The sequence below is a fragment of the Rattus rattus genome, chromosome 13 (assembly GCF_011064425.1).
Source record: "Rattus rattus isolate New Zealand chromosome 13, Rrattus_CSIRO_v1, whole genome shotgun sequence".
Lineage (NCBI taxonomy): Eukaryota > Metazoa > Chordata > Mammalia > Rodentia > Muridae > Rattus > Rattus rattus.
Window position 1 is genome coordinate 2,182,727 of NC_046166.1, and position 288,358 is coordinate 2,471,084.

The 288,358-nt window shown below is 41.8% G+C and overlaps 4 protein-coding genes and 1 non-coding gene across 29 annotated transcripts; 3 read left to right on the forward strand and 2 right to left on the reverse strand.

The window, feature by feature from the left end:
• Positions 1 to 35,883: 35,883 nt before the first annotated feature.
• Positions 35,884 to 150,569, reverse strand: Slmap (sarcolemma associated protein). 25 transcript variants are annotated; one of them, XM_032918990.1, is made up of 24 exons: positions 148,958 to 149,184; positions 103,863 to 104,010; positions 96,358 to 96,430; positions 92,986 to 93,022; positions 91,077 to 91,139; positions 88,200 to 88,295; positions 87,812 to 87,883; positions 86,223 to 86,363; positions 84,873 to 85,010; positions 82,556 to 82,724; positions 82,417 to 82,467; positions 81,967 to 82,017; positions 76,289 to 76,351; positions 66,040 to 66,099; positions 62,264 to 62,344; positions 61,982 to 62,041; positions 51,932 to 52,054; positions 50,225 to 50,299; positions 49,189 to 49,509; positions 48,520 to 48,637; positions 45,017 to 45,188; positions 40,730 to 40,864; positions 38,853 to 38,942; positions 37,557 to 37,658 (listed from the first exon to the last, which is right to left on the reverse strand). In XM_032918990.1, exons 1-23 carry the CDS (start codon positions 149,153 to 149,155, stop codon positions 38,859 to 38,861), a joined length of 2,529 nt encoding a protein of 842 aa, XP_032774881.1. In that variant the 5' UTR covers positions 149,156 to 149,184; the 3' UTR covers positions 37,557 to 37,658; positions 38,853 to 38,858. The 25 variants fall into 25 exon arrangements, with proteins under 25 accessions (XP_032774904.1, XP_032774880.1, XP_032774882.1 ...); XM_032918989.1 differs by lacking the exon at positions 38,853 to 38,942 and having other exon boundaries at positions 35,885 to 37,658; positions 148,958 to 149,255; XM_032918993.1 differs by lacking the exon at positions 82,417 to 82,467.
• Positions 117,584 to 117,714, forward strand: LOC116915180. Its single transcript, XR_004389839.1, has one exon. It is a non-coding gene; the product is annotated as a small nucleolar RNA SNORA71 (small nucleolar RNA).
• Positions 150,570 to 201,637: 51,068 nt separating the features above from the next.
• On the forward strand, positions 201,638 to 246,431 carry Dennd6a (DENN domain containing 6A). The gene is made up of 20 exons (XM_032919264.1): positions 201,638 to 201,950; positions 212,230 to 212,268; positions 212,366 to 212,408; positions 220,629 to 220,741; positions 221,460 to 221,540; positions 223,894 to 223,999; positions 225,260 to 225,339; positions 226,405 to 226,458; positions 227,429 to 227,484; positions 228,793 to 228,915; positions 229,274 to 229,369; positions 232,716 to 232,810; positions 235,547 to 235,612; positions 235,863 to 235,927; positions 237,255 to 237,344; positions 242,886 to 242,939; positions 243,045 to 243,154; positions 243,488 to 243,590; positions 244,847 to 244,921; positions 245,745 to 246,431. Exons 1-20 carry the CDS (start codon positions 201,723 to 201,725, stop codon positions 245,874 to 245,876), a joined length of 1,809 nt encoding a protein of 602 aa, XP_032775155.1. The 5' UTR covers positions 201,638 to 201,722; the 3' UTR covers positions 245,877 to 246,431.
• A 12,456-nt stretch (positions 246,432 to 258,887) lies between these two features.
• Positions 258,888 to 275,558, forward strand: Arf4 (ADP ribosylation factor 4). Its single transcript, XM_032919262.1, has 6 exons — positions 258,888 to 259,247; positions 266,478 to 266,558; positions 266,733 to 266,842; positions 271,487 to 271,558; positions 272,329 to 272,454; positions 274,628 to 275,558. The coding sequence occupies exons 1-6, from the start codon at positions 259,181 to 259,183 to the stop codon at positions 274,712 to 274,714; spliced, it is 543 nt and encodes a 180-aa protein (XP_032775153.1). The 5' UTR covers positions 258,888 to 259,180; the 3' UTR covers positions 274,715 to 275,558.
• A 6,246-nt stretch (positions 275,559 to 281,804) lies between these two features.
• On the reverse strand, positions 281,805 to 288,004 carry Pde12 (phosphodiesterase 12). Its single transcript, XM_032918757.1, has 3 exons — positions 286,482 to 288,004; positions 285,030 to 285,108; positions 281,805 to 284,594 (listed from the first exon to the last, which is right to left on the reverse strand). Exons 1-3 carry the CDS (start codon positions 287,925 to 287,927, stop codon positions 284,152 to 284,154), a joined length of 1,968 nt encoding a protein of 655 aa, XP_032774648.1. The 5' UTR covers positions 287,928 to 288,004; the 3' UTR covers positions 281,805 to 284,151.
• Between the last annotated feature and the right edge of the window lie 354 nt (positions 288,005 to 288,358).

The following is a 288,358-nucleotide window of genomic DNA, read 5'->3' on the forward strand; positions in this document are numbered from 1 at the left end:
TCTATGGAATCAGTAGAATCCATTCTGAGAAATTTTCACACATATACACACATGCACACACACACAAATCCAACAAAATCCCCCAACCTGTTGCACACTTAATAGCATTCTGCACATCTGTATCTGAGCTCCAGAGTCAGAGGCAGTTGGGTATTTGCAGGAGCTAGGTGTGCAAAAGGAGCTTATGCTGTGGGCTCTTGGAGATTTCTAACCAAAGTGCTTGTCTCCTCTATGTCACCCCAATATTATAGCAAATCACGCAGTAACCTTATTTCCCATAATGACTTCAGAGCAATCTACCTTCTCTGACAGCCCTCTGCACAACTGCTCACCTGAGAAGACTGCACACTTCTGCATTGCAACCACAGACTTGCTTGCTAATACAGGCCAAGAGCTCTTTCTATGTCACTGTCACCAAGACAAAGGCATCTCAGATGTCCTTCTTCTTGATAGAAACCATGTTTGTTACTAGGAAACAAACTCTGAATAGTGATTGGAACAAGAGGACCAGACTTTACCAAGCCTTCAATTGTTCTGGGCCTCAAATGATGTTCAGGTGGAAGAGGACCAACTACCTTTGCTCATCAGGTACTTTCTCAGAAAAAAAAGGGGGTGGGAAGAGCATCAGACCACGGGTTCTCAGCTGTGGCTTCAGGAGCAAGTTCAGCAGGGTCGGTGCAGCGCTGAAGCAATCTCAACATTATTGTGAACACGTGTTTTCTGGGCTGGGCCTGATAGCCTTGTCAATTTCTTATCACTCATTTTTATTTTATGTGCATTGGTGTTTTGCCTGCATGTATGTCTGTGTGAGGGTGTCAGATCCCCTGGAACTGGAGTTTCAGACAATTGGTGCTGGGAATTAAACCTGGGTCCTCTGGGAAAGCAGTCAGTGCTCGTAACTGCTGAGCCATCTCCCCACCACCACCCTACTTTACCAATTTCTTAAGGAACATGGATTCCAATATGGTGGAGCAAAACTATTTGAAGATCCCTCTCTGTTCAGATAGCCCAGGCTTCTGGGACTCAACGAGATGCCCTCGTTTTATTCTATTGCTTAGACACATACATAACCAAAGCAAGTTAGGGAAAGAAAGAGTATATTTAATCTTATACTCCAGGTTACAGTTCCTTAGCTGAGAGAAGTCAGGGAAGGACTGACTGCCTTCCTGCCCTGGGCCTGGAACACTCCAGCGTGAGCTGAAACTGACAGTCTGTGGTGTGAGTTTTCTATTAGGAAGCTGGGAGTGAGGGCACCCAGTGAGAACAAACTGAGTGTTGGGGGGGATAAGGAAGTCTTTATTTTCACTGTGCTCTGCTGTCCCTTTCTAAACTTGTTCCTTTTGAAGGTCTTGCTAATTATATTTTAGAGTCAATAGCAGATGGTACAGAAATCAAGTCACCTTGGAACTAACCTTATTGACAGGGCTGGTGAGATGGCCCAGCTGGTAAAAGTGTGTGTGGCCAAGCCTGATGACCTGAGAGAAAGGAGAGAACCAACCCCTACAAGCTGTCCTCTGACTTTACTTCCAGAGCTGTGGCATGTGTGGGTGTGCACACACAGACAAACGTAAACAAATACATGGACAGTACGGGTAAAAAAGTGAGAAAGTTCTTGTGTGTTTTGCTCTGAAAAGTGTTGTCCTTTCTGGAGACAGCAGGAGAAAGCAAATAGACACCAATCCTCAGGTTGCAAGATAAATTTCTAGTTGACACATCCCTAAATACATAAAGATTTTGGGTTTGTTTTGGTTTCGTTTTTGGTATTCATTCCCCCCCCGGCAAATTGTCCCTGCAGGGTCAGGGTCAGTGGCTCAGCGATAGAGCACAGACCAAGCATGCACAGGCCTTGGGGTCCACATCTCACACACACACACACACACACACACACACACACACACACACACACACACACACACACAGCCCCATGGATCTTCCCCAGTGTGCTTGTTGACATAAGGAAACTCATCTTTTCTCCTCCCCACCACCCTGATCTAATTTCTCAGTATATTTTTATTTCCCATTTTATTGCCTAGGGATTTTTAGGGAGAGGAAGAGTCATTCCTGAGTTGTGTTTGGAATTTGAGTCTTCAATTCCCAACAAATTAAAAAGGGCCTAAGGGAGTGTAGAGAGGAGACCTCCAGCTTTTTTTTTTTTTTTTTTTTTTTTTTTTTTTTTTTTTCTTTTTCTTAGGAGCTGGGACCAACCCAGGGCCTTGGGCTAGGCAAGGGCTCTACCACTGAGCTAAATCCCCAACCGACCTCCAGCTTTGTAAGGAGGAAGTGCCAAAGGGCTTCCCTCCTGTCCTAGGAGAGGCTCCTGAAAAGGGAACCTTGCCTTTTTGTGAACTGGCAGGAAAACTAAGTTTCCTGACATCAGCAGTCCCTTCTCTGGACATTCTATTGTATCCTGGTGAGCTCCTGACATCCCCTGTGATGTCATCAGTGGTGTAGTGACACCAGCTGCTCTCCTTTAGTACCTATTGGGTCCACCCATAGACATGCTGGCCAGACTGAGCAGGTTACTTGGGAGAGAGAATGGAGAACACAGAGAGACCAGAGAGAAAGAGGCAGAGAGGGCTGGCCTTCGGCTTCAGTGTAAAATGGCAAGAAATAAATGTCCTTGAGAAAGTGAATCCTGGGCAGGGATGGGCTCCTTGGAGGAGCTCTTCTTGGAGGCTTGAGCTGGGCCTTTCAGTTAATGGGGTACAGAAACTGGAGCCTCTGGGAAGCGACTAGACATTCCTGCTGGAAAGTCAAGGATTCCAGAACATTAGTTTGTCCACCTCAAAATCCATTAGCTGGCAAGGCCAAAGCTATTGTGTCAAAAAGGTCTAGCTTTTACTCTTACCGGGGGATGGCAGTGTCATGGCAGGATACAGGGAGGTGTCCCCAGCATAGACAGAATGTCACTGCATTTAACACCCCCATGTATTCCTTTAGGTACTGTGACTGTCTGACACTAGTAACAGGGCAAGAAAAGTACTTCTGGCCACGACCTTATGGTCTTAGGCTGTACAGAACTACTCTGATTACCTCTCCCTGGCAGTGGCCCCCTTAGCTTCCTGAATCAGCTGTTGTGGGTGTCAGGCAGCTGAATAACTGTCAGAGGCAGTGGACCAAGACAGAGACTGGATCCTTCGTGCCAGCCCTGGGTGCTCTGGGCTGTCAATGGGGAGATGTGGCAAGTCTCATGACCGTGTTCTGCTCCTACATGACTTTACCATCCACAGTCATGGGCCTGGAGTGCGCAGGCAGGAGATCTGATCATATCCACAGCACCTGAGTTCTTGAGGACCGTGCCATTTTTCTTCTTGTTTCTGAATCCTCCAAAGCTTACTTGCATCCTGCGCAGCTGTAAGTAAGCTGAAAGAGGCCATCTCTGTGTTCGCCTGAGGCATCTGTAGGGAGGCAGAGGCCATCCCTGTGTTCACCTGAGGCATCTGTAGGGAGGCAAAGGAAACGCCTGACTCTTTTTACTCCCCTCTCTACAGAGTGATGGGAGAGAGCTGAGATCCATACAGGAGGCATCGAAAGCCTGGGCCAAAATCTTTGGGGTGTCACTGGGTTCCAGACATGCTCTGTTTCTGTTGGAAATCAGAGTGGTCTGCCCATCCTTTACACGTGGTCACTGTGCAAACTCATTTGTGTTCATCTATCTACAGGGAACGTTGGGTAGTTCCTACCCCTGCCCCTATCCTCCTCACCAGGAAGCAGGTGAAAGTGAGGGTGGAGAGGCTGGCCACACAGCTTCAGCTGATGACCAGTGAGAGGAATGAGCCGTGAGTCTTGGACAAATAGGTATTCATTGTCTCAAACTCCATGGTGACTGTCTTGGGTCCAGAGTTTCACACTTACCTTCTAAAGTCTTAGATTCTAGGAGGCTGCACCCCCCAGGGTGTCCCCTTGTCCGACATCATCTCTCTAGATGTTTCCCAGAGGCAGAACCCAAAACCTGGGCAGGACTGAGATGGGAACAGAGATTATTCTGCTTCTTCCAAGTGAACACCAGAACCTGTGGTCTAAGTCACACAATTCAGGGAGTGAGGCAGTACTGTGTGGGTTCCTGGCAAGCATTCGGAAAGGCCTTGACGGGTAGTGGCTTGTGCGAGATACAAGCTGCTGTGAGTTTGTGGTGAGTCTTTGTACTGCCCAGCAGGTGACTGTGTGCTAGAAGCTCCTGGTAGCAGCTGGAGGGGTCTGGTTCTACTTGGTCCATCTCATGAAGGCCTAGGGCTAGCTGATCGTTGCTCTTCTCTGGTCCTGTGCCTTAGATCCTGAGGAAATATTGCTCTCTTCAGCATCCCATTGCTTGCCCTCTCTGTCTCTGTTTGTCTCTCTGTCTCTCTCTTCCCCCCTTTCTCCACATTGCTCTGTGTGTGTTTGTGTGCGTGTGTCCCTCCAGACTCTGGGAGTCAGGAGATCTGTGGTGGGCCCTGAAGACTTGCCAGTCTCACCATTTCTAGGTGATGCCAGTGCTAAGTTCAGAGAGCCCCACCTCAAGCAGCACAGTACTTGGTCTAGTGTTCACTTTGGTGTCACACGAGACTCTCTTAGGGAGTTTACAAGGCTGTCCTGATGTTGAGCCTCATCTCCAGAAATGCAGATCACGTGCTCTGGCCATCTGTACAGTAATAGGCACCCAGGATAGGAATTCTTGCTCCAAAGGCAGGAGAAACGTCATCACAGGTTTCTAGTGGTCCTGGTATGTGGCATAAACTCTTGGGAAATTAGAGAGCTAGTCTGCCCTTCCAGGCTTATGAGGGAGTTCATACAGCCTTGGCTCTGTCCATCTGGACATCCAGCCTCTGCTCCCTAGGACCAAGACAGCAAGTTTAACAAGCACCAGGATCTCCAGGTAGGAGCCGGGATATGGCATCCACTGGGCTGGGGTAGTCCAGGACATAGCCTGAGTCCATGTGATGCTTCAGGCCTATGCGCCTATGCGCATGGCATTCTTTACTCCTGGGCCAGGCCCCATCACAGGCCAAATTCTTTCTATGACAAGCTGAAGATGGAACATGGGAAGTTCATGTTGGACCTGCAGACCTTGGGGAATGAGGACACTGAGGCCTCAGAGAAGTTCAAGAAGCTCAACAAGGAGACTGGCTCCTATCAGTAAGAGCCTGTCTTGGCCAGGAGCCCACCAGCTGTGGAATGGTCATCTCTGCCTTTCTCTGTTTTGGGGCTGGAGAGTTCCAAGCTCTGGTTCTAGCCTTTCTGCCTCTTAGCAACCAATGTGCCTTGTGGCTCTTGAACTTATGCCTCTTGGACTCAGTTTTGCTGAGTGTGAGTGAGACCCTTCTCAGCATTGTCCTGCCCCCCTCAGGAGCCTCTAGATAGAAAGGCAGTTCGTATCTTGAGAGGGTGTCAGTCAACCCTGAGCCTCCGGGGCTCAGGCAGGGTTTTACAGAGGAGGTTAGCATGGGACCAGTAAATAGAATGTACTCCCACAGGGTCTCCCATCCACCCTCAGAGGGTCTTTGTCCTCTACTTGCTGGTATATCCCCATTACTATAGACAGATAAGCAGAGGCGGGAGACTCCTCTTGTTCTTGGAGGTACATAGAGTTCTTTTTGGAGAGATATTTTTAGAAGTAGTTTGATTCTTTCTGGAACTGGCTGTTCCCTGATTTTGGCCTTCTGAGTATAGCTATCATGGCTATATTAGATGCTTGTCTAGGTTTCCATGGGTCCTGATGGGGCTAATGTACCTGGGAGTAGAAATGGTAAGGAGAGACTGACAGAAGCTTACTATGAGGTGAGTCTTTCCAGCAACCTCCACCGTTGGCTCCAGATAGAGCAGACCTGGCTGAAGAAGGTGGACAGGCTGAGGCAGTACAAGAAGAAAGTGCAGGGGGATTGGTCCCTGCTCTAGCAGCATTTGGGGAACTAGAAGCTGCTCTGTCAGGACCAACAGGAGGAAACCAGTGAGCTCCAGACCCCGCAACAGCTAGCAGGGTAGGCAGCTAGGTCAGGCTAAGGTCTAGTACCGTTTGCCCGTTGACTGTCTGTCTGCTCATTCACACACCAGTGCTTTTACCCATCACCTATTCACCCAGCTACCTACCTCATGCCATCCAATTGGGCATTTATTCTGTGTCCATGCCCGAGGATTTCTGGGAAGTTAGCTTCTCTAGAGAAACTAAATATTTGGCAAGCAAACCCAGCTGATCTTCTTGAAGCTGCAGTCGAGAGAGAGAGAGAGAGAGAGAGAGAGAGAGAGAGAGAGAGAGATGAGCAACATGTCACATACCTACATGTCTGTAGGTTGATGTCATTATGCAAGTGAAGGCAGACACAAGGTAAAACGAGGCCTGACATTGGAGGAGAAGGAACAGAGGTTTTAGAAGGAGAGGGAGAAGCAGAAGAGAGGAGAGACAACACGGAGGCAGACGTAAAATGATCCTCGCCATGCATCTCTACAAAGGTACAGGTTGTTACGAATATTTCTTAAGGGATGGATTTCTATAGGTCAATTTAATCTTATCTAGGTGGGCAGTTCATATCCTTACCAATTGGTTATGATTTTATTGTGTGGATGTATTGTGGATTGAGAATTTAACATATAAATCTGTTTGTTGGGTTGCAGTTTGTTGAGTCTTGATTTTACCAGGTAGCTGGAACCAGAGAGTTTGCGGCTAGTAGAGAGCGGCCGGGAGAGATACTAACCAGAGATAAATTATGGTTAGTTCCACATGGCCCCATGGGTGCCAGAACTAACTCTAGGGATCAGCGTGGCACGGTGCCATGTCGGAATGGCACGAGGATCGCCTGGGTCTGAGAGTACTTGGGGGCATCATGGAGCTGCTGAGATGGAAGTACACGGCAGTGCCATGTGGCCCTACGGTGCCGGCGCTAGGACAGGATAAAAGGTTCCGCCATTTTTGTTTCTTTTTTCTTTTTTCGGAGCTGGGGACCGAACCCAGGGCCTTCCGCTTGCTAGGCAAGCGCTCTACCACTGAGCTAAATCCCCAACCCCTGGTTCCGCCATTTTTTAATATTTACTGCAACACATGTCCTCACAATAGGCAGGGTACTACTCACAGAGCTTTGAGTGAGTGAGGTCTAGGTAACTGTGAGTATGGCAGGGTTCACATGGGACCATGGCTGGGATTGTGAAGAGAGCCCAGCACAAATGTCAAACGAATGCTTCTCATTGTCATCCATTTGGGTGGCATGTGACCTTCTCTTTTCCTCCTGCAACCCAAGGGATCTCAGCCCTTCGCCCAGTTCTTGGTTCACACTGACAGAAGCCTGAGTATCAGCTTGTCGGCCCTGTTCTGTGAGTGTTGCTGAAGAGGTCTCCCTCTCTGGTGTTCACAGTTGGATGCTGACTAGATGGCCAGGGATGTGGGAAGGACTTTTGAAAGCTAGGGGTAGGGGTAGAAGATTTGGGGCTTTAGGGGAAAGATTCTCTCACTAACCCAACATAGTCTGGCTGAGTAGAGCATGCTCCCTCCCCACAACAGTCTTAGTCCTCAAGGAATAGATAGTAGGGCTGTGAGACTCTTCTGAAGAGCTGGCGTGCTTAGCCGGAACTTGGCAGTTGCCCTAACTGCCTTCCTCCTCTGGGGCAGAAAAAGTCCATCGAGGGCTGAAAGAGGCCACGGCCCAGTAAAAACCTCCTGTAGACCGAACTACTGTAGTGAGAACACTGAGAGTCACAGGCAAGAGAGCCATCATTGCCTCCCAGCCCAGCAGCCACAGCACTCGTGGGGTGGGTTCTCTTCCTCGACTCTGGTTTTTTGTGTGTGAATAAGCCCTGATATTGTCTAGCCTGTGAGCCAGCAAGGCCACGTCTGGGTCTGACTGGCTTTCCTTCTCTGACAGAGTCCTCTGACAGAACTGAGGAAGAGAAGGAAGCCACAGACAAAGGGAATCCCTGACATTCTCCACTCTTGGACCAAGGCCTCCTTAGAACAAGACATGTCCTTAGAGCTATAAACTCATCAGGGAGGCAAGAGCAACCTTGCTACAAACGGTCCATTCTGATTCTGATCCGTGTGCCTGTTGGTTCACTGTTTTGCAAGAAATGTATCTATTGCATATATAATATATACATTGTATATACTGCATATACTGCCTATACACTGTATATACTGAATGCTCTTTTAAAGCTCCTATTGAGTCAAATGACTGTTTCTCTGAAACAAGCTTTTTAAATTAGGTGTGCTGCTACACAGTTGTAGCCCCAGAACTCACAGAGGTGGATATCTCCAAGTTCTCGGCAGTTGGATAATCTCTTCGTGATTCATGTCATATATTCAGCTACTCCTAAAACATGGTACTCTGTATGTGCATATTCCTGAGGTGATCATGCATATCAAATTATCGATAAATACACTGGTATTTTCTGATGCCTTTCAGGAAATGAGAACATTTATTAAGGCAGCATAAAGAACTCAGGAGATCCCAGAGCTATCTGCCTCTGGTTTCCTTGAAATACAGAATCTGTCGAAACCGCAATGCAGAGATTAGAACCTCCTAAGACTTGAGGACATGGTGTTTTTAAGGAGCTGTTGGCATCAACTATGCATTTCATACATTTTTTTTGAGATTAATTTATATTTATATGTATAGATGTTTTGGCTGCTGTCAATGAATCACATGCATGAAGTTCCCATAGAGACCAGAAGAGGGGAATGGTTTCCACTTAGAACTGGAGTTACAGAGGACTGTCATGTTCTCTGGATCCTTTGGAAAAACAGTACGTCTTCTGAATGAATGAGCCATCTCTCTAGCCCCTGCTCTTGACTTCTGTCCTTCCTTCTGTCCTTCCTCGCATACTGTATTAGTTGGACTGGATGACCCCAAAACAAAGAAAGGTGTTTGTGGAGCCCCATAAGGACTGGTACATGAGGTAGGCATGGGAGATTGCCTTGGGCTGCCAGGCATCAGTGGGGCTCTCCTGGGTTCAGGGTCATGCCTCAGCATCTCTTGTTTTTTTTTTAACCTATTCATTTATTTTATATGAGTACACTGTAGTTGTCTTCAGATACACCAGAAGAGGGCATCAAATCTCTTTACAGATGGTTGTGAGCCACCATGTGGTTGCTGGGAATTGAACTCGGGACCTCTGGAGGAGCAGTCAGTGCTCTTAACCACTGAGCCATCTCTCCAGCCCCCGCCTCAGCATCTCTTATTGTCAGGGTTGGAGAAGTTCTGTCTCTGTTCACCTAGGATGACAATACAGAGTCTGCCCATCATCTGAAATGCAGGATTTAGAAGACTCTCCCGGGAGTGGAGGTGTGGGAAGGAATTCATGTCGGTGCACCAGCTAAACTGTGTTAAGAGGAAGCAGCAGGCCAGCCGGAGTGGCTGGAGCCTGCAGCAGAGGCCACATGGCTCTTGGGGGAGCATGTCTGTTCAAGGCTAAGAAGGGAGAGGGCTGACTAGGCTGCTCTTTCAACACAGCAGTTTTCAGAGTGGGTTAGGAAGTGTTTCTTCCACATGGTCGATTTACTCTTGTGAGGCTCCCCTGGAATGGGAGCTGACTTCTGAGACTGACAGTGAGCCCCAGTGTTAATTCATGAAAAAAGTAATCATGTGCGTGCCCAACCTCCTGCTGTGAAACCAAGGCTTTTAAGAGCTCTGCAGCCCAAAATGAGGGGGATGTTCAGCTTCTCTGACGTCAGTCACCTGCTCTTTCTGAGCTGACTCTTATACTATGGCATACCTTCAGATACACTGCAAACTAGCTGTGACTTCATACTAAATTACTGATCACCACCATGTGGCAGGGGGCTCCTTGTCCATCTTTCTGTTACCTAGAAGGATCTAGGGCAGGCCATGCCTTACTTCCATGTGGGTCCTCCTCACCGCTCTCGGCTGTTTTGATAAATGCTAAAAGATTGGTAGATTAACATCTCCCGTTCTCCTTGCATTCATGCAGGTATAGAACAGTTTAATTTCAGCCTATCATGGGCTAAACTGTCCTGAGTGTGCTGTGTGGACTGGGGCCCTTCGCCTTCTCTTTCAGAGAAACATTCCCAGACTTGAAAGCATTCTGTGAACCATTCTCAAGGACCAGTATGGTGGCTGAACTGACAGCTCAATCTCTTTTGAAGTCAGCTTTGTAGTAGTTGTAATGGCTGAGCTGAGTTCTTGGCCAGGTTTGTAACTCAGAGATAGAGTACTTGCCAAGCGGGCATAGTGTCCTAGGTTTAATCTTAGCACATCTGGGTGGAAGGGGACAGAAAATTCACCCTGTTACATCCCAGAGAGAAGCATACAGAAAAGCAGGAGGTTTCACAGAAACATTTTAAATCCTCCAGCTTCCATTTCTTGCCTTCCGTGGAATGCAGCAAGCGTTCACTCTTGAGGTGAACACTTCCAACGAAGGACAGATGCATACACAGACCATAGATATAGACCCATAGCTTACTAAATTCCGGGCTTTCTGTGGTGACTGGAAAGATGGATAAGCAGTTAATGGTAATGTTGGGAAGCCTACAGACCTGAATTTTTCTCCCCCTGGGACACACATGATTGAAGGAGGGAAAAAAAAATCTGCCACAAATTGTCCCCTGAGCTTCGTGAGGTGTTTATATGTGTGGTAGGTCTTGTCACAGAGAAACCAAGCTAGAATCTCTCCAACTGATACACCCGTGTAAATGGATTAACTACTGTGTGTTCCACTTAACTGATATGACACATTTGTTATCTTACTTTTGATACAGAGAAGCTTTAGAAACAAAGAAGACCTCCACCACATGTTCACCTGAAAAACAGGTTAAGGGAATGTGGGCATCTAGAACTTGTAACTGCGCTGAGACCACTGTTGGGCCCAAATGGCTCTAAAATGTCTTCTATAGATGCCTGTCTGTTTTTTTACTGTCCACCTTGGACCATCTTGAAGAACCCATGCCTTGTGATTAAAGTCTGCCAGTCTCTATGGCTTGCTGATGTCTCACTGGAGCTTAGTGCTTCTAGAATGAGGATTAGATGGCCAGAACGATACACAATTAGTCTAGGTCACCTGCAGCACCTGCCTTCTGCTGTCGTCCACATTTTCTGAACTGTGAGTAGTCTATTCCACCATCCAGGGTTAAGGGATGCCCAGCATTAGTGCTCCTGAGTTAGATCCCTGGGTAGGGGAAGAAAAATCAATTCCTGCAAGTTGTCCACTGCCCCCAAAACATGCTATGGCAGCACACCCATACGTGTGTGTGTAAGTACATAAATAAATTCAATAGCAACATGAAATCATGTTTTAATACCATGCAACTCTAAACTTTATATTGTCAAGTGACACAGATGTTTGTGGCCAGACGACAGAGGAAATGCAAGGTTCCTTCCAGATCAGGACAGAAGTTGGATGAAAGAAGGAGAGGCTTGCCAGCATGCTGCTAGCCAGGTAGGGGATGTAGGGGTTTGGATATTCTCAAGGTACATGCTCACAGTGGAAAGTGGGAAGCTCAGGTCTACATTACACACCCCGAAGTCACTCTCTGATGTCTTCTGAATGGACAGAGAGTGGAAACGAGGGAGCATTGGCACCGTTGTGATGACAGAGGGGAAAGTGTCTCTTCTCTGCTGGCTGTGGCACATTCCATTGCCATATGACACTGCTTTCGTGTGGAGATTCTTCCCTGACCTGCACAGCAGGAGTTGCCGCATCAGCTATGTTTGCTATGGAAGCACTCAGTGAAATTTCTCCATTGGAGTTGGGAGTTCTGCTTTTGGCCTGATCTCTGTTTCCACTTCCTTAGGAGAGACCTGTGCCGAGAAGTGAAAACCTATGCCATTGGCCGCCGGCATGAGGTATTTATGTCATCGGTCATGTCTAGGTTTGGGCTTATGGTTTTTTGCCCTTAGAAGCCTGCTGCTTTACAATAAAGTTGAGCCTTGATTAGAACTTTGTCTTGTCTGCAGCCTTCTCTTCATTCTATTGGATTACTCTTAGCTGTTAACAAGCCTGCCTTCTTCTACTCTTGATGTGTTTACTTAGGTGACGGTCCCTAAAGTATGAGCAGTCGGGACCAGCACTGAAAGGGAATATCCAATAAAGATGAGATACCGGGCAGAGTCATTTATCTCATTCATGCCATTCATCCCAGTTGGATCAGGATCTGAGGAAAGCTTAGACTACCCTACCTGACACCTTATCTAAACCATTAATGGAAATAAAAATAAAGGAGACCCTGTCTTCACGGTGGTGGGAGGGTTGAGAGAGCAATCTGTGAAAGACATGGCCTGACGTGGTCCTGTGTGCTCCAGGGACCTGGCTCTAGAAGCAGCAGCATCTGGGGAGCTGACAGCATCTTTTGTTTGATAGACCAGCCTGAATTTCCTGTAGTTAAGGAAATTGTTCCCTCACCACCCCACACGGCCATGGCCATAGAGACAATTGCTGAGCCTTGGAACATGGAGGGCTTGGTCTAAGTCAGGGGACACTGTCTTAACCTAAATGGGAGCAGTCTTAGGCGTCTTTGACAATTCCTAGGGACTTCATGGGGTCCTGGCTCACTGAATTCTTACTGGTAACTTGAACAGTAGGCAGAAGCAGGTTTATCATCCTAGTGGCCCCAGCCAGAGGGTCAAAGACGAAGCCCAGGAATCTGAATGTCAAAAAGACCCTCTAATGCAGTGGTTCTCAGCTTTCCTAATGCTGTGACCCCTTAATGCAATTCCTCATGTTGTGGTGAATCCCAGGCGAAAATAATACCCATTACTACCTTATAAATATAAATTTGCTTCTGTTATGAATTTTAAAGCAAATGTCTGATATGAAAATGGTTTTAGGTGGCCCCTGTGAAAGAGTCTCTGACCCACAAAGGGGTCTGGACACCCCTCCCTCCCAGTTGAGAACACTGCTCTAATGTCACAATGTATCTACGTATCTGTTCTGTGCTGAAGAATGGTGTGTCTCACTGTCTGGGAATACCACGTTTCCGATACAAAAAAGGGATCCAGAATAGATCAGTGGGAAACTCTCATATCTCTGGAATGCAAATGAATGTTTCTACCCTGGAGAACCCAAAAGTCTGTTTGCCTATTCCTGTACAAACATGCTTGTAAGGGTCAACGACAAGTAAAGGAGCTGGACTTGGGACTTAAAGATTTTGTGGCTCAAACTATCGTAAGCTTGAGTGTGAGTATGTATGAGTGTGTGTGTGAGAGATAGAAAATGTGTGTGTGTGTGTGTGTGTGTGTGTGTGAGAGAGAGAGAGAGCATGTGTGAGTGTGTGTGTGAGAGAGAGAGAGAGAGAGAGGGAGAGAGAGAGAGAGCATGTGTGTGTGTGTGTATGTGTGTGTGTGTGTGCTTCAATTCAGTTTGATTTGACAGAACCAGGGCCTTGAACATGCTAGACAATGTCTCTAGCGTGGGCTAGAATGTTAATCCTCCTCTCCTTAGCCACAGTGGTTGACTCCCCATGACTTATTTTGCCTGTTTCTTCAGTGGACAGGCTAATGGTGCATGCGTCTGAATGTGATTCTGTGGACTTACAGCCAATGTTTGAGGGGGCAACTTGGGTTCTGTTGTCTTGACTTCCAGGTCAAGTTCTTGGCTTTTTTCCTTTTCTTTAAAATGGAGGCTGGTCCCAAGATGGAGTAGGTTTGGCCTCTCCCTTGTCCTCACAAATGCCAATAATTTGTTAAATGGGCAGTGCTTGGTATCTAGAGTGCAGGTTGGCTGTGCTGATCCGTGTTTAGATTTTTAGAAAGTCGCTCAAGTTAGAACAGGACACACTTAAAAAAAAGGGGGGTCTTATCTTTTTTAAACAGCTATGATATTCATGAAAGATAAAATGTTAAACTATCTAGCAGTATTGATCACTGTGTCAGTAGACATTTGATCCCATTGGTGGCCTTAATCCATGCCCAAACAGCCCTGATTGATGCTTCTCCTGTTTGGTTTGTGGCTATCTCTGTAAGTCCCTAGTGACTCAGACATGAGACTAGTCTCAGACATGAGACTAGAAGAAACACTTATACCACATCGCTTTAGGGGTAAATGCTATTTTACCAATTCTTACAGAATTGGATCAAGTGAGAAATGCTGCCCCCTGGTTGTAGACCATCAACTCTGGACATGCAGGTGATTGGAGGTCTGCCTGCCCCTCCGGGATGCTCAGAGGAGTCCCCAGGGCTTTCAGACAAGCGAGGTTATTGCAGGAGGAAGTGCAGGTCACAAAGAGTTGTTCCCCGAGGAGCGGAATGTCAACAGATGTTTCTCTTCTCCAAGGAAGAAGAATGTCTCCCTGTGTCAGGAAACGTGTTTGTAAATCTTGGCCTTCATGGAATGGCACCAGGGTCTCTTGAAACGAGTAGGCTTCCGTGAGGGGTCTGTGAAGTCCTTTATGCATGCCTCCCTGAAGCCAGTTCTAGTAAACTCATGGCTGTCAGTAGCACTAGGCTTCTATATAGCAGTGCATCACACACAGTCCCCATTCCTTACCTGTTGCAGTAAATATTAAAAAATGGTAACCTTTTATCCCGCACTTGTGAGGCCATATGGCACTGCGGGGTACTTTTATCTCAGCGGCTCCACACTGCCCCCAAGTATTCTCAGACCCAGGCAATCCGCGAGCAGTTCCAGCGTGCCACCTCACCACGCTGGTCTCTGGAGTTAGTTCTGGCACTGGAGGGCCATCTGGAACTAACCATAATTTATCTCTGATTAGTATCTCTCCTGGCGGCTCTCTACTAGCCTCGAATTCTCTGGTACCAGCTACCTGGTAAAATCAGGACTCAATAAGCTGTAATTTATCAGTCAGATTTATAAATTCTCAATCCAAAACATTCACACAATAAACCACCCACCTAGATAAGATAAATTGACCTATAGAAATCCATCCCTTAAGAAATATTCATAACAACCTGTATCTATGTAGAGATGCATGGCGAGGATCATATGCGTCCGCCTCCATGTTGTCTCTCCTTTTTTTTCCCTCTCCCTCTCTGACTAAAACTTTGTTCCCACCCCCCTTCCTTCTCATCCAATGACAGGCCTCGCTTTATCTTGTGTCTGCCTTCACCTGCATAATGGCATCAGCCTGCACTTTGCTAGGAGTTGGTCCTGTCCTCTTCCAGCACAGTTCTCGCAGCATGGCTAGACAAGGAACAATGTGTGGACTTTGCTCCCTGCTGAAAGAACTAAGAAAACCTTCCTAGGAAAGGGACAGAATGCCTCCTGAAAACAGGAAGATGGGTTTCCTCTCAGCAGTGCTGAGGACGTGGCAAAGCAGCTGCTGTGGATGTCGCCTGCAGCAGAGGCCATGTACCTTGATGGAGAGTGTGTCTGTGCACGTCTGGGATGGGAGAGTGGGCATGAGAGTGGGGAATAATGCTGCACTCTTTTGCCATGGCAGACCTGAGACTATAAGAAGGACTGGTTTCTTCCTGATGACGGTTATTGTTCTCAGGCTGTCCCTGGAAGAAGCTGGACTTCTGAGACTGGAGGCAAGCCATTGAGCATATACATTCAAGAAATGATACTGTGTGTCCTGAGACAGCTGCTGACAAACCAGGGATTTTAAATCTCAACACCCAGAGTAGCCGGTGTTGCCTGGTGTTTCATGTGGTTCACCCTGTTGAACTGTCACCTCCTTCTGAGTTGTCCCAGAGGCAAACGAGACGTGGCCATCTGAAGATGCATGAGAAACTATTTGAGACTTGATGTGATTTGTCTGTTTATCACCACGGGGTGTTAGGATATTTGATCTCTGTATCTGTCTTCAAGTCCTGTGGGAGGAGCCTGGGCCAGCGCTGTTCACCTACCTGCGGGTCCTCAGTACAGCCTTTGGCTGCTATGGTAATGTTTTCTAGTTTTGAGGAAGACCACAGTTGAATGACAACTTTTCCAGGGATCAACTGAGGTGGGCAGGGCTTGCAGACTGATAACTGCCACTGCCCTCTAGCCCTTTCATAGTTACCCTACCTTAGCCTAGGGAAGCCCCAGAAAGCCACACTCAGGTGCCACAGTCCTGTGATTCCCATATGACAGCCAAGTCCCTCTGTTTTCATGCTTGTTTTCCTTAATGACCCAGTGACTCTCATTAGGGCTGCAGAGTGAGGGAGGGGTTGTTTACAGGAGCACGGATGCTTTACCAGTGTTTGTACCATTGAAGAAAATGGCTAATGGCCCCCATCAGGCATTAACTTGCATCAGTCTTCTTGAAGGGGTGATGATACCCTCACATAATAAGATGCTGACAGAACTAACTGGTCTTGTGTGGGTCTTGTACAGGTTTGACATGATGCTTCCTTGACCGGAAGTACCTAGACTACCTCTATTATTCTCTTCTTGAGCACAGTAATGGAGAAACGCTCCCCTTTAAAACACCCAGATTTCTAATTTGTTGTGGCAGATAATCTTGATACAAGTGAAAGGCTCCATCCACGTCCTTGGCATGCCCACTGCCTCATTGGCTCTGAGGCTGCACTGATAACTATCTTCCTTTAGCGCTACCATAAATAGCTGCTGGCCTGGATTTGTGTGTTCTTGCCTTAGGATGTCTGCTGCTCTTGCTGGGAACTTCTAGGATCATCTCCCTTGGCACAGGATGAAGGCCTGGGTATTATAAATTTTGGCCTGGATAAAGATGGAGAACATATTGATACTTGGAGAAGACAGCTCACTGTCTTTTTGATAGTGTCTACTTTGAGCAGAAAGACTTCTGGTGCTAGGTTTGCAGTGACAAAGGCCAATCAATTAAGGAACCAAGGGATCTTTGTCTCCAAAGCTCTAAGTCTCCCTGCCCGCCCCAATCTGTGTGCAACTTTCAAAATAGACATGCTGTGTCAAAGAAGAAAACTTGGATGCCAAGTCAATGGGAACTTTTGTAGCCCAAGAAGCTGCCCTTTGATACATTGACTGACACCAAGGTTGGCACGAGAAGCCACCAGGTAGCAACAGGGCAGTCTATTGTCCTGCCTCATTGTAAGATACTTAGCAAGAAGGTTAAGAGCAAAGGACCAAGAAAAAATGGGAATGCATATGCAATGGAGAGATAAAGAGGGGAAGGGAGGCCTGATTTACAGTGCACACCTTTAATCCCAGCACCCAGGAGGCAGAGGCAAGCAGACCACTGTGCATTCAAGGCTGTACACAGCAAGAGCCAGGCCATTCAAGGATACAGAGTGAGACCCTGACTTGCAACACAACATCTACCACTATCACAAAAAAACCTACAAATACGCCCAGGTGAAGTTAAAGAAAGGTGAGACTAGGGTAAGGAGGCCTGGCATGGGAGAAGCCCTGACACAAGCCACAGCAGAGCTGTCGGCCTAGGAGGGAGAGCAACACCGTCCTCTGACACAGGACACTCGGTCCTTGCTCACCCTGGGCAGCACCCACTTCCCCACGCTTCTACATCACTGACACCTTTACAGCCTTGGCACACCCTCTTTCCCCCACTCAACCTGTAAATGTCCTCTGCATCAAGGTCTGAAGCACAGTAGGCCAACATGAGCTCTAACTGAACATTGGCATTATTTGATCTTTGCCTCTCTGGTTCCATTGTTGTCTGTGTCCCTTACTTAGAATGGGGTGGTCTTTTGCTTGATTTCTGGATATTCAAAGTCCTAGCACAATCAATACTTAGAGTTTATAAAAGTGAACAGAAGTCAGAAGAGGGGATCTGCACACATCCCTTCTAAGGGGTGGAAGCCTGCTCTGAGGGTCCTGATAGGAACATTGGTAGCCCTGACCCTGCACTTCCAGCCTGGGCGTTTTCTCTTCTTCTAGGACTAAGCTAAGGAAGGTTCCTTATGATCACATGCAGGGTTCCTGCTGCCGGAGCCGGTTCTCAAAGACAGAATCTATCCCTGCTTTTGGCTCCCATGGGAGAGAACTGAGCTGAATTAGCCTCCAGTGAACAGCTGGGCTGATACAGACACGGCCATCCCAGAAACATGGCCCCTTGGCTATCAACCTAGTGTGCATGGAAGGAAAGCGATGAGAGGAAGTTACCCAGGTGACGCATGGTAGAGCTGGGTCTCAGGTCTCAAGGCTGCAATCCTGAATCAATAATGTTCCCTCATTCTGTGAATCCAGCCCTGGGATCTAGGTCTGGCTGGTTCCAGGTGTGTCCCAGGTCCTTATCATGGGAATCCCATGAAGATAGAAACTCAGGTCCTCACGATGATGCACAAAGCCATCAGGGACCCAACACCCAAGGGGACCCTGGTTTCTACACAAATGCATTCCATGTGGCCTTTGTCACAGAATTCACTGCAGGAGGGCAGCATTCCTGACCTTGTCCTCCTGTCCTGTCTGGTGCTGAGTGGAATAACTATCCCTTAGACAGATGGCTACAGGACCTTGATTCCACAGTCAGACAAGACCCAGGGCCTCAGCAGGAGCTCCCTGGATGGAGAACTTAGAGTCTGTTAATTCCTGCACTGAGGGGTCTCCACAGTGCTGCTCTGGCTCCGTAGCAGACATTTCGCCTCATTGTGTCTCTACAGAGGATCCTCAGGTCCGCCCACACCCGCCTGTGAGACAGGTCTAGACCCACAGAGGTCAGGACACAGTCCTGCTTTCCCATTGCTCAGTTATGCTGGACTCTCCCCTGATGTAGTCATGGAAATACATTGCTGTTATTTCTTTATTCAATTTGAGAGATTAATTTTTAGGGTTTGTTGTCCTTTTACATTTGAAACCAGAAGCTGTAGAACCAAGAAAACCCACCTCAAGCGTTACTGGGAAATCACCTAGGAATGTGGAGTCACGATGATTCTACCGTATCCTGTGGAGCCCTGCCATACTCTGTGATGTCACAGTGTAGGGTGACAACAGCTCTTGGTGTATTTGTTCAGCACCATGGACATGTTGACAACACTGAGCAGGTCACTTGGGAGAGAGAATGGAGAGCACAGAGACACCAGAGAGGAGGAGAAGGATGCTGGCCTTCAGACTCCTGGTAAAACAGCAAGAATTAAATCATCCTGGGAAGGTGCAGTGAGTTCTGGGGGAAATTGGGAGTTTCCTGGAGCAGGTGGGCTGGAGCTGACCTTTCCAGAAATGGGAATCAGGAGCTGGAATCTCTGGGAAGCAACTGGACTTCACTATATTCCTGAAAGTCAAGTTTTCCATCTATCTCAGAAGTCAAGAGCTGGGAAGGTGGGGTGGTTTGAGTATGACTAACCCAGGGAGTGGCACTATTTGGAGGTGTGGCCTTGATGGAGTAGGTGTGGCCTTAATGGAGTAGGTGTGACCTTGATAGAGTGGGTGTGTCGCGATGGAGTGGGTGTGGCCTTGATGGAGTGGGTGTGGCCTTGATGGAGTATGTGTGCCACTGTGGGATTGGGCTTTAAAACTCTCATCCTAGCTGCCAATATAATGTTGTCCATTATAAGAGTTGCCTTGGTCATAGTGTCTATTCACAGGAGTAAAACGCTAACTAACACAGAAGGGCACAGCTGTTTGCTGAGAGCTCTTGGCGTTTACTCTTATTGTCAGGGAAATAAGAGTGAAGAAGAAGGGACAGAATAGTGAAGTGGCAACATTTTTGGGCAGGAAATAACTGTACTTCCTGCCCAGTAGATTCCTTTAGGAACAGTTGCTATCTGGCACTAATTAGAGGACAAGTAAAATGCTCTGTCCAAGCCTTAGGATCTCAGGTTTTACCACAGAACAACTGTAGGTCTCTGAGTCAGCAGGTGTGGGTGGCAGGCAGAACCCTACTACGGCAAGCCCTGTGCAAAACACTGGATCCACACAAAGACTCGATCTTAGCTGCTAGCTCCGGGTGTTCTGGGCTGTAAGTCCGGTTACTCTGTGAGTCTAGTGACTTTGTAACCCTACATGGCTTCTTTAAGGCCATGTGCAGTGTGAGCTAGACGGATATCTGGGCATCTGCAGCCTGTGAGTACTTGTGGCCTTTGGCATTTTTCTCCCAGCTTCTGTAAACACATCCTTCAGTGTTCTGGAGCCAAGTTGGCTCCTCTGTAGCCGTGAGCCTGAGGAGGCTGTGTCCTTGGTGCCTGAGGAGGCTGTGTCCTTGGTGCCTGAGGAGGCTGTGTGCTTGATGCCTGAGGAGGCTGTGTCCTTGGTGCCTGAGGAGGCTGTGTCCTTGGTGCCTGAGGAGGCTGTGTCCTTGGTGCCTGAGGAGGCTGTGTCCTTGGTGCCTGAGGAGGCTGTGTCCTTGGTCTCTTGAAGCACGTGCTAAGGGAGCCAGAGGAAACCGTATCCACCTCTCTACAAACCTATATGGACGTTGACCTCCAAGCCTGGGTTTTCTGAAGCAGCCAGGGCAATTCTCGTCTGTCAGTTCACTCCTGATCACACTTCACTGTGCTTGGGCTGGACTGTGAAGAAGTGGTGTGTAGAGAAGGCACTGTCCCTCAGCTGCTGCACCTTAGCGTCTACTGAAGATACTGCAAGTCTTCTGTGACAGGTCAAAGGTTTGAGCAGCAGTCACTTGCAATTGATTCTTTGATTTTCAGCTGGAGCTCAGCACATAGAATTGTGCTGTCTCACACTTCATTGTTCACATCAGCAAGTTCTCTCAAAGCACCAGGACACCATTGTTTCCAAGTCTCCCTCTCTAGTTCTGATCTCTGCAGGCATTCTCCACACCTTGCCTTCTAGATTACCGTATGTCCTTCTCCACCCATTTCTCCTTTGTATTGTTTCTGTTCATGTGTGCACACTCGTGTGTGTGTGTGTGTGTGTGTGTGTGTGTGTGTGTGTTCACACAGTTCCTGGATTCATGAAGAAACCTGACTCACAGCACAGACAATCAAACTGGCTGCAACACCTCTTCCTCCACTAGAGAACTGTGTTCCACCCACACTTGCTAATTCAGTTTTTATGCCAGTTTAGGTACATCTTGCTACTAAACTCCTGTGGGAGCCTGTGTAAGCAAGCTGTGAATGCCAGATAGGTCAGTGTCAGAATGTTCTTCTCGATAGATGTCCTTCAAGAAAGAGTTACAAAAACCATGATAATGAACGTATTTGAAAGCAAGGACATGAAGAAAACGTGATTGTGTTTATCTCTGTGGGAAAGAAAGAGAGCTGGGAGGAACATTCTTTGATTTTCTTATGTACCCAAGTAAGCCTTTCATATTCCCTCACGGTATTTGAATATGCTTAAGGTAGCTTGAGTTCACCTCTTGTTTGCTATGTATTAGTGAAGGTTCTCTGGAGGAACAACTTAGAGAATCTCGCATTCCCTTCCTTGCTCTGCAATATATTAATATATTAATAAATATATTCATATGTATTTAAATGGAAACATATATGCAAATCTCATGTATGTGTATATGATTTATTAGGAATGTTTTTGCCAGTTGTGGTGCCACATGCCAATGAGATTTGCTGAAGGAGCCAGAGGCGTGAGGACAATGAGCCCAAGGCCAGCCTGGGCTACACATTTTAGGGCTGGTGAGATGGTTCAGCCTTTAAAGGCTAGGCTCAACACCAAAGATATAAGAATTTATTAGAAAGGATAATGGGCTGCATAATTGAACAATGGTTGGTTATGGAAGGAAGATCCAGGAATCTGGTTGTAGTTCAGCTGCTGAAGTGGCTGGATGTCACATCTGGCCTACAGTATATGCCTGTAGTTCAGAACGATAAAGAAGCTGGCTCTAAGAGTAGTGAAGAAATGGACGCTTTAAGGAGCACAGTGACAAGCAGGCAGGAAGGGAGAGCTTCCCTCTTCTATGTTCTTCATGTATCCTGCCAACAGAGGGTGTGGTGGCTGAGAGTAAAGTTGGCTCTTCGTCTCACTAAAGAGAAAGATGGAAGGTTTATTGTCCCACCTCAAAAATCCAGGTTAGAACAGGATGGTCCCAGTTCAAGTAATTAATTAAGGAAAAATGGATCAGACGTGTGCCCGGTAAAGTTGTGTTTTAGTAAATTCCTGAAGTAAGCAACTAGACAACCAGGACTTGCCATCACAGACGGCTTCAGTGATAAAAATGAGAAGTGTCTGTTTTCACCAGTCTTGATCTCAGAAGCCTTGAGTTCCCTGCTATCCCACATGGGTCTCTGCAATGTCCTTTCATGGGCAGAGTCAGCCTGAGAGATCACAGCTGAGAGATCACAGAGAAGGTCAACAAACTACATTGTAGTGTCATCACTAGCCTCTCAAAGATCCTATTTCCAAACCAGGTTCACATTCCCCTTAACTGGATTGGAACTTGAACATCAGAAAGGCACTGTCCAACGATCCGTCATACAGTATAGGGTTCAGGAAGGCACAGAAGTCACCTGTAGGGTAGAGTACATTAGCTCTGTGGGGTGTGGCAATCCAGGCTCAACATGATCCTGGTCTTCACTGCAGGGCTATCAGTGAGTTTAAAGGGCAAAGTGAGACACTGCTAAGCTCTGGGGCAAAGGCATCTTAGTAATCTGTCCTCTTGTGCCCTCTCCCTTCCGTGCTTGTGTTGCAGTGGATTTGTATATAAGGCTGGCTGTGTCACCTTTCCTCGTAAGGGCCTGTGATTCACGAAGAATGGTACCCCACACTCCAATAGTGTACAACAGCAGAGGAGAACCTGCATGCAGGGGTACACCATACATCAGCAAGGAAGACAGAGCTGTGGACTCTGCAGGGTCAATTTAAAGCCTGTTAGGGGAGGAGTGGGTGACTTTTCCTATTTTGGTCTTGATGGTTTCCTCTTTCTCCATGGGTCTGGGTGCCTTTGTGATTGGTTAAAGCTCTGTGAGATTAGGGCTGCTTTTGCTGACCACACTTGGCTCAAGCTAGGTGGTGGGGTAGCATCTACAGCTCCCCTATTTGCTGCCCTTTGTGATTGGCTCACACTAAGTGATGGGACAGCTTCCTGAGGGGTGTTTTTTTCCTAGAATTGACTGGTTTTGGACTTTTCCAGTTCTGGGAAACAGAAACTTAGGTCTAGTCTCCTAACCTGCAGGTTGCAGCCTGTCATGGAGTCAGCGTGGCTCTGGCTGATTCAGTCCTCTTACCATGGAGGCATGTGCTTTGTCACAGGTGGCTCTGGTCAAGGAATTTGGCTCCTGTGTAGCCCTGGGTAAAGTAGCAGTGACATACCACATATTCTCCCTGTGATGGGGTTGTTAGATTTTCCCACTGAGATGCCCTTACATACCCGTCTGGCATCTCACTCGCCTGCGTCTTTCCTCAACCTTGTGTTGAGGAATGGGCCATGACTCCTCCTGTGAGTGTCTGCTCTTACTGTCTGAGGGCTGACCTGGGGAGCCCAGTCCCCACTGTCTCCCAGCTCTCCTGTCAGTAGTCGGTCACACCTTTGCTAACATCATAATGGCTGGAATGTGCTCTGCTGAAGCAGTTGGGAAATCTTCCCTCATTGCCTACGGAGCTCACCTCTGCTCTGACAGGACAGCCACAGTCACCCACCACCTCCACAACGCCCTGTGGATCTAGGTGCTGCTCACCTCAGGGCACTGAGATTTCCTCCCCAGCATCCTGACCGAATTCACTAACCATTTGTATTTCTCATATTATTGAATAAAGGACATGAGGAGAAGAGTCATCCTGGACTACGCTTGGCAAGTGAGCCTTCTATGGAGTAGGGGACACATTGTGAGGAAGCAGAGGGAACTCTGGCTTTGGAATGGGGTAGAGGAATCGTTCTCAGGGAAGTCCCCTGGAAAGGGCATTTGGCTTCGCTGATTTAGTAACATATTTGTGGGCTGGTAGAGTTGGAGGGGATCTAAAAATCCATCCTCTGAACATTCTGTTGTATCCTGGAGATTCCTTGGAATTCTTTGTGATGTCACCTGTGTTGTGGCAACAGCAACTGCATTCATTAAGCCTTCAGTCAGTGCCTACAGGTTTTACCCATAAACGTGTTGGCAAGAATGAGGAGTGTGGTTGGGAGAGAGACTGGAGGGCTTAGAGAGACCGGAGAGAAGCAGAAGGAAGCTGTCCTTCAACTCAATGTACAGCAGAAAGAAACAAATGCTTCTGGAAAACAGGCATTGAGTCCTGAGAGGTAGGGAGGAAGGGAGGAAGGGAGGAAGGGAGGGAAAGAGAGAAGAATGGAGGGGAAGATTGAGGGAGGTGGACCTTGAGCTAGATCTTCCTGTAGTGGGACTCAGCTGCTGAGAGACTCTGGGAAGAGAAAGACCTACCCTGCTTCTCTGGGTTCCTAGAGAGCAGACCCAGGTCAAGGATTTCTGAAAGATCATTTGGCAGAGTCAGGAATTGACAAGGTGCAGCTGCTCCTCTGGTAGCCCATTAAGTTCATTCTGAGAGGCAATGAAGGCCAGAAGGCACTCAGAAAGTAAGGGACGTGGCCCTGTAAGGTTAGGGTTTAGATGTACGAAGGTCTCAGACATACAGGTACACGTGTCAGGGCTCGTGTTGGTAATGATGAGAGACTTCAGTATTTACCTCCATCATATTAGCTATGACCTGACATTTTCTGCTAAGTCTTCCTGACTGGGCCAGCTTCTGCTCTCTGTGGCTAAAGGGACTACAGTAGGGAGTGCAGCACATGCATCTCCATGGTGGCTGGGGACAGGGAAGTGACTTAGGGGCCTCAGCTCCAGTTTCCTCTCCCTGCTCTTACCTGGCATCACCCAGCAGTCCCTCTCCCTCAGGCTTCATCTGGGGACTCTGCGTTCTTTCTTCTGGCCCTGTGCAATCCAGCTCTGTAGGTCCCTTGTGTTCACCTACAGGGACTCCTCAGGAGGCATCATCTGCACCCTCCCTCCTCACTGAGCAGGAGCAGCATGTGAAGAAGGTGGAGAGACAGCCTGTGAGACAGATGAGCTGCAGGGTGTCATTGACCCATTAGACAGTCAAGGATTTGAGCAACAGGTGGCTAACATGCCCAGCTCACTCCTGGCTATGTTGTCACCACTGTGTCAAGCCCAGCTGTCCTCAGGGACAGGAAGCTGAACCTCCATGATGTCCTCATGCCCACTAATTTTCCTGAGTGTGTCTAAGAAGCAGAGCTTGAAGCCAGGTTAGGAGCGGTTTGGGGACACAGGCTGTTCTGCTTCCTCCAAATGAAAAGCAGAGCCTGTATCCTCAATCACAGTCTGGGGACAGGGACAGTAGTGTGCGGCTCTCAACATGCACTTCAAGACGCCTTGACTGGCATTGGCTTGTGGGAGATGCTAGGTGCTGTGTGTTTGTGATGGACTTTTGTATTTAACCAGCAGGGGTCCTGGGTTTTGGCAACAGCAGGAGGGACATGGCTCCATTTGGTCAGTGTGTGACTGAAAGGCCAGGAGTTCATAACTCCTCTTCTCTGATCTGGTTCCTCATACTCGTGTGTGTGTGTGTGTGTGTGTGTGTGTTTATATGTGGGTGTTGGAGTCCCTCCAGATTCTGGAAGTGCAGGATCTGTGGTAGGCCATGAGGATCTGCCTGTCTCAGACTTTCCAGTGCTGAGGTCTGGGATCTCCAGTGTGAGCTGCACTGGTCTGTTTGTGACATTCTTTGTGCCTAGGTCCAGGCCCTCCCCCAGATTGAATTTTGAGCTTGGGATGCAGAGGAGGGAGTGTGAGCAGATGAGGTCAGACCTGCAGAAATTGCTGAAGGAGATAAGTGTGACCTTGGACAAGTGCAAGGAGCTGACTGAGGAAATTGTCTCCTGATGGTGACTTGCCTGGGACCCTAGAACTTGGCAGGGGCTGCTTTTGCCCATCTTGTCTTTGAACCAAAGTGAGGGCTCTGGTTCTCTCCTGTCTGCCTCCTAGCAACCGGACTGCCTGTGGCTCTTCACCTTGTGCCTCTTGGACTCCATTTCCCTAAGTGTGGAGAGTCTGTCAGCCCCTCCAAACATTGTCCTGCAAATGCCAGAACATCTAACATAGCAAAAATGTTTGTGCAATCTCCTGGGTGTCTGGGGCTTCGGCTGGAGATTTTCATGTTTCCATGAGACATGTAGATGGGTTGTACTCTTGCTGGGTCTCCTGTCCTCTCAGAAGGTGGATGGCCTCTGCCGCTGATGTTTTCCAATACAATGGACAGATAAGCATAGGTCAGGGCCACTGTTCTGGGAGGTACATGGATCCCCTCTTGGAGTCATTCGAGTTTTTAGGAGCACTTTGAGTCTTTCTGGAATGTTTCTGCATATGGGTGTTTTGCCTGCATGTATACCTGTGTACCGTGTGTACACCTGGTGCCTTTGGAGGCCAGGGTGGGTACTAGATCCCCAGAAGTTACAGATAGTTGTGAGCCACCATGTGGATCCTGGGAATCCAACATAGCTTCTCTGGAAGACTATCCAGGGCTCTTAACTATTGGGCCATCTCTCCAGCCCCAACCTTTTTTGTTTATTTGTTTTGAGGTAGGGTCTATAGTTCAGGCTCACCTTGAACTCAAAATCCTGCTTCATCCTCTCATGTAGAGTTTTCAGCTGTACACCATTATGCCTGCGAAAGCATGTAATAATTGGATATTCATAAAAGGTAAGTCTTTGCCAGTCTTTTTATCAGACATCAATTTTTAAAATTGGGGAGTCTACCTGTAAGAGACGTTACCTTTGGCTCTTCTGGGAGCCCCTACATTTTAGTCTTTGGGAACATGGTGATGGATAGGAGAGTGCAGTGACCAGGGTATAACATTCAGGCACATGCAGGAGACATTCCTAATGCAAGTGTTACTTACAATAGGCTGAGAGCAAGAAGGCATCCCTGTTGGGCAACTGTGTAACCTCTCCTTTCCAGGTTCTGCAGTTGTAGACAGTAAAAATGTTTCAAGGCCTGTGATTAGATTTAATTGACTAGGTTTAACTGAGGCCACCTTCCCTAAATCCTGTTTGGCTTTGAGGGCAGAACAATGCTCACCCTCCATCTAGAAATAAACAGGAAGATGTTCCCACTTTTTTCTTTCATAACTGCAATTTTATTGATTGAGGATAACTACATAGACATTTCCAATTTGGTTTCCCACAATTCTTAAAGTGTATGTTTCTGTCCATGACAGGGTCTAGTGGTGAGGAAAGAACACTATGAAATCTCGACTAATTCCCTCAGATCTCTAAGATGTCCTTCCCTCTACCCTTCAGATGCCAGATTAAGTGAAGAAACTAGCATTCATGGTAAAAAATAAATAAATGGAAAATTATAATAAAAAGTAACCCCAGCAGTAAGAAAGGGAGTTAGAAAGATTTCTGTAAATCTGAGGCCAGTCTTGAGAGATAAAAGTTGCAGGGAGGGGACAGGCATGAAGCGAAAGGACAGTAGAAGACGGGGGAGGGGTATGCTTAAAGTATAGCACATACTTACGGGAAAATGACCTTATGCAACCCTGTGGATCAAAACCAGTGGCTCTGGTTTCCTTTGCTTTGTTCATTTACGTTCTTGCCAGGTAGCCCAGGATGACTCTGATCTCCCAGTGTCTCCTTAGGTCTCCTAGGCGTTGAAATTACAGCATGTGTCAACGTATGGCTTGCTGTGGTCATTTTTGAGGAAACTGGGAGACAGAGGGACAGAACCATAAACCTCCTGCAGTACAGCATGACACAGATGCTCTCTGCTCAAAGCATGCAGACAACCAAGAGTGTGGATTCACTGTGTGTTCTAGGCACCTGCCTAGGCAGTCCGTTTTGTTGTTGACTACACTGTTATTGAAGCTGACCGTATATGTATCCAATGCATTCCAATTGTTTGACTACACTTTGTTATTGAAGCTGACCGTTTTGTATATGTATCCAATGCATTCCAATTGTTTGACTACACTTTGTTATTGAAGCCGACGGTTTCGTATATGTATCAATGCATTTCAATTGTTTGACTACACTTTGTTATTGAAGCCAACAGTTTCATGTATGTATCCAATGCATTCCAATTGTTCTTATCCCTCCAGCCTGTTATGTCCCCGGCCCTACCCTCTTCCCCACGTTATCTTTTTTGTTTTGTGAGCCACTGAGCTTGACTAGGGACATCTGTGTGAGTGTGGAATTGGAGTAATCTGCTGGAGCCTGGTGTGCTTGATAGGAAACACAAAATGGTAGACATTGAATCCCCCTCTCTCCAAATCTGTCAGTAGCCAACAGTTCAGCAGGAAGAAGGGCCCAATGAATAGCTCTCCTATTCATGGTTGATGGTTGACAAAGTGTCTTGCTCAGACCCAGTAGCTGGAAGTACTGAGTTCACAGTGGATGGCATTTTACAGCCCTTCTCCAGCTCTTCTGGGTCTTGCATTCTCTCTGCCCCTCTCCTGTACAGGGCCTGGTAAAAATGTCTTTTTCGGGCTAGCTCATTGTTACGTCATTTTTCCCATCCGATAACTTCCTTTCAGCATCCTCCGTAAACCCTGCTGGTCCTCCAGGGCTAGCATTTGCATAAAATCAGTCCACTCCACCAGACACAGTCCCATCTGGCAAGGCTTTCTGTTGCAGCATTAAAGTTAGATCTTTCCTGGTTTCATAGGCTGCCTCCGAAGTCTCAATCCCTTTCACTTTCTCTGTCTGCTCCCTGGAAAAGACATCTGATTGCTCAATCTGACTGCTCAAGCAGTTGGCTAGGAATGATCCCCTGGCCAACACCTCCACACAAAACCTGGGAGTCCACTGCTCTCAGCAGGAACACCTGCCAAGAAACAGAATCATAGTGGAACAGCCAGGAGGGTGAGAGTAACATGTTTGACTCAGGGAGCGTCTTACTGAACTACCTGAATAGGAATCCCTATTTACTTAGCTGTAAGCACCAGGAATACTGTCATAAAATGCCTGAGGCCCAAATAGTCAAGGCCTGTATGTGGTTGCTCCTTTGTCTGGAGGACTTCAGTGTGTGGAGGAAATGCAGCTGCAGAAGTTAGTGTTAATGTGTTTCAAGGATCTAAATGGAAAAGGCATGGTAAAGGCAACATAAAGGTAACAGTTTACAAAGCATGTTACAAAGCATGGGTCAACTCGGCAGTGGGGCTTAGGGCCAGTCTGCTTCCAGATGCACTGGGGACACTATGAGTACAGCGGATGACAACATGAATCATCCATGCACTCTCTACCCCAAGTGATAAGATTCTGCCATGTTTGCTATTTTTGTTTTAGAATGTCTCTATTACTTTTTAAAATGATACATAAAGTTATATATTTTATGTACATGTTTTCATGTTTTTAAAAATATATGGGGGAGGTAGGAAATGGTTCAACTGAATTGTCTTTGATAGGGTTTTACTGTTGTGAACAGACACTATGATCAAGGATCAAGGCAAGTTTTTTTTTTTTTTTTTTTTTTTTTTTGATATTTTCTTTACTTACATTTCAAATGTTATCCTCTCCCCCACCCCCATCTCATTCCCCCTCCCCATGCCTCTGAGAGTGTTCCCCCACCCAAACATCCATTCCTTCCCATCTCCCCGATGGCTTTCCCTACATGGAGACATTGAGCCTTCACAGGGCTAAGGGCCTCTCCTCTCATTAATGCCCAATAAGGCCATCCTCTGCTACATATGTTGCTGGAGCCATGGGTCCCTCCTTGTGTACTTTTTTGGTTGGTGGTTTAGTCTCTGTTAGCGCTGGGGGTCTGGTTAAGTTGATATTGTTGTTCTTCCTATATGGGGTTGAAAACCCCTTCAGTTCCTTCAGTCCTTTCTCTAACTCCTCCATAGGGGACCCCATTCTCAGTTCAATGGTTGGCTGCGAGCACATGCCTTTGTATCTGTCAGGCTCTGGCAGAGCCTCTCAGGAGACAGCTATATCAGGTTCCTGTAAGAATACACTTCTTGGCATCCACAATATTATCTGGGTTTGGTGACTGTATATGGGATGGATCCCGGGGTGGGGCTGTCTCTGGATGACCTATCCCTTAGTCTCTGCTCCACACTTTGTCTCTGTATTTCCTTCTGTGACTATTCTGTTCTTCTTTCTAAGAAGCAGTGAAGCATCCACTCTTTGGTCTTCCAACTTCTTGAGCTTCATGTGGTCTGTGGATTGTATCTTGGGTATTCCGAGCTTTCGAGCTAATATCCACTTATCAGTGAGTGCATACCATATATGTTCTTTTGTGACTGGGTTACCTCACTCAGGATATTTTCTTTTCTTTTTTTTTTTTTTTTTTGGTTCTTTTTTTCGGAGCTGGGGACCGAACCCAGGGCCTTGCGCTTCCTAGGCAAGCGCTCTACCACTGAGCTAAATCCCCAACCCCCAGGATATTTTCTAATTCATTCCATTTGCCTATGAATTTCATGAAGCCATTGTTTTTGATAGCTGAATAGTATTCCATTGTGTAGATGTACCACATTTTCTGTATCCATTCCTCTGTTGAAGGACATCTGGGTTCTTTCCAGCTTCTAAATATTATAAATAAGGCTGCTATGAACATAGTGGAGCATGTGTCCTTGTTATATGTTGGAGCATCATTTGGGTGTATGCCCAGGAGTGGTATAGCTGGGTCCTTAGGTAGTAGGTATAGTTTTCTAAGGAACCTCCAAACTGATTTCCAGAGTGGTTGTACCAGCTTGCAATCCCACCAACAATGGAGGAGTGTTCCTCTTTCTCCACATTCTCGACAGCATCTGTTGTCACCTGAGTTTCTGATCTTAGCCATTCTGACTGGTGTGAGATGAAATCACAGGATTGCTTTGATTTGCATTTCCCTGATGACTAAGGATGTTGAACATTTCTTTAGGTGCTTCTTTGCCATTTGATATTCTTCAGCTGAGAATTCTTTGTTTAGCTCTGTCCCTATTATTTAATAGGGTTATTTGATTCTCTGGAGTCTAATTTCTTGAGTTCCTTGGATATTAGTCCTCTATCGGATGTAGGATTGGTAAAGATCTTTCCCCAATCTCAAGGCAAGTCTTATAAAGGACAGCATTTAATTGGAGCTGGCTTACAGGTTCAAAGGTTCAGGCCTGTATCATCAAGGCAGGAACATGGGAGCATCCAGGCAGGCAGAGCTGAGAGTTCTACATCTTCATCTGAAAGCTGCTAGTGGAATACTGGCTTCCAGGCAGCTAGGAGGAGGGTCTTAAAAGCCCACACCCATAGTGACACACCTACTCCAACAGGGCCACCTCCTAATAGTGCCACTCCCTGGGCCGAGCATATACAAACCATCACACTAATTAAAGTATGTGTTATCTCAAAAACTTTACATTTTAAATAATAATAATATATTAGAATAGGTTAGAAGCATCAGGTTTAGTGTCCTGGCAGTGTTACTTGATAATTAATCATCAGTACATTAAGCTTCATAGTCAGCATTTTAAACAGGAACCTAGGAACCCAAAAACTCAGCCACTCCTGAAGTATCCATCTTTTAATCCTGGCCAAGATAGCAGCCTTGCTTGCTGTTCTGGGGTCATAAACCAAAGGGGCAGACAAGCAATGGATGAACCAAGTGGTAAGGCTGGTATGTCAGGGGTATTTGTGGAGTAGGAACAAGGATAGGGGTGGTGGTGACTATGGAAGCCCTTGCCCATAGCTACCAGGATCTCCAACCAAAGAACAAAATTCTGGTCCATAAGACTGATATCCAAGAGGTGAGTACCACTGAGCCCTCTGCATATTTCAGGAAAATGTGCCAACGTCGTGTAGAAAAGTTTCACTTAAACAATACCAGGGTGCACAGGATGAAGCACAGCAAGAGAGTAGGCCGGTGAGCACATCGCTATCCTCTCAGCTTTTACGTCTGACATGTCTAACATACCACTCTTCTCTTTGATTGCTGTGCACAGGCAAAACAACCGGGGGGCTGGGGACCCACAGCAGGAATTGTGATACATGGAGAATGTCCTGGTGGGAACCAGTGATCCCACACAGGACTCCCACAAGCAGCACAGCCCTGAGGGCATTTCTCAAGCATGGTCCAGGTGGACAAACACCCCTCATCCAGGTAGCTGAGGTCATCTCCTTTCTTTAGCTTCTGCAGGACCCCAGGGAAGGTGGTGATAGTGGAGAGTTATCATGTAGGAGCTGAGTCTCTCTGGCACCTGGCTGCCATTGGGACTGTCATTGTTGGGATCGCTCTTCTGGTGCTGAGAAGAGCCCCAGATTCTGAATTTGAGGGTGGACTTGGGCTTCAGGGCCTGCTTGCTCAGGTGGTTGTCAGAGCTATGCTAAGACGCCTCTGTGCCTCTCATGTTGGACAGACGTCCAGCCTGTGGCTGCCCATGATTGGGGATTTAAAGTGTAGAGCTGGCGGCTATAGATCCCTTGCCTCAGATTTATATCCATAGTCTCATCACGTCTGCCTGCACTGCTGGCCTAAGCCAGCTAGTCTGTATATTCATGACGGCTACTATAAAGCCTTAAAATCAGTTCAAAGTTTTCCATTGTGAGGTTTACATTTTAGTTAAGTATAAAAGTTTCTAAGAAGTGTTGGGGCAACGGTAAATACTTATGAGTATTTACTGTAATTCCAGAGGCCCCAAATTTGGTTTCCAGAACCCACATAGTGGCTCACAACTACCCGTAATTCCAGTTCCAAGGGATTTGATCTCCTGACTTCCACAAGCATTTGACACACACATCGTTCAGCAGGCAAAACATTGGCACACATGAAATAAGTCATTTAAAAATGTGTAAGAAACAAGGTCTCTTCCCACAATAAAATCAACTCCCGCGGTAGCAGAACATTTGCTGCTGTGGATCGATTGCTTGCATTCAATCCAGAGGGCAGTGTCACACTAAGTGCCATTCATGGTTGGAACTCAGCAAGTAGGGTTCAGATTTAGCTCCATTTATTAGCAAGCATTTCTTGAACATCTACCTTGCAAAAGGAGCTACATGGCCTTAGTTATACTCATGTGCAGAAAGACCCAGTATTTAGAAGACATCAGTGTGGACTGCAAAGGAGGGCAGTGACTGCCAGGGGAAGAACGACGGACAGACCATCTTAGGGATGTTCAGATAGTGGCTGGAGATAAAGGATAAGAGTTTGAAGACAATGGAAGACTGAGAAATACTGATAACCATTCCTAAGTTTAAACTGTAGGTACAACAGTTTTCCTGGGAGGCAGAGGCAGCCTTAATGAATCACCATCCAGAGAAATGTGTTTCTTAGGCTCTCTCATTTTGGAAATCCTCCGACTTCAGAAGTCATACTGATGATGACACAGAGAAAGGGTGCAATTCTTATAGAAGCCTCTTTTGATATACTTCATAAAAATCAAGTCTCACCAATTTGGAAGTTTGCTGAAGTCAACACAACTAGTAGTCTGCAACTCGGCTCTCTACTGTTGCTACCTATTGGTTTCCACGCCCTCAGCCTTCTAATCATCTGGGAACGCCCTTGGCATGGCAGGATAGCAAATCATGTGCGAGACCTGGTCTAAGATATGCTCCATCTCGAGGAAGAAATGTGTAGCTGCTTAATCTCCCGCACAAGCAGCATTGCACAGTATACAAAGCAGCAGCACCCAGTAAACAGGCCTCTAGTTTATTAATGGGTCCACACAATCTCTGTCCTAGTCCAGCAGAACAAAGGCTTTCACTAGTCAGCTGTTCGCAAGGTAGAGCAGAAAGGATTTAGCCGTGCCAAACTCCTGGACAGCACACAGAAAGGCCTAAAAGGCCTTCTTATTCATATGCACTCTCAGTGTTTCCAGTCAGACATCAACCCTATTCCCCAGACCATCAAGGAGCACAACTCGCAGAGACTCCCAGCCTGGATAGGCCTAGCTTGGTTGCTGGGTAAAGAGAGGAGACGCATCTGTCCCCCATGGCTTCACAGCATTGTAACTATCAGTTTCTAGATATCCCCACTGTACTAAGATTCTGTGGGGACGGGGACTGAGGACTGCCAGGATCTAGAATGGTGCCAGGAGACCCCTGAACAGCAGTGTGTCCCTTCCTAGCCCCTAGATTAGAGCAGAAGCCACACCCAAACACCCGTTTTCACAGAGAGGTCCTTTATCAAGCAAGGAAGAAAAGTTAAAGTGGCTGCTTTCTGATTCAAGCAGAAAACAGCAGCTTTCAGGTGTAATTTTTAAGAAAAAAAAAAAAGGGGGGGTGATTAGAATGGGCTAGAATATAGTGGTGTATTTTGATTGGGCATGTTAATTAGATGGATCAAAGGGGGTTTTGACTGCTGGACTTTATACTTTTTATAGCTGGACCTTGGTAGTCAGCCTCAGGTGAAGGAAATGGCTAAATAAGGGAATGGACCTTGGGGCTAGCATTAGGAATGTAATCTTATGGTTTTTAGCAAGGCAGAGAGAATAGGAGAAAGGGGTAAGGCCATGTTTGCTAGGCATGAGCTGTGCCAGAGTAAGGCAAGCTAGAATCCCTTCAGTGCCCCATAGGCAACATCCATTTTTTTTTTTTTTTTAAAGAGTTAAGTCAAACCAGGGAAATCTGAAGACAACAGGAACAGCATAGGAAGGAAGGGCTGGACAACTTAGGTTTTCAGCTTCTAACTCCAAGACCTCTAACTCTTGCCTGCTAAGCAAAGGGGAAACTAGGTTACTATCATTATATAAGGCTCCTCTAAGAATTATAGCCCTATGTGTACATGTAGAGTGTTTAAAGAATTATAGCCCTATGTGTACATGTAGAGTGTTTAAAGAAAATTATATTACTAAAAATAAATCAGAAGTCACAAAGGACAAGAAAATTCTCTCTCCTTCTCTCTCTCTCTCACACTCACACACATTCTCTCTCTCTCTCTCTCTCTCTCTCACACACACACACACACACACACACACACACACACACACACACACACACACACACACACACACACACACACACACACACACACCCGTACTGTTATGGTTTAGGTAGACATCCCACTGTAGGTCTCCATTGCTTCCCTTTGTGGAACCAGGACAATCCAACACTGGTGACGTGGCTTTACCTGTCTGTTTGGTGTTTTGTTTTTCTACTATAGCATGCATGTCCTTTCCACACACAGAGGATGACCTCTAGTGTGGCTACATAAACTGTTCCAGCCAGGGTCTTACTCCTGGACATTTTGATCATTTATCTCACATTAGTCCCGCACTAACTGTCCTGATTATCTGAAATGTTGTGCACATAACCGTGTTTGTGAAAAAAATTTTTAGAAGTACATTTTTGGAGCAAGCCTGCAGTTTTACCTCAGTTTATCTGTATGCAGATCTCTTTCTTTTTTTGTAGCAGAAAAACCACAATGGCTGGAAGAAGCCAAAGCTCCCAGTCTGGGAAGGGAAGTCGAGGAAGGCTGATGATGGACATGAGAGAAAAGTATGCTATTTTTGGTCAAAAAAAAAAAAAATGTGATTCAAAGTGGAATTAGAAACAAGGAATTTCGAAACAGCAATTAGCCTATTACTAAGCCAGCACTCCTCAAAGAGAGCAGGATGAAGGAACAGTGCTGTCTCACTTTATTTAAAGTTAGATGTACTCTTTCCCCCAGAACCTTACTATTGCAGTAAGTGTTCATTATGACACTCCATAAACATGTCACTGCTTAAACAACACTTCCACAAGTCAGCGCTTCCATTTTCACACCACCACCAAAAATGTAGACATTGTTCTTCTCAGCTTCCAGAGGAGGGAATGAGACTCTGAGAAAATAAAGTGATTTGCCGCCGAAAACAAAGACGGTAAAACCTAGAGATAAGAACACTCTGGGTGTGTGTCATGTTCTGCACCATGCCCTTCTGTTTGTCTTCGTCTTTAGACATGGCCTTACTTTGCAGTCCAGGGTGGTCTTAAGTGGATTCTAACTGCTGTGCTTACTATCTGATTACAGCCCTGCTCTCCTGAACCTGAAGAAAACCGCAGGAGACACACTGAAGACGCTAGTTATGAACAGGCTTATTTAAAACTGAAATAACTACAAGATCCCACTGACTTGATTTGGATAAAGTAAATATCAACATTCCCATGTAATGCCATGAGTCTGGTGAGTGAGTCACATTTAAACAATGACGATATTAAAAGGAAGAAGGAAGTAAGAGTAAGTTAAGAGGATTTCTTTTAAACCCCAAAGACCATCTAACACACATCTAACCCCAAGTCACTTCAAGTGGGGCTAAGGACGGCTGAAGGCAGGGCCAGCACTAAGAGCTTCAATGATGTACAACTCAAACATGCAAAGGGAGATTAAAGTTATTTTATTAAATCATGCACATCACGTGTGTTAGTGCAAATAGTTTAATCTGTACTCCAGAAATTCTATTGTACGTTTTATCTTTACAAAATAGATTTCAAACAATTATTTACTTTAAAAAAGGTAATTTTGAAGTTATGCATTTCAGAACAGTATTTGCAATAACTATATACAAGAGGTGCTGGGTGCCACTGGCATTAGCACTCTGTGGTGGAGTGGCTTGCTGCAACAGAGAATGGTAAAATGACTATACGACAGTATTTTCTACAAGTCACTTGTGGCTAACTCCTCCATAAATCTAGTGATTCTCCCGGCAATAATCCCAATAGCTTTAAATACAACTTTTAAAGTAAAAACAATGACTGCCAAACATCACGAGGCAAATGATATCCTAAACTCCTTTCTCGCTATCTGGCTAGGTCTGGGTATTCCAGCCAATGCATTGATGTCCCCCTCCAGTCTCCATGGACCGAAGGGAATTTAATATGTGATACTTGGATATTGACATCACTATGGTGCCGCACAAAACCACAGCGAAACTTAACCTCTGTGTAAATGCACAATGCCAAGCAGTGCTTACGTGTGTCACTGTGCGCAGAACACTACCGACCTTGGGAAGAGTGCTGTTCCAATCATCAACAAAGAGAGAAGGACCATTTGTATACCCAACCAAGAAATCTGCTAGCTGGGAACATCAGCTCGCCCTGAATGTGAATTAGCTCCACATCAAAACCAAATTAAGTCAACAAAGCTTATCTAGACAGATATAATTCTTCCTTCAATTAAACATGCTTGGAGGAACAGATGACAGGAAAAAATCATGCTTTCTAAACTGCTGTATATGAGAAGGGAGCTTGGCTTTCAAAGAAAACATTTCTTAAATACATGAGGTTTAGTAAGTTACATTCCAATTCACTCAACAGTTTGGTTGATTGCACTGAAATTATGCAATTATGTTTTTGCTCCCAGTAATATTTCAGTTTGCTCAAGAAAACACAAACTCAAAGCTGATGTCCTTCCCATCTTCAAGTCACATTAAGGCTGAACAAACATGTATGGATTCCCCGAATTATCACCATAAGAGAATATTTTTCCTTAAAAAAAAAAAAAAGTCTAAGTCTTGTTCCCAATAGCTCAGTGGTTTTATAACAAGTAAAAATGGCGTAAAATATGTTAAAAAAAAAATGTGTGTGTGTGTGTGTGTGTGTGTGTGTGTGTGTGTGTGTGTGTGTGTGTGTGTATTCAGACTGATAGGCACTGAGCACACAGGGCCTCTCTTCCCATGTATGTACTGGTTGTTTGGTTTGAGTAGTTATCAAATCAGAAAAATGAATTGTGTGGCCATTAGAATTCAGAGTAAAATATCTATAAATTTATGGTATAAATAATTTGGTGCACTAAGAAGCCTACTTTAGGCCACCATAATATTCAGAATCTCAACATACTAATTTAAAAATTATATGTAAAACCGAATAAATTCACAACTTTATATCCTCTCTATAGACAGATAGAGTTTATATAAGTTAAAGCAATGACCCTACAGCTGTCTTCTTGCACTCTGTTGTTTTAAGAGGTAAAAAGGAAGAAAATGGTTCTGCTTGTCCCCAGCATGACTGTGGTGCCAGCTTCTAGAGGGAGGACGGTGTACAGACTCAAGACACACTGTCATGGAGAAGCTCTGGCCAGACCTGGTACATACAGCACCATAGCTGTCACCGCAACCAGGGCCGCCAACATGGGCATCCAGGGCCAGGGTTTCTGTGTGGAAAGAAACCAAGAGTCAGTATCACATTCTCCCCTCTCTCCACACATATTTAACACTTTGCTGAGCTGAGCCCCATAGATTTAAAAGACCTAGGAAAACGCGTGTGTTTGCACTGTAAAGGAGAGTGTAGCATGGAATGAATCTAAGGGAAGGCACACTACAGGACCGCTCTGTCCCAGGAAAGGCGGGGCAGCTTTTCTGTTAGAGCCGAGCCTTAGTAGTTACTTATGCGTGTGTTTCTGGGGGCTCGCTGCCTGCAGCATGTACTCTGCTATCCACAAGCTCGAGGGAGACTGAGGCCTGCAGCACACTGCTGCTCAAGCTTGTTTGTCTCTATGAAAACCAGAGTTTCAGATGGGGATATAAAGAAACGGGTTCAGGCTCGATCCTGGAACTCAAAAGCAAAGAAGATGCAAACCAGAGAAGGTTCAAGAGGCACTGGGACCCTGCCTGTGGCTTCCTCAGATGAGCACAACTCTAGCACCAGTTACAGGAAGTGCAGTTACAGGAAGTGCCCTTTCACAGGGTTTATAAGATCCATTTATTTTTGGTTGCTACCTCTATTCTTACTGGTATTCTCAAAGTATTTTGAGAACTACTAACTTGCAGATCAGAGCTCAGAAAGATCTTAAAGAGCTTCCTTATATCTCACAAGTGAATTCTCATTGGTGTTAGATCTGTGAGCCAATGGTTCATTACATTAACCTCATTTTCTTTCATCTTCGCAGAAAATAGTATTAAAGGAAAAAAAACCAGCTCTACACCATGGAAAGGAAGGAAGAAAGGAAAGAAGGAGGAAGGGAGGGATGGAGGAAACATAGCTAGCTGCAAACTCTTCATTTCTCATTCAAATCTGCCTGAACACATAACGGGGGCATGGCTGGTGATACTGTAGAACTCACTGCTTTCTCCAGTTTGCTAGAGATAAAAACTCAGTTAAAGGAAGTCCATTAACAACAGGTTAGCTTAGGGTTAATTCATGGTTAGCATACTACAACAGAAACAGGACACAATGTTATGTGATTAGCCGATTGCTCATTAGTGTGACACAAACACACAGCATACTAAATGAAGGGTTTGCTGCAGGTAACAGATACCTGTGTGGTTTTGCCATGCAGTCTATTAGGAATATGGCACAAACAGGTGACAGGGACAAACAGACAAGGACCCAACAGTAGTGCTTGTACCTTTCTCTACCACAACGGACCGAAACACCAAAACAGGAAAGCCAGGAATAGGCCGATGAAAACGGCTGGGACAGGTTGTAATATGGAGGGCTGAAGAAGGGAAGGGATATTAAAATCATTTTATGCTATGAAAAAAAAATCAGGTAAGATGATTTAGACCCCAGGGGGTGGTTGGAGAAGAAGGAAGGAAGACTGAGGTAACAGAAGTATCCCATTCAGGTTCTGCACCAATTCAAACATTTGAAAGACATCTAACACGTTTCAGAATGATGGGCTGTGACATGTACACTGAGAAACTACTACTTTAAAAGGAACAGTTGGAGGCACTGGTCAGTGTGCTTGTTCCCAAATAGTCTAGTGAAATGAAACAAGTCCAGACAGGGCAAAGACAGTTTATCAAGTGGTGCTCTGTTTTGGTAATTATTATTTTTTGTTTAATATCTGAAGTCCACTGGTTGATAAATATGCTCCCATGGCAATGGACAGGGTGTGCTCTGTTCTTCCACCAAAACCCATTTTCCAGCTGACTGAAGCTCTCTTTTGAGATAGCACTGCTTTAAAGCTTAAGAATATATCTTTTAATTATGATGAGAACTTGATAAAGCAAGAGACACAGCACAGTGCATAATAAACAGGCAGCTGAAGCTCACAGCTCTCCTTTGTTCTAAATGTATCTGTTTTCCTTTAAAGGGAAGGGGATTATTTGGAACTATAAGCCTATGAAACAAAGGGAAATCCATCCTCAAGGCGAATTGTTTGATATAAATAGTAACAGCATGGGAAGGGTCATTCTGATCACGCACGATGTCTTTATAGGTTAATTTAGCAGGAAGTGGACTGAAATTCTATAATCAGATATGAATTAACACAAAAGAAATCAAACTATCATGATCTGATTTTAAAGATTTCTATAATCTATGCAATAAAAAATACAACCCACTTTTGTTTGGCAGAGCCTCCAACCTCTCAACTTCTAAAGGGCTCCTCCCTAAGCAGCCATCCTTTGTCTAAAACCTATAACTTTAGTAAGCGAACTCATGAGCATTCTGTGGAAACTACATAACTGGGTGGCCATGCAACATCACTCGTCTGCACTTGTGCTGCAAGTTAAGCAGCCACAGGAAGCGTGTGGCTCACATCCACTGCAGTGTCCAAGCTGTGACAAAGTTTGGAGCAAGTCTCAGAGCACGACTGATCACATTGAACATCCATCAGTTAAGTTAGGGCCCACAAAGGCAATGGTCACCAGAACAAACAACACGGACATTTATTTAGTACAACATAGTCTTAAAGACCTCTCTGTCTACCAAGTGAGAACCAAGTGTTAGCAAAATAAATTTACAGCCAATTGTTTCTCTCATCTTTGTGCCTGCAACCCCCATCTCTCTCTTTCTCTCTCTCAAAAATACATTAGGAAGCTCTGGGTCAACTTACTGAATACTGACAGAGGGCAGGAATAAACAAAGCTTTTGCTTTCCAGGACAACCTAATGCTAAGGCCCAGCATGCCCCATGCCCGTCACTGACCTCCCCCCAGCATAGGCTTCACTTCCCAACAGGAAAGAAAAGCCTGATAACTGCTGACAGAACCTCAGACGCAGCTGCACAAGCCAGGTTCTTCTAAGTTGTTTCCTGACAGTTGTTTTCCACCAGGCAGGTGTCAAGGTTTCCTATGGGTGTACGTTAAAGGGGCAAACTCTTACTTAAAAAGAAAGAAATCCCACAGCACAATGGTTCTACCACAGATACTCATAATGAAAGCTTACTTCCTCAGTACCTAGGCCTGTTAGTTTTCCATAGCATAATAAAGTCTTCTGACATTCTCGAGCCTCTGACATTCCTCACAGAGGAACCTACGCCGAGTGGGTAAACACTTACATTATTTCCTTTCTCTCGCAGCAGCTTCAGGTTGTCTTTACATTGTTTGAGCTCATCTGTGATTGATTGCTTTTCCTGCTCAGTCATTTCAAACTTCAACTTCAGTTCAGAGAGTACAGTCTGTGTCTTTTCATACTAAAGGCAAAGAAAAAAAGAGTGTGCAGACTTGACGTAAAACGGGTATGCAGTTATGGTTCTAGACAGGCATATGTACCGGGTTAATAACTTTCAACACCAAAGTCAAGTCTTTCTGTATGGAGAAGGGTAAGAGTCCCTGGCCCTCACAGTAAGAAATCTTTAATGTTGATTTATGTAATTACTTTCTTGCCCTGGTGTTAAATCAAAGAATAGAACATACTGTGCTGACATATGTTTATAATACAAAGGGCAATGTCTTCTGTCAAGTGAGAAGAGGGGAAAATTGAAAAAAATTTTCCTTTGAGCAAAAGAAAACCAGATAAGAGACAAATCCTATAGCCTAACTAAATGGCAATGCTAGGTCTAAGTGTATTTCCTGGTGATTAAAAGTAAGCCTTGTTAGCCAAGCTGCTCACTCAAAATAAGGCATTAACTTCTATAGGCCTTCCTCAGCACTGGTGGATATCATCAGTGAGCTGTCAGAGTTCTCTAAGCAAATAAGGAAGAGAAATGCATCGGAAACACCACTAAAACTGGGGGATTTGACACTTAAAACCTATTAGCACCAATTTAAGAAAACTTAAAAAAAAAAAAAAATCTGTTTCTAACAGGAAAGGTTCCATAAAGGAACAAGCCATTTTCTACTCTTGAAAACTGTGTATGCATGCATGTGTGTAATACTTATACATGACATGAATATATATAAATACCATGATTTTCATATAAACTATCCCTTGAACAAACCAATGTATACACACGATGTGGATTGATCTTTAATGTTTCCAGGAGGCTGGAATTCTAGACTGGTTCCATTTCTAGACACTGTCACTTACTGAAGGCCAGGCTCCCAAAGGGACACTGTTCTGCTGCTGGGTGTGTCTCTGTCTCTATGTCAGCTGCCCCATTATGCCATCTGAGTGTTTCAGAAGGAAGACAGGAAGATGGGGGCTGAATAGAAAACAAGTACCCCATGAGAGTCATCTGTCAGAAAGCTTCCTCCTCTTTTCCAACGTGGCTTAAGAGAATTAAGATTTTGAATTCTTCTCTACCTATATCCTAAACTTAACAAAGGATGCCTTTACAGTATATGTGCTCTTGAAATAAAAACACCATGGAGTGGAGAGGACCTCATCAACACTTAATAAAGAAAATAAAAAGAAAGATGAAAATATATAAAGACATTAGAAGAGAAGTGGGTAGGGCAGAGGTCAGAGTCAACATAGACGTTACCAGGAAGGTTACAAGGAAAAATATCAAAGTTTTGTTACCTAAGAACATTCCCAGAATAGCCCTGCATAGCACTCTAGAAAAAGAACTAAAGACTAAAATCCACTGTTTTGTGACAGCGTTCTTTTCACTTGATGTGATGGTTTGTGACTTTCTCCCAGAAGGCAGAAGGCTACTAGGAGGCTACCAAGAAAAGGTCCAGTGATAATAATAGCCTAGTTTTCACATCTTAGAACACAATCAGTTCTCGGTGACCTAAGAACACCAGGTAAAGGACAAGTCAAAATCGCTTTGTTGACAAACTTTTCCTGTCCTTCCCTTGTCCACCATTTTTGCGTCCAGCCTGCCTTCTTCAGCAGCACCCTAACATCTCTCCCCGTCAGGGACTGAGCAGCAGAGCCGGGGATGCTGTTGCGCAGCTCCAGAGCAGGAGTGCTGGGGAAGGCAGGGGGCCTCAGACCAGTCCTGAGGCACTTGTTTCTGGATGGACTGTGATGTCCAATGTTTTATGTGCTCTCTGCTTGGCAGGCTTGAGACGGGTGTGTGGAGCCTAGGTTGGTGCCAACTCAAGACCCCTCTCTCAGCTTCCTAAGTGCGGAGACTGCCACAAACTGGTTGAACTCGTGGATCATAGATAGCCTCACTAAATTAAAATAAATGCTTTATAAAATCAAATATAAAGATGATATACAATTCTTACTACTGAACATTAAAAATTACTTCTCATGCTTTTTCCTTGTACTTATTTATATAAAACTTGCCATAGATAAAGCTTTAAACAGCAGAGGAAGGCCACCCTCCACAGACTTAGCTCTACACCTTGCTTGGATTTCACTTGTGCTCCCTCTTGCTTTTTCACTTGGAAGTAACCAGTGACTTTGCTCCTAAGACAGAAACATTGATAATATTACCAAGCCCTGGAGCTCTCCTCCATGAAAGCAATCCTATATGGGGTTGCTCAGCTTACAGTTCTTTAACCCTTTCCAGTACAGAAGACACAGGATCAGGATTGTTTTTGTACATTAAGCACAATTCCATGAAAGAACAGAGAGCAAAGGGAAATGTTGAAAAAAAAGTATATATGCATTACTAAAAAGTAATAATGTATTTGTAGTGGGTTACACAGAGATTAAAAAAAACCTTATTAAAACTATTTTACTTACAGACTAGTATCCAATACATTGACAGAAGACAAACAGAGCAATTTCACATTACAAAGGAATATGATGACCATAGATTATTTCACAAGGAAAAACAGTGAACAAGAAAATAGAAAAGAAACATACTGACAAGTTCAGACATATTTTTTTAAATATGCTGCATTTAATGCAATCCAAAGACCAGCAGCAGCTTAGGTGCTGTGACAACATGCCTCTGCCACTCGTGGAAACAGTTAAAGCATTTGGCACTGATTATTCAGTGACTGGAAGCAGACAAACAAATAATGCAACAAAATGTCTGACGTATTCATAACATAGGACAGACTCATCTTCCAACCACAAATTCTTCCCAAATACTGAAAGAATTATGGCACATGGTCTGGAAGGAGACAAAGTGCTTACAGTATTAATTAGGATATTTACTTTGGCACAAAATTTGTGTTTCAACAAAATGAAGATTTTCCTAAAATATACATCCTTAACCAGGTAAAGCATAACATTTCAAAAATCAATGTATCTACACAAATATAAAAACTGTTGCATTTTTTTCCATTGGAAACAAGCATGAGGACAGAAGAACAATAATCATTTCCAAATTCAGACACGCCAGGCAAAGTGCAAAGAGAAACTTGCATTAATCAAATTTTCTAACAACTTTCAGAAAATTCATTTCTAAAGACAAAGAGCTGTCTTCTACATCCCTCTAACTTAGGAGGAATCTTGCTTATGTCTGCAGCTGGGGCTTCCTTATGAGCAGATGGATTTTATTAACCTGCATCCTGAACTGGCCAGGAACCAGTGCAGGAAGGTCAGCTGGAGTGAACACAATGTGCACCACCCTGATGTCAACTTTAAGGATAGTACCCATCCTGCTCAGAAAGACCATGGGTAGGTCCTTCGCAAAGTCAATCTCTCACCCTCCTTAACACAGCTATTTAAAAAGCTAATGAAATCAAGGTTTAGGCAAAAATCGCATGAAAATATAAGTGTATTTGTAAAGATGAAAAGAAAGCAGAGGGGGAAAATACAGTTTCACAGAACAGGCATTTGTCTGCCTGTATATAGGTGAATTTCAAGTAATTTCCTTCTGGTTTGTTTGTTTTCTGATACAGGATCTCATGTAGCCTAAGCTGACCTCAAACTCACTATGTTGCTGAGGCTGGCCTTGAACTCCTGATTCTCTTGTTCTACCTCTCAAGTGCTAGGACTGGGGTTGTGTAGTGCCATGCCTATCTGTATATAAGCTTTACTTTGGTGTTTTGAGCTAGGATTCCTTATGTAACCCTTGAATTCATTGCAATCCTCCTGCCTCAGCCTCCCAGGTGTGGAGATGACAAGCATGAGCCACCACATCAGAGGGTGTGACTTTTCAGTCACTCTCCCAAGAGTATACAGCTTCAGCACGAGTGTTGCCCTAGTTTGCCTTCTGGAAGGAAGAATAGTTCATTAAATATGACATGCTCTGTAATAGTTAAACAACAGGCCAAACTTCTGCTACAAAGAATCTCTCATGTCAGTCAATTGTTTGAGAAAAATTAAAAACTAACTCTTATATCTGTATGTTTGAAAACAAACACTCGATAAGTTCTCTTGATATGGATCATGACGCACACCTAGAAATGACCATGCTGGAGTGTTCCAAGTGTCAACTGACAGGTAATATGGTTTCTGCTTTTCTTTATTTCTAAGTAGCATGGATGTCTGATTTGCCTTTGGCTTTGAGTCCAACCATAACTGGACCCAGAATGTCTTTTCGCTTTACCTCTTTCTGTACATCCTTGGCTTGGTTTTCAGCCTTACTGAGAAGAGTTTTTAAGTCAGCTTCATCCCGAAGGTGTTGTTCTTTCAAGGATCCCATTTGGTTCTCGAGTTCTTTCCTAGTCATTTGAAGGATGCTGAGGTCACTCGTGAGCTCCAAACTTTGCTTCTGAGAACTGCAACAGAAACCCCGAGAGCCATCACCACAGACCCTGGACACAGAGGAGGCCTGGACTCCTCAGCATTTCGCCAGGGGAGAGCAGATTCACAGCAGGAAGGAAAGGCATGAAAAGGTAAGGCACTTTTAGTAAGGAAAGCCATTCAAAATTCCCTCCAGGTTTAAAGCTATATCCTTTCAAACAGAGAAGTAGAAATTTTACAGTAGAAGGAAACGACTAATTGTATGTGGGCATGTTCACTGCTTTTATTATTTTCTTGATTTCTTGATAGGGTCATACTATGTAGTTTGGCTGGCCTGAACTTCCTTTGTAGACCAGGCTGGTCTTGCACTGACAGAGATTTGCCTGCCTTTGCTTTCCAAATGCTGACATTAAAGATATGCACACCCATGCTGGGCCCTAATTGTATACTTCAGTAGATCAAATTTTATTTACTAATTGTACCATAAATACATAATAGAAATATGTATTTCAACTATGTTACAAGACTAAGTACTTGAAAGGAGAAGAGGGGTTGGAAACCTCAAGCATAGGAATCAGTGCTGACTTCAGAGAGAGATAAACCTGCTTAACTAAGACAGATGAAAGCACCTGCTTCCCCATCCCGTGGGGAAGAAAGCACAGGACGAGGACGGGACTGGGAGGTGGATTCTGGCCTTACTACAAATGAACTGTGGAATATGGAGCAAGTCACTTAACTGGTTTGCCTTATTCTCTGAATAAACATTTTCTGAGCTCTTAGACTATGTATAGGTGACACACTACAAATAGCAAGGGGTTTCTCAGTGTCCTCTTCTGTCACATATTCACCCCTGTGCTGACTAGCTTTATGTCAACTCAACATACTCTAGAATCAACTGGGAGGTGCCCCTTACTGACTAGCTTGTGAGGCGGTTTCTTGATTGATGATTGATGTGCAAGTCTCCAGCCCACTGTGAGTGGTATGACCCCTTCAGCAGGTGGTCCTGAGTTGTATAAGCAGCAGGCTGAGTAAGCCATGAGGAGCAAGCCAATAAGCAGCACCCCTCATGGCCTCTGAAACAGTTCCTGACTCCAGGTTCCTGCCTTGTCTTCCTTCAGGGATGATCTGTGACCTGATAGTTGTATGATATAATAAAACTTTGCTCCCCAAGTTTCTTTGTTCATGGTGTTTTATTACTGCAATAGAAACCCTGATTAAAAAATATGGTATCCGGGGTTGGGGATTTGGCTCAGAGGTAGAGCGCTTGCCTAGCAACCGCAAGGCCCTGGGTTCGGTCCCCAGCTCCGAAAAAAAAAAAAAAATGGTATCTGAAGCTATTCTCCAGCTTTAAGTACATAATTATTTTATAATTTGCTATTAAAATTAATTTACACATTGGGCTGGACAGATGGCTCAATAGTAAAGAGCACTTTTTCAGGTCTTGAGTTCAATGCCCAGGAACAACATGGTGGCTTATAACCATCTGTAATGGAATCTGATGTCCTGTTCTGGTGTGTCTGAAGATAGCTAAAGAGTGCTCAAATAAACAAACAAACAAACAAACAAATAAATCTTTTTAAAAATTTACACATGAGGAAACTAACTTGATGATTGAACATCAATACTTTTTTCCAGAGACTGAGGTTGTGCCTTAGTGGTAGAGATTGTGGCTAACATGATCAAGACACTGGGTTCAATATCAGTATAAAAAATAGTGGGGTTGGGGATTTAGCTCAGTGGTAGAGCGCTTGCCTAGCAAGCGTAAGGCCCTGGGTTCGGTCCCCAGCTCAGAAAAAAAAAAGAAAAGAAAAAAAAAATAGTTCCTTATTCAATTCTTTGATAACAGTAAAAAAAATTAATTAATCACATCTCAAAAATGAGAGATCAGGAGGTTCAAAATGTAGGTGGAGTAGTTAATGCCTATATTTACTGTACTTGAAAGTCTAAAGCTGCAGGATTAGGAGTTCAGGGCCAGCCTTGGCTACACAGCAAGACCCTATCAATCTGTTTACATGTGCTGCCACCAAGGAACCAATACATGTGTATGTACTAATGAGTCTTGATTTTGGCCTCTTCCTATTTTAAGCATTGCTTTTACTATTTCATGTTACAAGGAAATAATTGTTTTTATCCATTAATTATCACCACATATTCAAAAATGTAATATACATAAAATACATGAAAAGACTGAACAAAGTTTTAGCACAGAAGAGAAAAATCAGGGGCTAGAGAGATGGCTCAGTGGTTCAGAGCACTGGCTGGTGTTCCAGAGGACCCAGGCTGGGTTCCCAATACCTTACAACTATCTGTACCTCTAGTGCTACAGAATACAATGCCCACCATATATACAGGGGCTACATATGCAAGGCACTCTTACTGTATGCAAGCAAAACATACATACCTATAAAATAAAAGTACATGAAATCTTTAAAAAAGAGAGAAAATCAAAGTGTTTCGTGAGACTTCATGGTAATATAATGAGGGCTTTAGAGAATAAATCAGCTCTTCAGGTCTTTCCTCACTGAGTTTAGGAGGGGTGAGACCCAGACTGTAGAGCTAAAAAGGACTTTTAGAATTCCTGGTCCTAAGGTTACAAGGGCCACCTACCATACAGATTAGTTCCTCTGTATGTGTGTGTGTGTGTGTGTGTGTGTGTGTGTGTGTGTGTGTGTGTGTGTGTGTGTGTGTGTGTGTCTCCTATGTATGTGAACCAACATATGTGTTGTATGTGTGTTTGTACATGTACAGATGTGTGCATCTATTCCTGAATGAATGTCAGCTGTCTTCCTCTAAAGACAAGGTCTTACTGAACCTGGGGCTTTCTGTTCTGGCTAGACAGGATGGAGCAAGCCACGGGTCCAATCTCAATCACTCAGAACCTCTCTATCGTCCCCTCCCTTACCTTAGGAACAGAGCCCACAGCCTTGAGTTCTCCATAGCTTGCTGCACTCTTAGCCTCTTCCTAAGTGATCAGAGGCTACACTGTGCTTCTTGTGGTAAACAGTTTGTTATAGTCTTAGATCTGCCTCTTACTAAGAGACGGGTGAGGTTAAAGAACAGTAATTGTATATGTGCCATGCACTGCTATTCTGTTAACAAGGTACTTTCAGTTTTGAAACTCTGCTGTTTGTTTTCAACAGTGGGGCATCCAAGTGGATGTGAGTTCTACGGTATTCCAAAAGGAGCAGGCTTACAGGATACAATGGTGAAAGAAACAAAATGATATGATAGTTACTTTCTGTGTTTATCTTGTCATATAACCAGTTTGGCTGAACATTCTGTTCCAAAATGGTATTTAAGTATCAAATTTTAATTTACATAAAACTTAAAGACAAATTTGAAGTTAACAGGGAAATTCTCACATACTTGTGCAATTCTTTCTCTTGCCGCTGCAGTTCTGATGACAATAACACATTCTCCTTTTTCAGAGAACGGCACTCATTTTCCAGTACATCCCATTCCTTTTTCAACTTCTCTAGTTCACCTAAAATAGTTGCAAAACATATTTGTTAACACAGAAACCAAAAATCCACCATATTCAAAGGAGACAGAGTACCATTTCAGAGAACGGTCTCTGCCTCCTGAGTGTGAGCCTTAAGGGTGTGTCCCACTATGCCTGGCTGCTTCACAATGCTAACATTTGATATTAAGACGATGTTAACGTTTGCTTGTTTTTGGCACACGCTCTCAGGACATAATCCAGGCATGCCTTAACCTCATAATCATCTGGGATCATAGGTGTATGCCATTGTTACAATGCATACTCTTCAATAGCAATATACAGAATTAATAGTACATGCCTGTAAGACCGCAACTTATTATAGAACCTGTAGACCAGTAGAACACAGTTACAGCCTTTGTATAGAAGCCCTGGTTTACACAGTTACCTTCTATCAAAGAGAAGAATTACTGTTGCCATGAGCTACAAGCTAGCAGGTATGGGCTGGGACAGCACAGGAAGACTAAGGGCCACCTCCTCCTACTCCCTGAAAAGCAAGACGTAGGAAGGAGCTTTAAGGTTAAGAGTCCACTTACCTTGCAACCTTTTGGCCTCCTCTCTTTGCTGGACTTCACACTGCTGACATCTAAGTTGGAAAGTGCTCTGCAGACTTCTGATTTCCTCCTCATACTCAGATGCTGCTTTCCTCCAGCCCTCAAGCTCTGCTCTCACCTTCTTGAGCTCTTCTTGCAAAGACATAAAGTCAGTGTCCCGCTCAGACACAGCCTTTGCTGCTGCTTGATGAAGGAGCAAAATCTCATCTTGAGCACTCAGCAATTTATCTCTCGTGCTAGAAATCTCAGTGTCCTTTTCCTCCTGGAGATTCTCCATATCCATGTGTAGCCTCTGCAGCTGGACTGTAAAAGTGTATTTATCTATCATTTCCCAAGTCACAGGGATTAGGAATGCAATTACAGCACATTACAGGTTTCAGCCACTGTGCAGCCTCACTCTCACAGCTCTTTTTTCTCACTTTCTTTTGATTAAACTGCACACGCAATCCATGTTTGCACAGAAAATACCAGAGCACAGATGTAAAAGAAAAAAGCCAAAAACCTAAAGTAAATTTATTTTAATATGTTGACATTTATTCTCCTTTTTTCTAATACCTTCATTCATATATAAAATAACGAACATTGAGTAGAAAGGGATTTATATATGCATGTATATAATATATATTTTTCTATCTTTTTGCCAATGAAAATATTTTGTAGGAAGGGAGGCAGTGAGACAGTTTTAGCTGAGGCAGGAAGGACTCAGAGTCATTACCCAGCTGAGGTGGGCCTTAAACTCATGGCCATCCTGCCGCTTACGTGCTGGATTACAGGCATGCAGCACTCCAGTTAGCATGACCCTGCCTTCTCAACTCCAGTGTCTATGATGGGTTACTGGGACAGTCCCTCCCTTTGTCTGCTTTGAAGGCAAACTGTCCAAGGGCCTAGTACGACGGTTTCTAGGGAAGAACAGAGCCATGGCAACTGAGGACCCTCTGCAACCTTACTTTCCACTCCTTTGCAATCACTGAGCACAACCATAACCACAGCTGTCTTAGCAGTCATGGGAGCCTCATACCTTGAAGAACCTGGATTTGTTTAGCTGACTCCTCAACTTGACTTCGATAGGCTTTTCGTTCTTCTTCCAAAAGAGCTAAAAGGCAAAAACACAGTGTATCTAATTTTGTGAGTTAATGAAAAACATTCATAATTGTGCAACTAGAAATTTCTAAAATTTGATTTTTAAAGTTTATGGAGAGACACAAGGTTAGATGTTAAGTATTATCAGTATTAGCCATTAAGATTTTAGAACACAAAACAACAGTAAGAAAGAAATCTATAAAATCTAGTTCCATAGTCTCATACACTGAATACCAGTAGGCCTTTCTTACACAAGAAATATTCACATAATTGTTAGTTATCATTTTGAGCAATGAGAGATAGCACAGGTTTAAATCCCAAATACGGGGAAGGTTAAGACAAGGAGTCTCACAAGTTCAAGGCCAGCCTAGGCTATGTTAGAGGGTTGTGATAGCTCTGTGGCAGAGTGCTTACACAAAGGCCTAGGTACAATACCTGGTACCATTAAAAAATTATCATATTAAGGACTGGGTATCATACTGCATACTTAATCTAACCCAAACACCAAGGTAACAGAGGCAGGCAGATCTCTGTGAATTCAAGCAAGTTGTGATCTATGTAGTGAGTCCCTTTGCTAGCAAAGGCTATGTAGTGAGACCCTATCTCAAAACAAAACAAAAAAACTCTACCCAACCACGAACAAAAAAAAACAAAACAAAAACCCCAAAATGGAATATTCTTGTGTTTAATGTCAAGCACATAGTAAATAAAATCAATGGCTGATTGATAAATATTTTTCATTGTAATTAAACATTAGTTTGTATCCTATAATAAAGTCGAGAGAGACAACTGCCTACTTTTTAATTTCTGCAGTTCTGTGGCTGAAAGCCAGGGCCACATGCGCTGGGCTGGCCTTCCTTAAGATAAGCCACAGTCCTAACAGCTCATCAACAATCATGTCTTTAAGAATCAGGAAAGGAAGTGGTTAGGAATTCACAGCTTCACCTTGGCATTTGTTCTGCCCAGGAAGGGAATCTCATAAAACTTAGGGGTGCCATAAGGATCCATGGGCTGGATCTTGGGACTCTCCAAGACTTTAACTGCCAACGGGCGATGGTCCCAGAGGCGGATGATTATGGCAAATGAGCCACGAGGAAGAGAAGTGGCTGAGATGAAAAAGACTTTTTTTTTTTTTTTTTTTTTTGAGGGCATCTAACTACCCAGACTGGCCTCAAACTTACACCCTTTCCCCTCTACATAGACCACTGGCCTCAGCTGAGAAGATTCCACATCCTGAACCCTGTCTGCGACCTTCCTGTTAAATAACCACCCTGAAAAGTGAGCACTACCTCAACTTACACGGTTCCCTCCCGCGCCAGGCTTGTGTTACACTGGTGGATGGAGCATCTCACATCCAAACACATCTGCAATATGAAATGCTATGAAATCTGAAACCTTTGACCTGAGCATTTGAGATAAGGGACCTTCAGCCTGCAAAGAGCACAGACTAACAGTGAAGCACAGGGCTCTTCTGTCGGTAGAGCTCTTGTGCTCCTCACAATTACAAAGGCAGAGAGAGAGCAGCTGTGATAGCCCTCTCACCATCTGAAGTGAAGTCTGAGAACAGCCCAGCCCTGGCTCTCCCTGCCATCACACGTACTCTGCCTCACAGGACCCCAGGGGGCTGCAGGGATCTTCTTCTCACCTTGAAGGTCAAAGCATTTTTGTTTACTTGCTCTAGCTAGCTCCTGGGCTTCCACCAATTCTTTCCGAAGATGCTGAATGTCTTGTTTGGCCTCAGTTTCTGCCTGGGTACCCTGTAAGTCATCTGACAAAAACACGTTTTTTTAAAAGCAAATGTTAGTACTGCACTATATTCTCTGTAACTAATGTCTGGCACTCTTTCATGTTTAGACATACATAGCTTGCAACATGGCACAACTGAGTTAAATAAAATTTAGAAGCAAATTAGAGTAAGCACATTAGTTATTTTTACCTTGAGTAACGAAGAGTTAACACAGATACTAGTACTACTATAAAAGATAGAAATTAACATACACATAATTGATGTTCGTCTCCTGTAAACTTGATATCCAGTGAGATAGGCACACCACTGTTTCCATCAGTTTTCAATCATGTTCTTACTACTACAGTTATTGGTGGTGTGTGTGTGTGTGTGTGTGTGTGTGTGTGTGTGTGTGTGTGTGTGTGTGTGTGTGAGAGAGAGACAGAGAGAGAGAGAGAGACAGAGAGAGATGCTGCGCCTGCAGGCCACAGTGCACATATAGAGGTCAGAAGACAACATAAGGAAGCTGTCTCTTTCTCTCCCCCATGGGGGTCCCAAGGATTGAACTCAGGTTATCAGGCTTGGCAGCAAATGCCTAATTTACCAGAGCAACCAACCCTCTGTCCAGCTCCTTCTCCATCGACTTTGAAATTCAAGAATAAGACAAGAAAACTACCTGGAGCTGAAACAAAAATGGAAAAACAAAAGAAATTCATCTTCAAGAAAGAACTCGAGGACGAGCAGGCTCAGCAGGGAGAGGAGGCATTTCCAAGCCCACCAAGGATCTATGTTCCACTCTAGAATCCCACAAGGTAGCAGGACAGAACAGACTCCTTAAGAGTTAATTTACAAAAACCAGGTTTTTGGTTTTGGTTTGGTTGTTTTAGTGTGTGTGTGTGTGTGTGTGTGTGTGTGTGTGTGTGTGTGTGTGTGTGTGTGTGTGTGTGTGTGTATTTGTTTTGAGATGGACTCTCACTGTGCATCCCTGTCTATTCTGAACCTCAGTAAGTAGACTAGGCTGGTACGAGATCTGTCTCTGCTTCCTGAATGCTAAGATTAAAGGTGTGGACCAACAAACCACTCCCCCGCCCCCCCCAAAAAAAGAGTTTTAAAGTCTTACAGCAATGTTACTTATAGAATACAAAATAAAAACATGCATGCATGTAATGACATTTATAAAAAAGAGATCATTTGAGAGTGGCATATCAGGAGCTGGAGGGAAGAGAGGGTAATGGAGAAACAATGCAGTTATAGTTTAATTTTTAAAAATTCAAAAAATACTGTTAACTCTAAAAATACAATAAAAACTAGACTAGATGCTCTGCCATACTAATTTGTACCCAATATCACATGCACAGCAGATAAATATATGCACTGAATTATCCATTTAACTGAAATAAATTTCACCCAGCACTACCCACTTCCCTAGCCTCTTCCCCCTTCGGTACTCTGCTGCTCATCGTTTGCTGTATTAAGCTTTTAGCAGCCTAGAAGGACGATTCAGTGGCTAGGAGTACTTGCTAAACAGCCACGAGTGCTTGAGTTTAGATTCCAGCTACGTGGGTGACTTCCAAATGCTGTAACTCCAGCTCTAAGGGATCTTATAGCCTCTTCTGGCCTCTAAGGGCACACGGACCCACATACACACCTCCAAAACGTATACACACAAATGTGTGCACACATGTGTGGGTGGGTACACACACACACACACACACACACACACACACACACACACACAATCAAACAAATCTTTACAAATATTTTGGCTATTGAACACTGACTGACTAACATCATCCAGAAAGTAATATTTTTACATTGTATTTTACATTCTTTTGCTTACACAGCAAGTTCTAGGATAGCCTGGGCTATAGGGTGAGATTATGTAACAAAAGAAAAAAATTAAAATAAGGATTCTTACTACATTTGAAGCAAGATGACAAATATGTAAAAAATGATAGTTATGAAATCATTCTTGACCCCGACTGCAGCAATAACTAATTGGGTGAAAATAATCAGCATATGCTAAAACATAAATAGTAACACGTCTGAATTTTAATGGGACATATATGTAGTCATAGACAATACTCCATAAGGTACTTATTACTTACAAAAAGAAAATTAGTTCCTATGCAAGGAGAAACCTGGGAGGCAACACCTTAATTAGTCAAAGTTAAGGTCACCAACAGCAGAGCAGGGCAGTGTCAGGCACCTCTGCCGTAGTCTCTGTAAAATATGCACAGTTTATGCACTAGTCATGAGGAGGAGTCACAGCCAACCTGGGAGACCTGTTAATTGCTCCATGCTGTTCAAAACTGTTAATGACATGAGACTTAAGGAGAGCAAAGAACTGAGACAACTGGAAAATAAGAATAAAATTGGCACTTGCAAGCGTAGTACATATCAGGGTTAACTTCCTAATTCTGAGAACGGTATAGGAATCATGTAGGAGGATCTGGATTTGTGGGGCAAAGTACTTAGGAGTAAAGGTTATCATTTCTGCGATTCTGAATGATCCATGGCTAAAAGGTGAGAGACAGGAGGAAGGAGAGGAAAAATAAGGCTGAAAAATTGATAAAGTGAAGTGGGTGCAGTGCTCACATTTGGAGAAATCTGAATGAACAATAGACAGGACTCCTAATCCTAATGGTGCAACTTTTCTATAGATCAGGAATTATATAAAGGTAAAAATAATTAGAAGAAATTGTTTACATATATTTAAATACAGGAAATGTGGTAGCATATTAACACTGAATCTAGGAAGTGGGCAAATATATATATGTGTTTCTGTTTTTCTTCAACTTTTACCATGTTTGTATTTTTAAATAATTAAAAAAATCTCTCTTAAAGTAAACAATCCTAATGCCATTATCCTAGGATAAGTCCAATCCTTTCTGACTAAATTTTAACAATTTATCTCCCCTTCTGGTTTATCATTCCAAGCACAGTAAGACAGACAGACTCCTGCAAGGGCTAAAGGAAGGCTGTCTTGCTTTAGGGGCTCCTGATAAATGAGGAACCCACTTCGAAAGCCTACACAGACAATTCCTGTCCAGCACAACACTTCCCATGATAGGTCACACTGTGAAACAAAACTAACACCGCACTCCACTTCCCAAAGAAATAACAAGGAAGGGGCTTATGCCAAGTAGTCACATTTTAAAGGAGAAAACAATCAATGCAGTAATGAACTGTGTCAGACAAAGAAGTACTATTTGTAAATTAATTCTCTGAACCATAAAAAGGACCAACAATTTAATTACAAAAAAAAAAAAAAAAAGAGGTGGCATGCATCAAATCATATAAACACGAACTCTGGAATATTTGGACACAGAATAGTACTTCTACTGACTAAAAGTCCTGGCAAATTAAATTTGGTGCAATAAACACAAAAGACCACATTCAAACTGGTCACATCGTTAGTGCACAGACCATCCCCCTAAACAACCAAGAGCTGATTTTTATCAAAGACTAATGAGAAACTTTTTATGCTAAGGCTGACTAAGCGTTGTTTTTCACGAGGTTTGGTGGGAAAATGCTTTATTAGAAGATCCTGGCTGAGCATCAAGGGAAATGTCTCGGCAAGGGCAGATGTGAGTCTTCCCAGCCTGACTCATCTCCTTATCTTCTCTTCTGTGGCTGAGTCTGGTGCTGCTTAGGCCGGCCTCAAATGCACCTGCAGTAGTGTCTCACCCTCCAAATGGCTAGGACTAAAATAAAAGCATGTGCCACACACTTAAGCCCATTTTATTTAGCTACAGAAATCAAACAGAAATAAATATTATTGAAGAATTATGCCTTTCTAGCAATTGGAAGGCTAAGGCAGGAGGATCTAGGAGACTGAGACCTTAAAAAACATGTTTTACTCTTAACACTACTTACATATCTTTAGAGCTGCCTGTGACTGTGTTACTAAATAAAACAAAATTATATATAGTGTGGACCTCAGAAATACTGGAATCCTACATGTCCCAAACTATGACACTGGTGTCTGAGAAGTGGGCAGAATCTAGCTTCTCAGCCCAAGGCTAAATTCTATAAATTTGTACTATACATGAAACAACTAAAATCACAAGCATTAGCCTAGAGAAAAACTACATACACCCTGAATTAAATGTGGTTTTACCAAAGTGTGTTCTGAACAGAGACTCAGCGCCTCTTAGTGTACGCCTGGTTGAGAATTCCCAGGCACGCAGGAAAGGGCCAGTCAGAGTGTTCTCTGTGCTTCCTCTGCCACCCACCACACTACACCAGCACATCCGCTGGGGTGGCTCGCAGAAGCACATCCTTTTTCCACCATCATCAGTTTCCCCTTTCAGAAAGTTTGATATGATAGGCAGTGGCAGGCTTAGTCTGTAAACCAAATTGTCTCTCAAGCCTATGTTCACATGTGGGACAGCCTCAGGCGGCTGCCTAACTGCAAATTTAGCTTTTGCAGTGTCCCCTTGCTGCTTCTGATCAGCCAGAGTCCCTCCTGACAGTTGGTTCCTTTGCCAGCTCTGGGGTCATTCCCATGTTTTTGTTTGCTTGTTTTTATCTAGTAATCTCTCCTATCGCTAGCACTCGCACTCAAGGAGAAAACCCCACACTGAGTACTGCCTTCCTCCGAGCCAAGTCTTCTCTCTCACTCATTTACCTGTGCTCTTGCCTAGATGACTGACAGATGCACACCGCCCTTTCTCCTTCTGGCAGACCCACACTTACTTTAGACCATCTTCTTTGGAATGCCATCCAGACCACTGTCCCAGCCCTGTTCCTGACCAGGAAGAAGCATACTTTCCGAAGTTCCCATCGCGCTCATTTTCATGACACACCTCTCCTCCCTAAGACTGCCACCACTCGCAGGCAAGGTGGCAAACTGAAATCCCAGCAGTTAAGAAGCAGAAGCAGCATGAGGGAGTTCAAGATACTTACTAAGTCCAAAACCAGCTACACAAAACTGTTTCAAAGTTTAAAACAGAACAAAGAAAAGATGAAGAGATGAAGAGATGGGACTACAGTTTTCCTATGTGCCAAAAGTTCCTAGCTTCTGTTCCGAACTCTCAGCCCCTCTGCATTTCCCAGCAGAAGCATGTAGACCCAGGACATTTGTCTCATCAGGCCATCCTTTCAACCATCCAAGTCAAGATCAAGTTCACGATTTTCTCTCTCTCCTTTTTAATATGGCATGAGTCATATGATAGATTTTAGAGTCATCACAAATGACCTTCCTTTCAAGATGCTCCGACTGACTTCCTATCATTATAACCAACCAATCAACCAAACAAACGAGGAAGCAAACACTGTTGTGGAGTCTTTAAGAGCCGCTGTAGAGTACTTGAGAGAGCTAGTGAGGGCCTGCGGCACATACCTCTGCTAGTAGTCAGCAGGAGGTCCCATCAGAAGAGGGCAGGGAGACCTGTGGCAGGGACTGACCTTTTCACTTTGGCACAACAAGCTGCCTGCTGCCTCACTGGGGAAAACGTTGAGGAACTAGGAAAACGTGAACTCCCAAATCTATTACATCTAGTTTATTGCCAATCTGACTAGAAATGCTATCCTACACGTCTTTGAAACTACTCTAAGTTCTCTAAATCTTAACATTAGATGCCATTTAGGCAAAAGTCCTTCTTTTTTTTTCAAGTTCTATGTTCTCTTAAGATGCATAATTTAACATAAATTATTAACAGTATAAAAGGTAGATATTATTGCTATCACGATCTCACATCTAAGAAAGCACGCACTTAATGAGAGATGGGTAGATTATTTTCTTAACACTAGATCACTAATATGAATAGCACATGATTATTCCCAATAAAGAATTTTTAAAGGAAAGATATTTAAAAATGGCTCAGATACAGAATTGCAATGAGTAAGATAAACAGGCTATATAAGTGCCAATTCTTCCTAATCAATCCTAAAGTTAACAGTGGAGCCTGGTAATTTACACTCTTCCTTTAAGAGAAAAATTCCAAGTTGGGTGTGGCACTCCTATAGTCCCAGCACTCAGAAAGCTGGGACTCTACTGTTGGCTTATGAACCGGTTTCAACTACCCTGCACCAAAACAGAATTGCACGTTATTGCACCTTATCATACAGATTACAAACAATAACCCTATGTAATCAAGCATAATTTAAATGTTTCTAGTAAATTAATAAATCATTCTAGTGAGTTCTAATAAGTGAACAAACCATTTTAGAAATGCACGAAACTCTTACAAAGGAAAAATAATAATTACCATTTAAAGTAATGATTATTTCTTGGCAACTCTTACAAAATCCATCTTGCTAGTCAAGCATGGAATGACTCTTTTCTCTCGTTTTTAAGATTTATTTTATTATGTATTTGAGTGTTTTTCCTATGCCCAGTGCCCAGGGAAGTCTCAAGAGTGTGGGGTCTCCTCAAAGCAGAGCTGTGCATGGTTATCAGCCACCGTCTGTGCTGAAAACCAAACTCGGATCCTCCAGAACGACAAACGCTCTTGACCACTGAGCCACTGCTCCAGGCTCTTAACTAACATTTTGTCCCAGAGACACCAGGCTGCAAGGCAGGGGAGAGTGCAGGGAGAGCTGGCAGGGGAGGGGAGAGCAGGGAGAGCAGGTGAGGGAGAGCTGCAAGGGAGGAGGAGCTGCAGGGAGACAGGGGAGAGCTGCAAGGAGGGGAGAGCTGGCAGGTGAGGGGAGCGCAGGGAGAGCTGCAGGGTGAGGGGAGAGCTGAGGGTGAGGGGGAGAGCTGGCAGGGAGGAGTTGGCAGGCGGGGAGAGCTGCAGGGTGAGGAGAGCTGGCAGGTGAGGAGAGCTGGCAGGCGAGGGAGTGAGTTGGGGAGAGCAGGGTGAGGGGAGAGCTGCAGGCAGGGAGAGCTGCAGGGTGAGGGGAGCTGTGGGAGGGAGAGCTGGCAGGCGCAGGGAGAGCTGGCAGGGTGAGGGAGAGCTGGCAGGGAGAGCTGCAGGTGGGGAGAGCTACAGGGAGAGCTGGCAGGTAGGGAGAGCTGCAGGGTGAGGGAGAGCTGGCAGGTGAGGGAGAGCTGGCAGGTGAGGGAGAGCTGCAAGGCGAGGGAGAGCTGCAGGGTGAGGGAGAGCTGCAAGGCGAGGGAGAGCTGCAGGGTGAGGGAGAGCTGGCAGGCGAGGGAGAGCTGGCAGGTGAGGGAGAGCTGCAAGGCGAGGGAGAGCTGCAAGGTGAGGGAGAGCTGGCAGGCAGCACAGTTCAAGTGTACTCTGCTCGGACAGCACCGGAGCTCAGGTCCTAGCATGTTATGGTGACCCGCAAACATTGTATTTCTTGGCTCTGAAAAAGTGTCTCCTTATGTTCTCAACTGTTACTGGAGCCAGCAGCACCAGGCTATCAGGCTATGTAAATGTTACTTCTTCACCTGCCTTTAAAAGAAGGCAAGCAGCCATGAGTAAGGGGACCTTCCCTATGTAGAACCAAAGCCAACTGCTTGAATAAGGAATAGAGCTTCAGTGCACTGAGGAGCTGGCAGCCCGAGCTGCTGCAAGAAGTGCAGACAAAATGTCCTGGCAGGCAGGGGCCAGGAGACTCTGAGAACGGTGAGGGACTGGGAAGCAGGCAGAGAACCACATGGAGAGAGAAAATGGTGAGGACGTAGTTGGGTTACATTAGAGGCTACCTGAGAGACTGCCTCAGCAAAAGGCCAATGCCTTTAACTGCACAGATGTCTTCGTGTCCTAATTACTAAACTTCAGGCATTATCCACAAAAACCCTGCACTACCCACACTTCCCAGCAGGCAGCTCTCAATTCCTGTTTCTACCTTCAGGGAATCTGGTGACCTCTTCCGGCCTAGCTTCCAAAGGCACCTTCTTCTCTTATATGCACATAACTCTACATACACATATACACAGTTAATGAAAAATAAAATAAATCTAAAAATAACTTTTAAAAAATTAAGTTATAAAATCTTTCTGTTTCACTGAGAGGTAGGCGAGCCTCTGACTGTGCCTGTTCTGCCCTCCCAAAGGTTGATATTACAGGCATATGCCACCACGCCCAGCTTCAAAACTTCTCAACAGCTGCTGTGGAGAATACTATTCTTCGGGGCCTAGGAAGGTGGCTCGGAGTCTAAGAGCACTGGCTGCTCTGTCAGAGATCTGGAGTTTACTTCCCAGAAACCACAAGGTGACTGACAACCATCTATAATGAGATCTGGTGCCGCCTTCTGGCCTGCAGGCATACATGCAGGCATAACACTGTAGGCCTAATAAATAAATTTAAATAACAGTTAAATAGAATTAACATAATCATAATGCTACATAAAAACTAATCAGAATTTAGCTAACAAAAAACCTGACAGATTTTATGCAGCACAACAGACCATATAAGCCACTACTTTATGAGTGTTTATTACTTAGTTTTCCCCTCTTTTATTTTGTTCATGTTCCCACAAAGCACTGAGGTTCTGGCCCCCTCTCTCTTGTACCAGCTCATGTCTGTTTACTGTGCTCCCTTTTCTAGTGTCAGTCTGTCCATCTGCTTGTTCTTTTGTTTTGCAATGCTGATACTCAAGTCCAGGGCTTTACAATGGCTTACCTCCTCATCCCGGTTTTCCAGTATCTACATCTTATATAATAATGGTTTTGCATTTCTGGGAAGATTTCTAAACAGTGCAAACAATTTATTTTAGTCACTATGACATGAAAGAACCCATGCCTTCTCAACACTAAGAGTCGCTAAGAGCAGTACAGAGCAGTACATAAAGGAAACCCTGATCAGACTGAAGGACACATGGGCTGCTTAGGTCAACAATCCTCAGGAACTTCCCTGGGTGGTGGAATTCAGTCAAAACTGCTTCCAGGAGCCTTGGTGTTTTCGGTGTCAAAGGAGAAAGAGGAGGAGAATAAGGATGGCCAGACGACTTAGAGAACGCAGAGACTGAACAAAATGTCTCTCGCCACGGTTACAGCAGCAGGGTCAGGCAGGCTGAACCAAGCCTATACTACTTCCTTGTATCTCAAAGTTCAGAACCTGGGCTGCGATGCTCCTTACCACTCACATGGGACACTGGGTACATGGACACAAGGAGGCTTCCACAGGCTGCCATTGTCGTTCCAGCCCAGAGAGCTCCCAGTGATGTTAGCTCACTGCCCCCACATAATCAGCTGGGGACTGTAACTTCCTTGTGTAAAGTGAAGCAATGAAAAACAGTAAATGCTGAGAATCAAAGATTTATCAATAAGTCTTCCCCAAGACACTTCAATGTAGATACTTTTGTAAATAATTGGTACTTCCTATCTACTGTGTTCTAAGAGTAACTACCAAGAAATAAACACACTTCCTTCTTAGGGATGAGACAAGAAAAGAGGTTCATCACAAATTCCTCAGCTCAGTGAGATGTGAAGATGCGGTCCTAGGTGGTCACCCAATTACTAAGTTCTCAGCCCTGAAACCACACGCAGAGGCCACCCTCACCAGTGTGCAGTCTGTACTCATGGGTTTGTGCACATGCACATAAGAAGAAGAAAAGGTTGCCATGGACTCGAGAGGGAATGGATGGAGCATGGGAAGAGACGAGGGGCAGAAAAGATATAACTAAAATAAACCTTGGCCCCAGATTTCTCAAAGAGCCTTAGGAACGAGATAATCACTGGGAAACGAGAAGAACAAAAAGTTTAAACCTCAGTACTTCTAGCAAATCATGGCAGAAATGCTCTTTTTCTTTCTAGAAAGCTAAGTGTTTTACCCTACCCTAATTATGTTAACAGTGCACACAAGTTTCTATTAAAAGTGAGGAAAATACAGACACAAGTATATTCAACCACTTGCTGCTCTGTCTTCACTGAATCAAGTTACTCTGTAGTTTAAATGTGCACACTTATTTTTCTAGCAAGCACTGGATACCAATACTTTAAATTTACATTCCTCTTACCCTTTAAATCAGTGAACTAAATAGAAAGCTTCACATAGACATGAAACGGATTTTGTGGCAAAAGCTAAGTCTAACGTCCTGGGTAAACCGTTGTGGAAGCAAGGTAAATACCTTTTAACAGAGACACCTTAGCCAGGGGTTCATTCAGGTCTTGCTCATCCATCTGGGCGTCTATAGGAGGGAGAAAGAATTACAAACTTTTTTAACCTATCAGCAAATTATTATCCTAATAAATAAAATAGCTCCTATACTTGGATAGTTGAAAATAGTTTTAACAAAATATCTAAGATTTTATACAGAGAGATCTGAGAAACCAGATCTCTTTTTCATTAAACACAAACTCAGATTACCCAGAGACTGCTCAAGGTTTGTAAACACTAGGTCGACACTTACCTGTAGTGTCGTCGCTGCTTTTTTCTTTGCTTGGACTCAGAGTATCTGATAAGTCAGATTCCTTTGCTTTTGCCTGGTTTTCTATTAGGAAAAACACAAAAGTCAAAATGTTAATATAATTCAAAATCTCAAATGCAAACTAGTATTAAAAATCAACTCAGATCTTCAATCTCTTTGTTCTTTACCACCCGACCCAATGCTGGCTATTTCTCAGAGCTCACAGAAAATGAAATGTGGATCCTGCCAGCTATGCAGAGGGCTGGGGCTCTTATTCAAGTCTGTCCACTTATCAACTGGGAACAAAAATACAGCGAGCTTTGTTACAGTAATCAGGGAGGCACAATAAACCCAACACTCCCAGAACATGCTGCCCTTGCCTGACGATAATCAAAGGAAAAGGCACATTACACGTTACAGCCTGAAGCTTGCCCTAGTGCAGACTCAGAAAATCACTTGAAAATTCACAATTATAAAAATATCCGTTAAGATGTGCAGCCCCCTTCTAAAGAAAACTCAGCAAACCCAAATTACAACAAGAAGGGGACCTGTTTCACAGGAGGTGTTTCCGAGCTACTCTGCCGCACAGGACATTCTACTGGCTATTGCTGCTCTCAGAGACCCATGCAGAGCAGCAGTTCATTAACAATGATGGGTGACTAGGTCCCAGTCAGTATCTATACATCCAGGTATTATTCTATGGCATTCTTTGGGACAGGGTTTACAGAAAAGGTTATTCCCCCACCAAAACCCTATAGACTCATGTCTAGGCTTCAGTTAAGTTTCAGATAGAAGAATTTAGCCACAATCTCATCCCTAGTGGAGTCCCGTAGTGATTCTCATGGGAGTTGAGTTATGCAGGCTTCTTTGCAGGGTTCTGTTAAGAGCTCATTACAGACTGCAATTCTTTGCTTGAGTCTACATTCCCCTCAGCTCAACACCATTTTCTCTATCTGGCCTATTTATGCTGTAAAGTATCGCTTTTACCACACTGCTGCTAAGGAAACAATTATTTCCCAAGTATATTACTCTTTTTTTATTATATCTTTTCTGTTGTTGTTTTTCTTTTCCCCTGTGATCATACCCTACTTTCTGAGGATACACAGTTACTATTTCTCCTTTTTTTTTTTTTTTTTTTCTTTTTTTTTCTGCGCTGAGGACCGAACCCAGGGCCTTGTGCTTGCTAGGCAAGCGCTCTACCACTGAGCTAAATCCCCAACCCCTACTATTTCTCTAATGAGAATAATCATACTCATTAAGGGGGCTACTATCTTCATGATCATAAATAATCATGGCATTTATCTGACTGTATCATTTGTGACAATATATATATCACAATTTAAAGTATGCAAAACCATGGACTGGAGTGATGACTCAGCAGTTAAGAACATTTCCTATTTCTGCAGGTAACCCTAGTATAGTTCCACAACCCAGAGTGGCTCACAGCTCACTGTAACTCCAGGTCCTGGGGATCCAACACTACTTCTGGCCTCTGTGGGCACCAATACATATACAGTGCAGTACATTCATGCAGAGTAATACTCATACATATAAAATTTAAGAAGCTAATAAATAAATAAAGTTTATAAGCCCACTTTGACTTTTCCCTAAGGAAGTAGTTGAATATGTGAAATATTACATGAGGATGCTCACTACAGCACCATCAGTACAGGAAAATCAAATGTGTATAAGATATATTCAAGATACATTTAATTACTGACTAAAACTTAAAGATAGTAAGTAAAATATATAGATTTATATAGATTAAAATATTTGTATACTTAGTTAAAGCTATTTAGAGATTGTTTCATTTACTCCCTCCCCCTTTATTATTTCCTGAGATCCTATCTCAAAAGCAAAGCAAGCAGCCTAGCACACAGCAGTGTGAGTGGGAAAGTGAGGTCTGAGGTTTCAGTAGCTGCCTGAGGACACACAGTGAAGGATGATCTTGCTGCATCCCTTTCTACTTCTAGGCTACGAGAGATCTGTCCTGAGTTAGACCCAAATCAAAAAGCACACACAAGGCATAATTATGTGCATGTAGAAGGAAGCCTTCAGAGGACTGATATTTAATTCCTAGCAACTATCATTTTCAATAGAAAAAAGAAAAAGTACACCATAAAATCACTAAAGCATTAAGTCAAGTTCCAAAGAAATATTTTATAACAGACTGAAAACATTTAAAATGTAACTTTTATGGCCACCTGGTTTGGCAGTGTGAAAAGTACTAACAAATGTTGGTTAATGAAATATAAAACATAATATCACGCTTGGAAAATGAAAACTCATTTGCATGGAACTATCTGCCATAATAGATTTAATAAATGTCTGACTGAAACAAAGAACCTTGAACACTTGTCCAGCTTGTTCCTGAAGATAAAAACCCAGCCAAATGTGGGTCTCTCCCATTTGTAATCTCAGCATTTAGGAGGCTAAGACAGGAAGGAGCTCAAGGCTAAACAAGGCAACACAGTAAGAGCCTGTCTCAAAAAAACAAATCAAGAGACCCAGAAGAGGAACTGCTGAATCAAAACAGGTTCTTCAAAACTTTTTATGTCTATTTTTTAATCCATAATGCTGCTCACATCTTTTTCAAAAACTTTACCTGATTTCAAGCAAATCTACTCCAGAATACACTGGTGTCCCTAAGCAGCAAGGCACTTTTTGAAAAGAAACACCAATCACCCTCACCCTGCTTTGCTTCCAGTACAAAGTGTTGCTTACTCAATCAACAGATTAGAATAGGAACCTAGGTGGTGAAGTAAAGACTATTTTAAAATCTGTCCTCATCTGTTTAATAAGACGAAATAAATTGCATATGTACTAAAAATAGCTCACTATTCTGAAACCTAATGCCCATGTGCCAGAACAATCTTAGCTTTGCACGTCTATGCATTCTTTCTCCTAATATGGCATCTGCTGTGCACAAAGCTCAGAAGGAAAGCCCCAGACACCCGACATAAAATGTTTAAAAACATTTTAAAAAGCAAGTGAACCCAATTGTTCTAATAATACACAACGTACTGAAATGAACGGTTACAAGCTCTTAGCATTTGTTGTTTTAACTGACTAGGACTGCGAGGCTAGTTTTAAGTTTTATTCTGGCAAAGTCTGATGAAAGTTCCACTCTAACAATGAACACATCCCCCCAGATTTATTTACCTAGTTTTCCTATGCTTAAAAGCTGCAGTATGATGCTTTAAACCTTACTTTCCTTCCCTCAGTTTAATCACTATAATAACAATAACAATTATAATAATAAACCTATTTTGATGAATTACTAGACTTAAGTATAAAATATAACATGCTTTTACATTGCTAAAAGCCATCATTTTTGTTTTAATCAAACCGAGATAACAAAATAGAGAAATATTGAATATCATAAGGAATGTTAAGTATACAAATAATCTTCAAAATAAAATTTTAAGTATTTTTTCACTCCTAAAAAGTTTGCACTGTGTTGACTGAAATGGAAACTCAAAACAAGGCAGCAATGAGACTGAAGAACAGCCACAAGCCTACCACAAGCATTACCTTAAAACCATGCACAAATGCCGACATTAAAAGAAATTTTCCTATTTTTTCTTAAAATAGACATCCAAATATTTGTATATGACTGTGGATTCTGTCTTTCTCTTGTTAATATCTGACACTATTACCAGATTGACATTTTATAAGCTGTAAGAAATAAACAATAAAATACAACCTTGAAATTCGAGACTAACTTTCATTATCCAAAATAGCTGTGAAACCGCAGAGAGAGAAGGCAGAAAACTTACCTTTGGAAAGCTTGGATTCCTCCACCACTTTGGTTAGATGCCCCTGGACCATCAGCTTCTCTGCCAAAGAAAATAAGCGTTACTACCGAAGCTCAAACAGAGCCGCATTCTCTGAGAGGAGCCGTGGAACACATTCCATGACCAAATTTAAAGACGATAGCATTACCCCATGACCAAGCTTCAACAAAAGGCTTGACCCTTGAAGGGGAACTAGAGAACTAAGCTTACTAGAACAACCCCATTACTGCAGAAGACTGGATTCTCATCAGACACGATCCTATTGTAAAGTCTAGACTCGTGTGTGAGGAGTCAAAGTTGAAATAAAGGAATTCTGGAAGGCAGTTTCCTCAAAGAAGAGAAGCAATGCCTTATCGATAGTTTATTTCCTAGTGATGCCATTCAGAAGAGACTATATAATATATATCAAGAAGATGGATGATTTTAGAAGAGCTAGCTCTTTAAAAGAAATAATAGCATGTGCTTTTAGCATTTACTGTATCTTTACAATTTACTTGAAGTCATTCAGTATTTTGGCACTTTATAACTTTTATAAACTTTTTAATGAACTTTTATAAACTATAAACCTTTATAAAACTAATTTTTTCAGTCTAAGTTTTTATAGAAACACAATTTCAGATCCTCCTGCCTCAACCTCCCAAGTACTGCATTTACTGCACTACCTCACCTGACTTTTCTCATTCTTTTAATTTTACTGCTTTAGTCAACTGTATCCTGCACTGTGGATTCTCAATCTTTCTTTTGTTTTACTTTTTACTATTGTAGCATAACTCCTGATAATCTCATTAGAAGGAATGAGCAGAGGGTAGATGACGTGTCACTCTCTCCTCTGAACATGCTAGTGTTCTACTAACACTTTTCACACGACAGTTTAATTAGGCCCACAATTGTACAGGAAATATTTTTTCCTCAAAGTTTTAGAAGCACAGGGCTCTGCTTCTTCTAGCTTTGAACCTGCATGAGCTTAATGAAAATCTCTCATAGGTGGTAAGGATTTCTAGAGCTTACAATAACTGATCTGCCTTTCTTTTCTGAGTACCTGGGGTGACACACCCAATTCCACAGCACCAAGCCAGGGCCAAAGCTCGTAAGAGAAGACAGAAGTTCACGGCCCACACTACAAGAAGTCAAGCATCATCTTTTGAGATGGCAGCATCACAGTAAGATTGTTACCCCTACAAACCCTGAGTAATGACATGGCACAAAGTACTCTCCTCATGACAGACAAGTGGCATGGACAGGAAACAAATGCTTGACAGACTAAGCCAGTAAGAATCCAGACATTGCTCAGTGGATAAGAGCAGCTCTTGCAGAGGGGCTGACCCTCCGTTCTCAACATCCACATGGCAGTGTGACTTCAGTGCTACGATGTCTGACATATCCTTCTGGCCTCCATGGGCACCACACGCACACACATAGTACAAATACATACATAAAGGCAAATAATCATATGTACAAAATAAAAAATAAATAAATCTAAAAATAATAAGTACAGGAATACAGAAGTTGGAAAGGAGGAGGAGGAGGAGAGAGAGAGACTCCAGGGTTTATTTACTACAATCTTATAATTTTGCTTACTATGAATTTTCTTTTACCCTTAAAGCCATTAAATCCCCTGCCCCATCCTTGCCCCATACTGGAGAGAGAATGCAGGGCACTGTACCACGGGGCAGTGTGCCCAGCCCTATTATTTTTGTACTCCCCTCCTCCCACCCTTTCTCAACTAAAATTCACATAGACCACCCATTTTAAAGGAACAATTCAGTAATATTTAATACATTCATAATACCCAAAGCATTTCCATCACCCCAAAAGAAGCCAAATAAAAATTAAGCATTTATTCCCCAAACCTCCCTCTCTGGCCCTGGCAGGTTTTGATCTGTTTCCTATCGCTTGATTTATTTACCCTGGATGGATCACAGAAATGGAACCATACAGTGTGTGCCTTAGTGTCTGGTTTAGCTTGTGACCTTTTCAGACACGATTCAATGAACATCCAGTGTATCTTCTTAGCTCACAGTGTAGAATTTCAATACCATTCACTGGGGAATTGTATTAGTTTGTTTTATTGATAAGTATATTCCCCACCCGTGTCCTTCCACACATCATTTTCCTCACTTCTCACAGCTAAACTTAATATTCTCATGAGAATTCCTTATTTTAAAACATTTACTTTAGAAAAAATTTTACTCAACATACTTACCATTTTCTAGAATATTTACTCGTTTTAAAACTCTTGTACTGATTTGAAAAACTCTTATCTATCAGTGATTTTACTTGGGCTGTATCTTCTAAGAGACAATATAATCAGTTTCTTGTTTGATTTATAAAGTATCTAACTTTCTGAAGAACGTAATTATATTCCTTAAAAGCTTTCTTCTGCTTTATATTTTTTCCTGCTTCTTCCCTGGCTCACAATGTCCCGTTTTTCTTATATTCCAACCTTATATGCAAAGTTCCAGAAGCAATTATGGGGCATCAAGAGCTGCGTGAGCAGCAGTTCCTGAACGGCCTAGGGAAGGGAATGAAGCCCAGGCAAACCCACGTCCTTGCTTAAAGCACCACACGGACTCCTCCTTCCTGAGCGCCTACATCTGTAGATGCAAGACTTACCGTCTACCCCATGTACAGTAGGAAATAATACAATTCCAAATCTCACACACCTGATCAATATGTTTGGAACAGTCCAAAATTTTGCCTACACCTATGACTTGCTACAGTCTTTTCTCCCACTCTCCTCATGACCTAAATGTTATAAATGGATTCACTAACTATATTTAATCAAAAACTTTCAACTGCCTTTTAAGAACGCTGTCCTTTACTTTTGAACTGCCCATTCATGTCCTATGCCTGCCCATCCTTTCTTAGCCTTTCACTGCCTTTTACTCCATGAGGACATAATTTAAACATGTGTATTTGGTATTCAAGATTTTTGCTAATGGCAATACAATTCATGTATTCACTGTATTAATTATCTGCAACTGAACTATTTCTAATGCTGATGGAAAACCACACTCTCTCTTAGTTTCCAGAACTCTATTCTCTAACTGCTTTCTAGATTATTCATCCAGAATCCCACGGAGACTTAATCTCATCGTGGCTAAAGCTGAATTTCTATGTTCTTCCTTTCTCCTAAATGATGCTGGTATCCCTCCTCTCTTGTTCCACTATTCTTTATTCAAATCTCTTTGACGGGATGCTGCAACTGTCCACTATCTCCACCTTCCTCAATTCACTATAAACTACTTGTGGAAATATAAGGATTCCTTCAAATACTACTATGCACCAGGATAACAAAGATATGATAAATTGGTTTAAGAAGAATGGGGAGGTGTCCCAAAACAAATCTGATCTAGGTGGTATATCTGCCTGGCTATATGAATATAACTCTTCTGGTCTTTCTCAACTACGTCAAAAACTCAGCCAGGAAATGGTAGGGTACACCTTTAATGCCAACACTCAGAGAGGCAGAGACAGGCCATCTCTAAGTTAGAGGCTAGCCTGATCTACAGAGCAAGTTCCAAGAAGCCAGGGCTATACAGAAAAACTGTATGAAAAACCATAAATAAGGGAGGAGGGGTCATATTAAAATATACTGCTCAAAACCCTTCCTTTCATTTTGAGAAAGTAAAAAACAAAGCAAACAAAACATCAAACCTCCAACAACACAAGAGACCTGCTGCAAGCCCTATAATCTACAGAGATAAGTAACAGCGTCTGCTTATGGCCTGTCTACTCCGCCACCCCTCATCAGAGACTGGAAGAAAGAGCTTCCATGTAACATAAGGTCCTTCAGATCTTACTCTAGCGTGGGATTCTCATCACTCTCGTCTATCTGAGGCAGGGTCTTACCTCCAGCTCCAGCAGCCCTCTTACCTCAGCCTGCTCACTGCTAGGATTATAGGCCTGTGCCACCTCATCTGCATAGTGCCCCACTTAAGCCATGTGTGTTTACTGTGTAAGACACACACACACAAACAGTTTTTAAAGGTATTTATAAAGTGAGTTTCTATGAGAGTGCTTCCCAATCAAAAAACAGTTTCTATCAACCCCAAAGCCCTCAGTGCTCTCTCTTCTCTTCCCACAAAGGCAAGGGTTACCTGACTTTGTGATACTTACTCTTGCATATTTATCTGCTTCCTCAATTTCTTGGTGTATGTGTGCATGTTCACGTGTGGGTATGTGGGCACACGTTTGCGCATGCTTGTGAAGGCCACAGATCATACTGGGTACCTTCCTCTGCTGCTCTCATATTATTTTTGAGAGAAGTCTCACTGAACCTGGTTCTCACTGTTCACTAGCCCAGCTGGCCAACACGTCTTCCTGTCTTTGCCTTACCTTCTCTGGGACTATCAGGGTGGGACACTATGCCCAGATTTTTCTACTGCTACTAGACATCCCGCTGGCCTTTGTGCACGTGCAACAAGCACTTTATCTCCCTGTGCACGCTTTCCTATTTCTTTAGTCACCTGACCAAACATACCTGACTAAATGTAACTTCAATGGCCTAATGTCAGTGCACAGGCTTACATGCTAGGCTTCTGGCACCCAACAGATAGATCACAGTACATTTATTCACTAATATTAAAAGTCTTCTGGGTTGTTCCCAGTTTTGGACTATTATAAACACTGCTGCTGTGAACATCTTTGAGTTTAACTCTGATATACCTCCTTGGTCACCTCTATACAGAGCTTATTCTGGGGAGTAAAACTAGCAACACATTTTACTATAATTACATCTTAGCTATATCAGGGACCAATATCTAAGCATTTAGTTTAGTCATAAAGTATAGAATAATGAAATTGTAAAAGCTATTGAATCTGCCAAAACCCTACAGATGAGAACTAATCTTATTTCTTGGTTCACAGAAATAAATTAGGTATCACATTACTATGTGGTTCAAAATAGAAATAAAGAACAAAGTAAAATACTCACACTCACAAGAAGACTAAAGGGGTCCCACCCATGCAGACATTAGGTTCCTTAGATGAAAAGGACAGTGCGAAGGCAATAACCTAAGTACAACTAAGGATCCTAGGTAAACCAATGGTTGGAGGAGAACTAGCCTCTCTGCTCTGCAACTATCAACCCAAAAGAGATTTTTTTTTTTCCCCCGGAGCTGGGGACCGAACCCAGGGCCTTGCAGGGTCTTGCGGTTCCTAGGCAAGCGCTCTACCACTGAGCTAAATCCCCAACCCCCCAAAAGAGATTTCTAAATCTCAAAACTGAGCTTCATCATGAAATATTGTCATAATGTGCTTGCCCCTAAATTCTGTAAATTGCAAACATACCAGCAATTAAAATTTTGTAAAAGGCTTGCATACTGTTAATTAAAAAGTAAAACTCTAGATTATGAGAAAATATTACAGTAACATGAAAAACAAAGCTAGCTCAGCTGGCTCGCCCCACCCCAGGGCTGGGATGGAGAGGGAGGAAAGTGCTATTCCAAGAAAAGCTTCTAAGGCTGTCCCTTCCAAGGCTTTCCCCTCAGAGTTCCAGACACGGTGCCTCTTCTCCCTCCCAGTTCACAAGTACTTCTGTGTGCCAAGAGCAGAGGGACCAGGTCAATATAACCTCAACTGAGTTTTAAAACAGTGTCACGAAGTATGTACAACCATCTCACTTTAGGGAGGAGGGGAGGAGAAGGAGGGAGGAGGGAAGGCTAAACAAGGCTAATTAGCCAGCAATCATATGGTCAGTGAAAAAAAATCCTGCCACCATTCTTCTCATAACATTATAAATGGAAACAAGTCAACGTCACCTGAAGAGCTGACTGATTCTGAAAAAGCAAATGCTAAAAATAAACTTATTATAATTAACATGAAGATATAATTAAATGAAATTATAATTAAAGTTCAACATCAAGTTAGCAACTGATCTTCCTCACAGACTGGTAACTCACTAGCAGAAATTAGGCTATAGAACATCATAGGTGCTGCACACGTGCATCTTAATAATTCAGACATGTACATGGGGATTCATTTCTGGTGAAGTAAAATCAGCTAAAGCAAGTCTTGCTATAGAAGACATTCTGGGAGCTGTTTTGTTTGTTTGTTTGTTTATTCATTCGTCTGTTTTTAAACAAGAGGAAGTAGGAATAAGGAGGAGAGAGGGGTTCAGAATTGAGACACGATGAAAACAAACCAATCTCAAGAACAGAAAAGACAGCGCTGGCATCATTTCCTGCCATTCAAGTGCTAAGAGCTGCCAAGGGCCTTCGACATATCTAGAGCAGACAAGTTAAGAACAAAGAGATCAAATATTTATTAGCAACATCTAACTCTGAGAGAAAGTTTTCCCATGATGGGGAGTATAAACTACTTCGAGTACAGAACTACAATTACCTGATGTTTTTTAATCACAAATAGACTGATCAGGTTTAGAGAAATAAAATAATTTTTAAAACCAAAGTTTAAAAAATGTATTTGAAGTAGAGTTGGCACCCAGTTAACCCTAAGACTGTTCTGAGGCTGACCTCACAGAGTGACACAGCGTAAACAGAGTCACCCAGTAACACCTCGTCAGTAGTGGATTCCTCTAAGGGTTCAGTTTCAGTAAGAATGAGCAAGCCGGAGCAGAAAGAAGGTACTGGAAGAAGCCTGCAGAAACAATGCCTATAATTTCAAAATGAGGCTAGAACAAGGGGAAAAATATTTTGCAAGCCAGTAAGATTAAAAAAACAAACAAACTGGAGATACTACAAAACATAAACATGGATGAAGACCACAGAGGCATCGGTTTCACTTCAGGACACTTGGTAATGCCATCCAGAGTGAGCTGGCTCCTGGTAAATGGACAATCTGTCTCTACAAAGCAGGCCTGAGAGAACTTTTCTGGCATCTAGCAGCAAAATCTCGTGTGAGCACATACAGCAGCCCGACAGCCCAGACGCAGGCAGCCGTCCAGAGAACTATGCTCCTTGCACTCAAGGGTCTTAGGTCGCTGTGTCCCTCACACTTCACTCAGCTCAAGTAAGCTCATCAGGGGAGAGTTCATGGACCAAACAAAACATGCACAGTGAAGTTCTTCCTAAACCTGGGTAGCCTGAAGATAATTTTTTGCTAATAAGTTTTAACAAGTCTTAATGAAGTTACCTGCTAATTCTAGACTTTATGTAATTTTATATAGAATATTTACAGATTGGGAATTGTGTAAAAGGTTATACACTTAAGCCTTTTTAAAAACCCGCCTTCTTTTCCAGAATTAAGCACTTTTTTCTAAAAGAACTTTTTCAAAAACACAGTCTGATTTTCCATACAAGGAAAACATTAAAATGTTTTCTACAAAATCAATCTATATTTTTATGGGTTCACACAGGTAAGATGGAATATCTCCCAATACACTAAATATAAAGAATCAATGGAAGTAAACCAGGAGCTTTTAGTTTCTAAAACACTGAATTTATGCTACATAAGCCTAATAAATCATAAACAAGGTATTTGACATCGCTTTTTAAAAGACTGGAAAAAGAATTTGAAGTACTACTGCACACTAAATAATACTTCGCAATCAAGTCCAATCAATTTAAGATGCTGAGCCATTAAACAAAACAAAGCCAACAAATCAACAAACAAACCAGCAAAGAAGATGGTGTACGGCTGTCAGTACACCATCCCCAAAGTTCCTCAGTGCCCTGAGCAAGGCGCTTGCTGTGTCCTTCCTTGTGACACTACTGTAGAGTTAGTAGTACAATGGCAGCATATCATAAGATGACCCTCTGTCCAGTAATCCTTATTCAAGGAACCAAGTTAATTTGGAAAATTCGAGATACCATCATGGAAAGCAAACTGCTGCTATCTAAGATTAAAAACCAGATTCTTACAATGCGCTTCTCTGAGCCACTCAAATAGAGTTGAACCTCTCACTATTTGCACTAAAAACTCTAAGAATCAGGTGTAGAGGAGCCCTTCTGTTTTGTTTTGCCTTATTATGTGTTCTTTGCTCTCTTTCCCTCTGTGTCGCGCAGGCTCAGTGTTCCCCGTGCAAACTCAAAGTTGATCAGCGCTAAGACCGTAATTAGTTAACTCCTCACTGAGGGGTTTGCTGTGAGCGCAGGCTCAGTATCCCCTGTGCAGACTCACAGTGGATCAGCGCTAAGATCGTCATTAGTTAACTTCACAGCTGATTAGCGCTAAGATCGTGATTGGTTAACTCCTCACTGAGGGGTTGCTGTGAGCGCAGGCTCAGTGTTCCCATGCAAACGCACAGCTGATCAGCGCTAAGATCGTGATCAGTTAACTCCCTCACTGAGGGCTGCTGCGACTTCGCTTCTCTTAATGCTCATCTGGCTCATTTTACCACACAAATACGTTGTAATAAAATTCTCTAAGTAGTTTTATTCACTTAAATATTACACTACAATTATACCTTATATTACTTTAAATTAAATTAGACATTTAAGGGGGGTTGTTTCCTTTTGCAGAATAGGTAAGTGATAAGAATAAACTCTATGACCTTTATTTGTTACTAAAAAGGACTGAAAATTACAATTCAGAACATGATCTTTTGATGATCTTATTTGTTGGGCTTAAAGTACAAATTCTAAAAGCTAAAATATATATGAAATAAAATAGAAGTAGCATCATAAATAATAAAAGTATCGGGCTGGAGAGATGGCTCAGCAGTTAAGAGCACTGACTGCTCTTCCAGAGGTCCTGAGTTCAATTCCCAGCAACCACATGGTGGCTCACAACCATCTGTAATGAGATCTGATGCCCTCTTCTGGTGTGTCTGAAGACAGCTACAGTGTACTTATATATAATAAATGAATAAATAAATCTTTAAAAAAAAATAATAAAAGTATCAAAAGTATTTCTTCTAGAATCTTATTTAAAATTATGTCCTCTTGCTAATTTCAGTGAGTATAAATTATCTTCCCTCACAGAAATCACTGTGCCAATTCCCTTGAGATGAAGTTATCAGATGGTTCACAAGTATTAAGAGTTTGGAAAAATGTCACATTTATTAAAAAAAAAACAAAAAAAAAAAACCTTAAAATAGCTTTAAACTGATGGAGGAGGGGACCAGCTCTTCTAAAACCATTTAATGCAATTATATATTTTTCTAAACAACTCTTGGGAGTTGTAACTGTGACCTACTAAAACTGTACGCTCCAAAACCATGTGTGACCTTTTAACTACAAATGGTGCTGGGGTTAAGCATGAGACAAACATATATGCATGAGATATGGATAAAAAACATTCTTTTCAGGAGGGGAAGAAAGGAAAAATGCTTGAGAGTATCTGTGTGACAAAAAAGAAATGCATATAAGCACGAACTCCACTCTACATGGTGACTTCAGTGGTCACTAACAACACAAAATGCTGTCACGTTCTGTGAACAGATTTAAGCTGCTATACAAACTTCAAATAAAAAGGATTCACAATATTTTGTTTAGAACTCAGAAGAGGTCTAAAACACCAAGACCAGCTTACCTTTAATATTCCTAAAGACCCCCTTTTGGAAGTTGCTAACAGTAGGCAACACCAGAGTGTAAGACAACTTATTGCTCCCCCTTCCGTAAAATAAAAAGCTTGTACTGTGCCAGGGGCTGTCTTTGGAGCTGAGTGCCCAAAAAGACTACTTGCTTCATTTAATCTGAGAAATGTATCTAAAACGCAATCTGTGCTAGAACTAGAACTCGAATGAAGAAGCCATTGTCAATATTTCTTCATCAAGTATCCACATAGGTACTTCTAGTACACATAGGTACTGTACACAAAGAAAGCTTAGGTGTGAGCAGGAGAGACAGCTCAGCAGTTAGCACTGGCTGACCTGGGGCCTCACTCTGGCCTCTGAAGACAATGTGTAGACAATGGTGTACAGACAGACACACGAGTAAGACAAGCAGACACAATACTCACATGGACAAACATTTCTAACATTAGAAGTGTAGGCACTTCACAGCCCAGAAGTCTGCTTTATCCCAATAGGTGACTAGCAAGTGTGAAGTTTCTTCCTGTGGCTTTCTGTGTGCGTACATGGTGTGTGTGTGTGTGTGTGTGTGTGTGTGTGTGTGTGTGTGTGTGTGTGTGTGTGTGTGTGTGTGTTTCCACAAATGCAGTGAGAATTTTTTTCTCAAAGAGAGAAACAGAAAGGTTTGCTGGTACCTGAAAACAGTTAATTACGTGCACGCCTCTACTACAACAAGTACACTGAGACCCTCCTCACAGCCTCCTAACTTCAGCCCTGAGTTCATTGAAAGTCAATGTGAAAATACTCTGTACTCACTTTGGCACTCTATGAACTGGTGAATAAAAGTGCAGTCCCCGCCACTCTTTGAAAGCAAGCGCTCTAATAAAGAAAGAAAGACCTTTAAGGATATAGTTTGTTGCTGTCTTGAAATAAACAACAGCGAAGGTAATTTTTTTTTAATTATTTAACATAGGTAATTGAAAAGAACTAATAGAGTATATTTTAACACATTTTCAAGTTGAATTCAAGTGTAATTTATATAATCACTAGTTTACTCTGAATGGCTAGCTTTTAAAGGTACAGTTTTTATCCAAATAGCGCAAAAAATAAGCAAAAACAAATATATTGCTTTAAAGAGCTCTCCCCCTTTTCATATGTACCTTCCCCATAACAGATGTGCAAATACTCTAAAGTGATTTGTGGTTTTATTACTGAATTAATTTCAGGTGCGTGTACTATCAGTCGCTCTTCCAAGACGTTGATTTTAGTTAAGATTTAAAAACTTTAGAATACATAAAATCAGCCAGGCATGGTAGCATATGCCTAAATTCCAGACCACTAGGAGAATGAGGCAGGAGGACTGCCATGAGTTTGAGACCAACGTGGGCTGCACACACAGTGAGCTCCCAGGACAGGAGGACTATGGTATGCACCCCATCTAAGTAAGAAGCTGGGGAGAGGGGCGGTTACAGGCAATTCTGTAGACCTTTAAGGAATTGATGAGATAGATATTTTTATACATTCATGACAAATGGTTTCCTTTATCTACACTACATTACATTGTTTATCTCAACCCAAATTTCATGTTCCACGCAATGGAAAACAAGAGCTTCATAGATGGTTTTGCTTACTTAAATAAATTATCCAATTTTGTAAAAAGTAGTTTACAAAGAGAAAATTAAAAATTAACATACAGTTAAAGAGTTTCAGCCCTTTTCTTACAATAACTCAACCGTAAGGTCAAGAGCTAACTTTTGAATCCAAAAGAGATTCCTCAGTAAGGTATTTGTATCTCAAAGCTGCATGAGAGGTTGCAGAAGCTTGAGTGTAAAGGCTGGGCCCCAGCATGGCAACTACTGCAGACGGAAGGCACTCCATCCACCCTGGAATGTGTACACTGGCCTAGCCCAGCACCACAGTCACTGTCCACCCTGCTCTTCTCCACCTCCCCTTGCCCATCTCTCTCTTGTCTTGGTGTCTGTTGTGACAGTCCCTCTTTGACACCACTCCTGTTAACTGCCTTCTTAACCTTTCAATTGTCATTTTTCTTTTATTCCAGTTAAACAATAACCAAAGGGCCCATGCTATAGTTCTAAGAGAAAAACAGGGGGAAGAAAGATTAGTACAATCTTTGTTTTAGAAAGACTAGTGAGAAGTATAATACAGCCCCAAATAAAAAAATTAAAAATTAACTGGAATAGAAATTTGAACAGTAATTTAGATAAATAGAATATGCCAACTGGAGCTAACTAGAACAACAGAAGCTCTCAGTAGTTCAAAAAATGTCAAATTAAAGTCATTTTTACATAATCTCTAAACTAAACACTTTTAAAATTCAAACTATGCATATCACGTTAAGTGTGAAAATTGGTTTGGACAGTAAAGAAGATGTAGTATATACACACAACAGAACAGCGCTTTATTGATCATCTGCAAGATAATGGATAGAACTGATGATCAAATGTTAACAAGAGAAGCCAGACTTTCTGTCCCAAGCTTCCTTCATACATAAAGTCTAGATTTAAATGAATATATAACGTATGTGATGGGGGAAGTAGGAAGAGATTATGGGTGGGGAGGAAGTAGCCTAAAAAGATGGAGAACGGGGTTGGGGATTTAGCTCAGTGGTAGAGCGCTTGCCTAGGAAGCGCAAGGCCCTGGGTTCGGTTCCCAGCTCCAAAAAAAAAAAAAAAAAAATGGAGAACACAAAAGGAAAATGGGAGGAAAAAGACAAATACATGTCCTCCATGTACTCTAGCTCCAATCCATCTACAGGATGTAAAGGAACCATTGGGGAGAGGAGGAGTCGGTGGAGAGGGGACTATAAGGAAGAGCACACATGTACGACAATGTCATAAACCTTTAATACATGCTTACCAGAAAATGTTAAAACTCATTTCAAACCAACTTTAACATAACTAAAAGACTTTATGACAGACATGACACCAAACTTCAGATCAGTATTAATCAATTCCTGGTGATTCTTATTAAAGACAGGGAATCCCACTGTGGTGGTCTGAATGAGAATGGCCTCCACAGGCTCACATATTTGAATGGTTGCCCACCCACCCCACCCCCCGAACCTCCCACCCCACCCCATTGGTAGAACTGTTTGGGAAAATTAGGGGGTATGGCCTTGTTGAAGGAGGTGTCACTGGGAGTTGACTTTGAGGCTTAAAAACCCAAGCCAGGCCACTTTTCTCACTCTTTCACAGCCAGCAACTCGAAAATCAGATGTGAGCTCTCTGCTACTTCTCCAGCCATGTCTGCCTACCCATGTCATGATGGAGACTCACCCTCTGATACGGTATTGAATGTTTCCTTCTGTAAGTTGCTTTGGTCATGGTGTCTCTTCACAGCAGCAGAGCAGTAACCAGGACACCCACTATTACTCACTAAGCTAAAACTCAATTACTCTACTTTTGTATGCAGGAACCCACAAAGGTCAGAACAGGATGCTGGATCCTCTGGAGCTAGAGCAGAAAGCTCTCTGAAGCACTGAGCCATCTCCCCAGGACCCTGTGCACTCTATTTTTAATAACTGAATCTGACCCTAAGATGTTTAGTAGACCAGCTTAGATAAAGTCTACGATTTAAGTCTACATACAAACAAATATGTATGTGCCATGTCTTCAAAAGCACCTTTTACATACACGAGACAGCATTCTCGGAGTCTATATAAAGCATTTCAAAGATGACACCTAACAGTCTTTACTGAACTCAGGTCCTTAGGAATTGAGTTGGCACAACTATAGAGCACACTGCTATCATGGTAATCCACATGGAACCAGATGCCGACCGGAAGGAAACAAGTTTCAGTGACATTGGTTAAAGTAAAAAAAAAGGGGGTGGGGGTGGGGGGACTGAACATGGAAACACAAAGAGCCGGTCTATTTAGAATGCATGGTTTATACAAATAAGTTTCTGTTGGATGACGGTTTTCTTTATACCATGCTGTACCTGTGCTAGTGTAGCCCCTGAATGCATATGCCACCAAGCCATTTAAACAACACATGCTTACACCAAGCTATGTGCAGCATAAAATAAATACAGGACAATTTTAAGCACTTACTAGGGACAATTAATATGAAATGGCTCATTATTAGCCCTTAAATATTGGTTACATACTTAAATAACAATTTTTAAATTGCTGGTTAAATTACTACTAAAATGTGTTTTACTTGCTTCTTTTTAAACGTTTACTATAGTTACTAGACATTGTTAAATTTCTCATATATTGCTTTAGACAGCACTATTCTATACTACAATATATATTTAAATGATGCTTGTTTAAAACGGGACAAAACCTTACAGTATAAAATCTGTAAAAGAGTTCATTGGAAGAACCACAAACTACACTATCTCTAGACATTGTTGACATTTTTCTCTTGCATCTACACTTGGTATTTTTCTCTACTATTTGAAGGGTAATGTTCACTTTAAAATTCATGAAAATTGTGGCTGTAAACTTTGGTGATGTTTTAAAAGGCAAATTATCATATTACAAAGTCCACTCTGCAATAAAATGTAGCATAGTGAGATGTCTGTACAAACATAAGACCTTACTGTCAAAATGCTCTGCTAGTCATTCTCATGGTGTTTAACACACTGTCAACACAGACCCAGACACTTTAACAATGGGATAATAATTATAGCAAGGAGTACCCCATAACAATGTAAAAATTTTATTCATTTAATATTAAATAAAGGAGTCTATAACTATTCTCTAATAGGAAAGCAGACTACTAGTTTAAACTTTGGGGCAAAAATTTTACATAGTAATCTGACAACTCTAGCAAAAAGATGGTTTTGTATGTACATAAAGATACTGAATTGAAAAAATTAAAGTCCATAGCTTGTATTAATTAATATAACATTTGATACATATTCAAGGAAATATGAATTTTAAATAAAAAGTATACAATCAGAAAGGAAAAGAAGCAAAATAATGGAAAACAAAATCATTTAAGAAAAAGTACTAGAAGACGATGATTAACTCATTTAACAAAAATTTGCTAAATAATATATAGCAAGTAAAAACTTTGGTAAAATGAATATAAACTACACCTTTAAATGAATATAAACTACACCTTTAAAAATCCTCAAATTCAAACTCAAAAGCCTCAAATCTAAAAAAAACTTGGGGCATTTTATAAAATACACAGAGAAGTCAAATAGCAATGGATACTTTTTTTCTCAAGAACCCTAAAATACACAATATACACAATATTAGACCCTGACTGTACAGCTCACATCTACATGGCTGGCTGGGCCAGCTTTGGCAGCTACTAGAAGGTTTTTTTCCCTTTTTGGGTTTGAATCCAAGGCATCAGCTTGGAAAACACATGAGGCTACATCTCCAGCTCATCCCTTTTTTTTTATTTCAAACAAATCAAAAGAAGCTGCTCATTAACTCTGACCTCTTGACATGATAAGGATATGACCTAAAGTTCCAGTTCTGGGATAGAGAGATGGCTGCTCTTCCAGAGGTCCTGAGTTCAAATCCCAGCAACCACATTGTAACCAGATCCATCTGTAATCATATCTGGTGCCCTCTTCTGGCCTGCAGGCATACATGCAGGCAGAAAGCTGTATGATGTATATATAATAAACATTTCTTTAAAAGGGAGGTTCTAGTTCTGATCTTCTAATACCTTCTTCTAAACTCCATATATTAAAATCAGCTGATAAGTATTCACTGAAAATAATTTAATCCTTAAGTACTCCACATATCCAGTGTAAGATTATGCACACAGTTGGAATTGGCTTCCCATCACTCTTAGAGGAAAGAGGCAAACAGCCAATGAAAAGGCCCGCACTACAGGACTATAGGATTACAAAGCATCCATGTGCTGGGAGGGTGGCTCATGTCTCTGGTCTCAGTACTTGCAGGACAGAGACAAGCGGAGAGATCTCTGTGAGCTCATGGCCAGCATGATTTAAGTAGATAGTTCTAACCAGCCATGGTGGCACAGTGAGACTCTGCAGAAAAGAGAGGGAGCTGGGCTGGGGGGGGGAACGGGGGACAACAAAGAACAACGCAAACTGCTCATCTAAGTTTGGTTGATTGAGAACTCCTGCTACCCAGAAAAAGCGGTCAAAAACTAAAAGGAATTTTTAGATAAAGCGTCCAATGGGACATTACGTAAGTTCATACACTGCAAATGGAAGCCTGGGCACCGAGTGTGGTGAACAGCACTGCACAGACCTCCTGGAAGGTGGGAGCCACAGGAAACAAGCTGCGGCTAGGAACTGGCAACATTTTCTCACCAAGCCACTGTAGTTCCCACACAGCGAGGGATATCTAAGTGTAGATCACCTCTGTATCTTAGACTATTAAGAGAAGCTGGGTTTTAAACGACGGATTTAAATGTTATGTGAACGTTGTTGTATATATGTGTTACTTCAAGTACTAAAAATCAAGCATTTAGCTCTTTGTCCTACTTAAATGATAGAAGAATATCATGAAAAGAATATTTAATATTTTACACTACCTTTTTCTGTGCTCCCATTTATTTTAGGCAAGAAGTCATCAACTTGTATCCCTAGGATTAAGACAGGATATCATTGCCTGATCAAAGAAAACTGGCTTCAAGTGTAAGGACAGCATTTAATATTTCTACTCACACTGACTTTGTATAGAACACTACTTGGAAGAAGAGTTCAAGCTGCCATTCTCTGCTAACGTATGTGTGTGTGTGTGTGTGTGTGTGTGTGTGTGTATCCTGCTACTTAAGATCTCAAAGGCAAAGATCTGTCTCAAAGTCTGAGCAATGGCGCCCACTGGTGGCATCGTGAGTACTGTAAAAGGAGATTTCCAAATACACAACCTTTGATCCTTGGTGAGTAAAACAGCAAATGCAAGTCAGCAGTGTGGGAAGTGAGCAATCAATGAGAATGAGGTTAGCAGCTAATGAAAACATCGCTAATTAAGTGACACCTACCTAAGCTGCTGCATTCTTTAAGAGTTTTCTCCTGCAGGGGTTCTAACCGTACTGTAAAAAAATAGTCCAAGAAAAAGGTATTTCACAGACAAAGAGAACAAAAATCAAATAAAACCACTTTCTGTCTCAGCCAGCTCACCTTGTAAAGCTGTCAGCCTCTCGTTGGTGAAATCGTTATCAGCTTGCAAAGCTTCTATTTTTGCCTGGAGCTCTTGTTCTTTTTCTTCCATGTCATCGATTTTAGCCTGTAATTCTTTCTTCTCGGCTTGTCCCTTCTGCTGGATTTCCTCTTGTTTTCCCTCTGCTGCCTAGTGGGTAGGAATCTTCAGTCACTTCACAAAAGCTTCACCTTGCTTTAACTAGCCTAACGCCAGGACTGACTTACACTTCTGAGAAATAAATTCAGAATTATAGAACATTTTTATAAAGCTGATTTTCTACAGAAAACAAAGAGACTTGATGTGGAAAGTGAGGGATTCTGCACAGAGCTCACTACTACAGAGGAAAACTTAGAAGCAAACAAAGAAACAGGTAAACAAGTGCTAGAGTTTAAGTTAAATCCTCCACGTTTGTTATGTGGGAAGTATGTGTTCCCAAATTTACTATTATTACATCTTGTTTGATAGTTCTAATTTACAATTATTATCTAAAAAGACAAACCCTTCCCAAAAACACCCCTCTCGACAAGAGACCTCTCTGAGAACTTCCGTGAGCTATGTTCTGCCTTCTCTGATAAATACCTACCTTGTAGGCACTCAACTGAAGGCAGGATCACTTTTCTTTTAATTAATTTCTAAGTTGATATCACAAAGTACTGTTTCCTATGGCACTCTTCGTACACACGTGCCTAGACATTACTTTAATTCACCCTTATTGGCACCCCAATGACCGCTGCCTCTCTGGCTGCTTCATCTCTCTTCCCACTCCTTTTCTGCTTCTATGGCACATACATTCTATTTTCTCTTCAGTCCCTCACACTCTCTTCCTTCCCTCTCATAACCTGCCAACAGATATGAACAACACTGAGATGAATTTTCAGTAAGTCACTCACAAGACTTTAAAGGACCAACTAGACATCACCCTATGGTCTGATGCCACTATTAAAAATGTTCCAGAGGAATCGCAGCTGGAACAGAGTCAATGGCACAGCTGAAGGCTGAGGTCACATCCAAGCCAGCGATCCAAGCACCTCTGGATTTACCGCAGCACTACGCAGCTGGTCCCTAACTCTGAGATGGATGACCTAAAAATGAGGTTTTAAAAGCACCTGATTATATTAGATGTTGCTACTTCTTCTTTAAAACTTTACTATTATATATAATATGTACGTGTGTGTGTGTGTGTGTGTGTGTGTGTGTGTGTGTGTGTGTGTGTGTGTGTGTGTGTGATGCATGTTAAGTGCATGTGCGTGGGGGTCAGAGTACAACTCTGTGGCATTGATCCCTTCTACCTTTACATGGGCTCCTGGGAGTGAACTCGGAATATCAGGCTTGTGTTATCCCATGAGACATTTCACTATGGCTTTTAATTCTCTCTTTTAATAATCCATCCATCTATCAATCATTATTATTGTGTGGGTGCCTGCATGTCTGTCTATGTATGTGTGTATGCGTGTGTGTTTGCACATGAGTATTACACATGGCTAAGTTCTAGTGCATGGGTACCAGGGCCCTCAAGTGGAGGTCAGAGGACAATTCTGGGGCTTTCCTTCCTTCCACCACGGGTTCTATAACCAAACTCGGGCCTTCCAGTTTGCATGGCAGTGCCCACACTGAGCCATCTCACCAGTTCATATCATATTGATTTTCATCTACTTCCGAGAGTGTATTAGACAACGCGGTTCTTCTTCTTAGTCTATGCGATGCTGACGCAAACACTAGGCCTGCTGTCATGAAGTGCTAACTACACTTCCACCCAGAAGTATGTCTACTTTAAAGGGTTTTACTTTTCAACAGTAATAGAAGGTAGACTAAGTAGAATACATTTTCTATTTTTACTATCAGTTTCAACTTTTTAATTACCCAATTTTATATCAACAGCCATTGGGTGACTCATAACCTTTTAAGCTGTTCACATGTTAGTGACAAGCTTAATGTGCTTTCAGGTATTTAAATATAAGCTGTGATGGCGGACTAAGAATGTCCCCCATAGGTCACATGTTTGAATACTTGGTCCTCAGTTGGTAATGCTGTTTGAGTAGGTGTAAGAAGTGTGCCGGTGTGGGAGGAATTATGTTACAGGGGATAGGCTTTGATGTTTCAAAGCCTCGAGCCATTCCCAGTGAGCTCTCAGCCTCCAGCTCCAGCTACCATAGCTGTGGCTGCCACACTTACCCGTCACGATGCTGATAGGTTCCTACTCCTCTGGAACCCTAAGCCCAAGTAACCTCTTCCTTCTATAAAGTATCTTGCTCGTGATATTCTATCACAGCAATACAAAAGTGCTAATATACATACCTTTAATTTATCAGATAAATCTTTAATTTCATTAACTGCTCCATTATATTTATTGGCTAATTCTCTCAACTCTTCCTGAGTCCGCTCATTCATCTCCTTCAGGTGGGTACATTCATCTTCAGTGTTACTCAGACTCCGCTGCAAGGCAAGGTCACAGGCAACTCACTCAGGAGTGAACGGGTACTCACTTAAATGTTATCATCAGTTCAATTTGTCTACATCAACATTTGGACTAAATTTATATACAGCTAAGTTAAAGACAAAGTAATCTCAGGAACACGTACACTAAGACACGATTGAGAGCTGCCGGCTCAAAGGCTGGAAAGGGCAGAGTTGCCTATCATTACTCAAGTATGACTTCTCGCCTTGAGTTAATCTAAAGCCAGCAACTTCTTTTCTATTTGCTTTTGAAACAGCACTACACTTAAGCCGGCTTCAAGTTCGCTCTGGAGCACAGGCGAACCTAATCTCCTGTGACTCTCCTGCCTTAGACTCCCAAGTGTGGGGATTATAATAGTACACTTTATCACACCCACATCCTTAAAGCAACAAGAAAACCACCTAACAATTCATCTAATGTGAAAGCAGAAAGATGCTTAATCAGACATCAATGAATATACAGCACCTATTATAGAATTAGACCACACTACAAACTGTCCACGTCCTCACACATGCTAAGCCCATGCCCAATGAGTTAAAATCACATTTTGATTTTTCATAGGACCTAAATCATATTAAACGTCTAAAGCCTAAGATACAGTGTCACTCTAGAGCAACAGTTTTAACTTTTATGGGTACAGTGACCCTCTTACAGGGTGCCTAAGACCATCTAAAAGTGTATTCACGTTATGATTAACAGTAGCAAAATTACAGTTATGTATGGAGTAGCAACAAAAATAATATTCTGGTTAGGGGTCTCGGCATGGGAACTGTATTAAAAGGTCTCAGCACTAGGAAGGCTGAGAGCCACTGCTCTAGAGGGTGGGTCAAGTAGTAAAGTTCTCAGCCTTAAGTGACCATACTCCACTAAAAACCAGCAACCTCTATGACAAAAGATCAATTCCCATCAGACATGGTATCAGCATGTGTTTAGTCCCACCACTTGGGAAACAAAAGTAGTTCAGGGGCCAACGTGGTGTATGCAGCAAATTCCAGACCAGGCAAAGGTAATTTAGTTCTCAGCATCCATATCAGATGGCTCAAAACTGTCTATAACTCCAGGTCCAGTGGATCCAATGCACCGGACTTCTATAGACACTTCCACTCGCATACAATACCCACACATACTACACACAGACAATTTTAAAAGTAAAATAAATCTTTAACCCAATAACAGTAAAAGTGAAATACCTCCACTTCTGAGAGTTTTCTAACCACTTCGATTTTCTCCTGAAGAACCCGCCTCAGGGACTCTTTGGCTGTGGTTTCATAGCTATGTTTATCCTCCTGCAACGCTACCAGCTCCTTCCGTAAGCTATCTTCTGTTTGATTCTAGCATAAAAGACATGCACATTACACCTAAGTCACTTTCCTTTGAAAATTGCTTATCATTTGAAAGAAACACATTATAATACTCAAAATTATATGTTAAGATACCCTCAAATACAAATATTGGACTACTATTAACTTCAAAGTTATATCAGTAAATTATGCCTTCAGAAATTATACTAATTTCAATAGAAATGAGTTAAAGGCAAATAGTTTCTCTCAAATATTAAGATTAATTACTTGTATTCTGTGGAAGCCATCATAAGTTTTATTTGTGAGCAAAAATCATTGCTATCAAAGCCCCCAATCATTTTAGAACAACGGCTAAGACGAGAGTAGTAAGAGTTTCTTCATGAGGACAAAGAAGACAGACTGCTGGTGTGAGATGAGCAGAGCCTGAGGCTAAGCATGGCGCTGGGAACCATCAAGGTCGGTGAGACCGCCAGTCAGAGAGCCAACCTCAAAGCACTTCCTCACAGAGACCGGAATAATCGATCATCGACAAAGAGAACTACAAGTGTAGTATAGTGGCTCATTGTCATTTGCTGTTGTATAAAAAATAATCAATTTATTCTGTTTTAATCTAGTAAATAATTGAGGTAGACTTGCTTTTTGCTTTTTTCTGTAGAAAATATACTTCAAAGTAATAAAATGGTTCATGAAGGAAGAATTCTCTTTGAAGTAAATGAAGTGACAGAATTGCAGTACTGTGTTAAATATCCTGAATGAACTAATGAACCTAGTGAAGAATCATCAGTGGATGGTAACGTCTTAAAAGGAAGGTCACCTGCCATTATGTCCTTGAAGACCACCACCATCCATGAAGGTGACAAGTAAAACAAGTATCACAACATGTATATAACCCAGGCCAATTATCTACTGTTTTATGACTTAAAGAACCAGAAAAATGTTTCAATGACAGTGCAAACCAAGTTATGTTCCAGAAGGCAACCCCTCAAATTCAGTGAACACCAACTGTCATAGAGAAAGCAACCCCAACTGAACACAGGTACGTACCACACGATTCTCCCTACTTACAGGTGTGCTTGAATGAACACAGGTACGCACCACACGATTCTCCCTACTTACAGGGATGCCTGAATGAACACAGGTACGCACCACACGATTCTCCCTACTTACAGGTGTGCCTGAATGAACACAGGTACGCGCCACACGATTCTCCCCACTTACAGGTGTGCTTGAATGAACAGAGGTACGTACCACACGATTCTTCCTACTTACAGGTGTGCCTGAATGAACAGAGGTACGTACCACACGATTCTCCCTACTTACAGGGATGCCTGAATGAACACAGGTACGTACCACACGATTCTCCCCACTTACAGGTGTGCTTGAATTTTTTTTTCACAACAAACATATAAAATAACAAAGACCTGAAACTACAGAAAACCCATGGATTCTTCCTTGTGTACCCAAGGTTGAATACCTACTTTGGAGCATGCCTGCAACTGGTTCCCCATAACTTCTAACCGTGATAAGAGTCTATCTTCATCTATTAAAGCCTGTTGAAAAAATTAGATATAAATAAAAACTCAGAGTAACAACAACAGTAAAAAATATGTAGAACAGATTTTATTGTCAATAAAAAGAAGAAAATAAAAAAATTCAAATAAGATCTGCTAAAAAATGTTGTTTTGACTTTTGTTCTTTAGTTAAGGAATAACTTTACTTTTGTTTGCCAGAGAATCTTACTTTTAATTCATTCAACACATACAAAAACAAAAAGCAAAAAAACCCAAAAAACCCAAAAACAAAAAACATAACCACCCTATCAAATGGTTTAAATGTTTCTTAAATATTAAGAAAGAAACCGAGGACCTGCCAACTAGTATCTGAAGCCTCTTGGGTGATGGCCAGCAGCCGCTGAAGTGTGGCTAACTTCTGTTCCAACATCTGTTCCCGATGTAAGGCCTCCTAACGAAAGTCACAAAAGAAGAAATTCTAGTGAATTCAGCAGCACGATTCCTCAGAAGAATAACCTCAGTCTGGCTTGAATATATTCTCATATTGCACCCTGGATATGTCTCAGTATTTAGCCCACCTACATGTACCATGTAATAGGTCGTCCAGATGTTAACTTCCCCCACATGGCAAACAACTTACTCATTTGTTTTCTTTTTCAAAACACAGATGAGAAAAATTAACAAACGCTTTTGTTTCTGCCTGTATTTAATAAATGCATAGATGTGTTTGTGAAATATTTATATATCTCAGAACAAATGTATTTCGAACTAAGGCAAAACAATCTGGTCAACATCAAAAAGTACAACAGCTCTCCAGCATAGCATTGAAAATAGTAATAGCTTTCTGTTTTCCTTTTTTTTTTTTTTTTTTTTTTTTTTTTTTTTTTTTTTTCGGAGCTGGGGACCGAACCCAGGGCCTTAGCGGCTCTACCACTGAGCTAAATCCCCAACCCCTCTGTTTTCCTTTTTAAATATCATTTAAATACCCACATGTATTTGAGAGCTCGTGGCTCATGGCATTTTCAAGTGCTCTGACTGTCTCCCTGATTACCTCACAGAGCAGTAATTAACACTGCTAAAAAGGAGAGACCACTAAATATTAGCTTGATGTAATAAGGGGTCAAAGGAATCTGTAACTCTGGTGGAGGGCACAGGGGAGCAGGAGTACTCAGTTGGTCAGGGTTGATAGCTGAGAGCAGCATCGCCTCTCAGGCTGTGAGGGTAGAGCCTGAATCACTCAGTGCGCACCTCCACCCTCTGCCGCTCCCCACAGTACACGAAGGACGCTGACGCTCTATCTGGGAGCCATCTTTGCTTTAAATAGAGCACTTAAGTTTAAACATCAATTTATTGCTCTCCACATCCTTGGTAAACAATGACTAGGGAAAATCTGGCCTAATATATACTTAGACATACTTTGTTTTAATGTAGACTGAGTAATCTAATAAAAACACCATCACCTGAAAATCCACATTAAAACAGCTATTTACCATATTTTATTTTAAGCTCCTGAAACATTCCTAATATTCAGGAAGTAGCAGATACAAAATGTTTTACTTAGGAACAAAGCTGCCAGCCAACCAGTTTTAGAATCTGCCTCCACTAGATGGTGTCATTACATCTTTTTAAAAATTCCATTCCATTAGTTTCTTAATTCTGAGCCAAACTGCAACATGTACTTGTGTGAATGGCCTTTTAGGTCTAAGGTATAAAGAGCATATATTTCAGCTTTGTTTGAAAGGGTTCACAGTTTACATTAGAGTCTCATCAAGTCAATAAGGATTATACAAGAAGAAAAAGAGGAGACGGGACAATTCCTCCCAAAGAGTTAGCAGAGGTAAGTGGACACTCAAAGAACTGAGAGAAAGGGTGAGAAAGGATGGGAAGTTAAGCATGAGGGTCTCATCAGGATGAAGGCATCCACAGCACACAGAATGTGGCCAATCATTTAATCTATGTGTTTCCTATATAAAAATGAAGTGTAAACATACCTCAACATTTTCTCTTACCTCTCAAGAGAAACCCACAAAAACTGACATTAATCATTTAATAAGAAATGACTAGTGACCTTCAACATCATGTGTTTTTTATGCTGTGGGCACTATTCAAAGTGCTTCACTAATATCAAATCATATATCCTTCATAATGTGTGCTTATCAGTTGCTTTGGAAGTCCAAAGGTTGCTTGGATTTTTGTTCTTTTTAAACTCTTAGAAGATCAGATGTTAAAGCGAGGGGCAGATCTAGTGAGACCTGATCCAGTATGGCTGAAGAGCCCTTGCTTAACTGATGAGCAAACGTGCAGAATCGCTTCCATGGCTTCCACGGTGTTGGTGGAACGTAAGATCTAAGTGATATGTTAGCTGTTTCTGTACTTTACATAGACGCACATGTCCTTAACTGCCAACTGACAAAAGGACAGAGGGTCACTGGTGTTGGCTCCAAGGTTTTAAAGAGAACACAGCTAAAGCCTACACAAATAAAACTATTCACTGAAGGTCACAGAACTGAGCAGAAAAACCAAGATCAAGATCAAAAAACTCCAATCCCTAAACTTCTATACCGAGTTTCCTTTAAACCATCTAGACTGTAGTACCATCACTCAAAGCCTGCACAAATAAATGAAACAAAACAAAAAACACTTCTCTGCTTTTAGATTTGTGTCTCTTTAAAGAAAGAATTAAGTGTTCCAGGGGCCTTTCCAAGTGGCTGCTCTATGCTCTGGAACCTGAAACACAGTTCAAATGGGGTTCTGGGGTCTAACTGTCAAACTACTCTAAATTCAGAGTAGGGGCAAATCACACTGCATGTGTGATGCTGTGTAAATTGTTAAATTCCCCTGTCCCTTCGTTACTCCACATGGACAAACAAGACTGAGACCAAAGGAACCATGAGAGGTGAAGGGATACAGCGGAGGACGGCATATAACAAAGAGTACACAATGGTGTACTCCTATCCCACAGCCAAACCTGGACATGTTTAATTTTATTCAAAAATCACTTCTGAATCCCCTCATGTGGAAGAAAAGAGAAAGGTTCTCTTGCACATAAACTTATCTTCTCTAGACTCAGCAATCCCGACTCCTTTTTCTATTTTTAAACCTTCATTCTTCCTTAAAAACTATTTCTTGTGTACATGTTTCTAGCCAATATTTTTTATTCTGTATTTATAAACTGGCAAAATAAAATCTAAGTTACTCTTAAAGGCTAAGAATTTTCAAGATTTACTTTTACCTGTAGATACTGAGAAAGTTGGAATAGTTCCTGAGAATACATACTTGGAGTGTTAGCAGCAACCTAGAAATAAAGCACAATGTCACCAATCACAGAAACAGTATATCAAAAAGGTCATTAAGAGCCAACAAGAGGGGTTGGGGATTTAGCTCAGTGGTAGAACACTTGCCTAGCAAGCGCAAGGCCCTGGGCTCAGTCCCCAGCTCCGAAAAAAGAAAAAGAAAAAAATAAAATGAGCCAACAAGATGGCCCAGCAGTTAAAGCTGCCTGCTGTCAAGCCTGCTAATTCCAGTTTGATCCCTGTGCTAGATAGTTTTATGTCAACTTGAACAGGTTAAGGTGTCTGAGAGGAAGGAACCCTAGTTAAGAGAATGCCTCCATAAGATCAGGCTATGCAGGCAAGCCTTTTTTTAAATTAGTGATTGATGGGGACTGACTCAGCAATTGTGGTTGGTGCCATCCCTGGGCTAGTGGTCCTGGGTTGTGTAAGAAAGCAAACCAAGCAAGCCATGGGTAGCATGCCAGTGCAGGATCAGGGGCTGCTCTAGGTTCCTGCCCTGTTTCAGCTCTTGTCCTGACTTCCTTTCATGATGAAGAGTGCTATGGAAGACTAGCCAAATAAATCCTTCCTCCCCAAGTTGCTTTTGTCACGGTGTTTATCACAACATAGTGACCCTAACTAGGTCGATCCCCAACACCCACATGGTAAAAGGAACAACTCCTGTGAGTTGTTCTCATCTCCACTTGCACAGTGAGTATGCAGGAAAAATAAAAATAAAATACATTGAAGAATTAAAACAAACCAATTCTATGAAACATCTATTTTCCTAAATAGGCAGATAACAGATTTTAATTGACCTAGTCTCTTAATTCTCAATTACTATGTAAATTAGTTCTCAAAATATTCCTGCTATCTATTCAGAATGTACAATGGTATTACACTGCTCACAACAGCTTTGTAAGCAAGATGATGAAACAAGTGCTACTCGTGAGACTTTGTAAGTCAAATCACAAACTTAGCGCACAAAGGTATTGAATTTTTTCATAACCCAGAAATAATAATTCCTAATCAACAGTTATATATTTTTCCTTTAAAATTCATCACTAATTACTTCATTAATATATCACAATTTACTTAGAAATAAAAATCTTCAAAATTACTTTGAAGCACATGTTAGAGGACAACAGGAAATCTCTCTTCACTCACTAAAAAACAAAAATTAACAGAAATAAAGATTCTACCATTTTGTTCAATATCCAAAGACAATGAAAACATTTTATTATTGTATGCAAATTTTAACAAAATTGAAAATAATTCCAAACCTACAAATCAGCCTCTGCTTTAGAACCCAAATGTACTAGGTCAGCCCCAGTAGGGTTTTTCAAAACCATCGAATACAGAATTGCTTCACTAAGAAAGAAAATGAAGGACAATGACAAAGGTAAATGCACTGTCAACTAAACAAAAAAAGATGTATGGTTTTGCTTTGATCACAATTATTTATCATTGACGCCTATAGTTTCAATGCACAATCACTCATAAACAAAAGAAAAATACTCTAGCAATTAATTACTACAGTTTCTAATCAGGTGGTATCAAAAGCGATATTCAATGGCACTAAAAGAATAACTCCTGTAAGCCCTTATTTCAGAGCTGCTTTGCTGTATGGGTAAACAGTGAGGGAAATCCCCAGACAGAACTGTACTTCAGTAGAAGGTAACCGTTGATACCACTTACCTCTGGCCAGGCACAAAACCAGATACATTTAGAAGTCCTTGGGCTACAAAAGCTTTTTCCAAAGAAACATTCATTCCAAATTCTCCAGACAGTGAAGGTTATATTGTAGGTAAGACATATTAAACATAAACATGTCAATGAGAGTCTGGAAAACACCCATTCACAACTTACTTTGTCTACAGGACTCGGTAATGGAGCATGGATGACACTGCAAAGTAAAATATAGAATTTTTTATCTAATTTCCTGAAAACAGAGGAAATGGCACCAGAACGCCAGAGTATCTTGTCACAAAACGCATACATCTGCTCTCATGTAACTAAAAGACTGGCAATTATCTTAAGACATTTTTCTAAAACCCAACTAATACATCTATAATCTGCTTTTTACTCATCATTCTTCTTAAGATAAATTTCAAGTATAAAATGTATTAAGCATCTTCTAAGGGCCCACTATTTACTGAGTGCTGGGATGACTCCTTTTTTTAAACATTTCAACACATTGAACTATCTTTTAAATCATGTATTTTTAATTTGTAACATATATATTTTAAAAAGTTAAATACTACTACATAGAAATCTTTAATAAGTAAAGTTCAGTTGTAAACAGGGTTATAAACTTGCAACGTGCTCTAGTGAAGAACAACTTTAGCTATCAAGACAGTGACAAGCATTCCTCACCTAGTCACCGTGAACTAAATGAAAGTTTACATGTGTGTATGAAACTGAAGTCAGTGGAGGAAACACAACAACAGGGTCATTAACTGACACTAATTCCCCTTGGGGCCTGACACAGAACTCTTGACAGAAAAGCAGCAGCAATTAAGCCGTAAGGCTCTGCTTACCAGCTAAAAGGCTAATCAATACAGGTCTCATGTCCTGGACCCATGAGGTGGCCTCCACAGTTCTTAAGTATTAAAGGTATTGATGTAAACAAGTGGCTTAGACCAATGCAATAGTGACCAACCCATCGCTACCTTCCACTCTCATGAGGAAGGTAAGCTAAGGAAGCCGGGGCCCCTATTTCACACAGCCCTGTTAAGATACTATGTAAGTCTTGAAGGCAGGTGAGGGATGCAGAGCAAGGATATCACCTGCACCCCCTACACTCCACATCTTAGAAAGCAATGAGGTGGTGACAGCCAGCTGGAAGGCTGATTGGGAAAGTCCCCAGACTCACCTGGTAATGCACGTGTGAATGCTGAGAAACTGACCAGGCGTGGCACACGTGGTGGACGGTTAAGCACCAGCACCCATGGCACACGTGGTGGAAGGTTAAGCACCAGCACCCATTTTCTGCACACCAGGACTATCTTACAGAGAACTTACTGAACATGCATAATAAATCTTACACTGTATTTATTTGATAACATGTCTGTGTCTCAGGAATTATGATTCACCCCTGCATCCACAGAGCCTATCACAAGACCCTAAGGAACCTATGTCTAGTGAAGGTTTAAAAAGTTAAAAGTGACTACAGATATTCATACTATAAAACTCAAATGGACGTCTTAAACTTTGTATACATCCCTTTTTTCTGTCGATACACACACACACACACACACACACACACACACACACACGGATATTAACACAAGAACTCTAAATGAAACAAATAGATCTTTTAAAATCTGGTTTTCTTAGTGACATAAGAAGGAATTCTCTTTCCTCATAAAATCTGGTTAACCAATAAAACAAAACAAAGCAAAACAAATGAAGAAACCTCAAAAGCTAAAGAAGTCACATAACATATTCTGCAAATAGACTTGCTTTTTACAGAAACTATATGGAATATGGGTGTGCTGTGTTTGAATTGTTGAAAACTTCTTGTATATACAAAGAGTATAACAAGGATATGTTAGAAAGCAAAAAATGTTATTTAGTGCTAGGTTTGTAAAGCGATAAGCAGTTTCTATTGTTGGAAAATTATAAAATATAACAAAACTAAGAAACAATCAGAACTACCTACTGAAGATCTTAAAAACACTATACACTATTTACACAGTAGGCTTGGCATGTATTCAACCACTAACAGCCTCTTAAACAGGGGCTGGGGAGACTCCTTCGTAGTAAAGCCCCCGCTGCTCTGCTCGAGCATCCCCAGCACCCTTGTAAAAGTCGGGAGCTATAGCATGCCTGTCACCTCAGCACGTGGAAGGTGAAGACGGTCATCTGTGGGGCTCACTGGCCCTATTCCAGTGAGATCCTGCCATTGCACACGGTTCCCAAGGATCAACACCTGAGTGTGCCCTAACCTTCCACATGTAGGCAAAACACATGCGCATAAACATTCACACATATAGTCATGAAAAGACACAGTTAAAAGTTTTAACTATTAAAGGACATTGACAAAGACTGTGTCTTAAAGAAGGTGAAAGGCAGCAGCCAGTACTTGGCACGGTCGTCCCTCCTCTGACTGCCACAAGCCCTGGCACCCGGTACGCCCTGGCACCCGGTACGCTCACACACACAAAGATGGGGCCCACGTATTTTATTAGATGGACCCTAACAACGCAAAAGACATACAGGACTGCTCAAAGCTTTTAGCTCTATCAAAAAAAATCTCCTATCAACCACATTTCATACCAACTGCGAACACTAGTCTAAGCTGTATGGATTGATTAGCTCTTCTATGACTGAAAGCTTACTCCTTGACCCATAAATTAGGCTTCGTTAAGCTCAAGTTCTTCAACTTTACTGCCACTTAACAAACTGTAATTATTACAGTTTATAATCTCTGCTTGTATCAACTGGCCATAAAATTACAGGAAGGAAAAACTACAGTAGGCCCTAAGATGACGGACAGGAGAGACTACTACAGTCTCCGCTTTACTCTTCCTGCTCCCTGTGCAGCTTTCCCTTAACTCTAGACATTTTGGCATCATCAAAAACATGCAAACCACTAGTAAATTATAAACTGTAATAACAGGAAGCTCTTTTGAAGGAAGGAAACAAGCATCTAGCATAGTTAAGACCTTTCTAAAATTAAGAGAAATAAGCATTAATATTTAAATACTTCCCAGCCCTTTCCACACCTCACAGTGTTAATCTGTAAAAGGCACAAGATATACTTATGTTTACATTTTAAACTCTAGATCTCACGGTATGACTTGATATTGCTTCATATAAAACATAAAGTACAACTTTGGGGAGATTATCTTTTAACTCCCATTAAAAAATTACTAACTATATTGACATCTTCACATTCTGGAACATAACAACACATTAACTCCACAGGCAATCACAGTGTAAAATGTTCTATATCAAAAGGAACAAACATATCCTAAATATTGCAAAAAGCAGCTAATTATTCACTCAAATATACATTGTAAAATTAAACTTGGAAACAAAACAACCTTTACCTCTGATAAATTATTTACTAAATATTCAAATAATATAAAAAGTAATTAAAACTGAAGTATATGTCAAAAGGTACTATATTAACTTTTAATATATTAAGTAATCTTATAGTATAACAGTATGTCATCACTCTGAGTATTACCAAGATAATTAATCCAAAACTGCACAGCACGAAATCATACTCACTCTGAACGGAGTCGGGCTTCCATACCATCTGGTAGAAAAAGTTTTATTGTGGAAACAATACACCCATGGGTAACTGGTTAAAACAAATAAAATAATTGTTTAAAAATATGAAGCTTGATGGGTCTCATATCTAAATTTGTATTTAATTCATAAAAGTAATAATTCCTAGAAAAGTAAATATATCTATCTAGTGGTTTGATGATAGTATGTACCTACTAACTTAGAAAAACTTTCAATCCCTTAACAATGAAAAGTGCAGAAATAGTACGAGAAGGCGAAACATCTTTGACATTACACCTAGTCTACTGACTTTTAAAAAGTCGTCCTTTTCTTAATTCCTCTGTCTCCCAACCACACCTCATGGAGGCCCTCATGCACAGTTTAGAACATGTCACATACTCCTCCCAAGTCACAGACAAGGAAATCCAGGGCCTCTCCGATGCGCCCTCCATACAGTTGCTCTGACTCACACAGCAAACACTCCAGGGCAGGTTTCTTACAGTTTTTTGTCTTTCCATCTTCAATACCTTTTGATATTCTCACTCCTTTCCTACTGAAGGGTTTGAGAGACAAACCTCCCACATGCAGCCAACTGTACAGGCCATGTGCCTTTTATAGAAAAAGTGTCTTCCAATGTAAAGACTGATAGTTTTGATTTCTCTGTTCTTAAAATACCATGCCACTGATGGGCTCAACAAAAGTGTTAGTTTACTAAACTGACTTAAAGCTGATGTGGGCAGACAAGACACACTGTATAATGGTTTTAAGATTAGTGCTTACAGTGACTGTATACATGCTGCCAAGACGCACCGAGTCTTATTAGCAATATTGGAATATACGATATACAGTAGTTTTATTTAGTTATATAAAATAGTTTATTATATATTTGTATTTTACTACATATTAATGTTATTATGTGATATAATATTGTACATTATAATAAATATATTATATAGTTACATAAAATAGCTCTATTGATATATCAATATATATCAATAAAATTATTATAACAATAATTATTTCTTTAGGATATATGTTGAATAATTATAAACATAGCATCAAAATGATAATACAAAGTAATATGACTATCATCTGGAAATGTCTGTTAAATTTAAGGAATTTAGTACTGTTTAGCCAATACTTGTTTTCAGTAACTGATGATACACAGAAACTGCTGACAGACATAGAGCATCTACAGGAAAGAGCCATCACTGCCACGAGCCATCTGGCCTCTTTTGAGTGGCCACGTTCTCTAAGCACTGCCACCGTTTGGCCTCTTTTGAGTGGCCACGCTCTCTAAGCTACTGCCACAGGTCTCTTATGCACAGGCAGGTCACGTGCAATCTCCAGATCTCTTACTGTTTACATCCCCATTCTTAGGAGCATCCATCTGTGATGCTCTTTGCCTCCTTGCTGATATAACCATAGCCCCATCTCCTACTTGATGCTTGCCTCCTCCCTCAGATCTTAACTGTTGATCCCAAAAGGCCAAAAATAAAAGTGAAACCTTTCCCCTTTCTAGCAGTCACAGACACCCCAGTGCTTAGAGCCTGATTCAGTGACTTCTGAAGCCATTACAAAATTAGCACCTAGTTCTTCATAGCCCTGGCACTTCAGCCCTAACAGCAGGGGTATCATAGAATTTATGACCTCAACTCCTGTAAGTGCCACCTATAAACTCATGCCCAGGAGGAGGGAGGGAGGGAGGGGAAGAAAAGGGCAAGAAGGTGGTAAAGGCAGAAGAAGAGCTATTTTGAAAGAGGAAAAGCATTACCAAGGGGAAGGGACAAAAGATAATGAGTGAATATAGCCAAAATATTTCATTCACATTTATGGAATACCATAATGAAACACATTATGACTAGTTAAAATATACTAACAAAAAGAAACATAGGGGGATGAGTTATAGAATAAAACTGCAGTGCCACAGTCAACATGTGATATATCCCATCAAGAATTTGAACCATCAGCTAGGTTACTCTCAAGCTCAGCAAACTAACTGATACATAAATGAGGCTAAACAAGGACTAATGCAAAGCAGGCAGAAAAAACTCCATGTCTGACTTAGGGCAGCCAACTGGATCCACGAAAAGACTTCATGTTAACTAGATACACAGAAGCAGAGAAACCTTAGTAGTCTTTTGGATTAGCAACAGGAATTTAAGCAATGCAATAGGCATGTTTTAATATTTGTATTAATCAACTCAGTAGATTTTTCCCAAATACTATGCTAAAAAGTGTTAACAAAAAAAGGAAAAAAGCAGGCAGTGGTGGTGCACACCTTTAATCCTAGTACTTATGAAACAGAGGCAGGTGGGTTTCTGAGTTCAAAGCCAGCTTGGTCTACTCAATTGAGTTTTAGGACAGCCAGGGATACACAAAGAAACCATGTCTCAAAAAAGAAAAATCAAATCAGAACAAAATAGAAAAGTGGGGAGAGGGGAGGAACTAGGAGTCAGATGAGTTTGGGAAACACTGGGTTAAAAGAAGTTTAAATGTTTTTATGAGTATTACTTCTGAACTTTTTTGGAGGATGGGGAGACAAAAAGAAAAAGCTGAGAATATTTATTGCTCAGTGGTAGAGCAATTGCCTTGCATATATGCAAGGCCTTAGGTTCAATTCCCAGGACGGAAACAGAAAACTTAAAGGAGTATTTGTATAGCAAGAAGATACATTTTCCAAGCTTCTCTGACCATAGGTTCCACCTCCCTGTCCTCTTTCACAAACACTATAGACAATCTGATATTGTGAGGGAAATACTTAGAATAATAGTATGCTGAAGAAGTCTATAAAATAGTTATTTCTGTATTTCATATTCAAGGACTAAATATAATTTACATAGTTTGTCCAAAAAGGAAAGGGAACATCAGATCATTGCCACATTAAATTTACAGATATTCTAAACCACAAACAAATTTCATCGGTGTTAAATAGGAAAACCAGGGGTGACCAAATGGAGGCAACAGAACCTGTGTGGAAGAACTATCTACAATGACTCTGTGGACAGAGACTACTAAAATCAAAGTAACGCTAGGACCTGACTGCCACTGTGTTTCTTTTCTGTTATCTGCCCAGGCCATTTATAGTTTGGTTTCCAGATCTATTTACTTGGTGGTATGCATTGCGGCTCTTTTTGCCTCTCCACACATATGCCACTTAAGGGACCATGTTCAGTTTGATTGGCTTAAAACCTTTCTTGGAGGCCACAGAATGGGAAGGGCAAACACTGAGGTCTATTATATCTGGCTCTGGCTTGAATCCTGTGCAGAGCAGGGAAGCCAGTGACATTCTTTACTTAGAGGTCACCTGAAAGATCAAGAAGATTGGCAAGATCAGGATGAACAACAAAGGAATGTTTTTAAAAAGAAAATCTGAATCAGGCATTAGCACTTCTAGACTGAAATAACTTGCATTAATTGATTTTTACCATTTAAGATAAAATAATTGTTCTTAGGCTTCCGGTTCTTAGGCTTTCAGAGTTAGAAGTGCAGAGAAAAATGGGTGATTCAACAGTGCTTTTGTTCTAAAATTAAATTAATATTCTATCATTCTGTCTTCTCTTGAGAACTGCAGCTTAGTCATCATAAAGCTTTCAGCCTTTAACTACTTTTTAAAAAGATTTGTTTGAATTATGTGCATATGTGTCTGTGTGTGCCCACACACGTGCAGGTACCTAAGGAATCAGGCATCATGGAGCTAGAGTCACACCCATTTTTGAATTTGAGCAACTTTTGTAGGCACCGGGAACTGAACTCTGGTTCTTTTTAAGAGCAACACACTCTTACCCACTAAGCCAACTCTCCAGCCTCAGCAGCTGCTTTCCACACCCAGGTGTAAGGGAGGTTTGTTGTTAACTCCCAAGTACTGGGGACTAAATTAGGACCGCATGCATACCTGGCAAACACTACCACCAACCAAGTCACTCTTCTTACAGGACAGGAGACAGGAGTGCTTTTATTCTTTCTCTTTATCTATTGGTTTTCAGAATGACAAATACATTTCATCTAAGTTCTTCCAAAAGTAATAAAAAATTCCATTTTTTCCCTTTTAAGTTTTAATGTAAGCCCATCAATTTAAACCTATTTAACATACTTCAACCCAATGCTGCTGCTATAATACGATGTTCAAAATGCCTGACTTTCACAGTGGAGATTTACTCATGCTAATTCCTAGAAGTCCTTTTAATGGGAGGCCAGCAACCTTAGACAAATACCTCTACTGATATGACAAAATCTTGCAGACTCAATGTATATCTTCACTGACCTTGACTCAGAATCTGCTGTTTCTCCAACCAATCTTGACTCTATGTAGTTTTTAAATCCTTTTTCTTGATATTCAGAGTCCCCTACTTTATTTCTCTTGGCACACCATGAGTAATTACCACTGACCTATTCTTTTTCCCCCATGAGATGTGACTCTGTGGGTTTACCTACTTGCTCAATGAGTATTCACTGAGAACTTGCTGGCTACACAGCAGTGTTGCTGGCTACACAGCAGTGTTGCTGGCTACACAGCAGTGTTGCTGGGAGTAATGTTGAAAACAGGTGATTACGTCTACATCCTTGCCTTTAAGATCTCAATGGGGAAACAAATCATACATACATATAAAAAGGAGGAACCATAGCTTCTGTAAGAACGAAAACACAGCATGGGAATTTGTGTTGAGCACAGGACAAGGGAAATGTTTTATAAAAATATACATATTGAGCAGAACAGACAAAGAAAGATTAGAAAGCTGCAACAGAGGGAAAGGCAAAAACAAAAGTTACAAATAAGAAAGCAAGCTCACGTACAACAGACAGCTGGGGTGAGCTGGGAACAACAACAAGGAGTAAGGAATGTGCTCAAGAGGCAGCGGCAGGTGGGTCTCTCACAAGCTTAGGACTGGCTTGGCCCACTTTATGTAGGAAGTTCCAGGCCAGCCAGAACTCCATGAGATCCTGTCTGAAGAAAAAGAGGGAGAACACAAAGAAGCAGTAAAGGATGGGGCCTGGAGAGACAGCTCACGCTGCTCTTCCAGAGGACCTGAGCTCTAGTCCCAGCACCCATGCTGGGCAGCCCCCAGCCCCCTGCAACCCAGCTCCAAAGAGCCTAGGTTTTCAGGCCTCCACGGGCTCTGCACAAGGGTGGAAACAGACACATGGTTGCAATTCTTTAAAAAGAGAACGTGTGCTTCAGGCCTTCTGAATGCCAATCCCCAGTAAATGTTACTTGACTAAAGGACCTGTCATAATGTCCAGTGGCCTTTCCTTTCTAATACAGCTTGAAACTACTCTTGACCACTTCTACCAAAGTTATTCAGTAGTACTGTGTAAAGTAGTACACATCATACTGTTGTTTAACATTTTTTTAAAAATCTATAGTTTCTCATAGTATAAGCTTGAACAGGTAATAAGTGCTTTCTAACATACCTGTATCTCAATAGCCTACAAATTAGATAAAGTTTGTAAACACAATAAATGCCCAAAGCATTTAAATGACAAGCTTTTTTATTTCCTAAGATGGCAGAAAAGATTTCAAGAAGCCTGCAGAAATCTAATATTGCAGAAATATTGTACTAGTAATTATCCTAAATCTCCTTCAGACATAGGTGGGAGATGATTACCAAAGACTCTAGAAAGAGCTGCAAGCTGCATTCTGTAATCAGCACCCTGTAGACCTGCACATGCATCACGCAGACACGATGAAGGCATTGTTCAACGGAGCTTGCCTAAACCATTTCCTAAAACTGATCACCACATTCTTTTATCAATTAATGCCTAAAATTCTATTTAAGAACTCTCTACAAATAAATAGGAATTTCTCCAAGCAAATACAAGATGGGTTCCTTGCGTATGGGACTCCACTCACTTGAGCCTGAGAGACCTGCCCAGTGCTGCTCTTCTCACCGTGAGCACAGTTTGTGTGCTTGTACCAAGGACAATCAACACTTCACATCACAAGTGTACATGTAGGTTGACTGTACCCAAATTCAAGTACCAAAACAAAACCAAGCTAACAGAAATAAAAGATTAGCAGTCGAAGGGCAATGTGAGTTTATACAGAGCTATGCACACAAATGAGTCAGCACCACTGCCAAGTCCACTGCACTACAAAGAACACCAATCTAAAGACTGGGAGATCTCTAGATCACACCATGCTCAGAAAACAGGAGAAACCTGCCACACTGAGCTAAGCCTAAAGTATAAAGCCTAAATTTACACTTAAGTATAACTGCCCTCTTTTGGTTTGTACTAGAAGTGGTTTAATCTCGAGTTAGCAATAAGAGTTCATAATCAGAGAGCAGACAGTGAAACAGTTAAAGCCAAGAAACTTCAGATAATAATTTTAAAGAGCAATTGATTATGTAGCTAGAGAATTTCTAGCTTCAGGGACCGTAGCACAGGCAGCCTTTACTTGCATTGAGCCTAAAGTGATAAATCATAACTGATCAACAGCAAGCATGGGTCTCCTTGTTCTCTTCCGTCATTTCCCAGTTTCTCTGGACTGCAGATAGCCATGTGCATGATCCATTCATGCGGACGGTGATACATAGAGAAATGTAAGCTCTGAGCACTTTCTGAAAAATTGAATTTTCTGTACAAAAAGGAGCACGGGAGAGCATTTCACCCCACATTTTGTTCATGGAGTACTGGTATGAGAAAAGTGACACGTAGATTTGCAGCCATCGTAGGTTTGCAGCCATCACCCGTGAGCAGAGTATGCTAACACTGTAACAGCCATCACCCTCTGACTGTGAGCAGAGTATGCTACACTGTAACAGCCATCACCCTTTGACTGTGAACAGAGTATTGAGTAGAGTATGCTAACACTGTAACAGCCATCACCCTCTGACTGTGAACAGAGTATTGAGTAGAGTATGCTAACACTGTAACAGTCATCGCCCTCTGACTGTGAGCAGAGTATGCTAACACTATAACAGCTTGTTAGAGATAGGGGAAAAAAAGGACAGCAAGGACCTTAAACCACAATACTTATTTTTAGGATAAAACATTTGACAATCATTGCATTCTTTTTATAACTTTTTAGTTAGGTACAAAGTAAGTTTCACTATGTCTGTTTTATACATGTGTAAGAGCACAAGTATATCAACTGCTTCACTTAGAGCATATTTGCCCATTACTCACCCTATGGCCTTCTAGCTGATTTCCCTTCTGCTCTTAGAACTGAATTCCATTATACCATTAAGTCAACCAAACTGTGTCCAGCCTGCTCACTAAATCTCAGTGTGCCTTACTATTGACAATAAACACCATTCCATGCTGTAAGTTCACCTTAGCTGGGTGTGATGTCACTGCAGCCAACACTTCCTGACATAATAGCTCCCTATGATTTTATAACATTTTATAATTTATAAATTAAAAAAAGCAAAAAGTGGGTAACTTTAAAATTTTTTGCTTGCCAGGTCCTTAAATAGCTTTTACAAAAGTAGAATGTTTTATAACACTAAAAGAATGCTAGGGCTTATACAGATGACTGACAGGAAGAAGGATCATACGCATACCTTTCCGTGTGTTCTCTGTCACATCTACCCCAAACTGGATAATGTCACCAGAAAGAATTTCGCATGGTGGACTTTCTTCAGAGCCTCGACTCAATCTCTGGCTATTTATAAAGGTACCATTACTACTTTTAGTGTCTTGGAGGTAAAACTGAAAAGAAAATGAAAAGAAAATGATTAGAAGTAATAATTTCAAAACTTTTAAAAAAGTACTGTCCGTCACTTTGCAAACTACTTCAAGTAGACTTTCTCCTTATCAACTGAAACCACTCATTTCAGTTAATATTCAATATATGTGAAAATAAAAACAACAGGGTAGCTTAAAATAGAACTGAACATATGGTAAAACTCATAAAACAGATTGTGTTATGTCCTCAAGTATTAAACATGGAGTAAAACCCAACAGTTCCAAAATTCCTTGGTATTTACCCAGAATAATGGAAAACATAAGTCCTCATAAAACATTCATAATAGCATAAAAAATAAAAAACAGCTACATAAATGCAGCACATCACACCAGGTTACTACTTGGCAAGACAGAAGAAGTAAGAACTGACACATGTCCGCCTTCATAGGATGAGCCTACAGAGCATCATGCAAAGAACACAGTTGGGAATGACAGTGATAGCACACACTGTAACCAGCACTCAGGGGGCTTAGGCAGGAGGATCATGAGATCAAGGACAAAAAGACCCTGTCTCAGAAAAAAAGGAAAAAGACCAATGAGGATTGGTGGCACTTGGGACAGAGTGCTTATACATACACAAGGTCCTGGACTCAATGCCCAGCAGGACAGTACAGGAGGTTGCAAGGAAAAACCAGCTACAAAGATCACCACAAGTCTCCAAAGACCACATATTCTTTACCCGAAACATACCATATATAGTACAACACATAAAAACAAATGATTACAGGAACTAATGTAGCAGAGTGACTGATTGATAGTTTCTTTTAGAAATAGTAAAAAGAATATGGTTGTACAACACCATGAATGCACTAAAAGCTACTAAGCTAACCTTGAGTAAATTTTAATTCTGAAATAGTAGCCCATTATCTGTAATCCAGCACTCAGGAGTCTAAATGTGATACCAGCCTGAACGACATGATAGCCCAATGCCAGCCTAAGTAATAATGAAACGTAACCACAAGAGTAAGAGGAAAAAGTCTACAAGACAGATACTAAAAGATTCATATATAAATAAGAAATGTGATAGTTAAAAAAGTCATCTTTCCAAATATCACAGACGTAATAATATTCACAAACAAGGGCTCGATATGATCAACAGAATATAACTTTCATGTCTCATAATCCTTCATTCATCATTCAAGCACTCTTCCAAAATTAATCACATCAATAATTTGCGAAAAATGAAATTTCGTTTCTTTTACTCCCAGGTAACAGTTTAAAGGCTACTATGTATCTATTATTGATTTATTCTGTCTAAAATTTCAACACAAAACAACTGCTGACTTTGTCTAGCAATCCATACGCTTAATTACAGATCATTAATTAAATCCTGTTGATATTTTACAAATCTATCTGAAATTTACATCCCTAACACCAGGAAGACAAGAACAGGCGACTATCAGGAAATAACAGTTATTCAAAGCCTTTTTTAGCATTAAAAGTTACTGTATAAAGAAATAGAGGGGGTCCTCAGCTCTGAAAAAAAGAAAAAAAAGAAAAGAAAGAAAAAGAAATGGAGGGGATACTTTTAATATACCATTAGGAAATGTGGCAACAAATGGATTCTGGTTTAAGTTTTTTAAAATTTATGCCTAGAAAAGATATACAAAGCTAATACAAAATTTATAATCACTTCAAACTTCAAATAATGACCTGTCGCCAGGTAAGGATGCCCACAGAGGTTGGAGAGGCTATTCAATCCCTGGAACTAAGGATGCTTGTTTAAACTACCATGTGAATGCTGAGAATGAGGTCTGAGTCCTTTGCAAATGGAACATGTGCTCTGAACCACTGAACCATTGCTCTAGCCCTATTGTTGTTTTAATGTGAAAAGTAAAAGAAAAAATAAAAGTTCATGGAACAAGGTTCAGTTCTATTTATTAAAGTTTTGTTGAAAAGCAAATAAAAAAATATATATGTGTATATATACACACATATATATAATGGATCAATATCTTATTTGTAGATTCTACATATAATTAAAAATAACAGCCTTTCAATTAAAAAATAGTAAATCAGTATTAATGCATGTTCTTTTCAAAACAGACCATGTTATCACTTAGCTGGAACATGTTATTTATTAATTGCTCATTTTTTGTTTGTTTTTAATCTAATGGCTTCCAAAATAAAATATAAAGTGCCTTCTACTATAGCCTAGAGAGGCAGTCCTGGGTGATATTGTTTCTCTCTCACGTCTTTCCATGGCACATTAATGTCCACTCATAGCTCTTAATCTGTACTTGTACACAGACTGAATTTCCTAGAAGCAATATCTATAATAATACACTGCTTCTTTATAAACTTTTCAATGTTGAAAGACTTTGAAAATTATCCAAATACCAAAAAGATCTGAAGCTCCCAACAAAACACAAGCATGGGGTGTGTGTGTGTGTGTGTGTGTGTGTGTGTGTGTGTGTGTGTGTGTTAGAGAGAGAGAGAGAGAGAGAGAGAGAGAGAGAGATTGATCACATATATAACAGATAACCACAAATTCTAACTCCACATTGAACAACACAAGGTCTCACATACCCCAGGTTGGCCTCAAACTTGCTACCAGCAAAGGGTGAGGAGTTTGAACTTCTGACCTGTACCACCACTCCCATGTGCTTATATAAATATTGCTGGGATCGAGTGTGGCAAGCACTTCACAAACAGCGACAGACCTGGCACCATGTGGGGGCAGTTTTCTAAGTGTGATTACAAAATGAATTCTGTATAGACATTTTAAATCTACTCAACCATCAAGCAAAACCAAACAGAATGACTAAGACAAAAAGTCAAAATCCAAAACCCTACAGACAGCATTTATAGTACAAGTAGGTAGCAAGATACTCACATGGACCTCGAAACAAAAACAGAGGAAACCGCTGCCCAACAATATACAGGGGGCTTGACCAGACCTGAGAATCACACAATAACTACTCGGGGACAGCTCAGAGGACAGCAAAAGAAGCTGAAAATCCTAGCTAACTCAATCAGATAATCACATAGGCTTGGTTCCCAGTTGAACCCAGAGCCTTTCTCAGTGAAAAACTAGGCTCTTATCCTCAGGTAAACAAGCTCCCCTATGGAAATTCTTGAAACAAACCAGCCAACCAAAGCTGCCTTCCACAACATGGTTCCTCATAATGGAAAGAAAGCTGCTGGCTATGGAGTCAGAAGTGACAACAGGTATGGCAAAAGAAAAGACCCATTAAACAAGTAGAGGAGGAAAAATAAACTTATGGATTTTTAGACCATTTCACAAAAACAACACAAGAGGGTGCTCTGTGAACTTGAAAACAAACTAAGAGACTATTATAAGTAACTATTTAGTAATTATTGAAGACACAAGATAGGGCCGGGATGGAGAGACCTCCAGAAAAGTTAGGAAGAGGCAAAAAATAAATAGGAAAGGTTCTACAAGGAATGTTGGTGTCATTAAGTACAATAAACTGTGCCTAAGGAGAAACGAGAAGCAATGTTTATAAAACTGCAGAGAAATGAACAAAGACCAGCAGCAGACCACCAGGGTAGTGGCTCCCAGCGTCCACCCACACAGACACACTTTAAAAGGAAAGAAATCAGAACACCGCTAGAATCAACCCTGCTAGAACTCAAGGAAATATGCAGACACTTAGAGCAGTGCATAAACACAGATCCAAGGACAAGGTTAAAACAGCAAAGTCTCAGGCCTTTATGTGTGTGTGTGTGTGTGTGTGTGTGTGTGTGTGTGTGTGTGTGTATGCATGCATGCATGCATGCATGCATTCGTGGGTGTGTGCACATGTATATCTGGGCGGGGAGTGAAAGTAGGGGAGGTAACTAGAGGGTAAGAAAGAGGTCTAAACAGAGAACAAGAAGAAATAATAGAAAGAAAAATACTCTATGTTCCCTTTCATGCAGAACCTAGATTTTATTATACAGAGAGAGGAAGGAGGGATAGATAAATAAATAAAAACAGTAAGAAAAATTGTGGTATCACTCACCCTTGGCCTGCCTACCCTCCAGAACAGTAGAAATCTGGACAGTACTAAAATGCATCCCCACAATGGAACCTTGCTTGGTACCTGGCTCCAGAGGGAGCAGACCAGGCCGTAATCACAGATTACTGTGTATTTTAACCTCTCCAAAAGTGACATGAAGGACAAATGCAGAACTCACCCAAGAGTAACTGATACTGCTTTAAAAGTATAATTTACCTATCATAAGCAGTGCCACATAAGAAAATTAATCAATGTTACATGCCACCTTAGCACACATGAGTCAACCAGTATCATGCATTAGTAGAATGGAGCACCTCGCAGTCGTCTCAGTTTATGCAGAAAAGGCATTTGACAGAGCACAGCATTCCCCTCTTGTATGCACTCAGGAGGGTGGAGTTAGCAGGCAGCTTCCTAACATGAAAGCTCAGCGCCAAACTTTCATACGCAGAAGAGTAGCAGCCTAACTTCAGAGTCAAACAGCAGATTACAAGGCATTTGTGTGTGACATGGTGAATGAAGAGAGCCAGGAAAATAAAAACAAACACTACCACAGTGGAGAAGAGAAGAAGGCACTGGAGATCATAAAGAGGGAGAGACAACTGAGAGGAGCAGAGAAACAGAAATAACACAAAAAACAAGGGGTGGTGTGGGGGGAGGGACTGATAATCCTCCCTAAAGAACAGACCTACAGCTCTCACAAACCCCATTCACAGGGTTTGGATCACTACAGGGTTGCCCAATTGTATCCTGGCTGTCTCCAGGGCTGTTTGGCCTGTGTCACCTTGAAAGAACCCATGATCTACAGCTGAGTTACCCTGGACGGCCTGAGAACAAACACACAGAGCAAGGCTGAAGTCAGCCTCAGAGCCCAGGGTAAGACAAACAGCAGTGGCAGTCATGGAGGCTGGGCCTGCACACACACAAAGTTCAGGCAACAGGAGGCTCCACTCAGGCAGTGACCATACTGGGTGAAGTGATCTGTCAGATGCCTAGAGACTGGCCTGAATCATCTCTAATGCCTCCAATCTCTGCCTGGAGCCAGGGGACCCAAACCTCTGGTGCCATCCATCTGCCAGGAGGCTCACTGCTATAGAGCACACCTTTTTCTTTTTAATTGGATATTTATTATTTATATTTCAAATGCTATTCCCTTTCCCAGTTTCTAGGCCATAAGCCCCCTATCCTATACCTCTCCCCTTCTTCTATGAAAGTGTTCCCCCTCCCCAACCATCCCCCCTTCCCACTTCCCCCTTGGCATTCCCCTACACTGGCGGGGGTCCAGCCTTGGCAGGACCAAGGGCTTCCCCTCCCATTGGTGCCCAACAAGGCCATCCTCTGCTACATATGCAGCTGGAGCCATGGGTCTGTTCATGTGTACTCTTTGGGTAGTGGTTTAGTCCCTGGGAGATCTGGTTGGTTGGCATTGTTGTTCTTATGGGGTTGCAAACCACTTCAGCTCCTTCAATCTTTTCGCTTAATTCCTCCAACAGGGACCCCGTTCTCAGTTCAGTGGTTTGCTGCTAGCGTTCGCCTCTGTATTTGACATGTAGAGCATACCTTCTTAAACTGTGAGTTGTGATCCCCATGGCAACAGTAAAGGCTTTCTGAAAATGCAACAACCAAACTATGAATATGGAGTGTTTCTGGCAGCACTTGCTCCCACAGCACATGACTTCACGGCTGCCTTGGATCTCTGCACTGACACGCCAGCACACCATGCAAAGCTATTGCACTGCCAGAGACCCTCGGCTTGCATCCAAGCCCCACGTGGGAGCTGCACATACAAATAGCTCTCTCAGGGAAACACAGCGTTTAATTACGGAAAACAGAGACTTTTAAGTATTTTATTACTGCCATTTCGTAACATGGATGCATCAAATTTGTATATCTCTGGATTATATTAGGTTAGAAAGTTTAATTTTAAAAACTTTTGCTTGTATTGCTGATTTCAACTTCACAAAAATGTTATTTTGACTTCGGATTAGGACAAAACTTTCTTGATGATTTCTGAAATAAGCTTAAACATATTTCTGCCATTTTTCCTATATATTTATATAAGTGGTATTCTATTGATGATTATAAAATCAAAATATTGACCCATTCGGTAAAACCTTGAAGATTCTTTAAGTCTTACATTATCAAATATTCAAACATAATATATAAAAATAAACCATAGCCATGCTGTTATGCAATTCTGCTTTCATCCAGTAAATATCAAAATTATATATATATATATAAATCACACTTATTTTAAGTTAATCTTATTATTTATTTTAAGTAAATATTTGATTTACATATTGATTTTAGATGTTTACATACCCATGCTCACATACAAATTTCTCAAGTAACAAAGAATCAGGTGTGGAAAAACTGTAGGAAGCAGACACTAAACACTCTAAAACTCGAGTGGACTACTGTCTATCCACAGGTTCATCTGTCAAAAGAACTTAGGCTTAGCAGATTTAATTGTTGTGTTGTTGAGATGACCTCACCACATAGCTCCAGCTGGCCTCAAGGTCACTGAGGCCTCTGCCTCTCTGCCTCTCTGCCTCTCTGCCCCTGCCTCTGCCTCCTCTGCCTCTCCGCCTCTCTGACTCTCTGCCTCTGCCTCTCTGCCTCTGCCTCTGCCTCTCTGCCCCTACCCCTCCACCTCTGCCTCTACCTCTCTGCCTCTCTGCCTCTGCCTCTGTTTCTGCCTTTCTGCCTCTGCCTCTGCCTCTCTGCCTCTCTGCCTCTGCCTCTCTGCCTCTGCCTCCCAAGTGCTGGAATTAAAAGCATGAGCCACCACATCCAACATGATTTAACAGATGGGTTAAGATTTGTCTTTATTTTTCATAATAACTTTTTATGTTTTAATTTATAATATATTTACATTATTTCACCCTTCCCCTTCCTCCCTGCAACCCCATCCATAGCTCTCTAATTTATGGCCTTTTTCTTTAATTGGTCATGGTGGTGTGTGTGTATTCATTAGTGTATAAACACATGTTCCATCTGTATAATGTTACTTATATGTATATGATTTCAGAGCTGACCACTTGGGTACGGAACCACCAAACTGGATCTCTTCTCTAGGGAAGATTATTTCTGCTCTCAGTACTACTTGGTTGCCTATGGTTTCTTGTCTATAGTTGAGGCCCCTGAACTGCCCCCCTTCCATGTTAGCACGTCTAGTGGTATCACTGTTGTTCGGGTCTTGTTAGGGCAGCCACTAAGACACCAATGAACCACAACAGTGATCAACATGGCATGATAACCCTAAGGGTTGCTGTCAGAGTAGTATGCCAGCTTGGTGGAAACCAAAAGCTCTCTAAACACACTCAAGAACTGCTCAACAGGAGGGAAACCACGTCAGATACTGGAAACGGAGCCAACTACCCAGGCAGTGATAGTGAAGTGGATCTTGGAAGAGAACCTACAATTGCCACTTCACTAAACCAGCCTAACCCCAAATAAAACTCTAAATATTTATCCTTATACCCATAAGTGTAGTTTACAAACCACATCTCACACACACACACACACATTAAAAAAAAAATCTCTTTGTAGCAGATGAAAACCGTTCCAGACAGCAAGAGATCATGTGGTGCCATGTGGTTCCAACTGATACACCTACAATACAATGCTTCCACCGAAGGCTCCGGGATCATGGTAGAAGAGAGGGTGTAAAGACTATAAAAACCAGGAGAACCTTAAGTTTACTGTGAGACTGTATCTTCTAGAAATGTCAGAGCAGCTATACCCACTAAGCAACTTAACAGATTGTCAAAGCACAGTGACAAGCTGTCTCAAAGATCTTAGTGCTGCACTTGTTCCCCAAACTTCCAAGGCACTTGGGACACACCCCTTCCTGAAGCATAAACTAACTTGGGGAATATAAACCAAGACTCTTGATTGACAGCCCACAGACTGCAATGCTAACTGTAGCCAGCAGAGGCCACTGGTGTACAAAGAACCATAGGTAAAATGGTGAAGCCAGCATGGGCAGACAAGAGTTTGGAGCCTGAACAACCACACAGAGCCAGCAGGGAAACGACAGAAAGATCCTGAAGGCACCAGCCAGGCAGTCTAGTTCAACCAGTGAGCTCCTGGTTCAATCAAAGACCCCATCTCACAGAGCAAAGTTTGAGTGGGCTGGTAGAATAACTCAGGGAATAAAGGTGCTTGCCACCAATCCTGAAGGTCTGTTCCCAGCAGGCCCACATGGTAGGAGAGAACCAGCGCCAATAAACTGTCCTCTGATCTCCATATGTGTCTCACAGCTTCTGTCTTACACCCACACGCACGCACACGAACTGCAATTTAAAAATCATTGTTAGATTTCTTTTTTTTTTTTTTTTTTTCGGACCCAGGGCCTTGCGTTTGCTAGGCAAGCGCTCTACCACTGAGCTAAATCCCCAACCCCATTGTTAGATTTCTATGTGTACATCACATGGGTATTTAGTCCCATGTGAGAAGTGAGAAGAGGGAATCAGACCCCTGAAATTGGAGTTATGATAGTTGTGAACCTGGTCCTCTGAAAAAGCAGCAAGTGCTCTTAATTGATAGCTACCTCTCCAATCCCCAAGTTAAAAAATATTAAAGAAATAAAACTAAATAAAAGTAGAAAGATATAGGAAGAGAGCCAACATTGACTTCTGGACATGTGCTGTGGCATAGCCAAACATTCCACATCAATATGCCATACAATAACAAATAAATAAATGGGATGGGTAATAATGGAAGGCAATGCACACACACATGCATCTCACACACACATGCATATCTCTGTCTCTCTCTCTCTCTCTCTCACACACACACACACACACACACACACACACGGGCATCTCACACACACATGCATCTCACACACACATACACACATGCATCTCTCTCATACACACATTCACCTGTCTCTCTCTCTCTCACACATATCTCATATACACACATGTATCTCACACTCACACATGCATCTCACACACACATACACTCATCTCACACACTCACACACACACATTTACTTACTTACATAAGACTAACAACCCCCCTAACCAAACTGATAAAGAGAAAATTAATAAAATTAAAGATGACAAGAAGAACCTTAAGATAAATACCTATGAAATCTACAGGACCAAAGCTAGGGAGATGTTTCAATCACTAACATGCCTGCCATGTAGCAAACATGAGGTCCTGACTTTGGATCTCCAACATGATGACTACATTGTTGTAGCCATGCATACCAAAAACCTCAGTGCTGGAGGAAAAGGACAAAGGGTCACTGGGACTTGCTGACCATCAGTCTATTCAAATAAGTAAGTAAGTAAGTAAATAGTGAGCTCTTTGCTCAAGGAGAGGCCTATTTCAAATGAATAAGGTAGAGTGAGAGAAAACACCAGCATCCTACTCTGACTTCCAAGTACATAGGAGCATTACAAGTGTGAATATACCACCACCCCGTCACATGCACATGCACACTCACTCACGCACAAAGTGTATCAGTGTGGGGGAAAGCATGGAAACCAACACACGCGCGCACACACCCTGTGATCCCAGCGATGGGAAGACAGAGACAGAATTCCTGGGATTTGCTTAGACTTAGTGAAAGATACATCTCAAAAAATAATGTTGGACATGGTGGCTCATGCTTTTAATCCCAGCACTCAGGCAGAAGCAGACAGTCTGTCAGTTCAAGGCCAGCCTGGTCTCTACAGAATTCCAGGTCAGCCAAGATCACTTGGGGAAATCCTGTCTGGACAAACAAGGCAAAGGGTTGGGGCACTCATAGTAACTCACAACTACCTGTAACTCCAGTTCCAAGGAATTCTTGTGTCCTTTTCTAGCCTCCAATGCCACCGGGTACACACATGGTGCACATATGGGGGTGGGGGGGGGCGCAAAACGCTTTTAAATATTTTAAAAATAAATAAGGTGGAGAGTGAGTGAGGAAGACGCCAATATCAACCTCTAACATGCACATCCACATCCATGCACTTGTTCTTGCTCACACACATGTATACACAGAGACATGTGCACAGAGATGCCATGCAGATACACAAATAATACACAGAATCAAATTAGAAACATGTCCTAAACAGATAAAAAAATCTAGACTTGAGAAAATTTCTATAAACAAGACCTACCAAAAACTTAAATCGAGAAGAAATAAATAGCCTAAATATATCTATAACAAATTAACAGACTGAATGAAGAAATAGTCTCTCAACAACAACAAAAGTCTAGGATGGTACAGTTCACTGCTGGATCCTGCTGGACCATTAAAGAAGACCTGACACCAATGTTCCTTATCCTATTCCGTAAAATACAATGGAAGGAAGGGGCACTACAAACTCAATCTGTAAAGCTATTAGTACCTCAATACCAAAAACCAGACAAAGACGCACAGAAGAGGGGTAGGGGGAGAGAGGGGGGGGAGAAAAGAAAAGAAAAGAAAACAAAACCACAGACCAAACTCCCAGAAACACAGATGCAGCAATTCTCAATGAAGAGCCAGTGACATGGCTCAGCCATAAGGGACGGCTCAGCCATGAGGGACGGCTCAGCCATGAGGGACGGCTCAGCCATAAGGGGTGGCTCAGCCATAAGGGACGGCTCAGCGGGGGAAACTGCACGTATGTAAGTGCACCTTGTGTGCACAGTGCCTACTGAAGCTGCTGGAGTCACAGGAGGCTCTGACTGACTTTTAGTTCTGGGACCCTAACTGGGTCCTCTGCAAGAGTGGTTTGCATTCTTGACCACGGAGGGGTCTCTCTGGCCAGCCCCTCTTTTACTTCCGTGGCGAGGCTCATCCTTAGATACTTTACTCAGTGAGATGTTGTGGGCTTATTTATTTCTCAGCACGTTTGTTATGGGTACATAGAAAAGTGGCTGGCTTTTGTGCTAATTTTGTATCATGTTACTTTGCTGAAATTGTTTGAGATCTAAGAGTTTTCTGATGGAGTCGAGAGACTTTTAAGTCTAGGATCATGCTATCTGCAAAAGGGATAGTTTGCCTTCTTATCTCTGTTGAAGACTTTAAGAACTGTTTTAACAAGTATAGAGAGAGTGGATGCCCTTATTTCACTGTTCATTTTAAGATAGATATCCAACCAGCCAAAGTGCCAATCAAGAAAGAAAGGCAGCTAGAGACGGTTGTTCAGCAGTCAAGAGCACTGGCTGCTTACAGAAGACTCCAGCTCTGTTCTCAGCACCCACACAGCATCTCACAACTGTCTGTGACTTCAGTTCTTAGGGAACGAATTAATGCCCTCCTCTATATATATATGCGTGCAGTGGCATAAAAACCATAAAAAGGAATAAACTCTGACATATGTAATTTAAAAAACAGAACTGGGAGATCATCATCGTAAACAAAGTAAGCTGCATCAGAAAGATAAACATCACATGTTTTCTTTCACATACAGAGAACACACACACACTGTGCTCGTTAATTCACCGTCACCTTGACTAGATTTAGAATCATCTATGAGACATCTCTCTCCAGGTGTGTCTGGGAAGGTGTTTCCAGGGAGGCTTAAATGAAAGAAGACTCACTCTGAAAGTGAGCAAATTGTCCCATGGGTTAGTTGGCTGAAAAGAAAGAAAGAAACGGAAATAAAATGAACACCAGGGTTGGTCCCTTTGCCTCCTGCTGTGTGGTAATGTGTGTGGGAAAGGGAGGCTCTCCAGGGAGAAAGACACCTGTAAAGGTGTTTCTTCATTATCAACTTGGAAGCATCGCCCTGGAAACAAACTTCTGGGGATGCCTAAGAGGGAGTTTTATATTGTGTAGAAGAAAGACTGACCCTAAGTGTGGACACACTGATCCATGGCTGGGGGCTCAGATCAGACAAGGAACAAACAAGATGAACACCAGAGTTCATTTCTCTTTGCTTGCTGGGTATGGATACATTGTGAATAACTACTTCATGTCCCCACCTTGCTCACTCCTCAACCATATACTATGCTCTCAATACTTTTATATTGAGTAGAAGAAATAAGCCCTTCCTTTCTTAAGTCTCTTTGTCGGGTACGTCATTACAGCATCAAGAAAAGTAAGTAATTACACTAAAAAGGCAGAGTGAACAAGAGGACAAAATACAACATGATTTCTCCTTCTTACTTGTAATGCGTGCGTAATGTGTGTGTAATGCATGTGTAATATGTGTGTAATGCATGCGTAATGCATGCGTAATGCATGTGTAATGCATGTGTAAAGCAGAGAAGAAAAGTACCCATGGTAGGGAAGGGATGAATATGGGCAAAGGAAATGATGTGTGTGTGTGTGTGTGTGTGTGTGTGTGTGTGTGTGTGTACATTACATACACAGTGCCACATTAAAAAATTTTTTACAGAATAGCAGCTTCCCCTGTTAGATCAGGTACAATATAAGGACACCTAGTTCTACCATTGTTTTATTACTCAACATTATATTTTTAGCCATTGACAAAAAAGACAACAAAACTGAAAAGGGAAAGATAAAATGCATCCAGTCAAAGATGACATAATCTTCTATCTAGAAACCCCAAAGAATATATCAAAAACCATTCAAGCTAATAAACTCAACAAAATATCAGCATGTAAAGTTGGCACAGAAAGAGATATTGTATTTCTCAATTACAGCCCTTTCCACCCCCCTTTTGTAGGTTTGGAGATGGAACCTAGACCCTTGTTCTACCATTCAGCTGCACCCTTAGCCCAGCAGCTATGTTTCTAAATGCTAGCAATGGGCACCCCAAAATAGAAATTAAGAGAGCACTTCCATTTAAAAGACTATAGAAGAATAAGATACCTATGAATAAATTTTGCCAAGAAGGGAAAAGACTTGTATATTAAGGACTATGCAATATCATTAAAAGATTAAAACAGTAATAGCTACCACCTACAGACCCCTGTGATGTGCAGGTATCTGACGTGCATCACTTCCAACCCTCATAATAAGACTATCAAGAAGATATTAACATCTCTATTTTATAGATTAGAACTCAGGCATATTAAACAGATTATAACACTCTCATAATTATTGCTGACTTGAGACTACAATTCCAAAACAAAAACACAATACTTGCCTGCCTTCCTTCTTAAACTAATCATTCTCTGATATTTAATTCAAGGCTTCTCATAAAATTATTAAATTTTCTTGAAGCAAGTTAGAAATTCAATTATTTCAAACACAAATTCACTGTTAGGTCAAATCATTTTAGACTACAATACTTTAAACTAAGCACCCAACTATACAGAAAAATCGCATATTTAGGAACACTATAAATATATCAATCAAGAGGGTATGAATCAAAAAGCTAAGTTCTACAAGACTGATGTGAAATGCAGGTTGGCGTAATTGTTTCTACGTCACATTTATGTATAAGGGTGGTGACTGAACTGAGGAGGAGGAGGAGGAGGAGGAGGAAGAAGAGGAGGAACAGGTACATGTATATATAGTTACAATCCAGCCCTAAAGAATAACAAAAACTAGAAGGAACAGGGCAGAAATCCAAGACAGAATGCAAAGGGGGACCTTGGCATTAGACAAGAAAGTTGAATTTCTTATGACAGAAGGCACAAATAAAAGATTTGATTAAAATATTGGTTTAGGACCCTGTTTTGGAAAGTGACTGTGGGCTGCCTGTGTCCTGGTCATTTATTCTGTAGGGAGAGGACACTGAAAGCCGTTCTGGTGTTTGGAAAGTCTGCTCCCGTCCTTGTCAAAGCCTGGCGCTGGAACACATCTTCCTCCTCACAGCCTCCTGCTCTACTGGCTGCTGAAACCAGGCTCGCTGAGCGTCCTCTGCCAGAGCTGGGCAGTGTCCTCAGAGGAGGAGAAGGAGAAGCAGACTCCACCTTCCAGGGCTTTTATTCTGGCCTAGTTTTGCAAGTATCCTGTGAGTCCCAGTCACATCCTCCTGTGGAACGGCCTTCTGTGGCTGCTCCGGAAGCCTATCTGGTAGAAGGCTGTCTGACCCCTCCTCCTTGCCCTCCAGATGCTTTGAGACACCAGATGGCCAGAGAACGGACAGCAAAACCACTACATGAAGTGAGTGCAGACACTGCCCACTCAACATCAGGAACAGCTTTTACTTGGCCTCTAACTGGCTCAGGCCTGGGAGACTCCAGCATACAAAGTCTAGACACCAATAGCAGAGGGGGCTATGTCCTGTCCCTGGATCAACCTGCTGCCCGGAATGATGACAGTGACAAGGATTGTCTATTTGTATTTGTTGTTAACTTTTTTTGTTACTTTCCCAACAACCTTACAGATTTTTTTAAAAAATGGTTTAAGAAAATTATTCTAACATCTTGGATGATACAGCAGCAGTCAGTCACCAGAAATGGGGAGATCATCATCATTCTGGACACCAATAATTTAGTCCTTTCTTAGAAAACACACACTTAGAGTTTATATACATTTCTTTTTCCAAGTAAATTGAAATCTTTAAAGAGTTCCTCTGTCAATTTATAAATGGTCAAAGCTTTGAGAACACTTTTTTCTTTGAAAGAAAAAGTAAACTTACTAACTGTAGGTGAATAAATGGAAATAAAAACAATGATACAATTCATGAAAAAAATGATTTTTTTTTAATCTAAGAGATGGCTGTTTTTTCTGGGCAAATGACTATTTGGGCTAAAGAAAATAACTCCTTACAAGATTTAAGGGCACCTGGCTTTCTGCTACCACATGACTTGGGCACTCAGATAAAGACCACTTCCAGCATCCTCATGACACTCACTTCTCAGAAAAGGTAATACTCCATTCAGGAATCACTAATTGTTTTGCATTTTTAACTGAAATTCAGTAACAGTATCATGTTCAGTTTCTACCTGCACTTAATGGCCTAGGCACACATCTTAAACACTTCCCCTAGGAAAATTCTGAGACCCAAGTTGGAGAAGTTGTGTGCTTTTCTTTTAACTAATTTCACTTATTTGTTTGGAGAGGTCTCAATGCAGAACCCATGGTTGGCCTCAAACTCACAGAGATCGAGCTGCTTCTGTCTCCTGAGTGTTTGAATAAAAAGTATGCATGAAATGTTTTCTTTGAAAAGGACTGGTTTCTGGTCCGCTGGGCTGGATCGGCATGTTAGAGGTGCTTGCCATCCAGCCTAAAACCCGAGTTTGACCCAAGGAACACACACAGTAGAAAAAAAGCCTCATATATGAGCCATGGCAAGCGAATGTGCACACACACATATACACCCATGCGCTATCGCGCATGCGCGCGCACGCACACACACACACACACACACACACACACACACACACACACACAAACTTAAGAACACACTGATTTCTTCCACTTCTATGAGAAGTGATACCATTTATCTCCAGAATTCATCTATTACGAGTTTTATACACAGAGAGCAAAGCCAAACAAGGAATTCATTACTCACCAAATACAAAATAATTCACAATCATCACAATCTCTGTTGTGTTTACTATGTGCTTGGATGAGCTATTTTGCATGCATTTTTCTCACGTAAGGCACTTGTTACATTATCTTCACAGTACAAACAAATAATTGAGGATTAAAACAGATTAAGTAACTTGCTAAAAGTTTTCCCAAACTAGCCATGGGGAGAAAGGTGCATTTTAAACATTGTGTTTTATTGTTTGTTTTTGAAACAAAATCTTACACATGCAGGACATGTAGACTTCACCCAGGCTTGCCTTGAACTTTTATGAAGGCAAGAGTAGCCTTTAAAGCCTGATTTTCCTGCCTTCTGCTCCCAAGGGATGGGATTACAAGTGTGAAATTTTAAACTGTTTTAATTTCAACGTTGTGCTCTATTGTCACTGTTTGTCTGGAAATTTTACTGCTTCTTCTGTGTCTCTCAAGCCTCCATGAAATAGGAATGATGTTGTATCATGCGTGATGAAGAGATGATCATACGTCTGGACAGGTGACAGAGCTACAGTAACAATGATGAAAATAAAGCCATCAGATGTTCTGCTGCAGCACCATCTGAAACAGCAGGCTTTACGATGGCTTTCAAAAAGACACAGTTAAAAAAAAACAAAAAACAAAAAACAAAACAACAACAACAAAAAAAAAACAACCACATATTCACTCCTACCCACTGCTACCTGACACACAGGCATCAATAATTTAGGTTTTTCAGTTTCTATGTTCACAAGCATAGTGTCTGCTTATACCATATCCTATGTTAGCTCCTTTATATACATTATCTCATCTAAATTCATGCATAGAATGATTAAGCAGTATTTTATTTGAGCAAAGATAATAGTTAAATGGTATGCACAAAGATCATACAAAAAGTAAGAACATCAAACAAAACCTCTTCACAACTACTAAAAATTCCTTAAAGAGTAGAATCGGTTGTCCTGAACCTTAATAAGATGCACACTGAGGTTGTTTCCCAGCCCATGCACCAGTCCCTTGCCAGGCAGTGGTAGCACATAACTTTAACCCAGCACTTAGGAGGCAGAGGCATGTGGATCTCTTGAGTTCCAGGACAGCCAGAGCTACACAGAGAAACTTTAAATAAATAAATACTGAATAAGCATTAAATAAATACTTTAAATATTTAACTGATTCATATGGTAATGCAATTCTTAGAGCCTAGACTTCTCCTATTAACAGGTTACCTGCCACTTCCTGAGCATTTCTGGTCATGAATTCAGCTGGCAACCACTAATTATAGAGTTAATACATGACTATCATAAACCACTCACACAATGGAATTGTACACAGCATTAAAAAAAATGAAGCTTGCAGGAAAGCTAAGAGAACTGGAAACTATTACACTGAGTAAGGAAAGCCATGCCCAGAAGGACAAACACTGGGTGTTCTCTCTCACACCTGAACCTTGTACTCAAATTCTTAGATAGCTGTGTTTAAGTTGCAGTGAGTGTCAGTAGAGGCCAGGTAGGAAGAACGCAGACATGGAGCAGGAAGAGCTGAAGGGAGGAGGAAGAGTAAAATAAAGATAGAGAACACCAGAGAAGACAAAGGTTTAAAGAGGGAAAGGGGAATGGAGAATTAGAAGAAATGTGGGGTTGGGGAAGAGTGTCAATCAAAACTAAGAATGCATAAAAAACTCTCATAGGAACCTACTAGTTCATAGACTTAAAGAAGGAAAAAGGAACAGAAGTACTCTGAGTGGTGGGTAAGCCACCAAAATTCCAATGCCAGATGTGGGATACTCCCCTGTGACTGATTGGCCAGGTCATCTCTCAGGCTCCCAAAACACTACTGACTACTGTGTTTAACTCTTGGATGCCTACCACCATGTGGCTAGAACAATCATATACACCTGTAGATTTTCCTGCTTCCATACTGAGCTGCCTGCAAGATAAGCTCTGAGGGTGACCAGCTGCTTTCTGATTAGATTTGAAGCAATTCTACAGAACAGAATGCATGTCTGACACCATAGAACTGGTCAAAAGCCTATGGGGAGGTCATGTGCTCTACTGGGGAATCTAATGCTGATGTTCTGCCAAACAGACTCCTCTCTAAGCTGCTGTCTAAATATGAATGTTTATCCCTGTAGACCACCGCAGCTCTCAGGCTTGGTCACAGAAAGTGGGCAATAGTTAAAGCAGAGAACATGACAGCTGAGTGCTTATCCCCAAATGGACTATGTCACTCTATCCAAGACCCAGGGCAATCACAGAGGCGAGAGTGGAAAGGCTATGGCAAGTAAAGGATGAGGAACAATGTGGTGGATGCTGTCTTCTGAACACAAGGTGGCCTCCAATCAACACTCAGTCCTGGGAGGACCTGAACAAAAAGGAAGCAAGGAAGAAAATGAGAGAGGGACAGATACCAAGGGAGGAAGAATGAAGAATAGATATTATGGGAAGACTGACTAGAAAGAAGCCTGGAGAAGTGGGAGGGGATGAGAAAGTAGTACAAGTTGAGTGTAATCACAGTTCACTGTATAAAAGTATGATATCAAATTTTTTAATTAATTTTTTTCAAACTGGAAATGGGCAAGGTAGCACACATCTTTAATCTCAGCACTCAGGAGGCTGAGGATCTCTGTGAGTTCCAGGTCAACCTGGACTACTCTAGACACCATTAATGGTCTCAGTCAGAACAACTGAAAGGGACAAAATGAAATTAAAAGTACAGTATTAGAGAACAAAAGCCAAAATGATTCAAGAAAATAATTCAAGAGAAAATAGACAAGCATGAGAGCCCACATAAGCAGACAAAACAGGCTTTGTCTTACAGGGAAGCAAAGAAAAAAAAAAAAAACAACATAGAAGGAACAGTGACATCAAGAGCCTTTTTTAGAGGTGACAACCCTGTCCTACTGCCCAGAGTAGCCTCAAATTTCTAGGCTCTAGCAGTCCTCTCACCTAAGAGCCTCAAGCAGCTAGAACTACAGGCATGCACTGCTATGCACAACTGTGAAGTGGTTATTTAACAAGAGAAAGCACACTCAGTGCTTCAGATATTTAAGAGAGACAGAGAGACCCACACAGAGCAGAGGCATCTGCCATGTTCTCAAGGAAGACAGGTCTCCTTAATAAATAAAGTCATGCCATATTTAGTCTAAGGGACGAATGGATGTATGTATGTCAGGATGAGGAGGACTGAACAGCCTGAGCAACCATGGACTAGAAACAACACAGCAAGAAAGAAGTTTGGAGGGATACTAGGAAAACAGAAGCCTGAGAAGACAGGAAATGGGACGAGAAAAGTTAAGAGTCACCAAGCCTTCCTTCCAGAATCAAGCAAGGTATAATCTGGATTCACATGCTGGGGAGCTCGTCACTACAGATTTAGTACTGGAACCAAACTGGTACTTCCTTCAGGGCAGTAACTGTTGGAGAGGTGCTACACTAAGTTGGATGCTCAACTATAAGGCTTCTAAAGTAAATGTTTTGAACTTGGACAATTTTAGAAGCAGCAAAAAGGGCTTAATGATAGATTCTATGAGCTCAGTATTGAAGGTACAAGTTTCTAGCTTTGGCTACTTGGGCAGCCCAAGTATCTGTGTTTGGAAATACTGGAGCAGGTATGGCTAATGAGGGACTCTGGAGTTTTCAACATTTCACTTTTAGATTCTCTATAGCACATGCGGTGAGTAAATGTAAGCAGAACAAATAGAAAATGTGAACATGAGCTGGGCGTCGTGTCCACACATGGGATCTCAGATACTGGGGAAACTAAGACATGTGACTGCTGGTCTAGACAACTTAGCAAGACTTTGTCCAAAATGAATTTTTTAAAGAGGCTAAGAATACAGTTCCATGGTAAACACTTGCCTCCTAGGCATGAGGTCCCAGACTCAAGCCCCAGTAGTACAAATATGCGAAGGGGAAAGAGATGGAAAACTGAGGAAAATAAGATATACAAGAATGAAAAGCACAAGTATTAACTTCATGTAGGGCTACATGAAGTAGATGCTGGAAAGATGGTTCAGTGGTTAAGAGCACAAACTGTTCTTCCAGAGGACCCAAGTGATTCCCAGCACACTTCAGACTACTCACAACCAACCACCAATAACTACAACTCCTGAGGATCCACTGGGCTCTGTGCGTACCTACAGTCATGTGCACACAGACATACACATAATTTAAAATAATAAAAAATAATTATATGAAATAATACCGGTGTAACTGAGAAAACAATAACTCAAACTCCTTAAGGAGAAACTAGGAAGGAAAATGACTGAAATAATTTCTGACAGATTAGTTAGAAGTACAAAAGGGGGGTTAAAAATCAGGAAAAATACCTAAGGTCAGATAAAAGTCAAGAGCTACCTAATACTTCTATCCGTGTACACATAGAAGTCATACTGACCCAAATAAACTAAAGAAATCTAGCAAAGTCACAACACATTAAAACCCAGAATCTCGAATTCCAAAAGTTAGAATGTACAGGTGTATTTTTTCTTGGATTGGAAAAGACTAAAGGGATCAAATAAATATACTCCTACCTACACGCAGATCATTTACCACTCAAGTAGAAGACAGTGCTCCATAAAGAAAACTAGTACTGTACTAGATTGGTTATATGCTTTTTTTTTTTTGTTTCTGGGTCTAATTCTCTTTCTGGCCTCTATCCTCTTCAGGATCCTCTCCTGAGTACTGGAACTACAGCGTCTACCAGCACATCTGGCTTTATTCTTAGTAAACAAAAACTACTATAAAGCATAATAAAATGAACAGGAAGATGCTTTCCTTATCATTTCTGACTGCTTGACTGCCATAAACCATCTCATCTCTGATTTCATGTAAACCTAACTATCAACAATATAAAAACCACACCTCCCTATATAACACAGGAACATACTTAAGTGTGGGAAATGTACAAAACTGTGGTTGTAATTATGCAACATATGATTAATTAATGCACATAATTTATTAGAAATGGGAACAGTCTTTGATGTAGAAGGGAAATAAAGGATAAATTTTCATTGCTCACTTTCAAATGCTCCTTTACCACTCTCTTGGCAGATAACTTGTCACTTACTCTTAGATAATCCTCTATCCCAAAGCCAGTTGGAAATGATGCAAAGATGCTGGTGTGGTCCACCCATGAAAAGAATACATGGGAACATTTTTAAAGCTTAGAAGCATATTTTCAAGTGAGTCCACAGAGCAAGTAGATGAGGAAGGACAGGACAGAACTTTTCCTTGGCGTGGCATGGGGTAGAGTCCCGAGGTGTGAGTCACTAAGTAACAACAACTAGTTTCAGGATTTAGTCAAAGCTAAAAAGCAGGATGCAGACTACAGAACAAACACACAGCTCTCTCTCCGCAGCAAACAGCTATGCTGGGCTGAGAAAGAGTTGAAAGAAAGGACTGACCAGACCTACCAGTATAGCGCCTGGGAACATTTAACACTGTTTGCTTATCTTTTGGGTTATCCCTCTTTTTTAAACTTACCATTACATTCAAAAACTTAAAATGAAAGCTACCTCAGACTCACTAATTCCACTACCCTTCTAGCAGTAGGTGTTGAACTGGTTTACTACAACAACCAATTTGTACTTTGATACACACACACACACACACACACACACTTTTTTTTCTTCCTCCTTTCTGCACTTCTAATACAGGATCCAGAGCTTTACAACACGTGAAATGCTCTATCACTGAACCTCAGAGCTCTATTTTTTGTTTGCTTGCTTGCTTGCTTGTTTGATTATTTTAGGTTTTTGAGACAGGGTCTTAAATATGCAACCAAAGCTGGCTCTACTCAATACGTAGCCTTGGTTGTTCTTAAGCTTTCAATCCTCTTCCTCAGGATTTTATATGCTGCCCAGTCTGCCTTAAACATGTATCTTGAATCAACCAATGACGTTTTTCCCTAGATGACACAAGCCATTGGGGTGGGCTTTAAGAGTTTACAGCTGGGTCCTATTTCTGGTCTGCTCTCTGCTTCCAGCATGGAGATAGAACTATGACCTCCCCAAGCTGGTCCTGCTGCCAGCAGTCATACTGTCACCAAGATATGGGCTCTCCCTCTGGAACCAAAAGCCAAAATAAACTCTCTTCCCAAAGTTGCCTTGGCCATGGTGTTTCATTACTGTAACAAAAAGTAACTATAGAACGGTCTGAAGAAACAAGAAACAAGAAAACAAGAAAACATTTCTTGTTTCTTGGTAATTTGTAGAAATAATGGCCCCTGCAAGACACTCACTTCAGATACCCTGCACAAAAAGGGGAAACTTCTAAAGATATATATGAAAAAATAATAAAACTAAAAAACCATGTATTCAAGTTCTACTCTTGTACCTATGGAAAACAAATATATAATTACACTCATTATATAACTGCCTTGATAAACTTTGCTTCCAGAGTGACCTATTCTCAGACAAAAATTTCCATAGCAATGCAACAGCTGAGTCACTCCAGACTGAAGAACTTAAGTACCTCATACAATCACTGACAGATAATAATGTGATATGAAGCTAATTTACTTCCACAGCCTTCATTTGGGGTTACAAAATGAACCTCAACATGGCAACTAATTTTAAGAGTGACTAATATGTTGATTTATTTCTTATTAACAGCTGAATACAGTCTTTTCAGGGTTAAATTAAGTAACACCTATGCAAAAGTATGCGCTACCAATTCCTAGCTGAGTTTCGAAAGCCACAATGCTAACTTCTCCTATAAATACATAGGCTGGTCCATTTGTTCTTCGACATTATCTTGACCCTTATGCTATACCCTAAGTTAAAGTATCAGGTGAAGAAAAACAGGTAAACTGAGGAATACTCTACTCCAACTTACCACATACTGATTAAAGTACATACCATGGCTTCAAAATAAAGTTAGATAAAACACTGAAAAAAAATCAAGTAGGATTTTAGTGCTGAGTTCTCCAAAAACCCTCATAAATTAAAGCCTGAAGAAACAAGACACAAGAACCCAAAATAAGATAGCACAATGTGAAGTGAGAAGAATTCAAAATCCAACCACTCTACTTCACAACTGGCAAACTCAAACACAGCTAAACAGAATACTAAGTCAAGTGGTAAGTGATACACAGATCTAACCACCACCACTGTGGGTACCACTGTTAACTGACTACATAAGGGAAGTTATATAGTGAAAGGTTAATATTTACTGAGTCCTAATTGTATGCCACACCCAATATTACTCCCATTACACATAATAATTCACTTAATTTTCTTAATCCCTATGAAATGCTACTATTCCCACAGGAAAGGTAAGGCACAAAGAAGCGTATGTGCTCAGTAAATGCCACACAGCCAGTAGGAGGTAGTATGAACTTATGTGGTCATTTCCACAGCTATAGTCCCCAACTTGTCACACTTGACTTCTCAGATCTTTATCACTCTACTGCAGTCCCTTCTAAGACATATGTCCAATGCTGGAAAGATGTCTCAGCAGTTAAGATACTAGCTGCTCTTCCAAAGGACTCAGGTTCAAACCCAGCACCCCGAGAGCAGCCCACAACTGCTATAACCCAGTTCTAGGAGACCTGACACCCTCTTCTGGCTGTGAGTGGCAGGCATGCATGTGGTGCACAGATATGCATGGAGACAAAGAGCCATACACAAAGTCAATTAGTTAAGAGTTTTAAAAAATACAAAGCCAATTTCTCATTTTGTTACAAAAAACAAAAAGCTAATTCAAAGTTCACAAGTCTTCAATAGCAGAACAGGTACTGACTGGGAGTCGGGCTTTTCACCTATGATCCTTTCCAAAAATAATTTATTTTCATTAAATATGTCTTTAATATCTCAGAACTGCAAATACAGAGACGGGCAGAGCCCTGTGAGTTCAAGGCCTGCCTGATCTTTACAGAGTTTCACCTGATCTTTACAGAGTTTCAGGCCAGCCAGCGTACAACTTAAAAAAGACAATAAATAAATAAATAAATAAATAAATAAATAAATAAATAAATTTCAAATTGTCATTGAACATTGAAATCAGAATAACAAAATTAAGTACAGAACAAAATCAAAATACTTCAAGCTTTCGAGAATAAGCTGCTGTCAACAGCATAATGTATTTAATCTAAATGCTCTATACAATAAAGTCTAATTTCTTGTACTATCTCTTTAAAGAATTCTAGACGCACTCATTATAATGATGTAGTTGCCTCTTCCACTTATATCACTCATAGGACTCACACTCCATCTCGATTTCTCCGTGTCATTACATTTTTGGCAGGGCTGATGAGATGACTCAGCAGGAAAAATCACTTGCAACAAAAGCCTGACAACTCCACTCGTGCACCGGCGCACACTCGCCTGCGCACACACATGTGCAAGCACACATCGTAATAAGTTAAAATTAAGCAATACGTTTGACAATGACTTAGTGACTACGTAAATTTCATAACTCATTAATCTGGACAAACCAGGCTTACTGAAGATATAGAATATTTTTTGCAATCAGTCCCTGGGTTAAAATTATCCTGCTTTCATCTTATAGCGTTTGATTTTGTTATACGGTAGAAAAATGAAGTCCAAGCCCTTTGAATTCTTTGATCCTCCTGCCTCGGCAACCTCTGTAATGCCAAGACAATTATTTTGAAGCTGCTAATAATACATCTTTAAACATTATCTACAATAAAGTTCCTAGGAATGATGTCACATCAGCACCCACACGCATGATTACTAAATTAGCCAAACTCTTCTAAGCACTTCCCAACATTCCATCCTATAACTGAGTTTTTACATATTAATGTTGATTTTTGTCGACTTGTTGGCATAAGAAGCACCTTGGAAAAGCATAAGGTACATCTTGAGTTAGGATTAGCTGGGAAGGAAGGTCACCCTGAAGAGGGTGGCACCATCTATGAGCTAGGGGAAAGCTAGATGAGGGCTGGCTGGGATTTCCCCCTTGGCTTCTTGGTAGACCAAATCAGGAGGAGTCCCAACCACAACTGTTACATGAACTCTACCACCCCTTCTCTGCCACAAGAGTCTACTCTCTCGAAACACGAGCCACAGTAGCTGCCTTTTGTCGGATATTTTGATCATTGTGACAGGAAAAGTCCAAGAAGTATATTGTTCTTTCACAGCACAGATATTCTAAATGTTTCACAAGGATGCTATGACAGAGGAAGTAACAGCAATGACTTGCCCAAGTGATGGAAAGTGACAGAATTCACAGTCATCTATGATTGGGCTCCACAATCCAGGCAAATCCTGGACACATGTACATACCAAGATCCTGTCCCAAAAAGGAAAAAAGGAAAAAGAGAGAGTGTGAGGGGCGGGGGATGGAGAGGGGGTTAGGAGAGACAGAGAGGGAGGAGAGGATGAAGAACAAGGAGAAAGAGGAAAGGGGGATGAGTAGAAAAAGGCAGGCAGGCAAGAAGGCAGTATGAATATACATATATGCATGTAATAATAAATCTCAAAAGTATCAAAAATAAAAACCTTGGCTAAGTATTGTGAGACACACCTTTGATCCTAGCACTCAAGAGGCAGGGGTAGACAGATCTCTATAAGTTTGATGCCAGCCTGGTCTACACAGTGAGACCTGTCTGAAAAAAACTGAATGGATCTGAATAGGTACTTCTCTAAAATACTGATGTATAAGCATAGGTATTGTAGTACAGGGCCAGCTGTAGGAGGATGAGGCAGGAGGATGATGAGTTGGAAGCCAGCCTGGGCAGGACCCTATATCACAAAATGAAAACAAAATGCACTTAAGTCAGTGACTAAGATATGAGACTGTCAACATTAGCACTCACTAAAGAACTACAAAGCAAATCTGAGCTATCACCTCAGACTCTCCCAAGAGCTACAATTTAAAGACCCATCAGGAGATAAAGACGCTCAGACACTGATAAAGTACAAAGCCGTATATCCACTTTGAAAAACAGACTGGCAGTTCCTCAAAATGCTACACATAAAGTTAGACATGATATAGCAATTTCACTTCCAGGTATATACACAAATAACTGGTAATACACTAATAATATATGTAGCACAAAACTTGTGCACAAATTCATAATAGCCAAATAGAGAAAATGAAAACACCTTAAATGTCCACGAATGAATGACTGGCTACATGCAATGCGTTACTACCTGCAATAAAAGAAACAGCTTGCTGGTAAATGCTCCAACTTGGAGAGCCCTGAAAACACTATGCTAAATGGAAAGACACGTCACTTAATTCCATTTAAACAAATGTCTACATAGGCAGTTTACAAAGACAAATGAGTGGCTGCAGGAGCGTGACAGGGAACAGGGACTGGGGAGTGACTACCACCAGGTGGACTGACAAAATGTTCTAGATCTACAAAGTGCTAACAGTTGTGAACCTGTTTATATATAAACACTGTAGTGTACATGCTACAAAATTAAAAATGAACTAAAAGTACAGCTAAGAAATACATGAAGATATAAACTTTGAAATAAAGACACTCAGAAGTAGTTAAAACTGTAATTATATGACTTTTGAGAAAGAACTGGGGATATTAAAAGTCAAGGGATAAAAAACAAGGACTTTGTGGTAACTGTAGACAATAGAGACAAAGATGGAGATGTCAAAACTGTCAAAAAGAATTAAGATCCAGGAAAGAACAGTGCTACTCACAGAAAAGTTTTAAAAGTTCCATTAAAAATGCACCCTGGGGAACGGGAGTGTAAGGCAAGAGTATGCCTGTGACCCTGAGCTGTATCTCTCCTCCCTGCCCCACCAATACCCTAAAATTAAACTAATCTAAATGTCTGAATTATCCACATTAAAGACTCCCTGGTGACTTTCAAATATAATTTCCATGAAGGATTACCTGAGAATGTAGAAGAAGGACATAGACAGTACATAACATCAGAGGGATACAAACATATTTCATCAAATGCAAAACTGAATTTTAACCAAAAAAAAGCATTACTTTTGTACACAAAATTTATAGGATGAGTGAACTGTGTCAAATTTTCTAGCAGTCATTTGTCCTAACTGAGCTAAGGAGATGGAAGGTGGGTGGTGGCAGATGTCACATCCACTGGGCAGAGACGTGTTAACCCAGACCTGTGATGAACTCTGTAGAAAGTGCTCACTTTAAAATTATCAAGTTATCACATATGCTACAGGAAACTAAAAATGGAGTTTAACAAATGAAAAAACAAACAAACAAACAAACAAAAGGCAGAATTCTCAAGTCTGAAACTAAAGATCAGGGGAAGAAAAGAATTTCCTTCAAAATACCCATAGAAGGAAAGTGAGGAGGCCATCTAACTTTATTGTGTTACTAAATATGTCTAGCCATATAGTAAGTTCCCTTTTTAATATACTACAGCTCAAATCCAGAGTCAGAAGATGCTAAGCAAATACTCTTACTGACATACATTCTTGGCCTTCTGTTATTTACACTGCCAGCATATTAAAAAATATGTGAGTGCGTACAATTCTACAGAATTAGCTTTTTAAATGATGTAATTATAAAATATCCATTCAGAATGATTATTTCTGAAAATACAGAATGCACTGTAGCCAGGCTGAGTACATATCAATGAAAGAGCACTTGCCACATATAAGTGAAGCCCTGTGTTCAGTACATGACACCTCCATCCTTGTCAACTTAAGGAATACACAATACAGAAACAAAAAATGTGGTTTAAGAAAAACAGAACAGGTTTTTCCTCTTCCAGGGACAGTGCTTGGAGGTGCTCAGGATAATCCAGAGGTTGACACACCATCGAAGGCTTTCCCACAATACAGCCTCTAACAGAACTAGGCTGTCTCGAACCCCTGGCAACAGAATTGTTTACCTTTACCCCAGAAGGTTGGGAAAGCACCTACATCTGCATGCGGTGTGTGCCCAGGCAGACTGAGGGGCTCACACTGTGAGACCCAAAGTCCTTCTGGGGTTGTCTAAGACAAAGAAGCGCGTCAGCAGGGCCTATGGTGGTTCCATGTGTGTCGCGTGTGTCCGTGACAGGATCAAGAGGGCTTTCCTTACTGAGGAGCAGGAAATCGTTGTCAAAGTGTTGAAGGCACAAGCACAAAGTCCAAACGTAAAATAAATACGCAAATTTTTAAAATAATTTAAAAAAGAAAAAGAAAAAAAAAACAGAACAGATACAACAATTATCTACGGAAGAAATGGGAAATCTAACGGTAAAAACATATTTAGTATTAACCAAACTTAGACCCATAGTCTATTTTGATTATTCAATATTACTAAACGTAAAATTAATACATAAACACATACAATCACACACACACACACACACACACACACACACACACACACACACACACACACCAAGACAACCTGCCAACTTAAATTCAAGCCAATCCAAAGACAACGGCATAAAGTCAAATGCTCACACGAGGTAAGGATGATTTCTTACTCATTCACCTCATCTACATAACTTTCAGAGAAGAAAATGACATTTTTACACTGAAGCATTAACACATATGAAAAGTATAAAGAAGCCAGTGTAATCAAAACACTTGTAAACATCACTAAGAGTGCTGCTTTTTAAATATCTGATTAACATAATTATTATAAATTTTGCCCTTTAAAGCCTAGTGCTGTTGCTACAGTGACTACAAACATCACTAGTCAGTTCACCTCACTTTCCTCTTTAAATAAGATGGCTGCAAACAATACAGTTACAGGAGGAGCTCAGGTTGCAAAACTATTTTGAACACAGCAAAAAAGGCAAACCACAAAATATCCTTTGTGCTTCTCATATCAGAATACTTCCATAAACATTATTTGAATCTAATATATAAAGCAAAGTTTGAAATTAGATGTCAAATTAATTTCAGCTTTAAATTTAGTAAAGATTATAAATTATGAAACCTCTGCTGCACAATAAAATTATAATCTTCTGAGGACATAATCTGAGCTATTTAAATGCCATGCCAAAAGGTTTAAGAATGTTTGGAGTTTTCTGGTAACAATAATAGAGGTTCGTTTAACAGGTTCTTTGAAAATTATATTGAAAATACTAAAATAAACTTCAAAAAGTAGTCATAATTCGGGAAGTTTATCATACCTTAACTTTTGGAGGGCATTCTCAAAACCTTTTCAAGACTCAGAAAGTCAGTTTCGTGGAAGCCATGTTAGCAGAGTTACACTGCCCAAAGGAAGTGACAGTGCAGACTGTGGGTTTTGACATCCACAGTTTACAATAGATAAACATTGTGCAAATGAAGAGTACTAAAGCTCAACAAAGTGACAGCTCTTTACTGGAGATGGACGTGCACACCTATAAGTCCAACACCTGGGACAGCTGAATGAAAATTTCACACGCTCCAGAGTAAGCTAAAACTTTTCCTGTTGGCCAAATGCAGAGTAAAATAAAAGCACACAGAGCAGCTCTCAGAAAGCCTTCCCTCCACAGATTTTGGGCACAGTAGTGCCCAAAGTGCTTTCAAAGTCTTCTCAAACAATTTTTTCTCTCAATAGTAATGCAAAGATAAGTTTCAAACTTTTCAAAACTCAAAACATAAAAAATGAGATCATCTATGGCTACAAGTTTCTAATTCATGCTGTATTATAAAGCTCAAATTTCCAATATATTGTTGACATCTGTGACTCACAATCCATTAGCACAATATGTATTGAACTCAGGATTTCAGCTAACACGTAAGCAAGCCTAGGAAGGAATACCTGAATTGCATAGCTTCCTCACGTCACTCACCCCTCAGGTACATGGGCAATCAACAGAGGCTTCATGAAAGTAGCAACAATTAAAACTAAGAACAAACAAGTTATCAACAAGTACAATACACAAGGCTTTCAAAGCAAAACGCTTAATTATACTCTATACCCCTCAATCGAGCGTTTCAGAGTAATTACACTCACCACACTGAGCCTCCGAGTCTACTACTCTGAACATCCCTTAAGTCACTGAGAAGACAGCTCTGACATAACATGGATGTGGAATTAAACCTCACACTCATGTGTTAATGAATTGGTCTCACGCAATCTTCCTAGGCAGACTTGGGAAAAATGATAAGAGTCACGAGGGCTTTGACAATCAAAAGATTAATCCAGGGCTGGAGAGATGGCTCAGCGGCTAAGAGCACTGACTGCTCTTCCACAGGTCCTGAGTTCAATTCCCAGCAACCACATGGTGGCTTACAACCATCTGTAATGGGATCCAATGCCTGGTGTGTCTGAAGACAGTGACAATGTATACATAAAATAAATAAATCTTAAAAAAAAAAAAGAAGCCTTTAAAAAAGATTAATCCATTAAAAAGTTTGTATGGGAAGATGGTGGAAACTGGGCCTCATTGGAATAAGTGAGTTACTGGAGGTCAGTTTTTAAGGGGTGTATCTTGGCCACAGACTCTTCCTCTAATGTCCTGTTTCCTAGTTGACCTGAGGCAAACAGAATAGCTTTTCTTACCGTGTCTTGGTGCCATGATGCTAACACAATGAAATCAGCAAACCGAGTAAACACACTCATAAACAGTGTGGAGCTAGGCTGACTGCAGTGTGGTGACTCAGTTGGTAGAAGCTTTCCTTACATCACAAAGCCCTGAGTCTGATCTTCAATACTGGGTAAGTGTGCTGGCACATGCCAGTAAGTAAGCCCAGTGCTCAGGATGTAGGGGCAGACCAGAGTTCAAAGTCACCTTTGGATACACAGTAAGTCCAAAGCCAGCCTGAGCTATATGAAATTAATCTATTAAAAGATCTTTATAGGAAGATGGTGGCAGATGGGCTATATGATATAATCTATAAGATTATCAACAACAAATGGAGGTCAAATATATAATAATAGGATAATAATAGCATGATTGGCTCACCTATATAATTTTTCTATTTCATAGTCTAGTAGTGCTATGGTCTAGATGCTGAATGTCTACCACAAGCCCAGGTGTTAAAGATGCAATCCAATGGATGGCACTATTGGGAAATAAAGGAACTTCTATACAGTGGGACACACTGGAAGGAACTTAGATCACTGGAAACATGAACATACAACAGTATGTGACACCAGCCACCTCCTCTTTCTCTTTTATGTTCCCTAGCCATGAAATAAATAGCTATGCTCAACCACACACTCCATTCATGGAAAACAACAGCAATGAAAGTACAGAACTACATAAATAGTAAATGAATAAATGAACAGTGGGTTATTGAAAACTTCTAGAATCAAATGAAAATGATACCACAATTTACAGAGCCTCTAAGACACAGCTAGAAAAGTCCTAACAAGAAAGTTTATATATAAATGCTCACAATTTAGAGACAGTTCAAAAAAAAAAACCAAACATACCTCTAGCCAAACCAACAAAAGACCCAAACTTAAAAGGGAGATGAAAAAAATATTACAAGTGCCATGGAAACCCATGAATCATTAGATAGCATTTGGAAAGCTATCTTCCAAGAAATTGGAAAATCTAAAAGAAACAGATGAACTCCTAGAACATGTAGCCTGCATATCAAATAAAGACATAAGAACTTAAAACAAACCCATGACAAACAAGACTGAATGTAGATTGAATAATTTTAAAGTCTATGTGCACGCACACACACACACACACACACACACACACACACACACACAGCCCAAAACAAACAGCTAAGGACTAGGATTCATCGCTGACTTCTGCTTACACTTTTAAGAACCGACACCAATACTCATCAAAATGTTCCACCAAACAGCAAGCAACACTGCCAATCTCGTTCTAAGAAGCCAAGACCACACAAACCAAATAAGGATGCAACTCAAAAGAAAGACTTCAGACCAACCGCCCTGATTAGTCCCAAAGCAAAGCTTCCAGGAACAATTAATGAGACCACACATCATGACCAAACTGGTTTATTTCCAGGGATACAGGTTTGGGGCAGAATATGCAAGTTAATAAATACATTATAGCATGTAATACACTAGAGGACAGAACTCCAATAATCATCTAATAAGTTCAATGTCCTTCATGACAGAAGTCCTAAGCATACTAGTTAGGAATAAAACAAACACATCTAGACATGGTAAAGATTTTATATAAATATATATCTCCATCCTACATCCAACATCATAGTAAATGTTTAAAAAAACAAGCACTTCCTCTGCCATTAGGAACTAGTCGAGAGTGACTCTGCCATTAGGAACTAGTCGAGAGTGACTCTCTCCTATTATTAAACTAGTCTTACCGCCACCCATAAAACAAGAAAAAAAAAAAAAAACATAAAAAAGAAAGAAAAAAAGTAAGCAAAGGCTAAATAAAGTCAAACCATCCCTATTTGCAGATGACAAATACTAAAAGACTCTGAAGACTCCACCAGAAAATTGTTAGATACAATACTCCAGCCAAGTAGCAAAATACAAAATTAAATAACACAAAAAGTCAGTAGCCTTTCTATATACCAGCAATAAATTTGCCAAGAAGGAATTTTTTTTAATCCTACTCAGACCAGCTTCAAAAATGTAAACATAAGTAAATGCCTAGTGATAAACCTAACCAAGGAAATTAAACACTTCTTCTACAATCAGCACCTTAAGACTGTAGAAACTAGGGGCTGGAGACCGCTCAGTGGCTAGGAGCTTGTGATGGTTTGTATAGCTTCAGCTAACCAGCATCAACAGTCCTAATAGTCTCCTCCTCCTCCTGACTGTAAAGCCAGAGGCACATGGCTGAAGCTGCTGAGTTCTGCTGCTTGCTGAAGCTAGAACTTGGCTCCCTTGTTCTATTACATCATCACCAGCTTTCTGTTTTCCAACTCCTTTATTGCCTAAGCCTGGCTGTCCTGGAACTTGCTCTGTAGATTGACCTTGAACTCAGAGATCTGCATGGCTCTGCCTCCAGGGATTAAAGGTGTATACTACCAGGCCTGTACCTAAATTTAGGTGGGTGGGATCTTGCCCAAGGTCACCACTCCTTAATCCAATTTTATATCTTTGAACACAGCATTCAGCTCCATTTCACTTCCTGGTGCCCCTTTAATACTCGAACCATATATTTTATATTTTTCCTTTCTAAGCTTGCTATGCTTATTCAAAACGCTCTTGATGGGACTTAACCAGAAAACAAAGTCTATGATGGGCACTTTGTCAGTGCAATTAATCTGAGTCTCTTCACCTTAGCCTCATGTACTCTTCAGACAAGGGCAAAAAGCAGACACATTCTTCACCAAAATACTACAAAAGCAGTCTCTAGGCCACATACTGAAGTTCTTCTCCACTGAAACCTCATGGGCCAGATCTGCACAGTTCAAATCACTCACAGCAACAAAGTTTCCCATAGTCCTACTAAGATAGCCCATTAAGCCCCACTTAAAACATTCCATGGCTTTCCAAATCTGAAGTCCCCCAAATCCACATTCTTCCAAACAAAACCATGGTCAGGCCTATCACAGCAATACACCATTCCTGATAGTTCTGTATTAGTCAGGGTTCTCTAGAGTCATAGAACTTAAGAAGTGTCTGTTGAGGGAATTTACTGTGATGACTTACAGGCTGCAGTCCAACTAACCCAACAATGGGCAGCTGTGGATGGGAAGTCCAAGGATCTAGTAGTTGCTCAGTCCCATGAGGTTAGGTGTTTCAGGTCTTCTGTAGAAGTCGGTTCCAACAGATGTGCTGGCAAGTAAGTGCGAGCAGGCAAAGGAGAGCCAATCTTCCTTCCTCCAATGTCCTTATGTGGGCCTCCAGCAGTAGGTGTGGCCCAGATTAAAGGTGTGCACCACCATGCCTGGATCTGGGACTTGCTTTGTCCCTTGAACTCAGATCTCCTTGCCTCAGTCTCCTGGGATTAAAGGCATGTACAACCTTAACTGGACCTAAGCTTTTCATGGCCACTATGCCTCAAGATCTCCATGCCAAGATCCAGGTCAGAAACTCATGTCTTTCAGCCTCAAGATATGGATCACAAGTGAGCCCTCCAATTCTGGATTGTAGTTCATTCCAGATATAGTCAAGTTGACAACCAGGAATGGCCATTACACAGTTGCTCTTCCAAAGGACCCAGGTTCAATTCCCAGCACCCACATGGTAGCTCGCAACTATCTACAACTCCAGCTCCAGAGGATCCAACGCTCTCACATATGTGCAGGCAAAACACCAATGCACATTAAGGAAAAAAGACTGAAGAAAATAAAGACACAAGATGATGAAAAGGCTCCTAAATCAACAAACTATTGTAAAAATAGATGTATTACTAAAAGGTGCCTACAGATGCAACCTCCTTCAAAATTCCACTAATGATCTACACGGCTATAGAAAAGTAACTTAAACTCCATCCACAAGACCCCACAACAGCTAAAACAAACCTAAGCAGAAGAGAGCTGCTGGGAGTGTTTAGAACACCTAAACTCAAATGTACTACATAGAAAAAGCAAGAAGAGCAGCAAACAAGACTGGCAGCATGGTACTGCCATGAGGAGAGACTGTGGGCCAATAGAATAGAACAGAGGACACAGACATAAACTCACATAGAGAGATGCCAGTCATACATGGGAACAATGCCAGATGTCCACAAACGACAATGAGAAAATAGCATGTCCACTCATAGAAATCTAAAACTAGATCTGTATTTCTTACCCTGCACAAAACTCAATTCAAGATGGATAAGAAACCTTAACATAAGACCTGAAATTTTAAACCTGCTGGAGGAAAACAGTAAAAAGTACTTTAAGGCAGAGTCATAGAGAAGAACATTCTGAAAAGAACTGCAGCAGCCAAAGTAAGCCCGACTGCTGACAAACGGAATTACATGAAATTAAAGGGACCCTACCAGCTAATAAAAAACACAAAAATCAAGAATAAAGAGACAGTCCACAGACTGGTCAAAAACACTCTCCCAACCCTACATTTACAAGTCTTTCCGTAAAAACAATGGGCCAACAGTGAGCTGGGCAGGCGATCGTCAAAAGAAACACAGATGTTCAATAAATTTTTTAAAGATGTTCAACACCTTAGTCATGAGAAAAATCTGCCTTCGTGGTTTACTGACTAGATTCTAATCTTAAATTTTGCTTGCTTTTTTGAGGAAAACCATTCATACTAGAGATGAATTAAGAAATTATTATTACGGACTGGAGAGATAGCTCAGTGGTTAAGAGCACTAACTGCTCTTCCTGAGATCCTGAGTTCAATTCCCAGCAACCATATGGTGACTCACAACCATCTGTAATGGGATCTGATGCCCTCTTCTGGTGCATCTGAAGGCAGCTACAGTTACTTATATGCATAAAATAAATACATAAACCTTTAAAAAAAAATTCAAAATCCTCCTTAGCTACATACTGAGTTCTATACCAGCTTGTACAAGAGACCCCACCTCCAAAATAAAATCACTGTGTAAGCACACCAAGTAAACCAAGAAGAAAAACTTATAGCCACAAGCTGAGTACCTAAGTGTTTGACATGAAGAACTCTCTTCTGTCTTCATAGCCAGCGTTTAATTTTTGCTTGTTTGCATTTATTTTGTTTGGTTAGCAGTCTGGGAATCAAATGCTCTCAGCCCTTAGACTCCTTTACAGATAAAGAGAACTAAAGCACAGAGCCTTCTCAGGGCAGCACACCATTTCTGGTCATTATCTGAAACAGGCTCTGGGATGGGCCAGGTGTTGAACTAACAACTGCCTCAGAGATGGACAGCATTTTCCTTTCCCATAAATTAGGTTAACTTCTGAGAAGGATTTCCCACAATACACTGTTCTCTTTTGGGCCTTTTTGCCTTAAATGTTTCCTGTTCCCTCAGGCTAGAATCCACTGCTCTTTTTCATCCAGCCAGCAGAACCCTCCTCACTCTTTAAACAGTGATTTAAAAACAGCATTTTCTGTGGCGCTTTCTCCATTCCTCCCACATTCTCTGCCCCCATTCCTGGAGGAAGCAATATATGACTTTCTTGCTCCCTGGAAACAATGATTCACAGATACTTCTGGTATTTGGAATCCTAATTCTTTTTTTTATAAAACTATCAGTATACTGGACTCTGCTGCACTTGCAAGCATTAGACCTGAGATACGAATTGGCCTGGAACACAAATGTTCCAAACTAAGTTCAACAGTAATTTAAATTAATAAATACTTTGTTCTCAAAATAGTGTTTACCCTTTCCATGTGCCTGCAATCATCACAAAATCCTGGGTTAGGAGATTTTGTATACACTTTCCAGGTTCAGATTAGGCTTTTAAACTAAGTCTTTAACAACCATCTCTGAACTCCCACATTAAAGCATTGCAACTAGCATCTAGCATTGCAACTTCTCAATAGTATCAGAATTGGTCTTGATAACAAATATTCCAAAGGTAGAAACAGTCTCTCAATTTACTAAACTTATTAAAACAAAAGTTCAATCACTATTGAGACATTCACACTAAGGAAAGAGGAAGAAAATTCAAACTACATTGGAATTCAAAGCTGGGACTGCTGGCTCAAGCCTATAAACTTGGGAGGGGAAACAAGCCTGCAAGTCTGAGACCAGCCTGGACATTATAGCACGTGGTCTCAAAAAATAATGGGCACAGTAGCATGATTCAGTACTATGACTAAAAGACAGAGGCCCCTTGGAGCTAACAGGTCACCCAGTCAAACCTAATTTGGCCAATGAGAGATCCTGACTCAAGGGAGGCAGATAATATTCCTGAGGAAAACAACCAAGGTTCTCCAGCCTACACACACACACACACACACACACACACACACACACACTCACACTCACACTTGTTAAGAAAGAAAGAAAACTAGTTTACTGATCTATCCATCTAAGTGGACAAATGCAATAAAAAACTGTATGCCAAACTACTTCTAAGTAACAACAGCTACTTGGAAGGTAGAAGGTATGAAGGATGTGTTTCTTTTAATCTATATGCTTCCATATTGCTTCAGCTTTTAGGAGAGCATATTCCTACTATTTGGATAACTAAAAATACAGAAAGACTTGAGACTCCATATTGAAAACTCTTGTCCAGCTGGATCAGGGCAAACAAGTAGTTAAACATGCAAATAAAACTATAAGCATGAAATCTAATGTACAAAGTTTATTAATGTTTAAACTTAAAATCTACCACAAAGTATAGATTAGACAAAGAATACAATACTAATCACCAAAGCCTCACATTTCCAAGTGCTACCATAAAACATACTTTTTTAACTTTCATGTGTTGGCATGCACGTGCGTACGTCTGTCTGCCTCTCCCCTCTTCCTTCTCCCTCCCCTCTCCAAGTGTGAGCATGCTCTGGAGATTGTACCAAGGCCCTGTGCTCATCCTCTAAACACCTAGCCACATAGCCCAGGCTTGCCTTAACTTGTAGTCTTCTTGTCACAAGTGTCTAGAGCACTGGGATTACAGGCATACACCACACCCTCTCTTCAAGCATAAAAACTGTATGCCGAAAATGAGAGGAGACCCGTGGGGGTAGGCAGTAGAGGGTATGGATATGAGCAAAATATAATTATATACATATGTGAAAAACGTCATTTTGAAGTCCATTGTTCTGTATGCTAACAACAAAATAAAAATACATTTTTAAAAAATGTTACTAGGTAGATCAGTGGTACAGCACCTCCTGAGAATGGCCTTAGGAGACCTCTCCATCTTCAGTACTACATTAAAAAGTCTTTCCAGGATGGGCAGTGGTGGTGGACAGCTTTAATCGCAGCACTTGGGAGGCAGAGGATCTCTATGAATTCAAGGCCAGCCTGGTCTACAGAGTGAGTTCCAAAGAAACCCTGCCTCAAAAACAAAAACAGAAAAAGAAGACTGCGTTATTCATCTGCAAAATGCAGCTAAATAGTATCTAAGAAAAAAAACATTAGAAATAGAAGAGGTAAGTTTAGAAAAACATCAGTCAACTAAGAGAAATGATCACTGGATTTGTTCAGTTGTTGAAAATCTGTAATGTGACAAACTTTTAGTTATATGCTACAAAACAAGAAGCTTAATTACCTTTTAATAGCAAAAGACTTAGCCAGGTGTGGTAATGCACACTTTTAGTCCCAGCACCTGGGGGACAGGGGAACCAATGTGAGTTCAAAGTCAGCCTGATCTACAAAGCACCAGGACATCCAGAGTTACATAGTGAGACCCTATCTAGATAAAATCAAAATGAAGTTTAAAAAAAAAAAAAAAAAGCAGCAAAAGATACATTTTATTACAACTGTTAAGTCCATAAGAGGTTCAGAATAAATGCCTAGTACTTTGGCTTTTTTATTCCACAGGTAAGAAAGAAAGAAAGAAAGGAAGGAAGGAAGGAAGAAAGGAAGGAAGGAAGGAAGGAAGGAAGGAAGGAAGGAAGGGAAGCAAGCAAGCATTAGCAACTCTGCTTGCTTCCTAAACATGTTACAGAGATTATATTATATTTAAAGGTGCACTCCCCCAAGAAAGTATTATTTTGCCTAAGAGTGGCTATAAATATTAGTTCAAAACTAATAGCACCAAAGACAAGTTTATATAAAAGCCCAAAATACTTAGCAAAATACCATGCACATTGCAAGTTCTCAGTAAGTAGTGGTATGTACAAAGAGTGCATGTTGGTAATTAAGTGCATAACTTCACATTGAAAACTAACTTGAATGACCCTTTGCCATTCAACCCACCAAGGGTTTATAGAAGAACAGACTGCTGGATTGTTTACATTGCAGTCATTCAAACATTTATGTAGTGCCTGTTCTTTGTTCTCAAGAGCTCACATCTGGCAGGGCCACAGAGCATTTGCATCACACTTATTTTGTTGTCTGTGTCCCATAATGAAGTTATAGACAAAGTTCTATAGGAGTAAAGAGAAAGAAGCCATCCATTCTTCAGAGTCGGGAAAGTTTCCCCGGGAACTAAGCCTCAGGGAAAAAGGGAAAGGTCATTCTGGGAGACAAAAAAAGCAGAAAGGCACTTGTTTTAAAAAGGAACAGTGAGCACGGTCATAGGCCCTAGTGTAGCAAGTTTGAGATGAAGGGAGAACAGAAATGGGAGGTGGGGGTGAAAGACAAATTTTAATACTAAAAATAATTAATGGAACAACAATCAAGATTTTTTGAGCAAGAGTATAGAATATTTGTCTGCCTGTAACACCCAGGGAGAAGCCTGAATCCCAGAAAGTCTTAGAATGTCAGTCACCCTTCCCACACCCAAACACACACCCTTTTCTCCTTTGGAAATTCTGGGAATGGAACCACTCGTCTCTGTATGCTGGGCATGGAGCTATATCCCAGCCAGCCGCATTATTTTTGATTCAAATATAAAGTAACCAAGAACCAATCTCAAGGCAAACCAAGCAGTACACACTTACAGTCTAAGCACCAGACTACAGAGATTAAGACTAGAGAGAGAATAAGGCCAGACTGGGCTACACAGCAAGTTCTGGCTACCCTGAGCTATATATATAAACAGACCTTGTCTCCAAAGCCTCCTTTTCCCCCAAAAAGAACCAATCTCACAATCTTTCTACTTAAACCCTAAATGGTGAATATTGTACTTATTCAGAACGGATCTTAGACTAACACAAATACCATTTAAGAAAACCAAACAAAAGCCCAAGAAGGGAAAGAGTGAATTTAATGCCAGGCATGGTAGAATACTCCTTTATTCTCCACATTCACGAGGCTGAGATAGGGGAATCTAAATCTGTGAGTCCCATGGCATAGCAGCCATAACAGCTTACTGTTTTTTAGTAAGACCCTGCCTCAAAAAAAGAAGTTAATGAATTTAAGGAGTAAATAACAAAACAGGAGTGGATTATTAAAATTCTATAACCTGGAGGGGGAGGGGTTAGGGAGATGATTGCCCAGAAACCGGGAAAGGGAATAACACTCGAAATGTAAATAAGAAATACTCAAGTTAATAAAAAAAAAAAAAAAAAAAAAAAAAACTATAACCTGGGCTGGAGAGATGGCTCAGTGGTTAAGAGCACTGACTGCTCTTCCAGAGGTCCTGAGTTCAATTCCCAGCAACCACATGGTGGCTCACAACCATCTGCAATGGGAAACTATGCCCTCTTCTGGTGTGTCTGAAGACAGTGACAGTGTACTCATATATAATAAGTAAATCTTTTTAGTTGTTTTTTTTTTTTTTTTTTTTTCTGGAGCTGGGGACCGAACCCAGGGCCTTGTGCTTGTTAGGCAAGCGCTCTACCACTGAGCTAAATCCCCAACCTCAAGTAAATCTTTTTAAAAAAGAATATATAAACTATTATTTTCAGGTGCTTTGCCCTCATGTATTATGTGTTTTCTGTGTGCGTGCAGTGACTACAAAGACCAGAAGAGAGTGTTGGACCCCCTAGGTCTGGTGTTGAAGATAGTTGTAAGCCACTATGTGGATGCTGAGATTCACACCTAGGTCCTTTGGAAGAGGAGCCAGTGAGAACTCTTAAAATTGCTGAGCGATCATCTCTCCAGGCCCTAAACCATGTTTTTTAACTTTTTACTGATTCTTTGTGAATTTCACATCATGCACCCCAATCCCACTCATCTCCCTGTCCCTCCATATCCACTGTCCATCTTTGCAACCTCCCCCACAAAAGAAAACAAAAATATCTCACTGTGGTTGCTGTGGTGTGTCATGACACGTCCCACAGTGTACCCCTCTGTCCATACATCTTTTACTTGCAAATGTTCACTGCAGTGAGTCATTGGTCTGGTTTGAGGCCAATCAAGTGGCTTCTGTACACTCTCAATACTGGATCATCGCTGGGACTCCTCTCTGATATCCTGTTGTTGCCCTGTGTCATGGAGCTTTGGTTCTGCAGGACCAGCCCCTTCACACATTTCAACAGATTATAAATGGGGTAGATGTTGGGGTCTGGGTCGGATGGTAGCTGAGTTAGGCAGCCTACCAGCTTCCCTGCACCCACAACACCAGGGTCAGCTATTCCACTTTGCCCAAGAGAGAGACAGGGTCAGCTCCCCTCTGCCTAAGCTGTGTTTTGAAAACCCAATATATTAAATATTTCATTATTCTCTGATATTGTAAAAAGTAACATGAGTGGAAATACAAATGTAGTTTGGTAATACAATCTGACTTCCTATACATATTTAAATCAATGTACCTTACATCAGATAAACAACTTTCTCACAAAAACCAGCATTTCTCAAAGAACTTTTTGCTTCTGTTAACAAAAAAAAAAAAAAAACCACAAACTTAGAAATCTGCTAAAACAAACATACAAACAAAATAAAAAGCAATGAACATATAATCTGCCATCCTCTCAAAGGCTGAGTCCAGGATCCTAGCAGTCACGTTTAGACATGTCAAGGAAAGAAACAATCTGGCTTTCTTCCTTAGCAATGGCTTCCTTGTGATGACACTGGAACGTACCTCCTGTCTCTATGCCTTTTCTTGAGCAGTCGCTCCCACCCAGCACCCCTTTCCTTGACTCACTCTTCCCCACACTCTGCCTTTTTCTAAGCCCTTCAGGCAGGCTGCATTTGTAGTTCATCCAGGAGCTACATTATCTGTGAAGCTTTCCTAAAATCTTCACTTGTTATAGAAATCCTACCGGACCATTTAATCTAATACACCAGTCTGCTTGTTTTGCTTTTGGACATTTAATCATTTTCATTTCTACTGTCAACCTGGTGTTTGCACTTAACAAAATCACATCCTGTTTAAAATGTCACAGTCTTGTGATGGCAGTGTTTATGAGGTTGGCCCTAGATATCAAGTCAAGAACCAAAATAGCCGTGCTGAAATCATGGCCCTATCCTTCATTAGCAATATGAACTCAGGGAAGTTAACCTAACCTAATCTCCCTATCCCTGAATTTCTTCATACTCATGAGGGAAAAATAAGAGTTGATGATTACGTTAACATGTAAAGAACTGGTTTCTCAACCTTCCTAATGCTACAACCTTTTAATACAGTTCCTCATGTTGTGGTGACCCCCATCCATAAAATTATTTCGTTGCTACTTCCTAAGTGTTATGATCGTAACGTAAACAACTGATGTGAGAATATCTGCTGTGTGATCCAAAGGGGTTGGGACCCACAGGTTGAGAACCACTGATGCAAACCATTTAGGAGAAGAACATTGGACATAACGCACAGGCTGAGCTGCACTCTTTGCTCTAGGCCCCGACTGTACACAAGATTGCATTACTTCTCTTAAATGGCGATTTGGACTGTTTTGTGATCTCTACCCAAAACGCTCCAGAACTCACTAACAAATAAGGCCATCCAAATATGTCCACTCATAGTCCCTTCCTTCTGTGCGCCTACCAGAGAGACAGATTTACTTGCTCAGTGGCCTTGCTCAGTCAACTGAAGTACCATTATGGGCTATAAACACTGAAGAGTGTAAATGATGGAACACAAAAGCAGACAAGATGGTTGTTAACACCTCTGGGATGAACTATAAAACCAGTCAACACCACACTGTGGAGGGGGAAACATTCATTGTGCATGAATTCAACATTAAAAAGCTTCACCTATGCATCCCTGGTAATACCCACAGTGAAGCCCATCCATGACTGTTGTCTTCCTTTTGCTAGATAAACTCCAACAGCATATTCCCAAAAGTACTGTCTACATTTCCACCTACCTGCATTTGGCCAGTTTCTAAACTGCACATCTATGAGCTGAACAGTCAAAGTTCCAAGTAACTAGTGGCCAAGGCTTGTGATTCTAACAATGAAAGGGCTAAAGAAAGAGTCCTGCCTCAAGGAGTCATAGACACAGAGGAAGAGACCATGTCTCAAACTTTCAACACATGCTTCAAGTGCTTATTACTTCTTCCAGCTTTTACTAGGCCTTCCATAATGGCAAGTACAGACGAGGTCGTCAACAAAGTCAAACAAAGGACACACTACTCCAATTCCCACCTCCAAGGCAAGATGCCCACTGGAACAGTCACCAACTTCACTGCCTTCTATTTTTAAAGTTACTTCTACAGCTGCGTTGTACTAAACAATTTCTGGACTTGGGATGTGGCTCAGTCAGTACAGTGCTTTCTTAGCTTGCACAAAGTCCTGGGTTCAATCCTCAACACTTACAATAAAACTGCTCGAAAGCCTGAATTCCCATGCTTTGGGCATGTACTGAGTCTGAGGTGAACCCCACACATGAGCTCCTGTATGACTCCACAGCGCAATAGCAACTCAAAGAGCACTGATTTGAGCCCATGCTTCCCCACAAACACCTGTGCTACTAAATTCTAAGACTTTAATAAATGCCAAGCACAAAGTTCTACATGATTTGCACAATAATCTGAATCCCCAAAACAGCAAAGGGGGTGGGCAGTGGGCATGGCTCAGTGGTACAACAGGTGTTTAGTGCACATAAGCCCAAAGTTTCTTTCCCATCACACACACACACACACACACACACACACACACACAAAAACCCCACAACTTTAAGAAGGCAATACTATCCACAGATAAGAAAACTCAGGCTTAATAGTGCTTAAAAACAATCTTTCCTGAAATGATACCTTTGAGTAGATTCTCACGTTTTTATTTGTCATAAATTTCCAGGAATATATATTGGAGGAGGAAGGTGAGCCTGACACAGGAGAGCCCTTGAAATTTCATGCACAAGCAATAAATAGTATTGGACAAACTGGTTTGGTTTTCTTTGTTATCTCCCAGGGTCTGGCACAGAATACATGCTCAATAAAAAACCTGTCTGTCTAAGCCAATACTTTTAAAATTAATTCCTAAAATAATTTGACCATAAAAGGAAGACCTAACAGATTGAGATTGTTTAAACTAAATTAGGTGATATAATAATAATTACACAAAATACACTGTCAAGCCCTCAGTGCTAGTATAGCCAATGACACAACAGGAAAAAAAGTGAAAGGGGGAGAAATAAACCATGTCTACCATTCAAAGAACTCTCTAGTCCCTCTCTTTATCCTGAGCATCTGAGACAGGGCTTCACTGTATACCTGAGTGACTCATTAAGCAGCCTGGGCTAGCCTCAAGCATGAAGCAGTCTTCCTGTCTTCCAAGACCTAGGATTACAGGCGTGTGCCAGTGCACAGGCACTATTTTTCAGACAAGAACTGCAGCTGGCCAAGCGTGTCCTGTAAGCAAATCTGTCATCTGATTAGGCTGGACCTGTTTCTCAAGGACATAAAAAGGTAAAAAATGTAAAGGTTGATTGTATTAAGACACTAGTAGTCAACTAATGTTGGAATTCAATAATAAACTCCATACTCATTTACAAAGAATCACAGGTCATCTATGAATCATCCAAATGCTAGCTTTCAGGGGGGGAGAAAAGTGTCTGTTTTATGGGTTAAAGAGCATCTGGTGTAACTCAGGAAAAAGTTAACACACTTTTCAGCTCTCATCCTACACACAGAATAGGTTATAGGCATTATGCAAGCACATAGCACTTGGGGATCTTTCCTTCCTTTTTTAAAAAAAAAAAAAGTTTATTTAGTAATTCCTTAATTCAGTAGCTGTACTAGTATTACTTTCCTCCTCTAGAGGCTCAAGTTTCTTTCATTTCAAAACACCACTCTTGAAGACAAATTCTTCTCTTAAAAAAAAAAAAATTAATCATGTCAGTCAGAAAGAGGGGGCAAAAAGTCAGAAGACAAAACTGGAGACGGTCCTATTAGTCTTATGTAACTTAGTTTGAGTTGGAATTAATTCAGTAGTTCAACCAAAACCTTAGGTTTAGGCCCAAAGATCAGTTCTTTAAAATATTCTCCATATATACACATTCTTGAAAAACTAAAAGGATCCTTTTTTAAAAAAAATATATAAGTAACTAGCAAAGTACAGTGCCAAGATAAACAAGCTAAATTGGATTAAAAGTAAGGCCAAGCATGGTGACCTTTAATTCTAGCACCTGAGAGGAAGAGGCAGGTAAACCTCTGAGTCTGAGGTCAGCCTGATCAATAGAAGAAGCTCCAGGCCAGCTAGTCCCTGTCTTTAAAAAAAAAAATGATAACTGACAATATTGGATATAATCTAAGAATAAACTAATTTATCAATACTAATTTTTGCATATCATCAGATAACTATGCATTATTTACCAAAGAAATTAAAAAGTGACTCTTATGAGCAATAGATTTCTGTTCATCCAACTTGTAAACAGAATTCCGAAGATGTAGTTAAAATTACTCTAGCTTAACTAAATTGCCTTTAATATTACAAATTATTTCATCGAGTCAAGTAAGTGTCAACCCTTACAAAAGCATTAAGTTTACACACCAGTTATCCTACCAGACAGACCCTGAATTTAATTAAACTACAAGCTATGTGTTAACTACATTTCAGCACAGACACTTGAGCCTCACTGTAACAGAGGCCACAGATTCCTGCATTGCTTTGGGAACTGGTGCTTGCTTAATCAAGCACTGAACTGCAGGCTCCCCTTTCTAAGAGGGCTGAAAGTAAGAGGTCACGTTTCACTATCTACCTTTCCTAAACGAATTAAGGTTTGGGATTTCACTGGGAATGACCAAGTTATCAAGAAGCCATCGCCCTACTGAAACATTTAGTAACAATACCTTCTCTGTTTTTCATTCAACCACTTCGATTCAATTTCTACTAGAATTCGGACACACAAAAAGCTGATTCCAAGACTTCGCAGAAAAGTGTCCTCTGGGAACAAACCCTAAGATCGCGTTTACATTAAACCTCACAGAGAGGGCAAAAGGAAAGAAAAGTAAAGACTGTCAAACACTGTAGTGACATTACCTTGCTCGTCTTGTGATCAAACCAGACGAGAGCATGGTTCCTTGACAGCACTTTGCAGTCAAAGGTGGCATTATTCTGCGCTGGTCGACAGCGTGCCACTGAGCGGCCGATCTTGATGGGCTCGTCCAGGTAGACATGTCGCTCCTGAAACGGGTGTGAGTTCGGGCGGCAAGTGAAGATGGCCAAGGCTGACGGCATCGAGGACAGGCTGGGGGGGGTGTCTGGACCAGGGATAACGAGGAGCTCCTCCAGATTCGGAATGCTCTTCACAAGCCTACACCCCTATCCCCCCAAAATTTTTAAATTAAAACAAACTGTGCATTGTCTAAGCATAACCAGTGAACATCAACAACTCTTCAATTGGGCAGGAAGACAAGCCAGAGCAAGCCCCATCACCTCCTTTAAAATACAGAGGCTCCTTGACCAAAAAAAGTCCCCAACTAGCAGCTTTCAGTCCATCTTCCCTAGGAAGAAAAAGCTCAAACATTGGGCAGCTTCGGCCAAGGAAACTCCTGGAAGACAGTTTGGGGACGGGAGGTATCCGAGCAGATGAGTCACACACAAATACTTGTGTTTTGTTTGAGATCCCGGCCACTTCTCCCCTTCGGTAGCGGAAACGGTGCGGCACTGCAGCATGAAGAGGGTTGACTCGGCTCAGCCAGGAAGGTCCTCTGGGGCCCGAGGAAGAGGAGTGAAGGACCTCCGGGCAGCCACCACCGGTCCTCAGGGGCCTCGGGGATGAGAAGAGGTGCGGGGACAGACGACGAGGAGGGCTAGAGGGCCAGCGGGCTGGGCTGCATTGCCCTGCTGCGCCGAGGCCGCCCGGGAGTGGCAGGGGTCCCCGGCCCAGCGTGAGCCGAGGCTGCGATCCCGAGCTGGAGGCGTGGGAGGGCGGCCGGGACACGGGCGGTCCCTGGATCGCGAGTCCCGAGCACCTGGCGGGTGTCCCCGGACCAGGGCGGGGACCCGGCTCTGCAGGCCGGTGCGGACAGAGCGAGGAGCTACCCCAAGGAGGCTTGGGCGCCCGGGCCGGCGGGAAGTTGGTTCCTTGAGCTCTGGGCGCTGCTGCTCAGCACATGGGCCACCTCCCCTCAGGAGCGTCCTCGCGAGGGTCGCATCTCAGGGACTGGCAGCTCCCGGAGGACGACGGTGTGGGGGAGGGAGGCTGGCCCGGAGGTGGAGGGAGAGGCCTGGAGGCCGGGGCTGGGTCCGCCGCAGCCTCCTCCACTCGCAGCCAGTGCGGCAAGCTCAGGCGGTGGCGGACGAGGCAGGAAACTTTCCGACCTAGTGGGGGAAACACCAAAACAAACGGCAGTCAGGGACCGGCGCCCGCTCGCCTCAGCCCTCGCCCCCTTCAGCCAGCCCCCGCCAGTCCCCGGCTGCTGGCTCCGACCTCGGGCGACCTCTCCTGGGTCAGGCTACGGGATTCCGGAACCAGGACGGAACGTCGGGTCCTGCCTCCCTCGCCGCCACCGCCACCTCCGCCGCCGCCTCAGCTTACCTTGCCAGCGTTGGCCGCCATAGTGACTCTGACTGAAACCTACCGGGTGCACCGCTACGAGAACGCGCACCCTTTTCAAGGGCCCTCCTCCGCCGTCTCCCGTGCCGTAGTCTGGGATGTCATGTGACCGACGCCGTGGAAGCCATGTTTGTCACTGGCAGAGAAGAGGGCAAGCTTATTTTTAACATGACCCCCGGCGCCATCTTTGTTAAGGGCCAGAAGCTTCAAAGCTCCGAACAACCTTAATGACCATTTTCGTTAAGGGCAAGAGAAACTTTGAGAGGTTGAATGTTTGGAAAACATGCAGCGGCAACTTATGAGTAAGAAAGTACCAACGTGTACTAAATGTATTTTCTGTAGCTCTCACTGAAAATACTAACACGTAAAGAGGCTAGTTCCAGTCAAAGACTCATTAGCAGCCCCCGTAGCTGTGGGCAACTGAGTCACTCACCACTGCACTTCCTATGACCAAATTCCACAAGTCCCTAGATTTGATGACCTCCCTCTGCTAAATTCTCCGTGCTTTATGAATTCCATCCCAAATTCCTGTCCTTTTCTCTGATGCGAGGATGTTTCTCAGAACTCCTTCGTGGATTCTTACCTGGATTAGTGAGAACAGAATGTTGGGGGGAGGGGGGTTGGGGTGACTGTGGAGTTAGAGACAGGGTTTCTCCTGCTGTCCAGGAGCTCTTTAAGTAGCTGGCCTAGAACTCAGAAATCTACCTGCTACTGCCTCCAGAATGCTGGGATTAAAGGCATGTACTACCACAACCTACTTGAAAGTTTTAAAACACATTTCCAAAGAGGGGTCAGGTCAAAAGTTTCTAATAGGAAAATACGGGGAATTACCCTACTAAGAATCTTGAAGTATGTGTTAAGCCTGGGAACCGAGAGGAGAAAGACCAGTATGTAAGGAGTCATTGTTCCGAAGAAGGAAAAAACCGTGGCCAGAGCTGAATGAAATCCTTAGGGAAAGACTGCAGAGAATCTTAATCTTTTCAAATCAGTGTCGCCTTCATTCTTGAGATTCCTATGACCACAGACTTCTCTATGAAACGTTGGACATGTCTTTAAACTTCTTTAGGACCCTTTTTCTCTTCTATAACTGAACAACAATATACAACCCCTTTGTAAAGAGGCTTTCGTGGTGACCACATTGTTTAACAGAGTATTCATTTCACTGCTTCTGTAACACTATGCTGTGTCCAGGAGACAGGGATGAGCACAGCCTTAGTCTCTGCCCTCTGGTTACATAACCAGTGTAGTGGGTTAGAGACTGAAGGAACAAAGTAAGGGAACAACTCTGATATATTCGGAACTCTTCTAAAGGGAGAGAGGGACATCCTCCTAGGAGAGGCAACAAAAGCTGAATGAAGGATGGTTGGAGGACTATAATAAATACTGAATTTGCTGAATGGTTTATTAAATTGCCAGGAAGAGGGATAAGTAGCAAAATGAGGCTGTATAAAGCAATACATTCATGTGCCTGGCACAGTGGCTAAGTAAATATTTAATACATGAATGAAAATAACACACCTATTAGTGGATAAAGTAGAGGTATTGGACACAATAAGTAACGTAGTATAAAGTCATGCGTGTGTGTGTGTGTGTGCGTGTGTGCGCGCGCACGTGCGAGCCACGTTCACGTGGGCCACGTGCTTGAAGCTTAAATTTATGATAATATGAATGTCCAAGACCAGAACTTTCACACTTTTTTTTACAGTTTTTCAACATTTCAACAAATACATTGAATTATTACTGTATCCCAGGCATTTTGACCCAGAGAATAAGGATATGCTGGAAAGTTTTATTATTAGAAGATGAAAATGTTTTGCTTCTGATAACTTTTAGCCTTAAAATAATAAAGCAAGCCAGGTGTGGCAGAGCATGCCTACCTGTAATGAGTTGTGTGCATGAATTTTAAAGTTACTTAAGCACGTTTTTATTCATTCAACAAACATTCAACTGACTACCCACTGGGAGAGAGAACCAGTGAAATGACCTGGCATTTCAACAGTGAAGGAAAAGGAAAAGAAAGATGAATCCCTAAAGTTTTCTTACAGTTTAGATGAAGACACAATAAGATCCTTGCAGTATTTGGAAGAAATCAAAAGTATCAAAAGCACAGAAGAACCATATAAGCCGGGTCCTCAGACATGATAGAGGCTGGGATAGAGCCCAGGAGCAGCATGGTGACCTAGCATTCGCACGGCATTACGTGCACCCTAGTAGCACAAAAAGAAAACTACAACCAAAACTGTTGGAGTAAGTCAGTTAATGTGGTACTAGTGAGACTGTATGGATAATCTCTTGTGCACTATGTAAAAGCATCACCTGCCAATAAAAAGCTGAATGGCCTACAGCAGGAGAGGAGAGACTAGGAAGGAAGGATAGCTGGCAAAGAGAGAGGAACTCTGGGAAAGACTCAGGCTCAGGAAGATGTGCCACTCCTACGGGGTCAGACGTATGAAACCGAGGAGAGGTAACCAACCATGTGGCAGAACTTAGATCGGTATATACATGTTAACATAAGCTAAGAGGGAGTAGGGGAGCAAGCTTAAGCTGAGGTCAGACGCACTGTAAATAAAGACGAGCCCTGTGCCATTATTTGGGAATCCGGGTACATAGAGAAGCCAAAACAATACCCTAACAGCGGGCTAGATGAAATGGAAACCCAAGAGGTCTTTGGAAAGGCAGGTGGTTGGATGGTGTTTTGCTGGGGCAAACACATGAAGGAATGTTTAGCTGAAGTGGACACAGGTGAAAGGCTAAGGCAGACTCATGAAGGAATGTTTTTGCTGAAGCAGACACAGGAGACAGGATGTTCTGCTAAAGCAAGCATGTGAAAGGACACATGATGAAGGATTCTTTGCTAATGGCATACACGTATTCCTTACCTTTCGTAGTTGAACTGCATTTGTCAGGACTTCCTGGAGAGAAACACACCAAAACACATCTGGTGGTGTGATGCGGTGTCTTGCTGCTTTCTGGAACTCGGACAGATTGGATGCATATGCTGAGGCAAGGCATGTGGAGGGCACGGGATCTTTGGAGGGTATAAATAGGACCCCACAGAGTGATGGAGACAGAGCTTGGCTTGCTGGTACAGCTAGCTGTGCCATGCCGTGGGTCTCACGTCTTCGATGACCTTCGCTTCCCCGAGAGAGACACAACTGAGAACTTCTCCTGGTGTTCCTGTGAGTTCCTCCTGCTGACTCAAGCTGAGACTGAGGCTGAGACAGGAGTTGCTCCAAAGAACCTTTCTAAATAAGTCCGCTTTCCCTATATCCTTTCTTTTCCACTACCTCTGGTGGGTGATGGGCTACAAGGGAAGTTAAGTGTTTAAGAACCATAATTAAAAATAGGATTAGGAGAAATTAAAATTACAGCAAGAGATCTGAGAAGACAAGACTTTGAGGGAACCAGAAGGAGGGTTGTTTTCCTGGAGAATAAGGGGCGAGAATGAACAGGAAGAAACCGGAAGTCAGAGAACTTGTAATCAGTGCACTAGATTTCAGAGCATTTTCATTTTTCTTCTAGAGGGTCAAAGTAAAGTAATAACAAAAAAGTTGCAGAATCAAATACTTTTACCATCTACCAACACAATAGTAAAGTCTTCTCTAAGTCTGTTTCCTCATTTGGAAAAAAAAATGTATATACTATTTCCCAGAATCTTGTTTGTATTTAATAAGATAGTTCAAGGAAAAGTACCAACCATAATGTCTGGGAAACAGTAGGTTCTCTGAAAATGTTGTTTTAGTACTGTTACTAACAGAATGTTCCCAGCCTTCCACATATAGTAAAGAGCAAGATGTTATATCTCTAGTTTATAGAGAGACAATCTTAGTCAGAAATGTAAAAGCAAAACGAACTAATGTTAAACAAATAGAATGAGAGCTTTCTAGCAAGAAAAGCTGGGAACTGCTATAACCTGCCAGAGTAAAGACTCTTACCCTATTACACACGGCCCTGGAAATGCCAAATGCATTGAAGGCGTTCCTCACCCACTGTTATTTGGCAGGAACAGAAAAGGCTTAAATTAAGAACTCTCATACATGAGATATTTTGAATTGTAGGCCATGTGGGTGTTCCTTTTCATGCCTCGGTATCCATACAAATTTTTAATTGAGTTAAAAAAAACACACCATGCTTTAAGAAACTGGAATGGCAGTATTTCCTGATGGTGTAGCTCTCTTTTCCTTTTTTTTTTTTTTTTAAGTGTTCACCTTTTTATAGACTGATGAGATCACCACTATTGTGATCTAGGATACTCTTCTTTTATAAAAAAATTTATTTATTTATTTATTATACATAAGTACACTGTAGCTGTCCTCAGAAACACCAGAAGAGGGCATCAGGTTCCATTACAGATGGTTGTGAGCCACCATGTGGTTGCTGGAATTTGAACTCAGGACCTCTGGAAAAGCAGTCAGTGCTCTTAATTACTGAACCATCTCTCCAGCCCTCTAGGCTACTTTTCAATCTTGGGAAAGGAAGATAAATTGTACAATTATTATCACAGTTCTGTTGGAGGTTTGATTAGTGCTTCTATGGGAATTTGCACATCCGATGCAGGTCCCTGCCAAAAGTTGTTTTTTGAGGGATCAATAAAGAGTCAGAGGCCAATGGTTGGCCAGAATGAAAGAGACAGAACTTTGAGGATTCCTGGGCAAGAAATGAAGAGGAGAAGAAAGGATTCTGACATGAGAGAGCTGTGACTGACTATGCTGTGAAGGAGCCGGAGGGTAAGATGGCGGAAATATGTGTGCAAAGGGAAAGCGGCCCCATGGGAGGGGCTTCGAAGGGAACAGGGCAGCAAAGGTAAGATACAGATTTAGAACGTGTTACAGTTTTGGAGTACCCAGCCACTGAGCAAGTTAAGCATATTAAAATATAGAGATTGCGTGCATGCGTGCGTGAGTGTGAGTCTTTTCATTCTCGAATCCAGAGCTCTCGGGCACGTGCAGAGCCAAGTGCGCACGCGCCGGGAGCGCAGCGCCGCTTTAACAATTTAACCTCCACACAGTACCATCCAAATGGGAATTGTTCTCACGTCAGATGTATCAGGATTAACTTTAAATTCAGTTAATATATAGTCCTCAAAACTGATAATGACCTAATTGAATTTCAACTAATTATTTGGATATAATAAATTATGGAATACTTTCTATAACTGCTTACTCAGAAGCAGATATTTCCAAACCTCCAATATTGCAATAGGATATCATCTACAAAGTTTCACTTTTTTGTTACTATTAAACAGGTATTTTTAAAGATTTATTTATTTTCAATTTATGTTTATAGATGTTTGTCTGTAGATAGATATCTGTACCGCTTGTGTTCCTGGCACCTGAAGCAGGTCAAAGGGGGGCTTCTGATCCCCCGGAGCTGGGGTTAATGTGGGTCCTGGGCCTGAATCCGGGTTCTCTGCAAGAGCAGCAAGAGCTCTTAACTGCTGAGCCTTCACCTCGGCTCTCATAGGTTACTTACAAGGCTTCACAATTGAGCATTTAAAAATAACTACAATATATATATATATCGTTTTAAATAAGTTTACAATTTTGTGCTGGACCACACTCACTGCTATCCTGACTTCAGCCTGTGGGCCACAGGTTATACTCAGCTGCCAAGTAAGAAGCCAGGCCTACTCAAATATCAAAAGGGCGAGCATTAGGAACTTTAAAGGCACATGCTGGCATATTACAAGTGAAGCAGAGCCAGTCATAGTCGTGTACACTTGTAACCTTAGCACTGGAGAGCTAGAAACAAGGGGATCAAGAAGGTAAGGCCAGACTGGGCTACAGAAGGAACTCAAAGCTGGCTTGGCCTACATAAGAACCTGTGTTTAAAAGAAAAAAGTTGAGTTTCCGCCCACTAGGAAGGACTCTCCTCTTCAGTGGAAACCCTCGTCATTTCCCAGGTGTCCAGGGTGGAGTTGCCACCACATTCCAGAAGCACTGCTCATCTGTCTCGGTTTCCTGGTTCTTCAGGAAATAAGAGAAGAATAATTACCCAAAGACAAGTAAAGACATTCATTTTTTTCCCATCTAACACGCCATTCCTGCAAATATAAAAAGCAGGAATTAGAATATCATCTCTAGAAAGAATCACAGTTAATCCATCGTCTTCATTTGGTGGGCAAGAAGTCTGAGGCCCGGAGAAGGAAACCATTACATGTGTGGTTTATCGTCTCTCACGTCCCTGTACGGTAGCATCAATCCTATTCTACAGGCAGGAAACTGAGCAGCTCAAACTCTTAAGACTTTTCAGTGTGGCCTCCTAAATTACCATCCGCAACCAGAACGCAGGTTACAGGGGTTTCTTTCTTACGAATAAAATAAAGTGAATCTGTAGTAGTCTTTCTCGGTTGGTGAGAATGTACACTTTTGATTATTCAAGTAGCAGTCCTCTCGAGAACTGTCATAAATGCCAGGTTTGGTGCTATTAGCAGTTTGTCAGCTATATCCTTCCACATGGTTGTTCTCAGCCATCTGAAGCCCTTTTAAAATCCCTCAGCAATGAACAGAACGGGGAAGCCACAAGAAGAGCCTTACTTCTGAAAGTCACGCAGAGTTGATGGTGCTGACAAGCGCTACCCTGTGCTGGGAGGACGAGAAGGAACAAAATTCAGTGTTTTGTCACTCCTGTGGAACTCTCATTTCGATTATTCAAAGTGTCCTCTTGTCTCTCAAAACTAACTTAAGAATGCTACCTGGCATGTAGCAAAGGCTTAAGAACAAAAGGGCGGGGTTGGGGATTTAGCTCAGTGGTAGAGCTCAAGGCCCTGGGTTCGGTCCCCAGCTCCAAGAAAAAAAGAACAAAAGGGCTGGGTCAGGGAGTCACATGAGGTGCTTTCTTTCCAAATTTCACGGAAGCATCTGATTTGTTTCTAAAGATGCTAAGTAAAACATCAGAGGTCCCGTCTATATGTGATCATAACCAGTGATTTCATGTTTTTAAAGGACATTTATTTTATAAAATTATGGCATTCTGACAATCAGTTTGATTGTATTTATGATTCACTATTAAGCTCCACTAGACTTTTTGTTTTAGAGATGTCCGTGAGATAACATCAACACGCGGAACTGATATTGTAAAGAACAGATGGGTTTCTCTGTGGTCCCTAAAAAGCTGGTATGGTGTGACGAGGTCTGTAACTGTAGATAAGTCTAGCACTCTACACCCGTCTTCCTCAGTCATCACTCACACACCCTATTCCCCAACCCTAGCAAGCACACTTGGCATTCAAGGCTGGATAGGGAGTGGAGAGAGCATCTATGGAGGCATATGCAACACCCTATACACACATCATGCATACACACATGCAATAGTAGTACATTTTCTAAAAATGAAACAAGAGTGAGAGTAATGTAGAATCAATCCAGACTTTCTAGTCGCTAAGGTTTGGCATTCAAAATATATTCCAATCTTTTTATTACATAAAGCACCAAATATATGTTGCAATACAATTTTAATTAACATATGCAATTCCCTGATTCAAAGTTACTACCATATACACGTTTCCAAACTTTTGACAATAAGTTGTGGACATTATTTTTACCCAGAAACAGACCACCAAGAGTTTACTAATAAGAATAGTCTCCTAAGTTACTATATTCTTTGTTTTAAAAAATATTTTATTTTGTTTTACTCTGTATGTAGGAGAGGTAGTGTGTGTGTGTGTGTGTGTGTGTGTGTGTGTGTGTGTGTGTGTTGGTGCTTGAACCTGGAGCCTTATATACTAGGCAAGTTCTCTACCATTGAGCTACATCACTAGCCCCAAGGACTTTTGTTGTAAATGTATAAAAGTTGGAAAAACCAAAGGAGGGGAAAAAAAATTAAAAAGATGAGCTGGGCGCGATGAGTGGGCACGATGGTGGATGCCTTTAACCCCCGCACTTGGCAAGCGAATCTCTGTGAGTTCCAGGACATCCAGAGCTACATAGTGAGAACTTGTCTCAGAAAAAAAAAACCAATAATAATCGTACAAAATTAAAAATGAAAAAGAGAGAGTACCCATAATATCACTGCCTGAGACTGACCACTTTAAGTACTTTGGAGCTGTCCATTAAAAAATGAGACTCTCGTGTACCTAGTGCTTTGTATAGTTTAATACATCTCTTCTTCTTTTATCCTCATCCAGAATACTGACCTGCTCCCCTGTAGTAGGCAGAATAATGGCCACCCAAAGATGTCCACATGCAATCCAAGGGGTCTACAACACAGTAGAGTACATGGAAAAAGAGATTTGCTGATATGATTAAGATACAGGACTTGAGCTAAGGAGATTGTCTTGTGCTATCTGAGTAGACCTTTTAATCACACAAGTCCTGTCAAGTGCAAGAGGGAAGCAGAGTAGGTCAGAGACAGAGGACTCGACCTCAAGTAGCTGACTTTGAAGATGGAAGACGGCATCCTCTGGAAGCTGGAGAGAAGCAGAGAAAGTGGTATTCCCCTCCAGTTTTAGCCAAGTGAAGCCATATCAGGTTTCTAACCCCCGGGACTGTAAGATACTGAATCTGTGTTACTCACCCATTAAATTTGCTTTCTTATGGCAGCAATAGAAAGTAAATGTATTCTCTTTCTTGTTTTGCCTTTGAAGTGCTAGTTTTTTATTCTTTGGTATATCCTTTCTATGTGATTTTCAGTTTCTATTTGGCTTTGAAAATAATGATAATTTATGGATTGAGAAAATAAAAATAAAATGTTTAGGCTTTTCTCTGAAAGGGGAACTAGAACTTTGGGGTCTTGGGGGAGAAGCAGCAGGTGAATTTAGAGCCTGTGTGTGGGTTGTAAGATAAGAGGAGAAGGATCTTCCAGCCTTTGAAAAGGTTTTTCTTAGAATTATGGGACTTGCTTGTTTAGGAGACAATGGTTCACTTTTTTTTTTTTTTTTTTGGTTTTATTGTTTTTGTTTGTTTGTTGTTTGAATTTATTTATTTATTTATTTAAGGCCCTTTTTGGTTCTTTTTTTTTTTTTTGAGCTGGGGACCCGAAAAGGGAAAAAAAAAAAAAAAAAAAGAATACCATGGAGCTAAATTTGGGAGACTTAATGGTTCACTCTTAATCTCCCTTATTTTTGAATTTGTCTTTCTAGTTACTAGCAATAATAACAAGTTGTTGGTCTAGATACAACATCTTGACTAAGGTCTGTGTGAGCTCAGGACTATAAACATGAAAGGGATCTATTTCTGCTTTCTCTTATTTTGTCAGCACCTAGCCAGCTCTGGATCCACAGCAGATGTGTAAATACTCATTGGTTTACTTCTTTATCATTTCTTCTTACTCTGTTGCAGTGCGGGGGATCAAACCCAGGAATTTGGATTTGAACATACTAGGAAAGTATTCTTCCACTGAACTACACCTCAGGCTAGTGATATTTATTAAATGATTAAGGTTTTGTCTATGCAAAGGTAAAGCCAGTGTTCCGTGAGTGGCTGAGAAAATCAACCGCTGTATAAAATGAGAGGTGGGAGAGCAAGGAAGCAAGGGATGGAAAGGTGGAGAAGGAGGGGGAGATAAGGGAGGGAAAAAGGCTTTCAACATGAGCTTAGGGACCCTTTTCCTTTGATTATGCTTTGATGAACAGCACACACACACACACACACACACACACACACACACACACACAATATGGGATTGCACTATCTGAATGTAATTCTGAAGATATTAGTGTGTTCTTGTACATGCGTGAGCTCCTGCTCACAGCTAACTCAGGAAATTGGAACAGACTGCCTTGGAAAACAAAGAACAGCATCGTTACTTCCTGTTCGTAGCCAGCCCTAAAGTCAGTCAGGCGGGTAGGTAGTCCATGATGAACCACTGTGCTCAGGACAGATTGTGTTGTGTGACCGGGAACATTTGGGTGGAGCTCCCTGGGAGTGAAGGAGTTCAGATTCTTCTGACTGAGGGCTCCTCTGCTGGAGCTGTTCCAAGGTGCTAAAGTAAACAGGCTGCTCTGCCTTTCTACAATGGTGACTTCTGGGAGCATAAATAAGGAATGCAAAGTAAACAGCGGAGCTTAACCTGTAAGGCACCGCCGTATCCAGCCGTCAGGGAGTGGTGCGCCCAAGGCCTACTGGGTATATAACTTCAGAAGGTGAAAAATTTTGAAGACAGATTTATTTTTTATTCCAACTTTTATTGTGTTTACAAGCAAAATTAAAAAGAACCAACTTTGGGGGCTGGAATGATGGCTTATTGGTTGAAGTACTTTGCTGCACAAATGTGAGGACGTATGTTCTGACCCCGAGCACCAGGTGTATGGCGTGTCATCACATGCGTGTAATCCCAGTGCTGGGAATGGAGGTGAAAGGTGGGCTCCTGAGGCTTCCTGGCCAGCTTGCCTGGCCAACAGTGATGGGCTCCAGGTTCACTGAGAGGCTGTCTCAGAAATAGGATGAGCATGGGCTGGAGTGTCGCCCAGTTAGAAGAATGTTTGCCTGATATTCACATAAACTGGATCATGGTGGTGAACGCCTGTAACACTAGCAGTCAGGAAGTGGATGCAGGAGGATTGGAAGTTGAATATAATTAGTTAACTAATTGCTAATTAATCAGGATTTATTAGTAAGGCCAGCATGGACCACATGAGGTCCTGTCTCAAAACATATATACATCATATATATATATATACATATAATATATATGTATAATGTATATACCTATATATACACATACGTGTGTGTGTGTGTGTGTATGTGTGTGTGTGCATGTGTGCGTCTTGTATTATTCAAGTGCTGATCTCTGTACTAGGAGAGATGTGAGTACAGGCTGGACTTTGGTACTTCTATTTCTATGAAGCATCACCTGTCTCCATCACCTTCTGATTGGTTTAATGAAAAGCTGAAGAGCCTAGAGCAAAGCTGGAGAGTATGGGTGGGACTTCTGAGCAGAGGTGGGGACCCTAGGAAAGAGTCAGCGGCTGGGGATTTGCCAGGGAGACTCGGAGGAAGAAACCGGCGCCAGGTCTAAAAGAGAGGGAACTAACGGGCAGTGCAGCAGAACTTAGGTCAGAATAAATGGGTCAATTAGGTGACAGGAGCTCGTTGGGAAATAGCATACGCTAAGGCTGAGCTACAATAAATGGTAGCCTGTGTCATCACTGGGCAGCTGGCAGGCAGGAGGCAGTCTGTCGACGTTTTCTAAACTTTGAGTCCCTCTCCTTCCAAACTGACTAAACTGCGTTGAACTGCGTGCTCATCTCATGGGACGCAGCACACATTGAAGGGCAGTCCCAATAACTGTATCCAGTGGAAAATGGCTAGCTCACAGAAAGCTGTGGCCAAGGCAGAAAAAGTGTCTGGGCGGGCAAAAATCATTTTGGTGTCTACTTATCAGTACGACCACTGAGCATGTACTGAGGAACATCATTCTTCCCTCATGACGCTCACTGATGAGTTATAATGCCTATACGATCCATTCCAAGATGCTACTTTTAAAAGTTCATGGGGAACTGTTGTAGGATATTTGAACGCACTGTGAACCCCAAGACTGTGTCATTTACTGAAAAACAAAACAAAACAAAACAAAACAAAACAAAACAAACCGTTCCTAGCTGTGGTATGGCTCAGCCCCTAACACACACCTTTAATCCTAAACAATGAAGGTAAAGTTAGTTCATAGAAGGATGCTCCCATGTTTGGAACTGGTGTCTAATTGAGTGACAGACAAAATAACAAACCAGAGAAAGATTTGACAAAATAAGATATGCCCAACTTTCATGAGAACAGAGAGGAAAGGGAGGCTACTTAAGAGAGCAGCACCGAAAGAGGAAAAAGAAAGGGCAGTTTTACCAGGAGAATTTTACAGACGCTGGCTGAAGAGAGAACAAGCTAGACATAGGTAAAGACGGAAATGTGCCAGAGAACGAGAAGGGGCCAGATCAGAACAGACTACCAGAGTTAGTCTGAGGCCAAGCAGAGCAAAATGTTGGTCTTAGAGAGAAGCCGGATTGAATCAGTCAGTTTGAAGAGGAGTTTGAGCCAGGACAGCTGAGTTGAACCAGCCAGCCAGAGTTCAGAAAGAGCTAGGAAAGTGTGAGCATATTGGGCAGTAAGCCTCAGAGGCTGAAAACGTTCTAGGCCTCGATAAGATTGAACGGAGGCTAGAAGCTTCCAGGACTAGGCCTACGTTAGCAGAGGTGGTGAGCCTCAGAGACACCAATTAGGTCTGGTAAATAAAGGTAACTTTTGCAGATAAATAAGACTAAAAATATGCTAAAATAAATAAATAAAAGATAAAAGGATTATAAAGGTGTGTACTACCACTGCCTGGCTAGGAGATTGTTTTTAAAGGAAATATGCACTGGAGTATTTTTTTTTCTTTTTTTCGGAGCTGGGGACTGAACCCAGGGCCTTGCGCTTGCTAGGCAAGCGCTCTACCACTGAGCTAAATCCCCAACCCCTGCACTGGAGTATTAAGAGTTTGTTTTCTTTTTAAAAAGGCCTCCAAAAATATATGTCTCAAAAAACTTAGAAGGTGAATATGTGTGTGTGTGTGTGTGTGTGTGTGTGTGTGTGAGAGAGAGAGAGAGAGAGAGAGAGAGAGAGAGAGAGAGAGAGAGAGAGAGAAAATACTTTGAAAATGGTGAGTTGGGGGGTTGGTGAGATTGCTCAGCAGGTCTGTAAGGCTCTATCCACCAAACCTTACCACCGGAGTTTGAGTCCCTCAGTCCACACAAAAGAGAAAACCAAATCCTGAAGGTTGTCCTTTGATCTCCACATGCATAGTCCCTCCAAAAAAATATATAAAGAAATAAAATGTAATAAAGCATGTTAAATGGATTTGGATAAAGAAGTGGTTCTTTGTGCTATTCTTGAAAGCTTTCTAAGGCTTTATTTCAAAATAAAGCTGAATCAAAGTTTCGGGCAAAGGAGACACATGTTCCCCACTCGATGACCAAAGTCTCTGGGCAGGGCAAAGGAAACACGTTCCCCACTCCTATGACCAAAGGCCTTTTGTAAATTATTATATGACAAAGGAACATTTGTGTGTCTGTATTTTTAGGTCCAGACCCTGTAAGGGGAAGTTCTCAGTGCCAAGGCAAGGCCTTAATGATAAGTGCTGTGATCACTGTGACAAAGCTCCTCTGTAGACTTAAAGAACACGTTTTGGCCTTTCTACAAACCCTTCTAGAGCCAACTGATGACAAGCGGGGAGAGGAACCTTGGCTTTCATCCTTTTAACAGTTGCTTGGAGGAATGTATTTCAGGCACAATGTATGTAGTTAATGCTTTAGAGTTCGTTTGTTTCTTTTGTTTGTTTTTTGAAACAGAATCTCACTATATAGCCCCAGTCTGGCCTCAGTCACTAGACTCCACCCACCAGTATCTCTCCTGAGCACTGGGATTACAGGCATATGCCACAGCACCGTTTGGTTTATAGAGTTTAATATTCCCGTATAAGTCAACTGTTTTCTCTCTCAAGTTCTTACTACCTGGATTTGAAGCAAAATATTACTAACATTACAGTTACTTTTTTCTTACTACATAAATATTCTAATCCACAGAAGGATAACTATTATACTATTGGTATGAGCAAAGTTTGGGGTCCAACCATCCGTAGAGCACTGACTAAATACATCCATGCAAAGGAATAATATTGTATAGATCGTAAAGGAGGGTGGCCCCTTAGAGTCAGTACAGGGCACACACAGGACACCAAGTTCTCAGTACAATGTCACATTTAGGCCAAGATCCACTTATTCTTAACACTTTAACCAGTTATGAGTCTCTGAGTTGACTGATGCCCACTACAAAAAAAAAAAAAAAAAAGCCACCATGACCAAAGTTGAGAATAGCAGTAATCTGAGGGGACAATCATAAATATTAACAAGGACGTCTGTTTAGCAAAGCAACAGTTCCCCCCTCTTAAGGCCTATGACTTCACTAGCTCTAGGCTTGACCAGATTTACCGTGACAGGTATGAGTTCTGCCCTGTAGAACCGACCTCAAATCCAATTTAAAAAAAAGGCTTTGTTATTCTTGTCACCTTCATGCCATTACAGTGCCAGTGGACACGTCCCGCTCGGAAGATGCATGATGGATAGCATTTAGCTTTCACTTTGGCCAACTTGCCTGTCATGTCACCTGCTGTAATTACATGTTTGAAAGCCTGATTCTTATTCACTAACCGGGCAGTCAGACTCCGGGGGTTCCACCATGTGATGACTTCTCTCCCACACTGGCTTCTACAGCACCTTCCAGAAGCCGGCCTGAAGGAAGGAGGTGTTCACCTCAGGTCCAGGTTTCTTTCTCTATATTCTGCAACCAAAATCTGTTTTGCCTTTAGTAATAATGTAATAATAATAACCATGTAGTTATGGGAGCAGCCAGGAGCAGTGGCAGTAGCATGTCTTGTTTGGAGGACCTTTGGGTCTTTGACCAATGAGACATAGGAAGGCATCCCATTAGCGCTTAAGGTTTCATTTCATAACCTCTGTCTTCTGGAAGAAGCATCATCTACCCATGAAAGGTGTAGGCTACGTCAGCTTGACTGCTTTCACCAGGACTAACTCTTCCCACATGGCAATCTACTTGACATTATTTGTAGATTAACACGTTATTTCTATCTCTGTTCAACTCTAAATGAGTGATCTCACTCAGGCTATGATTTATTATTTATTTATTTTTACTGCCATTGCAGGGCAAATGATCTCTAGCCTAATTTTCTATGCTAGGCTGGCTAGCACTTCCCCTGCCGTGAAGAAGAAAGGTCTCCATTAGATATGATGGACCAGGAGCAGAACATGCCTGAGTAAAATGGAGCCTGCAGACAGCCTGGTGGAGAAAATAGCCCGGGATAAACACAGACAGCAAATATTTGGGGAGCATAGTTGGAGAAGTAGCCAGTCTAGCATTAGAAAATTAGACTAGGGGTAATTTGTCCAGTATTGACTGCCACCACTTTTATTTAACCAATAGTTTTGATGTGGGAAGCACACTCTACATGGCATCACTTGGTGTACATGAGGATCTGCTTGTTGTGAGCAACCAGATCTTGGGGGACCAGTGTTTAGCATCTGAACACAACAGTACCAGACTAACCCTCAATAATTATTTTCTGTCTTTAGGAACCATCTTTTTCCTAGCTCGTTTAGCTCTGGTTTTGCAATCTAACCTCCAAGCTCTCTAATGAAAGAGAGACATGCTTTCAAACACATAAAATGACAGGCAAGTTGGCCAAGCCAGGATTTATTTTTTAACCTTGATGAGTGAATCAGCTAGGAACACTAATTTTTCAAAGGAGAAACACTAATTTTTCAAAGGGTGAAGGATCGTTTATTGTGTTAGTTCTAATTCTACCTTAATTTTGGGAAATACCCTGAAGTAGGCTCTTGAATCATCAAAATGCAAAACAATCAACTGTGTCTAACTCAAGGTGAAGGCCTGGAAAGATTAAGTAAAGCGGATGGGTACTTCTTTCTAAGGATGGCTCTGTCATGGTCTGCTTTTATAGATTTCTCTCTACATTTGAATGTCTTCTCTTGGATTCAGGTTGTTCTGTGTTTATGGCTTCCTAGATATCTGTGCAGAATGGAAAGGAATGGTTTTGGCAAAAGTCATGGAAGTGGGAAGATGAATGCTGGAGTATGTGAGCTTCTCCGGTCAAGCTGGAGGAAAAGCTGTGAATGAGAAATGGATGACTTGGTCAGCACTCAAGGAGATAGATAGTAAGCCCACCCATGGAAATTTCCCAGACTTTAAGAATTGCACTGGTTACTGCCTGTACTGTACCTTGCCTTTTGTAGGACATAGGACAGGGATACCATCTGGTATTTGTAGAGTTTCTGGAGGACTAGTGCATGCCATTCTGAGAGTCAGTTTAGACTATGAGTCTCTTGGAGTAGCCACTGGTAATCGTGGTGTAAGTTGCCATGTTTGCTTCTTGCAAGCAGAAGTCTAGTGATCTGCCAACCATCACAGCCAACCTCAGGTCTGAGTCTTTTGTAGAAATATCAACCACTTCCCAAAGTCAGTTGTAAAAGCAATGGTGAGAGCCGTCAGCACAGGACCAAGGCCTAATGAAGGGACAGCCTCCCAAGGTAAGAGACAAGAGAACTGTGGCAAATCACGAAGGCTGGGACGAAAAACAGGAGGAACTGTTTCTAAAGCCGCAATGCCCGTATGTTGGGTGTTATCAGAAATGCAGGTGGAGGGAGAAGTTACTCTTTGCAGAAAATGAGCCACAAAAATTAAGCCATCATAGTTTGAGTTCTAAAGGCAATGTGACTGGGATATAGTAGCTCCCACTTGTCATCCCAGCACATTGAAGGAGGCAGCTCAAGGATTGGGAGTTCAAGGCCAGCCTCAGTTATATAAAAGTTTGAGACCAGCTTGAGCTACATAGACTCTGTCTCATGGGGCTGGAGAGATGTCTCAGTGGTTAAGAGCACTGACTGCTCTTCCAGATGTCCTGAGTTCAATTCCCAGCAACCACATGGTGGCTCACAACCATCTGTCATGGGATCCAATGATGCCCTCTTCTGGTGTGTCTGAAGGCAGCTATAGTGTACTCACTCACATTAAATAAATAAATCTTAAAAAAAATCTGTCTCATTAAATGAAAATAAATAGGGATTTTAATATCTGTATTATATAAAGAATTTAAGTAACTTTATAACAATAAAACAAAAGTCCAAATTAAAGATAGGCAACTGATTTGAGTATATATGTCTCATGAGAAAATATACAAACAGCTAAGAACTACATGAGAAAACATTCAATGTTCCCAATCATCTGCAAATGCAGAATGAAACTGTAATCGCGTATCACCTGTCAGATGGCTATAAGAGAACAGTTGAGCTAGGAGTGGTGGCATGTGACTGTTGTCCCAGCAGAACACTGAGGCAGGAGGATTGCAACAAGTATGAGGCCAGCCTGGACCTGTGCATGGAGTTCCAGGGCTAGCCAGGGCCTTGACTTACTGTGTGGTAAAACCCTGTCTTCAAAATCAAAACAGAACGAGAAGATGAATGCAAACAGTACGAGTTTAGTGTTAGAGCCTCTTCCTTAGCGGGACAAGTCCCTGGGTTTAATCCTTAACACAGGAAAATAGAAGGATGAAAAGTAAAAAGTGTTGGTAATGAGAAACCAAATCTTTTAAGTTCAGACTCCACTTTGAGAACCTGACCTAAGTTTAAACTCAGGTAAACTTAACAGGCTGGTACCCAGCATTAGTTTCCAAGTTGCCACCCAAAATCCCCGAGCCTAGCTCCAGTCTTAAAGCTAATCTCCAACAAGACCAGCATCTCCAGGTTACACCCTCAACAAGACCAGCATCTCATTCCCCCAACAAACCTCCAGGTTAAAGCCTACCCTGCCTAACAACCATCAGTGCAAAGGGGAGCAGAAATTAAGTTTATGACATGACTCCAGCACCAGCCAATCATGTTAAAGGCCACAGTAGCTTTCCAATTAGATGCTTGCACACTTATCCCCTGTTTGCTGCTTACTATAAAGCCTTGCCCTGATAGACATTTGGGGCTTCCCTACCACCAAAACCATCCTTTGCGACAGTGATATGTTGGGGGGGCCCTAGCTAGCTGGAATAAAATAAAGACCTCGCTGTGAGTTGCATCAGATCAGCTCCCGTCTATTTTGGGGAGGATCATTAACATTTCTCTGTCACTACAGTAAGAATAGAAAAAGAAAAATGGGATCAGAGGGATAAGAAAGAAAGAGCTATGAGGAACTGTGCTCAACATATAATACACAGTTGTATGCAAGTTCTAAAATATGTGGCTTTTTAAAAATAAGAAAAGAGACCTCATTGGTACACTGGTGGAGGGATTGTCAAGTGATGTAATCTGTATCAAAAATCACAAGGAGGTTCCTCAAGATATAAAAAGGAGAACCAATATATCACCCAGAAATCAGAATCAGGAAACAAGTCTAAAACTGAAAGCAGCTCTCCCGTGCTCACTGCAGTGCCATTTACGATAGCCACGATACGGCATTTTCCTGAGTATACCAGTCAGCAAGTCACAATGCGGCCATTTGCAGTGACATGGGGAACTTGGAGGATATTAGGCTGATATGAGCCAGATACACAAAGGTAAAACATGATCTCATTCAGATGTTAACTCTTGGAGTAAATCTGAAGTGCTAATAGAGAACACTAGTTTCCAGAGGCCTGGTCAGAGAGGACAAAGTTTCAGACAGAAGGAGTGAGAGCTGAGATCTATTATATAGTGCATAAGAAGGGTTCATAATGGATGTTTTGAAATTGCTAAGGAAGACTTGTAAATGTTAGCACTACAGAATGATTATCAATAGGTCAAAGGGTAGCTATATTAATTACTTCAGTTTAATCATTGTATAATATGCATCATTAACATTGAATCTAATAAATATATACAATTATTGTCATTTTAAGTCTAGTCTTATTTTGCACTCATAAGCAGGAGTTGGGGTTCCGCCAGCTTGCTTGACTTGAGAGGACTGGCCTATTTATCTAGGAACTATGTAGTTAAAAAATATTATAAAGGTAATACAATGTCCATGATATTAATATTTCAAGAATTAAAGAAAAGTATCTCCTATGTCATATAGTTTTATAATCACCTTAGAAGAAAGAATTGCTACATTTATGTGTTGAAACACTAGATTTCAGTACATTTATTCCTTTGTTGGGGTAGGGAGTGTAAGAGAGAGAGAGACAGACAGACAGAAAGAGAGAGAGGATTCCATGTAGCCTAGACTGGCCTTGTGTATCTGATCTTTTCACCTCCTTCTCTCAAGTGCTTGTACACACTACGACTCCTAGATAAATATTTCTTAAAGTAGGAGTACAAGGCCTGGAGAGATAGCTCAGTGGTTAAGAGCACCGACTGGTCTTCCTGAGGTCCTGAGTTCAATTCCCAGCAACCACATGGTGGCTCACAACCATCTGTAAAGAGATCTGATGCCCTCTTCTGGTGTATCTGAAGACAGCTACAGTGTACTTATATATAATAAATGAATGTCTTTAAAAAAAAAAAAAAGTAGGAGTACAAAATTATGGGCTTAGTTTGTTTTCCACTTATCTACTGGGGTGAGGGAATGGCAAGGGTGTGCCACCACATCTGTGAAGAGGTCAGAGGATAATTCGTAGGAGCTAATTCTTCCCTTCCACCATGTGGGTCCCAGGGGTTGATCGCAGATTATCAATTTGGTTCACATTGTGAACCCTGAGACTGTGAACTGGGAAAACCTGTTCGTTTCTTGTTGTGGTGTGGTTCACCCCTAGCACATACCTCTAACCCAAGAGCTTTCTGTAAACAGGAGCTAAATAAAGTCAATGATTTAAGTCAGGAGGCAGAGCAAGCAACCAGTTGACATCGGGTGAATGTAAGAAAACCCAAGGAAGAAAGAAGGGTCTTTGGGTTGAAGGGTATTCAAGACAGTGTGGAAAAGGAGAAGGGGCTTTTTCCTTCTGGGACATTGAGGAGGAGGAAGGTCCACTGGGTGCTTTCTCTGACTCTGAACTTGCAAGCTTTCACTACAGCTACTGGCTCTCGAGTCTTCTTTTGGTTAAACCAATTGTTTGGAATTTGTTTTAAAACAACGGTTTGACCACTGTGATGGTTTGCATATTCTTGGCCCAGGGCGTGGCACTATTAGAAGGTGTGGTTTTGTTGGAGGAAGTGTGTCATTGTGGGGGTGAGCTTGGAGAGCTGACTGCCTGGGGATGCTCAGTCTGCTCCCGACTTCCTTCGGGTGAAGATGTAGAACTCAGCCCCTCCTGCACCATGCCTGCCTGGATGCTGCCATGCTGCCATGCTCCCGCTTGATGATAATGGACTGAATCTCTGAACCTGTAGGCCAGCCACAATTAAATGTTGTCCTTTATAAAACTTACACATTGGTCATGGTGTCCGTTCACAGCAATAAGACCCTAACTAAGACAACCACCATCCAAAGAGAACACATGGACAGACCCACGGCTCCAGCTGCATATGTAGCAGAGGATGACCTTCTTGGGGACCAATGGGAGGAGAATTACTTGGTCCTGCCAAGGCTGGACCCCCACTCCAGTGTAGGTAAATGTCAGGGTTGGGAGGCGGGAAGGGGTGGGTGGTTGAATGAGGGAACACCCTCATAGAAGAAAGGGGAAAGGGAATAGGATAGAGGGTTTATGAATGGGAAACCAGGAAAAGGGATAACATTTGAAATGTAAATTAAAAAATATCCAAAAATAAATAAATAAAACAAAACAAAAAAACGGTTTGGTGGCTCATACTTACTGAGCTATCTCACCAGCCCAGTGGTGTCTTTATGACAATTCAGTGCATATACATCATTGTACTCTGTTCACGTTTGCTCCCTGTCACCTTTCCTTAGTCGCAGTTCCCACTAATCCCCATACTCCTCCCAAACAGGGAAAGAATATGTGACATTTCCCTTCCTTTTTCATTGCCTTCTTGTTCCTCCTACCTCCTTGCTCTTGACCTCTTCCTCCTCCTCTTCCTCTTCCTCTTCCTCCTCCTTTGACGTAGTCTCCCCCTTTTTTACAGATAGATAGATAGACAGACAGACAGATACACACACACACACACACACACACACACACACACACGGTACATATGAGAGAAAACATGAAAGCAAGAGTCTCTGAATAGTGGTTTTTTTTTTTCCTTTGGTTGTTTCAAAGCTATTTGTGCCTCAGTGAAAATTGTCAGTGAGCTTCATGTTACCTTATTTTCTGAAATAACTGTTTTTTTGTTTTTTTTGTTTTGTTTTGTTTTTTTGTCAGTACGAAGGTCCAAGAAAAGTGGTGTAGAAAACAGAAAGACAGTGAGAGTCGACGGAGCAGAGTGCGTCCAGCTCAGTGGAGAGAACTTGAGTGTGAAGAGACCCTACAACCTACTCAACCTTTCAGCATTCAGTCGATGGAACGGATACCTAATAACGTTTTTCTAAGGTGAAGCTACCTAATGGATGTGTTTAAGATTTAACTTCAGGTAGATGCAGTTTTGTGGCCAGGCGAGATGACACACACCCATAACCCTATACCACTTGGGAAGTAGAGGAAAAAGAGTCAGGAGGTCAGTGTCATCCTAGGCCACATAGCAAGTTCCAGGCCACCCTAAGGTATGAGAGAATCAGTCTATGGATATGAATGAATGAATGAATGAATGAATGAATGAATGAATGAATGAGTGGGCAGAGGAGATGGCTCCACTGGTAAAATGAGTGTTATTCAAACAAGCACAGGAACACGAGTTCGATTCCCATTCTTCCAGTCATCCTTGTTTGTGTTTGTGTGTAGGTGTGTGTAGTCTCTGTTTTCTCCCATGAGCTACTCCTCCCATTCTGGAGGGCATTAATGAGCATCTTTCCACACCCTAGGCTTTCTCAATGAGTGCACGGCATTGCTCTGTGTCAGCAGTTTCATCAGCCTTGCCTACGCCATTGAGCACTTAGGTTCCTCCCAAGGTTTCCCTTTATGTTAATACTGCTGTAGTGAGAACCCCTACCATTCTTTTGTTTAATTAAATTAATTTATTCAGATGAAACATGGCCAAAGTATCTACTCAGGAAAGAGGAGTTACAGCGGGGATTTTTTTTTTTAAATTAAACACTTTAGAACAAGCTCCCAGGTTTTCCCCCTTTTATTTATCCGTTTGTTTATTTTTAAATATGTGTGTGAGGGCAGGGGGGCATGCCAGGAAGCTCCCGTTGAGGTCAGATGACAACTTGCAAGAGCTGGTTCTTTCCTCCTAACACGTGGGAGTCAGGTCCAGAATCAAACCATTAAGCATTTCCCCAAACACTCTTACCCACTGGGCAATTGTCCCAGCCCAGATCAAACACAAAATCTTTGGGATTTTAGTGGTTCCAGGAAGCTGGACTGAGGCAGTGCTATTGCTTGACTTTTGTCTGACCAGAGAGAGATTGTTCTTTCTTGAGATCCTCCCACACTGGATGGATAGCCTATTGGCTACTACCTCACTGTTGCCTCCAGGGTTTCAGAACCAATGACCAAGGAGTTGGGGATTTAGCTCAGTGGTAGAGCGCTTGCTTAGCAAGCTCAAGGCCCTGGGTTCGGTCCTCAGCTCTGGAAAAAAAAAAAAGAAAAAAACAAAACAAAAAAAAACAAAAACAAAAACAGAACCAATGACCAATCTCCCAGGCTTCTTTCAGCTGTCCCAACCTGAGTCCCGACCTCTCCGGTATTTCTAAGAGAGGGAGCGCCTAGGAAATCTCCAAACCCCATGACCACTCCCAGCCTTGCTGATGTTCATTCTTTTGTTTATACGAGCCACGGAGTTCTTGGAAAACAAAGGCCCATTAATTCTGTCAGGTCAGCGGAAGGGCATGGCTCTGGCCCAGGCTGTTTTTGTGGGGATGCGTGCAGAAGGAACTTCCACTTAGGCTTTGAGGCTAAATCTGGAACAGACCACTAGATGGTTGACTTTGGAGAAATTACTTGACGTCCTTTTAAAAATATTTTAAATCAAAATATATTATTTACCCCTCCTCTTCCTCCAACCCTTCCTATATTCCCTCTTACACCCTCTCAGAGTCATGGCCTTCCCCCCCCTTTAATTATTAAACTTTTAAAAAATTATTTCATTTGTTTTTTGAGATTATATTCCATGTCTCCCTTCCCTTTCCTCCCTCCTTAAGCCTTAATTTGTTTATCTATTGGGGTAACCAACAAGGACTCTTAGTTCAGAGTCCTCAAGCTCAGCTGTCTTTTACACTTTATCCTCTCAACTTCAAAATGTCACGATCTGGAGAGACAGGAGGAAGAGAGGGGGGAGAAGCCATGGCAGGTGATGTTAAGATTCTGCTCTGTGTATTTACAGGTTGTTATCAATGTTCCTAAGGGATGGATGGTACCGGGCTTTGTATGTTTTTTTCTTTTCTTTTTTTTTTTTTTTTTTTTGGAGCTGGGGACCAACCCAGGGCCTTGCACTTGCTGAAAGGCAAGCGCTCTACCACTGAGCTAAATCCCCAACCCCGGCTTTGTATGTTCAAGTATATCATACAATTATATCTTATCAATTGGGTCTTAAAAAAAAATGTCACAATCTATCTGCTGAAACTTCAAAACAGAACTAGAATCTGACCCCTTCTCCTCACCCTGGCTGCTTCCAGCTTGGGCTAAGCCTCATCGTGGCATAACTGGATCCTTAGAGAGTTCTCCTTACAAGTGTCATTTGATTGTCCATTGTCCGTCTCCCCAGGATTCATTTTCAAGACAACAACTATCCTGTCACTATTTTAAGGTAGGTGATGGTGTTAGGTCTGATTTCAAGGGAAAACCCACATTTGTGGAACAGCTTACAAAGCCCTCCTGCGTGGCTTGCCATGTCTCCCTCACTCCTCAAACCTTGCTTCCAGCCATCTTTGTCAGCCTCTCTAACCTTGACAGACAGGCCAAGCATGCCCTGGGCGGGCTGTTTTCCCTGCCCGTGAGCCCTCATGCCTGCTGCATGTGTCTTTCTAACGACAAATTGATTTTTTTTAAAGATCTATTTATGTTTTATATATAGGTGTTTTGTCTGCATATATTTTGAGAGCATTCAATTTCATGAGAATTACAAGAAACTATAGTTATTAACGATTGTAAGCCACCATGAAGGTGCTGGGAACTGAACTTAGGATGTCACAAAGGGTAGCCAGTGCTTTTAATTGCTAAGCCATGTCTCCAGGAGTCTCTGTTCTTAAGTGTTATGCTTATTTACCTCTTATGATTTGTCTCTGTAAGCTATAATAAAAGCTTGTCAGAGGAAAGGATTTGTCTATATAGTTTTGCAATGCTCAGTTTTGCCAGGTCTGCTTCTCCCTCAGGAGAGCACCGAGCGGGACTGAAGGAGGGAAACTTAACAGAGCGCAGGTGGATGCAATGCTCTACCGTGGGTGCTGTGGCCCCTGGGTGGTGACCGATGGTCAGCGAGGAAGGCTTTTTCTATACTGCTGTAATAGTTCAAAACTCAGATCCTAGCAAACTAGTGAACTTCGGGATGGACCGGACCAGGGCAGTGGCTGCTTGCTTCCTCTGTCTTTATGGAAGCTCCTCAGTGCTGGCAACCTGGCACCTCCCCATAGTACCAGTGGGATGGTTGAGGACTCCAGAGCTCATGTTGATCCCCCGTTGTCCAAAGGCTGTATGAAGACACTTGCTGTTATCCAATAAAGTAGACCTGCACCTTGGTGCTGGTCTCTGGCGTTTGTTTCCTAGGTTGGTGATTCTGCCTCTCTCACACCATCCTGGATCCCAGTTCTCACATGGGACCTTAGTTGTCAATGAGTGCACAGGTAGAGAACACACCTGGGAACAGCTTCAGAGAACTGGGGGAATATGTATGCCCCTGGAGAGATGGCCAGGGTCTCGGGGGCAAGATTTGGGTGGCTGTGTACCACCGGCCAAGACAGGAGTGTTGGAAGGTGCTTCATCTGCATTCTCTGTGGCTGTGGGGGTTGGGGGAGGGCCTTATAAGATCAAACAAGGAGTGAAGCATTCACTGTAGGGTGATACATCCTTACCAAGGTTGATGGTGGGGCAGCCGACTTTATGGTGCCAGGCTGTGTAGGAGTGGGGAAGAAGCCAGCTTCTGCTGACCTCATCTGAGGTATCTGGGGTTGAGGCTCTCCTCAACTCTTCCTCCATAATTCTGGCCATTATGGTTGCCCATAAGATAATAACCACATTTTCTGAAGAATGAAGGGATAGAATTTATTTGGGCTTTATTGTTGCTGTTTTGTTTTTGAGACAGGGTCTCACATTTTAGCTTTGACTGGCCCAGGCATCTGCCTATCTCTGATTCTGGATATCTGGGACTAAAGATGTACACCATTATGCCTGGCCAAAATGAATGGGATTTAATATTTCTTCTCCTTCAGAGATGCAGTCAGAAAATGAATAGCCAGGCTGGAGAGACAGTTAAAAGCACTGACTGGTCTTCCAGAGGTCCTGAGTTCAATTCCCAGCAACCACATGGTGGCTCACAACCATCTGTAATGGGAATCTGATGCCCTCTTCTGGTGTGTCTGAAGACAGTAACTGTGTACTCACATACATGAAATAAATAAATCTTTAACAAGAAAAAAGAAAGCAAATAGTCTAATGAGTAGTAAGAACTATGTAAATCCAGACTGTTACGTGTTATTGTAACATTTCAGATAGGCTTTGAAAGCCATTAGAAGAAGCCTTGGCAAAAATACTGAAGTAGATGCCTCAGGATAGGAGCTGCCCTGTGGATAAGAGGAACCTGTGCTAAGTGTGTGTGGTGGTTTGAATGGACATTTCATGTTCTCAGGCATTTGAACACTTGGTCTCCTGTTGGTACTGCTGTTTGGGGAGTTATAGGGTTATAGGGTGTCACCTTTTTGGAGGAACTGAGTCACTTGGGGGAGAGTTTGAGATTTAATAGCCTCTAGATACCCCAAGTTGTTCTCTCTCTCTCTCTCTCTCTCTCTCTCTCTCTCTCTCTCTCTCTCTCTCTCTCTCTCCTTCCTTCTATTTGTGATTTGTGATGTGAGCCTTCAGCTCTCAGCTCCAGTCACCATGCCTGCTACTGCCATGTTTTCCAGTCAAGATGGTTATGGGCCCAAACCTTCTTAAAACCAAAATGAATTCCTTCTTCTATAAGTTGTCTTAGACATGGCTCTTTATCACAGCAATAGAAAAGTATCTCCAACGGTGGGAGAGCACTGGTATTTGTAAGAGACAGAAGTGGAGATGCAGTGATGACGCAGAGTGCAGAATTCAAAACTCAGAACCCTGGGTGTTGCTCCTGACAGTAGAAGGACAACCCGGGATTTTAAGGGAAGATCTGATACAGTGTTTTATGGGGAAGAGAGAGAGGTCAGACAGAGTCTAACTCTTTAGACCAGAACATTCTGTGTAGTCCAGGATGGCCTCATGCATAATGTGAGCTTCGTGCCTCAGCCTCCTGTTGTTGGGATTAAAGTCAAGAACCACCACACTGGCTCTAAATTCTTTTTTGAAACTTCCTTAGGGATAATCAGATACCCTGTGTTACAAAGTTGCATTTGGTAGTTTGCAAGAGTGGAACTGTGAGAAGACAAGTAATTACTTTAAGAAACTTTGTTTTGTTTTTCTGTGTCTAAGTTTATAAGAGCTAGCCTGTGACTTTATCTCTGGGACACCTATCCTCACCTCAGTGCTCTTTCTCACAGGCAGTAAGCACAGTGTGTGAAGGAAAGGGAGCTGGGTAAGCATGGGGCAGATGGAGAGTCTTGGAGGATTTTCTTTCAGTTGGCCTGGGTTGCATGGGGTTCTTCTAACTCAGCTCCTTCTTCCTCATGATTCAATTCCTGAAACATTTGAATTAAGTCTATTTTTAGACCTTGGCTGCCTTTCATGTCTTGATTTCCCCTTTTATGTTCATTTTTTTTTTTTTTTTTCCCCGACCAAAAGATTCAGTCAGTATGTGTTCCTGAGTCTGGCAACATCAGTGTCACTCAGGGGCCTGCTAGAGATACAGCAAACTGTGGCAGGGAACTCGTATAAAAGGCAGGTGTGACAGAGAGTGTGTGTGTAACTCCAGTGTTCATAGATGCCAGAGGCTTGTTGGCCTGTCAGCCTAGCCAGAGCAGCAAGAGGCTCTGTCACAAAATATAGTAAAATAAGGTGGAGGCAAGGCATAATGACATTAATCCCAACACTGGTGAAGCAGAAGCCAGCCTGGTCTACAGGGGGTGTTCCAGGCCAGTCAGAGCTATATAAAGAGACCCTGTCTCAAATCATTTGTCATTGTCCTCATTGTCTTGGTACCATCATGATCATGATCCATGATCATTGTAGTGGAGAAAGGTGTAAGAGCATGTACCATGTTGGCCTCTGGCCTGTTCATCTGCATGTACAGGTAAATGCACATGAACACACACACACACACACACACACACACACACACAGAGAGAGAGAGAGAGAGAGAGAGATATTTAGCTCAGTGGAGAGAGAGAGCAAGTGCAAGGAGAGTTGGGAGAAAAAAAACATCCTGAAAAGGCACCCCTTGAAAAAAAAATTCACATTGGTCAATTGGTCAAGATCCCTGCTTATTCCAGTTTGAGAGGTGCTACTCTTAAACATCTCTGGCTGCCCTATTCTCTCTCGAGGCCTCTCAGAACCTTCAATAAACATACATGTTTGCTTTCTAATCAAGCTTTCTGGACAAGTATACTCACTGCCCTCTCTCAGGAAAGTTTTCCATATCTAAGTACAGATATCATGACGTGGCAACTTCTGTAAATGTGAAACATTTCTCAAGAGCTGATCTTCAGGTCACTTCCTCAGTGACCTAGCATGTTTCTTTAAAATGCAGGGTTCAGGCCTCGGCACACATACAGTGCACACATATGCACTCAGGCACACACCTGTGCACATGATGTTAAATGAATCAAGTTTTTAAAATGCAAGATCCAGGCAGATGTGGTGGTGCCTGTTCATATCCCAGTACTCGACAGATAAGATCATAAGGTGATGGCATCCTGAGATCTGTAGAGAAAACAGTGAAATACTTCAAGAAACTTTGAGTCAGGTATGACACATGGACTGTGTTTCCAGAATGTGGGAGGTAAAGCAGGAGGATCAGGAGTGCAAAGCTTCCTCAGCTACATAGCAAGTTTGATGCCACCTGGATGATATGAGACCTTGTTTTTAAAAATTAATGTTATACAGACCAAACAAGTTATATATGTGTGTGTACATGCACATACACGCATGTGTATGTGTGTGTATGTGTAGTAACAATTAGTGAAAAGAGGAATTAACTGATGTGTGTGTTTGTGTGTCTGTCTGTCTGTCTGTGTACGTTTTCCATTCTCAGATCTGAGATTGCTCCTGGATGGGTGTGCACCTGCGACTCGACAGAAGCACAAAGCAGTGCAGCCAAAAACTTACCGCTATGTGCATGCTCTCTCTGTCTCTCTCTGCCTCTGTCTCTCTCTGTCTCTGTCTCTCTCTGTCTCTGTCTCTCTCTGTCTCTGTCTCTCTCTGTCTCTGTCTCTCTCTGTCTCTGTCTCTGTCTGTCTCTGTCTCTGGCTCTCTCTGTCTCTGCTCTGTCTATTAACATTCTATTTGGGAGGTTCAAACCAGCATAGAAAATAGGAGAAAGAATTGGAAGTGATGAGTGGAGGTAGTGAGTTTCTGAGTTAGGCTCTGCTTCATGAGTAGCCTGGAAAAGTGTCCCTGGCTGCTTGGGAGTCTCCCACAGGCTGCTGTTCGAAGAAGCAGCATCTTGGTGAAAATCAAGGAAGGGAGAGGAGTGGGCATTATTTTCTCTGCTGGGGTCTCTCCCAGCTCCCATTTCCCACTAGTCAGATTGTCTTGAGGATTAATTCTGCCTGAGCTGCTGTGGCTGTTTGCAGTAGGGTACTCCATCCACATCTGGTGGGAAGAGAGAAGATAGGGATGTAGACGGGCAGCGACAGAGAGAACCTGGTGTGGTGTATGTGAGATAGCCAATATAGCCTAGTATGGTTTTCAATCATTTTCCAAGAAGTACAATAAAGCACAGTGTTCAGTCCTTCTTAGAAGGGGAAACAAAAATATTCACAGGAGGAAATGCGGAGACAAAGTCTGGAGCAGAGACTGAAGGAAAGGCCATCCAGAGACAGCCACATGTGGGGATCCAGCCCATATACAGCCACCAAACCCATACAGTATTGCAGATGCCAAGAAGTGCATGCTGACAGGAGCCTGATATAGCTGTCTCCTGAGAGGCTCTGCCAGAGCATGACAAATACAGAGGTGGTTGTTCACAGCCAACCATTGAACTGAGAACGGGGTCCCCAATGGAGGAGTTAGAGAACAGATTGAAGGAGCTGAAGGGGCTTGCAACCCCATAAGAACAATACCAACCAACCAGAACTCCCAGGGACTAAACCACCATCCAATGAGTACACATGGACAGACCCATGGCTGCAGCTGCATATGTAGCAGAGGATGGCCTTATTGGCCACCAATGGGAGGAGAAGCCCTTGGTCCTGCCAAGGCTGGACACCCCCCCCCACGTGTAGGGGAATGCCAGGGCAGGGAGGTGGGAAGGGGTGGGGGTGGGAGGGAACACCCTCATAGAAACAGAATGGGATAGGGGGTTTATGGACGGGAAACCTGGAAAGGGGATAACATTTGAAATGTAAGTTTAAAAATCCAATAAAAATTTTTAAAGAAAATACTTTTTACCAAAGACACATGGTGAGTGAGTGGTGGTCCAGCCCTGGAAATAGTAGAAGACCAAAGCAAAGGGCTTGGGTTTTTAGAGCAGACAAAGGAGAGTTGCTGAAGAGCCTCATTCTATGGAGACATATGACGAGAACTTTACGCAAAGTGGCCCAGAGAGGCAAGCTGTTTGGTCTTAAAAGGGGGCATCTGAAGCTTCTGTGGAGATTTGGTTGTGCCGTGTGTTGTTTGGAAGAGGATGTTTTGCTGAAGCAAACACACCTGAGAGGACGTTTGGCCGAGAACAGACACGTGGTGTTTTCCCCGGAAGCTGCCTTGTGAAAGGGCACGTGATGTTTTGCTGGCTGAGAGAGTGCGTGATGTTTAGGAAGAGCATAAATGTAACCCCACAGTGAGAGGATGCTCTGGCCTTGGTTCACCTTGCGATGCGGTGCTGGTCTTCAGTGATCTCCGCTTGTCATGACATTGTAAGAAAGAAAAGCTCCAAAGAACTCACGGCCCTCCAGCTGCTTCTCGCCACTTCCGAGGTTCATGCCAACAGGGAGGAGCTTCAAGGTTCCTTCTGGATAGAGCCACTGCTGCCGATTCCTGGTTGGTGTTTGCGATTGCACCGGGCTGCTGCCACCCATCCATGTTTGGAATCACCCCAAAGAACTACTTCTAAACAAGTCCACACCCTCTATTTCCTATTAGCCGTTCTTCTCCCCTACCTTTGGTCAGTAGGCTAGAAGGGAGGTTGAAGCATTAAAGAACCCTTATTAAAGTAGGTTTGGAAAAACCTGAGCCTACAGACATCACCGTATAGTCTTGGCTGGCCTGGAACTTGCTATAAAGATAGACCAGGCTAGCCTCAAACTTATAAATATCCACCTGCCTCTGCCTTCCAAGTACTGGTATTAAAGGCGTGCACCATGACAAGAGGTGATGTTTTGAGGTTTTGACGAATCCAGAACAAGGTCCAGAGTTTCATTTGAACTTCAGCACTACTTTCTAATTTGCCTCTATATGCATTTAAACTTAGACCTTTCAAAGACGCTCACAGGTAGCAACATACAGGTAAAGAAACCGAAACGAGAGGAAGGGGAGAATAACCTAAGTCAAAGGTCAAGAGGATCACCTGTCTGTTAGTTTGGGCTTGAGCATCCGGGGACCTGGTATCTGCTTATGAGCCCTTTGGTCTGAGATGGTGTAATCACAAAAACAACCAGATGCACCGTTCACACCTATGTGGCCAGTATCTGGAAGGCATCCAAGCTCATCAGAACAGAAGCAAAAGAACATATGGCACCCTTCCTACCTGCATCTACAGCACTTCTAACCTATGTATATACTGATGACTCGCCAAGTGAGTGTGCTTGGTATAAACTTTTCCACGGTTACCGTGCTGGCAAAAATAAGGCCTAGAAACTGGGGGTTTCCTCCTGGGTGCCCCATCCAAGAGGCTTGGTGCTTCCTGATGTCTGTGGACAGATGTGGGCTCCTCGGGTAGATGAGAGCTTTCTGCACTTTGAGTGGTTTACAAGGGTGGTAGGAGTCAGAAATCAGCAGTGATTGGCTGAGCATCCTTGGGTTGCAGAGTATCTGACCTGTACAGCAGAGCATGACTTGGGCATCAGTGGAAGGCATGCTTGGTGCAAGCAACATTTTGTTCATTAAAGAAGCTGCGGTGGGAGGTACTTTGGGGGTATCAGAATAGGGCATTGTTGGGCACCTGTGTGAGACATCATTAAGATTCCACTGGACGGTATGACATCAAGTGTCATATGCTACTGAAGGTCATAACCACTCCTCCCAGAACATCAGGCTTTCTTGGCATCATCTGAGATTCCTTGCAAACCATCCCCCTACCCTGACGAGGAGAGGGGCATTTGTGACATTAAAACTGGAAAAATATAGGGATTGCTTGGGAACCATAGCTCACCCTGCTCAGGGCATAATCTAGGGCAGTCTGGTGCAGAGCCACCACTGGTTCAGAACTTGATCCTCTTGCTCCATATGGGCTAAGAGTGTGGTGTACACTGTCACGGTGGGAGCCCGCACCCACTTCATACCAGAGAGAAAACCAAGAACTACAGTGGCATTCCTGACCAGTGCCTCGATGGTAGTATGACTTGCTATTCTTTTTTTTTTTTTTTTTTTAATTCTTTTTTTCGGAGCTGGGGCCCGAATCCAGGGCCTTGCTTGCTCTACCACTGAGCCAAATCCCCAGCCCCCACAGAGCTCTTTTTAATCTTAAAAATATATATTATCTGGGATTCCACCTTACATCCATCATAATGACTAAGATCAAAAACTCAGGTGACAGTAGATGCTGGCAAGGATGTGGAGAAAGAAGGATACTCTTCCATTGCTGGTGGGATTGCAAAATGGTACAACCACTCCAGAAATCAATCTGGAGGTTCCTCAGAAAATTGGAAATAGATCTACCTGAAGACCTATCCATACCACCCTTGGGCATATACCCAAAAGATGCCCCACCATACCACAGGAGCACATGCTCCACTATATTCATAGTGGCCTTATTTGTGATACCCAGAAGCTAGAAACAACTCAGGTGTCCCACAACAGAAAAATGGATACAGGAAACATGGTTCATTTACACAACAGAATACTATTCAGCTATTAAGAATGAGGATATAATGAGTTTTGCAGGCAAATGGATGGAACTAGAAAATATCATCCTGAGTGAGGTAACTCAGACTCAAAAGGACATGCATGATATATACTCACTGATAGTGGAAATTAGCTAGAAAAGTACAGAATACCCAGGATACAATCCACAAAACTCAAGAAGGTTAACAAGCTGAAGGGCCCAAGGGAGGATGCTTTAATCCCACTTGGGATGGAGAAGAAAGCAGTCACAGGAGGCAGAGGGAGGGAGGGTCCTGGATGGAAGAGGAAAGGGGGAGGGGAAAGGGGAACATGATCAGGTATTGGGTGGGGACAGGAGAGAAGCCCTGAGGGCCAGCAGACAGAATGGAGATATACAACCTGGAGGCCAGGGGTGCTTGAATACACCAGAGAGCTGGGAGGTGAGAGACTCTCAGGACTCAAAAGGAGGGACCTCAGATGAAATGCCCAACAGTGAGGAGAGGGAACTCATAGAGTCCACCTCCAATAGAAAGACATCAAGTGGAGGGATGGGGTTGCCATCCCACAGTCAAAAAACAATGACCCAGAACTGTTCCTTTCTAAAAAAGGCCTTCAGGGACAAAAATGAAGAAGATACTGAGGGAAGGGAGGTCCAGAAACTGGCCCAACTTGGGATCCAGCTCAAGGAGAGGCTCCAATGCCTGACACTACTATTACTGATGCTATGTGCTTACAGACAGAAGCCTAGCATGACTGCCCTCTGAGAGGTCCAACAAGCAGCTGACTGAGACAGATGCAGATGTTACACTCAACCAATGGACTGAAGTCAGGACCCCTGTGGTTTAAAGGCTGGAAGAAGCTGAGGAGGAAGGTGACTCCATAGGAAGACCAGCAGTCTTAACTAACCCAGACCCCTGAGATCTCTCAGACACTGGGCCACCAAACAGGCAGCATACACTACCTGGTCCAAGGCTCCTGACACATACACAGCAGAAGACTGCTTGTCTGGCCTCAGTGAGAGAAGATGCACCTAACCCTTGAAAGACTTGGGTCCCCAGGGAGTGGGGAGGCCTGTCAGGTGTGTGTGTGTGTGTGTGTGTGTGTGTGTGTGTGTGTGTGTGTGTGTGTGTGTGTGTGTGTGTGTGAGGTGTTGGGGACATCCTTTTGAGACAGGGGTAGGAGAATGAGAAAAGGAACTGTGGGAGAGTGGACCAGGAGGGTAATGACTGGATTGTAAAAAAATAAAAGTAACAATATATATGTATATATGTACATATATGTTACATATATGTATAAAATCTGATATTTCAATATACGTGGATCTGTTACTTAATAAATCAATTGGAGTTTGGTTTTCTATCACTTGCCACCAATAAGTCCTTATGAGTGCATATATAAATTGTGAATTGTGTGGTTCCTACTCTGAATGTTTTGAGAGGAACCAGGCTGTCGCGTCAGAGCTGCTGGGCAGAGAAAGCTTTATAAATAACACGAGGTTGAAATGAGAAAAATATAGAATGAGAACTGGAAGAAGTGCACAACCAAAGCAACGAGTTAGCAATGAGCATGTCGTGTCAGCAGGCCTTGGAGAGAGGAGGGTCAGCATCAGGGAGAGCAAAGATGGGAGGCTACCCTGAATTGAATGGGTATAGGTTATGAGAAAGTCTTGAAGGTATTTAGTATGACAACAGTGAGAATGGATTGATAATTGAGGAAAATTAGATTCTGTAAGTGCGGCTGAGGATATGGAGCCTTATACTAGAAAGAATGGCTTTCTAAATCCAATGCACAAATACAGGGCTCGAGAGATACGGTATCATTTCTACAATGATAGAGAGAAAAACAGAGACCGGAATGAGCACAAAAGGGGAACTAAAGTTGGGTCCCTCTGAACACAGTAGGCAAGCAGATACTTAGTAAACTGAATCAAAGTTAACAGAGTCAAGAGTTAGGGAGAAAGAACCAAAATTTCCATATCAGAAGGGGATTTCCATTCTCTATTTGAATTTCTACAATGAGCATAACATTTTAGAAATCATGATCTGTTTTCGCTTGAGGAAGTCAAAGGGCAGCTTGCAGAACTTGGTTCTCTCTGCCTGCCCTAAGGGTACCAGGGATCAAAATCAGACTCTCACTCAGCCTTGGCAGCAGCCTTGCTAACTATCCCAACCGGAGTTCCGGAAGACCACTGTGTTCCAAAGAACTTGCTGGGAAGACTCCCAAGTCTCAGAATATTATCGTACAACTGGGATTTATTACAGCAGACTCAAAGTGAAATTAATAATGGAGGAAAAGAACATGGGAGAAAGTCTGAGGAAATCATACCAACTTCTCAAGGACCAGTCTCCTAGTGGAGTCTCTCTGATGTGCTTAGGATCCCCACCATTACACTGTGACTTTAGGTGAAATGTCGCCGAACATGGATGGAATCTGGTTCCAAATTCACACCCAGTGATTTTACTCCAGAGCTAGTCACCTTCTGACGGGCAAGTACCAAACTTTTAGCTTCCTAAATGGAAAGTTGGTGGTTCCAAGCTGCTATGGTTTTGAGTCTTGTTCCTGATACTATGTTGCTTTCTGTAAGCACAGCTGGCTTTGTGGTTTATGGTGATCTTCTTGCCTCTGCCTCCTAAACACTGGCTTACCAGCCGCCACATTTGGATCTTTTCATACTTTTGACCTCCTAGAATTCATATGTTGAATCTTCACAAAGTGATGGTATCAGGAGCTGTGCCTTGGAGAAGCAATAGGGGTCATGGGAGGAGAGTTCACAGGAATGTGATCACTACCCTTATAGAAAAGGCAACGCCTCCCTCTTTTACCCATTTAAGGACAAAGAGAAGATGGCGTCTGTGAATGAGAGAAGCAGGCCCTTAACCTAGAAGGAATCTGCCAGGGCTTTGACCTTGGACTTCCCATTCCTCCAGAACTGAGACATACATAAGCCTCTCAGCCTATGGTACTTTATCATACCAGTCCATAGAGATCAAATCATGAGGCCCATTGTGCAATTTAGACATAATGAATCATTCTTATCAGACTGATGGTAGGGGCTTTCCCAGCTCAACCACGGAACCAATACAGTACAGTCAGCTACACTTTCAAAGGATATATATCAAGTTGGCTATCTTTTAAAAAAGTGTGTGTGTGTGTGTGTGTGTGTGTGTGTGTGTGTGTGTGTGTGTGTGTGTGTGTAGTTTCTAGAAGAGAGCATCAGATCCTCTGGACCTGGTTGTTTTAGCACACGTGACTGGTGGAAGCCAAACTCTATCCTTTGCAGGAACAGTAACAAGTCCTCTTACCTGTTGAGCCATCTCTCCAGCCCCAAGTCTGCTATCTGAGTTCTTTTCTATTCATTTTCCAATCTGTTCTTCAGTTAATACCCAGAGGGACGTCTTCTTAAAATGTATGTTACTTTATACATGTTGTTCTTAGGCTAAGATACGAGCTTTTCTGCACCACACAAGTTCCTACCTAATATCAACGCTGAATTCCCCTCCAAATGAGTCAGACTATTCTCCTCAGTATCACCCTTTAACGGTGGTGGCCGTGGTGGCTGTGGTGGCTGTGGTAGTTTGAATGGCAATGTCCCCATGGGCTCATATATTCCAATGATTGGTCCCTGGTTGATAAAACTGTTTTGGGAAGGATTAAGAGGTGTGTTGTTGGAGAAGGTGTGTCCCTGGGGATGGGCCTTGCCAGGCCGTGTCTCACTCTCTCTGCCTTCTGTCTGTGATCAGATATAAGCTCTCAGCTACTGCTCTGATGACATATCTGCCTGCCTGCTGCCATGTTCCCTGCCATGATGATCATGGACTCGCCCTCTGAAACCATAAGCGAGCCCTCAATTAATTAAATGCTTCCTTTTATATGTTGCCTTGGGCATGGTGTGTGTTCACAGCAATAATAAAGTATCTAGGACATCGGCTTCTAAGTTCCTAGAATACCGCTGCCTGGTAGAATGTTCCATAACGAAACTACTCTTCTGCAGTATGCACCGGGCACATGCTGCCATTGAGCACATGAACCGTGCCAATGCCTATTTTCAGATCACTTCACTTGCAAACGGATTTCTAAGCTATTTTCACTTTTCGACCTTAATGAATAAAGCTGCTGGGAACATGGTTTCCAAATACCTGTTTGGTTCCCTGTTGTCCCTTCTTTAGAATATACATCTAAAGCAAACATGGCTGGATCATAAGTTAACTTCAATGTTTTAGGATGTTGTGTCGTGTTTGGGATAGAATTGTTGTGCTTGCAAGGTGATCATTTATTACTAAGTTACATCTCTAGCCCCATTACGTTTATTTGTAAGAACCCTACCATTTTTCTGTAGAAGTTGCATTATTTTACATCCTATAAACAATGCTTGTGTGTCCCCGTTTCTTCACCTCCAAGCCCAAACTGGTCATTGCTTGCTTTGGCCCTCCCTTCTTTTCTGTTTCCATTTTTCCCCCTTATTAGCCAGCCTAGTAGATGTGACATAATATCTACTCGTGGATTGTTTTGTTTGGTTTTGTTTGAGGGTTTTGTTTGTTTGTTTTGAGGTAGGGTCTCCATATGAAGTCCTGACTATGCTGAAACTCATCATGTAGACCAATCTCAAATTCACAGAGATCCTCCTGCCTCTGCCTCCTGACCGTCGAGATTAATAACTTGTGCCACAGTGACTGGCCTACTCACGGTTTTAATTTCCACTATCAACACAGAGGCTCTTCTCACATGCTCAAATGGCCACTTGTATATCTTTTCTGGAAGATATTCTATTCAAGCTGCTTCTACATTTCTCAATTAGCTTCAACTGCCAATTTGGTGCAACCTAAATTCACCCAGGAAGGAGGATCCTCAGCTGAAGAACTTCCTCAGGCTTATGGGCATGATGGTAGGGCATTTTCTCTGATTGCTGGTTGATGTGAGAGTACCCAGCCCACAGCAGGCAATGCCACCCCTGGAAAGACAGTCGCAGGTTGTATAAGAAAGCTGGCTGAGTAGGAGGAAACAAGCCAGGATGCAGTGTTCCCCCACAGTTTCTGTTGCAGGCTCTTTTTTTTTTTTTTTTTTTTTTTTTTTGAGTTTTGCCTTGACCCTTCTGTGGTGACAGAAGTTGCTTTCGGTCCTGGTGTTTATTATAGCAACAGAAAAACAAACTAAAACAAGTGTTGTTGTTTGTGGTGGTGGTGGTGGTGGTAATTTTACAATAAGTATTCATACTCTCCAGATATTTTCCTCTTATCAGAGAAATGACTTATAATATCCTGCAGATTGCCTTTAACTCTGTGATTTAACTAGTGATTTCCTTGATATAAAAAAGTTTAACCTTGGGGTTGGGGATTTAGCTCAGTGGTAGAGTGCTTGCCTAGGAAGCGCAAGGCCCTGGGTTCGGTCCCCAGCTCCGAAAAAAAAAACCAAAAAAAAAAAAAAAAAGTTTAACCTTGTGTTCCGAGCATGCACAGCGTCCTAGGCTTCATTCTAGTGTACCCAGAAAACACTTTGATGGTGACAAAGCCTAGTGGAACTGGCCGCCCTGCCCCATACTTCTGGGGGTAACGCATGAGAAGTTATTGCCAACTCCGATATCATGAAACTTTTCTTTTGTGTTTTCTTAAAAGACCTTTAGGGGTTTAACTTTTATGTTCAGATTGCCTTTTTACTTTGAATTATCTTCTTCATAGAGTGTTAGATAAAGATCTATGCGACTTTCTAGTTTTTCTGGCACAATTTGTTGACCACTCTGGCCTTTCTCCAATGAATGTTCTTGGCGTCGGTTCCAGAAATCCTCTGAGCACATATACCGTGGCTTATTTCTGTTCTCTGTTCTATTCCACTAATGTGAATGTCTGTCTGTCTTTTTCCCATTACTACACTGATTTCACTACCGTGGTTTTGTATTATGTTTTGATACCAGGGAGTCTGAGTCCTCTGACTTCACTTTTGAAAACAAAAACATAATCCTGTTTAATTCACCACCTCACATTATCCCCAGAGGATTGGAAGCTCGGGAACAGTGTAAAAATATATACTTCACAGCCATTATTTCTAAGTAGAACTAGTCCTCTCTGTGAATTTTCGTTATCTAAGTCACTGGCAACCAAACCCAGAGGCCTTGTGTACCTGAGGCAAGCACTCTCACTGTTAAGTTGGTTCTCAAACCCTTTCTTTTCTTTTATTTTTTTTTGCAATAATTTATTATTTATTATTACTGCTGTTACAGATGGCGCTCAGTGTGTTGTAGGCTTATAGAAATTTATTAGCGATTCTGCCATGATGTGGGTGTAGGACAGATCATGCTGGGACGGTGTAGGAGGGAGAGACGGCCAAAATGCAGGTGCAAGTAGAAGAGCGGCGCCAGAATGGCTGCCCAGAAGGGTCTAAGGCAGCAAAGATAAAATATATATTTAGAGTTAACTCGGAAATATCGGAGGCGAGGGTTGAAAGTGTACAGCCACTGAGCAAGTTAAGGCACATTAAGTTTGAGCCAGAGTGTGCATGTCTTTCATTGGTGAATGCAGAGCTCTTGGACAGGTGCAGGGGAGGCATGCGCCCTGCCAGAATAGAGTGGATTTAACAATTTACTGCTACAGGGCTGGGGATCAAATCCGCATACATGTTAGGCCAGCACTCTACCCGAGGTACTCTGTACATTCTTGAGAAGAAGGTGTTTACGCAACCCTAGCTTGGAAATGCCTTCTATCCTGCATCTTCCCTAGATAGACAAAGCTCTTATTCAGAACGGAATCCAAGTTTGCAGTAATATGGTTATGCAGGCAGGCTGGCACTGACTAGCTGGGAAACCAGTCAAGGAAGACTTCCTGGATGAAGCTTAATTTAGGCAATTCTTTTGGTCTGTACCATCAGACTCCATTGGCTTGCCCAGAGCAATGAAAACAGACGTGTTCAAGACAAGCTGCTTGGAATTTTCCTCCGGTAGCATTGTTATGTGTCCAAGGTTAGACTCATAACAAAAGTCGGTGAGTGAAAAGCCATGAAGAAAACTGAAGCCAAACTGAGGTAAAGCCTTAACCACTTAAAGTAAATGATACCGTGGCAGACATAAACTGACCAAGCTGGGCCTGGAAGTACACACCTACATGCCTAGTGTGTACTCTATGTGTGTGTGTGTGTGTGTGTGTGTGTGTGTGTGTGTACTTGGGAGGTAGAAACAGGACTGCCTTGAGATTAAGATCATCTTAAAGTTACATGGTGAATTCTAGGCTAACACTTGGTACACATGGGACCCTGGAGAAAGAGACAGTGACAGAGACAGAGACAGAGAGAGCAAGAGATAGATAGGTAGGTAGGTAGGTAGGTAGATAGATAGATAGATAGATAGATAGATAGATAGATAGATAGATAGATAGATGATAGATGAGATAGGCATGTAGGTAGGTGGATGGATGGATGGATGGGATCAGTTTGTAGATAGATAGATAGATAGATAGATAGATAGATAGATAGATAGATAGATGATAGATAGATAGATAGCACAAACACAGAATGTAAATGAAAAGTACTTTAGGGCAGGCAAGCTGTAAATCTCAACAACTGCATGGAGAAGGACAGTGGAGGAGAGAAGAGGAAAAACCGTTAGGTCTGAGTTACCGCTGTGGAGATCCACCAACATGCCTGGAAGCAGGGCTTGAGAGAAAAAGTAGGAAGCCCAAAATATCAGAAAACAAAAAAATGAATAAACAAAAAAACCAAAAAAAAAAAAGAAAGAAAAGATAAGAAAAAAAGAAAGAATTTAGGTTCTAGCCAGCGTCTAAAAGAGATAGAAAAAGCTTTATTTCTTAGTTATTTTCTATTGCTGTGATTGAAACACCATGACCAAGGTGACATTTTGTTTGGGGCTCACAGTTGCAGAGGGTTACAGTCACGGCAGCAGAGCAGCAGGCAGTGGGCGTGTAAGCAGGAGCCAGAAGGTGAGGACAAACGGGAAAATGCCTCAGTCTTTTCCTCAAAGCCTGCCTCCAGCGACATATTTCTCCAGCAAGTTGCACAACCTAAGCTGTCCTAGTGGAGCTAAGTGTTCAAATGCTAGAGGCTGTAGGAGACATCTTTCGTTCAAACCGTCACACACCAAAATCCTATTGTGATTTCAGACATTCTACTGCAATCTTGCTTAATTTTTGTCATTCACCCTCAGGTCCCCCTCCCTTAACTTTATCATCACCTGCGAGTACAACCAACAGATGCAGAGAGGGGAAACAGGACGTGTGTGTGTGTGTGTGTGTGTGTGTGTGTGTGTGTGTGTGTGTGTGTGTGTGTGATAAAGACCTTAGGCTGTGAGTGAGAGACCTCAGGCTGTGAGAGAGCCAGAGACAGACTTCTCAGGAGACTGGCTTCAGTCAGCAGCTTGTTTAATTGGGGGAAGAAGGGTACAAAGGCTTTTTAAACCTTTGTAAGGTGAGTAGGGACTGTCAGTTAGTCAGGGGCGGGATGCTGGGGATGCCTCATTTGCACAGGGAGGAATTCCAGGTGCTTGCTGGATATCACCTTACAAGGAGAAGGGAAGTTTAACCTGACTGTAATCACCTCTGGTATGGGTAATGTTGGGGGCACAGGACTACTGCACCAGAACATGCAGGCCTGAAGCAAGAGAGGGAGCCCTACTTTCTACCACTCTTGAAATAAGATTTCCAGAGTTGGACACGACTGGACCCCACTCCTGCTCTAGACAGGAGGTTCCTCCTGGTTCCATGCTTCCCTCTTTTCCAAGCCCCACAGATTTTGTCTGTCTAGATCCCTTTCGGTTAACGCTGACAGCATGTCTGTGGCAAAGCTGATCAGCTCTGGGGCTTACAGGGAAACTAATCTCCTTATCAACAGGGTTATTTAGCCACTCGGGTTCTCTCCAAAACAATTTCTCCTTTCCGTTTGTTTGTTTTTAAAGCTTTAGGAATAGGCTGAGTGAAGTGGAGACTTAAGGGTTCTTTGGAAAGTTAGTTGCATCGGAAGAATTTTTGCTGGGGTAAGCACGTGAAGGAGTGTTTTCCTGAAGTGGATACACGTGAAAGACTAAGGCAGACTCATGAAGGAACGGTTAGCTGACACAGGAGAGAGGATGTTCTGCTAAAGCAAGCATGTGAAAGGACACGCGATGAAGGATTCTTTGCTAAGACAAGCATATACTGGTCTGCCTTACACTGTGTAGTTGAGCTCCATTTGTCAGGACTCCATAGAGAGAAACATACCAAAAAACTTCTGGTGGTGTGCTGCGGTTTCTTGCAGATTCTACAAACTCAGGCTTATTGGCAGAGTGATGCCAGCTGGGACAGATGCATGTGATGAAGCAAGACCTGTGGAGGACGTGTGATGTCTACAGGGTATACATAGGACTTGAAGGACAGTGGCTGAGGCTGAGATTGGCTTGCGTATAGAGCTAGCTGTGCAATGCTTGTTGGTCTTGTCTCTTCACTGATCTTTGCTTCCATGAGAGAACACAGCCAAGAACTTCTTCTGGTGTGTTCCTCTTGGTTCCTCCTGCTGACTTATGCAGAGGCTGAGGCCTGTCTGTTTCTGTTAGGTGGTGCCACTGCTGCTGGTTCATGTTTGCTATCTTGACTCTAGCTAACTGGACTGCTGGTGTATCCATGACGTGTTTGTGAGTGGATCAAGCTGACCTGTAAACCGAACTGCCAATTTCCAGGCAACCCAGACAGAGTTGCTCCAAAGAACCTTTCTAAACAGATCCTCTACACCCCACCCCACCCCCATCGTTTCTTTCCCACTACCTCTGGTGGGTGATGAACTAAAAAGGAGGTTAAATCATTTAATCATTAAATGATTTAACCTCATCATTAAATAATAAATGAGGTTAAATCATTCAAATGATTTAACCTCATCAATAAATAATCATCATTAAAATAGGTTTTGAAAAAAATTAAAGTTGTATCTTCATCAAACTTTTCATTTCTGGTCCCCTTTTACCTAATAACATCTTTTAAAATTCATCCCTTTTTGCCTTTACACAGAGGAGGAACTAAGCCACTGGTATTTGTTACAAGGTTCAGATCAATACAAAATCTTATGTTGCCAAGTCCTAACTTCCACAAAACAGAATAGAGCAAATGTCTTTATAAGTTATATCAAGAATCATCTTTTCACCATTGTTGGATAACATTGTCTTTTGCTCCTACCGAGACCTCACCAGGATGGCTGTTACTAGGATTGTTCTTCCTAATGTTGTGTGTACCATTACTTGTGTCCTTTCTGAAAGACGGAAGCAAACCATAAATGGCGGCAAATGCCTGTGATTATAGCACTTGGGAAATGCGTGTAAGAGGAACAGAAGTTCAAGGTCGCCCTCAGCTGTATAGCAAGTTCAAACGGCCTGGGCTATAAAACCTATCTCAAAAACAAAACAAAACAAAAATATTTCTATACTTTGCATCTCAAAAGTCTCTCACTCACCACCTCATTACCCAGTTCCAGAGTCACTTTCCATTACATTTTTTTAATTATTTTATTATTTATGGGTGTTTCCCAGGCTTGTTTGACTGTGCATTGCTTGTATATCAGAGGCCACAAGAGGGTGTCAGATCACGTGGAGCAGGGGTTGCAGACAGTTATGAGCTGCCACGTGGGTGCTAAGAACTGGACCCAACTCCTCTAAAAGAGCAGCCGGTGCTGCTAACCACAGAACTATTTCTCTAGCCCCAATTCCCTTTCTTAAATATTCGGTGTAGCAGAACCCTGCTTTAGCATCATAAGCTGTATTATGCAGAGCAGTAGACTAAGAGACACTCTCTCTGTCCCTCCCTTCCAGCCCCCACCCCCAATTGGCTCACTCAGGCTTCCAATGGATTGGACAAGCTTCTTCCGCAAAAGGAAAGGCAATTGTAATGTTAACCTCATCAAGAAACCTTACAGATATACTCAGAACAACCAAATACCTATATAATTTATAACAGCTAACAGACACATAATTATCACCATTGTCTCAGTGTTGGCTCCCAAAATATTAATGAAAATACTTTATTTTTCTGTTGCAGGATATTTGATCATATAATGAACCCCAAGATCGTGTCATTTACAGAAAATCCCTGTTTCTAGTCATAGTGCAGTTCACCCTTAACACACGTCTTTAATCCCTCTGGCTAAAATACAGACACACCCTTAGCACACCCCTTTAGTCCCAAACAATGAAGGTAAGGTTAGTTTGTAGAACGAAGCACCCATGTTTGAAAGTGTTGTTTAGTGGAGGGGCAGACAAAGTGATGAATCAGAGACAGATTTGACAGAACAGGCTATGCCCAACTCTCACGAGAAGAGAGAGGAGGGGGAAGGTACTTGAGGGGCAGAGAGAGGAGGTAGTTTTATCAGGAGAGTTGTACAGAGACAGGGTGAAGAGAGAACAAGCTAGACACTGGTGAGGACAGAACATGCCAGAGAATGAGGCTCCAGAAGACTAGACCAGATTGCCAGAGATAGTGTGAGGCCAAGCAGAGCAGTTCAGTCAGAGGCTGAGAGAAGTCAGATTTGAATCTTGAAGCCTGCAGGGGAGTTTGAGCCTGAACAGCTGAGTTCGACTAGCCAGCCCAACTCAAAGTTCTTTCTAAACTTTCCAGAGTTCAGGAAGAACTAGAAAAGCTGAGCATATTCAGCAGGAAGATCGTATGGAGGCTAGAAGCTTCCAAGACTAGGCCTAGGGAAGCAGACTGAGGCAGTGAGCCTTGGAGATGACAATTACCAGCAGGAGAATAAAAGTTACATTTACGCTTTTCCGTCTCACCTACTTTTCAATGTCTATGACAAGATGCCATGACTAAGGCAATTTGTATTAGAAAGAGTTTATTGGGACTTTCAGTTCCAGAAGGTTAGAGTCCATGACCGTCATGTTGAGGAGCATGGCAGCAGGCAGGCACGGAGCTAGAGAAGCATCTGAGAGCTTATATTCTGATGCACAGCAGAAATCAGAGAGAGGCTGAGGCAGAGGTAGAGGCGGGGAGAAAAGGAGGAGAGTGAGAGATTGACTGAGAGAAAACTGAGAGAGGTGTAGGCTTTGGAAAGACACACGTCCCCCAGAAGGGCCATTCTTCCTAATCCTTCCCAAACAGTTCCACCTACCTACAGTATTCAAATAAATCAGCCTATGGGGGCCATTCTCAACCAAACCACCATGTTTCCCTTTTCTAAGTTGTTTTACTATAAAAACAAGCTGTTAATTATGTATATATGTCTTACAGATGAAATACTTAGATCAAAGCAAATTTTTCTCCTTTTTTCAGAGTATTTCTATCTAGAAGAGATTTTTAAAGCATGTATTTATACTTATATATTTGTTTTACAGCCTACCTTTTATTCTACTTAAAATATATGGCTTGAATACATTCTGTTACAAAATAATCATCTATGACATTTTCAGTGACTATTTTATTGAACGTGTACGATATTTTTGATCGATCTATTGTTAGGCAGTTATGTGGCTTCCAGTTTTTTTCATATTATACACAACCATTTTATGTTTAGTATCTCTTAATGTTTTAGTTACAAAAGCAACAAATTCCCTCCTAAATAAATAAAATAATACAAGATTTAGTAAAATAAGAAACAACAATCTTATTTATCCTCAAAGTAACAGTATTGAGATATAATTAGGTTAAAATTAAGTGATGAATCTGGGGTTTCTTTGATGGGATGGGACTTTACCTCTCACTCCTCTACCCCACTTCTGTTTCCCAGTGCTCCCACTGAGCAGCCACTATTACCTGTTTCCTGTGTGTCCTCTGGGCCCTCCTGGATTTCTGTCTGCTCAGCCCTATGCTTCTGTTTGCTGCTCTTGCCGTTGTTAGGCCCAGGGATCCTCTTTGTTCTGTTCAATTTGGGAAACCAGATAATAAATTGGGTAAGGTTATATACAAATTGAATCAAAATAACTAGGAATAATGATCTCATATCTCTCCCTCCCTCTCTCCCTCTCTCTCCCTCTCCCTCCCTCTTCCCCTCCCTTTCTGTTCCCTCTCCCTTCCCCCTCCCTCTCCCTCTCCTCCACCTCTCTCTCCCTCCCCTCCCCCTCCCTTCCTCTCCCTCTCCTCCACCTCTCTCTCCCCCTCTCTCTTATTAAAGAGCATGACGTTGGAACAGGTAAGGAGGAAAATATGAAATTTACTGTTTATTTTTTTCTGTTTTGTACTTCAACTACCACTAGACCTATTAAATTCACTTCTTAGTATTCAAAGAAGTGAGGAATTACTATCTTTACTTTTCGTAAGCCAAGAATGCACACTGCATTTAAGAAAAATTGTACACAACTTTCTTTTGAAAGGACACACTCATGCTCTTACTTTCATCCCAGCCATCTCTCTTTCTCTTAACTAACATGGTTAAAATTTATATTAAAATTTATTTAAAAGCCTGTGTGTGAGGGTGAGTGTGTGTAGGTGTGTGTATGCATGTGAATGCATATGTGTGAATGTGTGTGAATAAGTATGTAGATGTATATATGAGTGAATGTGTGTGAGTGTATGTCTCTATGTGTATGGGTGTGTATGAGTGTGTGTGACTGAGTGTGTGAATGTACATCTGTGAGTGAGTGGTGACTGTGTATGAACGTGGCTGAGTATATGTCTGAGTGTGTGTGAATGTATGTGTCTGTGTGTGTAAATGTGTGAGTGTGTCCTTGTGTATGAGTGTGTAGGGGTGTGTGAATGTGTGAGTGTGACTGTTTGTGAATGTGTTTGTGTGTTGGGGATTGGTCTGGTGCTACACATACAAATGCTGAATTCTGAACCCCAAGATCTGGTAGCCGTCCAGATGAGTGAATTCTCACGGACACTGATCTTGGTTGTGTAAATCTTGCTCCCAATTTAAAGTTGATTGGCTAATAAAAAAGGCTAGAGCCTGTGATTGGGCAGTGGAGAGAGGAAGACAGGACTTAGAGATAGAATGAGAGGTCTCAGGAGAGACCAGGGGAGAAAGAAGGAGAAGAGGAAAAGAGGAGGGGGCCACCATGAGGCCAGATGAGTTGTCAGCAAGTGCACCCTGAGGACAGGCTGGTAGAGCAGAAGCAGTCGGGGAGAGACTTGAACAGCAAGTAACAAGGGGCGTATGGTTTGGATATAGGTAAGAATAACATAGAACCTGCTCCATCTAGGTTTAGAGTACATAAGTCAAATACCAGGTTTTTGTATCTTTTATACAGGCTAGCTGGAACAAAACATTCTTTGTTCATGTGTATATAATAGAGAGAGAGAGAGAGAGAGAGAGAGAGAGAGAGAGAGTGTGTTGGCCCCAGGTCAACATCAGGGTGTACTGTACTTTTTGTTGAGACAGTGCTTTATAGCTGGACATCCTATACCTGTCAGTGGTGTAAATACAGACAAAGAGACTTTTTATTTATAAAGGCATAGGCACTATAGTTGGGCAGACTCTCGGCTAACATACAAATTAACCCCGATATTCTAGTCCACTTCCTGCCTGTTACTTCTCTTTCACTCCCTCTCCCTCTCCTGTCCTTTCTGTGTCACTCTGGAGAATCTTGCCTGACTGACTCTTCTACCTTAAAGCCCCCTCTCTCAGCCCGGAAGTCCCTCATTCCCTCTCTATTGACTGTCAGCTCTTTATTAGAACAGTCAGTGAGTGAAGAAGGTGTGTGTTTACAAAATTCGGAGGAAGGCGATGGACCATAAGAATAACAATACCGAAATCAGGCCAGTACTCAGCTCTCTTCGGTATATAGTTAACAGTTGGATAATACAAAGACAACCTTCACACACTGTACAGAAAGGTTATCCTAACAGCATCTTTCCTAATCCAGAGTTCAGTGATTGACTAGCTTGCCTAGCCAGTGAGCTCTGGTATCTTCTCTACCCCTCAGCAGCAGGTTACAGAAAGGAATCGTTACTCTGGGCTTTCTTGCTGGTACTGAGGATTTGAACTCAGCATGCAAGCACTTTACTGATTGAGCCATTCTTTCAGCCCCTCATTATCCCCTTTAAAGCCTTCACAGTCTAGGAAAGTGCCTCACAGTGCATTTTATCATTACTTGCTGTCTAATCTTCCCATCTTTCCTTCAAAATCTGCACCTACACGTCAGACTTTCAGAGATGTGTTGCTGTAAATTCAGCTTTCTAATGGTAGTATAATGCTAGGTGGCTTCTCTATGCTTTGCTTTTGCTGTTATTGTTTTGATAGTCTCACGTAGCCCAGGATGGCTCCAAACTTCCTATGTACCCAAGGATGACCTTGAATTTTTTTTTCTTCTTTTTTTCGGAGCTGGGGACCGAACCCAGGGCCTTGCGCTTGCTAGGCAAGCCCTCTACCACTGAGGCAAATCCCCAACCCCTAACCTTGAGTTTTTGATGTTCCTGCCTTCACCTCCCAAGTGTGATCCACGAAGTCCAGGGTTACTTTGGTTAGTTGGTTAGTTGTTTGTTTGGTTTGGGTTTGTTTGGGTTTGTTTGGGGTGGGTTTTGTTTGATGTTCCTGGGAATTGAACCTCATAGATGAGTGCTCTACCCTTGAACTATACGGATGGCCCTATTTCTTCTATTTGCTTGCCACCTCACTATAGTTATTTATAGTTATTTATGCTCGAATGTATTTCATTGAAAAGCGAGAAGGAAATTTACTGCTCGCCCAGGTAAGTGAATACATAGGGCATTTAGTCTTCCTTCAGATTCTTTTGGTAAAAATTAAGCTCCAAAATATGACATTGCAATTCCCACCCTGTCTCATGTTCACACTTTTTTTTTTTTTTTTTTGCTATTGTTGTTAAAGCCATAAAAATTGCTTAAATACCAGGAGATTGGTTAGGAGTGAGTAGGAAAGTCTGGAATGTTTTTAATCTTGTATTCAGTGTTCTGGTAATACTAGAAGAGCAGCAGAGCCAGGAATTCAGTGAGTTTTTTTGGCTCCCGCAGCCTACCCTGACTTAAGTGCCTCTCACAGGGGAAAACCAACAAGAAGCCTACCACCTCGAGCTTCAGTTGACAGGAAACACAACCTGAGCCAGGGATGTGACCTGGCTGCCAGGTCAAGTGACTATGATCTGAAGTGGCACTGACAGAAGGCTACTGGCCAGCATAAGAAAGGATAGAGTCCCAGGGTTCACTTCGCTGGGGTTAGCTCACACCTAGAGAATGGAGCTTCCTTCTGTGTCTTAAAACTGATTCAACAACTCCACGTCTACCCAAGTAGGGTGGCTGGATGATTAGTTGCTAGAATCCTTTGAAGAAAGGTGGAGAATTCGGAGTAGTTTATCCAGGAGGCTGGACATGAGGATGTAAGATGACCGTTTGGAAACAATCCATGGGCTATTGTTTAGAAAAGCTGGACTCCACAAGACGAAGGCATTCCTAGCCCTCATGACCAAACAGAAAGAGCAGCTCTTATAGTTAAGAGCCAGGGCACATGCGGGATTGGCTGAGCCAGCATCGGAAAATTCACAAATAGGACGGAAAGTGTGAAGAAACAACCCTGATCAAGATACTTTCAGATTTAAATGTTCTAATGACAAACTCTATAAAGGTTGCCATTTCTCTCTCCTAGTCCCCATGTAAATTTTAAGCACAGAAACCATGTTTAAAGTAGATTCCAGGTCCAGCACGATGGCTCAGTAGATGACACCAGGTTGATGAACCTGATGAACCAGGCAACCTGGTTCCCACGTAATAGAAGGATCAAACCTGCTCCTGAAAGTTGTTCTATGACCACCATATGCAAGCCACAGTAGGTATGTGCTCCTCAAACAAAGAAACAGAAGAAAATCTTAAAAAACAGATACTGTGGTAGGAGTACCAAAGCTAAAAGTATAGACAGAAAACAGACACATACCTACTTCCAGTTTTTCCTGATATCTATACACCTCTGTTTAGAAGTTTAAGAAGTAATAGTATGGATGTATGTTTTTGTCACTAAACCCAGATGCCTGGTGTATCTTGTCTCTCGTCACACCTCTGGCCTTCTTAATATGTGGTTCCAGGATGCACCATTTAGTCAGATTTTCTTCTCTCTCTTAATATTTATTTATGCATATGAGTGATTCGTCTGCATGTGTGCCTTCTGCCAGAAGAGGACATCTATGTGTGGTTACTATGCTATGCTATGTATGTGCTATGTGAGATGCTGTGTGGTTGCTGGGAATTGAACTCAAGATCTCTGAAAAAGCAGCCAGTGCTCTAAAGTGCTGAGCCATCTCTCCAGTCCCTGGACAAGATTTTCTTAGCCAAATATTATATAAGATAGTATTTCAGCCAGGAGTGGTGGATCGTGACCTATTAATCCCAGCAGTCTGGAGGCAGACCTCTGAGTTCAAGACCAGCCTGGTCTATAGAGCTTGTTCCAGAACAGCCAGGACTGTACCAAGAAACCCTGTCTCAAACAAATAAACAACAGAAAAGGTAGTATTGAAAGAATGGTAATTTGTGTCCACATGTCAAGGGTCCAGCACTGTGGAACAGCAGGTCATTAGAGCTTATGGGTCATTAAAGTATCTTATGTATGGCAAAGTATCTGGACTGGGAACACTCTTCTTGACAGTGAGTAGGTCGGGTTAGCAATCACCATTGTGTTTTACCAATCCAGACATTAGTTCTTGGAGCCGCTTGCCAATCAGGATAATAGATGGAGCTACCACTGGAGCATAGATTCTTTTTTCTAGCCCACGGTTCTTTCTAATACAGAACAGTACTGTTCTCGGGACAGTGGTTTAGAACCTCACTTGAATACGGTTTATGGTTTTCTTTCTGAACTCTGCTGCTTCTTTGTCACAGGCAGATTGTTTGGTGAAAGACAGCTTCTAATTTAAGTGTTGTCCCCAGTTAACTCTGTGTTAACAAAAGTTTCCAGATGGGGTTAGAGAGGTAGATGTCTTAGCAGTTACAAACACATGTTGATCTTGTGGAAGACTAAGTAAGGTTTGGTTTTCAGCACCACAGTGGAGTTTACAACCGTCTTTAACTCCGGAGGATTTGGCATCCTCTTCTGGCCTCTGTGCAAACCAAACTCCACTTCAGTACCCATGCATACATACAGGCAAAACACTCATACATATAAAATAAAAATAGTAAATAAATCTTTAAGAAAGTCTTCAGCATATACTACTACTGAAACTGGAGAATACTTGACCTTCAAAAGATGGACCATTTCTCGATGGTTAAGTATTTTTATGTGTTTTAATGTTTTGTTCTACTATATTGATGTCTGTGCATCACATATGTTCCTGGTGCCTTTGGAGACGAGAAGATCCCCTGGCATTAGATCCCCTGGAACTGGAGTTACAAATAGTTGTGAGCCACTATGTGGGTGTTGGGAATTAAACCTGATCCTCTGCAAAAGCAGCAAGCTCTCCTAACCACTAAGCCATCACTGGGAGTCCCAGTTTGTTTCTATGTAAACTAGAAGCAGGAATAGCACTTGCCTCAGACAGAGAGGCTCAGGTATGGGGAGGTATGGGGATGGGTTTTGAAAAACCCATTGTATGTTTTTTGTTTTTTTTTTTTTTCCCCGGAGCTGGGGGCCGAACCCAGGGCCTTGCGCTTCCTAGGCAAGCGCCCTACCACTGAGCTAAATCCCCAACCATTGTATGTTATCAACTGCCTTTTACACACTTTCCTATTGGGTATTACCACGTTTTCTAATTACTTTCAATGAATAAATCCTTGCAGGTGCTGATAAATCCTACTTAGTGGTATCATGCCCTGCCAATAATCAAGAGCAGTTCAGCGGGGCAGATGTCTCTTGAGTGCCCTGCCTAGTACTGTCTGACCTCTGACAAAGTAGCTTGAAATCAGGCCCTTCCTCCAGTGCTCAGATAACATGGTCCAAAGGTGACTGACCAACTCGGGATTCCAAGAAAGTCTGGATATGCTTAAGAGTTGAGTGAGTCCGCCAGACCAATAAAGATGGGAGCCGCCTTAGTAGGGAGGGTATTGGAGAGCGAAAGTACACATCTCTATCAGTGGACTGCAGGAGTGAACGAAGGCTTACCTTAGACTTCTTATACTTGCGGGGGTAGTCAAGGAGCCTCTCAGAACTTCAGTTTCCTTAGCTGTGAAGTCAAATTAGCCAGAGGTGGCAGCCCATGCCACTAAACCCAGAATCTTGGGTGGCTGAGGCAGTACCATGAGTTAGAGGCCAGTCAGGACTACGCAAGACATAGCTAAAAAAGAAAAGAAAGACCTACCCAACACTTAACAAACAAGATAGTATCTACCATATTGATTTGTTTAATAGTTAATACTTTATTTGAACTTTGCATATCAACTGGCACAGAGTAAAAGTTTCATTAAACACCACTGTTTTAGTGATACTTTAATAATGAACTGTGTCATTACGAGAATAATTCGTTGCTGTACTGTCGTCGGGACGAGATGAGGATTCTAAGACCAGTAGCCGGTCTGCGCCAGCAGCAGGGGTGGCGGCGTGCAGGGAAACACACTGAACCCCGCTCCCAGGGTCACGTGGCTCGTGGCCGCGCCCCTATCCAGGGAGTCCGGAGCTGCTGCAGCAGCACTCGGTGCGCGTGCGCGGAGGCCTGCGCGCTCTGCGGCGCGGTCCGCGGCGGAGGCGGCTCGAGCGGACAGGGGGTGGCGGATGGCTCTGCGGGGCCAGGCGGTCTTCGGACCCGGTTCCCGCGGGTCGTTGGACGAGGCTGGGGCCGAGGGGCGCGAGGCGGCGGCCCTTGCGGCGGCGGGAGTCGCGCTGGAGGACGATGAGGAGGACGATGGCCGCCGGGGCCTGCTGCGCTGGGACGGCTTCTCAGCCTGGCTACACTGCGTGTGTGTGGTGGGCTTCGACCTGGAGCTGGGCCAGGCGGTGGAGGTGAGGCGGAGCCGCACCCTGTCTCCACCCTTGGGCGGCCGGGACCTGGCCGCGGCGCATCCGGGCGTGGCTCGTAGCCCCTGCGCGGCCCAGCTGGGCGGCGCTTCTCCGGCCTTTCGGTGGGAGGATCGTGGGCTGCGGCTAAGGGTGAAAAGTTCTTTGTAGGCCCCTCCTAAATACTTGTTGATGTTCCTCTTTAAAAAAACAAAACAAAACACACAGCGATAACTGAAGGGTAGCGGCACCCACAAAAGGCTGCAGCAGACAGGATGTTTGCTTGGAACTTTCAAGAAAGGAACAATACTCCCCGGCATATGTGAATTATAGTAGCCAAACGTGCACGTCCAATCCTGTGGGCTGACTGTATTGCCAATTGAGCTAACTCATAGATCGGCCCACTAAGTCCGAGTCAAAATGCTTAGCATGCATTTTCTCCCTTTTTCTCTCTGCTTCCCTTTTCTGGGTGGAGTGTTGTTGGGCCCCCATTCCCTCCAAGTCTCTCCCTAGCATTACAAATAGAATTCAGGGCCTTCTGAAAACTAGGCAAGCTCTCAAGAGCTGTTCCCACACCACCTCCCCCGTCCCCTGCTGTTTCTTAATACAGATTCTGTAACAGCTCCCAGAAACCTAATGTCAGTGGGAAAATCTTAGACTTGTAAAAATCTGTCAGATATCGTAACATCCTTACCTAAAAGGCCTTCGAATCTCACTCATTTTTGCCATCATTTAGTCGCCCCCCCCACTCTTTTTTGCTAGCATAAAAGGTTTGTCTTAATTTATCCAAGGAAAAAGTTAATAGAAAGGCATATGTTCTGAAGTTTTTAGTATTTTGTTATTGTTCTTTGGCATCCATGAAAGATTCTAATCTTATTCTAACTTTGGTGGTCTGGTTGTTCCAAACGAGAAATTGCTGCTTGTGTATCCCACCCTCTCTTGTCTTTTGGGTCAGTATTCATTTAAATACTGAAGCTTTCATTAAGATCCAGGCACTATGCGAGTCCGGTGAACATGCACATAAAGTATGTTCTAACCTGTATTTATGGATTGAGACAATAAGGTGGAGACCTAAGAATTAATCTACACAGTCAATAGGATCAAATTTATTGCCTGACATAGTATTCAATAAACATTTGTTGGTAGAGTTAGTACATAGAGCAATTCTGTATTTTATTTGAGACAGGGATAACAATCTCCAAGGACTGAAGACATTTATTTTTAAAGATTTGTTTATATAATGTGTGTGTGAATGTTTTGCCTTCATGTCTGTATGTAGAGAGCATTTGTATCTTGTGCTTGTGGGGGTTAGATTTACTCGATCTGCAGTCCTTCTGGTCCCGTAGGTGCTGGGAACTGAACTCACATCCTCTGGAAGAGCAGCAAGTGCTCCTAATAGCTGAGCCATCTCTCCAGCCCCTGAAGACAATCTTTTATACTAGTAATTTAATAATAAACTAAAATTACATGTGTAGCAAAATAAAAATCGGAAAGCAGAAGCTGTTATATTTGGTCACATTTTTAAAAAAAGATTTATATGTGGATGTTCTGCTTGCCTGTGTGTCCCAGCTCCACTCTCGTGCCTAGAGGTCAGAAGAGGGCATCAGGTCCTCTGAACTGGGCTGGCAGATGGCTGACAGCTGCCACTGAGCCTGGGTCCTCTGGAACCAGAGTGTTCTTACCCAATGAGCCATCTCACTAGCTCCATTGATTCGTTTTTGAAATCTCATCGTTTGGAACATTGCTTTTTCAAGAGTATTTCCTTTTTTTAATAAGCGGAATATCTCGACAAAGTTGAGGTGGTGAAAAATAAGTCATTAAAGGTTACATATTAAATTTTATTTCCCACAGCAGTTTTCTTTACGAAGTAGTTCTTAGGTTGTTTTGTTTTGTTTTGTTTTTGTTGTTGTTGTTTTGTTTTGTTTTTTGCTTCAAAAAAAAATCAACAGTTTGAACTTTCTTGGAAAATAAGACAAAGTTCTGTTTATAGTTAGACTGTTTGAACTAATCCATGGATTCTTTGTTACATTCTGTGTCCAGATTAAGGATCACTGCTTTAAGAAAGATAGGAGAGGAAGGTTCCTTCCTTCATAAAGGATCTAAAGAAAGACAAACACTAGATGTAAGATGATTTTACTTTGAGACCAGATCTCACTCTCCTGGAATACATGTAGCCCAGGCTGGCCTTGAATTCACAGCAGTCTTCCTGTCAGTCTACACCCCTCACCACTCTACCTCCTAGCACTGGGATTAATAGTGGTTTATCTGTGTGCTCGTGTGAGTGAATGGGCATGCGTGTGTATCACTGCGCGCAGTGAGTACTGCACAGAACAGGAGTTGATTCTTTTCTTTCATTGTGAGCATGCTCAGGCCTAAAGACTTGGCAGCTGCAGATTCCCCTACAGCTGAGCCTTCTCCCTGGCCCTTAGCTTTTATTCTTGGAGACCGGGTCTCCCTATGTAAACCAGGCTGGCGTCAAACTCAGGAGATCCGCCTACTGTCTCCTGAGTACACCACCATGCCGAGCCTTTTATTTATTTTACTGAAGGAGAAATAGTTCTTTTTAAATTAACACAAAGCAGGAATGAATATATGAAATAGTTGAAGCTATATATATATGTGTGTATATATACACACACACACACATATATATACACACATACACATGTATACACATACACACATATATATAAGCTGCATGTGTGTTGCAAATGTATAGGAGTAGCAGTTAAGATGTGTTGGGAGTGACAGATGTAGTGGCTACAGCCTGAGTCTGTAAGTGACAACCAGGGAGGCTCAAAAGGAAGATTACAGAATAGCAGTCACAGATGGGGACAGCACAGTCCTGGAAGCTGCCAGCCTCATCAGTCTCAGCATCAGGATTCAGGGGCTCTCTGCTATGCCAGAAAACCTATATATTTACTTCTTTTTTTCATCCTATTTTGTTGTTTTTCAAGACGGTTTCTCTGTGTAGCCCTGGCTGTCCTGAAACTCACTCTGTAGACCAGGCTGGCCCCCAGCTCAGAGATCCACCTTCTGTCTCCTGAGTGGTAGAACTAGTAAAGGCAGATGCAACCACACCACTACCACCAGGCTATGCATTTGTTTCTTAGAAATGCACAATCAACACCTAGGATCATTTGACAAAAGATGAGAGCCCAATGAATAATCCAGTTGAAGCCCTGGAGGGATGTCAGCATTCTTTAAAAAGCAAAACAGAACAAAACAAAAGCAAACAAAATGTAGAATTAGAGCCACTTTACATCACCAAAGAGAGAAGTAGCAATTAGAAGCCTAATCTGTGGTGCTGCAGACCTGTAAGCCCAGCACTGAAGAGGCAGAAGGCGGCCGTGGCCAGCCTATCCTATAGGGGATTTCCAGGCCAGCCAAAGCTATACTAGGATAACCTGCCCTCCTACAGGCAGCAGCAGCAAACAGCAATTGAGTTTGAGGCACATAACCTCTCTGTAGGATAACAGTTACCGCTCTCTCTGTAGGATAACAGTTACCGCTCTTTCTGTAGGACAACAGTAGTCCTACACCATTGCTTTGTGAGATAAATTAGTGTTGGGAAAGCATTTAGAATGATATTTGAGACAAAACAATGTATTTTGGGTAGCATTGATTTTCTAGAAATGTTTCAATTTCCTATTTAAGGTAAGGACTCTGAAATGTAACCAACTTACCCCAAATCATAAAGTTTAGTAAACCAGAATTTTGATTCCTTTGGTTCCAAAAGCTTTATTCGCTCTAATAATGTGAGCTATCCTGAGTAAAAGATGAAGGTACTCGGAGAAATCTGAAGCAGTGCAGACCTGTGAAATGCCAGTGATAACGGAAAGCGAGATTCCCGAGTTACTGGCAGTGACGGCTTGCCTTCCTCAGGGTTTCCCCTTACACAGCATTGCTAAATAAAACATCCCGAGCCCTTCTAACCTGGAAACCTGGAATCCAAATGCCTCAACGTCTTAAAACTTAAGAAATTAGAGTGAACTTTCGGTCTTTAGAGCTTTATATTTCTCATTTAATCAGTTAATAAGAGTCCCTTTAGGTATCACAGGACCAACCTTGAGGGCAGTACTACTAAAGTCTCTTTTGGAATGGAACAATAGCTTGCTTCTCAGCTGTCGTGTTCAGAGGACCCTGTGTTGCTATGTTTCCTGTAATGGGAGCGAAGTATTGGACAGTGGTGATATATGAGGGGAAGAAGTTTATTTAGCTCACAGGCTTAGAGTCTAGTAGTGGCAGTACCATCTGTTATCGAGGGCCTGGCTTCATGACCTTAGCGGGTGACATTACAATGAGAACGTAATGAAGGAGTCATATGGTGAGAAGGAAAGCCAGACCATGGGGTAGTGGGGCAGTTTCTTTTGAAAATTAATGAAAAGAAAATGTAAAGTCCTCTCTAGGACTAATCTCCTTGAGACCGTCATTATTCCTTTCTAGGCCACTAGCTCAGCACTGCACTGGGACCACACTTCCTACATAGGATACTTACAAATCATATGCAAACAGCAGACTCTATCAGGTACCATCTTAATTTCTTAAAATTAATATTTTAGTTGTGTATGTATGCTAATATATCGAGTGCAGGTGCCTCGGTGCAGGCATCAGATCCCCCTGGAACTGGGCTGTGAGTGAGGGTGAGGCACCTGACATGGCTGCATGGCTGCTGGAAACCAAACTTGGGTCTCTTAGATAGCAGTGAGCTACCCACCCTGTTAGATACCCTGCTTAGGTGTCTTAACCAGTGAGCTACCCACCCTGTTAGGTACCCTGCTTAGGTGTCTTAACCAGTGAGCTACCCACCCTGTTAGGTACCCTGCTTAGGTGTCTTAACCAGTGAGCTACCCACCCTGTTAGGTACCCTGGTTAGGTGTCTTAACCAGTGAGCTACTCACCCTGTTAGGTACCCTGCTTAGGTGTCCTCTAAAAGAGATGGATTCTACCACCAGGCGTGGTGGTGTGTGTCTGGTTTCTCCAGCACTTAGGTGAGGGCAGGAGGGTTTGGAGTTCAAGATTACCCTTAGCTACCTACTGGGTTTGAGGTCAGCTTGGACTACATGAGACCCTAAATCTTCGGCGTGCGTGTGCGCGCATGCACACACACACGCACACACACACACATGCACACAAACAACAGTTGAGCTCTTGCTATGCTGCTGAGGTTGGTGTCACAAGCCCGAGCTCAGGTGATCATGTTGTTTCTGTCTCCTGAATACTGAGACCACAGGCACGGGCTCCTGTGCCCTGATCTCTGGGAGGTGATGAGGTGAGGGTAATTGTTATAAATCTTCATTATTGGGGTTGGGGATTTAGCTCAGTGGTAGAGCGCTTACCTAGCAAGCACAAGGCCCTGGTTCGGTCCCCAGCTCCAAAATCAATCAATCAATCAATCAATCAATCAATCAATCATTATTATTTAATGAAAGAGTTAAATAAGAGCTGCAGTAAGTTTTCTAAGACTTAAGTGAACATTTTCCAATGTGAGATGAGATTTGGAGCCTTTAAAACTTGAAAAATTAATTTTTTATGTCACATAATAAAAATAATATGTATTTTCATTTAATAAAAGCTACAGAAAAGAAGAAAGGAAGAGCATGTGCTCTGTTTCACGTCCTGGACAGAACTTGATAGGTAAGATCAGAATAGTTGAGCAGCCCTAAGCATGGCCACAGGAAGGTGCAGGAAAATCCAAAGCCCAGGCAAGGGCTGCTAGGGGTTTTGCTTGTTTTAGTTCAGATGTTTGCATAATGTAAGATCTATCCAATTAGAACACAGTTCAGTGATTTTAGTATTTTCCTGAACCACATACCTCATACCACTAATAGATCATTCCCTCCCTTCTAAAAGGAAACCAGTGTCTGCTAACAGCCCTTTGTCAGCAGCCCTGGGGCACACAAAAGTCTGTGTTCAATTTTGCTTCCTGTGTACATTTCACATGAATGACTCATACATGTGGCCTCTTCTGGCTGCTTTCACTTCCCATGTTTTCAGGGTCCATCTGTCAGGTGTGTGCAGCCATTTGATATTGCAGTACCTCATTGTCATCTACAAAGGTAATGCTTGAGAACTACAGGACCAAGTCACAAAAGTGTACCTCACAATGTCTAAGTAAGTTTACCATGGGTGCTGGGTTGCCCTCATTGCCTTCCTGGGGTGAGGATGCAGCTGGAGGCTGGACACCGTCTGCTCGTCCTCCATGGCTGAGTAGTGTAGCATGTTTGCATGCGCCAGCCACATGTGTTTATCTGCTCACTGACAGGAGGTGTCTCTGTGGCCACTGTGAGTGCAGCAGGGTACCTTGCACTAGATTTCACGGGGCATCTTTTCCCTGCTCTTGGTTGTGTTTATAGAGATAAAGTGACTTGGCTGTATATGAAAATGTTTCTACCAGCAACATAAAAGGATTCCAGTTTTTCCTGATCCTTGCTACTCTTATCTGTTCTTTGGAATGTCCAAATGGGTAGGAGTGATCTTTTATCTTGCCTTCATTTGCATTTTCCTTATGACTAACGCTGTTGTCTTCTTGTGCTTCTTAGCTGTTTGTTTGATGCTACTAGAGTTGGATCCAGACTGTTCCACATGACAGCATGGTAGATATCGCTTGCTTAGTTATAGCTCCAGGCCTTTTCTTTTACATGTGTGTACATGTGATACCACCAGTAACTCATGTTCTTAATTATCTCTTCAGAGACCACAGTCTTCACACTGAAGGCAGCTGTGCAGGGTCATAGCAGATCCATCTACTTTTGTGGAAATAGTTTGTTTAAAACATTTCTTGCCTTGGGATGTAATATATATTACACACATATCCTGTGTAAAGACAAAGTGGTAAATAAAATGAAACAGTTCATAAATGTGTGAATGATTTTTTTTTTTTAAAAAACTATTTTTTTTTTTTGTGGTCCTACTCAGGCCTTAATTATCTTTGTTTTGTCGTGCAGTCCCACCTCTATTTGTTGTAACTCAGAAGACTAATACAGTCAGCAGAACCCTTGATGCTCTCCTGCACTTGATTCTTTTACATTTTTATGTATTTATTTGTGCAGTGTGTGTGCGTGTGCATGTATATGTGTGTGTGCGTGTGTGTGTATAGCATTGGAAGGATAGTAGCACTAAGCATAGAGTTGCTGAAGATAAGTTGTCATAGGCCACCAGCATGACTGAGTTCAACAAGCTCCTGACCAACTCGGCTGCAGTCAAACATCCATTTTTGAGACAGCCTCACCGTGTTGTGCAGGTTGGCTTGGAACCTCCACATGGTCCAGTCTGACCCCAGAATCTTCCTTCCTGGGCTTTTTAAGTGCTAGGATTTAGGCTCATATCAGTTGCCCTGCATATAGTGAGATTTCCATGAACTATAACTGAAATAGAACATGCTAGTAATGGGTTCTAGATGTTGTCTCTGCTTTCACAATTGCAAGTAAAATAATCTCAGCATGAACAAAGGGAGATTTGGATACATATGAAGTATTCTGCGCTAATACTCATGTCAAATAGAGCTAATTGGGTGTGTCCTCAGATGAAGCAAAGGTGTATTTGTTTTATAAGTCTCTTCTCTGGACTAGAGACTGTCTTAAGTGTAATGACAGAGAGGTAGTTCTTTTATGAATTCCCATTTGGGGAAAAATTGACCATGAATATTTTTTTTCTTTTTGTTGTTAAAGGTGACAAAAACCTAGTTCAGGCTGACATGAGAAAACAAAATTATGTTTGTGTGTGTTGGCCTCAACCAATGGTTGGCAGACACTGGACCTCTCCAGCTCCATCCCAACCCTCTTTTTACTTTTTATTTTAAGACAGGCCTCGCTCAGTGTCCAGGCCGCCTTGGACTCTCTCTAGTCAAGGCTGGTCTTAAACTTACATTTTCCTGCCTTTGCTTCTCAAGTGGTTCTGATGACAGACCTGTGCCAGCAGACCTGGTTGTGAAAACAATTTATTGATGAGTGCTCTTTCAAAGTCTGTGATGCAGAGCACAGCTCCACTGATGAGATAAGCACTGCTGTAAGGAGTTAGCTTTTTGCCACCTGTCTCTCTCCTACATTGATTAAAATAATGTAAGACACGAACAGCAGGTAGAAGGTTGTTAGAACACAATAAACTATCACATTACTAATGTGGAATGTTTTAAATATATTTACGTACTTCTTTTCTTATTTTGAAGCTAAGCATGGAACCTAGCGCCATATACTCTTAATGCCGAGCTCTATCCCAGCTACAGTAGGAGGTTTTGTTGGAAGCAAAGAGTATTGAAGAAATTGACATGTGGAAATAAACCAGTTTGAGCTCTAGCTCAGAGTTAGATGAGAAAAAGCGCTTAAGATATTAGAAGAAAGATCACGAAGCCACTGTTGCTTCCTGAATTCCCATAACTTCTGGTCCCATTTGTGTTGTTGATGTTTTTCTTCAACAGAACACTCTATCTGCCTTTGTGGCTGAGCACTTGTATTCATGCAACCCCTTCCCCCCCCCCCCAACACACACACACACACACTTTTTGAGACAAGGTCTCAAGTATATCAAAATGATCTTGAACTCTTGTTACCAAGGAAGATCTTGACCTTGAACTTCTGATCTGATCCTCTTGTCTCTAGAATTATAAGCATGTGCTACTGTGCCAAGTTTATATGGCAAACTCACAGTTCCATTAGTGCTAGGAAAACATTCTACAATTTCCTGCCTCATTTTGAATCTTTAGTGCTGGAATTTTCCCCCTAATATACTTTTAAACAATTACATTTTGCCGTTAAGCATTACTGTGGTGCTGGGAATTGAACCTGGGATCTCAAGCATGCTAAATAAAAGCTTTTTTCCCAACCCTGTAATTTCAAAATATAAATTATATGGCATGATTTAGAAAGGCAGTATCATGATGTATGGCTGTAATCCTAGCACTTGGAAGGTTGAAACAGGAGGGTTGATTCAGTTTGAGGCCAGCCTGGGCTACATAGTAAAATTCTCTCTCAAAGAACAAAACACCTAAAACAAAACAAAGTTGCAAATTCTCAAAGAAAACAAAACAGCAGCAACAATAACGACAAAAACAAATCCAGGTTTGGTAGTTCACATCTGTGATTCTAGCACTTGGAACAAAAGATCAGGGGTTCAAGACCGTCCTTACTACACAGCTACACAGTCGAGGTCTCCAACAAACCAAGACAATGAAAGATAAACTACTTCAAACTGAAGGTTGTAGACTTTGAGTCATCATGCTGAGTATATAGGAAATATTAAATTCTAAGCCATGTATACATTTGCAGCTCTCTCAGTCTCAGTTTGGTGTGAGATATATGAGATTCTGTAACAAAAAGAAACAAAAAACACAAGCAAATAACCCCTCCCCCCAAACCAACAACAATAACAAAACGACAGAAAAAGTATTGAGTAACAATACTGCTGGAGGAGAAAGGGGTGGTTTCCTTTTCTTTTTAGAATTTTTTTGAGACAAGAGTTGTGTTTAACCTGAGCTGTCCTGAAATTTACCCTGTGCTGCCCAGGCTAATCTCAGACCCATAGTGATCTTCCTGCCTCAGTCTCCTGTGTGCTGAGATTATTATAGACTTTTACCACCACACCCTACTAGAACCTACTTTTTAGTCACTCGGGGAAGTGGGCTGATCTGTAGGATGATGTCTGTGTCCTCTACTGACTGTTGCTGGTTCTGGCAGGAGCTGCTTTGGCCCCGACCTCCTTCCACTACAGAGACTGATAGGCAGCTGTTTTCCTCAAAGGGTTCTATGGTCACTGCAGGTGCTAAACTAGGGAAAGACAGTTATTCAAAGGAATGGGGTGTGTGTGGTTATGATAGGCTGTATGGTAGACATTTTTTAAATTTTAGGTAATTTTTTTTCCTCTAAGTATTTTGATGTATAGTACTCATGGATTCAACTGAAAAGTTATTTCTTGAACAAGTATGAGTCAAAATATAGATTATGTTTTCTTTAGATTTTAAGTTTCAAACAGGAAGAGAAGGCGTTTAGGTCTTACCAGTCTTAGAGCTAATTTTGATGTAATTTTTAAAGCTAATGTAACTTCTACTTAGTTCTTCTTAGCTCCTTCCTTTTTTTTATTACTAAAAAATATTTTTATTTATGTGTGAGACAGAGTTTCTGGGCTGGCCTTGAAGGGGCTCAAGGTAGTCTCTTGATAAAGCCTTACAAGTGTCTGTGACTACGGGTGACACCACAGCCCCAGCTCTGATTTCTTAAAACCTTTGGCTATACTCAACTAGAATCCAGGCATCCCCATTCTATGCTAACATAAACTAACTTGTTTCTTCCAGGTAATTTATCCTCAGCATTGCAAACTCACTGATAAAGAAGTAAGTGAATGCGTCTCTCTGTGTAGTCTGCTGTCCTTTTGCCTGTTCCTGTTGGAGTGTGCGGACCAGCATCCATGACTCTGCTTTTCCCTTTCAGAAAACGAACATTTGCTATTTGTCCTTTCCAGACTCAAATTCAGGTAACATTCATAAGACATTTCTTTTGAATCTTGTTCTATGTATAAAGTATGGTTTATAGTCTTCGTATGGCAAGTAGCAACATGGCGTGTTAGACTGCATGATCCATTTTAGCTCAGCACTTCACCTACTTTGAGGTTTGTTTAATGATGCCTAGTCCTGTCATTACTGATTTCACTTTGTTCAGCTCTTAAGGTTACTGTTACGGTGTGATAAGGTAAAACATTACAAAGAACGATACATTCTTAAAATAAAGACAAGATCATTTATTTGGTAACTTATAGTGTATAGTTTATTTTCAGTTCAAAACTTAAAAATTTGCCTGGAACTGTGTAAAAGCAGTAAACGTTTTTTTTAAATGATGTGTGTATATGAATGTGGGTTTGTGCACATGAGTGTAGTGCTCTCAGAGGCCAGAAGAGGTCAGCAGATATCCCCACCCCAGAGCTGGGGCCTAAGGCAGTTAAGAGCCTCTCTGGTCCTCTACAAACTCTCAACTACTGAGCCATCTCCCTAGCTCCAAGTTTTCCCAAAACTCAGGAACCAGCAAGAATATAGTGGTGAAATACTGTCATCAATTATTTCCAGTTGTTTATATGAGTTGACTGCATCATGTAAAGCTCTTAAAATAGTGCTTTGTTTATAGACCCTGGACACATTTGCCTGTTACTAAGTTGCTTTCTCTGGTTCCTATGAGCTGTGCTTGTGTGGTCCTAACCATTGATACCTCTCAGGCTACCTCTGTATTTTACTTTTAAGACAGCTTTATAAACTTACAGTGACCAGAACACTCAGCTTCTCAGGTCACACAGAGGGAACCCTTAAAGTAGACTTCAGTTTTCTTACCTTTTGTACTTATTTCTAATGTCCTGACAATTTACCTGATTTGAGAGATTTGACAGACTATTATTAATTTTCTTTCTGTATAAATGCTTGCAGTTTTTTTCCTTCTTATGTATGTGGAGCTAAGCCTTGGTGAAAGACATGAAAGAAAATTAGTTTCTTACTAATTAGATATTGTTCTCCATCAAGTCTAGCAGGTCTTTTGTTCGTATCTGAACTGATTTAGACCCTTTAATGGTTTTGGTCCACAATGCTAACTGTCTATCATAGCAACCCCCACCCCCACTCTGTGTGTGTGTGTGTGTGTGTGTGTGTGTGTGTGTGTGTGTGTGTGTGTGTGTGTGTGTGTGTATGTGTGTGTGTTATGGTTGCACGTGCAATGGCTGGCACGGTCAGCAGACCACTTCATAGGACTGATGTTTCTTGTCATGTAAGTGGGTTCCATGGGTCGATAAAGGTAATAAGTGCCTTTATTCTCTGAACCATCTTGCTGGCCTAAGATTCTAACCTCTCCCTAGAGATGACATTGACTAGAGTCAGTATAAACAACTTTGCTAAATAACTTCTATAGTTTTCCATACATGTTTACCTTCCCACAGTTTACTAATTCTAAAAGGGTAAGTTTTTTAATGTGTCTGGACAAATTTCTGAATTTAACCTTTTAAAATTGTGTCAAGTTCCCTTTGGATGTTAACATTTTCTGTAACATTTTCAGAAACATATAAAATAAGTCTTTTCTGTTGCCCACTACCCTCCACTCCGACCTCATTTTTTGAGAAGAGTTTCTCTGTAACTACTCTGGCTGTCCTCAAACTCACTTTGTAGACCAGGCTGGCTTCAAAGATACAAAAATCTGTTGCCTCTGCCTCCAGAGGGCAGGGATTAAAGGTGCAGCACGGTGCCGGGCTAAGTGTTTTTATTTTAATGTTTTATTGTTATTGTTCAATTTAATACACAGATCCTAGCTACTGAGCCCCAGAGACTGGAGGAAGAACTTCCCTTCTCCTCCAAACAAGACTAAAAGCTAAATACTTGGTATTTTGACAGCCTTTAAAATTTTTAATTAATTAATTAATTAATTTGTATCACTGGGAATTAAAACTTTGATCTTGAGCATGCCAGGCAAGAATTCTTATCACAGAACTACCTGATAGCCTTTTTTTGTTTTGGTGGTTTGGTTTGGGTTTTTTGGTTTGTTTTTTTTTTAATCTATCTATCTATCTATCTATCTATCTATCTATCTATCTATCATTCTTTGTTTGTTTGTTTAGAGATAGTGTTTTACTTCATAGCCCTGGCTGTCTTGGAACTTACTATGTAGACCAGGCTGGTCTTGAATGCCTAGAGATCCTCTTGCCCCTGCCTCCTAAGTGCTGGGATTAATGACCCACACCTGGCACTTGATAGCCTTTTTAATAAATTATTTAATAGTATCTGTATAGTCATTTATAAGTTTAAATGGCATTGGATCCCAGTGTGTCACAGCACATGCCTACCCAGAGCTCTCTGGACCTGAATGAAGACAGATAACAACAGCTAATTTTGATATGCCTTGACTAGCTCAATGACCGGGCATTCTACTCCTCCCTGAGGTTAACGTACATTCTCCCCTCCAACTTTCCTATGTCAGCTTGCTAAATCAACATTTCATCTCTGCTACCCCAGAGCCAGTCGTGGGAGTGTCCACTAATCCTTACCTGGCTGTTAGTTGCTTTCCTTCCTGTAGCTCTTACATCCGATCCTTCTCCCTCTGAGTCATGGTGAGCCTCTGTCTCCTCTCTCTGGCCCTTTGTCTTTCTGCCCAGCCATTGGCTGTATGGCAATTCTTTTTATCAATCAAAGCCAGTTGGTGGCAAGGACCCTGAGGTCTGGAATTGAGGCTTTTTGGGAGCCAAAATAAAACAAAGCATTAGAACCAATTCCCAACATCATAAATCTATATAAATAAAAATTCTAATATTTTAGGCATATGAATGACCTATAGAATGTTTTTTAAAGTATCTTTTTAATAAACTCCATATCAAATGAATTATAGTTCATTTTACTCAAAGCCTGGTTGGAACGTATTAGCGAGATTGGCAAAAGACTGTGAAAGCAGACCTTGATGGTCTAACAGATGAATGTGATCTGGAGACCACTTCAGAGCCCAGAGTTCTCGTGGCTCTCCATCCAAACCACTGTTTTCCCTCTGTGTCCTGCAAAAATGGAAGTTATAATTACACTGCCAACTTTGAGATTGATTTAAAATTTCCAAAATAGCTTTTATTGCTGTGGAAGGAAACCTTGGCACAGCAGAGCAGACTTTAGCAAAGAGTCATAAATCAGGGCTTCCTTCCTGTGGTACAGCCCCCAAACACACGTACAAAGTAGACTAGTACTTTAGACTGTATGAAGACTACACAGAAGACAGTGTTTTTTATAAGTTACAAGGAAGCGATAGTTTGTTGGGCCTGTAACTGTCCGCTTGTACACACGCCTTTGATCTTCATGAATTTAGAAAACTTGGGCTGGTCCTTGTTTCTGTCCCATGCATTTTTTTTTTTTCTGAGTAAAAATTTAGAGTGTGCTTGCTGTCAGCCACAGCAGCCAACCTTTCCCTCATTGTTTACCATCGTCACCAACTGAATGCATGGGCTCCTTCAGCCTAATCTTCACGGACAGTAATCTCCACATTTTATATGTCAAGGGAGAAAACATAGGCTCAGTAGAGAGGATTTTAAGTAGCAATGAATTCAAGGAAGAAACAGACCTCGTGGGTAGACTTGGCTGCAGACAATATTTGTGTCAAAGAGAAAGGACATTGTAATATACTGTATACTCCTTAAATTATCTGTGCTGAAAGGCCTGTTTTTGCTTTTTTAATGTCTGTATGGACCAATACATTTGTAAAATACATGCTAAAGAAAAGATCAGAAAAAGTGAAATTTGAAAAGTATTAGCAAAACCAAACCAAACCATAAATTTGTCACACTAACATCAGGTTGCTAGAAGAACTTTAAGTGTATTCGATGTGCATATTTCTTTGGTCACACTCCAGTAGCCAGTTTATGAAGTGGTATTAGTGCAGGAGTGATACTAGTGCACTCCTACACTTCCACTGCTCAAAGTCTGTACTTGCAGACTTGCACACATCTACACTTGCTCACTTCTGTATTTCCAAACTTCTGCACTTCTATACCTTTGCACTTATACGTGTCTGTGCTTCTACACTTGAGATGATGTGACCAAAAGTACTGTCTGTGAGCAGTCCCACCACCACCACAGTGTCACAGCCAGGTGGACGGTGCAGAGGAGAGCCTTTGTCCTTTGCTTCTTTGTTGGTTGCTGTTGGTGTGATGGTCATCAGACTAGCGTGGATTGTAGTATTCTTTCCATCTTCCTATTCTGGAATTATAGACATATTCCAATATGCCTTAAAGTTTTATCTTAGTCATATGTATTCTGAGCCACACCATATGTATGTTTGTGATAAGGTAGAAATTGTCTTTTAAAGTTGTCTGTGTCATCAGGAAAAATACTTATTTTTTCTTTACTCTTTGAGTGACTGTTCTGGTATAAGAAGATTCTCTGCTTACCTTTAACTTTTCTATCTCAGTTCAGGTAAAAGAAGCTTTAAAATTACTCTATACTAATCTTAAAATGGCAGATCTATCTGCTGTCTGGCATTCTTGTAGGAAGAACCATGGCTGAATGCACTGGTACTTTTTGAATGGTCAGTTTGGCCAGAGACGAATGAATTGGACAACTCTGACCTAAAGAGCTTGGCCTTTGAGAAAGGCTTTTGTTAAATGAAGTCAGGAAAGCATTTTCAGTATCTGTTCTGATTGTCAGTGAAATGATATTGAAAGCAAACCATAGCTGTGTTGGGTGGCTGGGTCAGCAGCAGGAGTACCTGCTGTTTTATAAAAGACCCAGAGTCCATTTCCAGCACCCACGTGGTGGCTCACAACTGTTTGTAAGTCAAGTTTCAGAGGGATCTGATGCCCACTTCCAGCCTTCCTAGTACACACACATACGTGCAGGCTAACACTCATACGGATACAATTAAAATAAAATAAACCTTAACAAGAACAGCTTGGGGCTGAGGAGATGATTCTGTCTGTAAAGGGCTTGCCATGCTCACAGGTATATATGTGTACATGCAAACTATGCATCCCATAACATGCTGTTTATTCAAAATACCATTCAGTCTGTTGGAGCAGCTCGTTTCATGACTGCAGACAGGAAACAGAGAGCACAGCCGAAAGGAGCTCAGTGCAAAGATGTTCTCAGGGACACGCCCCAGTGACCTGCTTCTTCAAGTTAGGCTCTGTCTTCCAAAGTTTTCAGAACCTCCAAAAGTAGTGCCATTAACTGGGTACTTAGCTTGCTAATAAATGAGCCCTTTGTGGGAACACTTTATATTATTCAAACTAGCATTTTCTAAAGAGAAGTCTGAGTCATCAATATATAAGTTTAATTAAAACAATACTAGACCACATCACAGAGCATTTTTCTCTGCTTAAATAGGTAAGCAAAACTAAATCTGGGTGTGTGGTATGTACTTGTAACACTAGAACTCAGGAGACTGAGGCAGGAGGATTTTGAGTTTGATACCAGCCTTGGCTGCATGGTGAGTTCCAGTCTAGCCTGAAACATAGCAAGACGTTGTTTCAAAACACAAAGAATCTCGGTTTCTTTCATTTCTTCTCTCTTATAGCAAAGAAATACTAGTGTCTATAATTGCCATTGGTATACGTACATAATTTGGCTTTTAAAAAGGTTGAACAAATTGTGAAGTTTCTGTGTCCTTAGAATGTCACATAAAATAAAATAAAAGTAGTTACCTGTATGATGATGAATTTTGGGCATTATTATACATGTTCACATCATGCATGTTGGTGCACATGTGCCAATGTGCTGCCATGTATGTGTGGAGGCCAGAGGACAGGTGTCAGGTGTCTGTTCTCTATTTCATCTGCGGGCTCTGGGGTTTGAACTCAGTTCATCTGATTCGAGTAGAAAACACTTTTACCTGGATTGGATGTTTTACCAGCTCATATGTTTTAGTAAGCTAAGTTTTAGAGTATTAATAGTTTTTTAAAGTAATTATTGCCTGACAAATTTAATTAAAATTTGCATTTCAAGAGGCTTGTTGGAATGATTAAAGTTGAAAATTAATTGCTAATTCAGATGATTAAGATGATAAGTTGATTATGGACTCTTACTGAATCTTATATGATATGTGTTATTAAAGGCCTTCTCATTGTGAAATGTAAATCACACTCAGGACCATTTAGTAGAGTAGTGCCAGCACCTGGAACCCCCTCATGCCTCTTCTGATTCATCCCCTCCCTCCTCCAAGTGACTCTTAAAAGCCACCGCCACCTCCTCCTCCTTCCCCTCCCCCCCTCCTCCTTCCCCTCCCCCCCTCCTCCTTCCCCTCCCCCTCCTCCCCCTCCTCCTTCTCCTCCTCCTCCCTCTATCCCCTCCTCCTCCCTCTCCATCCCCCTCCATCCCTCTGTACCTCCCTCCCTCCCTCCCTTCCTTCCTTCCTCTTCCTAATCACTGGTCCATGTATCCTAAAACATTACAGCTTTGCCTACTTTTAAAAGGTTATACATTTGGAAACTGGTGTGTAGTCTAGTGGGGTGGTGCTTACCTAGCACACAAGAATACTATCTTTGGTGCCGTTCCCTTCATGATGACATGACTGATCTCAGCACTGGGGAGGGAGAGACAGGAGGGTCAGGAGTTCAAGGCTGCTTAGCAAGTTTGAGGCCAACCTGAGCTACATGAGAGCCTATGTAAATGTAGCTTTTATTCTCCCAATGTAATTGTTGTCTGGGACGCTTACTGCCTGACTGCTAACCTAGACCCAGTCTTGGAAGCTTCTAGCCTCTGTAAAATCTTATCTAGACCTCGAACATTTTCAGCTTCTGAGACTTCCTGCTGAACAAGCTTACCCCTTGTTGTTCTTTCTGAACTTTAGCTGGCTGGTCAACTCAGCTGTTCAGGCTCAAACTCCCCTGCAAGCTGACTGATTCAAATCTGACTTCTCTCAGCCTCTGTCTGAACTGCTCTGCTGGCCTCACACTAACTCTGGCAATCTGGTCTAGTCTTCTGGCGCCTCATTCTCTGGCATGTTCTGTCCTCACCAGTGTCTAGCTTGTTCTCTCTTCACCCTGTCTCTGTAAAACTCTCCTGATAAAACTACCTCCTCTCTCTGCCCCTCAAGTACCTTCTCCCTCCGCTCTCTTCTTATGAGAGTTGGGCATAGCCTGTTCTGTCAAATCTGTCTCTGATTCATCACTTTGTCTGCCCCTCCACTAAACATCACTTTCAAACACGGACACCTGCTTCTACAAACTAACCTTACCTTCATTGTTTAGGACTAAAGGTGTGTGCTAAGGCTGAGACACACCACAGCTAGAGATAGGTTTTTCCATTAAACAACACAGTCTCAAGGTTCACAGTGTAATCAGTTACGCTGCAACAACTCTATATCCAAAAGAGTTTTTTTAAAAAAAATTTATATAAATGAGTATGGTGGCACATGCCTTTAATCCTAGCGCTTAGGAGACAGAGGCAGGGGGATCACTTAGTTAAAAATCTCACAACTCCACATAGAGAATTCAGGATATCCAGGGCCACATAGTGAGACGCTGTCTCAAAGATCAAACAGAGAAAGTTCATATAGCCATAGATTGAAATAAGAGGTAGGTGTGGGGATGTGTGCATGTGTGTGTGCGTGTGTGTAAGAGAGAGAGAGAGAGAGAGAGAGAGAGAGAGAGAGAGAGAGAGAGAGATGTGTGTGTATGTGATGTGTGTATGTGTATGTAATGTGTGTGTCTTCATTTGTTTATATATGTAAGACAATATCTTTTTTTTTTTTTTCTTTTCTTTTTTTCGGAGCTGGGGACCGAACCCAGGGCCTTGTGCTTGCTAGGCAAGTGCTCTACCACTGAGCTAAATCCCCAACCCCTGTAAGACAATATCTTATGTAGACAAATTAAAAGAAAAAAAAAAAAAAGAATGGCATTGGGAAGAGAATTAGGAAACTGAAGAGACTTAGGAATTAAGATGGAGCTTACCTCTAACATGGTGGCCTGTAGCAAGGCCAGAATTTCTTTATTTTATTCTTTTTAAGACAGGGTCTCACCCCGTGGCTCTGGCTGTTGGCCTCAAGACTCCAGACTGCTACTGGCCTCTGCCTCCCAAGCACTGAGATTAAAGATGTGCACCATGATGTCCTAGACTTTTTAGGTTTATTTTTCTTATCTAAAATATGAAGAACTGAATAAAAATTATCTCTAAGGTTCTTTCACTGTGATGTTGATGAAACTGGATAAATGTCACATGAAGCTGTCCTGACTTCTTTCTCTTTTTGTTTTCGTTAGGTTGTCTAGGAGACACCCAGTTTTGTTTTAGATTCCGCCAGTCTTCTGGGAGGAGGGTCTCACTGCACTGTCTTCTTGATGAATTTGACAAAGATTTACCAGTTTACTTAAAGGTGGGAAAGCCCTGTCTGAGGGAAGCCCTGGCACTTGTTTCTTTAGAGCTGGTGTACTCAGTCACCTTTGGTAACATTCCAGCGTTGTGTGCCCTTTGAGGGTTATTTTATTATGTAGCTGGGTTTCTTAAGGGATAAGGATCCCATATATGAGATGTGAGTGGAATTGACTCTAAAGTTACTCTTCTGGAAATGATGCTATAATAAATTATAAAAACTGACTAGCATGGTGAGGTGCTTTGCTTGGTAGAGATCTGTTGAGATGGACAGGTGGGGTGCCATTATATGATAAATACCATCGTATTCAAGTGATCTCCCCTCAGATTTTATTATAACTTAGAGGTATTTACTGCAAATTTTAAGGAAACAATATAGCATTAGAGAAAATACTGAATTGATGGCTTTCTGATTTCAATTTACAAGTCTAGATGTGAGTTAAGAACATAAGCTGGTGGGGTCCTAGGGAGTCCCACCTTCAGTTAGGTTGCAGTCATAATTCCCAGGCGAGTTGGCAGGTCCTTTGTTCTCCTGACTGCTGTTTGTGGTAAGAAGGGGTAGCTTCTGTGTGTCCTTACATGTTGACTTGGGCTACTAAAGAAGCCTAGTGTATTGTTAAAGGATATCTGTGTATACGTATATACATATGCACACACACACACACACATATACATGTACACACATACAGACACACACATCAATTCTTTGTCTTCTTTCATAGAAAGATCCTGCATACTTTTATGGATATGTGTATTTTCGACAAGTTCGAGATAAAACTCTTAAAAGAGGCTACTTCCAGAAGGTAATTTTTATGTGCACTATTAAAGTATTTTATGTTATGACTAGGGAAGCAAGTGCTGGACTTAATGGTGTCTATCTGTAGTCTAAGCATTTGAGAGGTGGAGATAGAAAACTCTGGAAGTCTAGGCCAATGTGGGCTACCTAGGACCATGTCTCAATTCCCCATCCCAAACTTAAACTTAATCATGTCTGAGTTTCTGTGTTTTTGCCTGAGTTTTTTTGTTATAGGCACCTGCCCCATTTTTATTATTGTTTATTTATTTACTTAAAGACAAGGTCTGACTATATATGTAACCCTGGTTCTGGAACTTGCTATTTAGACCTTATTGGCCTTGTTCTCACAGAAATCCACCTGCCTCTGCCTCCTGGGTGCTGAGATTAAAGGTGTGTGCCACCATGTTCTGCAATTTAAAAATTTTTATTATATATTTTATGTGTGAGTGTTCTGTGTGCATATATACCTGTATATCAGGAGAGGGCATCAGATTCCATTACACTTGGTTGTGAGCCACCATGTGATTGCTGGGAATTGAACTCAGGACTTCTGGAAGAGGTGCTCTTAACTTTCCAGTCCCTATATTCCATAAATTTTAATTTGTTCTCTCTGTACTTTTAGAAGAAGGGAGAAAATAAACAAATTATAATATTCTTACAACCCATAAAAACCTGCAGGGTTTTTTTTAATGAGTTAATAAGTAAAATTTAGCAACATCTTAGTCAAGTTTTACTTTCAACCTAAATATGCAATCTTTTTTCATAAATTAAATGAAAAAAGGAAAATTCCTATTCTAATGTCAGATAAGGTTAAAAAATAAAAGTAGTTTAGAGGATGGAGAGATGGCTTAGTAGTTAAGAGCATTTGCTGCTATTTCAGAGGACACACGTTCAGTTCCCAGCACCCATAGTGGACAGCTTGCAAGGACCTATAACCAACTCCAGGAGATCTGCATCCCTCTTCTGGTCTCTGTGGACACCCACACATATAGACATTAATAAAAATAAAAGCTTAATTAAAAGGAGCAGCTTTCAATGAAAAAAAACTTACATTTAAAAATCACTGTAATTTGTATCTAAAGTGATCATACTGAAAGTTGCAATTTTTAAGTTTGTAGCTAGGCTAGAACAGCTGGACTGTAGAACATAATAGGCAAAGGGATTTGGGCCAAGCATCATGGTTTGTTTTTCCTTAGTAGAAAGGCTTCGTGTGGCTGGACAGTGATGGCACACCATTAATCCCAGCACTCAGGAGGCAGAGGCAGAGGCAGGTAGGTCTCTGATGTTGAGGCCTGCCTGGTCTACAGAGCTAGTTCCAGGAGAGTCAGGGCTGTATAGAGAAACCCTGTTTCAATGAGCGAATGGGTGGAGAAATGAATGAATGATTGAATGACTTCAGGTGGCTAATTTCTTATATATGTTGTATATATAAAATATATGTATATAAAATATATATGTAGGTTTCCTAGATTCTCTCTGTTGCTGTGATAAAATGCCTTGACCCAAACAGCTGAGGGGAGAATGTAGCTTACGTTAGCGGTAGTCCCAGGTTGTATTCCACCTTTGGGGAGAGGCCCCAGTGGCAGTAGCGTGAAGACACTGATGACTGTGTCCACATCATGCTCAGCCTGTTCTTTTCACTCTGGGACAGTTCAGGACCCCTGCCTAGAGAATGGCTTCATCCTCAGTGGGTAGGGTTTTCTGCCTCCATTAACACAGTGAGGGAAATCTCAGACATGGGCCAACCTGATACAGAGGATTATGCGTTGATGTTCTTTTCCCAGGTGGTTATTGATTGTTTGGGAGTTAAAACTAACAGTGATACTGGCTTTTAAAGCTGTCCCTTACATTAGTCTGTTTTGGGGGAAATTGTTTGGCCTGAAGAGCCAGGAATATCTGTGAAAATGCCTTTAGTTCTCAAAGCGGTGGTTCCACCCTTCCTAGTGCTGTGACTCTTGAATACAGGTCCTCATGCTGTGGTGACCTCAATATAAGTTATTTCGGTGGCTACTCATAGCTGTAATTTGCTACTGTTATGGATCATAATGTAAATATCTGATGTACAGGATATTTAATGTACAACCCCTGTGAAAAAGTCTTTTGATCCCCCAGCAGTTGTGATCCCCAGGTTGAGAAACAGTCTTAAATCATAATGAGATTAAAGCTTCTCATTTCTCAGTTATGACTTTGTATTTTCTTTTTAACCATCTGCTGTAAAAAATAACTATCAATTTCAAAATCAATACCTTTTTTTTTTGCTGAATTTTAGTTCAATAATAATTGTTCATGCAAAATAAATGGCAAACTTAAATGATAATCATTAGGCATTAAAAAAATCTTTGTCCCTTTTCTTTCCTCAGTCATTGGTTTTGATCAGCAAACTACCTTATATTCATTTTTTTCACACCGTACTCAAACAGATAGCACCAGAGTATTTTGAAAAAAATGAACCTTATTTGGAAGCAGGTAAGTTAAATATTATATGAATTATGTACTGTGTGTGTGACTCTGTGTGAGTGTATCTGTTCATACATGTTCACATGTTTTCAAAGCACGTGTGTGTGCCAGTGCGCACACAGATGTGTATGGGAGCCAGAGGTGAGTCCTGGGTGGTGTCCTCAGGAGCCAGTTACCTTGATGTTTGAAGTAGGTAGAGTCTCTTACCAAGACCTGAGGTTTTTAATTAGGTTAGGCTGGCTTGCCAGGGAGCCCGTCTTCTCCCCAGGGCTTGAGTTATAACCATGCCTCATTACCATGTCTGACGTTTTTGTGAGTTCTGGGGATCAAACTCAGCTCCTCATGCTTGTGTGGCAAGCATTTTACAGACTTTCCCTAGCCCAAGGGGTGATCCCGTTTCTTTTATATTTATTTTTGGTTTTCACCGATTTATTTGCTTGTTTGTTTGTGTGTGCATGCATGCATGTGTACATGTGAGTGAAGTATCAGCTCCCCCTTAGAGCTGGATTTCCAACTTGCTGTGAGCTGCCTTTTGATAGAATTATTTTCACATTTAACATGAGTCACCTCTTCTCCACCAGCACCCCAAGTTACGCACTCGTAAAGAAAGTTTTAATAAAGCTGAAGCTGACACTCTAAAAACATCAGAAGAAGATTTAAGACTTGCATCTTAAATGATGTGAGAGAGAAACAGATCATTTGGTCTGGTGTCTTTCCCTAAAAATGCCAAAGTGCCGTCTGGTCCTACCCACTGTAACAGTATAAATTGTGTCTGCTAGAGTCAGTAACAAGGTTTTGTACTGATAGTTCTTGGAATACCATTGAACAGAAATCCAGAAACAGTAGTTAAATAAATGGGAAACCTGCCCCTGAAGCTACTTGTCATCCAACAGGTTTTCTTCTTAATTAAAGCATTTTTATTGGTGGTGTGTGTGCCACATGCATCTGAGTGCCTGAGGGGAGGCCAGAAAGGGCAGGCAGTTGTGAACTTCCTGACATCAGTGATAAAAGCCAAATTCAGGTCTTTCGCAAGAGCAGGAAGTACAACAGCTGAGCCATCACTCTAGCTCTCATTCAACAATTAACCAGTACATATCCTGGAACATAATATTTCTGAAAGAATTATGACTTAAATATTTCATCAAATTTACTCTTCTTTGCTGTCATTATTAACATATTTCTCCCATGTTACAAAAAGAGCTCTAACCTGCAGTGTCCATTTTAAATATTTCAATTTTCCACTTACATTAGTATTTTGTACATTTTCAGCCTGCAATGACGTTGACCGATGGCCGGCCCCAGTGCCAGGGAAAACATTGCATCTGCCTATCATGGGACTAGTAATGAAGGTAACAACTACCGTGGCCTCCTTTGTCTGCTCCAAAGAACTCCACAGTGGGCTCACACGCGGGCCTGCTGACATTTAGCGGTGTTAATGCCTTTGCCATTGTTATTGCTGTGAGACACTACAGACACCACAGTTGAGCCCACCTCACAGAATCCTTCATACCACCCCAGGCCCCCCAGCCAGGCAGGCACCTAGTGAAGTAGTGCAGCTTGTTGTTCCTGTGGAGTGCACACAGAGAAGTGCCTGCCTCTAGAGTCCTGCAAGATGGGTGGTAGGCAGGAAAGGACACTTGTAGTCTTGGGTGTGAATTGCTGAAAATTAAGATAAACTAGAAAAGTCATTGGTTTTTCAGCTCTAAATGGTCTTTTAACATTTAATGTCAGACCAAGAATGTTTGTTTGTTTGTTTGTTTGTTTTGGAATATTTTTTGTTACGGTGAAGATTTCTTTTTTTATTGTTTCTCTTTGTGTATTGGAGATTGAACCCAGGGCCTCGTAAGTGCTAGGCGAGTGCTTCCCCTCTGAGCTGAGTTTCTAACCCACTATTTTGTTTTGAAGGAATTAGAATTTTGCTGACAGATTTTGTGTGAATAAACTCATGTTCTTTGCAATTCATGCATTTGTGACACTGGATTGCTTCTTAGCAGTGTTCCCTCTTTACACTCCTTGTTTTGTGTATATTCCCCCACCCCTTCAGCAAACATAACGATAATAGGATAGCACTGGGTTGAGTGTCCCCTTCGTTTCCTGTGGGGTTCATTCAGAGGTGGCAGGCTTGAGAGGGTGTGTTTGGGTGTGGGTGTTTGTGAAGCACAGACTGGAAAAGTGAGCAGGAAGCCGTGTGACTCTGTCCTGACTTAGTGTCTAGCACATTTGCTTCTTGGTGTTTAATGATCTCTGTAGACATGGGAACTTTAGTTTCCCTCCTCCTGCTGTACAAAGAACGAACACCCTTAGTTCTGTAACCCTACAGTGACACTTGGTCTTTAGCGAACTTTAGAAGTGCTGAGTGTGCTAGATAGAGCACATGCTATGCCGGTAAGTAATAGTTCCTCTCTCTCTTTAAGGTGCGGATTCCCACGTGTCATGACAAGCCTGGGACCACGCAGTTAACTCAGCAGGTACCATGATGCTGAAGTGACCATGGTGCAGCCTCAGGGCCTGTTTACTGGATCACCCTATTACCTTTAAGTTAGTTGGTGATAAACTGTCTAACATTTCTTGTTAGAAATATTGTTGTTACTACCTTAGTAGGTACTGGAGAACCCAGTGTTTATGTTGTAATTGTAAGGACTAAATGATAGTAAATACTTTAAAGGAGGTTTAATTCTGGCAAAAGCTGTTCTCTTAGAAGAGTAGCCAACAGAATTCTAATTTTAGACAATTCAGTCAAAAGGATTCTGGAGCTGTTTCTGAAAGCAGTTTCTGTCCCCCGAGGTTTGAAGTACTTGATCTGCTTTGTCACCATTCCCACTGTGCCTCCAGTAAAGCTAGAGGCCAGCAGGAGACCTGAGTGCTGGTCACACATCTCCTAGTGTGGATGGCAGGCCTGCCCGCTGTCGTACAGTTGTGGCCAAGTCTCGCATCTGGCCTTGGGTTGATGCCTACCCACAGTGTTGTGCTTCTCTCTGCCTTCTGCTGCCTTGTGGGGGGCTTGTAGGATCCATTCTCTCTGGCCGCTCCTGGAAGAAGAGACACTTGTCCAAATGAACTGAGTGATATGGCTCTTTGACTGTGAGATGGCTGTGCTGTTATTTTCGTTTATTTATTATGTGTTTTGAACCGGTCTCACTGGTAGCCCTGTCTGGCCAGGAACTTGCTAGCAAGGCTGACCTTGAACTTGCCTCAGTTCTCCTGCCTCTGCTTTTGAGCGCTGGTATTACAGTAGTCATGTACCATCGTGTGTCATGCTTGGCTCACGGTAGCCAAATGTGGTGGTGTGCACATCTTAGTTCTAACACTAACCTCTTGTGAGTGCTCCAGGGCAGCCAAGGCTGTACTGTTAGAGCCTGTCTCAAAAACAAAGACCAGTTTCTGTAAACTTTAGTAACATCTCCCCTACTTTTCTTCTTCTTTTTTTTAATCCTTTAGGCAGATACACACACATCTGTTATTTTGCCTACTGTTCATGAGGTGGATCTTTTCAGGTAAAGAATTTTTAAAAATGTTAACTACTTTGTCTTTTTAACTTGTGTTAATTGTTATTAATTTATGGAAAATGTGAATTAACCTGGAAGAAAATACTCATTATTGACCACAAAGATTCTTTAAAAGAATATTATGTTTTAATGGTAAATCCAGTGGTTCATCCTGGTTGCAAGAAAATTAAGATGTGCATTGAGTGCTCCATGGTTAAAACAGACAGTTTTTGTTTTCATTTGGTATGAGAATTGTGGTGATGTTAGAAAAAGTAGAGTTTTGTTTTTTTTTTATTTTAAATTTGGGGGTGAAATATCATGAGATTTGTGCTTTTTGTTGAAAAAAAACTTTAGTAAGAAAAAATAGAGAATAACAAATACTATTTTCTTGTATTTAAAAAGTTTTTAATAAAATTATATACTCTAGTACTTGAAAAAGGAGGAAAGATGCAAAAAGAGAAGTTACCATTGTTTATGCATTTTATCCAGAACAGCTGATTAGGAATCTTTAGGCCACTGTTCAAGGCATAGGTCTGAAAGTGTTTGTGATTTGTAGCCCAGCTTGAAAACACACTGTTGGGTTGGGGATTTAGCTCAGTGGTAGAGCGCTTGCCTAGCAAGCACAAGGCCCTGGGTTTGGTCCCCAGCTTAAAAAAAAAAAAAAAAAAAAACGCACTGTTGCCCGATGAGCAGTGAAGCAAATGCTTGGGTTTTGGAGACAGGGATTTTCTGTATAGCCATGGCTGTCCGAGAACTATTCTGTAGACCAGGCTGGTCTCGAACTCATCGAGATCCTGCCTGTGAGTGCTGGGATCAAAGGCTTGTGCCACCATTGCCTAGGTTTTCGTTTTTCTTTTTTGTTTTTATTAGTTAAAATTAACTACCTTGTTTTTTATCTCATAAATTTGTTTTATGTTTTTGCACTTTACATGTGCACTTACATGGTTTGGAGGAGTGTTTTTTTTAAATGGTGAGATGCGTTATGTTCTTCAGAAATACTTTTTTCTCTTCTCTAATCTGCTAGGGAAAATTGCTACCAAATAAGGAAGAAAATGAAGTGAGAAAGGTTCCTAACTGTTCAGACATAAGCACACTAATGGAATTGTGTCTTCAGAGCCTCACACCTGGCTTTGCTTGTGTGCGTGCAGCGAGCATGCCTAACTGTCGGCATCGCCACACTCTCAGCTCATGTTTCAGATCAAGCTGACAGTCACAGGAAGAATTGTACCAACGTGAAGCTCTTGGAATGATTATTTAGGAATTTGAAAGGCAAAATTGGATAAATAATAAAGTATTTCTACTGTGTAAACTTTCTAGGTGTTTTTGCCCAGTTTTTCTTCACAGCCAGATGCTTTGGGAGTTGGTGCTGTTGGGAGAGCCCCTTGTGGTCATGGCACCGTCGCCGTCAGAGTCTTCAGAAACTGTACTGGCCCTCGTTAAGTGAGTGTATTTACAGGCTCTTGACTCCGATCCTTGCTATATTTTCAGTCAGTAATGTTCCCCCACTCACTGCATCTGTTCATGCAACAGCTTTCTCAGAATGTGTGGGAAGATTGATTCAGGTTCGGTTAGAGCTCAAACCATGTTTTTGCTTCTTTGAATAACATACACACACGCACGCACGAACACACGCACGCACGCACACACACACACACACACACTCATTCAGTTACATGAAGTTACACCCTGATAAATTTCAATTAATATTTGAGACCAGTGCTTATGTAATACTGAAATAATTTGTCTTTTGTGCATATATAGAGATGTCTCATGATTTCTGTGTCTTCCTGTTCCACAGCTGTATTTCTCCATTAAAGTACTTTAGTGATTTTCGACCTTACTTCACAATTCATGATAGTGAATTCAAAGAATATACTACCCGTACTCAAGCTCCGTAAGTAAACACAATAACTTTTGTTAACTAAGTATTATCTTTATTACCAAGATTTTGTAGAATTATATAATAAATTTTATTGTGTGATAAAATTTTATTTTAAAATTTTGACTTACTGATTTGAAGAAAATAGTCATTCTTTCCATTTAGCTCCTGTTTTATAATTGTTTACCCTCTTTCTTAGCCTGAGTTTTAGAAGAGCAAACACCATGTCCATTTACTTTCTCTATTTCTTGATTTCCTGCTAACATAGTATCTGCTGCAGGCTAACCTCGTCTTTCTTTAAATAGAACTTCTCTTTCTGAAATTGGTTTTGTTTTATGTGCATGAGTGTTTTGTTTGCATGTATGCCTATGCACCACATGCATGCATGTGCACATGGAAGCCAGAGGGTGTCAGTCCCCCTGGAACTGCAGTTACAGTTAGTGTGAGCTGCCGTCTGTGTGCTAGGAAAAGAACCTCAGTGCTCTGGAAGAGCAGCCAGTGCTCCTAACCGTGGAGCGTCTCCCCAGCCCCAGGTGACTTCTTAATACCTGTCTACATTTTCTGTTCTCATGGCTTGGCCTGAGGAGCAAGCACTCTGATGCCATATTTGAGAGGGGAGGGAGGGAGAGGGAGGGGTGTGTGTGTTTGTGTCTGTGTAACTTTTTGTTTTCTTTTGAGACAGGGTCTTATGTAATGCAGGCTGGCCTTTTGATCTTCTCTCTCTCTCTCTCTCTCTCTCTCTCTCTCTCTCTCTCTCTCTCTCGATTTATTTATTTTATATCAGTACACCATAGCTGTCAGACACACCAGAAAAGGACATTGGATCCCAGATGGTTGTGAGCCACCATATGGTTGCTGGGAATTGAATCTGGGTCCTCTGGAAGAACAGTCAGTGCTCTTAACCACTGAGTCATCTCTCTGGCCCTCTCTTGGATTCTCTATGTAGCTAAGGTTGGCCTTGGGTTTGAGCCTCCTGATGCTACCTTCCAACTATGAGGATGGCAAATGTGCTTTTGTAAGATAGAATTTCCATACATAGTTCAGACTGCTCTTGAACTTCATGATCTTCCTGTCTCCTGGCCATGTGGGGTTATAATGTAGTCTTCTGTGTAGACTTCTTTCTCTGCTATTCCCTTAAATGTTGATGTTATCAAAGACTGTGTTCTGGGTTCCTCTTTCAGACAGATCATTTTTTTTTCCTATATAGCCTTAACAATATCCATGGTCTCGGTTGAGACCCTACACTAAGGCAAGGAGGTGGCTAAGCAGGTAAAAGGACTTGCCATGCAAGCCGTCAGGTGTGAGTTCAAGCCCCAGATCCCCCTGTACAGAGCTGGGTGCAGTGGCACACATCTGTGGTCTAAGAACTCCCACAGTGAGATGGTTGGCAGAGACAGGGGAAACCCTTGGGAGCTCTGGGCCAGCTAGCCTAGTGTGCACTGTATCAGCAGACAGTGACGGACCCTGCTTCCCTGCTTCAGGTGGGTGAAAGCAGGGAGCCACCTCCTGAAAACTCCTCAGGTACCACCTCCAGCATGCCAGGGTGCAAGACACTGTCTCTGTCTCTGTCTCTCTCTGTGTCTCTCTCTGTGTCTCTCTCTCTCTCTCTCTCTCTCTCTCTCTCTCTCTCTCTCTCTCTCTCACACACACACACACACATACAACTAACATTTAATTAATTGTAATTAATTTTAAAGATCCTATATTAACTTGGCGTGGTAATTCACTCTTGTAACCTTAGTACTTGAGAGGCTGCACGGGAAGACTGAGGAAGAGTTCAGAGTCACCCTGGACTAACTACAGAATAAAAACTTAAAAGCTCCTGTGGTAGTGACTGAAATCTATCTTTGTGCCTTAGATCTGTTCAACACCAGACCTCTGCAGTGCTTTTGTTGGTATTGGTCTAGAGTGTTACTTCTGTATATCCATCCATTCATTTCATTCTTGTTGAGATGGACCTCAATCCCTAGCACTGTTGGCCTAGAACTCACCTTACAATACAGGTTGTTCTTGAACTTGATAATGTAGTTCAGGATGGTCTTGAACTACCGATCCTCCTGCCTTTGCTGCCCAAGTGCTGGGATTATACCATGTGCTGCCATGCCCAGTTCACAGCTGTATTTCTAATGCATCTGAAACTAAGCATGTTCTGACTGATTTCTTCTTAGTTCCTCTTTTTTGTTCTAACCTCCTGTCTATTGCTTTCTTGATAAATGCTACTGGCTTTGGCTTAGTTATCAAAACATAGCATTATGTCTTCTTAACATGACCTGCAATAGTTCATCAGCCAAAAGTATCTTTCAGCCTGTTTGTGTTTTATTTTAAAGATTTATTTTATTTATTATATATGAATACACTTTAACTGTCTTCAGACACACCAGAAGAGGGCACCGGATCTCATTACAGATGGTTGTGAACTCGGAACCTCTGGAAGAGCAGTCAGTGCTCTTAACCACTGAGCCATCTCTCTAGCCCCTTGTATTCTTTCCATAATTCCTTCTTCAGACTCTAGTTTTTCTCTGTCTACTGTTGCTTTCCCTCCTTATAGGGCATCCTCTAAACCTCCCCACGTTGATCTGTAACATGTATGTGGCAGACCTCCACTGGACTCTCTGGCTTCTCTGCTTACGAGCTGGTGCATTCATTCATTCCTAGTGTATACACTTGGTGCTGCTCTTTCTGTTCACCCTCCCACCCTCTCAGGAGTGCTCAGGTGCCTGTGCTTGTGGATGGAGGCTGAGCCGACCTCACTGTCTGACATGGACATCTGCACTGCCCTCACCTTCCTTGGAAAGCTACTCATCTTTCATGTGTGATCCATGTCACATCTCTGGTGACTCTGTCTTCTAGAACTCTGGCAGAATAGAGCTTCTTCTTGGGATTGCTGTGCATTTTATTTCCCTCTCAGTGTCTTCTAATTGTTGCCATCATGACTGAATATACATGCCTTGATACCGTTATGCTGTTTAAGAATCATGTCTTTGGAGGAACGGAGAGACAACTCAGCAGTTAAAAGTACTGGCTGCTCTTCCAGAGGACCCAGGTCTGATTCCCAGCACCCACAGAATGTTCACAACTATCCTTTACTCCAGTTCCAGGGGATCTGATGCCCTATTCTGGCCTTCTAGGGTACCCAGCACACATATGATGTACAGACATACATACATGCAAAATCCACATAAAATAAAATGAGTAAATCTAATAAAAAAAGTCATGTTTTTTATCTTCATATATCCAGTACTGAATATGTTGCCTGTTATGGTATATAATCAAGTAAAGGGAACAATATTCATTATATTGTTGACTCAGAAACTGCCACCTATTCTTCTGTGATTTAACATTTTGTCTCATTTTTATACAGGCCCTCAGTCATCTTAGGAGTAACCAATCCCTTTTTTGCTAAAACACTACAGCACTGGCCACACATTATTCGAATAGGAGATCTTAAACCTGCAGGTAATGTGTTTCCTTGGTGTTTAGAGTGTGTGACAGGACTGGGTACTTACTTGGAACTCTCCTTGTGTTTGTCTCTTACGGTTGACATTATTGGTAACATTCTTGGAGACAGTCTGGATAAGGGCCTTTGGAAAAGAGTATAGTTCTCACTAAAATGAGCATATGTCCCACCCCTAAGAAAACCAGAGAAAACTGAGCTTTTTATTTTATAAACTACATAAAATAGGGGATTCTAGTTTTGCTTGTGGAAAATCTTATAGGAAACTAAAATGAGAGCCAAATGTCATAGTGTCCATGTATAATCCTAGCACTCTAGAGACTGAGGCAGGAGGACTGTGAGTTCAAGGCCAGCCTGGACTACGTAGTTCCAGGCCAGCATGAGCGTCATACTAGAGACCCAGCCTCAAAATAAGGAAGGAAAAAAAAAAGGCTAGGATTATTCTCAGGTTGGTCTTAAGACAAGTGTTATGTGGCTTTTGAGGAGGTCCTCACTAATTGTACTTTCCTTGAGAAAAAGACGTATAGTGTTTGGATTCTTGTAGGAATTTAATAGGTGTTTATTACAAGAGTAAGTGAATTCTGAGATTCGATGTTTACTTCAGATGCCAATCTAATGATTCCCCTAGCATTTGTCATGGTCCCCTCTCATTCTATTAGTTTTCTGAGAGATAATAACGATAGTTCAGAGAACAGCTTACTCTACTCACAAAAAGACAAGGGAGGTTTTGTATTTTTTTTTTGAGAAAAAATTATTATTATTTTTTTTAATTTTATGTATATGAATACACTGTCGTTGTCTTCAGACACACCAGAAGAGGGCGTCAGATCCCATTACAGATGGTTGTGAGCCACCATGTGGTTGCTGGGAATTGAACTCAGGACCTCTGGAAGAGCAGTCAGTGCTCTTAATGTTGAGCCATCTCTCCAGCCCCTCTCGCTCCCCTTTTTTGGGTGTGGTTTTTACTTACTTAGACTCTTACGATTTACTGTAATACTGTTACGCTATTAACTTTTCTTTCCTATGAGAAAGGTTCGCTTAGGGATATTGGCATGAAACTTCTGCCAGAAACCATTGGTAGCATAGTATGAACAGAAATGTTTCCTCAAGACTTTCCATCTTTGGTTGTCTGAGGTCTTTGTGTGCCTCGGTGCTGGTCTCTTATCAGACAGGCTTTTGAGTTTTTTTACTGTTTTACTCTCTGAGTTGTAATGACAACTTTGGAATTTTGTTTTTGTTTTTTTTTAAAACACAGAAATATAAGAATGTGTGCTCTTGTTTTAATTCCAGGTATGGAGATATGGGGCTGCTTTGAAATGATTACAGCACCTGACTGTGATTTGCCTCGTGCTCTAGCAGAGGCATGGTTTTGCCAGCCACAGATAGTTTCTGCAATTGTGTGACATTTGGAATTCTGGGACCTTTTTCAGAGGGCATATAAATGCTAGGGCCTGAGAGAGGAGAATGATGGTTGTTGGTTGTTTAGAGGGGTTTGTTATGGTTTGTTAGCAGAAGAAGAAAACAAGAAAAGAAATTAGATTTAGGAATGTTTCTAATAACTTTCTCTCCTCTATCTTTGTTTCTCTCCTATCTAGTGGTTGGGAACTTAAGGGGGTGGGCAGAGGTGGGAAAAAAAAACCCCACATAGTAGCAAAGACCAGCTACAGAGTCCTTTTAGCAATCAGTGTTTAGCTTTGATGAAGTTCATTATATCTAACTTTTCCTTTATTTCTTGTGGATTGATAGTCATTTTTACAAAGTCAGATTTTAATTTTACAACCCTGAATGTCTAGAACGTATCATACGACATTGTCTGGCTTCTCGAGTTCAGGAAGCCAGTGCATATGCTACACAGTGCACATGCGCAGCTTAAAATGCCATTGAGGAGTTTGGCTTTGAAAACTTAGTTTATAGAGCTACAGAAAAAGCATGTCTTGTAGGCCCTAGAGTGTGTCTTTAGGGCCCAGGAATTTATAATAATCCTGTTATTATTGTTGAGTTTTAACATTGCCAGGTAATTAGTCCTGATGGAGAGAGGTTTCTTTTTCTGTGTTTTACTACCTGTCCAGTCCACCCACTTTATACCAAATGGAGAAATAAAAGCTAAGGGTCATGTTCCCTGAAGACAGAACAAGCTGTGTTGGTTTATATCGGCTCTAATTGTAGACTGGTCATGTCTAATCAGAAAGTGGAATTGCTCATTTCACAACAAGAACAATAAAATATCTGGCCTAAGATGTATGTACAAATATTCAAAGGTGCATTAAGATGATTCTACTAATGTGATGGCCCACTTGTTTGTCTGTTAGCATCGGGCCCTGAATAACTCTGTAAATCAAATGTGTATAACCACAGAACTGGGGTGTTGCCTCACATTGGTGCCCTTTTCCAAAGCTGTCTGGCATACATTTTATGTTTTTAAAACAATCGAGAATGTCACACATGCCAACAGTGAGTGTTGCTCAGGTCCGCCTGCCATTCCTTCTGTGCATGGCGAGTGCTGGAGCTCGGAGGCCAGCCTGTACCCACCTGACGAAGGCCCCAAGTCAGAGTGAAGCCTGTGCACTGCTGGGCTTTTGTCATTTCTCATTAAAGATAAAAGACAGTATTTTCCTGTAGCATGTATGATTGTAACTAAAAGTATTGTGCTGTTGACAAGGGAGTTTTGTGCATCCCAGGCAGACGTTTATCACTAAGTTACAGCTGAGTTTGTGAGAATGTTTGTTTTTCTCTTTCAGGTGAAATTCCTAAGCAAGTTAAAGTGAAAAAACTGAAGAACCTAAAAACTCTGGATTCTAAACCTGGTATCGACTTCTACTGATGACTTTTCTTATTTTATATCTACCTGTGCTATAGTGCATGTGTGGAGGTCAGAGGGCAGCTTGGAGAGTTATTTCTCTCTCTCCACCATGGATTCTAGAAATGGAAGTCATGGAGTGTGGCTTGCACAAGCACCTTTTCCTGCTGAGTCAGTCTGTTGGCCCTGACTTTTATTAGTTTTAAGTATATACTCACCTAGGCTGTTGGGTTTTTCTTTTTATCTTATTTTCTTAGGAGTTTATACTTCTTACAAGCCATATCTAAACAGAGATGAGGAGATCATTAAACAACTCCAGAAGGTAAGTATCTGCTCCTATTAGTAATGTAAATCTCTCATTGAGGCATCTGATACTTAGTCAGGCAATATGCGGGTTTTGTTTTGTTGTTATTTTTGTATAATAATGTGAAATGGAACCTCACTTTTTAAAAACTATACTTTCTGCCGATTGAACCTTATGCATGCTAGGCAAGGACTTTACCATTGAGATGTATCCCTAGCCTAGAATCTTATTTTTTCTTTCAGTCCTGGCTGGCCTAGAACTTACTATACAGACCAGGCTGGTCTTGAACTTGTAATCTTCCTGCTTCTGCTTCCTAAGTGCTGTATTACAGTCATGTGCCACCTTGCCTTGGCTTGGATTATCTTTGAAAAATTAAAAAATCTCTGTATGCTTGTGTGTGTGTGTGTGTGTGTGTGTGTGTGTGTGTGTGTGTGTGTGTGTGTGACTCGATTCTCTCCTTCCACCTTTTATTTGGGTTCCAGGGGAAAAAATACCTTTACTCTTTGAGATGAGACATCTTGCTAGCTCTGAGTCACTTTTGTTCTTTTGCCTTGCACACCTCAACCCTGAATGACTTTAAAGCTAACCTTAGGTCTGTATGTGGTTGCTCAAACTTGTAATATCAGCACTAGGAAACTGAGACAGAAGGATCTAGGTTTTAGACCAACCTGGCTAAATAGTGACCTCCTGTCTCAAAAGTAGACACATAGTTCTGGTGAGATGGCTCACCAGGTGACGGCGTTGGCTGCTGAGTTGACAGCCTGACTCAATCTCTGGGAGGGACCCACATGGTGTAAAGAGAGAGGAGAAAACTAACTCCCACAAGTTGCCCTCCACACATTTTGCTGTGATACATGTGTGCTAGTTCCCACATCCCCATCACACACACACACACACACACACACACACACACACACACACACACACACACACACACACACACAGCTATATACAAAATAAAGGCATGGACCTGAGTTTGACCCCAGGGTCTACATGATAAAGACAGAGCTGACTCTTGCAGGTTGTGTCCTCTGGTTTATATAACCACTCCTTGGCACACACGTGCACATGCACACATACAAACTAATGCAATGACCAAGCCAGCTAATCAATCAACAGGGTCTCAAGGGAGTGAGAATTGAAAAAGAAGAAAAATAGTTAGACAAAATTATTATAACATGACTCCAGCCCGTTCTGAGGCTGAAGTAAGCTTTATTTCTCTCCAGCCTGCTTTTATATCATTTTAGGTATATCCAAAAACATGGTCAGTTCTTATTTCAAAGACAAAGTATCTAGTTGGAGTTTCCTGACACTAAAATATGGGTTTCCACTTTTTTCTTTCAAGGGTGTACAGCAGAAACGTCCTTCGGAGGCCCAAAGTGTTATTCTCCGACGCTATTTTTTGGAACTGACACAAAGTTTCATCATTCCATTAGTAAGTTATTACTCTTAATGGTTTGTTGAGGGTGTATAAACGTGCTTCGCCAATTAGTGTACTTAGTGATTTAAAATCAAGCCACTTATGAGAGAACTGGGTTCTTTGTTGTAGCCTTGATTCACTTGGTAAGTCATCTGGTCCTCAGTTTGCTTGTCCTTGATATGTGACTGATTCTATGGTCCCTAAATACCTTTGAGGGTTTTTGTTTGATTGATTTTGAGACATAGTCTCTCTATGTAGCTCTGACTGTCCTGGAACTCACAGAGATTCTCCTGTCTCTGCCTCTGCCTCCCTAATGCTGGGATTAAAGGCATATGCCAACATTCCTGGCTTTGGTGATTGTCTATGGATTTACACTGCAGCATCCATAGAACAAATGATTACAAGGTGTGCAGATACCCAAGGGTCCGGTTAGGTTTGTGTTAGCTGTTACAGGTTCTGATATAACTGTGTGCAAAGCTGGGTCTGCAAAGCTGGGTCCAGTTCTTCATCAGAAATTACTGGTGGAGGATGTCAGATGCAGCAGAGAGGAAGAAGCATTGAGAAATGATGCTACAAATGTCCTTTTGGTCATGGGGCTGTTGTCTCTCACTGAGAGGGACTGTGCACATTGAAGGAAGCTCTTGAGTAGGTGGGTAGGGGAGTGTTTTCTGCAAGATTCAGCCAATCCCGTCCTACTCTATGGTTTTCTTCATGATGCTTTCAACGTCTTTCCTTCTCTTAAATACCGTCTACTTCAGACTAGAGCTCTTATTTCCTCCCGTGATATGGTGATCTTTTTCAGAAGCTTTCTCCATGTCTCGTACCTGGGAGTACTGGTCTAGAGAGCAGGGGCACTTCTCTATCAGATTGATGCAAGGTTCCCTCAAGTCTTTTTCTACATCACCCTTATGAATAGAAACCAAGGCTGGAACCTTGTTCCTGCCTCCCTTATTGCTGAGATATACCAGCACCCCTGCAGGTTGCTCTCTTGTAGCACACTGGCTGCTCTGTGACAGGGACTCAGAGGGCAGCTGTGTCTCTCTGGTCAGGGTTAGTGCAAGGCAGTGGACTGTAGTGGCTTGGCCTGATGTTGTGTGTATTCTAATGCTAATATTGGTTCCCCAAGATCTGGTTTCCCCAGAGACAAGAGAGTCCTCACATAGATCAAGTGGTGCTATGTGACCTTGGCCCCTGTTATTTCTTATTGCTAAATAAAGATGCCAATAGCCAATAGCCAAGAGACATAGGCATGTTTTAGGGTTCCAGGCCTGCGGGTGAGAGGAGAACCCAAAGGAGAGAAAAAAACAAAGAGGAGAGACCTCCGTGGGTTAGGAGTTGTGAGAACATGGTCTGGAGGGCTGGCTAATTGGAGTTAAGAAAAGCCCAGATGATACAGTACATAATAACTCAGGGTTATCTATTAAAAGGTAGATTCTAATAGCATAGAGAGTAGACATCTGCCCAGCTCTTGTGCTACTTAAGACTTACTGTAAATAATAAAATGTATGTGTGCCTCTTATCTGGGAAACAAGTGATCAAAGGCAGGGTAAAACTCCCCCAGATTGGGATTAAAATGATTACAACAGTGTACTGTGCTTTGGCCCAGGGTAGTCAAGCAGGGAGTGCATGTGTCTTAGTACGTACATCTTCTGAACTAGCCTGTGGTGGATTCCATATAACGCCTGCATTTGTACCTGAAGAGGTCACCCTAGAGTTCCTCTCTCTACTCTTTGTTTTGTTTGAGACAGGATCTCACTACGTAGCCCTAGCTGGCCTGAAAATCACTGTGTAGATCAGGATGGCCCCCAACTCACAGAGATGCACCTGCTTCTGCCTCTCAAGTCCTGGCTGGTACTGGGTTGGTTTTTTGGGGGGAGGGGGTGTTTGTTTGTTTTTGATTTTTTGTTTTGAACAGGTTACTATCATATCCAGGAAGCTGTATAACTCCAAAAAGGGACCTATGTGTATCTTGCTCCTTAGCACGTACTCATTCTGATGTATGGTAGTCTTTAACTATTATATAAATAACTAGAGAAGACAGCCATTCTGAGAAGCTTAGAGGAGTGAGACACAGACAGCAGTGGGACAGTGTCTGGTCTTAGAGGAGTGAGACACAGACAGCAGTGGGACAGTGTCTGGTCTTAGAGGAGTGAGACACAGACAGCAGTGGGACAGTGTCTGGTCTTAGAGGAGTGAGACACAGACAGCAGTGGGACAGTGTCTGGTCTTAGAGGAGTGAGACACAGACAGCAGTGGGACAGTGTCTGGTCTTAGAGGAGTGAGACACAGACAGCAGTGGGACAGTGTCTTGGTCTGGGAACTGCATCCTTGCCTTTGTGTAGTTTCTACAGAATCTACAAACATTATAGGAAAGCAACCAGAAGATCTTTGCTGTTCATTTTAGAAGAAAAGCATTCTTTCTTGGTTTGGGGATAGAATTTTGATCCATTTAAGCCTGTGTTATGCTGGGAATGTAATTCAGTGATACAGTAAGCAAGTGACTTTGGATTTGATGCCTAGAATCAAACTTCATTTTTTTGGTACTTAGGCTAAGGTGGGCCTGGTGATTCTATATTCCTGCACTCAGGAGGCTGAAGCAGGATTGTCACAAGTTAAAAGCTAGCCAGGGCTGATACTGGTTCACAAACAGAAAACAAACAAAAACAACAAGCCAATGGAAATGCAGAGGAGCCCAATTCCAACTGTAAAACAACGCAGTTCCTCCGCCAGGGAGGGTGGGGGTGCTGCTGCTGCTGTGGCTTAGGGCCATCTTTTTTTTTTTTTCTTTTTTTTTTCGTAGCTGGGGACCGAACCTAGGGCCTTGTGCTTGCTAGGCAAGCGCTCTACCACTGAGCTAAATCCAACCCCAGGGTCATCTTTTAAGAGGGAGTACAAAGAGTGTAAGATTCAGAGAAACAGGAAGTTTTCTCAGAGATTTCATCTCTTAGAAACATCAGAGGCTACACCCATGAAGTCTTACCAGTGTGGCTGCCTAAACGTGACTGGAACAGTGACAACACAGATAGGCATGCTCACACGGAAGAGAAAACAAAAACTGTAGGCAACTAAGAATGATGAAAGTGGGAGAAACGGTCTTCCCTAGGGAAGGGCAGACCAGTGTGCTATCCAGTACCAGGTAGTTAGACCTGAACACATACATACAAGTACTAGTACACAGGCAGAGCAGGTGGTACTGTGTGTGTTTAAACACACACACACACACACACACACACACACACACACACAGGTAAAGAGGCCATGAATTTGAAAAGACACAGGGTGAGCCAGTAGTTATATATGGAAGGTTCAGGAGGACAAAAGGGAAAGCAGAGGAAATGATATGATTATAATCTCAATTTAAATAAAAAGCAACAACAAAAGGTGAATATCAAGCACACCTGAACTCAAGTTCAAGTAATGAATCTGGTCAGGTTGTTTAGCTTTTCTAAAAGCAGTTTCTTTAGCACAACGTGTTTCAAGGATTACGAGGGATGGAGCATGTACAGTTACAAATATTTGTTGCTCTTGCTAAGGACCAGAGTTCTGTTCTAGCACCCATTTTTAGAGGTTCAAAACTGCGTGTAATTCTAACTTCAGGGCACTCAACATCCTCTTCTGGTATCTATAAGTGTGTTCTCTCTCTCTCTCTCTCTCTCTCTCTCTCTCTCTCTCTCTCTCTCTCTCTCTCTCCACAGAGAAGATGGATGGATGGATGGATGGATGGATGGATGGATGGATGGATGGATGGATGGATGGATGATAAGTTTACAGCCAGATACAGTAGCATAGTCCTGTAATTACAATTGGTGTGGAGGTAGAAGGATCATGAGTTCAAGGATAGCTAGGAGTCTATAGCAAGTGAGAAGGCTTGGAGGTAAAAGCAGCTGGTGCAGAAACTTGACAACTCGTTGGATCCCTGAGACCCGGATAAAGATGGAGGGAGAGAAGCAGCATCACAGAGCTGTCCTCTCACTGCCACGTGTGTGCTGTGGCATTCAAGCCCATGTACATCACGCACTCACACACACATTACTTTAAATAGACAAAATTATGAACTGGGCACAGTGCCATGTACCAGCTACTTGGGAAGCTAAGGTTTCAGAAGGATCACTTGAACACATGAGCTCAAGATCAGCTTGGGCAATATAATATAGCAAGCCACCATCCTCAGAAAGAAACAAAGCAAAAGTAAAACATGACTTCCCAATTCATTTTAACTGGAGCAGTCTTGTAGGAAATAGTGAAAACATTGAAGGAACATGATGGAAAAACTCAGATTCAGGTTATCAAGATAACTTAGCAGGTCCAGGCTCTCACTGCCAAACCTCATGATCTGAATTCCATCTCTGGATTCCTGGGGTTCATGTGGTAGAAGGGAAGAGAGCTGTCTTCTACATACATGCTATGGCATGTGTGCACATATGCATGTGTGTGTCTACACATACAGAAAATGAATGTAATTACTTAGAATTATTCAAAAACAAAACATCTGGGCTCACTTTTTCCCTCCATATACTCACAAGACCTCTTACTTCTATGACCCCATGAAGTATGAAGTGGTAAGTTTACCTTACCAGCAAGCAAATGATTAGTTCTGCAGTAGATACCAGCAAGGTATCCTTTAATTCAGTTCTGATGCTAGCTACCTGGCTATAGCTTCAGATCCCAAATGCTGAGGGCTGGCTGGGTTCTTAATGTTGCTCTTTTCCATGTTAGATGCCAATCACAAGCTCTAGTCTGTGACTACTGATCCATTCTAAATCCCATAATCCCCTTCTTAGGGCTTCACTACTTCACTTGAATGACTCAGGGAAACACTTGATGTTAATTGGTTTATAATACAGAACATCACAAAGAGTACAGATAGATGATAGATAGATGGATGGACAGATGGACAGACAGACAGACAGACAGACAGGGATAGGGTGTGAAGGGAGAGATTTCCTAAAGCTGGCAGGACGTCTGAATGTGCCACCCTCTGTGAATGTCATGGTTCTCTTAGAATTCTTTAACCCATGGCCTTTGGATTGCTACAGAGACTCACTTGGAGAAGCATGATTGAAGCATGGGTACCTTTGTCCAGTGTTACGGATGCAAAGTTTATGTTCAGATCTGATGCTACCAGACTGGGTGGTGGAAGTCAACAGAGCCTGTCTGTCAGACTCTTCCTTGGAGTTGTGATCCAAGAGGATTTTTCTGAAATGGAGGTCTTAATAGCTACTTTCAGACCAGATACATTAGAGAACTCCTGGCTAGCAACTTCTAGACAGAAAGGCCATGGAAGACTTAAGAGATTTTTGTATCGTACTGTGGGGAGTGAAGTTCTGGTTTCTATGAACTGCCTATAGTAGGGAGTTACAAGTTTCACCCAGAAACTGGGTGAAAAAAAAAAAGTGTGTGTGTGTGTGTGTGTGTGTGTGTGTGTGTGTGTTAGTGTCACACACACTTGGACAACCATTTTATTAAAATGTAAGTTCCTTTAAGTAGGACTGTATAAGAACACCTAACATTTATTTATGTATATATTTATATTTATTTTATTTATTTTGGCTTCAGGAAAGATATGTGGCTAGCTTGATGCCTTTGCAGAAGAGTATTTCTCCGTGGAAGGTATGTGATATTCTAACAATTTCCTCTTCCAGTTGTCTAGCTATAACTACCTTCTTTGAATAGAGCAGTTCCTTATTTCTAAATATAGTATGCCTTGTTTTCTAGAGTCCACCCCAGCTAAGGCAGTTCCTTCCAGAAGAATTTATGAAAACGCTTGAGAAAACGGGGCCTCAGCTCACCTCTGGAATAAAGGGCGATTGGATCGGGCTTTACCGGTTAAGTTTTGTTTTCCACCTCGTTGTGGGTCTTTACTGTAAAAGCTAGTTGAAAGCCAAGAGTATTTATGTTGTATGGGTTTCTGCACCATAAGAAAGGAAGGAAAGGCTGGTGTGCTGGTGCAGGCCTGTAATCCAAACACTTGGGGGGCACAGCCAACAGGGTCAGGAGTCGCCTCATAGCGACAGTGTTAGCCTCATAGTGACAGTGCGTTTGTTTTTCACAGGCTTCACAGCAAGCCTGGACCACTTGAGACCCTGTTTGTTCTTGTTGTTTTGTTTTAAGAGGGGGATTTTGAACCAAACTTTGCTTTTTTAATATTTATTTTGTAGGCAGTTTCTAAAGTCTCCAAATTTTGATGGCTGGTTCAAGACCCGGAGAAAAGAAATGACCCACAAATTGGAGGCCCTTCATCTAGAAGCTCTTTGTGAAGAGGTCAGAAGAGTGTCTTAGTGCATACAAGTGTTCAGGGTACAAAAGTATTCTTAGATGCTTAGAGTAACAGTTTATTATATTTATATACTTAGTGTGTGTGTCTGTGCGTGTGTGTGCATGCTGTAGTGTATGATCTGGGTGGACGTTTCAGGAGCCAGTGCTCCGTTTCTCCCATGTGGGTTCCAGGTCTAACCCGGGGTTATCTGCCTTGACAGTCGTGCCTTTAGCCACAGAGCCCTACTTTATTATAAACAGTAGTCACAGCTAATGTTCTCCTGTCCTGTCCTATGAATCAGGACTCTCTCAGTTGTCACAACGATTCCTTGAGGTTGGCGGATTGTGACCTGCAGTATGCTGCACCTGTGGTTTAGGAGTTGAGTGAGCTTGCCTCAGTTTGCACCCTGCAAGCTGTGAAGCCATGGCGTGCTGTAGTCTGCTTTTTGGTCTATAACTGTGCACATCTCTTTCCAGTCGTGTGTTCAGTGACCTCGGTCAGTAGCATGAAGTCACCTGCAATGGGAATGTTATACCCTAAAGGAGGACTCACGTGTCTGCAGGCTCAGTCCCACTAGCTTCTGCTGTGACCCAGTCACCGTTTCCAGTTGGCGCTAGCATCGTGATTGTCTCATAGCCTCCTTCAGGGACCCTTCTTGAGACAGTGCAAACCGAAAAGTTTCACCTGTGTTGGGCTTAAATGTTGAACGGGGCTGGTCTCAGTGTTGTCTTTTGTGTCATAAACTCCTAGTGACTGCGGCTTTGAGAAAAAGACTCTGATGAAAGCAACCTCAAGTAAGCCCTGTGAAGGGCTCATCTGAAGATACAAAGTTTACATTGACTGATGTGTTCATGGTTGGTTATCTTGATTTGTTAGCTAGATACTCCTTATAAATCACTGATATCGCAAAGATTAGTACATGGTTGGTTACCTTGATTTGTTAGCTAGATACTCCTTATAAATCACTGGTATAGCAAAGATTAGTATTGCATTGAACTGCTGTTTTGGTTTTCCTTCTTGACAAAAGGGCCACCTCAGAAAGGAGTTTTCTTATATTTTGTTTACAGTTGCTTTTGCTGATGTTGAAATTTATCTACTTAACACTTGTAGATTTTCATGAAAATTACCCTTGTGCTGTCCTGCTGTGTTGGAATTATGTGCCCCATCTTCCTCCCCATCTTGTCCTTTCCACTAGCCTTCCTGGCAGAAACAGAGAGGTTCTTCTGAGTATAAACTAACTGGGATTTTCTTACTGTTCTAGGACCTCCTTCTCTGGATCCAGAAACACACAGAAGTAGAAACAGTGGACCTTGTATTGAAGCTGAAAAATAAGCTGGTATGTAACTAAAGAGATGAAGATATAAAATGGACCTTTTTGTGAAAATGTTTTTCTCATCTGATCTAACACTCTTTTGTCTTCTACAGAAGTCATTTTTTAAATGAGAACATTCAAGATGGCAATTGATGATAGATCTCACTAGAAATATTTGGATCAAATGACTCAAATGTAATGACTCAAATGGATCAAATGATTCTAAATTATTTGAAAGACATTTAAACAATTTTAAAAATTATTTTATGAGTATAAATGTATGGCCTGCTCTTAGTAAGTGCACCATATGCATGCAGTGCCCACAGAAGCCAAAAAAGTGACACCCTCTCCATTGGCAGTGTTAAGCCATGTGTATGCTGGGACCTGAACCCAGGTTTTCCACAAGTGTAGCCAGTGCCCTTAACTGCTGAACTCTCCGTCCCTCAAAGACACATAAAACAGAGTCTTCTGAACTCTCTAAGACCATGTCTCGCCTAGATTTTATGCCACATAGTACCCTTAGGCAACATCTGTAGATGTACAGAATGATCTTCATTGATGTCCCTTTCCACCCCTCCCCCACTTGATGTTCTCTACAGTTTTAGTTACTGTAAATTAGGTTTCTTTTTTTTTTTTTTTTTTTTTTCTTTTTTTTCGGAGCTGGGGACCGAACCCAGGGCCTTGCGCTTCCTAGACAAGCGCTCTACCACTGAGCTAAATCCCCAACCCTAGTTACTGTAAATTCTAGGCTGAGACCTAAAGTTCCAAGTGATCATGCTATAAAAGGGTGTTTATATAGCAAATACAATGTATTGATACAGACTCACTAAAATCATTCCTTATATAGTTGCAGGCTGACCGAGAGAATTTACCTGTGAAACCTGACACTGTGGAGAAGTTACGGACACATATAGATGCGATTATCCTCGCATTACCGGAGGATCTGCAAGGCATACTGCTCAAGACTGGCATGACATGATACTTAGCAGATTCTCCTGCCAGAAAGGACTGTGAACCATGAAGCATACTGACATTTTATCTAGACGCGCACAGGAGCTGTCTTGGTGGCAGGAGCACGGAAACCAGCAGCAGTTGCTAGATACAGGTGGAAGGACTGAGCATATAAACAGACATTTTTAGTGCATTCTGTGGTGGTTCCAGAATACTGGAATACCGAACGGCGTTTCCACGTCTGTAATCATGTTCTAAAGTGCTCTTAGGAGAGACCTATGGGGCCATCCATGTAAGGCCTCCGAACTGCAGTGCCGGCACTGCAGATATTTTTTTAATTGGTGCTGCTTTGCCCAATCAATGTTGAAACTCAGGGGAATATAAAAATAATGTTCACACTGGCTGTCTTCTTAAGAAGGAAAACTGAACTTCCGAACTGTAGTTAGATATAACTGAGGCTTATGTAGTGCCTTCCATTGTCCTATATGTTTCACAGGGTCCAGCTGCTAAGTTTAAAGCTTTTTCTTTTTTAATTATGATAACTTTAAAGGCATTATGTCAAGTAATCATTTGCTCAAAAGTGTTTCTCGTTGCCCCTTGTGTTTATTGACTGGTATTTTAAATTATCATGTGGTTCTCATGTCACAACTCTACCGTTTTCACAAGTAAGACTTAGGAGTTTCTCCAAAGGAAGGAGGCATATGTAGTTCTGCTTATGGAAGAGTTGATTTCTCCCTTCCCCTTTCCTCCCTGGGCCTGTGTACCCTAATGAGCATGGATGTCTTTTGGAGACATTCTTACTATGAACACCATAGTCAGTTGCTTTTTAAAATAGTTATTCTTATGTCAAAGTACCCATAAGCCATTCATGGAATAATCATTTGAGAATTTTACGCATTATATGTTGGGTGACACTATTTCCCCTAAATGGATGATTTTCAGAAGGCTTTTCCTGGTGTTGTTTGACATGGGACCTATTGTGTAAATCAGCGTTATACATTGGTTTGTTTGTTTTCATTTTGATTGTACTACCTTGCCAAAAGCAGACTGAGATAGTTTGGTTTGTGTTTGGATGGGAGTGTTTGCAGAAGCCACTGTTCAGAGAGGCACACATGAAGTAGCACAGATGTAAATAGCTGTGACTTCAGTCCCCTCCCTTCCAAACAGCCAAACCCAGGTGTATGCGTCTGTCACACTGGCTTCAGAAGCCACCTCTTGTTCTCCGTTGATGTCATTTCTAAGGGCACTCCTGGTCTAGGGAGGTGCTCTGTGCTTGTGACTGTGGTGTCATATCCAAGTGTGCCCTTAGTCATGGATACGGTCTCTTGTGACTGTGGTGTCATATCCAAGTGTGCCCTTGGTCATGGATACGGTCTCTTGTGACTGTGGTGTCACATCCAAGTGTGCCCTTGGTCATGGATACGGTCTCTTGAAGCATACCACTGTCCTAGGAAGAAATGGCATTTGGATGAAATCATTTGTCTGAATTGAATGGGTTATTTTGTGAAACAGTACTGACCTTTCAGAAAAGGGGCAACTACTTTTATATGCTAAAGTACTTCATAACTTTCTGGGAAACTTTATTTAGGTAGAAATGGCCATCTTATTATTTTTCAAATAAATGTATTTTAATAATTTCACAATTTATATGCAGTTTGTGACATGAATATGAAAATCATTAGTGTTATATCAAGGATTTTTGAAATATATTTCTACAGGATATATCATTTGAAGTTTATTTTGCACACCTAAAGAAAAACATAAAATATCAATTAGCATGAAAATGCTGTCTTTACATTTACCACATATAACAGAAACTCAACACATGTTGAAAACGAAATCATATTCTCCTACTTTATCTCTTAATTTCAAATTATGTCTGTGCAAGAATAGCTTAAGGTTGCATTGGAAACCCAAGGAAGACTGAACAGTAACTTAAATTTTTATGTGATTTTCAGAATTGTCTCTTTCTCTGTTTTTAAAGAGTTTAGTATTCAAACCCTGCCGTTTAATGTGTTGTCTCCACCAGCATCAGAAGGATTCAGTGCTTTTAGGGTGTTATGTAATGCCTAGTGCCTTCTATTTACAGTGGAAAAGAGGTTTTGTGGAGGCATTTATGGTCATTACCAAAAGGTGAATTAAAGGCCTTGGATTTTAAAACGCGTAGGTGGCCTGTGTTTGTCTCTTCTTTTCTGGTGTTTGCTTCCATGTTCCCCAGCCTGGCTTCAAACTCCATGCATAGCCAAGGTGACCTTGAACTTCTGATCTTCTTGCTTCTGCCTCCTCAGTGCAGAGGTGGAGGCCTGTCCCTCCATGCCTAATGTTTGCAGTGCCGAGGACCGAACCCAAGACTCCTGCGTTCTAGGCAAGCACTCTGCCACCTGAGCCCAGCCCTAACTTGAATTTCTTATATTTGGAATACTTGGAAAAACATACATAATGAAACTTGTAAATTATTAAAATATTTTATTTCTAGATTATTTTTTCAAACAAAACGAAAACCCAAATCCTTTTTTGTGCATTTTACTATGAACAGGTGAAACTATGAGATCCCAGCCAGATGCTGGTGGTACACACCTTTAATCCCCATACTCAGAAGGTAGAGACGATGAAATGAAAGTGTCCCGAAATGTAACAGTGTTTGCACAGGGCACTCATTATGGGTACTTGTGTTTTGGTTTATTTGTTTTTATACAGGGTGTCTTTATGTAGCTCTAACGTCCTCAAACGCACTAATGTAGTTCCGGATGGTTTTGAACTCACAGGGATTCCATGTCTCTCCCTTCCAAGTGCCGTGATTAAAGGCAAGTGTCACCATGTCCAGCCTAATGTATGGGCACTTGTGTGGGTGCGCGTTTAAACCAAAAATCAGTTTTGAGTGCTGCTCCTCGGGAACCATCTACTTGGGTTCCTGACACGCTCATTAACCTGACACCAAGTAGGTTACAATGGCTGCACTGGGATTGCAGGCCTGTTTCACTGCACCTGGTTTTTAAATATGTGTTCTGGGTCTGAACTCAGGCCTTCATGCTTGTAAGGGAAGCATTTTACCAACTAAGCTATCTCCCCAGCATCTAAGGGTAGGTAAGTAAGTATGTATGTATGTATGTATGTATGTATGTATGTATTTTGTATGTATTATGTATGCATTTTGGTTTTTCAAGCAGGGTTTCTTTTTGTAGTTCTGGCTGTCCTGGAACTCACTCCACCTCTCAAGTGCTCAAATTAAAGGCATACACCATGACCACTTGTCTCATCTTTTACTCTTTTGTAAAAGGTAGCAATTATGCTATAGTAGTGGTAGAATGTTTGGCTACCAGATGCAAAGGCATAGGTTTGAGCTTCAGCATTAACAAAATGAAAGAAAAATGAATCTTAAAGTAGCCATAGACAAGATTGCTCAGTGGGTAAGGGCCCTTGTAGCCAAGCCTGATGACCTGAATTTGATCTCTAGGCCCAACATGGTGAAAGGAGAGAACAAATTTCCACAAGTCATCCTTGAATGTCTACATGTATGCCTTACCATATGTACATGTGTGCATACAGTCTTTTTAAATGTTTAAATGAGTGTGTGTGTGTGTGTGTGTGTGTGTGTGTAGACGTCAAAAGACAACGTGTGGAATTGGTTCTGTCTTTATGTAGGTTCAGGAAGGTTCAACTTGGTAGAAGCAAGTTACGTCCCTGGTTTGCATGGCAAATGCCTATGTTCTGAGCCATCTTACCATCATGGAAAACACATTTTAGTTTTGGTTTGTTTGTTTGTTTGTTTGTTTGTTTGTTTGTTTTGACAAGGTACATTGCCCTAGCTGGCTTGGAACTCTGTGTAGACCATGCTGGTCTCAAACTCACAGAGATCTGCCTTTCTCTGTCTTCTCCATACTGAGATTAAAGTCCAAATTTTAGTGACAGTTTTCAGGACACTTTTGTGAACTGCTCTGCCTTTCTCCTGAGTTTGTAACTCCTTTCCCCATCTCTATTTCTGGTCTTAAAGGAAAACACACAGTATCTAATCAAGTATAATATGTTAGAGTTCTTTTACATTTGTTTTTTTACTGTGTCTGTGTGTCTGTGTGTGTGAGTGTGTCTATTGTGTGTGTCTGTGTCTCTGTGTGTGTGTGTCTCTGTGTGTGTGTGTCTGTGTGTGTGTGTGTCTGTGTGTGTGTGTGTGTGTGTGTGTCTGTGTGTGTGTGTGTGTGTCTGTGTGTCTGTGTCTGTGAATCTGACAAATAGCTGGGCAGTGAGCTTCCAGGCATTCTTCTGCATCTGCCTTTCATCTCTTTTTAGGAGCATACACCCACCATTTATGGGGTTCTGGGACTGAAGCCCAGATGTACCTGTTTGTGTGGCAAGCATTTTTATCTGTTGAGCCATGTCTCCAGTCCCTGCTTCTTGTTTTTTTAGGGATCGTTACCTGCAGCCTCTTAAAACCACCGTTTGAGTTTGTGCTGTTTTGGGAGATAAATCTTATCCTTGTTCCTTGATCTTTGCTAGTAGGAAGATCTAGCAGTGTAGTTGTAACAGGCTTCTAAGCTTGAGAAGTCCTACATTTGAGACCCTAGATATATGAGCTCAACATTAGGTAATTAAAACAAAATACAGTCTCTTGCTATATAGTCTGTTCTGGAGCTTGCCTTCCCAGAGTAATTCAAACTTGTCCTCCTGCCTCAGCCTTCTGAATGCCGGGACTATATGTCTGTACCGCCTCATCCTGTTAGTGTGAGGTAGTTGCTGCACCATCACTGCAGCTTTGAAGACAGGATTAATCTTGTTAAATGTAACTCGAGGGCTATGGAGCACTTGTTGGGTTGCTAATGCCTAACTTTTTGAAGCCCAGGAGACACTTTCTACAACTGGGATCATAGAAAGCATTTGTGACGGAAGACATGGGGACTCACACATGCTGTAATCCAGCATGTGGAAAGCTGAGGTGAGATTACTATGAGTTTGAGGGCAACCTGGGCTACGTAGTGAAATGGACAACAACCTGTTTTGCAGGGATAACCTGTCTCAAACAGAAAAATCTGGGCTGAGAGTGTGACTTAGCTCATGGAGTCCTACCCTAACACGCCAGCATGCAGCAAGCCCAGCATAAACTGGACATGGTGTCTCTCCTGGAGGTAAGAGGACCAGAAGTTCATGGCCATCCTCGACTACATGTTAAGGTTGAGGTTAACCTGGGCTACATGAAAACTGTCTCCCCCCACCCCACCCCAACACACACACCCCTGCTGCCAAAAAACGACAAAAAGAAAAAAGGAAAAGAAAGAGTAATTTAGTAGATAAAAAACTCCCTGTAAGAAATGCTAAAATAGTTCAGTGCACATATAACATTTGTTTTTAAAGCAAAAGGTGAGGGGAAGTACTTTCCTTCAGGAAGGGAAGTTGGTAAATGTGGACTTAGAAAGGTCAAACAAACTATTATTCTCTTCCAAGTCAATAACATTTCCCAAAATTATAAAAGAGCAGGCAGAACTTGATACCCAGGGAAGTTTAGATCAGATATACAAGACCCCTCCCAAAATAATTTGTAATAAGTAAAATATCTTGTTTAAAAAGGAGTAAAGAGGGGTTGGGGATTTAGCTCAGTGGTAGTGTGCTTGCCTAGCACACGTACAAGGCCCTGGGTTCGGTCCCCAGCTCCGAAAAAAAAAAGAAAAAAAAAAAAAAAAAAAAGAGTAAAGCAAGGAGGCTGGAGAGACGGCTCAGCAGTTAAAGTGTGTAGTGTGTACTTTTTGCTACACAGCTCTGTGTTCCTGGCAGGATGCACATGCGGCACCTGCCCTGGAGCCACCCGTGACCCATGGGTAAAACGCACTTTAACTTGAGGGTATAGCTTGACCTCTCTTCCATAGGAATTTTAATATAAGCCACACTCATTTTGTAAATAAAAATAATAATTCAAAGCAAAGCAATTTAAACAAATATTAACCGATGAGCCAGTGCTTCTGCTGTGCCCTGCCCTGCCCTTCATGAGATTAAGGCTGAATTATGTATATAATGTAAACTTAAATGTCCTTCTGCTTACTGTATAAGCCTATTTATAAGATACAACTTTTATCATACTATACTGACAATCCCAGAAATCTTATGTGGACCATGTTCCAGGATCCTGAGAAATTGTCCTGGCAAGGCTTCTACACGTCTTTAATCTCGTATTTACTTTTCCTAACGTCTCTCTTCTGTGGAGCTCAACACCTGCTGCATCTCCATATGGCTCTCTGCCTCTCGTCCTAAACTCTTTGTATTAGTTTCAAACTGAAGGAAACAATCCCCACATGACTCAGACAAAAATCTGTCCTTAAAAACAGTTAAATCAGATCTATAGCTCTCTGTCCTTTATGTATCTGGTGGCTGGAGGCGGCAGCTGTGTCTGCTTCTCACTACCTCACTCCTAGCACTCAGGGAACCAATCAGCCTGTTTGTACAGCAGGAATTCCCAGCAACTCTAAGCTGAGGCTCTCCCAAGCAGCTGTGTTCCTTTTGGTGTCACATGACTTGGCTCTGCTCCACTGAGAAACCAGTTCTAACCACTATTAAACTATATCATCGTGTGTGTGTGTGTGTGTGTGTGTGTGTGTGTGTGTGTGTGTGTGTGTGTGTGTAATTCTCACCTTCCACGTGGCTCACTACCAGCCCGCCCAGCTTCCTTTGGATCTAAGGATGAAACACACAACACACACACACACACACACACACACACACACACAAGCTTATTTTTAATATGCTTTTAGCTCAGTGGCTGGGCTCTTCTAAGCCTTCCTCAGCTAGCATGCCCTGCTTTTCACTCCCAGCTTTACACCTCTAAATCTGCCCTCAATTTAGTTTCTAATATCTCACCTGCTTTCTCAGACCCAGTCCAGGAAGAGGCCAATGGCCACTCCACCCATGTTCTCTCATGACTGGCAAATTCTTTCCTCCTCCTGCATCTGCTAACTGGCCTGTGGGAACCTGGAAGTCCTGCCTCTTCCACCCCACCATTGGCTGCTGGCATCTTTATTGATTGATCAAGAACCAACTGATGAACAGGATCTTCAGCATTCCCAATTCCTGATCAGAGCATCAGAACCACGCCCTGTAAACGCATGCCAGCTGATCTTGGTAAGGACCTAAGTTAGATTCCCAGCACCTACATGGTACCTTACACCTGGCTGCTCTGTGCACCAGCCATGCACACGATGCACAGACATCTATGCAGGCAGAACACTCATGCACATAAAATAAAAATGAAATTTAGAGGGCTGGAGAGATGGCTCAGTGATTAAGAGCACTGACTGCTCTTCCAGAGGTCCTAAGTTCAATTCCCAGCAACCACATGGTGGCTCACAACCATCTGTAATGGGATCTGATGCCCTCTTCTGGTGTGTCTGAAAACAGTTACAGTGTGCTTATATAAGTAAAATACATCTTTAAAAAAAAAAAAAAAGGAAATTTAGAAAGGAACCAAGGGATGGTTATAAAAATCATGAAAACTAAGGTAAGGTTTACTTTCTAGCAGGTTGGTCTCCATGGACCACTCTTGCATGTGTCTCATTAATGTATGGAGATTCAGTTTGGACATGTTAACATTTGTGTTACTACACTCCACATCTCTGTAACTGTTTCCCAGCCACAAGTGTCTGAGATCCAATGTTGTTGGTAAACTCACTGCTGTTCCCAGCTATGTGAGGAGCCCGGGTTTGTGAATGGAGAATCAGCTCCCTGTTGGTGAACACCTCCTAGGCAGCTGGGTTACACATTTCTGTGGCTCCATGTTTCCCTCTTTGTTCATTGAACAGGCTGGACGAGCTAAAGACTCCAAACATTCCACACTGATGCCTCCTGGAGAAAAGGCAGGTGGGTAAAATTCTTCATAGGCACATAGATACTTTTCTACTATTAAGGATAAATAATGTTCAGAAGATGTAACTTCAGAAGATGAGTAATGGAGTAACAAGAGAATGAGAGAATGATCTAGTTTACAGAGCCTACGGGAAAGCAAGGGCAAAAATTCTGTTGTATATTGATTAGTAGACCAAGTTGCTTGTATTCTCTGGATAGTGATGATATATGTTAAATTGAGATTAAGTTTTATTTGTTTGCAATACTGGAATTTGAATGGATAGCCTCATGCTCACAAGGCAAGTTACCACTAGGCAAAGTAAGCAGATTCAATGGAGTACTATATGCTTGGTGCAATGTCTGGCTTTGTAGTGCTTCATAACCACTTATTACTGCTGATATTAGCACTATAGAATGTATCCTCTCAAATGTTTGAAATGTCAAGAGAAATTTAGCTCCTTTTTTGTTTTTGCTATGTAGCCAAGTAAAGTCTTTGAACTCACAATCCTCCTTTCCCAGACTCCAGAGTAGTTGGGGTTATAGATATGTGCCACTGTCCCTAGTTACAATTAAATGGCTTTGAAGTGTAGAAATGCCTACAGCATTTAGCCCAAAAGGACTACATATACTACACTTGTAAGCTGAGAGATCACATTAAGAATAATTGGTCAGAGATAGGTGTGTGATCCAGAATTAGAGAAGCTGAAGCAGGAGGAGCTTGAGTTCCAGGCTGGGGCTATAAAGTTAGATGCTATTAGAAAGAGCAAGGTGGTGAAGAGATAATCCAGTGATTGAGTGCACTTGCTATCCAAGCATTGTGGCCTAAGGTTGGCTCCTCACATCCTTGTAAGAACTTAGAAGTTGGGGTTGGGGATTTAGCTCAGTGGTAGAGCACTTGCCTAGGAAGCACAAGGCCCTGGGTTCAGTCCCCAGCTCAAAAAAAAAAAAAAAAAGAACTTAAGTTACATGCACCTGTAACCCCAGAACTGTAGGAATAGGGGCAAGAGAATGACTGAGGCATTCTGGGTACCAGTGTAGCTTTGGTTTTAGTGAGAGACTCATTACCAGGGGAGTAAAGTGAAGAATGACAGAGCACCTGATGTCCTTTTCTGGCCTTTAAATGTGCACGGTGCACATAGGCATAGAGACCACAAACATAAAACACACATAAATTTACATGTATGCAGGTAAAAAGTGGGGAAACGGGAGAAGGGCTTGAGGAATGAACTGGTGTGTTGATGAGAGTTGGGGCAATATTATAACAACTATCAAAGTTGTTAGGATTAATGAGGTATAGGAAATGAAGTATAGAATTGACCTGGATAAACAGGAGCAATTTTTTTCCCTCTGGGGTTCAGTTACCTTATTTCTCAAGTTACAAGTCATTGTGCATAATGGCTACATAATAGTTACCATCAGAAGAAAGAGGTTACTATCCCCATTCTCTTCCCTTACAATGCTTGCTCAATCTCTCTGATCCTGAATAACCTTATCTGTGTAGTGCATTCCAGCATGCTAACTGTTAACGTTTTATACTCAGTTGCCTACTTGATATATAGCATACTCTTAATTGGAAGTCTAAAAATATGGTTTGATACTACTTTTCCTTTTGTTTGTTTTAGGTTCTGAAGAGATGAACAGAATGATAGAATATTTTTATTTATTTGTTTTTAAGATTTATTTCATGTATGTGAGTGCACTGTAGCTGTCTTCAGACACACCTGAAGAGGGCATCAGCTCCCATTATAGAGGGTTGTGAGCCACCATGTGGTTGCTGGGAATTGAACTTAGGACCTCTGGAAGAGCAGTCAGTGCTCTTAACCACTGAGCCATTTATTCTTCCTAAAGAAGGATCAGAAGTTCTCTTGGATGCTGGGATCAGAAATCAGGCCCTAAAGCCTGAAGGCAGGGGAGGAAGATTACATAAAGTTTGTGGAAATTTGAAGACTAAGTTTGAGATCTTTTTAGTGGTGAGGATGTAGCTCAGTTGGTAAAATGTTTGTTTAACATACATGAAGCCCTGGGTTTGATCCTACCATAGTAAGTTTGGGGCCATCTTGGAATATGTGAGCCTCTGGGAGAGATTGGGGGTGGTGGTGTAGAGACATACGCAGAGAGGGAAGGAAAGGAGGACACTTGGAAAAGCAGCAAGTACTCTTTGCCACTGAACCATCTCTTCAGTACTTTTTATTATCTTTTTTGTTTTTAAAGGCTTGTCTAGGGTAGGGATTTAGCTCAGTGGTAGCGCTTGCCAGTGAGCACAAGGCCCTGGGTTCGGTCCCCAGCTCCGAAAAAAAAAAAAAAAAAAAAAAAAAGGCTTGTCTAGGTTGTTTGTGTATTTCCTGTGACTTTTTTAAAAGATATCTGGTTTATATTTTAGTTTTTGCTTTGGACCTTAAAAACAGTTATTAAATAAGGGCTGGGGAGATAGCTCAGTAGTCAAGAGTACAAATAAACCTTAAAAAAGACTAGGGGTCAATGGCTGACGAAAGGCTGTTTGCAAAGAAAGGTTAAGTACAACAGAGTATGGGTAAGTTTATTTTGCAGATAACATAAAAAGTACCAGTGGTCTCATGAATAAGAATATAGCAAATAGTTTTATTCAAGGCCAAGTGAAAATAGAGTCTGTATGCTACAGGGGAGCAGCTGGTCCCAGTGTGCCCTGGTTTCTGCTTCAGGCTTCCTTTTGCAGGCCCAAGAAAAGGAGAAGTTATTTCCTAGGGCTGGTGTATGCAGGTGGCTTTTTGTTTTGATTCACAGGGTCATGTTTGTCTTTGTTCGTGACGCATGTCCTTTCTTACATTACATGACACATGCCCCATCACAAATAGGCATAGGATAGCCAATAATGACTTTCCCTGCAAGTTAATGCACAGGATAGCTTGGCATATAACATGTACATCCAGGGCCGATTTAGGCTAGGTTGTCCCAGTGCCCTCAGTTTCTGGTTACATGTTTGACCACAAAAGGGGAGTTACTAAGGGTTCTCAGGAGCTAAGCTTAGAGCAGGTGAGGGGCTCAGGTTGCAAGTTGCATTATTATTCAAGCTAAGAAGGCCCTAGATTGTCAGGGTATATCTATGCTCACCAGCCTTAGAAACGGACAGAATATGTGTATTAAATTGTACAGTCAAAATTGGCGAATCATCACATGAAGTTATATCTCCATAAAGTGATTTTTTTAAAGTACAAATACAACTTTTTTTTTGACTGTTTCAATATGGGTTTCTCCATTCCCTGGAAAGGTTTCCTTCCTCGATAGTTAATCAGGTAACTGCTAATGACTACTGAATTCTATTTTAAATCCCTGTGCTGTGTCTACATGCTTGCAAACAAACATACATACACAGTGACAAACTGTATTATTGCTGGGTTCTCATAGAATTAAGGCTATGATGGCCTTGTCTTCCTGATCCTCCACTTTGTATCTCCCAAGAGCTGGGATTACAGATGTGTCTGTCCTATCCTAAACAGCAGAAATTTGTGTTTTGTTTTACAGTCAGTCTCATGCAGCCCAGGCTCACCTTAAACTGCAGTGGGGCATGTTGGACTTCCCGATCATCCTGGGGACGAAGACGAAGTTCTTATGACAAGACTTTCACTAACTGAGCTATATCCCTAGAATTCTACTTTCATATCGCCTTATTGTATTTACTATTTGTCCTCCACTCCACTAATGCTACTTTGGGAATATTTTTATTAGGATACTGTGTAGAGTTCTGATTTATTCTGGTTCCTCATAGTATTCTAGAGTGTGGATATGCTGTAGTTTATATGGTCATTCCCCTGTCATTGTTTGCAGTGTGCCAAGTTCTCTGCTTCCTTAATGCTTTCAGACTAGAGGGGAATGGTGCGGTCTTGCCAATAACATTTAATAGGAGCCTTATTTATGAAGAGAAGTCATCACGAGTTGAGCCTAAGAAATAGGGAAGGAACTATTTCAAACAAAAGGTACCTTCCCAGGCGAAATACTCATGAGTTGGTGTGATGGTTTGCATATGCTTGGCCCTAACTAAGACAGTTGGTGAACATTAACTAGGAAGGGTGGGATCGCCTACTAATTGTAAACTTCAGCAATGGGAAGTGGGGTGGAGAATTTGCACATATATATTTTTTCACCTTATTTTGTAACCAGTAAAGTAGTAGTAAATCTTTCATTATTATTCTGGGAATAAAAATGAACAGGACAGTCAAGGTTCCTGTTTCAGAAACGCAGTCTTTAGTTGACTTCTCAGAGAATTAATACTCTACTGGGTGTGGTGGTACAAGTCTAGAAACCCGGCCACTCTGGATGGTGCTGTAGGAGGATCACAAATTCAAGAGTGGCTTGTCATCTCAAAAGAAAAATTGTCCAAAAGTGGTAGAACGCTCTTAGCACGCTTGAAATCCTGGGTTCCGTCCTCAGTACTGGAATCGGATGGTAAACTGTCAGAGCATTCTCGTCTTGTGATTAAGTGGAATTAGTGATTTCAGTATAACTTGGCGTAATGCCTAGGATTTTCCACCTTTAATCTGCCAGCAAGTCTGTTTTTTATTATCTCTGGAAAAGCTAGAGTCAGATGCTGCCATGCTTTTACTCTAATACTTTCACTCAATTGCAAAAATCAGAGACCCCTCTCCCCTTAGAGGGAGATTTTAGATGTCTATAAGTTAAAAAAGTGAATAAAAATAAGTCTATACAAGACTTTCTTTTGTTATGCGTGTTTCCTTTGTTGTCTTTGGTTCTCCTATCCTCGCCTGATGTGAGCAGCGAGCTACTAAGAATGTTTCACATGAAATCCGTCTCAGCGCATGTCCCTACCCAGCCTGGAAAATCTTTATTGTTTAAACAGGGTCCATCTTCGTTCCTTCATTGTGACAAACATATTGCTCGCTTGCAAGGTTCGATTACATTTGTGGGAGTGGGAAAACACCAAGACTCCCCGGAAGGAAGAAGTCACCCAAAGGTCAGCAGCAACGTCACTACTTAGCCTACAATGCACATCTCGCCCGCCTGGAACCTCGTACTACTACTATTCATCCGGGCGGAAGCCACTCACCTCGAACCCCATTGGACGAGATGCAGCAAGGAATCATGGGAGTCCGCCTGTCCTTCCGTACGCTTGTGCCAACCGTCCGGGCTGTGCTCCATGTCCGGTGGGTCGCACGTCTGCGTAGCAGGTTTAGGCCCTTTCGCGCAGGCGCTGTGGCACGGGCGGCGTCTGCAACGCAGGGGGGTGGGGCAGCGGTGACGCGATTCTGTCCGCGTTGGAGCGGGCGGGCCGCCGCCTGAGTCTCCGCGGCCGCCGTGTGACGTGGCACAGCCGAACACTTAACGCCGCGCCGGAGCCACCGCACCAGTCGCCGAGCAGGTCCCGGTCCCGCTACGTCGTGTCCCGCGGCTCTGCCGACACTCCGGCCTGAGAGACGGGTCTTCAGCCTTTTCTCTTCCGCCCACTCAGTTGTGAGCCGGAACCGTGAAGGCCCGAGGGCGGACCAGACCCTCTCTTTTTGACCATCAAGTGCCACCACCGCTATGGGCCTCACCATCTCCTCTCTCTTCTCGCGCCTCTTCGGCAAGAAGCAGATGCGCATTTTGATGGGTGAGTGGGGCCGGGACCGGGAAGGCCATGTGTCTACGCCGGTGGCCCGGGGCCCAGCCTTCTCTGACTGCGGTGGGGGAGGGCAGTCAAGAAGCATCCTTCAGGGGGAACAATGGGGGCGAGGGGCGAGGGACGAGGGACGAGGGACGAGGGATTTGTTCCCCACAGAGGCTGAGCCAGAGAGTTGGGCTAGATTTCCTGGCTCTTGGCTTTGCGTGCCTTTCTTTCTCTTCCTGATCTGATTGAGAACCTAAGGAGATGGAGCGGAGGTGTAGGTCCGGTTCACACTGGCGGAGCCCATTCTAAAGGTGCAGTTCTAAGGGTGCAATCTTCCACCTCGCTTTCCTGCCTACGGGCAGCGGTCGAGAGTAAAGCTGGCCTATTCCAGCCTTCCTCCTCCCCCTTTCTTGGTCGTGTACGCCCTGTGCACACACCATTGGTATGTGACCCGGGCTAGAAGCCGCCTGGGGCAGGAAGTGACCAGTCCCACTGTGGCGAAGGAGCACCCAAGGTTCGAAAAAAAAAAAAAAAATCCGGAGTCTTCTGAGCTCATTTTGCTAAACTTTACCTTGCTCTCTGGATTCGACATTTTTTTCTCATGATTATGAAGCCTATTCTGTGAAAATGGAAGTTATTCCATGGCTGTCTTTCAGTTCTAAACCTGTTTGGTTTGCTATCTTTGCTCTTTCAAACTAAATATATCCATGTGGTCTGGATAGTAGTAACATCAAAAAGTCAGCTTTTAGAGACGAGATATATATATATTTTTAAACCGGATAGTTCTAAAGCATCTTAATTGAACCATTAAAAAAAAAACTGCTTCTTTGTGACAGGTTTTATTGCCCAGCGGAGGCCATTCGCTTGGGCATTGTAAAGAGGTCTCTACCTCACAGCTGAGTCGCAAGGACTTGAATGATGCCTTTTTAAAAGCCCAGAACACTGAGTGTTGACACTTGTGGAGAGTGAGGAGAAAAGGATTCTTTTTAGCACCCACTCTCATGCAGCGCTTCAGTTTCTGTAATATTGCAGAGTATGGCTGTACGAGTTGGTTATTGTTCTTTCCTTCAGCCTCTTTACAGTTCATAAAAACAATTGTTGACGATCCATTCACAAAGATAAGTGAAAATGTTCTTTCATAGTTTTGCAGATACCCTTTATGAAAAGGACAATTATCTGAAGAGGGCAGGCATGTTATTTAAGCTTTAAGTGGTTAGAAATTGGCAGTGTGAAAAAGGCTGAAGTCAAGGGGGAGGACTTTGCACTGTGATAAATGGGTTTCTAAGAGATTAGCCAGTACAGGATTGTGTTAGTGAAAAATAAAGAATTTATTGTACACGAATTCTGTTTTTCATTGCCAGAGTCTTGTGATGGCTAAAGGGCTGGAGGGAGAAGAGTGGAATGATGCTTTAAGCACTTTACTGTGTTTGAGAAACTTTCCTGTCCATCCCAATTGATAGAGAATGGAAGTAGACAAGCGTTTAGCTAGTTGTGATTATGGAACGGATAGAAGTCGGGGTTTATGCTTACTCTTTTAAGTACTGAGTCACTCAGGTTTGCTTTTCTTTTAGGTGGTGGTTGTTTTATGACAACAGGGTCTCTACATAGCCCTGGCTGTCCTGGTACTCACTATGTAGTACGCAGACTAGGATGGCCTCAAACTCACAGATGCCCACCTCCCTCTGCCTGCCAAGTGCTGGGATTAAAGGTGTACACCATCATGCTTATGCCCAATTAAATGGTCTCTTTTGAGCAATAAAACCTGTTACTGAGAAGCAGTTTTTAAACAGTGGTTTTGTTGTTGTTGTTGTTTTTTATAGCTCAATTAAGGTGCTTTAGAACTATCTGGTTTTAAAAAATCATTTCTAAAAGTTGCCTTTCTAATCTTACTATTCTTCAGCCCAGATGGATAAAATTAGTTTGAAAGAGCAAAGACAGTGAACAGCAGGTTTAGTGTTGTAGGTTTAGAGCTGAAGGACAGCTATGGGATAAATATCCTTGGTTTACTGTTATTATTTCACACTGTAATTTAGAAATACGCAGTTTTCCTTGTTTAAAAGCAGTCTAGTCCTAAAGTCAACTTTTATGGAAACTCATCAGAGGAAATAAAAATGTCAGGGCTCCGTGAGTTGACTTGGAAGTCTGGTAATTCCTGTGTGTTTGAGTTTCATTTTTTGTCTTTGTGGCTTAATAAGTGATTGACCTTGTCATTAATAATCATTTTTATGATATCCTCCCCATCGGAGTATTAGGAATTTTAGTGAATGAATGGTTGTATGTACACGTGTGCACATGTGCTCTTGTGTTGTTGGGGTGGATGTCAGTGTGTGTGTGTGTGATGTGGTTTTGTTCCTATACTCTAGCCTAGCCTAGCCCTAAATGTTTGTTTGGTTTTGTTTTCCTCTCTTTCACTACTGGGCTCTTATTTTCTTTATTGGCCTCCTTGACTCACAGGCTTCTCATACTCTTTATTTTATTTTTTGGTTCTGGGGATCAAAATCAGGGTCTACAAAACCGTTGAGCTACACCTGTAGTCCTAGATCACTGTTTAGAAGTGTATGAAGAAACCGTAATTAGGGCTAGAGAGATGGTTCAAAGGTGAAGAGCCCTGGTGGCTCTTTCAGAGGTGCTGAGTTCAATTCCCAGCAACCATTTGGTGGCTCACAACCATCTGTAATGAGATCTGTAGCCCTTGTCTGGCGTATAGGCATGTATGCAAGCAGAACACTGTACATAATAAATAAATGTTTAAAAAAGAAAGAGAGAAAGACAGTTACCCAGTGTGTTGGTTTGCCCAACTACTGTGGAAATGGAAGCTTAGTTATATACTAGCTGATCTCCCCACATTAATTTGAGCTGTTGGATAGATGCCTAATAGTTAACCGTAATTAAGAATGAGCCTAGCCAGGGAACTCCATGATGGCGTGTGTCAGTCATCCACCACCAAGGAGGCTGAAACAGGAGGATACTGTGTTTTAAACACCAACAAGTAAGTAGCCAGCACAGTATATTGAATTTATCAACTTGTAGACAGTTGATCAACAGAAATGACGTACTAGGCATTTATTAGGAAAGCAATAGATCTGAACTGTAAGGTAGGTCTATAAAAAGGTGTACTTTTGGCAAATAAATACTTAAATTTTTTCTGTAATTACTAATGTATTTGTAGAGGAGTTACTCATTTTAATCTAATTTCTTTAAACTTGGTGAGAATTCTTCTGAGGATTAAATGCCTCTAATTACTGAGCCACCGTGAAAGTTCTTTGAGACAGGCTCTCATGTAGCCCAGACTGGCCTACTCACTATGTAGCTAGGGATGGGCTTCAACTTCTGTTCTGCCTCCTGAGTACTGGAAGGAGCCTCTGTTTGCTCATTTAAAAAATAAACTAGGTAATAAAACTGTACCATTAAGTGTGGCTTTAAGCTAGAGTGATGAATGTTCCATTTTATAAATCCTTTTATTAGATAATTCTAGGTTCTGATTATTTTTTTAAATCCTTTTTGTGAAATTTAGACATGAAAAAAGTGTTCATAACTTGTAATTCACCGTTATATACTTTATGTGGGAATTGGACTCCAGTCCTCTAGAAGAAGAGCAAATGCTTACCAGTGACCCATCTCTTCAGTACCTACTTAGCTCATTTACTCGCCACAGTTCAAAAGGTTTTGTGTTCCCTTCTTACTTAATAAATTACAAGCATTTTCTTATGCCATTATTTGCAAACGTAATTGCTAGCCTTTGATAATTTGTTTCTAACTACTTCATTCATAAAAAAAGAAAATACCCCTCAATTGTGTTAGGTAGAAGCAAAATCTAAACATTAATTTTAGCAAAACCTAAATTTATTTTTCTGTATCTGTTTGGTCTAGTTTCTGTTTAGATGGTCAATTCCCTGAGGAATTAAATAAAATATTAAGATAAAATAGTCTTAACATGGTAAAGATAAGATCACAGTATATAAATAGTATTTGAGAGCTTCAGAATTAGCTTTCTTATGTTGGTGGGTGTTTTGTGAGACAAAGTCTCATATAACCTAGGCTGGGTTTGTATTCCTGATTCTTCTGTCCCATCTCCCATATTCTGAGAGTATAACAATGGGCAACTCTTTTGCTTGTTTTTCTGATTTTTGTAAATAGAGGTTTCTGATTATAAATTGTAAGTCACCCTGGGCCTTCAAGATGTCCCAGTAGTTTCAGGTATCTGCTGCCAAGCCTGACTGCTGGAATCCCTCCCTAGAATGGAAGGGTGGAAGGATAACTGACTCCAGCACCATGCTGCCTTCTGACTGGACATGCACGCATACATACTCATAGAAACATTTCATGATGGAAATGAAAACACTATCATATCAGTCCCTCCTGTCTCCCTCTTTGACCATCCATGGCAACCACTAATATCTTCTGTGTGGCTTTTCTGTTCTGGATATTGCAGCTAAAGGAATGAGTAATACATGGCAGGCTGTTTTACTTCTGGTGTTTTACTTGGCATGGTTTTTTTTTTTTTTTTTTTTTTTTTTCGGAGCTGGGGACCTAACCCAGGGCCTTGCGCTTCCTAGGCAAGCGCTGAACCACTGAGCCAAATCCCCAACCCCCATGGTTTTTTTTCAAAGCTTGTTTAACATGTATTAGAATTCTGTGATGTTTTGTGGCCAAATGGTAATTCCATTGTATTGAAAACCACAGTTTGTTTAAACACAACAAAGTATGGAAATACATACAACAAACTATGAATACATAGTTATTTTTTAGTTCTCATGAATAATGTCGTGCACATTTGGGAACAGCCTTGTGTGCAGACTCAAACTTACAGAGGTTCACCTGCCTCTGCCTACCAAGTGTTGGGATTAAAGGTCTGACATCCCATCGAATCCCAAAGTGAATTTTGGTGTAAGAATTGAAAGATTTGATTGGGTGTTTTGCTCCCTTTCCCCCTTTTTGCTGAAGTTACCATTAAGCTATCACACTCAGATGTGCTCATCTTATTGATACTGTTCCACACTTGAAAAACAAACATTTGTATAACAGTTAACTGACCTTTCTAGGGCCTGTAAGTAAGGATAAACTAGGCACTGACTAATATATATGTCATAGTACATTGGAAGGAAGTACATTGGGTACATAGTACCCAATATGTTCAGATGGGAATCAGGGTTCGGTTAGAGAGCATAAGAATAAGAAAATGAGGTGGGCGCTTCTTATCCTTCTCCCACCCCTCAACACGCCTTCTCCCCTCCCATACTCTTCCAAATTAGATTCAGATAATGGGGGGGAGTGCAAACTAAGTCATGTTGTCAAGCCCTAAGGGCCTTCCTTTTCTGTTTCTGTCAAGAGGAGTGATAACTTTATTTTCTTCCTTTTAAACATCTTCTCCAGAGAGCTCCTACTGTTTGCAGGATACAGAGTAGAAAAGGTTGTTTTATAGGTGGAGGTCCAATTCCTGTAGCTTTTCATTTCTCTTGGACCAAATGAAAAAAGTCACACCTAAATGCCCAGGAATATAAACTGTGAGCGAGGCTAAAGCCTGCTAGCATTGTTTGCATGTGTTAAGTTGTGGTTTGATTTAAACAGTAAGTAGGTGGTTTTGCCAAAACTAGTGCTCAGTTGATTTAGTTATAATTTTTTTAAAAATTCTTGGATAAAATAATTGCATGTAGCCAAATGAGATGTTCCTTAAAAGAAAAAAAAAAAAGTAGGGCCAGGTGTGGGGGCCCAGGCCTTTAATCCCAGTGCTCAGGAGGCAAAAGGCAGGTCTCTTGAGTTTGAGGACAGCCAGTGCTACACAGAGAAACCCTGTCTCATAAAACAAACAAACAAAAAATAATAATAAATTCAATTAAGTTGTTAGTTATTGATCTTTTATTTATGAGAGCTTTAGTATATAAAAGATGTAGGTCTTGAGAATTATACTTAAAATATTTAATTTATTTGTTCTTCACTACTACTACAATAGAGGTTTAATAGAATACCTTCTGCATTACCCCATAAATAAGCATACCCCCGCCCCCAGCTGTATCTCATGGATTAAGCACAGAGACATACTTTAGCACTTCAGAGGTAATGGCAGAAGGATCAGAATGTTCTTGCCAGCTTTGGTACAATATGAGTTTGAGGTCAGATTGGGCTACACGAGATCCTGGTCAGAAAACAAGACCACAAAATTAAGAATGAGAGAAGAGTATGATGGGCCGTTTTCATAGCACAGATCAAGACTTCGAATCTTACCTGTGCATGTTTGATGCTAACACAGATTTAGGTAGCGGCAAAATCAGTCTTATCAGGAAACGCACATAGTTATGTATGTTGCCCTTTAGCATTAACAACTTTTTAAAAGGAAGATTTCATACTTAATTTTTAACTATGTGTGTCTGTGTGTCGGTATGTTGGTTGTACACATGAGTATAGTACCTGTGCAGGCCAGAAGAAAGCATTAGATTCCTTAGAGCTGGACTTACAGGCATTTGTGAGCCCTCCGATAGTGGGTGCAGAAACTGAACTAGTACTTGCTCTTAACTAAGTCACCTCTCCATCATGAAGAGCATTTATTCAATGCTCTTAAGAGGATTAATTTTTGGTCTGCAGATGTCCATTCCTAGCAGGCACAGTTTGTCTACAATCCTAGCACTAGGATTCAGGAATGTAGAGTCAGGAATATCAAGAGTTAAAGGGCACCCTCGGCCACATAATGAGTTTGGGGCCTCTCTGGGATACATGAAAGACCCTTTCTCCAACAAAGGCACTCAGTCAGTTGGTGGCACAGTGCCCAGAGATTAGATAGAACGCAAGTCTGCCAGATACTCTTTTTCTCTGTCTGTAGGAGTAGTTCTTAACCTTTGTAATGCTGAGAACCCTTAATACATTTCCTCGCGTCCCCATCATAAAATTATTTTCATTGCCACTTCATTGCTGTAATTTTGCTACTGTTATGAATCATAATGTAAACATCTGCTATGCAGGTGGTCTTAGGCAACCCCTGTGAAAAGGTTTTTGACAGCCCCTATCCCCCAAAGGTGTTACAGCACAGATAGAGAACCATTGGTCTATAAGTCTAAAGAGAAAAATGGAAAGGGTTATGGGAAGTGTTGATTTGGAGGGTGGGGCAGAGATGAGAAAAATTACAGTTAACTCACTTATGTATCAAGCAGTTAACTTTTCCTTGGAAACTGAATTGTTGAATTGCTTCCTTGTATATGTATATGTTGGATCAGATTTTAAATCTATGCTGTTTTCTTCTAGTTGGATTGGATGCTGCGGGCAAGACGACGATTCTGTATAAACTGAAACTAGGGGAGATAGTCACCACCATTCCTACCATTGGTAAGGCAACTTATAGATGACCTTATACCGTGAGAAATTAAATTTTGTTTTTGTTAATTTTAGAGATGATATTGGTAAGACTTAAAAAGCTAATCTAAGAGAATTCCACATTAAAGGGGTTTATTTTTGTGGTGCCTTATTAAGCACAGTTGTCATTTTGTTCTTTTCTTACAGGTTTTAATGTGGAAACAGTAGAATATAAGAACATTTGTTTCACAGTTTGGGATGTTGGTGGTCAAGATAAAATTAGGCCTCTCTGGAGGCATTACTTCCAGAATACCCAGGTGAGAAATGCCGTATATTTTTAACGTTACAGATTTTATACTGTTTACTCAGTTTCCATTCCTCTCATCACCAGTCTCATTCTTTAATAGACTCCGACTCATGCCTTTAAAAGTTCCTTTATGCAGTGTGGAAGAACTAAATCTCCAGTGAGATTTTGAATGGGAGTGAATGAATTCTCAAGAATGAATTACTTCAGACCTGGAGTGACCTTTATTCCAGCCCTTGTAAGGCAGAGGCAGAAGCAGGTGGACAGCCAGAACCACACAGAGAAATCCTGTCTTGAACACCTCCCACTGTCCCCCCCCAAATAGCAAACAAAACAAACCCAAAAAGAATGAATTATTTTTTGGGGTTGGGGATTTAGCTCAGTGGTAGAGCGCTTGCCTAGGAAGCACAAGGCCCTGGGTTCGTCCCCAGCTCCAAAAAAAAAGAACCAAAAAAAAAAAAAAAAAGAATGAATTATTTTATCAGTAGTTCTTTTTATTCTAACCTTAAATTTGAAATTAAGGTATGCATCGCAGCGGCTCTAATAAGACAGTGGTAGAACAGTATTCTTAGCATCTGCCTATTAAATGCTAATAGCAGCTCACCTTCCCAGTCAACGTGTGACAACCTCAAATGCTTGCACACTTGCCATAAAAACTCCCCGGGACAAAATTATTTTCCGGTGAGAACAACTATTCTAGTTCTCCTGTTCTTGTGGTTTTGTTCTTGTTTTTTTCTTTCTCCCCTGAGTATTACAGACATCCACCATTGTGCTGGGGTTTCTAAATGTGAGGAAACTGAAACTTAGAAGTGCTTCAAGATAGAGGAGTTCTAGCTGGGCTGCCATGGCAGGTATCTGTAACTGTAGCACTTGGAAAGAAGGGGCTGAATGTAAACTTGAGTCCAGCCTGTTCTGCATAGCAAGTTCCAGGTCAGCTAAGGCCGCATAGGGAGAGTCTGTCTTTAGAAAGAAAAGATTGAAGCGTTCTCCTCTACCATATGAGGGTTACACATCAGGTTTTGTTTACTACCAGAGTTGAGGATTTTTGAAATAAGGTAAGCATCTGGGGTATTAAGATTTGCAGTGCTTGTTGTCCACCAGGGTGCAGTGTTGCCTGGTAGTAGTGACCACACTTGTTGAGTGGCTGCAGCAATCCTTCTTGGCTTAAGTAGTTTATCTTATTAATAGTAAGTGTATGAGTATCGAAATAAACATGTGGCATGATTTATTCCTGAAAAGCAAGAATATGTTCATTCACATGATTTTGGATAGAAAACAGAAAAAAATAGAAACAGAAAAAAGTAAAGGCTTTAAAAAACTTGATTGGAAATAGAAACTAACATAATAAATTCATGTATAACTAGTGAGGTCAGTTACTAGATATGGTCAGTACGTTTAACAAATACTCATTTGCAACATGTTAGCCCCTTCAACTGTTTTAAGGTAAGTTGTAGATATTTATTTTAAGGAGTATATTTTTCAAACAAAATTAGACAATGCTTTTTGCATTTCTAACCAGTTCTTCTAACTCTTAACATTTAATCACAGTTAATTGTTTATTGTGGTAAATTCCTCTCCCCTCATTAAATAAATCTAGTTCTTTTGCTTTTCTAAATAATTTTTTGCATTTTAAAAAAAGGTTCATTTGTGCACTTTTTGTTTGTTTGTTTGTTTGTTTTGACCTACATACATGTATGTGTACTACATGTGTGTCTGGTGCCTGCAGAGCCAGAAGATAGTGTTAGATATCCTGGAACTGGAGTTATGGATGGTTGTGAACTGCCATGTGGGTACCAGGGGCTTAACCTGGCTCCTTTACTAGTGCTCATAACCACTGAACCAGCTCGGCTGCCCCTAATTTGTTTGGCTTTTGAAGTAGTCTTTTCTTAGAACAGATGGATTTATCTTTAGAAGCCTAGATTTTCCATACTGTTGTTCCTAGGCTGTTACAAGAAAGAACTAACTTAGAATTTATTCTTAAACTCTTCTCGTACTAGTATTACTTGGACTTGATGACAATATTTACATTGAGTGAGATTGGGGCTGGAAAGACGGCTCAGCAGTTCAGAGTGCTAGCTGCTCTCACAAGAGGCTGGGTCTGATTTCCAGCATCCACATGGTCTTGCACACCTCTCTGTAACTTGAGTTTCAGGGGGAGCTGATGCCCTCTTCTGACACCTCTGCCTTCAGGCTCCTGCAGGCGCACACACATACCCATTAAAGAAGTAAAATTAACTAATTAAAAACATTCTGTAGGGGTTAGAGTTAAGGAAAGAATATTTAACAGAACATTTAAGTGTAAGGTATAGACTTTTAACAAAGATATAGTTTATTGTTTTATCAACTGAGAATTTCATATACTGTGCACTTTTAAAATTTCCAGAAGTCTTAAATCAGTTGTTTCCTAATGCTGCTTCTTTTGTTGTATAAAATTGTAATATTTATGGATAGCTTCAAAATTCTTATTGCTACCTTTTCATTTCAAATTTTTTCTTTGATATGTAAACCTTGAATTTTACATGAGATATTTGCTTGGGGCTTGTTTCTCCCAATTAGAGAGTTATCAGGCTACATTTTCTTTCCTCTGATGAAGTATATAAAAACTATTGACTGAACAGATGATTTATGAATACACATTAACGACAGGAAAAAAAGGGATAATAAATTTGAAAGAGTGGAGGGTTTGGAGTACATGGGAAATGTTAGAGGGAGAAGAGGGAAGAGGAGAAATAATTATATTTTACTCTCAAAAAATACCATAACTTAAAAAGGAAAAATTATATCTAAACAATTATGTTGCTAATGAAAATACTTTTTCTTAAAGATGATTAAACTATTGGGAAGTTATTCTTATAATCACACACCTGAAAACAACATGTTAGTACCATTATCCAATTCTCCAATCCAATTTATTTTAAAACAAGAAACTGAGTACGTTGTCTCTCCACTTTTCACACTTTGTCATGCCTTTTACTGTATACGTAAACCTACATTGCTCATGACATTTGGGGATCCTCTGTTTCTTTTCCTTTTGTCTTCACCACTGCCTTTATTTGTTCATTTTCTTTACTTTTGAGACTCGGGCTCACATAGCCAGAGCACCCTGGAAGTCAGTGTAGCTGATAGTCCCTTGTGATCGCCTGCCTTTATTTCTTGGATGTTGTAATCACAGAGGAGTGCAGCACCATGCCCAGTTATGCTCAGTGTAAGAGCTCAAACCTAGAGCTGCTTACAGGCTAGGCAAACATTCTGCTCTCTGAGCCACACCCCAGGACCTGTAGCTGCTCTTCTGCTGCTTAAATATTGGTGGGGAAGAGAAAGGGGTTACAGTTGTTTCTCTTAGCATGGAGTAAAGGTCATTGGTTAATAAGATTTTTGTGCTTTGGGTGTGTGCATGCGTGTTTTGTGTTTGTTTTTGTTTTGTTGGGTTTTTTTCTTTTTGGATTTGAAGTAAGAATTATAGGTTAAAATCACATGGTGCTTGAATCAGTTCTTAATATATGAGCCTTGTGCTTATGTGTTGTTTGGTTTTTATTTCAACAGGAAAGTCTTAGTTAGGGTTACTATTACCATGGTGAAACACCGTGACCAAAACAATCTGGGGATGTTTGCCTTATGCTTCCACACCAAAGGAAGTCAGAATAGGAACTCCAGCAGAGCAGGGACCTGGATGCAGGAGCTGATGGAAGGTTGCTATGGATGGTTTGCTCTCTTCATTGCTCAGCTTGCTTTCTTGTAGAACTCAGGACCACGAGCCCATGGATGGCACCATCCACAATGGGCTTGGGGCTTCATATATCAATCACTAGTTAAGAACATACCCTACATTCCTGCCTATAGCCTGATCTTTGTTTTTGTTTGTTTTGTTTTTTTACATATTTATTTTATGTATGCTTACTCTATTTGCATGTACACTTGTGTATCAAAAGAGGGCATCAGATCCCAGTATAGACAGATGGTTGTGAGCCACCATGTGGTTGCTGGGAATTGAACTCAGGACCTCTGGAAGAGCAGTCAGTGCTCTTAACCGCTGAGCCATATGTAGGGCTTTTTTCATCTGAGGCTCTCTCCTATCATATTGCATCAACTGACATAAATTAACCTGAGCAGAAACTTTTTCTTTTTAATTTAAAGTCACTATATTCTTTCTGTCTCTCTGTGTGTGTGTCTGTGTATGTGTGTGTGTCTGTGTGTCTGTGGCTGTGGGGAGTACCACTGAGACACAACTCAAATTGTTGGGAGGAATCTACTCTTTCCTCTCACCATGTGGGTTCTGGGGATCAAACTCAGGTCATCATGTGCCTTTACCTGCTGAACTGTCTTGTTAGCCCCGTGTTAGAGACTGTTAAAAACTCTGCTTAGGGTTACTATTGCTGTGATGAAACACTATGGTCAAAGCAACTCAGAACCACCAGCCCAGGGACAGCACTACCTACCATGGGCTGGGCCCTTCTATGTCAGTCCCTACAGCTGGAGATCTTGTATGGGGTGGCCTTTTCTCACTTAAGGTTTCTTCCTCTCTGATGAGTCTGATGTCCTGGCGAGCCAGGACACAAGAACATATTTTCTACCCCATGTCTAATTCTCCATACTTTTTTGCTGGGTATTTTATATTTATTGTGGCTGTTTTAATTTATTGGAAAAAAATTTTCCCCAGGGTCTCATTTTCGTGGTAGATAGCAATGATCGTGAAAGAATTCAGGAAGGAGCAGCCGTGCTGCAGAAAATGGTAAGTATAGACTTTAGGTTGACCATCTGGAAGGTGTGTAGTTTTGAGTATTGTCAGTGGCTACATATTTGAGGGGTAGAAGTGAACTTGGGAAACTATATTGTTTCCAAGTTCTTAGCAATGCACAGGAAAGCACTCTGTGCCCCTGGTTCCTGTATAACTGTCATTTATTTTAGATTTGATGTAAGTGTAGCAATCATTTAAGACTAGAGTCTTTCACATGGCATGTTATATCCACATTGTATAATGTATTACAGTTACTTTTGTCTGTTCTTGGCACACTTATTGTACTGGAAACTGTAGGAGTCCAAAAAAGAATCCTACCTAACTAAGCTTGCCACTTGAGTACCATATGCTCATACGATACATACTGGCGATGATACCTACTTTTGTCCTTGTCAGTTTGAACCTGAGTGGTAATCATGAAGGCTGAATGGTGGCAAACATCATAGACTGGAGGATGATTGGCTTTAAACAGCTGTGCAGGCCTGTGATTCTCAGCAGTTGGCAAGCAGAAACGGCAAAATCTCAATTTGAGGCTAGTTAAGGGAGAAACAGTAACAAAGGCAAAAATGTTTCTTTTCTTAAAGGCAAATTATTTGCTCAAACTGAAGGATGTGAAATTTATAACAGTGTTTAAAATTTACATAGAGAAATGTAATTGGTGTTCAATACCTTGTTTAATGTTAAATAAAATGTGCATTTAGGAAAGCTTGTTCATAGTTTGGTTTCCGATGGGCAACTGCTAATGGTTTAGCCTTCATCTCCAGCTTCTGGAAGATGAGCTGCAGGATGCTGTGCTGCTGCTTTTTGCAAACAAACAGGATTTGCCAAATGCTATGGCCATCAGTGAGATGACGGACAAGTTAGGTCTTCAGTCTCTCCGGAACAGAACAGTAAGTATTGGTAGGGGACACTAAGCTCCTCGCTGGTAAAGTCAGGGTAAATAGGCTAATTCTCAGCTGTCTATCAGCATTGTTTTGTTGTTGTTACTGTTTGGAGGTGGGGTCTCACTTGTAGTCTTGGCTGGCCTGGAACTTACTATGTAGACCAGGCTGGCCTCAAACTCAGAGAGATCTGCTCACTTCTGCATATGCCACCATGCTGGCTCAGCTTAAATGTGTAATAATTATTTCCTTTGGACATACAGGACATTTGTAAAATGTGATTTAACAGTCTTTTTTTTTTGAACTGTAAATATTGCATTGAATTTGGCTTTTAAAAATACTGATTTTTCTATTTTTTAATTTTATTTTTATTTAATTTTATCTTCTGTATTGATGTATTAAGGGTGTTGAGTTGAATATGTAGAGGTTACAGACATTCTTAAATTTCTATAATTCAAATAGCTCTACAGCTATGTGTCTTTGTGTATATAGTGTTTTATTTTTACTATTCCCTATGGTGTTGAGATGTGAACCCTGAGTGTTTTTTGCACAAGTTAGGGTAATTATCCTACTGCTGAATAGCATCTCCAGCTTAGCAAGAATTTTATACTTGGTTTGCTTTTTTTAGGTGGTGCTCACTAAATATAAATAGTCTGTGCTGGCCTTAAACTAAGGAGCATTCTCCTGCCTCCTGCTCTTCTTTCCTCGGTGCAAAGATTGCAGGCATGCAAACATACCATGCCCTACATGTTGGGTTGTTTATAAAAGGCCTGAGATGTATCGACTGTAATTAGATCATATTGTTTAGTACTCTGTGCTTATTGACTTTTAAACCTTATGGAGAAACCTCTACTGGTACATTATTTGAAGGTATTTTAAATACAAAATTACAAGAAGTACTGTGCCTGTATCAAATAGCTTAACATTTTATACCAGTGATTCATAATATCCCCACACATAGAAATTGTATCACAAACATGAGACCTTGTTTTTTAAAGAAAACAAAACAAAAGATGCTGTCAAAAACTGAGTGTCCGTCCTTGATAAGCGTCTTGCATTAATTTGCCAACAACAGCAGATACTATTTATTTACTGTGTTGCAGTGCCCCACATGGATTAAAAAAGCTATATAGTAAGAGAGAACGTTTTCGTGCTATGGAGATATGAATTTCTGTCTCCCCTTCCTGCTGGATTAGTAGAGTATTTGGTCTTTAGATAATTGGCAGCATGGTAAACCTATAGTGACCTGCAACATTAAAGTAAGATTTTATTCTAAGGTGAAATAAGACTAGACTGTTAAAAATAAATAAATTTTCCACTAAATGTGAATTATTTTCTAGGTGTTTCAAGTTTTGTGAGTTTTTTTTTGTTGTTGTTGTTGTTTTAGGGTTTTTTTTTGTTTTTTTTTTTTTTTTTTTTTGGAGCTGGGGACCAAACCCAGGGCCTTGCGCACTAGGCAAGCGCTCTACCACTGAGCTAAATCCCCAACCCCTCCTTTTTTTAATATTTGGATTTTGTTGTGTTCATACAAGCAAGTAAGAATTTTTATTGTTTAAAACGAGATCTTTTGGTATATGAAACCAAAGACACTAAAATTGTTTATTAAAAAATGAAATTACTTGAAAAGTTAAAAGCTCTTAGAATATCAGCAGACATCTTTCGGAAATGTCCCCCTTTTACACTGTGAATGTGGGTTACTGAAGAGGGCTTGGGCTTGCCTAGCATACGAGAGACCCTGAGTTTGGTCGCCAGCATTATAAAAGTCAAAGTTTAAAAGTGTGCTGTGGTCTCCTTAGTTTACAACGAAGATCTTACGGATTACGTAGGTAGTTTGAGATTTTCCCATTCCTCAGATTATGTGGGGGAAAGGTGAAGTGGTAAACGCGTCAAAGAATCGATGTAGTTTTCCACGGGTAGAGTGAGAAACGAGGTGTGTGAGCATATCCGAAGGAAACTATTGAGTGGCCGTTAGAGTTAGCCAGAGCTTTAAGTCCATGTTTGTGGGATGTAAGCCCTTGCTCACGTTCAATGCTGTGACTTTATAGTGCTGTTTTGTATACTTGTAACGACTTACTCAGTAGTGCCCTTAGCATTTATGAGGAGGGACTTAATTTTTTTTGTCTAAACCTGGCACTGTGTATTGTCTTGTTAATCAAGTATTTTCTTGTTCTTTTTTTCACAGTGGTATGTCCAAGCCACTTGTGCTACACAAGGAACTGGTCTGTACGAGGGGCTGGATTGGCTGTCAAACGAACTTTCAAAACGCTAAATGAAACTGGATATCTAACCAAGGACATGTTTGATAGAATTGGTCTAGGCTTGTTACAACAAAATTAGTTTGCATCTTGGTTATTAAAGGATATCTGAGACGGTTTGGGCAGAAATTACAGCGTTTAAAACTTGTTTTGTTGCCAATTATTGTTTACCAAGAACAATGTTGCTGTTTAGCAATATGCTTGGGTTTAAGAGAAATTCTCCTTGGGGGAAAAAAGTGTCCATTATTATACTTCCTCTGAACCTGAATGCCTGGATAGATAGCGATTGTGACACCCTTAAACAAATCTGTTTTGAGTGTTTTTTGAGCCCACACCAATAATGTTTTAAAGTTACCCCCTTGGAACTTACTGATACCTATCATTCCTCGGGCAGTCTGCTGAGTTAAAAATGTAGCATTCCATTTGTATTTATTTTCCCCTTGCCAAAAAGATTTTTCTAATAATGCTTGTACTGGCCAGGGATGAGCTCCACAACACTATTCAGTTTTCTTGTACTGAGGATTCCCCCACCTCCCTCACATTATTGACTCCTGGCTTCTATCAGCCAAACTTTGATGTAGTTTGGATTTGATACCTAATTCTGGGCTGGTTGCAAAGAGTTCATATTGAGATAACTTTTAATACTCAGCAAATTGTCTTCCTTTATATTATCTTTTTTATGTTGCATGTTGCTTTTGGAATCAGCCTGACTCTTTGCCCAGCATATGATAGTTCTGCTGGTATTTTACTGTTCACTGATGAACATATCTTCATTAAGAATTTTTTGAAAACTCATCAAATTCAACGAATAAGTTTTCTTCATAACCCATTTGGAATTATTCCTAATAAAATGATTTTTAAAAACATGATCGTGTGTTCTTTTGAGCCTTTGCAATATTTGAAACTGATTTCCTTATATAACAAAGTGGATTTTCATATTTTACATAGTATGGACAAATCCCAGTGAATTTATTTATGGTTTAAGTTGTCAGTTAAAATGTCATGTGAATTAAAAAAAGTAGGGTGCAGTATGAAGGCTTTTATTTTTTTTCTAGTAGAATACCATTTAAAGCTGTGAGTTCAATATGTTGGGGTTGGGGATTTAGCTCAGTGGTAGAGCGCTTGCCTAGCAAGCACAAGGTCCTGGGTTCGGTCCCCAGCTCCGAAAAATAGAAAAGAAAAAAAAAAAAAAAAAAAGCTGTGAGTTCAGAGGTCAGATCTTGAACTCCAGAAGCAGGGTATGAAGGGGTTGGTGAAGAAGCTCTGTTGGCAGAGTGCTTGCCTTGTATACGTTGAGTTCGATCCCAGTATCGTGCCACAGAGGTGGTAGGACTCTCAGAACTCACCATCCGCCACTTACTGAGTTCGAGGTCTGCATAAGACCTTTCTCAGATACGACAAGTGGGTGTGTATACATTCGGCTGCTAATGTTAGGTGGAATGCATAGCTAAGTGATGCTACTCTAGAGGATAGTCCACAAGCACTGTGGGACGTGGCATTTCAAAATGTCAGCACAAGAGGTATACCACTTACTTGTTGGCAACAGCAAGACATGCCATAACTGTACTAGTAGGAGTGGAATTTTGTCTACATTGTCTCATGTTTTATAAACTGATTTTTTTTTATGATTTGTGAAAGCTCTTACAGATGTAGATGAACTCATGGATCAAAAATTGTATTTAATTTTTCGTTTGTGTTCTGAGGCAGGGTTTCTCTGTGTAACACCCCTGGCTGTTCTGGAACTTGCTTTGTAGACCAGGTTGGTCTTGAACTTAAGAGATCCACCTGCCTTTGCCTCCCAAATGCTGGGATTAAAGGTATAAACCACTACACTCAGCTTTAAAATTTTATTTCTGAAGTCAATTACATGCTTGTAAAATGTGTGTTTTTATATTGTTCATAAAATAAAAAGTACTGAATTTAGCAAAGTAAAGTGAAGTTAAGCAGTTTGAGTATCTGAAATAGGCTATTGGATAAAGTATATTTAATTAGTCTGCTTCATTTGATGTGCTTGAAATGTCCTCAGCCCTTCTTTCCAAGTAAGAGGTGGTCTTTCTTTTTAGAGAAAATTAAAATACAGTGATGTGTGTGTTTTTTATGGGATATAAAGTAGGAAATATGAAACTAACATAAGTTAAGGGGTTGGAAGTGTAAGTTAGCACTACAGTAACTTCAAAAACTAAGCTAGAGGGACGGCTCAGTGGTTACAGACTGGCAGATTGCCAGCACCGAGATGGGCCTCACAACTATCTGTAACTCCAGCTCCAGGGGTTCCAAAGCTCTTTTCTGGCCTCTGGGCACTGTGCACGTGGTGAACACATACATGAAAATGAAACAAAGTGAAAAAATTTTAAATATTTGCCAGGCAGTGGTGGCAAATCCCTTTAATCCCAGCATTTTTGTTACATTTAGGCAGGTATTAATGAATTCCAAGGTTATTTCTGTAGTCCATGTAACATGTTTTAAGTGGTTAAATTAAACTAGCTTCAGTAAGCATCAACACCAGGAATCAGTCAGTACGTAAAGCAACAGTGTTGCTGATACCTTCTAGATCATTGTTTACAACAGAAGAAATGAGACTAGGTTCCCCTCCAGCTCCTACCTTCTACTCTGCAAACGAGTGGCATGCGTTCAGTTCCTGGGGCACTTAACGACAAGCTCTTACAAACGGTTCTGGCTTAGTAAACAGTGGTTTGTTTTTGTTTGTTTTTTTGGGGTTTTTTTTGTCCAGATGTAGTGCCATTCAAATAGACATGTATGGTATTCTGTCCACACAGTAATTTTCCACAATTTCAGTCCTTGTGTTCCATGTTTTAAAAGTTAAATGGAGGTTTTAAAAAGAATTAGGTTTTAAATAACTTGTAATTTTCCTTTCTTGCATTAGTTAACTCTCATGAGCACATATGCACACATGAAACTGATCCAGGTCTGGTGCTGTTTAGGACTCCATTCGGAGTCTTCTAAGTAGGGGACACATGTTCCCTAGAGGAAAGAGAAATGTGAACCAGAAAGCAAAAGTGGTGCACTGCATACTAGAATCCTATAATCAGAAAACTTCGTGTTGAGGGTGTGTAGAAATCGATCGGAACTCTGTTTGGCAGGTAGGGATTGTGTACCTGCCTTCAGTAATACTCTAGCAGTTTCTCAAAAGGTAAGTGTTTCCACATGACCCAAGAGTTCTGCCCATGGCAAAGGACTGCCCAAGAGAAATGAAGACACCCACACAGAACTTGTACACAAATGTTAGCAAAATTACTAGTGGAAGCAGTATGAATGTCCATTAATCCATAAGTATAAGCAGTATGAATGTCCCTTAATCCATAAGTATAAGCAGTATGAATGTCCCTTAATCCATAAGTATAAGCAGTATGAATGTCCATTAATTCATAAGTATAAGTAGTATGAATGTCCATTAATCCTAAGTATAAGCAGTATGAATGTCCATTAATCCATAAGTATAAGCAGTATGAATGTCCATTAATTCATAAGTATAAGCAGTATGAATGTCCATTAATCCTAAGTATAAGCAGTATGAATGTCCATTAATCCATAAGTATAAGCAGTATGAATGTCCATTAGTCTATAAGTATAAGCACTATGAATGTCCATTAGTCTATATAAGCACTATGAATGTCCATTAGTCTATAAGTATGATAACCTAACAATGGAACCCATTAAAAAAAAAAAAAACAGTACAGATGCTACAACATGGAAATACCTAAACAACCTAAGTGAGAGAAGCCAGTCACAAAATACATACTTTTAAAATACATATATATTTCAAAGTAGACATTTCCTGGAGACAAAGGTAAAGGGTTGCCAGGGCAACAGTGACAACCCACAAGTACAGGGTTTCTTTTAGGTGTCAGACTTTGTCAGTCTGACAGTCAAATACAGAGTTCTTAAAGGTAAAGGCAGTTTAGGGTAAGAGAATGTAATTTGTTTTAGATCATCTGTAACACTACCATTAACCCAGCCTTTCTTTACTGTACGGGACAGTCTCAGCACTCAGGCCTCCAACTTAATAAGCAGCTGTGGATGAAACTGAACAGATTCATGTGCTTCCATCTCCCAAGTGCCAGGATTACTGCTACGTACCATCTTTGACATCCATCAGAATAGAGTGTATTTCCTGTATAACTTTATCATCAGCAATAACGTTTATATATGATAAATTCTTTTTAAAGTGCCTATTCAATATAAGAAAGTCAACTAAACTGTCAAATTCCCTTTGGATTCAACCCCAGTAGTTACAGAAAGCACAAATAAACTATCAAAAATGCACCTATGAATATTTCAGTATCCTAAGGAAATGTGCAATGGCAACTCTCCAGGGTATCAGAGGAGTTGCTAGATGAAATAGGCTTAGATTCACCACTAAATGGATATATGATGAGATAGTTTTTTAGTGTCCCAAGAAAATTGTTTTTGTTTTTCAAAACTGGGTAACAGACCTGGTCGTCCTGAAATTCTGACCAGGCTGGCCTTGAACTCAGAGATCCACCTGTCTCTTCCTCCTGAGAGATCAAAGGCTTGTGTCATCCCACCCAGCTTCCACTGAGTTTAAAAATGAATAATAAAAGTATTACAAGGGGTTGGGATTTAGCTCAGTGGTAGAGCACTTGCCTAGCAAGTGCAAGGCCCTGGGTTCGGTCCCCAGCTCTGAAAAAAAAAAAAAAAAAAAAAAAGTATTACATATCCAAGTTGTGGTGGTGCACACCCTTATTGCCCGCACTCAGGTACAAATCTCTAGTTTGAGGCTAGCCTGGTGTACAAAGTAAGTTCCAGGACAGCCAGAACTACATAGAAAAAAACACAAAACATCACAGAACTTGGGTTTTGACAAATCAACACGAGGTTCCTATCAGAATAAATCAGACTGGAAGTTGAGTGATATTAAACCAGCTGACATGACTGCTTTAACTGTTTTTCTAGGGTTTTTTGGTTTTTTTGTTTTGGCGTTTTTTAAGTTCATGGGTGTAAGTGCTATGCCTGGATCGCAGAGACGCCAGTTGAGGATCCTGGATTCATTCCCTGGACCTGGAATTACAAAAGGTTGTGAGCCACCATGTGGTCCTGGGAAATGAACTCCAGGTCCTTAGGAAGAACAAGTGGTCTCTTCAGGCTCAGGTTTAGTGTTTTAAATGTTGCTTATTAATAGTTATGTAGTGGATGGTATCAACCAACTCAACCGATGAGCTTAGTGTCTGAAATTAGTTTCTAAATAAATTAAATTTTAGCATTTGTATTAATACACTACAGGTGGTCAAGTCATATTTTTCCCACCCCTTATTTAACAGGGTAAATGCCAGCTTACATTTATTGGCCTGAAGTTTGTTAACTTGAATTTAGAGATTTTTAAATCTATAATAGCTTGGACTTTTCATGATTATACATTACTCTTTACTATCATACTCAATTATATGCATCTCATTTTCTCAGTATTTAGACATTCTTGGCACCTGCTAATCTGTACCCAAAATAGGATTCTAAGTGGACCAATTTAAAAGTAAGTTCTTGGGGTTGGGGATTTAGCTCAGTGGTTGAGCACTTGCCTAGTAAGTGCAAGGATCTGGGTTCGGTTCTCAGCTCCAAAAAAAAAAAAAGTTCTCAGAAATTGCAGTAGTGTGAAATATGGCCTTTTGTTGTGCAGGTCTTAGGCCTTTACCAGAATTCTTTGTTTATAGTCAAGGTTGTATTTTTACCTTTGATATTCAGTTTTCTTTAAAGGAAGCAGTAAAAACTTTCCCACTTGGCACAAACTCATAAATAAAAGAAGCAATTCCTGAAGGTGGGCTCTGGAAAAGGAGGTTCAATAAGATGTTTAAAATAAGCATGTAGTATTTCATTAAAGTATCACTTCATATTAACTAGGATGGTTGTTTAAAAAATGGACATAAAGGGGCTGGGGATTTAGCTCAGTGGTTAGAGCGCTTACCTAGGAAGCACAAGGCCCTGGGTTGGTCCCCAGCTCGAAAAAAAAAGAACCAAAAAAAAAAAAAAAAAAAAAAAAAAATGGACATAAGTTTGTGAAGATGAAGGAAAACCTGAACCTGTATATAACAGTAGTGAGGCCACCGTTGCAGAAAGCCAAAGAGAATTTTGACCCAGCAATTTACTGAAGTATATACTCTAAAAGAACTGATAACATGTTTGGACTGGGTGTGTAGCTCAAGATGTGTGGACGGGTCCGGGATTTGATTCCCTAGAACTACCGAAAAAAGGGATGTTCAACCAAAAACTTGAGCACAAGTATCCATAGAATTAGTCACAATAGCAAAAAGAAACAATCTAAATGTTCAGATAAGCAAGATGTATTATCCACACAGTAGAGAATATTCAGCTGTAAAAAGATGAAGTATTGGTACATTAACACAGATAAACCTGGAAAAAGATGACGTATTGGTACACTGTAACACATATAAACCTGGGAAAGGATGAAGTATTGGTACACTGTAACATAGATAAACCTGGGAAAGGATGAAGTATTGGTACACACTGTAACATAGATAAACCTGGAAAACATACCAAGCCCATACACACAGATATCAAAGATGGCAGACGATATATCCATACCAGTAGAGAATGAGTTTAATTTAGGCTTTCCTTTTTGAGTGATGAAAATGCCTTAGACTCACTTCCACAACAGTGAATGTATTAAATACAACTAGGTTGTATACATTCAAATATTAATCTAAGTTTTACCTCAGTGTTTGGTATTATAATCAGAGTACAGTATTATATTGTAATGCTAAAAGCTCACCCAGATAATAACTCATCACCACTTAGTAGAAATGGCATATTTCTTAAAAAATAGGACCATAGAACTTACTTCATCAGTGAAAGCTCTTAAAATCATTTCCTCCCTACAAATGAAATCAAGATAGTATTTCTTGCAAGTATGCTGAGCAAAAGATTTGCAATCACATTTTTGAGTAGTGCTTATTAAATTGGTGTTGGCCATATTTCAGAAGACTGCCCTATGGAGTTTTATGCTGAGTACAACAATCTTTTATCTTCCCTTACATTATAGAGACTTTTAGATTTTAGAATTTTAAAGAAAAGATACTGTAGCCAGAAATGATATTCCTGCTAATGAATTACTGTTATTAGAATCAACTTTAAGAGTTGATTTTTAACAGAATAACATACTCTGAAATATTCACTTTTCCTTTACTAAGAACTTGTGACATAAATGTGCTTTGCCACAAAGTTGCTAGACTTCTCAGAAAATTAAAATTTTCAAAAGTAATAGAAAAATCACGAAGATAGCTTTAAACACTTGTGACTAACACCTTGTCCTAACTCCTAAGTACAGATAAGTTTGGTACAATCTCCATAGAGTCTTCCCTACCTTTGTATCCAGTCATCCTGATATCTGTACTTCGTTATCTGAATATCCTGAAATGTCTGTATAGAACTGGATTATGCCATTTAATCCACAAATATCAAATTTCAGGATTTAGGATATGGGATGTTTGGTAAATTACACAGTTCAGTCTCAACATGGAATTAATATGGGATGTCAATGCATGGGTATGAATAATCTCACATTACAAACTTTTCTTTCAAAATGTTGGCTTCTTGCTGAATAAATTACTGTTAGTTCCTTAAGAGTTCAAAAAAGTTTGTCAACATGGTTATCTGAAGGCCAAACAAACCAGATTTTGAAAGTAGTAGCTTTGATGTAGCTTGGCAGTATTACACATAGGTAGCATGCTCAAGATTCTGGGTCCAATCCCCAGCAACACAAATAAAATATTGAAAAAATATTTAGCAAAAGAGCTAGTTCTGACTATATAAACTGCCACTGAGATGCTCTCAAAAGGGGCACGCATATGGCTGGGAATGTAACTGAGGGCCCTGGATTTGATCCTTGGGAAGAGAAACAACCTACTACGGTATTTAGGAAGGCACGACTTGGTAACATCGACTTTTTAATCAACTTTTTTTTTAAGCATCCCAAGACACTGTCCCTTTACTGATTATTTCCCTTTAAGGAATCTGAATAAAGGTTCAATGTGAGGTGCAAATGAAATGCTTATATTCCCAGACTTAGTAACCCAAGAGTATCTGACTGCAGAGTATGAACACACACCATGTTAGAAGAATATGGGGAAAAACACTGGATTTACAGGTTAAAAATGTTGAAACGGGCTTCAAGACAGGAAATTAAGACCTCCTCTTGGGGTGAGAGGCCTTTACTATCTAAGCCGGAAGTTAATTGCAGAAAGCTATGCTTTGCTACAGTTAAACCCGGAAAATCACAAAGCGATGGCTAAAGCATCACGAAGAAGGTACAGCGAGAACAAATGCAGTAAAAGCATCTAAACTAGATGTTAACCTGGAATTTCTCACCTTACAACAATGGCTTCATTTAAAAACTGTCTTTATAAATTATGTGGCACTGTTCTGTTCCTTGAGCTATAATGCTTACATCTATAAAAAATTTACTTCAGATACTGTCCCCCTTTTTCCTGTTTGTAATCCAAGCTGGCCTTGAACTGTGTAACCCAGATCAGAACTGACCTCTAAGCAGTCCTGCCTCAGGCTCCTGAGTGCTAGGCTTTCAGCTATAAAGCACCGTGCCTGCTTCCCTTTTTCCTATTTATAAAACTGACAGTTTTGAAAACACTTCTAGCTTAGAAATGTTCAATGATTCATTGACATTCTGAAGCTTCTATCACAAGTTTCTCATAAAATAATTGTGCTGTATTCTTTCATATCATATGGTCAAGTACCCTGTGTGCTTAAAAATATTTGAGTAAGAGTGAAGGCAAGGGATCAAGTCATGTTCCTGCTCCCTTTGAATCCTTATTGTGCTTGCATCCTACCATTAAAATGAGTTGCAGTGCAAATGAGAAGAAAATTACATGCATTTGTACCGTCATTTGTACATTCAAAAGCAATGCTAACTGAGAAACGAAGAAGCTGTAAGAATTGGTAATGGTATATTTTAATCTTTTGTTAAAGCTACAAAATTATAATAAATTCTAATCAAATTGAGGTAGTGATAGACTAATGTATTCCATGTGTCTCTGAAGTCTCTCACGTTTTACCTGCATGTCCCCTCCTTCCCCAATTATATTAACATAATTCAATGTAAAATGTGCTTTGAAAGAAAAATTGAGATTATTCAAATAGTACTTAAAAATCTTAATTACCAGCTTAAAAAAACTTATAAAATGTACACGATAATTCAATTTTCTTCTTGCTAGTCATAAATGTTTTCCTCCAAATGTAGGAAATTAAAAAAAGAGGGTAAAGATATTATATGATGCAAACATTATGAATTGGTTTTGTAACAAAGCCATCTGAAATGTAACTAGTAGGGAATGACAGTAAAGTTTAGTGTCTAGATTGCCTCATTGAAGGTTTATATATAAGCTTTGTTTCATATTAAACTTTCTGAAAAGTACTTAGCTTCCTTTCAGAGTTAGTGAAGCAAAATCTATTTCCATTTTAAGTCACATACAAGTGCTATGTGATCAGAAGGATGAGAAACACTAGGTAAGGCCTGGTGGGTGGTAACTTCTTCATGGCTAGGTAATGGGATCACCTGTTCAACCTCTAAAGCATTTAAGTCAATGAAAATGTAATCGAGACATCCATGAAAGCCGCCAACATAATTTGTGTAGGCAGGTTCACCACAAGCGCTTTTCAGTTTGAAACAGTGTGTGAGAGACATGCCACATCTCTCCTCCTCCCCATTGGAAGCCCAGTCTTCATGATCCTCCGGAACGCTGCCATTGATGACAAAATGGTACATTCCTGTTGATGGTGTGCTATTAAAGTCTCCACAAAATATAACTGGTATGCCAGGATATAGATCACAGGAAACATGTCTAATGTGCACCAAGGCTGTTGCCATTTGAATGAGACGAATGTATCCACCTACAAACAAACAAACAAAATTAGTGCTAAAGTACTTTTAAAGATAAGAGTTGTGAACTACGTGTTGGCATGAACTTGAAATGCTTCTGCCATAGCGTCTTCAGAATGGATTACAGGGTGTACCCCTACCCCAGCCCTATCAAACACTTATCTTGAAAGTCATCACTCAGACACTGTAGGTATTTCAAGTTGCTAAAGCTTACAGGAACCTATGTCTTGGGCCCAGCAAGATGTCTCAGCTGGTGAAGTCTACCAAGTCCAATAACCTGAGTTCAATCCCAGGGACCCATATGGGGGAGCAAGAGAATCAACCCTGACCTCCACACATTCCACCGTCACACACATGCTAAATATAAATGTGTGTATGTGTGTATACAGCTTTCTTAACATTAAGTCACAATGTTTAAGTTATTGTAAAGCAAAAAAAAAACCTACCTTTTGGGTGCCAGTAGAGATGGGTATTAGCAACACAGATCTTTTTAGAAGAGTCCGTGGTAGACTGAAGAACTGAAATCTGTAATAGGAAACATCAGAGTTCAGTCGGTATCTGCCAATCTCCTGAAAACATTTGTGGTTTTGGTTTTGGTTTGAGACAGTTTCTCACTGTATACTCTTGGCTGTCCTAGAACTCCCTATGTAAACTAGACTGGCCTTGAAACTCCTAAAACTCTATCTGCCTCTTCCTCCAAAGTTCTGGGATTAAAGGCAGATGCAATGCCCGACTCTCAGGAATGCTTTGTGTTTAAGACTGTAGGTAGAGCTATTTTATTCCAGTCTCTTGAAAACTAAGATACCAATTTTTAAATCTGATACTGCAAGTTTTAAGGTATGGTAACATGAGTAAACGTAAGATTTTTAATAACCATCCAATATGCACCATTATGAAAAAATACATTGTTGTGACAAAATTAAGACTGAATATTGTTTTCAAGTGTGAAAACACTTGTCCTGGAGTCAGATCTAGCATTTACAGCATTGTGCCTCGTTGCAAGGTAAAGAAACCATATCACCTCCCTCATAGGTGTGTGTATTCAATTAAATGAACTTACACAGGAGTACATAGAACACAATGGTGCTCAAAAATGGGTAGACATTCATTTACTCAGGGCAAAACCCGTTACTTAAAAACTCTGAACAAAAACAAACCATGAAAATGCCTGTAAAGACGACGGGCGTGGTGGCACACAACTTTAATCCCAGCACTTAAGAGGCAGGTGAATCTCAGTGGTTCAATGCTAGACTGGCGTACATATACAGTTCCAGGACATCCACAGCTACACAGACCATGTCTCAAAATATCAACACAATTCAATAACAAGCAACCCCTCCCCCCAAAAAAACCAAAAAACCCCAACAACCAAAACAAAGCACCACAATTTAAAGCTTCGTTCCCATCCTGAACAATAATGCTAACATTGTCAAGTGGCTTCATACTTTTATGAACAGGCATAAGGGTGTTTGAACATTTTCTTCTCATTTATGAAACAAAAATCGTATCTGTAAAAACATAAAAAAAAGTCAATGACTTTTTTTTTTTTACACATTAGTAGCAATGGTAACAAAACAGGTCTTAAAACAGAGGGCGCTTACACTTGTGACTGCTTTCAAGTGCTCTTTAAACGGTGCTTGACAAGTTACTATGTCTACCTGGATTTTACAATCATTAAGAATGTCTATTCATCTTGTTCAAGGAGACCTGCGGCAGGATAGGCACACTAAGAGAGGTTAATATGTGCTGAATTAAGGAACAGGCTACACGTTTAAGATGCTAGAGCAAAAATAAAGAAAGACATATTTTCAATAACAAGTTCTAATATCCATCCCCCCTCTACTCCGCCAGACCCTAAACATGGGCGAGTATGAAGAAAACAGGCAGAGCTACTTGACCTGAAGGACAGACGATCTCTGGAGTACTTTCTCCTGTGCTAATGGGTTCAAAGCCAGTTTCTCTAGTAATTCTTTGTGCAGTGGGTCCGACTTCAGGGCTTCTTGAAAAGAAATGTCATGTTGGCTAACGAGCCTGAACTTCGACTTCCGGTAGAAAGTGGCCAGGCCTTCGTGCTGCTTGATTCGGAACACACCCTCCAGCCCGAAGGCCTCTAGGGCCGGTACCAAGCTGTCCGAGAACACTGCGCGGTCCACCTCCTGCAAACAGATGAGGTCTGCGTTGTAGCCTGTGAGCTCCTTTTGAATGAGGTTCTGGCGGTAGTCAAGCTCCAGGGCGTAGGGGGCACAGTACGGGTACAGGACTGTCCGAGAAAACTCAGTCTGGGCATACGTGTCTGCCAGGATGTTGTAGGAGACAGTGCGGATGAAAGAGTCCTCTGTCACCTTCTTGGTGTATAGATGTCGATGGTCAAAAGTGCAGGTGCCAGGCCCGGCCTCCACCGGGCACACGCTTTCTAGCTCGCGGCTTGGCCCGAAGCGCTGCCCATTGCCCGGCGTGCAGTGAAGCTTGAGCCGTAGCCCGATGTCAGCATTGCACGGGGTGTAAACGCGCTCGTCCACACCCGTCTCGATCCAAACTGAAGACTGCAAAGAGTGAGACGATGACGCGAGGCCGCCGTCCCCAGGTTCTGCCGCCCCGGGTTTGACTTCCTTGTACCAGCGGAACACGGAGCTGGCGGGATCCCCAAATTCCAGACCGAGTTTGGGACACACCGGGAAGCCAGCCATGATGTAGCGCGGCAACTGTAGCTCCGTGAAGGCAGGCGGGTTGCGCTCCACCTTGTACTTGACATCGCCGATCTGCAGCACCGCTCCGTCCTGCCAGGCGTCCACATTGAGCACATCCTCAGCTACCGCCTCCTCCCGGTAGTACAGCTTCACCACCGGCTCGCAGGTCGCAGCCGGTTCAGACCCTGTCGCCGCGCAGGCCGCGCCACCGCTCGAGTGGGCTCGGTTCTTCCTGCTCTTTTTGGCAGCCGCTACCTTAGCGTGCCCCTTGAGGGCGTTGGTAGCGATCCGACTGAGAGCACGGCCCAGAGGCTCGCTCTGGTCCCGCTGCATGTTTTTGTGGCTGCCGTCGGCCAACGCAAAAGACAGGCTGAGCTTGGGCTCCGAGGGCACACAGCGCACCACGGCGCGCTCCATGGCGCGCACCGCCTCGTGAGTCGTTGCCTCGGCCGGGCTGCGCTGCTCCACCAACGACCGGACCCCACGAAGCGCGGCGCGGCCTGGGAGCCTCCACATGAACCTGGCAGCCGACGAGATCAGAGATCCAGAGACGGCCGGTTTTAAGTCCAAAGGGAGGAGCGGCGGCAAACAGCTACAAGACCCATTCAGACCGGGGACTTCCGGTCGGCAAGCAAGAACAAGCCGCGGTGTGAGCATAAAGCGCGCGGGGTTCCCGACTGGCACTTTCGCCAAGTCCACTTGCTCGCCGTTCTTGTCTTAGCCGCCGGTCTTGAGACTCACGCGTCTTGGTGTTTGTATTCAACATGGGTTAAAGGCAAAGAGAGAAGGAAGTGTAAAAGTGCCGGAGGGAACTACCAGACCCTGAAGTTTTGTTGAAAGTGCAGGCTAAGGGTGGGAACATTAGGCTTACGGAACCGGAAGTGACTGGTCGGTGTCTCCGGGAAACGCTAGGCTTTCTGTCATTCCTGTTGCTCCGGTCAGGATTTGGACGTCCGTTCTCCTCAGTTGACGGACTTGTTCCTTGTTTCTGGAGGTGTGGCGGATTGAGTAAAGCTAGGCACGACTGTCGCGGAACCTGGGTAGCTAAGTAGCTCCGAGCTGCCTGCCAGGTTTCTCCACCAGCTAAT

Bases quoted from the DNA above. Each gene is read 5' to 3' on its own strand.
- Slmap (XM_032918989.1), bottom strand. From the start codon at position 149,155: ATGCCGTCAGCCTTGGCCATCTTCACTTGCCGCCCGAACTCACACCCG. The intron at 82,018-82,416 runs GTAGGTGTCACT...TCTTAATCCTAG, and splicing joins TAAAGAATGCAGCAGCTTAG to GGATACAAGTTGATGACTTC. The intron at 76,352-81,966 runs GTAGTGTAAAAT...TTTCTTTATTAG, and splicing joins AAATGGGAGCACAGAAAAAG to AGCGCTTGCTTTCAAAGAGT.
- Dennd6a (XM_032919264.1), top strand. From the start codon at position 201,723: ATGGCTCTGCGGGGCCAGGCGGTCTTCGGACCCGGTTCCCGCGGGTCG. The intron at 227,485-228,792 runs GTAAAGAATTTT...TAAACTTTCTAG, and splicing joins CATGAGGTGGATCTTTTCAG to GTGTTTTTGCCCAGTTTTTC. The intron at 237,345-242,885 runs GTAAGTTATTAC...TTTTGGCTTCAG, and splicing joins AAAGTTTCATCATTCCATTA to GAAAGATATGTGGCTAGCTT.
- Arf4 (XM_032919262.1), top strand. From the start codon at position 259,181: ATGGGCCTCACCATCTCCTCTCTCTTCTCGCGCCTCTTCGGCAAGAAG. The intron at 259,248-266,477 runs GTGAGTGGGGCC...GTTTTCTTCTAG, and splicing joins GCAGATGCGCATTTTGATGG to TTGGATTGGATGCTGCGGGC. The intron at 266,559-266,732 runs GTAAGGCAACTT...CTTTTCTTACAG, and splicing joins CACCACCATTCCTACCATTG to GTTTTAATGTGGAAACAGTA.
- Pde12 (XM_032918757.1), bottom strand. From the start codon at position 287,927: ATGCTCACACCGCGGCTTGTTCTTGCTTGCCGACCGGAAGTCCCCGGT. The intron at 285,109-286,481 runs GTCAAGTAGCTC...TTCCTATTACAG, and splicing joins AGAGATCGTCTGTCCTTCAG to ATTTCAGTTCTTCAGTCTAC. The intron at 284,595-285,029 runs GTAGGTTTTTTT...GTTTGTTTGTAG, and splicing joins TCTCTACTGGCACCCAAAAG to GTGGATACATTCGTCTCATT.